The sequence below is a fragment of the Mauremys mutica genome, chromosome 2 (assembly GCF_020497125.1).
Source record: "Mauremys mutica isolate MM-2020 ecotype Southern chromosome 2, ASM2049712v1, whole genome shotgun sequence".
Classification (NCBI taxonomy): Eukaryota; Metazoa; Chordata; order Testudines; family Geoemydidae; genus Mauremys; species Mauremys mutica.
In genome coordinates, this window is record NC_059073.1 from 266,281,011 (window position 1) to 266,569,368 (window position 288,358).

At 40.6% G+C, this 288,358-nt stretch overlaps 2 protein-coding genes across 8 annotated transcripts; both read right to left on the reverse strand.

Moving 5' to 3' along the window:
• Window positions 1–1,845: 1,845 nt before the first annotated feature.
• On the reverse strand, window positions 1,846–145,543 carry ARHGAP12 (Rho GTPase activating protein 12). 6 transcript variants are annotated; one of them, XM_045006783.1, is made up of 18 exons: window positions 145,437–145,543; window positions 135,732–136,476; window positions 77,698–77,961; window positions 67,365–67,505; window positions 65,455–65,535; window positions 51,068–51,193; window positions 40,244–40,318; window positions 32,465–32,526; window positions 28,225–28,306; window positions 21,358–21,459; window positions 19,988–20,086; window positions 16,508–16,610; window positions 15,371–15,490; window positions 11,713–11,811; window positions 9,313–9,390; window positions 5,030–5,164; window positions 3,983–4,085; window positions 1,846–3,464 (listed from the first exon to the last, which is right to left on the reverse strand). In XM_045006783.1, exons 2-18 carry the CDS (start codon window positions 136,392–136,394, stop codon window positions 3,290–3,292), a joined length of 2,508 nt encoding a protein of 835 aa, XP_044862718.1. In that variant the 5' UTR covers window positions 136,395–136,476; window positions 145,437–145,543; the 3' UTR covers window positions 1,846–3,289. The 6 variants fall into 6 exon arrangements, with proteins under 6 accessions (XP_044862718.1, XP_044862717.1, XP_044862722.1 ...); XM_045006782.1 differs by having other exon boundaries at window positions 21,358–21,462; XM_045006787.1 differs by lacking the exon at window positions 67,365–67,505.
• A 53,256-nt stretch (window positions 145,544–198,799) lies between these two features.
• KIF5B (kinesin family member 5B) lies at window positions 198,800–262,265 on the reverse strand. Of its 2 annotated transcripts, none has more exons than XM_045005181.1 (26): window positions 261,934–262,265; window positions 250,523–250,610; window positions 248,016–248,089; window positions 247,419–247,523; window positions 246,882–246,930; window positions 246,431–246,486; window positions 246,261–246,348; window positions 244,366–244,490; window positions 241,806–241,910; window positions 241,195–241,340; window positions 235,623–235,771; window positions 232,453–232,646; window positions 231,482–231,550; window positions 226,012–226,218; window positions 220,300–220,443; window positions 219,200–219,388; window positions 213,936–214,077; window positions 213,537–213,598; window positions 213,338–213,447; window positions 212,515–212,616; window positions 209,651–209,711; window positions 209,485–209,556; window positions 209,230–209,334; window positions 207,768–207,984; window positions 203,895–204,027; window positions 198,800–201,403 (listed from the first exon to the last, which is right to left on the reverse strand). In XM_045005181.1, the coding sequence occupies exons 1-26, from the start codon at window positions 262,057–262,059 to the stop codon at window positions 201,397–201,399; spliced, it is 2,925 nt and encodes a 974-aa protein (XP_044861116.1). In that variant the 5' UTR covers window positions 262,060–262,265; the 3' UTR covers window positions 198,800–201,396. The 2 variants fall into 2 exon arrangements, with proteins under 2 accessions (XP_044861116.1, XP_044861118.1); XM_045005183.1 differs by having other exon boundaries at window positions 213,960–214,077; window positions 261,934–262,263.
• Window positions 262,266–288,358: the final 26,093 nt, after the last annotated feature.

Sequence of the window (288,358 nt, forward strand, 5' to 3'; positions counted from 1 at the left end):
CTTCTCTACCACAGGCTGTTAGGATTTGCATGTCATAATGCAGATGGTTCAATAAAGGGGGAATTAATCATGGCTTTCAGTTGATGGTGGCTAAAGTTCAGGACAGTCTTGCCAGTTTGTAAGACTTGATTAAATTCAAGAGATTTTTTTTAAAATCAACAGAAGGACATGTGAGGTCAATTTGAAAACTATTTTATTTACAAGGTTGGATACACTTATTAAAGTAGTCTGTATCTGTGCCCAGTTCTCTTCATTGATCCACAGTAACTACAGCAAAATTTCCTCAATACCAAGCTTGAGCTATTCCAAATGTCACTCTTTAGTACTACTATATACACAGCAGCTCCATGAGGCATGCAGCTATTGCCCATGGGACAAAACTTGAGTTTGTAAAACAAGTTGACCCCAGTGCATAGCCACAGTGGGGATACAGGCTGTAAGTCTGGTATACTGAGGTCTCCAGTTTTAATAAAAAAATCAAGTTTATACTCTCACTTTTATGACTACTCACTTTTCTTTACGCATTTTTATTCCTATTTTGGGCTCTATACATTAGATAAAACTTTTATAAAATGTAAATTGTTACCTTTACCTTTTCTGCTGCTCAGCTTTCATCAGTTCTGTTCCATACTGACTTTGAAATAGTCAATGTAAAAATAAAGCCCTTAAGCTTAAAGGTATGCCAATTTCAGGAAGCAGCAAGGCAAGTGATTAATGCTAGACATGGAAGACACCGTTTGCTACAAGCTTATTTCTATTACTAGGATTTGAAAAGGAAGCAAGAGATGTTAAATATGTAAACAAACTGCCATGGTTCTAATGTACAAAACTTCTAGCTGGTATGCTTGTCCTTTACCATCAAGTAGATCAGTTTTATTTTTCTGTTGATTGCAGTACGTGTTTAACTCTTGCCACATTATCTGGATTTTTTGGGAAGTATTTCCATCTCCCCAAACTAAAAATTAGCAACTTAAAGCTTTCATATCACTCGCTGCACAAAAGTTATACTGTATTATGTAGTAACAAATACTTAATTCTCTGGGAATATAATGGAAAGTTACATTCCTCAGTGTTCAAAGAAGATATTCAAAACAGGTATTTTCTTACTTTGATTACAGCAACACTTAGACAACATGATCTGTAATTAAACAATGCTATTCAGAGGAAATTGATTTTTTTTTAAATTGGGATTTGAAAAAACTATAACAAATTTCAACTTCATTTATATTTCCTACTACAATGATGTGTCTCAGAACAAGTATCAAAAAAGAAATTGTACTTTTAAATCTCAACAGGAGGTTGAAAATGCAACATTGATTTATAGATATCACGATTCTCAACCAAGCTGTTTTGCAACAAACCGCAAGACTTCACCACTACCACAATAAAAATAAAGTGCGAAAACCACAAGATTAGTCGTCCCTTCTTTTATCTACAAAGACTTTTTCAAGCAAGCTTTCTGCTGCTGGAATTCACACCTTGAACATATAAAAGATCAAAGGTCAAATGGGATAATTTCACCTCTTATCTGCTTTCCTTTTGTGGGCAGGTGGTTTGTGTGTGGAATATATCAAACATTAGGACAAAAATACGTGTGTGGAATACTTATAAATATTTGCAAATTTAAACCTATAAATTACCCATCTTCATCATACAGTCCAACTACTTTTGAAGGAAAGAGGGGATTCTTAAAAGTTTCAGACAGACACGCCATTTTTAACCACAGCACAATCTCTGCTGCAGGGAATATCATTTCAGGCAGTCAGACACAACTGAATATTTGGAAATGTTTGCAAATTCAACAGGGGACTAAGTCATCCAAATCTGGACTGGCAAACTCCAAACTAGCTAATAGTTTTCTTTATTCAGATTAGACATAACAAATATCAGGTACAGCAGTTAGTCTAAAAAAATACATTTAAAAATCTTCGTAGACCATGCTCCCTATAACAACATTCTTCCAAAACCAAATTTATTTTACAAATTAATCTACATTATTAATGTAAAAAGAAATTCTCAAATTTAGCATTATGTCATTATTTCCAACAAACATCTATTGGAACGTTTCCATTATTTGCAAATGTTAGAATCTGTAATACATTTCTCTAATGTATCCTGTACATATTAAATAACCTAAAAGGCTCCTCTTGTAGTGCATTAACAATTTAGCAAGCACACAGTATTTTTCCAGTACCATTTGCATTACAATTATTTGCCTGCAAATGTAATTAACATCTAAAAGTGCACATGTTTAGTTTTTTGAGTAACCTGTTTATCTGAGGAAACCTAGACCTCCACTGGAAGTGTTACACTACCTGTAGCTAATCTAACCATGATTAGAAATGTGCAACTAGAAGGTACTTTGAGACTATACAACAACTGAATTATGTACATAAGCTAAAGGTCATTCAGTCTTTAGCTTGTATTTACATCCAAAAATGTTCACTACCACAGGATCATACCATGAACTCAGTACAGCATTAGATAATGATGGTATTTAATTAGAATTGTTAACTGCAATTCAGTATAGCACAAAATGTAGCCCAAGAAATACCCTGAAAAATGGATGTGTGTATTAAATAAAACTCTAATATGTCACAGAACAAATCCTCTGCTGGATATTCTTACAAGTTCAGTGTTTGAAATAATAGGATCCTGCTCTATCAAGCAACTAGAAGATCCAGCAAGGATGCTATATAATACAGTTAAAAAAAAAGCCTCAAATGAGGGATTATTTGAATTACTGTAAACCACACTGGCCACTGTTAGCACTAGTTTAAAGACAGTCACACTACATGCAGAATCCCTGCTGACAGGATCCACACAGGTTTCAGTACATAAGCATAAGATGAAATTTTATTGTCACTAAAAATATCAAGAAACATTTTTGAAGCCAGTTGATAGGGTTTTCCTCACTCTACCAAGTGGTGAACCTTTAAAAAAAATCCATTCCAGATTATCCAGTCTGAGATTAATTTTAGCTTCCCACCAAGAAATCCAGTGTATATGCCCATACTAGAATTGCAATTTGCATTATTAAAACAGGCTTTGAAATATTCACAATGTAATAAGTGAATTATAAAGAAATTCAAAATGTTATCAACTTGCATGAATAGCAATTAAATCGGTCAAACACTCCTCCCGTTTCTTCCCTCCCATCCTACTGAAAAGTGCAAAATTGAGCTATCGCTTGGTCCACAAACATAATACATCATGTACACAGAGAGATTTGACTTCTGATGGAAATCTGTTGCCAACTCATATCTTCAGTTTTAACTCTGAGAAAACTTCAACATCCAAAGATGGAGTTCAGTTCCAGCAGAATTAATTCTACAATCTGATTCTGGTAAACAGTGTGGACTGCTATGTTACCTGTCTCTTTCTCTGGCTTTAACAGAGTTGGTCCAAAAACTATTGCTACACTTTGATAAGTCATTCGGTTCTTTTCTCCATTTTCTACAACTCTGGGGAAAAAAGAAAATATGTGTTTAAAATAAATTGAATAATGTGTTAACAGAGAAGAGAAACAAAATCAAATCAGTATTTCCTCATAATATTTATTCCATATTTGAAACATGCCACTATTGTAATCACTTTCGTTGTTTAAAATATATTTGACACTAGCTCTGTCCCTATAATCTACAGCTTTCGCAGCTAAAGCACAACTAATAAAAACACTGTCCAAAAGTTGGATTTGCTTCTCCATAAGCTTGTATAAACACAGACAAGTGTTTTGCTTTGATGAAGCACAACGAACATCAAAGGAAACATGATTAGAACTTTCCCCGAGGACTTTTAATGTTTGATCACTCAGCTTTAAAAAGGGTGACTAGATGTTCTGATTTCATAGGAAGAGTCCCAATATATCTTATATAGGTGCCTCCCCACCCCCGTCCCGATTTTTCACACTTGCTGTCTGGTCACCCTAGCTTTAAGGGAGTACTGCAGTACATTAAGACTTTCTCTTCCTTCTACTACTCACCTCTTGAGGTGTCTAAAAAGTATCTGCATGGTATCCTGATTTGGCTTTGGCAACTGTTTAATTAAATCTTTGACAGCATGAACACGCTGTCTTGGTTCTTGTTCTGGAAAAGATAAAAGGCAGATACACCTTAAATTCAATATTTTTATTTAAAATGTCAGTAGCATATAATTTACTAAAAACTGAATGAAGCAAACAATTTTACAGTGCTGATATTAAGTAATACATTGCCACCTGGTGGCCATATTGAATATTACTGATAATCTGAAGGTAACACCTTAGAGACAAGATGGGTGAGATAATATCTTTTATTGCAATGGCTCTCAACTTTTCCAGATTACTGTACCCCTTTCAGGAGTCTGATTGTCTTGTGTACCCCAAGTTTCACCTCACACAAAAACTACTTGCTTACAAAATCAGATATAAAAATACAAAAAAGTGTCACAGCACACTATTATTGAAAAATTGCTTACTTTCTCATTTTTATAAAATAAATCAACTGGAATATAAATACTGTACTTACATTTCAATGTATAGTATATAGAGTAGAATAAACAAGTCATTATCTGGATGAAATTTTAGTTTGTATTGACTTTGCTAGTGTTTTTTATGTAATCTGTTGTACAACTAGGCAAATATCTAGATGAGGTGATATATCCCCTGGAAAACCTCTGCATACCCCTGGGGTACACAGAACCCCTGGTTGAGAGCCACTGTTTTATTGGACTAACTTCTGTTGATAAGAGACAAGTTTTTGAGCTTACACAGAGCTCTTCTTCATGTCTGGGAAATGTACTCAGTTTCATAACTAAATACAAGGTGGAACAGATTGTTTAGCATATTTCAAGGACCATTCACCCACCTTGCCTCTAATATCCTGGGACTGACATAGCTACACCACAACTGCATATAAGGTAACACCTTTACAAAATATCATAATTTCTCCTTTTTAAATAGTGAAAAGGAGAACATATTACAATTAAGTGCACCGTGCATACTTAAATATTTATGATTTATGAAAATTCTGTGCATGCTTTATGGACTTACTAATTGCATTGACAAAGTCATTGAAATGATTATATGTGAAGAGTGGTTCTGGCAGTTCTCTGAAAAACATTTTTAGAGCTCCTGTGATGACATGTATATCTTCCCATTTACTGTCATTCAAGTCCAATTTCTCATCTGAAAGAAAGCATATGAATGATTACGATAATCTAGTAGGTGTTCATCATTAATTACTTATTTCCTATACAAGTTGAACAATGAATGGGATTCTTATTACCCAGTGTAACGGGACCAGAGGAAACAGTTACTTACTGTAACTGTGGTTCTTTAAGATGTGATTCAGACATGTATTCCACTTAGGTGTGTGCATGTAATCCACGTGCCTAATAGGGAGATATCTCTTTAAGAGATCTATTGGTGGGTGAGAAGGTATGAGTTGTGTCTGTCATTGTTGCTAGGCGGATGCACACTTAGCACTCCACATCCAGACGTTTCTGGAATTGGGTGTGGTAGTTTTGGGTATGCTCAATAGGTTCCCTATTGCTAGAGTCTGATTCCATGAGGGCAAGCAGTGAGGGCAGCTGCTTTACAAAAAGCCATGTTGCTCTGTGTGGGCTGGGAGAAACTGAGCCCAGGAACAGAAAAGCAGGCTGTTGTCTCTAACTCTAAAGCATTTTGCAGCAGGTTAGTGATACTGTTAACCCTCCAACAGGGAATCCCTAGCAATGTTAATTACAGAAAGGGAAAATGGGGAGGGAAAAATAATTTTTTATTTTAATCGTATACTTTGAACAATGTTTGATTTTAGCCAAATCATTTTAGTTAAATTGTCTCAACTAGTATGATTCACCAACTTTTCTTTAAATGTGATAATGGAGAAAGTCATTTATTGCTGTTTTGTATTTTTCTTGTAACAGGGTTGGTTTGTTTAACCAACTGCTCAAACAAGTATATGGGTTTTTAATCAGCTGACTGGCTAATACTGATTTCAGCAGAGAAAGAGTCTGCATGGATTCCAACTGAAGATTCCTACAAGCAAGTGGAGGAAAGATGTTGCTTTTAACTCAGCAGATTGTATAAATTTGGTGATCGAAGACTAACTGAAACTCATGTAAACTCAACCTAAGCTTTTGGGAACTCTGAGTTTCATCTCACTGTTTTTCTGTGGGGACTGACCTGTTTAGATTTTTTTTTTAATGTTTCTGTATAACTGTGAAGATAATATGTGTGACTTATAAGGTAGCCATGTTATGTTGTAAAAAATGTAGTTATTATTTATTATGTTTCTTTATCATAAGATTTTTTAAAGTTGGTACTTAAAAATTAAGTTAATTCTTTGAGTTCCTTTGGACTTGATTGTGGGGAGGCTGACCTTTTGCAATCCTTGCTGAAAATCCTCCATGACTGATTTCTGTGTCTCCAGGCACTGAAGAAGGCACCCACAGGTTACAATGCACACCCAGCATGCAAGAGCCAGATAATTTTACCTAGCAGTATCCGTAGAGGGATGGCGCGCACGCCTTCTTGCTGTAGCCCTTCCCCTGGCAGCGGCGCCCCACTCCCACTGCACTGAGCTCCTGGAGTGCAGTGCAGAAACTCCAGTGCAGAGGGCATGGAGGGTGGGTTGTGGAATAAATGGCTGCATCACATCTTGAAGAACCACAGTTACAGTAAGTAACCGTTCCTTCTTCTTCAAGTAGATGCAGCCATGTATTCCACTTACATGACTCACAAGCAGTATCCCCTGGAAGGCGGGGCTTGGAGTCTACCTAAACAAGATTTGTAGGATTGCCTGACCAAAACTTGCATCCTCTGGAAGATGCAGTAACAGGTGAGAAGAAGCACAAAACACTTCAGTCCTGTCCAGATAGAAGGCTAGACATCACCTGACATTAAATGTATGGAGATGAATGTGGCTTAGGAAAAAACACAGGTAAATATACCACCTGGTTCAAATGAAACTGAGAAGAAACTTTACGGCCACACCCCAAATTTTTGTCTAAAGTCACTTTGCCTTTCAAGAATTGTGTATAAGACGGCTCTGACATGAGAGCCTGCAACTCTCACACTCTTCTTGTGGATGTTATCGCTACCAGGAATGTAGTTTTCGGACACAAAATCAGAAAGAGACAAGATGCCAGGGGCTCGAATGGAGGTTGCTGAGTTAAAGTTGCTAGGACCAAGTTAAGAGACCACAGAGGAAATGGCTCTCAGACCAGAGGATGGAGATGTAAAAGCCCTTTTAAGTATCTTGCCACCATGGCAATGGAGAAGACGGCTCTTCCCCGAATGAGTGGGATGAAATGCCAATATTGCTGCCAGATGCACTTTCAATGAACTAAGTGCAAGGCCTGACAACCGAAGGTGCAGCAGATATTCTTAGAACCCCAGGGCAACCTCTGATTTGACAAGGGCCTTGGTGCCGAAGCAGACCACATGCTGCTTCAGATCAAGATCCCTCACCACTTGAGAGTCTGTTTGGTGAGCAATCTGCAAATCAAACAGGCCGTGAGAAGGAACTGAGGGAGGTCGGAGTGGCACCACCTCATTCAGCCAGGGGAGGGGCTATGGCAACAAGGTGCAAGTACCGCCCTTCTACAGATTCTGCTAGGCAAAAATTCTCTGATTCCGGTGCCCTGGATATGCATGCACCTAAGAGGAATATATGGCTGCATCTACTTGAACAAAAACAGGGAGAAGAGTTGGAGCAGTGTAAAGGGGCTCTAAGAGCTCCATATTTGTCTGGGGGAGGATTCTCCTAGCTCAGGCATTGTGGAAGACACCTGAAAGACTTCATTCTGATGACCCACTGCCAGCCAGAGCCTGCTCCCCTGACCCCCTCCTGTGCCCCAACCCCCTGCCCCAGCCCTGATCTCCCTCCCGCCCTCTGAACCCCTCGGTCCAAGCTGGGAGCACCCTCCTGCACCTCAACCCCTCATTCCCAACCCCACCCCGGAACCAGCACCCCCAGCCGAAGCCCTCACCGTCCCGTCCCCCCTGCACTCCCAACCCTGGTGTAAGATCACAGCGGTGCGGAGATTCTGGGCAGCACTAAGCCCATAAGGCAGTCCTAGGGAGGTTGCTGTAACTCAGACAGGCCCATTGGTTTACCTAAATTATAAAAAGAGCCTCTTCAGCCTCCAGAGCAGCAAAGGATTGGGAGGGGCAAAGGTGGCTTAAAGCTACTTTAGAATCCCCTCTCCTTCTAGGCCAGGTGGGCAAACTTTTTCGCCCAAGGGCCACATCTGGGTACAGAAATTGTATGGTGGGCCATGAATGCTCAAGAAATTGGGGGTTGGGAGTGCAGGGGGGGGATGGTGAGGGCTTCAGCTGGGAGTGCAGGTTCTGGGGTGGGGTTGGGAATGGGGGTTGGGATGCAGGTGGGTGCTCCTGGCTGAGACCGAGGGGTTCAGAGGGCGGGAGGGGGATCAGGGCAGGGGGTTGGGGCACAGGAGGGAGTCAGGGGAGCAGGCTCCAGGCGGCACTTACCTCAAGCTGCTCCCAGAAGCAGCAGCATGTCCTCCCTCCGGCTCCTATGCGGAGCCGCGGCCAGGCGGCTCTGTGCGCTGCCCCTGAAGCTCCCATTGGCCGTGGTTGCCGACCAATAGGAGCTGCAGGGGCAGTATGTGGAGCCCCCTGGCTGCCCCTATGTGTAGGAGGCGTGGAGGAGGGGGAGGCGGGGAGGATGTGCCGCTGCTTCCGGGAGCCTCGTGGAGCCCCAGCATGCATGGAGCAGAGCAAGCCCTGGACCCCGCTCCCTGACTAGAGCTCGAGAGCTGGATTAAAATGTCTGAAGGGCTGGATGCGGCCCCCAGGGCGGTAGTTTGCCCACCTTTGCTCTAGGCTGAAAGTCCTTTGCTGGACTGCCTAAGGGCACAATAGAGATTCTTACCCAAGGTCAGAAGGATAGACAAATGTTAAATGCTAGTATAAGGTTGCCGGGTTTTTTAATACTTTTTCTCTTGCTTTCCATAAGATATAGAAATATTCTATTTGAGCGTCATTCCTTTTAAACTGCCATGCCACACGTTGCTTCAGAATTATTACAGGAGTGACTAGAGGGCTTAAATTAGGACCAAGGCTCTGGTGTGCTGGGCACTGTATGAACAGATGTAGACAGTACCCACCTTGAAGAGCACAGAAACTGCTATTTAGTAGCATTTTCATTTTGAAAACTCCTAGATATTTCTCATGAAATGTTGTCATATTGTTTTAAACAGATGGACCAAAAATCAATGCATAATCTGAAGAACTTTCTAGCAATTTTGACAAATACTCTTGCATATATTTTCAAATTGATAATACAGTTGGAGAATGGAACTTACCATGATTAACTGCAAATCTTAGTTTTTGTATCACTGCAAGATTGCCACTAACTCGGTATAACCCGTCAACATCCAATCCTAAAACAAATTTTAAAAATGTAGATTTTTTTTAGATACTTAAATGTGTCAGTCTGTTCATTTTAGAGATTCGAGTTAGCAAAAAGAAAATCCACCATCTGGAGAACTTCAAAACCTCTTGTCACAATGAAAACTATTTACTTATCTGCAGAGATAGTTGCTGACTAGTATCTTGCCACTGCAAAACTTATGCTTGAAATAATGTCTAAAATGTGATGTGTACTCAGACAATGTGAAGGAGTCTTCAGGAGTGAGGTGCCCAGCTCCCACTGATTTTCACTGACAGCTGGGGGCCCACCCTCCAATTAGTTTTTAAAAATCTCACACCAATATTTAGTTAGCACAACCAATGCTTAGTACATGAAGGATTTCACTTTCTCTCTTGCACATATAAGCGCGCTTTCGCTCTCGCTCTCTCTCATACTTCCACTCATCCTAAAATACTAGCAGTGGGATTGTAGGGTTTTTGATTTAGGTTTTCCTTTCACACTGATACTATATTTACCAAAATGTATGGTGACTATACCAAGCTAAGTCAGTCATTCTGGAAAACATCTCAAAGTTGATAGTGGGTGACCAGGTCCACCTGATACCACCCATTCCACTGGTTTATGAGTTTTCATGTGTGTTTAATTCCACCCTGTTCCCTTACTTTCTCATGGCAAGCAGATATCCCCTCCATCCCTACCACATGTTAACATGTTTACAGTTTCGAAGAAAACACTGGATTTGGCAAAAGGAGAAAAATTACTTCTCAGTGGCTGCTGTTGCAGAAGATCAAAAGTGGTCAAGTGCGGAAGACAAGAAGGATTTCTGTCTACCGATGCTCATAACCTTTACATGAATTCAGTGCATTGTGTTGGTTGATATGAGTGTTGCAAAGACGGGATTCAACAACTCCCTTAATCCCATCCACAGGGAATCCTGATGCAACAGAAGCATCAGGAGATATGGCGCACAATTGTCAGTACCATCTGTCCCACCCATCTGTTCCCCACTACCTTTTACTGACACCATCTATTGGCCATTCTCTCTCTGAAGGGATAACGGGTTGGGGAATGGAGATGGAAGAGGAGGGAAGAAGCTGCTCATATCAGTTCACCTTAAGGTAAAAGAGAACTTGCTTCTTTCACTGCTGTCCTATCTCAATGCAGAAAACACACATCCACTGCAGCTTCTGGAGTTGGGTGGAAGACAGTAGAACCAGTTCCTGCTCTTCCTTCTTGCACACTGAGTCACCAGACAGCAGCAGTAAGGGTGGCTACAAGTTGCACCATATTATTTCACTGTAGCTGCTTCCCCCATGGAGGACACCTATTTTGCCCTGCAACATTTACCCTTAGCTCCCACTCAGGCCCTGAATGTGATGTGCCAGATCTAAGGTGGGAAGGAAGTGGGGTGCACCAAAAAGACGGGTGGGTAGATTCTCTTACACACAACTTTGATCTTTAGCATCAGCCACTACATGGGAATAGTTTCACTACAAGAGAGTAAGTGACCCACTTGCAATACTACTCTCGTAAGAGTTCTAGTAACGACCACAACAACAAGCAAGCAAGAGACAAGCGAGGAGACAAGTCAGGGTGGGGATAAATATGCAGCCACTGTTATCTAAAAGTTTTTATACATATAAAATGCAGAAGCCTTGGGTCATCTTATACCTCAGACTTTCCAAAATTTTAACGTTCAATCTAGACTCACTTTAACTACTTGAGTAAGAGAGATTTGCCTTCTCTTATTGTCAACAGGAAAAGAGAAGGACGTGCTCAACAAAATCAGGGCACTTGAACAAATCACATAAAATGTAGAAATCTGGTAATCTGAGCAGTTTCAAGCAAATTTTCCAAGTTTTATCAGTGTAACTGGCTAAAGGAATCTCAGATGACTTAAGGTTAACTGAAGGCCTTGATTCTCCATGTATTTACACAGGTAAGGTGTCTAAAATGAACTTGTAGGAGAAACAGTCTTTAATGCAAATGGTGTTTTGTTAACATAGGTAAGGATAAGAAGCAATTTTATTAGTTACCTACTGACAAGGTCCCTTTCAACAATCCCATCCCCAAATATGATGAGCTGTTCCCAGTTCCATCTTGCTAATCTTTCCTAGCCACGAACTCACTGGATACTAGTTCAGGTTCCCTTCTCTCCCTACTTCCCAGCTGTTGACATCCTATTGCTATAACTCCAATAAGCCTCAGACTTCACAGTACTCAGTTACCAGTCATTTGGAAATCAACAGGATAAGAATTAAGCTTCCAAAATTAGATACTGACTCTCAGAGATTTGGAGATAAAAACCAAGAGATGAACATTTTCACCCTACCATGTTCTTCAACGTGTTCAATGCACAGCTTCACGAACTTTGGCACCGAGCTGTTTTCTCTCTGACATAAGCTGGTGAGATTGGAACCGAACACTTGATCTGGAATCAAGTATAAAAAAAAACAAAACAAAAAAACAAACCCTCATTTATAGTTGAATGAGCTTCAAAGGATAAAACTAGTTCATGCACAACAGTGATATACCAAGAATATATGGCAATACCACATTGGGTAACAAGAAGCAACGGGCACGGTTTTCAAAAGAGCTCAATACCCAACAAGGTTTCAAAAGAGCTCAGTACCCCTGGGGAGCAATGGTAACTTTTGGGTGCTGAATGCTTGAAAATTCACCTCCAGTTGCGAGAGCTGAGCACTCTTGACAATCTGGCCCGACATGTCTGGCGATTTGAGTAAAGGATTGGAAATTAAAAGACTAATTTATTAAATTCTCTGCCACCAACTCAATGTATGACCTTGCGAATGTCAATGAACTTCAGTAAAATCTGTTACTATCACAATGGGCGGAAGTATAAAACCTCTTAAGATACATACTTATCTACCTATTTTAGGTTTTGTTATAGCTCTCAGACCTGAAGTATCTTAAATGCTTCATCTATAGAAATCACTTTGACAGCATCCGATGAATTATTATAAAATGTCAGGCATATAGTTACTGTAAGAAGGGACCTTAAAGGATTTGCATGTTTTAGGGTGTATTTTGCACTCATATGAATAATCACAGGATTATACAATATATATTTACTGTAATCTTTGTGCCCAACTTTTTTGTATGGAGATAGGGAGTACCAATAAGGAATATATAAATGACAACTTTTGGCATTATTTTTAATGTTACTTTAAAAGAGCTATTAAACAATATTTCACATCATCTACCTGTTTAACTTAGTATACCCCTATAAACAGAGGTCCAGATCTATAACAAGTGCCCTCATGTTGCAATCGGATCCGTAAGGGTGGATCCTCGTATCAGTGCACAGCCCTATTGACTTCAGTGAGGCTCTGCAAAGGTGATCCAATTGCAGGATTGTGGCATAGACATGGATACCCATAGACAAAGTTATTTAGTAAGAGACTCAAGCAGTTTTTGAGCTTTGTCATCAAAAGTAGCTTGTAACAAAAATAAAGGAAGGGGACAGGTTTTGACAGCAAAACAGAAAGAAAACCAACATAAGGCCAGTGAGATGCATGCTACTGTATAACAAGGAATCTTGCAATGCATCAATTTAAATGCTTCAGCAATATACTAGAGAGTCTGCGTTTATCATATTTCATGTCAGAGCTGAAACTGCAACCATAGTCTGGTGTTTGTACATTGCATTCCCCTTTGCTCTGCCAATGATGTTGGCCCTTGTCTTTTTCCTATGCCCCCATCTTCATGCCTTCTTCCACAGTGCTCCAAGGGTGGAATAGCTTCCTAATTCAGGTCCACCAGACTTCACTTCTCCATTTAAAATCCTTCTGAAGATTCATTTCTTCATTGAGGCCCACAAACACATGCAAAAAATACACACTTTCAAGTGTTTAAGTGCCCCCCCCTTTGGGGTACCCCAGGTTCCTTTTCTTTCTGTTGTAGGTTGAAAGCTCTCCCTGGACCACAGATTGCCCTTGTGTTTGCAGCATGCACAGCACCAAGTACGTTTTAGCTCTTAATAAAGTAAGTGGCCTCCTGTTCCTGACACGAGTGCTAAAGAGTTTTCCATCATTGGAGCATAATGGGATATCCCTAGAGGGTTATGGGTATTAATCATCACACTGTGCCTCTTAATGTTTTCTTCCATTGTATCTTCAAAGTATTTTCCTTAATTGTACTTTTTTCATGTAGTAAAAGCTCATTTAAAAACAGTTACTATAATTAATGCATGCTGTTCTCCAGTGTTTTCCGAGAGATTGTTTTTTCAACATTTTCCTTATTCTAATCACTGCTTTTGTAGTTTACTACACTTTCTTTTGTAAAAACTTTTGCATTTTTGTGTCTGTTAATTAACAGCTTCTGTATAACTCATTACACAAGGATAATGCAGAATTGCAGATTTATATTTTAAAATATACTAATAGCACCAACTTTTGAAGTTTATATGCTTGCTCCTTAAATAAAAACACTTTATTAGATCCAAACACCAGCATTGCATTTGCGCACACAGTTCAACTTGGATCAGTGTTCATACTAACTAATTTCTCAGAAATTTACACACAGTGCATAAAGTCAGTTCCAAATTATAAAATGTAATGCAAAGCTGCAGTCTGGGAATAATTCCCTCCATCCCAAACAATTAAAAATCCCACAATTTACTTTTGTAATTATGATCTGGAAGTATGACATATTTAGAAATGTTTGGGCTCCTATTACTTAAGCAAATTGGTAGAAATACATGAAATTTGACAGATTTAATGTCAGAGAAGAATTTGGCCTTGTATATTTCTACTGATCTGAGCTATAACTATATTTATTGTACCTAGTGGACTTTTCATTATGAAGCAGTGCAATGTATATTGGACCATAAGAAATTAAGTCTAGAATAATATCAAATCAATAACTTACATGAACTCATGGTTTAAATATTTAAACCTTCATTCACAATTTTAAATCTAGAAAATCTATACAAGTATATGTCATATTGGAACCACTACATACTAATTAGCAACTCATACGGTATGTCTATCCTACGAGCTAGTGGTGAGATTCCCAGCTTGCATATACATATGCATGCTAGCTCTCTTTTGAACTAGCGCACTAAAAATCTCAGGGTAGCATGGGCAGCAGTGGCACAAGTTAGCTGCCCCAAGTACAAACTTGCTTCAATCCCATGGGTACATACTTGGAGCAGTTAGCCCATGCCACCACATACCGCTGCCTGTGCTATCACAGTTACACTATTATTTTTAGCACCCCAGCACAGATGAGAGCTAGTGCGAGTACATGTACACGAGCTGGGCATCATACCCCTAGCTCGTAGTGTACATGTAGCCTTAAGTCTGATACAAAGACGTATCATTTTAGAACTACTTTTTGGAAAAGATCAAATAAATCAATTTAAGAAATATTAAAGCTAAAAACAAATTGACCAAGAGTAAAGAAATTTTAAGTTAGGACTTCTTTAAACTCATCCTGTTTGGCTTAGGTATTTCACTTGTTTCTGAATAGCACATGGCTGTCTGGTACCTTGCATACTACAAGATCCCTTTCTGAAACAGATGAGAATCTACGTGTGTTCAACTCTGCATTGTAAGATCATTTTGTTTGCAAACAAAGGAGTGTTGGCCTCCCAAGCTTGCCAGCTGAAAGTGCAGAACAAAAAGGATTCTGCTTTCCATAGGCATTGCCCAAGGCCCGGTGGGTTCTTGGGACCTCATCCACCCTATCCCTTCACCTCTGTCCATTATAATAGGAAGATTACTTCCTCTCTGTAGCTGAATTTGGTGACCACTAGGGCTGTTGAAAGAATGACACACACCTACCCTGGAACTGAAACTATCACATCTGCCATCTGTTACAAAAATAACTGGTTCATTTTCAGTCAAATGTAGTTAACGTTATAAGGCTGGTTTCCTCTACAACACCACTAATTCCTGCTCTACTACAGACATGATTGTAAAATTCAGCTTATCAAAAGGTTTCCTGAAGAAATAAGGATAATTTACCCTTAATGTAGCCTTTTTCTCGAACAGCTTGTAATGTAGGGCGTCGAGTAAGAAATTTCTTCAGCTTTGTTTTTGTCTTCTTCTGTTCTGAAGAATCTATGCTGCTAGATATTTTCATTGCTAAAAAAGAAAATGTAAATTTAATATAGAAATGTAAAAACAAACTTATTAAATGTAAGTAGCTAATAGTTTGCCAGAGAACAATACAAGAAAAAAAACTTATCTGAAACTGGCAAATGCTTCAAGGAACAAAACAGTATATTCTAACACATTAAAATATACAGTGCAAACTATTCTCTCTCTATATATTTTTATTTATGCAAGCACCTGGTACGTGCTAGGCACTTTCCAAACTCTCAAGAATGGTCCCTTCTCAGAGGAGCTTGCAAGGGAAAGGATTAGTTGCAACACTGCCATATACACATACACAATTTACTACAACTGTACTATTTCTAAGTCAGGCTTTTTACCTTAGATTTGTAAACTTCATATCCAGCATCAAACCTCCTTGATATGAAATTACTTACACAGTTAAAATAATTAGAAGTGAAACGTTTGCCTGATCACTTTGTTTATTCTGTGCAATTGACAGTGCTTTTTAAGTTTCAGGTTAATTTGTTAAAAACATGAAACTTAAAGAAGGGATCTTCACTTATTGATATATCTGCTAACTTTAAAAAACTCTCCAATTGTTCAGTACAGAAACTTCAAATTCATTTTATTCACTAGTCCTGGATTCTAGAGCAGCAAACTATTTTTCTTCCACTCAACCTTATCAAAAATCAAGTTAACTACAAAAATTTCAATCTCAAATTATGAAGTACTTCTCTTATATCTTGCAAAGCTTACAAAAAACAACTGATGAAGCTTAAGCTTTATGAAACCAAACAGCTAAATTTCATATTTTTGAAAAGTAGTTATAATAATTAGTATATGGATTGTACACTGGTAGCGTACAGGGCAGTTAGGATTGTTTGGAAAACTTTAACTTCGTATGATCTTTCATTTGTTTATCCTTTTAAGCTGTTTTAAAACTGCAATGCACTAAATGTTCTTTTTGCTTAAATTATATTATTTCTAATCTTAACCAGGTAGATATTAATAATGAAGGTTTTACTGGGAATTAGCTTAACTTACAACGAAGTTTCTTGGAGTCCTTATGGTCCTTCTCTTTGTCTTGTTTTTCCACCCCTGGGGAATCCGGTATTTCATCTTCGAATGCTTCATCAGACTCCACTGCCTATTGATTAAAAAAAGACACTGATTAGTTCTCTTATAGCTTGACAGTTTTCAGAACAGACAACAGTATATTTTATTAACAACCATAATCCATAGAGTGTCTTATAATACAAATATGCTTTTTAAAAATATTAAACTGGTAACTTCTTGGAATCAGATGCCATCGTCTTGTAAGCAATATTCTTTTTTGTATCAACAAGACTAGTATTAACCCTTAACAGTTACAGGATCTGTTCACAAGGCCCAACAGAGAAAACGTCACTGGACAATCATTAGGTCAAAACACAAGTAGTATACCTGCCCTGCTGAGATTCTGTAACATCAACCAGCCAACCATATATAAAATATTCTTTCATGTGGAGGTAGGCTGTTCACTATTCTAACTATGTTTTCCACCACAAAACCGCTTAGTGTAGGGGGAGGGTGTACACGAAGAGCACATGAAGCAGTTTCCCTATCTTTGTCAGCCATGGCTATATATAAGAAGCAATCTTCTATGGCAGAAACTGGAAATGCCTGTTGGCAAAGCAAAGCATTGTCAGACATAGTGACAGAACAACACACCAAAGATAATTTGATATAGTGATCTTGTCAGCCTCTGAAAGCCTAACCCTGTTTGCTAATGTCAGTGTTCTCTCAGCATGTTAAAGTGAATAGCTCACTCAGATGTAATCAGTGTGGATTATTTTCTACAATCAGGCATAAATTCCAACTAATCCAAGGGCTATTGCCAAAACCCCAGTGAAACTGTACCTGCAATGTGATACCTGGACAGAACACACAATTCCAGAAATATTAGCAGTTTGCTAAGGGTGCTCTTATTGGCTTTAGTGTAACATCTCCATATTCTGTTCCTTGTACTCTACTCCATGATTCCAGGAATGATGTACTTCTACTTCATAACTATCATACTAACAAGACTGTTTTAGACTTGACTGCCACACTATTTCAAGGCCTCTATGTGTATCACCTTATTTTTGAGGAAAGAGTGAGACATTTTTATTTAAAAAAACCAAACAAACAAAAAAACCCAACAATAATCAATGCTCTGGTCACATGTACAATAAACTTATTTATAAATCCAGCAATTAAATCAATTATCCATTCAAAAAGGCTAGAAGTTAACCCTAACCCTTCCTCATTCCCTGCTGCCTTCTCAAAAGCTTAGGAGAACAGATAAACTGTCCAGGATGCCCTGAAGATCAATATACTCAAGTTCTCATTACAACAGTGGAAGGCTACCAGAGATAAGGATCTCTGAGAACACTTGGCCAGTATCCTCTTCCATTCAGATCCTTGGCTGATCTCAAACCATTTATGACTAAACCGATTAAAGCCAAACCCTTCACCGAGAAATTAACTGGAATTCAAATGAATCATGGAACAAGTGTAAGATGCTCATTCCTAGACACCTCACTAACCAAATGGGCAACTACATTCTGTACTAGCTGAAGTTTTTGAATGGTATTTGGGTATGGTCCCTTGTACAGCATATTGCAGAAATTGAATCCTGAAGTGCCAAAGATTAGGATATATGTAATTAGGTCTTCAACAGAAAGAGGTTGGAACCCTTTAGCTAGCCACAGAGGAAAAAGCACTCTTGGCCACTGCTGCTAGCTGGATATCCAGAACCAGCTGTGAATCCAGTGTTGTTTCCAGGTTTCACAACTGTTACCAATAATGGGAACATATTTAGAGCTCTGAGCGGATACAAAATTTATACCTGATGATGCAGATATCCACGGATATAAAGCAGATATCTGTGGAGCTGTAGGGCTTTACAAGGAAATGGAGTGGCGAAAGCAGCAGCATATCAGGCTGCCGCTTGCAGGAGCTGGCACCCAGCCCAGGCAGCTCCTCTGGTGTGGCTGTCCTGCCCCTCGCCTTTCCCACTGGGGTGGGCACCAGGCTTACTGGCAGCTGTCCCTGGTCACACTAGTGTGGGCAAGCAGCTCGCATGCTCCTGGACAGGAGACTCACACCACTGTGTGGAAGAGACTCTTGTCCAGGAACGTGCATGAGCGCTCTAAACATATTCCCATAATCAAGGGAGCTGAAATAAACTCAGCTAATTTTATCGGTTGCCTCCCCCAGCCAAACAAGCTCTACCTCATTCTTGTCTGGACTAAATCTCAACCAAGTTAGCCCTAAGCTAAATTGAAAACTGTTAACAATGGGTAATCCACTCACTTGTGGCCCATGGGTCAGATAGGAGGAAGACAAAGTTGAGACCATCTGCATACTGGAGACAGTGCAGCCCTAACTCTTAATTAACATTCATACCATATACATGTTAACCAGGAGAAAGCCCTCAGGGTAGATGAGCAGTTGCCCAAAATTATCCTGTGGGTCTGTGAAGAAAGGAGTTAAGCCACTCAATAGATTTTTCTACTTGTGCCTGGGGAATCACACATGTGCCAACACCATTTCGTGGTCAAGAACACTGTTTTAGACTGTCATCTGCCTTCAATCAGCAATAAATAAAGTTTGTATTCATTGCCAGGAAGATAACAATTGAGACTATTGCAGTCTTTGTGCAAAACCCAGCTCTAAAATTAAACTGACTGCGGTAACAGATCTTAAGAATCTAGACAGTGATGGAGCTGCCTCACCACCACCTCAATAATCTTTCCCAAATATAAAGCTTCCCTATAAAATGGTAATTACAGTTTGTCAGTATCAAGAGATTGTTCACAAGAGGTCTAATTCACTTCTTTTAAAAAATAAAAAGCCCTTGGCATAATGCTTTCTCTAGGGAGGCACTGACAATCAACTCTAGTAATATCACACTAGTCTTCACCAGCCAGGAAGGGTATTACTCTAATTTACATGCAATTAAACATATGTAACTTAAGCAAATGACTGACATACTCAAGCAAAAAAAGTCTGCACTTAATATTGAAGTACTTATATGGACCTCCTCACTGCAGCATTCAAGTACATCAGACATATATAGATTTTATCCTCATAATGCCTTTTCACCACAAAAGTATTATCCCCATTTAACAGATGGGGAACTGAGACACAGGATAGATCAAGTGACTTGCTCAAGAAAGCAAGTTGCACAGGAAGCTTGTAATTGAGCTGGAAACTGAATCCAGGTCGTCCCAGCTGAGCATCCTATCCATTAGACAATCCCTTTCCCCTTATCAGTGCTTGGTGCTGTTACATTAGCCAGTCAACAGGGACCACTGAACTAGCTACTAAATGCCCTTTCCTCTTCCCACCTCCAGTATACTCACTTTCCAAGAAGTCAAGAAATGAAAGCATGAGTGATACACTTAATGCTTGAAGGGCTGGAATCATGGAGTAGGTTCACAAAATAGTTTCTAACTATGACAGCACTGAAAAAAGTATGTTCAAGATTTAAAAACATACCTGATTACTGATAGTATAACTGAGAACTTTAAACCACTCATTAATAAAAACATCATTATCAGATTGAATTAAGAGTTCAGTTCCTTGGCGGGTTTTCAGCTTTAAAGAAAAGAAATATTCTATTAGAATTAAAACAAAATACAAATATTCAGAATAATTCAGTGTTTTAATATCATCATGTTAAGTTAAAATCAACAGTTGTACATGACCACAAATGTGCAGTAGCTGCAACTCATAGGACAATTCAAGCCTGTGTGTGTCAGACAGGATATCAAACCCTAAAGTGAATCTTAACTATCCTTTATTGTGTATACATGCTGTACAACTATTGTTTGAGTAATATAGAAATTTTAAATGCTGTAACTGTTAATGATATTTATCTGTGACCTCTGTCTTCTCATTTTCAGACAGGAGAACAATGTGCAGCATGTCGTAGTTAGCTATGCTGATAATATAAATACAGCAGACCCTCGCTAGAAAGCGCATCTTTATAGCGCAAATAGCGGTGGATCGCACATGGATCCCAAATTGAATTACCTTCATTGGAATCCATGGTAACGTGGTTCCAGTGTTAACGCGGGACTGCGCATGGATGCAAAACCCTGCGTTTTAGCGGGGGTCTGGTATACAAAGTACAAAGCCAAGAGGTATTATCAGATGATCCAGTTCTCCAGGGCTGGCTCCAGGCACCAGCGAAGGAAGCTGGTGCTTGGGGCAGCCAATGGAAAGGGGCAGCACGTCCGGGTCTTCGGCGGCAAGTCCCTCAGTCCCTGGGAGTGAAAGATCTGCCGCCAAATTGCCGCAGAAGAATGAAGCGGCACATTTGAGCTGCCGCCAAAGTGCCCCCACACTTTGCCGCTTGGGGCGGCAAAAAAACTGGAGCCAGCCATGCAGTTCTCACAACAGAATTAAGAAATAAGACAAGGGTATAACATGTTGACCACTGCTTAAAGTTATTCAAAACACATGCACAAAATTGAATACTATTTAGCAGCAAATGACAATATTTCTAAGGGATGTGTTAAAATGACAATATAGTATTCTGGTTTCAGCTAACCTTAAGTTCCTGGCTACTGCTTTTAGGTGCCATATAATAATTCAAAAACTGATGCCTAAAAAGAACAAGTTAACCTAAATTCTAAAGCAATTATACATTATAGGCTATATTAAAAAGGTAAACAGCTTGCACTTACAGTAATGTGTAAATATTTTAGAAAAACCTTTATCTTGATATTGTCCTGGGGCACGTATGCCTTTAATTCAACTGACTGATTTTTTTTGTTTGTTTGAATTTTAGAGAAGTTTTTCCCCTCTGGAGTATAGTAAACCACCAAAACAAAGCCATACTTCTGAAAAGTAAATAAATTCACCTCAATAACATTCTTTTTGCTGGATTTGTCCTTTGATGCCCAGTCAATAACTGCCCCTCTGAGATCCACTGTGAATTCTGGCTTAGATTGATTGACCCCAAACTTCTGAAAGAAAGAATAAATAATGATTTTCTTTGATTAACTACCCCTAAAAAGTGTACACAGACTTGTGCCCTGCATAAAAATAGAGCTTAGTATTTTACAGCCTACACACAGTTAACTCAAGTACAGTGTTCTGCCCAACTACCCAACAGAAGCGGTACCATGAAAAACTAAATGTTTCCAAAGAATGGTCTGTTTTTGAGGCTAGGTAAATGTACGGATACCGATAAATGCTTTAAATGAAAGAACCAACTCCACCACAGAATATTTAATGTGACAATTGTACAACTATAATTTGATTATAGTATGGTTTTGGGCATAGATTGTCTGAAGTTGTAAACAGGTTGGCGTTTGGTGAAGTCATTCTAGCATTTAACCAACACCTGGACACTTGGACCTAAAAAATACTAATGGCTTTACTAGACAGGTAAAAATACACTCTTGTAGAATATAGTAAAACCTCTCTCTGGTATACTGAAGGGATGTTGGTTTTTAAGAAATGTTTCATAAAACCCAATTGATTTTACAATTAAAATTTTACTTAAAACATTTCCCTGTAGTATTTGCAACACAAAAACTGCTGTGCTGTGCAAGTGCACAGAAACACAAAGCAATTTCACTGTCTAATGTTCAAACACTGAATAACCAACATAAACTGTGAAAGACTGAGAATTACAACCCACAAGTGTCCTTCACGCAAGTGGGGAAAACCATTCACAAACTTTCTTTTTTCACTCTTTTCCTGATATCAGCACAACCACCAGTTTCCTTGTTAAACAAGGAGTGTTGCACTGGGTTTTATGAAACAATAAAAATTAAAAACACACTGATGAAGTTTTACTGTGGTACATGTATAATGTAATAACAGTCTTAAATGGAAAGCTGAATGGTCACTAGAGTTTCACCTCTTATCACACAGCTTTTATTTCCCTTTTAAAGGGTCTGAACCTGTGGTCTTCACAAAACACAAAAAGGTAATTTTGGGCCAAAAAATGAATAATCCAAATTTTAATTAGCCAAAAAGGGGAAGATTAGAAGTGAAGTGCTGATGGCATAGAAATTCAGTGCCATACCATCGCTGAGACACTCCTGGCACCAGACTAATGACTTAAACATGTTTTGTCTTTCTATAAAGGTGATTTGAATGTTTGTGTGGAGTGCTGATTGACTGCTCTGGAGAAAAAAAATCCTCACGTTAGCCACAGAAGAGGAACCCATGGAGAACATCAATGCAAGCTTCTCCACAGTGAATATATCAATATGCCTCAGCTCTATTCAGGAGGAACCACCTTTAGGATGACAGTGGTTCAGTTTCCATTCCCATTTAATCTGTGTCCTCTCTGCTGAGACTGTCAGCAATGATGTTTGTTAGTGCCAATGGTTCTGTACCATGGATACTGTCCACCAGGAACAGAGCAGGAGGTTTTCAAAGGCCAACAGCAGCTGGGTAACTAATTATTATTTGTGGCTTTACAGACTTAGTTTATGGAAAAAATTTCAAACACTGTGGGGACAACAGCTATATGCCAAACAGAATGACCCCTTAAAATAAAAACACTACCTCATTTCATATGCGCTTCTAAGCAGCCATCCAATGATAAGGAAAACCATTTTAAAATAGGTTTGCAGCAGTAGCCAGAGGACTTGCTCAGGATCAGGCTCATTGAGATAGCTGCTGTACAAGCACACACAAATACAGGATACCTGACAACCACCTAGGCCAATTCAAACTATCAACTTAGTCTGGTAATATATGAAATGAAAATTCTCTGAGTCATTCATTTCTTAACACATGCTGAACTTTTTTGGCTATTATTTTTTTTAAATAATTTAAATGAAGGGAGGAGGGATTTTACTGTTTTCTTTAATTTCCCAACAAAAGGATAGAAGAAAAGTTTTTCAGTAAGAATTTGTCTTTAAACTAGACAGACCCAATCCTCCAGAAAGATTTTATGTTCCAATTAGAGATAGTGCCTTGTAATTTTATTCTTTAATTCTTTTATATACACAGTTGCACAATACAGGTAAGTTATGGTATAATAGATAGTTTTAATAATATAAACATATTTAAGAGATCTCAGATAATGTAGACTTTTAGTATAGGTTGACAGCTGAACATTTCAAAGCAGTTTGTTGTATTTTAGTAAATCACACAACTCAGATTTTCCTAGAATATTTATTAATTTTGTCTTATTTCTATTACCATAGTGCCTAAGAGCCCCCATCATGGACTAGGGCTCCATCGTGCTAAGTGTTACAGACAGAACAAAAAGCTGGTTCCTGCCCTCACTGAACTTACATTAGTTGTCAGTGGAAAGTGCAAAACTTTTGGTAGCAAGCAGTTAAGAATCAGGCTCTCATTCAGCAACTAAAAGTCTAAATTTCTTCAAGAATCAGTTCAGATTCTGAAAGAATGTAGAAAAATCCAAACCACATACTCAGAGACCATGTATTCAGGAACAACGGATGGTAAATATTTATGAGCAATCTGGGCCTAACATTTCATGCATTCAACAGCACATTTTGATTGACAATGGAAAAGAGTTTACATTAGTTTAATTTCTCTTATTATTTTGCTAATTAAACATGCACAGATGCATTTATATTGTCCTATTGCAAACCCCACCAAAGAGATCATATCAAAAGTGATTGCCACAAGTGAAATGTTGGCAACCATACCAAATCTCAAGTAGCCTGACTACATTTAAAGTTAACAGCCTCTTTCCCTTTCCTCTAAAGGCACTAAAAGGTAATTGAACAACTATGGCATCAAATTTGGGGGGGGGGGGCAACATTTCTGTCCATCATCATCAAAACATACTGAAAGTATGCCCACGAAAGCTTATGCCCAAATAAATCTGTTAGTCTCTAAAGTGCCACAAGGACTCCTCGTTGTTTATACTGAAAGTAGATTTTGAAGTTTTGCATTTGAGCTTTAGCTTTTTTTTTTTTAAACTGATAATTTTGCAGAAATGAATATAGCTCAAACGAGCCAATTACCATCCCTTACAAACAAACTTGCTAGCTCAACAGTAACATTTTAACCTACAAATATTGGATTCTTTTCTGAGAATACAGCATTTCTATATTGTATCCACACTATACCAAAGAAAGCTGTCTTATTGTATGTAAACTGGTATGGTGTTTTGCATCTGTTTTCTGCATCCTATGCAGTAAGACATCCTTGACATTTTCCTCTTATTTCAGCTGCATTACATGTCCCATGATGCATAATGTGACATGTATGCAGTCATGTGATCATTAGGTATTTCATTTATAGCTAAAATTGACAGATTTCAAACAGACCATTCAATCAAATGCATATAAATATCCTCCAAACATCCTACATTAGTTGCCTTGTTAGAAAGAATTAGAGACAGGCCCTAAAAAACTGTTAATATACTACATCATGCTCTCCATTAGTCAAGATATGGGTGGTTCCAGTGACTGGTACAATGTGGATTAGAACTCCAGTACCGATGAAGTGCATTATCTTTGTATTTAGTTCCATTAGGATGATTATGGGATTATTGGAATATACCCATTAATTTTTACCTTATACAACCTTAATGCATTTCCAAAACACATACACACAAAACACAAAAAAACCCACAGAAGATACAGAGAAAACATGACGTGTTACATAAAATGGCATGAAAATTACTTCAACTCAGTTAGCAATTCTTGGGAAATTATGTGTCTTTCAAATTTATTTTAAGATACTGATAGTGAATAAAATAGTATGGTGGCAAGAGGCATGTAACAAGAACACATACAGTGATAGCTGAAACAGGATCACAGTTTACATAGGTGACAGCAGGCCGACCACTGAGAGCATTTTTCCAAGAAGAAAACAGCGAGAGCAGGAGCTCAGGAATTAAGCCCCACTGGCAAAATGACTTGGTGAGAAAAAGGAAGAAAAATGATGAAGTCACAAAGCAATGCACAAGAATAAAAGCAAATACATCAACCACTAGGTAACCACTAAACAAATATCTTTTCAACCAGATGATGACGACACTAAACTTGGGTCTTAAATAGGATTCAAGTGGATCTTAAAAATGACTGTACAACATGCGTTTAAATATTCTTATGGGTTGTTTCTGAGGGGTAAGAGTTTACAAATGACTGATGAGTAGTTTTTAAAATTATTGTATTCATTTTTTCATTGCACAGGGAGAGCAGAAAAGTGTACAAGTATGTACACACAGAAATATACACAGTCTTTGAAAACAGGTACTCTCTCTTGATAATTTAGAGGCTAGTTTACACTGATCACACTGTAAATATTCTTCTCATTTCCAACACTGCATTCCTTAAAGTACTAAATAGAAAATATTTTACCATATAGTGGACAAGATATGTACTTGTATTTAAATTAGATCTGTGGTTCCCAAACTTTAACAAACTGTGTTGCAGAGTTTAAGACCAGACAGGACACTATATCATCAGGTCTGACCCCCTGTATCTTACAGGCCATCACACTAATCCCAACAATCGAAATTAGACCAAAGTATTACAGCCCATAGGAGATTAGATATGTGCCACAAGCAGAGAATGGGTGCACCAGTGCGTGAAGCCCCTGAGATGGGAGGGAAATAATTAAGTGAGATATACCTAGATAATCCTGGTAAGTACCCAAATGCTGCAGAGGAAGTGCAAAAAACCCCAAGGTCACTGCTAATCTCACCCAAGGGAAAATTCCTTCCTGATGCCACATATGATCAGTTAGATCCTGAGCATGCAAGCAAGAACTATCCAGCCAGGCACCCGAGAGAGAGAGACTGCTTGGTGCCACCTCAGAGATCTGGCCCTCTCTGTCCAACCTCCAGCCGGAGATTCACTGAATTGATTTGGAAGATTCCAGTATGTGTTATACCTTTAGCTACAGAAAACTATAAAAATGATTAGAGGGTACCAATAACAGCAATGTGCTTTAAAGGGGAGGATCATCTTTATACATGACAGAGACTGAATGTCAGAGTTCTCATGATCATCTGTAGTGAATATGCTATTCTGTAAAGTGGGTTGGTGAAATTAAGCTAATTAGATTCCAGTCAGCAATAAAAGGGAGAAAAATTAAATTTGTATTCTTGCCAAACCTACTCACTGCCCTAATCCCAGCATTTCCCACTCCCATGCTCACCTTTCCAGATTCTCCAATATGCCATGTTATTAAATTTATGTAAAAATCACATGCACTGCACAGAAAAGCATTTTAAGTGTTTATATGTAATTGATTTTTTCCTTTAAAATGTAAATGCTTGTAGATGTCTTCTACCCAGTATTAGAATGATTATAGATGCACAAGTCTTTTAACATTTGTTTCCTTTATCCTTTTAAGTGTTTCAAACTCACTTTCTATGCTTTGTCAACCATGCTTCCACCCCCATGCACACCCTCTCCTGTTCTTTCAATTCATTCATATTGTGTGAATATATCCTTAGGTCACTAGGTCCACTCTCTATCATATCCCAACATGATGAACATTGCCTCATTCCTTTTACTCTTCATTTTGTTCTTCCCCTCCTTATTTTTTCTCTTTCCTTCCTATCATCACCTCCTGGTCCATCCTAGTAGCTTCTCTGTCCTTACCTATTCCCATTGTGCTTCCTGCAACCATCCACTTTACTGCTACAGAGCAACAGAATGGCAAAAATGACAAGATTTCTGATCTCTGAAATGAAAACAGTCCTTCAGAAAAATTGTCAGTACCAATTTGCTGCTCATACAGTGTGAAGCAGCAGAGGGTGAATCAAGCAGAAAAAAGTTCCAGAGAGTATGCTAGAATAATAGCACATGCCAGAATTACAATCTGTTTATCTAACAGTTCATTAGTTTTCAGATAGGACTACATACATATTTAATATAAGAACGTCAGTAATGTTGTACAAAATCTAATACGGAAAGAAAATGGATAGCAAGACACTTCTGTGATGTAACTGGATATATACATAATCATTGAAACAACTGTTGTTCAACTTGGGGTGGATATAAATTTGAAGACCTTTCAGTCTCAGGATACCCTTAACCAATGCCTTTTGTCTATTGGACATACTGCATGTGAAAAAAATATTTATTTCAACATGAAGCATAAAACAAAATGCAATAAAGCATGGATTGTAACATGACAAAAGCTCAATAAGTGTTCTGCCTTCTCCCCCATCCCTCAGATTGCTTCATACACATCGGGAGCATAATCTATGAAGTACATACTCGCTGATTCAGTTCTTCCAGTGTAATTAGAGCTTTAGCATTTCCTTTATTATTTAATTTTATGTATTTATTTCAAACTTACCTCAAAGTGTGAAAAATCTCTTCAAGCTACTAACTAATCATGAACCAAAAAACACACACAAAACAGAACTAATTCAGAAACGCATTGGTGAGAAACAAATCAAGGACATATTTGGTCTGGAGCATCTTCTGCAACCTTCTGTCTTTTTATTCATTTCTGACAAACTTGAAGACAACTGAAAACCCTTTATGAGTTTCTAAATTAGTGCTGATAAAATAAAAAAAAATCTTGATACGGGTTTTTTTTTTTTAAACACAGAAAAGAGTATATTTGGTTTTCTTCTTACCCTTCATCATAATTGACTGCTACATTAAGCTATTTTCCCTCTCCCTCACTTTCCTTGTTTTGTCATTTTTTGAATGATGCAAGTACCTTTTTATATAGATTCTACTGATAATTGCTAGAATGTATTGTGCTTAATCTGATCCACATTTAAATAAAGCAAAAAGATGGGTTGACGTGCTTACCCAACTAGTTCCAGTTCCTTGGGTTTTTGTAAACAATAATGATGAACCTTGTAATACTGCCCACGACGACATCCAGTTCTTTCTGCAATTAAAATACTGACATTTATATTTGTTTGCACATAAAATTAAATTACCTCATATTGTCCATCACTGCTAGAATGCTGACTAGTGTGTTAGCACAATTAACTACATATGTTCTCATTAGTGATATTAGTAAGTCTTTTAATTGCTACTATTATATTTGTGATGGGGCACTTGTGTTAATAGACCCAAGCTGGCCATCAAAATCTAAACCAAACAGAGCTATTTAGTAGTGAAAGCCACCAGTTTCACTAGAAGAATCACAGTGTATAATTATGATCTCAAAGATGCTAATTTAGCATGCCCAAACTGCAGAGTATTAAATAGGTTATGTCAAAGCATTGCATAATCATGAGACTGACTGATCATGGTACCTCATACCTACACAGGATGTAAATGTACCACTAATTTGTATTGAAATAATTTTTGTTGTGTATTTACAATGCAGAAAAATGTAAGTCCGTTACCATTTCTGAACATCTATTCCCTTGAGGTAAAAAACAAAAAATCTTGAGTAGTCATGTCTTCTAGTCTTATTGCCTAAGTATGAAATAATAATAAATAGCTTAGCAAAATAGACAGGATGGCTATACTGCTTCTTTTTAAGCAGAAGTCCATAAACCTAAATGGCTATACTAAACCTACCTGCATGATTTTTAAGGGCTTCTTTGGAACAAAAAATGTAATATTGCATGTGAGTCTAAGCAAGACACTAACATTGCACATTTTAAATTAGACTAAATGAAAAGTAGACCTGAATTAAGTAGAAAATATTTTTACATTAAGGCAACATTTAAAACAAAAAAAGGTAGAATTCCAAAAGTTGTCTCATAACATCAGACTGTCCATACTACAACCTGTATATTTATTCCTATTTATAATTTAAGTGGCCATCTGTGGAACTAAGCAAAGTGTCATAGAAATTAAAGATGAAGACCATCTCTGAGGCCAGAGGTAAGATTGAGCCAGTACTCTGCAGTATATCATACTGACAATGCTTTGGTGGCCAACAAGTTTCTGAAACATTTCAGCTTTCATTTTTTAAAAAAAGTTCAGTTTATAACCCTTATATCTGAAAAGAGAATACTCTGAATGTGAACACTGCAGTCTTACTGATGCCACACATGGATAAATTATCACTCTAAGTGTAATGTGAGCTGCCTCACTCCTCTCAACTCCAACACTTAAGTATTTCACAGCTGATCAGTTTCATCCAACAGTAATACATACCAACTTCAAAATAGCACTCCAACATAAAACCTTAACCGATTGACCTCATATGCCTTCACATCAATTATATCAACAAATCAGCACATGCTGAATCACTTAAGGTTTTATTTTAGAGTGCAAGTTTGATGAAGTTGGGTTCCTACTGCTTTTGAGTATCTGTTGGAGGTGGAAATGAAAGCCTTATGGAGTATTGGAGTGAGTTACCTACTGTTGTAGGCAATAAGAAAGTGGAAAGGAATGCACAAGTCTATCCTTTTAAGATATTTCCATGTCTTTAAGGTTTTGGGTGGACGCTGTCGCAATCTTCACTGTCACAAAACGTAGTTTTTGTTTTTCCTAGATATTTTTAATGCATTTTTGATGTACCTCAGCGAATGGCACCAGAGCCAGGGAGAACAAGAGCTGTATCTGCCTGGAAATCAGAGGGAGAAACTGACTTTCCAAATCTCCTTCTGTGTTGACCCTCCTGAAAACTGTGAGAAACTGTGATGTGCCTCAGTAAATTCTTTGTGTCTAACATTTTATTACCATTTTAAAAGTTACTGAGACTAAGTACACCAAAAGCAACCCTATGTTTAGCAGTGACAGCATAACCTGTCAGCTGAAGGGAATGTCACAAAAGGAGTCACTTCCCAACACACTCCATGGCCTCTCATGGACTTCTAGAACTTGGATACAGCCAGATGCAGTTGCAGCACTAGGATGCATGTGCTTGTATTACACCAGCAGATCTGTTTATTGTTCTCCCCATTCCCTGATGCAATGAAGCATACTTCTCAAATTTCAAATATGCCAGCGGAGGACCAGTTGCAAGAGTGATGGCCACCATGTTGGCCAACACAAAGGATTAAACCAATGACCTCCACAGCAAAAAGCCTTTACAACTTATCCTAAAGAGTCAGGCTCTCAAGCTGTCACAAACTCGCATCCTCTGTGGATTTGGCACAAAACGTGACAACACACTGACCAGTGAGTTACACAAGCAAAATGTGTGATAAATGACTGAAATGTGCATTTTACAATTCATATAATAATTTACAGATCATCATAGTTTAAGTACAAAACTACTTTTAAAATGGTCTATTCACTGTGCAAGTCACACATAATCATACTAACCTCTCATAGATGAGCCGCAGGATATTAACCTCTTGACCTTCAGATCCCTTACTACTAGAGCTACAGGAGTAACTGCTAAAGCCTCCATAGACCTGATATTGGAGGAGGACCTAACACTTTCCCAATGGGTTACACAACTGTTTACTAGTCAGCAGTAAACAGTTAATGATCCGGAATCATGGATTCTATCCCTAGCTCTGGGAAAGGAGTCTGGTGTTATTGTGGTTAGAGATAAAATAGCCAAAATAGGGTTAGTCGCTTTGAAAGTCAGCATAGCGCAGTGGATAAGATTGGTTTTTTTCAGAGATCCAAGTTTTGTATTGGCAATGATATTGTATAAACTCTCTAATTTAATTGAACAAATTAGAGTGGGTGAATGTTTGGTAGCTCTTCTTTAACTGTTCTAGGTTGCGGTTGAGGGTTGTTATCAATAAGGGTAGTGAATTGCATGGAAATTTAAACAGCATTTAGAAAAGGTGAGATTTGAAGTTCTAGTCTTCTCTTTCCCACCTCAGGAAGCTTTCCTCTAGGCTTCAGAGGGTATTTGGTGAAGGAGTCACTGTGATAGTGTTTGCACAATGATGATTTTTTGTTAAATTAGTCTTGGTGCACATTTTCCATTATAGCTAAAAAATTATAAAATGCTCTCTGGATTAACACTACTAACATGAAACTGATACTTGAGGAATCAGTATGAGGCACCACAATGTAGACAAAGGAGAAGATCCCAGAGTGCTCTAGATTTCTTGCAAAAGAGGTACAAAGAAAAGTGAGACAATCCAGTTGGGAAAAAATTGCCCAAAGTGGTAATATTATAACTTCTTATTCTTTTTGTATGAATTCATTTTTCAAATCATGAAAAATTCAAATAGTGTTCCAAGTTCATGTTTTTTGCCATTTCAATGAGATTTTTACAAAATAAATGATTAAAGCTCCTATTAAAACTGAACTCTAGTGCAACCTCAACTATAGTGCAGTTATAGCACAGCATTAAAATATACCTCACACCAGTCTCTTTGAAAGTTTTTTTTTTTTAAAGTGCAAAAGACGAAAGTGGTAAAACTTATATCCACAAAAGAAATAAGAATCCGGACCAGAACATCTCCTCTCCTATGAGGTATAGGCTAGACAAGATAGCTAGAGGCAACAACTGAAGCTTCTCTCTCCTCCAGGGAATACAACTACTCTTGGAATATAGGAGAAGAATTAGTACAGTGTTGATTAAAATTAGCTTTGTTATGAAAGTCACACTTCAGTTCTACAAAGGAAGACTTATTTGAAGGGAAAACAAAAAGAACAAAGGTCTAGTTAAATTGCTAATGCCATACACGATTAATACATTTCATCATCATATTCCTTTACCAATCAATTTAACTGGTATTTGGAAATGAACAATTTGGATAATTACAACAAAAATTAATTAGGTAAACCTGTGGATTGATTAATAATAACTATTGCCTCACAATATTGCACCCAAATGGAGTATGAATGAGCACTTTCAACTAAAGCAGGATCTTATCCAGAGACCTGACGTGCCATAATCTGTCTTGTCAGAAGTCTAGGATCTTTAGTCCACTGACAGAATCACATGTTTAGCTTTGGGCTAGGGAAAATGTTGTCCCAAAGAGAAACTGGGGCAAATTCACACAGAAGAAGTGTTACAAATTCTATCCAGAATAAAGAGGTTATAAAAAACTGATTAAAAGTCCTACTATGAAAATCCTAATATTTACTATTGCATATTTACTTTGATAAATAGCAATACACAGAACTAGAATAGGATGACCAAGGAGATAATTAAGTGTAGACTTACCGGACTTTTTTCCCATTTTCTGTAATTTTTGTTACGTTTAATAATCCATACTTCTCTTGACCCTGTAGGACAACAGACATTACACAAAGAATAAGACATTACATTTATGAACATGGGCCTCTATATTCCTGTTCATCAGTAGCACCACTGAATAAGCATTTGGCAATAAAAAATATTTTCACTGATATGACACTTGCAGAAATTATATTATGTTTAAATATATGCATAGTGATGAAAACAAGATGACAATGGAAGGTTCATCGTTACCATTCAATAAGTGGGAAGCTGACCCTATTCAGGGCCCCATGTACTCTGTTGGAAAACTAATTTCTTTGACAGTCTGGGACAGCGGACTGGAAATTCTGAGGCAGATTCATTTTAAATTAAAGGTGTGTAAATGAAGGTCTCTCTACACATTCATGACATACTGTATGCCCTCTCTTAAAATGATTGAGCTAACTGAAGACAAACCAGCCTTAACTCTGAATTCTGTCAGTTAAGAAGAAGCTTTTAGAAGTAATTTTAACATTGCGTATTTTTTAAAAAACATACTTTGCAGACTCAGTAAAAGTTTTTCCCACTCGTGTGTTTAATTTAGCTTAAACATAGGAAGTGAAACACTGCTTTGATGTTTCGTATATTATTTCCCCACCCCATGTACGTGCTTAAAGATTAAAGCACAACTGCTATGCTATGCTTTGTAAATTAAAGCCCAAGAAATTAATTGATCAGCATCTGCATACATTTGTAGATCTCTTGATGGCTGATTGATCACCCCACACAGCAAAAAAAAAAAAGTGGTTTGCAGGTGCCATGGGGTTAAATATTTTCTGATGTTATGGAACATTAAGAACATATATATAGGCATATTTATCAAATTCTCGGATAAAAAAAACTTTATACTTGTACTGTTTCAGACTTGCAGAATGAAGTAATAAATATAAATTCTGCTACTTCCTCCTTTGTTGTATGCAGTTTAGTTGTAGCCATGTCAGTTCCAGGATATTAGAGACACAAGGTGGGTGAGGTAATAGATTTTACTGGACCCACTTCTGTTGGTGAAAGACAATGTTTCGAACACACAGAGCTCTTTTTCAAGTTTGGGAAAGGTACTCCCAGTGTCACAGCAAAATGCAAGGTGCAGCATAAGAAGTTAGCACATATTGTAAGGGACCATTCAAGGTAGAGTGGCCTGTTAACACCTCTGCAGACATAGTACAAAAAAGAGGGGGTTAGTGGGTTACGAATCATTATAATAAGCCATAAATCCAGTGTCTCTGTTCAATTCATGATTTTTAGTGCCTAGCAGAGTAATGAATTTAAGCTCCCATGCTGATCTTTTGAAAGTGTTGTGTAGGTTTCCTTTAAAGATGAAAACTGATAGGTCAGATATATAGGGATTGCTTTGTGAAAAGTATTCATCCACAGGTGACAGGGTGTTTTTGTCTTTTATCATTTTCCTGTGAGAGTTCATTTGAGAGCACAGTGATTGTCTGGTTTCACCCGCACAGTTATTTGGGCATTTACTGCACTAGATGAGATAAAACCCAGATAACACTGGTCTACAATGTTTGAGAAGTCGTCTGCTTCAGAGATAAAATGTGCTATTTATTATGTATTTTGATGTGCTGAATTCAAATATGACAATTAAAACAACTGATTGGCTACTCTTTCTAAGATATTTAAGTTTTTACATTTTATGTCTGTATATTGTGTAGATAGTAGAGTTTTAATCATAAATTGTAAACCTAGGTCTTTTCATGTGTTTATGGTTGCTTTACATGATAATATTTCACCTGTCCTGTTTATGTAACACTTTAAAAATCAGCAAAAGGGTTATATAAATAAAAATTATGATGAAACAAAAGGCAAAAAACTATTATCTACATAGTTTAGTCCTATTCAGTGTCTACTTGGCGCTTCTTGGCTTGTCTCTTGTATTCATTAAATGGAGCATCTCTTGTCACTGTCCAGCAATAGTCTGCAAGCATTGATGGGCTCCATTTGCCCTGATAGCGTTTCTCCATTGTTGCAACATCCGGGTGAAATCGCTCGCCGCTCACTGCTCCACAGTTCGGTGGAAAAAAAATCTAGATGAGAGTGCAAAAAATGTATCTTTAGTGACATGTTGCAACCAAGGCTTTTGTATGCCTTGAGGAGGTTTTCCACCAACAACCTGTAGTTGTCTGCCTTGTTGTTTCCGAGAAAAATGTATTGCCACTAACTGGAAGGCTTTCCATGCCGTCTTTTCCTTGCCACGCAGTGCATGGTCAAACGCATCATCTCAAAGAAGTTCACGAATCTGAGAACCAACAAAGACACCTTCCTTTATCTTAGCTTCACTTAACCTTGGAAATTTTCCACGGAGGTACTTGAAAGCTGCTTGTGTTTTGTCAATGGCCTTGACAAAGTTCTTCATCAGACCCAGCTTGATGTGTAAGGGTGGTAACAAAATCTTCCTTGAGTCAACAAGTGGTGGATGCTGAACACTTTTCCTCCCAGGCTCCAATGACTGTCGGAGTGGCCAATCTTTCTTGATGTAGTGGGAATCTCTTGCACCACTATCCCATTCGCAGAGAAAACAGCAGTTCTTTGTGTATCCAGTCTGCAGACCAAGCAAGAGAGCAACAACCTTCAAATCGCCACAAAGCTGCCACTGATGTTGGTCATAGTTTATGCACCTCAAAAGTTGTTTCATGTTGTCATAGGTTTCCTTCATATGGACTGCATGACCAACTGGAATTGATGGCAAAACATTGCCATTATGAAGTAAAACAGCTTTAAGACTCGTCTTCGATGAATCAATGAACAGTCTCCACTCATCTGGATCGTGAACAAATGTTGAGGGCTGCCATCACACCATTGATGTTGTTGCAGGCTACAAGATCACCTTCCATGAAGAAGAATGGGACAAGATCCTTTTGACGGTCACGGAACATGGAAACCCTAACATCACCTGCCAGGAGATTCCACTGCGGTAGTCTGGAGCCCAACAGCTTACTCTTGGGGAGTTCCAAATCCCTGACAAGGTCATTCAGTTCACCTTGTGTTATGAGGTGTGGTTCAGAGGAGGAGGATGGGAGAAAATGTGGGTCCTGTGACATTGATGGTTCAGGACCAGAAGTTTCATCCTCTTCCTCGTCTGACTCAAGTGAGAATGATTCTGGTGCATCAGGAACCGGCAGTCCTTCTCCGTGGGGTACTGGGCGTATAGCTGATGGAATGTTTGGATAATGCACAGTCCATTTTTTCTTCTTTGACACACCTTTCCCAACTGGAGGCACCATGCAGAAGTAACAATTGCCGGTATGATCTGTTGGCTCTCTCCAAATCATTGGCACTGCAAAAGGCATAGATTTCCTTTTCCTGTTCAACCACTGACGAAGATTTGTTGCACAAGTGTTGCAGCATATGTGTGGGGCCCACCTCTTGTCCTGATCTCCAATTTTGCAGCCAAAATAAAGGTGATAGGCTTTCTTAACCATAGTGGTTATACTGCGCTTTTGTGATGCAAAAGTCACTTCACCACAAACATAGCAGAAGTTATCTGCACTGTTCACACAAGTACGAGGCATCTCTGCTCACTTTGGCTAAACAGAAGTGTGTCCCTTTGCAAAATCAAACACTGACAAATAAGAGAGCACGACACTGTATGATTTCTAGAGCTGATATAGGGCAATTTGTTCAGCAGAGTGATGTAAGCTTCGTTATGACTGCATCATCCATGACTTCTAGGAATAACATGATGCAATTCATATCATGTATGATGCAATACCAGCTTCAGATTGCATCATTCATTGTTTTGCCTAAAAAGCAAGTACTGTCCAAACCCAGTCATAGATTTATTCATAGATCCAGTCAAAGATTATTTTAGTCATTTCTGGTTTAAATTGAGATCCCTTCCCTTTATAACTCACTTATCCTCCGCTATTCCCAAGTCAAGGGTCGTATATACTGACCCAATAGCATATATTGAAAACTAGAGCCAATCATCAATTTTAAGCATCATTTTAGTTCTCAGTGACCCAGAATTAGTAAAGTTTGAAAACATTTATTTCAGAAGTATTTTGGCTGTAGAGCAGTGTAATTCATATACCATATACCAGTGGTTCGCAAACAAGGGTACGAGTACCTCTGGGACTACACAGAGGTCTTCCGGGGGTACATCAACTCATCTAGATATTTGCCAAATTTTACAAGCTACATAAAAAGCACTAGCGAAGTCAGCACAAACTAAAATTTCATACAATAGCTTGTTTATACTGCTCTATATATCATACATTGAAATGTAAGTACAATATTTATATTCCAATTGATTAATTTTATTATATGGTAAAAATGAGAAAGTAAGCCATTTTTCAGTAATAATTTTGTATTTTTATGTCTGATTTTGTAAGCAAGTAGTTTTTAAGTGAGGTAAACTTGGGGGGTATGCAAGATATATCAGACTCCTGCAAGGGGTACAGTAGTTTAAAAAGGTTGAGAACTACTGCCATATACCACATGCTGTGATAGGACCCATGATCTTGAAAAGTGTGTTGTCGGGTGTGTCATTACTGTAGCAGTGGTGATATAGCTGCAGTTTTTGCATCTGTTGTTCTGCTAGAGTCTGGGGCTGCTTTAAGTTGGTGTGTCCTGGTCCAGGAAGGCAGGGGCAGGAGGGGTGTAGCTTGCTTCTGATGAGCTTGGAGAGGTTGGGGGGTTGTTTGAAGACCAGAAGAGAGGGTTCAGGAAAGATTTCTTCCAGGATGAGGTCCCAGTTGAGTATGCAAGTGACTGCAACGTGCTTTTCAAATGAGGGGTGGGGGTGGGGTAGAGTGGAGTGTGACAGGGAGTGTGTTGTGTGTATGTGGGGGGAGAGAGAGAGTGGGTTTTTGGGATGCTGAGAGTGTCAGCATGCTATCTTGTAAGTTCAGACCACTCCTCCCCCCCCGCCTCTCTCTTTCTCTCACTCAAAGCACACAGTAAATATCTGCTTTTCCTTGGAGCTGATAAGCAGCCGGCTTCTCTGAAACGGAGCTTTGAAAGGGCATTTCCACATTCCTGCAGCTGATTTCACAACGACAAGAGTGGCCACTTGACTTAAGGGGATTATGGGACGTTTCCAGAGGCTGATCGCAGTGCAGTATTGCAACACCTTGTTCACACTGGCGCCGCGGCGCTCCAGTGGGGGTGCAGCAAAGGTTATTCCACTCGCCGAGGTGGAGTACCAGCAGCGCTGTAGCTGCGGAGTCAGAGTGCTCTACATGCCTTGCCAGTGTAGGCGGAGAGTGAGCTGGGGTGTCCAGGGCTGCTTTATTGCGCTAACTCACAAGCGTAGCCACGGCCTGGGTGTGTTCATCAATGTATCTCAGGTATATTATCGGTTTCATGGTGCATTTGTCCAGAAATTCTTCCTAAAGGTGGTCCATGAAGAGACTGGCATATTGGGGAACCATCTGAGTACCTATGGCTGTTCCCATGGTTTGGACAAGTGTTTGCTGTTGAATGTAAAATTGTGGGTGGAGATGAAATGGATGAGTTTGGCAATGTGTTTGGGGTGGATATCTGAGGGCTGTCCATTGTCATGTAAATATTTGAGGCCGGCAGCTATGCAGTCGTGAGAGATGTTGGTGTATAGGGAAGTGACATCCATGATGGCGGGAATGGTGCTCTGAGGGAGGTTGTTAATAGTATGGAGTTTGTGGAAGAAGTCAGTTGTGTCCTGGGGGAAGCTGGCCAAACCACTCATCATACAAAGGGCCAGCTTCCTCCAGGACACAATACCAAATTGAAAGACACTGATTTGGGTCAATGTTTTATTTTGATAATTTTTTAATGTTTCAGTTAGATTTTTACCAAATTTCATTTTTTTTAAACTCTTACTATAATTAGCTCAAGTTTCAAAACAAGTAGTTTCAACCTGAGAAACTGAAATTTTTCATTTAAAAAATGTCAGAATGGGACATTTTGAGAATATTTAAGCTTTTATTAACATTTTTCCAGTGATGAAATTTGCAGGGAAGGGTAGGTTTTGACAACAGTTTCAGTTTCAAACTGACTTTTTAATGCAAAAATGGTTTGCTGAAATATTCTAGAGCTGCTTGGGAAGTAGCATTTTCTTTGTAGCATGCCCTCTGTGGTCCTAACAAATCACAACTAATATTTGTATTTCTGCACTCTCCATTCAAATCTTAGAGCTTTAATATTAATAAGGGGGACAACTTATGTCCTCCCCACAACCATCAAACCTCCCCCTCCACCTTTTCAGTGTCATTAAGCAGGCTGAAACATGCTGTTGCTAGGTATATATGGCAGTACTATTGGAAGTGCATCACAAAAACACCTTTGCACCCACCATAGCCTGCACAAGAGACATCGATCTTCTCAATGGGGAGGAAGACTCCAGAAGATAGAGTAAACTAAATAATTTCCTACTAAGCAACAGAAAGTGGGAGAGTTAATGTAATTTCTCATGTGAAAAAGGAATGAGAAGGGAGTAAGTTAAGGATCAAGCAATAGAAAAAGATTTACTTGATTTTGTATAGATGTTTGAAAGCAGTGGAAAAACAATGAGCTGAGAAACACAGAATTTGCTGGAGAGGCAGTATTTTTCTGTTGTCTAGACTGGTAGAGAATTTACATAAAATACATTTTTAATCATTCAAATACTGTGCCATATATAAAAACAATTATCAAAATAAGGAGCAGTGTTGTCTTAGTGCACAGGCAAACAAGCAATTCAGTTTGCTTCTGGGGGAAAACTTAGTATATTGAGAGAAACTACCTATTTTGTTTTAGCAACCTGAATGTTCATAAAATAGGAAATACAGCACATCGTGAATAAACTGTGGAATGATTAATACATGCCTTGGGTGCACTGAGAGAGATGAGACTAAAAGCATGTAGCCTTAAACTTTACGAGATAAATATTAACGATCATTAAACATGCTTCAACATGTCGTAATGCTAGCCACATTATGGCTTTTCAGTTTTGAAAAGGAAAACCCAATTGCTTTTCCCATTTCATACAGTTTCAAAAGACAAAGATGTATTTAAATTTAACCTAAACCCCAAATTGTTAAATACTCAGAACATGAAGTTGACGGACCTTAAAAGTTGCACAGGTCACCACATAAAAACAGCTGAGTTCAAGCTTTCCTTCCAAAAGCTGAGCTATTGCTAGAGAAGAATGCACAATTCTGACTTTCATTAAGTTTCCATAATTTCAGTCTCTCTTTTTCAAGACACCAATGGTAGCAGGAAGTTCAGAAATAACAGTTGTAATTAACTATTACTGTTTACTAAGAATAGGAAGTACTTCATGCCTTTGACCTATCAAATTGCCAACTGAACAAAAATAGTGGAGATTTCCCTTTGAGATGCTAAATAATTTGCCATAAATTATTTATTCCACAAGCAAGTCCTAACTAAATACTTTGGGAAAAAAATGTAAGCCATTAAAGAAAATCTTCCTATCCCTACAGGGACGTTGTGAAGATATTGTTTGTATAACATGTAAGCATGTTACAATCTCAAACGATAGGCATATGAGATACTGAATGCCATTCCAAGGGAAAAATCATGCAACATTTTCTTTTCCAACATTATTGGATAGAGTCTAAATCTTAATGTACTTTTTTAAATGTAATTTCAGAAACAGATGCAAGACAACAGAGAGAAAATCCTGACACACCTTTACTTTGTTTAAAAGCACAAGCAGACTTGCTGTCTTAAACTATCTAGTGCACGTGTTGCCTGGCATCTATATGTCTATTATGAGACAACTTGCATACTGACTGTGGCTTGGTGCTTTGGCGAGGAAGGAGAGGACTCATTTTCCGGACAGTTGGGCTTTGAAGCAGCTGGAAATTCCTACAAGAAAAATAGATGTGCAACCAGTTATTCTCCTTCCTACAATAATATTCTTTATATTATCAATCCTGGAAAGAAAAAACATAAGTCATTTTACAATCTCAGTCCTGGACTAAGGATCGTTTTTTGAAGCATAAATAGTATACTGAAGTACTGATATTATAAAATTGTTAACTCAGCAGGAGCTCCTGCAAGATTTACAGAATCCAAACAAACTGAGTTAATGTGGACATGTTCGCTGAAAAGGAATAGTAACACCATCTTCACTATGCCATATTAGTTTACAATGATGCTTCTTAATATAAGCAGAATTTTTGTATGGTATTATTTTTAAAAATTCACCTGTGTTGTCAAAAGGTAAATCATGTTCTGGATACTAATGTGTTCTGGGTACGGTGGGAATACCTGGCATTAGGCAAGAAACGTTCAGAGGAAATACGCCTGTGCTTGGTTGGTAACTGTACAAATACAAAATTACTTTAACATGTGGATAATTATTACATAGATTTTGCTAAATATTCTGAGGTAATTTTAGTTAAATTTCTTGTAATCATCAGTGACTAGAAGTTTCTCTTGCATTTTTTTTTCCGGAATCAGGTTTACTGAATTATGTATTAATTATGCCTCAAAAAGGGAAGTGCTAAATCTCTAAAGACTAGGAAAGATATTCAACTGAAAAAATTTTTTTTTTTTAAATTAAGTGTTTCCTCTGGAGCTCTTTATGATCATTCTGCATTTGAAAAGTTTTGTGCAACTTTCCCCTACAGATCTTCAGTGGCGATATTTCATATAAGAGACATTGTTTTGTTTTACCTGTTATTGATTGAAATTCTCTCTTATTCACTTTGCCAGGTACTTCTCCAAAGGTTAGACCAAAACCAGATTAGTGAACTGTCTCACTGCACATTTAATATTAAAGCATTAGTTTTTCCAGGGGCATGCATAACACTCACGATATAGCCCCAGATCCCTAAGTGGCCCCCCTCAAGGATTGAACTGACAACCCTGGGTTTAGCAGGCAAATGCTCAAACCACTGAGCTACCCACGTCACCCCCAATATAAATGTTTGAAATCTATCCACAAGTCTAACTATAGTAGTAGCATGCTAGCTTTTTTACAATCATTAGAGTTGTAGAAAAAAATCTGAATACTAAAATTCAAGTTTCCTGATTTTACTTGACTTATAAGGAAAGACACAAAAATCTCTTCTGACTGTCACACAGAAGTGTAAATGTGGACAAATATGTACAAACAGCATAGTGCGTATCGCCCGTTGCTGCTAGGCACCGAGCAGGTACTGATTGACATTGCTGAGTTATAAATTGTGAAGTTAATTTTTGTAGCCCACTTGGTGACCTACACTGCTGCTGCTGTTGCCCACTTCAAGTGCTCCTTTGACTTCTCAGAGAAAGAAATAATTTTGTTTTTTTTCCAGAAATTATTTCCTAGAAGTTGGATGTGTTTCAACAAACAGTGATCTGCATTACTATCTGCACCTACCAAGCTAAGTGCATTTTAGATTGAGGATATAAAGGGAAAAGTTATTTTCCCTGTTAGTGCTATGAAAAAAAAAAAGCCACCTAAAATTTAAACAGGAAAACTCCAATGCATCTGATTGTGGGCCACCCCTCACCACCTCCCATCCCATCCAAGCCAATCCAATGCCACGATGGTCATCCATCCACCCTACAGTGGGTACCTCAAAGATCTGAACACGGGTTGTGATATTTTCAAATTCCACTTTCCATTCAATGTTAGCTTTGTGCTCCTCTATATTTTCTTTCCTCAGAACATTTGCACATTAGCACAGAGACTGTAGTTTTTGTAGAGCATTTGCAAGTGCATACTGCCTCACCAGCACATGTAGTAGGCTCTTACAGCCAGCCATAAGTGCTCACTAGGTGAAAAGGAATTAAAACTATTGGCTCATACTGAATATGCATTATATATGCAAAGCCTTGAAATGCCCAATGCAGTGGCTGTATCACCTTTCAGGGATGGTAGATAATACTTAGTCCTGCCACGAGTACAGGAGACTTGACTAGATGACCTCTAGGTCTTGTACATCAAGAACATATACACTTGCTCTGAGGTCTAAGAGAAAGTGAGCAACAGACCTACTGAGAGTTTCTGGGTGAGGATAAAAGGCAAAAGAATAGTAGCAATGTTATGGTGGGGTCTATTATAGGCCACCAAATCAAGAAGAGGAAGTGGATGAGTCATTCTACAAGCAGGTAACAAGATTAGCTAACACATGAGCGAGTATTAATGTGGATTTTTAACTTCCCTGATATCTGTTGGAAGACTATTACAGCACAGCTTAATATGTCTGGCAAATTTTTAGAATGAATAGGGAACAACCTTCTGATTCAGAAAATTGAGGAAACAAGAAGGGAGTCATCCATTTTGGATTTGGATTTGACCAACAAAGATGAAGTAGTTGCAAACGGGAAGGTGGTTGGGAACTTGGGAGGACGTGATCATGATCTGACAGAATTCAGGATCCTATGGAAAGGAGGACATGAAAACAGCAAAACAAGGACGTTAGACTTAAAGAAGGTGAATTTCAAGCAACTAAGAAAAATAGTAGGCAAGGTCCCAGGGAAAGACAAATTAGGAAGAAAAGGAGTCAAGGGGGCTGGCAGTTCCTAAAAGATGTGAAACTAGAGGCTCAACATCAAGCTATTCTGATGCACAGGAAAGGTAAGAAGAGCCACAGGAGGCCATGTGGCCGCACAAGGATCTTTTTATCTATCTAAAAACCAAAGGGGATACATTCAGGAAATGAAAGGAGGCGCATATCACCAAGTATATACAGGAATAACGCAAGCATGTAGGGACAAAACTCAGGAAAGCGAAGGCAAAGAATGAGTTAGTCTGCGAGAAACATTAGAGACAACAAGAAGGGGTTCTTCAAACATGTCGGGCAAAAGGGAAAGATCAAGGACGGTGTGGGTCAGCTGCTCAATGGAGAAGGTGAACTGGTAACAGACGATGTTAGGAAGGCAGGGTGCTCAATGACTACTTTGCTTCAGTCTTCTCACAAAAAATAACATGTGACCGGACAACTAGCGAAGTTACCATAGACAATCAAGGGGAAGGGATGCAAATCAGGATAAGTAAAGAACGCATTAGAGATTTTTTGACCAATTTGAATAAATTCAAATCAGCGGGGCCCAATGCTATTCACCTGAGGGTACTGAAGGAATTAGCTGAAGTAATCTTGGAGACACTGGCAATACTGTTTACAAACTCATGGATGACCGAAGAGGTCCCAGAAGACTGAAGGGCTAACGTAGTGCTTGTCTTTAGACGGGGGGAAAAAGGAGGAGCTGGGGAACTACAGACCAGTCAGCCTGACTTCAATATCTGGGAAGCAACTAGAGCAATGTATAAAACATTCAATTTACAAATACCTGGAGGATGAAATGGTAATACAGTTGAACCCTGTTATGTCGCCGGCCTAGGGGTTTGCCAAAAAGCGTCGAGATAACCGATGATCGAGATAAACAAACCCCCCCCACCCCTGAATTCCCCTGCCCTCTCTCCAACACCCCCTCCCTGCCCCCTTACCGCGCTGCCTGCACGTGGCTGGATCCGGCGAAGCGGGACGGGGAAGCGGGGCCGGGCGGCCGTGGACGGGGACCCGGAGCCGGGCAACCAAAGAAGCGGGACCCGGTAAGCGGGCCGGGCGGCAGGCGAAGCGGGGACCGGGGAAGCGGGGCTGGGCGGGCGGGCGGCAGGCGAAGCGGGGACCGGGGAAGCGGGGCCGGGCGGGCGGGCGGCAGGCGAAGCGGGGACCGGGAAGCGGGGCCGGGCGGGGACCGGGAAGCGGGGCCGGGCGGGGACCGGGAAGCGGGGCCGGGCGGGGACCGGGGAAGCGGGGCCGGGCGGACGGGCGGCCGGCGAAGCGGGGACCGGGGAAGCGGGGCCGGGCGGGTGGGGACGCGGGGAACCGCGGGGCTGGGGAGCCGGGAAGCGGGCGGCCGGGGACGCGGGGAGCCGGGAAGCGGGCGGCCGGGGACGCGGGGAGCCGGGAAGCGGGCGGCCGGGGACGCGGGGAGCCGGGCATCTGGGGAACCGCGCGGCTGGGGAGCCGGGGAGCGGGCGGCTGGGGACACGGTGGGTCGGGGACGCGGGGAGCCGGGCGGCTGGGGAACCGGGCGGCTGGGGAACCGGGCGGCGGGCGGCTGGGGACACGGTGGGTCGGGGACGCGGGCCAGGGCAGGAGCCGGGCGGCGGGGGACGCAGGGCCAGGGCAGGAGCCGGGCGGCCGGGGAGGGATGCGGCAGGAGCCGGGCAGGGCCGCCGCCGGAGTTAGTAGTTTGCCGGTAAGTGGCAAATTCGGCGCTCTTCTGTGCTCGAGATATTAGGGTTCGGCGAGATTAAAGAATCGACATAACCGATGAGAAACCGATAAGACAAAGAGGGAGTTTGGCGGTTCCACTTCTAAAACGTCGACTTAATAAGATTGGCAAGTTAACCGAGGTCGAGATAAATGGGTTCGACTGTAACTAGAAACCAGCATGGCTTTACCAAGAACAAATCATACCAAATCAGCTTGATTTTCTCCTTTGACAGGATAACTGATTTGGTGGATAGTGGGAATGCAGTGGACACAATATACCTGGACTTCAGCAAGGCTTTTGACACAGTCCCACATGACATTCTGGTAAGTAAGCTGGAAAAGTGAGGGCTTAGTGGAACTACCATTAGGTGGATGCATAATTGGCTAAACAATGCATAGAAAGAGTCACTATTAATGGAATGATGTAGGGTCGAAGGGAATTCCACAGAGATCTGTTCTGGGTCCAGTGTTGTTTAACAGCTTTATTCCTACACCCAGATCATTAATAGAGAGCGTGCTGATCAAATTTGCAGAGGATACAAAGCTTCTGGAGGACAGAGTTAAGATTCAGAGGAATCTTGATAAATTGGAGAACTGACAACAAATTGAAATTCAACAAAGACAAATGTAAAGTGCTACACTGAGAAAAGAAAAACCAAATGCAAATACAGAATGGAAGATAACTGGCTTGGCAGCAGCCCTGCTGAAAAGGATCTGGGAGTTGTGATGGATCACAACCTCAACATAAGTCAAGTACATGATGCTGTTGCAAAAAAGCAAATGCAGTTTTTGATTGCATTAACAGAGGTATACCATGCAAGTCATGGGAGCTGATAGTACTGCTCTACTGGTTAGGCCTCAGCCGGAGCATTGACTCCAATTTTGCTCACCAATGTACAGAAAGGATGTGGAGAAACTGGAAAGGATCCAGAAATGAGCAAAGATGATCAAAGGGATGGAATGCAAGCCACATGAGCAAAGGCTGAAGGAACTGGATATGTTTAGTTTGGAAAAGAGGAGATTGAAGTGTGACATGATAGTCTTCAAATACTTGAAAGGCTGCCATAAAAAAAAAAAAAGATGGAGAAAAGTTGTTCTCCCTTGCCACACAGGGCAGGACAAGTTCAAACTACAGCATAGCAAATTTAGATTAAATCTCAGGAAAAACTTAACTCGAAGAATAGTAGGACAATGGAACAGACTGTCTAGGGAGGCTGTGGAAGCTCCTTCAACAGAGGTTTTCAAAGAGAGCCTGGATAGCCATCTGTTTCAGATGGTTTAGACACAACAAATCCTGCATCTTGGCAGGGGGTTAGACTAGATGACCCTTGCGGTCCCTTCTAACCCCGTGATTCTATAAACATTTGTACTAGTTGCCTTTAAAACCAGCACAAGATCTTTGTATTTGTGCAGCTGGATTTGAGTTAATCTACAACAATCTCTCTCCAATGTGAACAAGCTGCTACAAGTGTTCCTTCTTTACTGGCTCATGTTGTTTCACCTAGTTCCATTCTACAAAATAGCGTCCAACTCTCTGTTTGGTGCTATGAGATAGATGCACCAGGAACCAGAGAATACAATGGTACAACCACAGCCATAAGGCAGGCTGAGTGTGGATGTGCCAAAACGGCAAACCACCACCACTGGTGTGTGCATGGCAAAACCAATTTATAAAATATTTTATTTGCTCAGTGTCCTGCAACAACTTCCTCGGTTAGTATAGACATACCCAAGGACAACCCAGTGATAACAAGAAATCTTACTCTAGGAGAGGAGTCTCTGTGAAAATCAAGGCCTACAAAATTAAGCCTAGAACCAACGGAGCCCATTAAATACATGTCAGTAGTCCTGATTTGGCTGGACCATCCCATAGTTTTGAAATTAGACTGAGAACAGGATTTAGTGAGGTGGACTCTTCTATAGGCTAAGATAAGTATCTAAAGGTAAGTCTGCACTGCAATAGAAGAGCCTGGGTTAGTTGACTTGGGCCCAGGCTGAGGAGCAAAAAATTGCAGCACAGACATTCAGGCTTGGGCTGCAGCCCAGGCTCTGGGGGACCCAGAGGGTCCCAGAGCCCAGGGTCTAGCCTAAGCCCAATGTCTACACTCAATATTTAGCCTCACAGTCCAAGCCCAAGTCGGCTAACCTGGACCAGCTGAGGCTGTGCTGCAGGTCTTTTATTGAAGTATAGACGTACCTTAAGTGTCTGAATGCTTTTAAGTATCAGAGGGGTAGCCGTGTTAGTCTGGATCTGTAAAAGCAACAAAGAATCCTGTGGCACCTTATAGACTAACAGACGTTTTGCAGCATGAGCTTTCGTGGGTGAATACCCACTTCTTCAGATGAATGCTTTTAGAAGCTGTAAGTCACTGAAAATAAGATTCACCAGAATGCACACACCCCCAAAATTCCATGGCCCCCAGCCCAGGTGAAGAATGATCTCAATATTGGCAAGTACATAACTGTGACACACTGTCAAGAACATGGCAATATAATGGACTACTATAGCTCTTTGGACAGAGTCCTCACATCAGAGATAGAGAATTGCCACTTCCAGAAAAGCAAAGATTAAGAGATTCAGTCTAATAGAATTTAGTGAATAATCACCTCAGTAGCACTTTTCATCTATCAACCACAAAATGCTTCCCAGAGGAGGATAAGCATTTCTGTGCTCATTTTGTGGATGGAAACTGACAGTGCCACAGAACCAGGCTTCCTAACACCAATGTGGTGCTCTATCTATTGGACCACACCTTTTCCCTCAAATACTAGTTCTATATATAATTATTTGTTTTCAGCAAGTTGAATAGTGATTTGTTTTTGCTTTGTTTTTCAATAACAAGATCCATATTCTCAACTATCTAATTTTCCCCTTTGCCTTTATTAAAGGGAAATTTTGCGAGGTTAAAGTAATATTTTAATAAAAGACCAAATAAAATTAATAACTTGCAACAGTACCAATAGATATTTAAAATTCAGGTTTCTTGTTCACTACTTGTTTCCTGTTTACTTTTTGTATTCAGCAGCTTTGAAAATGAAAATAATTAGCAACATTTTGCAATATCTGGCTTGCAAACACAGCAGAACCTTCATTTTGAAAAGTTGGAATCTTTAAAACACTTTTGTTTTAGTCTTATTTTTACAAAACCTTAATTCTGATTTAGCCTAAACAGGTTGACGTAAAAGTGTTCTTCAGTGTGTGAACGCACTTGTAGGAATCAAAAGTGTCCTGGTTCTTCCAGTCATTGCTGAAACCTTAACTCTGTAAAGTGCTGAGTCTCCTAAACTGACTTCAGTGGGAATTGAGAGCACATAGAACATCTAGCCTTGAAGCACTGTCTATACTAGGAACATTTCTACCAGTTTTTAAAACAATTCCACTATTTCAATAAAAATGTTTCACAGGGTGGTGCATGCAGAGAGAGGCAGTGCACGGAGCCACATCCCATCCCATCCAGCCCTGCCCCCCAGCAGGGGCGCATTGGCCTCTTCCAGGAGCAGTGCGGCGCCGGGGTAGGCAGGGAGCCTGTCTTAGCCTCGCTGCGCCTGCTGCCGACCGGGAGCCGCCGGAGGTAAGTGCTGGCCGGCAGGAGGCCGCATCCCAACCCCCAGCCCTGAGCACCCTCCCGAAGCCAGCACCCTGTACACCCTCCTGCACCCCAACACTGTGCCCCAGCCTGGAGCCCCCTCCTGTACCTAAACTCCCTCCCAGAGCCCGCACCGTGCACCCCCTCCTGCACCCCAACCCCCTATCCCTGACTCAGCCCAGAGCCCCCTCCCACACTGCAAATCCCTCAGCCCCAGTCCAGAGCCCGCACCCCTTCTTGAACCTGAACACCCTACCCCAGCCCGGTGGAAATGAGTGAGGGTGGGGGAGAGTGAATGACAGAGAAAGCGGGGGGATGGAGTGAGTGGGGCGGGGTAGATCCTGGGTTGCCCTTAGATTCAAAAAGTGATCTTGGGCACAAAAAGACTGGAGACCACTGATCTATGCCATCAAGATTTGGGGGGGGGGGGAGGCAGATTTAACTATAGTATACAGCATTTGCCCATTTTAGGAAATATTAACATTTAATACAGAATCGTGTGTAGCACAATCTCCAACTTGCACTTTACTATGTTACTTTTTCTCAAGAAGTTTGCATTAACTGATATGACTATATTACATGAAAATATAAGGTTCCTTGTAATTTAGATTTATTGCTTGGTTTTTTTGCAAATTATATAATCTTGAAGAACTAAAGCTCATGTGGATTATAAAGAACTAGAGTATTAGTCCACAATTTCTGGAAATATATATTTTTATCCATCCATCTTTTATCCATGGTTTTTGGCTAATTTTTATGTTTAAACCTTTATTTCAAAGAGCTATGGTACCTATGGAGTTCCCTTCGGTAAGGTTCATTAGTATTTTATAGGCTGATATTAAGATTTATTAAGGCCAAAGGGTTTATAGTAGACTTTTCAATAGGATGCAGATCCTTCAGGTCTTTTTAACATTGAAGTATTTTAAAAAGTTGCTTCTGAATTGCAGGTAGTACAGCCAGTTCTTGTTTCAAACCCCTTTTTGTTATCGGTATAGGAAGCCTGCTATTTGTGAACGATTATTTTGTAGTCTCTTGAGTCCCAATCTTGCCCACATTTGGAATATGGGATCTATGAGTCCTTGTGGAAAGCCTAGACCTCCTACTACTGACTATTTTCTATTGTGTTCAGAGAACTTTCCTAATCTTGAACCAGACTATACCTTCTATAAAGGGGATGTACCATGGCTGGGCCATATAGGAGAAATTTATTAACAAAATAAAGTTTTCAATAAAGTAACACGGGCAGGTGAAAACTGTTTGATTCCAAGACAAGTGCTACCCATTGGCTTCTGGGCACTGTGTGTATTCTAATTGGGTAGTCCAATAGTACTTTTTGAAGCCAGGTAATCCAATACATTCACCCTCTTTTGGGCACCTGAGTTTACTCAATGCCGCCCATCATCGTTTCTGGAAGAAAGCATTCTATTTCTATTAAGAGAAAGAATGATTTAAAATAAAAATACATCTGGATACAGTTATAATATTCTAAACAGCATATTCATTTTTATTACAGTCACTACTCAACAGAAATGCAGAACTTTTTCCATTTAACAAGAGCTTCTTTACCATTTGTAATTGTAGTTGCCCATTTATGTTTATATAACTATGGAGATCCATATTCTCAACTATCTAATTTTCCCCTTTGCCTTTATTAAAGGGAAATTTTCAAGAGGAAAGCATGCATCCATTCCAACCGATAGGAATCGGATTTTAACTAGTTTATTTTATATCTTCAGTATTGCAAAGTTACCTATGATTTCCATTAAAATCCTGAGACTGATTGCTCTGGCTGAATTATGAAAGCTAGAAACTCAGCAGGATACAATGCTAGTTTCATTTCTTTTCCATTTATATTGATACCTATAATTTACTAAAAGCATCTTATAGTAATAACTAATTCAGCTATTGCTAAAATGAGATATAAAAGGGTAAAGTGGACACACTTGTCCCTTTAATTTTATTGAAGATAAGTTTCTTTATATTTTGTTAGGTGCTAAGAGGGCCTAAGTGAGGGGGACCATCAACAATCACTGTGCAAGGAGCAGCTTTTAAAAATGAGACTGAAAGAGCTACTCAACTCAGTTGATCTCTGGAGAAAAATTAGAGCCACTTGTTTAGCACTTTCAATACCCTGTAAATAAGCAAAAATAGCTCCATGTGACAATAGCATATCCTCAACATTATTAGCTGAAATGTTCTCCTCACCAAACCAAATACAAAGGAACTCAACTATTTGTTAAAAGAATAAAGTCACTACATATTTCTACTATCACTCCCATCTTAAAGATAATATTTAGCTTGGCAAATACCCATGTGTGCCTAATATTACTGTGACAGTGAAACCCATATAAACACCTATTGAAAAAGAAAATTGTAAATGTTTGCACTTCACCAGTGTTTTCATACCATATCTCTGCGGCTGACAGTTCAAGCCTTCAGATACAAGGTACCGAGCATTTTACATAACTGATATTACATTGCTAAATATTATCCATTTTTAACCAAAATATAGATGGTTTCTAATTAGAGGCAAGTAAACGGTTTTGAACATACAAAGCCTAGGCTATGGAAATAGTTCAGAAGAAAGGAAAACAGTCCAATAAAGATAAAAAAATAAGTTACTCTTTCAAAATAAAAAGAAAGATACCAGTTTATCAAGTTGTCCTTGGTTTCACTGAATATTTACGCACACTACATGGTATGTAGCATAGAAAAACTGCCAGTAATGAATCCTTCAGAAATTAGTGTGAATTAAACACTTCACAAACCAGACAATGACCAAAATACTAACATGCTCTTTAACTCATTCCTACCTTATCATTGGTGTCCAACACAATCGTGCTGTGCCTCCACTTTGTTAAAACTATTGGTTCTTGTAGCCTCCTGTCCAGACTCCTACTCTTAATTATTTCTCTTTGCTGCTGTGGTGAAGCATTATACTAAAGAAGAGAAAAATCACACTATCAACAGGGTCAAATTTATACTAACATAAAACCCAGATAATTCATCTGTATATTTTCCAACAGCACAATTTTTCATAACATCACTGATTCAGCCATGAAACTGTAAACAATAGGCTACATTTTTAAATGCTAAGTCTTGAAAGCTAAATTCTCTGGTGCTGTTTTCTGAAGAGGTAAATAGGAACTAGCCTGATGAGATAGTGCACTGTACTGTCATCCAGGTGTTTGATTTCTGGTCCCAAATTCTTGCTGCCTGCACCTGTAGGCATTGGGAATGCCACCAAAGCACTACAGTGTTATCAGCCACTCTTAACAGAGTGAAATTAACATTGGATTTAGACCTTTACTCTCCACACTGGGAAGTGTTAAGAGCACTACAAACACAGTTGTATAAAAGGGGTGTGTCATGTCACCCTAATGTGATACCTCTGGATCAAGAACTATGATAAGGTCTGAGGGTGTAACATCCAACCCTATTTGGCCAGAAGGATGTTTGTGGGGGAAGAAAGGAGACACTGCAAGGTAGTCTATTCTGATACAGCAATTGCTGTCTCCTAGTGGTGGCAATGCAATAACTTTACTTCCTAGACCAGATTTATGCTACATTTAACCACAAAAAATATATATATTTAGAGTAAAAAGTTGCAATTTAGTTTAATATCCTGACAGTAACCAAAGAAGCATGACTTAGAGAAAGGCACAAAGTCTATAAGCAGGGCCATGCATATTCTGTATAATACTAGCCCTAAATTTTGCAGCAAGCCCACCATCTCTGGCACAGTAGCATTAAGTTATCATGTGCACAGAAATTCATGCAGCATCCAAGATAAAAAACATTCCAAACAAAGCTTTTTATTGAATATACAAACAGCAAATAAGAATGGTATGACATTTTAACAATAAAAAAATCTTGACTGAAATTTCTTTCTGGGGCAATGCTAAAGTAGCAGAACCTGCGCTTTGAAACACATTAGACAACTAAGAATATACTTGTTGATTCATTACCCAAGGGATTGTAATCCGTTGGGTATGGCATATGACAGAAGCAGGACACCATAGTTTTATTAAAATGTAAAAAGGGGATGATGATGTGATGTTGCACTCTAGATGATTTTATGAAAATATGCTGATGAGTGTGAATATAATGTAACTAAAATATGCTTCATGCAAAAGGTTTCTTGTAAGGTATCATTACAAAGCGTATAATCTACTGAGTATGGTCATCCTATTTGTATAAATGTATCACACTTGTATCTGAAACTAGAAATATGAAATATAACTCTGAAGGCCTGTTTAATTATGCAAAGTGTGGGCCATTAATGGTGGTTTGGAATCTTCACAATTGACTGTAGATGGCTCTGTTTGCAGGCAGGCCTTCCTCTGAGTCAGGCTGGGAGGAATGAAGGCTTGGAATCTCACAGGAAATGTGACCGTGTCACCTGGTACTGAAATCCATCTTAAACCTGGTGCTTTTCCATTTAGAAGGGGGTGGGGCAGAGAGATAACAGATTCCCGCCTTGTGCCAAAGCCATATAAGGGGGTCGGACAGAAAAAAGGGGGCTGCAATCATGAGAAATCCCGTTGCTACCACCTGAGCTGGAACAAGGGCTGTACCAGCGGAAACGATTGTGCCCAGACTAGGAAAGTGTCCAGTCAGTGAAAGAAACTTATTGAAACATCTGAGGGTGAGATTTTTATCTATATTCATTTTTATTACTGTACTAGGCCTAGACTTGCATGTTTTATTTTATTTTACTTAGTAATTCACTTTGTTCTGTCTGTTACTACTTGGAACCACTTAAATCTTTCTTACTTTATTTAATAAAATCACTTTTTACTTATTAATTAACCCAGAGTATGTATGAATACCTGGGGGGAGAAGGGGGAACAGCTGTGCATATCTATCAGTGTTATAGAGGGAGAACAATTTATGAGTTTAAAAACAGATTTATTTGGGGTTTGGACCCCATTGGGAGTTAGGCATCTGAGTGTTAAAGACAGGAACACTTCTTAAGTTCCTTTCAGTTAAGTCTGCAGCTTTGGGGCACGTGGTTCAGACCCTGGGTCTGTATTGTAGCAGACTGGCGTGTCTGGCTCAACAAGACTTGGTGCTTGAGTCTCAAGCTGGCAGGGAAAGAAGTAGTCTTGGCACATCAGTTGGAAGCCCCAAGGGGGTTTCTGTGATCCAACCCATCACAGATTACACTAACCTCAATCGTGAAGTGCTTTAAGACCTACTGATGAAAAGTGTTATGTAAGAGCTAGGAATTACTATTCTCAGATTTGCCACTGACTCATTATGGTAACATCTGACAAGTCACAATCTCTTAATGCCTCAGTTTTTCCATGTGTAAAATAGGAATAACACATACTGATACTTATGAAGCACTTTGAGATCTACTAATGAAAATTTAGATGAATGTAAGCTGCACCACGCGCCAATAAAGGGTTAACACTGCTACTGCCATGGCAGATACCATGCTTATGTTGCAGCTTTTTATTTTATTATATATAGGATTCATGCTTCAACAAGAAATGTAAAAAAAAATAGTGATTTTTCATGTCTTATTGAAATATTTCAACATGCATCATAAGAATGAATCACTCCAAATGGAGAACCTCACATTAAAAAGAATAAAATTTGGTAATTGTGTCTAAGACAGATGTATAAGTCTCCTATACTAGTAAGAATTATTTCACATCTGAGAACGCAGAACATGGATTCAGTACACTCATGTCTGCATGACAATTGTAACAAATACAGTAAAATAGTGAGGTGTATGTGGCTCTCACAATTTGTTCCCATGTCAAATCAGAGCTGAATGGTCAGCCATTTAGTCTTTCAGAAGTGTTTTTCCTCATGTGTGCTGGAGTGCATCTAATCTCTGCTACTTCCTTGCTAGGGAAATATCTACTCTGCAGGTATCTAGCCCACAGAGGCACTCTCACAATTCACAGTATATCAGCAGCTAAGCATTATCTAGCAACCTGGCCCATCTTACAACTAAAAACTGAACTGTCTGCTATGGGACTATGCTTACAGTTAACTCAACTTCTAGGATTCAAACAGTGTTCTCTCAAGGACTTAAAACAATTTAAGAAATGTATAGGCTGAAAACATATTAGCTACTTATTTCCTGCTATGGAAAAATGGGATTACTACTTAATTTAGTAATATTAGCCAGCATAATTGTGAATTTATGGCAGTCTGTGTATGCTTTTGTATTTGATTGTTTTATTTTTAATATGCTTTTAAAATACTGTGCAAGTTCAGAGTCCAGGATAAGTGCTTTGAATTCCACTGAAACAAAAATTAAATGTATTATTTTAAAATAAATGTTAAATTTGTAAAATATGCAGAGCCTAACTGTACATGATCTATAATCAAAGGTGCCTCTGGTACCATCATAAACCATGAGGAGACTTTACTTAATAGGACAGACAAGTCCATTTTGAAGAAGGAACCTGTAAGGCAACATAAAACTCAGGTTTTACATGTTTCTGCCAAAAAAGCAGAAGACAAACAGTTCAGGTATGAAAGACTGATGACAGCCTTGTTCAAATTCAGTGACAATAAGCAGTGCTTCTTAGCAGCTTAAATACTTTGCATTGCTAATGTAAACAGTGTTAATATACCCTGTAAATTTTCTGAGAGAACATTTGCCATGTTTCTATTTTCTCACATTGCAGGTGTCAAATAAACATCTTTACACTTAAATGTTTAAAGATTGTTTTCATTTCCTCTTCACTGCACAATACAACTCAAAAATAGTGGAAACAATAACATGAGGATAAAGCTGGTATATTTCTAGGCTAGAGAAACCCTAGACTTTACAAGTACAGGAAAACAGTCTATTTATTTTAAGACTTTTTGCTGTCAAGTCATTTTTCTGACTGAACCTATTAACAGGAACAACTGTCTCCCATGTGACATGCTTTCAGGCAAGATTCTTTATTAATACTTAATGCTGCCTTCAGAAGTCATTTGACAGTCTAGGCACTTCTGAAAAGTTTGTTAATTTCTTCCCTATTAAAGTAAATGACTGGCTTTTTTTAATAGCATCCCAGCATAGAATGTACATTGTTTACATTAATTCCATCACCAAATATATCAACATTCTTCTTCTGTTGTCCATACAGTTATGCTTATGGACCTGACCATTGTTAATTAGTTTTTGGAACTGGCAACAAGCAAGGATCATTTGTTCGGTTAAAGCAGGCATGTCCAGGATTATGGCTATCCTGCTGGGATAGTACCCTGTTGGTATTCAGTAACCAGAGGACTAATACTGAAGTATGAGCTTGAAGGTTAAAGCTCATGCTTTGGGGCATACAATAAATTGATCAACTCAGGAGGTTAAAAAGGTATCTTACTATCATCCCCATGTAGAACACTAAATATTTAGCTAGATGATGAAGAGGGTTCCAAGATTTTCACAAGGGGTAACATATTCTTAATTGAGGTTATTAAGATCACTATTATCCCTTCTCAATGATAGTCACATTACATCACTGTGACAACTACATTAATACATTTACTTGGAAGAATTAAGATGATAAAGTACCTTTACATTTTAATGCACTTTATCAACAAAAAATGAGAAGAGCCAGCACCATGTGACAAGCCAGGTCTCTGAACCATCAGCAAGTGCTCCATGGACCAAAGTCCAGGAACCACTAGATAGATTTAGTATAGGCATGCATAGTAGTTTTCTTAATTCTAAAGCTTTATATACTGCTTGCTGCAAGAAGTAGACTTGATGAATCAACTGATTTGGTAATGCAAATTGTGTGCTTATGCTACAATCAATTTGAGGCAGGTTCCACCCAAAACTGAAATCTTATGCCATTACATAAAAATCACCAGAGAACACCATCTCACCTTATCCTACTTTTCGCCATCAGTTTCCCTCCACCACCATGGAGATAGTAAGCACAATTTTCATGACTAGGTAGGAATTCTCAATTTAACTATATACACTAAGGCCATGTCAATATGTATAGAGCTGCAGCAGCACAGCTGTACCGATAGAGCTCTCCTATCAGCATAAAAAAAACCTCACTGAGCAGAAGCTATGTTGGCGGAAGAAGCTCTTACACCGGCGTCATTTATGTGGCTCGGTGGGGTGGTTTATTCACACCCCTAAGTGCCAAATGATGCCAGCACAAATTGTAGAATAGACAAAGCCTAAAAGTAACCCAGCCTTATTTCTGTTCTGTTAATGTGGTATGGCTCAAGGCTGTGTTCTAGCCCATTTGTGCCTATTTGTAGCAGGTGTCCTCATTCTTATGTAGATGACAGGTTTCAGAGTAGCAGCCCTGTTAGTCTGTATCCGCAAAAAGAACAGGAGTACTTGTGGCACCCTAGAGACTTAACAAATTTATTTGAGCATAAGCTTTCGTGGGCTACAGCCCACTTCATTGGATGCATGCAGTGGAAAATACAGTAGGAAGATAGATATCTATCTATCTCTATCTATCTATATATATATAGATTATATACACACACACACACACACACACACACACACCGAGAACATGAAACAATGGGTGTTACCATACACACTATAAGGAGAGTATCAGAGGGGTAGCCGTGTTAGTCTGGTTCTGTAGAAGCAGCAAAGAATCCTGTGGCACCTTATAGACTAACAGACGTTTTGCAGCATGAGCTTTCGTGGGTGAATACCCAAGTCTTGCATCCGAAGAAGTGGGTATTCACCCACGAAAGCTCATGCTGCAAAACGTCTGTTAGTCTATAAGGTGCCACAGGATTCTTTGCTGCTACTATAAGGAGAGTGATCAGTTAAGGGGAGCTATTATCAGCAGGAGAGAGAAAGAACTATTTGTAGTGGTAATGAAAATGGCCCATTTCCAGTAACTGACAAGAAGATGTGAGGAATTCGGGGGGGTGGGGGGAAAATAAGCATGGGGAAATAGTTTTACTTTGTGTAATGGCTCATCCACTCCGTGTCTTTATTGAAGCCTAATTTAATGGTGTCCAATTTGCAAATTAATTCCAATTCAGCAGTCTCTTGCTGGAGTCTGTTTTTGAAGGTTTTTTGTTGCAATATTGCAACTTTTAGGTCTGTAATCGAGTGGCCAGGGAGATTTAAGTGTTCTCCAAAGAAAGTAACAGAACATCACTAGCCATCACCTTCAGCCCCCAATTAAAACCTCTACAGAGCATCATCAAGGATCTACAACCAATCCTGAAGGACAATCCATCACTCTCACAGATCTTGGGAGACAGGCCAGTCCTTGCTTACAGACAGTCCCCAAACCTGAAGCAAATACTCACCAGCAACCACACACCACACAACAAAAACACTAACCCAGAACCTATCCTTGCAACAAAGCCCGTTGCCAACTCTGTCCACATATCTATTCAGGGGATACCATCATAGGACCTAATCGCATCAGCCACACTATCAGAGGCTCGTTCACCTGCAGATGCCACCATGTGCCAGCAATGCCCCTCTGCCATGTACACTGGCCAAACCAAACAGTCTCTTCGTAAAAGAATAAATGGACACAAATCAGACTTCAAGAATTATAACATTCAAAAACCAGGTGGAGAACACTTCAATCTCCCTGGCCACTCGATTACAGACCTAAAAGTCGCAATATTACAACAACAAAAACAGACTCCAACGAGAGACTGCTGAATTTGAATTAATTTGCAAATTGGACACCATTAAATTAGGCTTGAATAAGACTGGGAGCGGATGGGCCATTACACAAAGTAAAACTATTTCCCCATGTTTATTCTCCCCCCCACCCCCCACATCTTCTTGTCAATTGCTGGAAATGGGCCATTTTCATTACCATTACAAACAGTTCTCTCTCTCTCCTGCTGATAATAGCTTGTCTTAACTCAGTGGTCCCCAACCGACCACTGAGGCGGTGGAGCACCCGCCGAAATGCCGCCGTCAACAAGCAACGTCATCGAGAGTGTCCCCGCCGAAATTCGGGAGAGACGCCTCTCAATGACGTCACTTGTCGATGGCAAGTGGCATCATCGAGAGGCATCCCCGCCGAAATTCGGGGACAACGCCTCTCGATGACATCACTTGTTCGCGACAAGCGTTGTCATCGAGAGGCGTCCCCGCCAAAATGCCGCTGAAATTCGGTGGCATTTCGGCGGGTGTTCACCCGGGGTCCAGGACGCGGGCGCATTAAGATGCCCCCACGGGCGTCATGGCGCCCGCGGGCACCGTGTTGGGGACCACTGCCTTAACTGGTCACTCTCTTTATAGTGTGTATGGTAACACCCATTGTTTCATGTTCTCTGTGTGTATCTATCTATATTATCTTCCTACTGTATTTTCCACTGCATGTATCCGATGAAGTGGGCTGTAGCGCACCAAAGTTTATGCGCAAATAAATGTGTTACTCTCTAAGGTGCCTCTTCTTTTTATGTAGATGAGTTTCTCAAGTTTCTGGCAGAGCACTAGTTCCTCTTTCTATGTCAAAAAGTACTTTCCTCTTAACATCTATAATCAGATTAAAAGGAATAGGGCACAGCTTCATTGGAAGAATGTGGGAGAAAAAGATTGGCCACTTTAAGTAGACATAGCTCAAATTAGATTTTACTTTGTTTGCTTGGTATCTTAGATTAGTTTGAGATTTCAGTTTTTCCCATTACAAGATAATTTTCTGACTTGCAGAGACCTTTTAGATTTACCTCTCTTTTTTGAGACTTCTACCAACCTTCGTTACCTCTAACATATTTACTGCCATTCTTCTGACAGATTTTAAACTGAAGCTGGAGAGAAATCCAAAAACTAAAAAATGTTTCTGCAACAAATTCTTCTTCCATTACTCATTTTTATATTTTTTGGTCATTTGAGGCTTGAGTTCATAATAATTTTCAGATGCTCTTTTTTACTTAAGTGCTCCTAGGTGAGTTTCGGGTTTTTGTTTGTTTTGTTTTGTTTTTTAAACCTGTCCTTATATATGCTATTTTTGATCTTCAAACAAAAAATGTTAAGACTTGCCCTTTTCCCCCTTTATATAGGTAAAGGGCCCAATGTCCTCCCCAGGTATGTATGTACACACAAGTTTGAGGCATCAGGTGCAATATGTGAGGCAGCTGCACCTGTCTATAGGGAAGAGGATGCCGCTGCACAAATCAACTAGAGATAACTCCTAAAATGGAGAATGAAGAGACACCCTAACAATCCAATTCCTTCACTAAACTGTCACACGTACTCTTTCCCCAACCTTACACTCCCAGCATCCCTTCACATTGCTAGTCTTTGAAGCATCATAAACAGCCTGTTCTCTGCAAGATCTTGCTGTTGTGCCTATTTATAATTCCTAACTAAGCAGAAGGAAGGTATTCTATCTATACCAAGATCTGACCACCCAGGCCCCATAAAACATCCAAAGTTGAAAAAACAAAGACGACAGGCCATTTACTCAGCTTTACTCTCATTTTTCAACAAGATACATCAGTGATATATGATCTACATTTTAAGATAGTTTCAGACTTTTTGAAGAAGTTTACACTTTTATGGCATACTGTCTTCTTTTATACTACTTTTACTCTAGATTAATCTCTTTGGCTGAATTTTAGATGACACCAATGCTAGAGCTTTCAGTTTTACACCCACGCTATAGAACACATTCCTTGAATCTCAGATTTATCTTCTCCTTTATTAGCAAGAAATGAAAGAAAAGGCTGATTATTAATTTAACACAGCTGACTAGCATCTTTTGTATACAGTATCCCAGGAAAACATTTAAACCTGAAACTTGAGTGCGAGGGGTGGGCGGGTGGGGAGGGGGGTGTTACTGTCCAAGAAATTCAAACCTTTCTGGAACCCACACAGAATAATTTTACCTGCTTAAGTGTGAGTTCATTAACATTTTTTAAAACCTACTACTTTTTCCAAGGGTCCACCACAGTGCATTAAAATTTAAGTTTAAAAAAACGGTCATCTCAGGATGCATGCCCAATCTGCCACCTATCCAGATTTTTTGGGATTAGTCCCAGTTTTGTCAGGGTGATTCCATGTGTTATGAGTAGAGCATTAAGGACAGTTATTGGTCCCAAAAATCACATAACATGTCATTACATATTAATCATGTAACAGTTGCAACTACAAAAAATGTTCCTTTTATTTAGCCACAACTGACTATTGTGTCAAAGGACCTTTGGACTGCAAGCAAACTAAATTATTGCCTTTTGTTAATTCAGCCCAAGCGCTTCTGATCAATACTGTATTCTTCAATGTTCCTTTCATATCTATAAATTAAGTCTGTCTCTTCCGTAACCACATTTATCGCCATGATAGTGGGTTTGATCAGCCTTTCACAGTTCTGCTCATCTGTTGGTTTTATCAAAGCTACTTTGCAGCCCTTGCTATTTTTATTAACGTAGTTCCTATTAGGGTCCCATGGATCAGGGTCCCACTGTGCTAAGCATGGTAGAGAAAAAGTAAAATGAAGACTACAATCCTTGCCCCAGAGAACCCTCAGTCCACGTGACAAGAAAACAGAATGCAGCAGATGAAGGAAAGACAAAAACAGTGGGGATGAGTTGGGAGGATGAGGTAGCAGTGAAGGGAACAGAAATGCTAAAATTACACCTCATCACTCACTTAACCAAGGTCAAGTGACATTCTCATCTAAAATTATGTGGTTGACAAGATTACTTATGACAGAGTTAGCTTAGAACTGATCTGACATCTAGCCAAAGGCCCTGTTCATGCAAACTACTTACGCATACGAGCAGTCTCATGGAGTTCAATGGCACTATTCGTTTTTGTGAAGTTATGCCTATGCATTAGAATTTGCAGGATCAGGACCCAAGACACTACTTTAAGTGGTGGATTTTCACAGTACTTTCATGAACCTTGATTATTTTCTAAAATATTGAAGGGGAAAATTAGAAATCAGATGGAAGCTACTGTTTTTAGCTCTAGATATGATTTCATGCAAAAATTTATTATTTTCATTAGCTAAAGTATAAATGGTTACTGGTTTTGCAGCTATTTTAATATACAAACTATTTAAATTGTTGAATTGGAAAGGTGTATATTATACCATTTCTTGATCTCCTCATCCTTATTTTAAATTTTGTTTCTACATTTCATTGAATGTTATTTTCTTAATATTACTTTGTTCTGCTTTTACATTTTTCAATTTTAAGTTGTGTGTAGTAGACAGCAGTTAGCATTCATTTGGCAGTACTGTGGCCTTTGAGACAGATGATCACAGGTTTGACTTTCAAAACCAAGATTCGGACTTATATCTAATGCTGACAGAGCAAAGTTAAGAAGTGAATAATGGACTGTTGGTCTAATCGGGTATCAAAAACTGAGGTCGTTTTCTGGTGACTGTGCTGTGTGTGGTGGGCCAAGGGGGAAATTGATGCTATGTTAATTTCTTGACAAAAGGAAGACTATCACCCAGTTTTTATGGTCTACATTGATACGTTTAAACTTTCTAAATATCAAAAACTGTGTGGTAGCTCAATGTTTAGAGATGAATGTGATGGAAAGACCGAGGAGTGTCTCTAGCGCACAATAGATTTTTTCCTTCACTCCTGTTTCACTTATTTTGTAATTTTCTCTCATTTTTGCTTTCTTTGACCTCAGTTTTTGCTTCTTAAATTAAACTTATTTTTATTTTAATTGCTTCATTTCAGGGATATATGACTGAGAGCTGGACTAGATAGATCAATCAATGGTCATATGTTCCTATGCCAGTGTGGGGTGAAAGACTGGGAATGCATGTTGGAAATAGGTCTGTTAGTTTCAATGTCCCTTTAACCTCTACTTGATTGTGCTGCATTCTTTCCCCTTCTCAAAATTATTTATTCAGTATTTTGTAGGTAGATAAAAGGAAACACTGTTAAACAATTTTTTAGGCAGCTAGTACGTGTTACTCCAGATTTTATATTTTTTCCTTTATAAATTATGCCTAATGTTCTCACAATTAAAACTAAGTGTTTTTAAACACATTTTTAACTCTTCATCTGGATTTTAAGCGCATGCAACATTTTTTCCTACGCACCTATTTTATTTCCCATATCAGGGCTATAAGATCCTGAAGTGGTGTATGGCAGAGGAGGGTTGAGGCTTGAGCTTCAACATGATTTGGATATACATACACTGGATGAATAAAGTGTGGAGGAGAAAACAAAGCTAATTAAGACAGCTGTCACAAATATTAGAAATTATTGGGGTGATTTAAAAAATTAATCACGATTAATCGCACAATTAAAAAAATTAATTGCGATTAATCACAGTTAATCAATCATAGAATATCAGGGTTGGAAGAGACCTCAGGAGATCATCTAGTCCAACCCCCTACTCAAAGCAGGACCAATCCCCAGACAGATTTTTGCCCCACATCCCTAATGGCCCCCTCAAGGATTGAACTCACAACTCCCAGGCTAATGCTCAAACCACTGATAGAATACATTTAAATATTTTTGGATGTTTCCTACATTTTCAAATATATTGATTTCAATTACAACACAATACAAACTGTACAGTGCTCACTTTATATTTATTTTTGATTACAAGTATTTGCACTGTAAAAAAACAAAAGAAATAGTATTTTTCAATTCACTTAATACAAATACCGTAGTGCAATCTCTATCATGAAAGTTGAATTTACAAATGTAGAATTATGTACAAAAAACTGCTTTAAAAATAAAAATGTAAAACTTTAGAGCCCGTAAGTCCACTCAGTTCTACTTCCTGTTCATGATTTCAATTACAAAACAGAATACAATATATCTGAAAATGTAGAAAAACATCCAAAATATTTAATAAATTTCAATTGGTATTTTATTGTTTAACAGGGTGATTAAAATTGTGATTAATCAAAATTAATGTTTTTGAGTTAATCACGTGAGTTAACTGCAATTAATCAACAGCCCTCGAAAAATATATATATATATATTTATTTAAAGTGTACTCTGTTTGATTTTCATTTAAAAATATAATTGTTGAGATGTGACAACTAAAATTTTCCAGTCAGCAGAATCTGTGTGGGATACAGGAAATAGTTTTCAAAATATTCTTTAAAGAATAATACATTTTGTTCATAATGTAGGGCCCTATTCAGTATGCTCATCTGTTGTAGTATAGTTAAGAGAACTGCTGTGGTCTATATGTAATTTTTTTTTTCAGTTCATGCTCAGATGGATGTCAGAGTAGGACCCCCCCCCAGCTTCAACAGTATACCTTTTCAGTTGTAAAAACAGCCAAAAAGTCTCCTAAAGTCTTTTCTTCTCCAACTCCTGACAGTTAAGAAGAGAAAAATCTTTTTCCTGAAACAGATCTTCAGTCTGTATTATGTTTTCCAATCCTTTACTTCCTGGATAAGTTTTGAACCAACTTCTAATAAATCAGGGGGTTTCCAGAGATGAGGGTTCAATTGTGCTCCTGCCTTTACTCACAAATCTCTATTATTCACTGTAAGTTATAGGTTGGGTAGTCTTAAGATCGTCTGTGGAAAACTGGTATACTAAATGACTTCTAGAATTTCAAGCTGTTATTTTAACAGTAGATAGGGCACTGGGTTATAGCGCGCGATCAATCGTTCATTTGTTTACACCAAGTTAATATTTGGTAAATTTTGGTAATTTCAGACTCATTTACCATTAATCATTCATTTAAAAGATGAAGATTATTTCCTAACCATGTAAACAGAGACTACTTTAATTAATTAATTCTTCTTATTGTGGTGGTGACTACAGGCCTCAATCACAACATCCTTATGTTAGTCCTTACAAACGCAGTGAAAAGACCATCTTTGCTTTAAGAACATAGAGTCTGAAGTAATGATGAGACAACAGGTGGATACAGACAAACAAGGGAAGCACGTGTTAACAATGAGGCAATTGTGTCTTTTCATTTTGGCTACATCTACACTTGGAACTGGGGATGTGATTTCCAGACACAGCAGACATACTCGTACTAGCTCTCATCAAGCTAGCACACTAAAAACAGTAGTGTAGCCATAGTAGTACAGACAGCAGCACAGGCTAGCCACGCTAAGTACATACCCACAGGGTCCAGGTAGGTTTGTATTTGGGGAGACTAACCTGAGCCGCCGCTCACGCTACTGCTACACTACTACTTGATGAAAGCTAGTATGAGTATGTCTATTCAATCTGGGAATCACACCCCCAACTCCAAGTGTAGTTACAATAACTAGTACAACCAGGCCCTGATCCTTGATTGGGACCTCTAAACTACTGCTTTACAAAACACACAGTACCTTGAGACACTGCCTTTTTCTACTCTTCTGCTTTAGATAAATTTCTATTGGGTTGGCACTGTGAACTGCAGTTCTTATATTAGAGCCAACAGTATCAATTATTTGTATAATTCAGATCCAAAACTGAATTAGTGTGCAAGATAGACCCATTCCACTCTGTCAAAAACACACTGCATTGAAAGTAGTGACAGCACGCAGCAGAAACTCATCTTTCACTTCCTGGATTAAATTTATATTATACAAATTGACTGCTCAAGGTGCTTTTGATAAAAGCAATTTGTTCAAGGGTATAAGACTGCAAATTACCGGACTGAAGCAACTGGGCAGTATTAGCCTGGTAGGTCTTTGGCTGCCACAAAATTTAAGATCTCTATTGGATTAGAGGATTAAAGAAAAATCTCCCTAACACATTGTGCGCAGATTACAGAAGAATTCCATTTAACTCCTTAGTAATTTAGAGGTCAGTATATTTGCACAGGCTTAATAAAGTTCTGTTAGAAAACTATCTTCCTTGTCATTTCCCACTTTGCTCAGGTCTCTCTTTCTTGGTCTGCTAGTATTGGTATTGCAACTTGTTTTAAAAGCTAGTTCATAGTTTCTCTCAAGGGCCTCTGATGAATATCTTTGTCTACAGAGCTGAGTTTAAAAAGTGAACACAATACTACTACTCATAAAAAATACTTTGAAAACAGTGCCTCTATAACAGGAAGGCCAATGCTAATGTGCAGCACTACTTGAAAAATACTGTTAGGCACAGAGGTAAGATTTTCTCTTGAATTTTTAACACTATTATACTGAATTATTTCTGATGTCACATCCTTCTTGATAATGAGTCTGTCTTCACAGAAAAAACCCCAAGAAGTGTCAAGAATAATTAAACATGGGGCATTAGCCACAGCTGAAAGAATACATCTGTTGTGAAGAACTCCCACCACAGATTTCTGAACGTTTACTGAAAGAATAACCAGTTGTCACCGTACTTTTGTTTTTGTTACCTTTGGCAGTTCCCATTCTGATCGTGATCCATCAGCACTGTAGTAATATGGTCTACCTTGTTCATCTACATGTTTTATCCACTGTAGAAATAAATGTGATAATAGGAAGTTTAATAACAGTGACAGAAAGACTGATATCACAACACATCTTAGATGCTTTGCATTCAAGCTTGAAGACAACTTGCAAATAATAAAATTCCATTTACTTCAGAAATATACCAACTTTGCACCCTTTTCAATTAGGCAAAACTAAAAAGCAATGAGAAAGTAAATCGTATGTGCTCTTTTTCAGTTCCAGGTCACATTCACTCTCAACATCTCTGTTGTAACTCCCCAGAACGTATAAACCTGTGATGTCACAGCGTTGAGATAAACAGATTTTTTTTAAAGTACAGTATACTGCACTCTTAAACTTAACCCTTTCACATTGAAAAAAGTCTGAGAACAGAATACAGACATTTATATAAAAGTCCTGCCACTTATCTGATCAAGCTCCATTAGGTTCCTGGTACGGCTAAGAGATGAGTTGTAGTAAGGGCCCATTTTAGAGATACTATTGCACAAAAGTATTGTTCTAAACCTTTAATTATTTAGTAAGAGTACTGGCAAGTAATTTATTCAGCTCCTTTAACTATTTGTCCAGAGGACAAGCAGTCTGCAGACCCAACATCTGTAACAGTGCATGCTCACAATTTCACTGAAAAGGAAGAGCTCTTAAGGGCAAAGTTCTTTGTATCAGGCCCTGATCCTAAAACAAGATACACAGACAGGCCTTTGAAGCCAGGCAGAGCCCCTCAGAAAACAGTGGGACTTCACACAGATACTCTTACAATAAATTCTTTGAGTCAGGAAATGTATTTTACTGTAAAGCATAAAGTAAATTTATAATGCTATACAACATAGCAGAGTAACACATTCTGCAGCACCTAGGGGCAGCTTAAAGAGAGGAAAAGCTCTGGTAGTGGTGAAATTCTGAAGTTTTTTCTGAAGTAAATTAAATTTATGACTTATTTGCAAGTCAATTTTGAGAAACTGAAGAATTAAACATGACAATTCATATCTCCTTAAAAGTACACTAGCTAAAACTTTCACAAAATTCAAGCCTTTACTAAAAATCTATTGTAATTTAAATTCTGCATCTTAAAAACGATTTTAGTATACAACATATTTCAGCAGCATATCCATTTCAGTTACATGAAATTCATAATTGTTTCAAAGAATTATTTAAAAAATAATTAAGAGCAGCGTTAATATGAACACAAACCAAAAAGATTACAAACTGTTTTACAAAACAGGGGTGTTATTCCTATTTTACAAATCAGGAAACAGTGTTATCGTGACTTGCCCAAAGTCAAAGTTAGTCAATGGCAGAAATTAGAACAGAACCCAAGTCTCCTGATACTGCTGTGATCTAGTCACTAGATTTTGCTGCTTCCCAAAGGAAGATTTAACAAGGTTACAAAAAGCAAAGCAACTATATTTTCAGCAGGAAACAGACCCAGGGAGAGTACTATATTATCAACCCTACACAGCACCATCAAAAGAAGTGTTTCTGAAAGACAGAAAGAAGAACATTAGAATGGTAAAGAATACGTTCCTATAACATCACAAAGAGGACAGAAATATCAAGAATTGTGCAATATACATTTGTGTGTAAATTAGAGCTGATGCCCCAAATCTCTCACTGAATTAGCATTAAGAAAATTATCCCCGAGGAATATCAATACAACATACACCAGAGCAAACTGTTAGTTCAGTTGCCAAAGTTGTGGACATTTAAGAACAAAGGAAGCCAGCAGTGAGGAAAGATTTTCACCACTGAAAATGAAACTGTATCGTCTTACAACTAAATTTACTGAAAAGGTTCTGCCAATTTAGAATATATGTGATGAGAAGAAAGGAGAATGTACCTTTTCATTAGTATAGTCATTGGTATATAAGGTTTGACCATGTTCATCCAATTCTTCTGACCAACCTTTTGGAGGAGAACCATACTGACTATCTGACTGGCTGTAACAAGAACTGTGGTCGTTTTCTTCAGATGAAAGCAGCTACAAGTAGTCAGAAACATACAAGCAAGTTTTAAGAATGAATATAGTTCAAAATCTGAAAGAGATCAAAGTTCACTTGGCTAGAAATAGGTTTTAAAATGTAGAAATAATTCGAAGGGTGTTTCCAGTTTTATTTAATACCGTTAAGTCAGAAAATAAATACATCTTTAGTGTTTAGAAACTTATCTGGTTATCACTAACTAGTTTCAAGACTTTGAATTTGAAAGAGCTAGATGACATTATAGAACAATGCTGTTTAGTATTTCCTGACATCAAACATCCATTCACAAAATTATTTTGGCATGTGTCACGTAACAAAGCAGCTTCAATTTAATTCATTTTCTCAAGGTTCCTGGTCAGTAAAGGCACCTGCATTTTATTAACATATTTCTATTTGACATTTTTGGGCTGATCCAGTGGTTTAACTGCTAGCAATCCACACAGTCTTGCATAAGACCTAGGGGGAGCAGATACCAGCTATTTATATCAAAATCTTACTCCCAAACTCAATGTACCAAACCCCAGGAATAACCTGAAGCCCCAGCGGTACCTGTGCTAGGTCCCAGAACCCTCTTATTGAACAGTTGTGCACATGCAATGGAACCTACGGTGCTCCAAATTTCCACTGGCAGTCCCTCCCACTCCTCCCCTCCCCCAACTCTGTTGCATATCACAGTGAAAAATTCAAAAGGTAGGTGCTATGCCAGGAGCAGCCTGACAGCTGAGCACCAGTATCTTTAAAATATAAGAAAAGGATCATTATGTGTAGGCGAGGTAAAGAATAAAGGCTTTGGGAGATGGATGATCAGGATATTCAGGGCATGTGGAAGAAAATTTGAGCAGGCATCTCTAACTTGATATGTCTCCTCCATTTACTTTTTTATGCATGTGATAGAGTAGTCCCAAAGTCAGATGTGCCATACACCAAAAACTCCGGCAGCCATCTTATCTATAGATTCCCTTTTAGATTCTCTAGTTCCCATCGCTGGTAGCAGTTCGGACTGCTTCACTATTCATAGGAGGTGACACATCTAGGGTTGCCAGGTGTCTGGTATTCGACTGGAACACCTAGTCGAAAAGGGACCCTGGCAGCTGCAGTTAGCACCGCCGACCAGGCCATTAGAAGTCCGGTCAGCTGTCCTGTGGGCAGGGGTGGCTACAGGCACCAGGTAAAGAAGCAGGTGCTTGGGGCGGCCAATACCAAGAGGTGGCATTCTGGCCGCCATTGGGGCGGCACGTCTGGGTTTTCTGCAGCGGGTCCGTCAGTTCCTCTCGAAACGAAGGACCTGCCACTGAATTGCCGCCGAAGAGTGGGGCGGCAGAAAACCTGGAGCCGGCCCTGCCTGTGGGTCTAAGGCAGGCTAGTCCCTACCTGTCCTGGCACTGCACTGCGTCCAGGAAGTGGACAGCAAGTCCGGCTCCTAGGCAGGGAAACCACGGGGCTCTGCACACTGTCCCCGCCCCAAGCACTGGCTCTGCACTCCCATTGGCTGGGAACTGCGGCCAATGGGAACTGGAGGGGCAGTAACTGGGTGCGAGAGCAGCGCACAGACCCTCCTGGCCCCCCGTCCTGGAAGCTGGACCTGTTGGCTGCTTCCAGGGTGCAGCAAGGAGCCAGGACAGGCAGTGATTGCATGACTTAGCCCCACTGCGCCGCTGACTGGGAGCCGCCCAAGGTAAGCCTGTGCCCCAACCCCGAGCCCCAACCCCCTACCCCTACCCCGTCCCCCCCACACACACACACAAACCAAGAGCACCCTCCTGTACTCCAAACACCTCATCCCCAGGACCATCCCAGAGCCTGCACCCACAGCTACAGCCCTCGCCCCCCCCACCACGCCCCAATCTCCTGCCCCAGCCCAGAGCCCCCTCCCACACTCTGAACCCCTCATCCCCAGCCCAGGGCCCACACCCCTTCCTGCACCCTAATGCCCTGCCTCAACTCGCAGCCCCATCCCACACTCTGAAACCCTTAGATCCAGCCCAGAACCCCCTCCTGCACCCCAAACCTCTCATCTCCAGCCCCACCCCAGAGCCTACACCCCCACCAGGAGCCCCCTCCTGCACTCCTCATTTCTGGCCCCACCCCAGAGTCCGCACCCCCAGTTAGAGCCCACACCCCCTCCTGCACCCCAATCCTCTGCCCCAGCCTGGTGAAAGTGAGTGAGGGTGGGGGAAGTGAGCCACTGAGGGAGGGGGAATGTATTGAGCAGGGGGCACAGCCTCAGGGTGGGCCCAGGGTGTTCGGTTTTGTGCGATTAGAAAGTTGGCAACCGTAGGCATATCATGTTACTCAACAACCCTGACAGTTAACACATAGCCATAACAGGCTCTAAAGGGAATGGCTCCTCAGCTAGAAAGATAGGGCCACGAGACAAGGTTTTGAGAGTGGGAAATCTGTAAAGCAGGAGGGAAGTGGCAGCTCTTCAGCTTTTGTAGCAATACAAAACAAGAAATTGGTTTCCTAGAATTTATATCTTTTAAAACAATACTAGTAATGCTGGTTCACCTGAATTTTGTTATACCCAAAAGACCTATTTAGTGTCTTGAGGAGGACATAGTGACTTTTCCTAAACAAGCATATCCATTTCTGCTGCACAGCTTCTCTCCTCATTCCATTTCTCATGGGCTAATGCCTCCCACCTGTGGAATTTGGAAGCAGCTCAATGTTGTTGCTGGAGGCCCAAGGACTGAGCTCTGTCCTTCAACTTCAAGCCACCAGATTCTCTGCCTTTGGCAGTGGGACAAGTTGGTAGTTCAATTTCTCCCAACCAGTGTGTTTCAAAGTCTTAAATTTCAACTACACAAAAGTGAATAAAAATAATCCCCCTCCCCACCCTGGTTCGGGTACATGGCAGTGTAGTGGTTTCAACCACCTGGATCTGCCACTGCAGTGCCTCCCTGCCAGACTCCTCTGTCCCCATTAAGGTATGGGAGAGCTGTCCTGCAAACACCTGGATTAATTCTGTGTTCCCTACATGTGGAGTTTGATGTGGAAGTTTGTAAATCACTTAAGGCTGAAAAGCCTTCGGGTATGTTCTGTCTGTCAGTTATAATCCATCCTTAGTTCTGAATATCAAGAGCTGCACTGAAGAGATCTTGACAGTTAAGAAATACTAGTGATAGGCCCAACCTGATAAAGCCTTAAATATACTGGTATCTGTAGAACCAAAATAGAGGACTGAGCGCTGTTTGGACTTTTCAGATATCAGTGCATCTTTGCAAATAATTTAGTGCATCTATATTCTGCTTCTGCCAAGCAGCTGCTACTACTACCACCACTATGCCACTGCGGAAATACCATACAGTTAAATCCCAGCAGAATACCTGTGAACGGAAGAACTCTGCTAGAATAAAGTCTCATCTACTCTACTATACAAATTCTGCCCTCAAGTTACATTCTAGTTAGGCACAAGTGTAACTATATAAAAGTTATCATCCTTGAGGATCACAGAGGCAAATGAATCAACTGGAATACCTTCTTCACATTTATCATGCAAAATCTTACACATGACAAAGGAATTTAGGTGGAATAGGTCTAAACTTTAATGAAATTCCTGTTTTGTGATTAGAAAATAAATCAAGTGAAGACATTTTATATTCTTTATCTGGCAGAAGCAGTTGAAGAAGAAGTTTAAGCAAGTCTGGGCACAGAACTGTACAAGAGACCTCCAATTCCAGGAATAACTAGGCTTCATGAGAACCCACCTCTCCCTCCAGCTGTGTGGGCTTGGAGAAAGGGAGAGAGAAACTGCAGGGAGAAGCCAGACAGAGACTTAAAAGCAGCTGCAGAAGCAGTTGAAGCATGAGCTATAAAATAATAATGATAGACTGCTTTCTCCAGTTTTCACTCTGGATATTCTCATATTCTCTCCGATGCTGACTGGCTGTTTGCTACAAACCCTCCTGTGTGCTCCCTCAGTCTCTTCACCGCAACTCCATTCCATCCGTCTTCCATGCTCCCCTCCTTCCTTCCTGCCTTACATCCTTACCCTCCTCTCTTATTGTGTTGGTCTTTTTAGCTATTCCCCTTACTAAACTGGAGCTACAAAATAAAAAACATCGTACCACCAACCTCCATCCCACACAAAACTAATGGCACTAACATAACAATTGCAAAGCATTCTTTAGTTCCTTTCCCCAACCTTTCATCTTCTTTGTCTATTTAGACTATAACTTCTATTTGTACAATGCTCAATGGTATCCTGTTCTCAGCTGGCTCCAAGCCACTGTTCTAATACAAATAAATACCATAGTGAAATAAATAACTTTGTGAAAGAATGAACGGCTTATTCAGTTTGTTCAATAATTGTTACAATTATACAACTGTTTTGCTTATACCACAGGACTCAGTGGATAATTAGAGATCAAACTTAAAAAAGGGAAAAATGAAATATTTGGTATCAAACCAATTACATTTTGGCAGGAAAGGTAGCTTTGAACCAATTTCACTTTCCTACCAACTACCTTTAGAAGGTTCACTCACTTCTAGAATCGTATGCTTTCAACTCAGAGCTATTCCCTTAATACAGAATTGCAGGTGTTCTTAAAAACTGAAGAGAAACATACAAAGTCACCTTCTCTATTCCAGTTTCTCTCTCAAAAATAAAAAATTGGCCTATGCAACTTCTAACATTCCTGACAACATAAAATTTCCTTTCTATATTATTATTTTTGTGACTCTTAACTCTATTCAAGATCAGTGGTAAAGAGCCTGTTGACATTCAATAAACAAACAATCATTTTTGTAGTAGTTCTTGTTATTATGCACTATGAAAGATTCCATCTGTTCTCATAGAACTACCAAAACTCCCAGAAAAAATATCCATAAAAAGGGTGCTACTGCAGACACATGAAGTTCTGGATTCTTTCACTGTTTTTCCACTTACTGTTTATCTTCCCTATCTCCATCATCCTTCGCTTGTTCATTATTTTATCTATGCTCTTAATAGGTTTTTTTAATTTCCCTTGTCCTCTGAATCTTATATGTTCATAAGAATGAAGTATTTTCACCCTTCTCTCCACATCCAATTCTCCATGGTCATCATATTGTCTCTAAACAGATCCCTGTATTTTTGTTCCTGTCTTCTATACAGGTCTATTGCAACTCCAGAGTTATTGTTCAGAGCTATGAGAAATATGAGAGTGACAAAATCACCAAATCCATTCCTTTGCAAGCGTTCATCCTCCCCTTACAATATACTTTCTACTGTTTGGGTCAGTTCAGTTTTACAAGTCTTGAGTAGTGCAGCTTTCACCACTTCCTTTTGAAAATTATTCCACAATTAAACTCATTAGGAAGTTGGTTTTTATTTCCATCACTCCTAATCGTAACTTTGTTTACAACCTTAAACAAGTCTTTTCCCTTTACCTATTTCAAATATTTGGCAAAGATAAAAACTAAGTATATCTAATTTTCAATCAGTCCCTACAGCCTTTGTTTTTGTTGCTCTTCTATGGATTGCCTAGAACTTTCTGCTAATGAGGTACCCAGAACAGCACATTCTATTATGTTCACTTCTAAGTACAGAGAAACCCATGCCATTCTCCATGACAAAATACCTCTGCACGTGCAGCCAGAAGTTGTATTACCCTTTTTGCTACCATACTGCATTCCTAGTTCAAACTTAACTCACTGCCCATACTCCCACATCACTTTACTGTCCAACATATTCACCCTGTAAATATCTGTTTTGCATTATTCTTCCTCAGATATATTAGGATGCATTGCCTAGGATGAAACTCAGCTAATAATTCCAACCTCCTATTTACTTTCTAGACTCCTGATTTTTAGGCCCTCATTCTTGATCATTAGGTCCTTTTTTTGTGCTAAATACCAAGAACTTGCAGAAAACTTCACTGGAACTATATTTGTTTTTCCTTTGTGTTTATCAAGTCCCCCGCCTGTCCATCTGAAGTGCAGCTATGATCTGAAACACTTTCACTTACTTTGCCTATAAAAAGGTACAGCTACATCAGTTTCTAATTATCTAAACTTTCCTTCCTAATCAAGGAGTTTCAGGACCAATAATGATCTAACTCAATTGCCATCTGCTTCAGTATAACCTTACACACTCGTCAGATCTAAGTCACCTTGCTTTCCCACTTTTCTGACAAAATTTAAGTGTCCAGCCACTTCTCCCATATATACAACTTATAAAAAGTCCTGTAGGTTATTTCCTTTTCTATTTATGCTTGCTGTTTAACATTTTGAGATATATTCATTCATTTCAGTTAGAGACCTAAATGTGTGAAAGTACAATTTTATACATCAATCTATAAGTGAAAAGGCCTTAGATTCACTACTCTTGACCAATAGTATTAGGGTACACATTTTAAGAAAACAATCTGAATCTTGATCATCAGAGAAGATCTAGAACCAGAGCAGTTACATGTGTCCTATCACAGTTGATTTTTCTCAAATCTTTGGAGAGTCTCACGTTTACATCTTTATCATACCCAATCTTGCACTTAAATATTAGCTGCACCCTGGATCTGATTATTTAAATTGTCATTGTATTTTATTGCTAAACGTCTGCAGCTCAACCACTAGGACTCAAGGGAATATAGTTGGCAGTTTTGCCAGAAGTTCCAACAAACATACTTGAAAAAATTCATAGATAAGATGTCCAACATAAAGCAGATAGAAAGAGATAATTAAACTCCCAAAATGCAAACAGGAAAAGGCCCAATGGATGAAAGGGCTGAAAATTAATACAATTTTCACTTTCTGAAAAATACTATCTACATTATCAGGTTATAGCAGTATCTCAGAGGTTCAGAGACTGTGGAATCCAGCCACCAAGGACACAAAGGTTATTTAATTTATGAGGATCATTTGTGATTGGGAAACCTTAACCAGAACAAAGTTTATATTACTCAAAGCATGCACTCTTCACTGGCCTTAAAGAGACTGAAAAGACATGACTGTCCGAAAGCAAGTGCACAAGGATCATGAACAAAGATGAAGAACTAAACTTTAACCATCAATGAAATGAGGTATTCATAGCAAAAATGAATAAAATATTCATGAGGGTGGGACCACATAGTAAGATGATGATTCAAAGGTAGGAGGAAGACAAAAGGTAAAATGCAGCTCTTTGATGAAGGACTGGAGCAAAAAGACAAGGCCCATTGTTAGTGCTGACAGTGGAAAGAAGGAAGAAAGATGAGGTGAAAAATAATGTATACCATCAACCTATTGTCAGGAGACTGCTAGAGGGCTGGTTACTGAAGAGCTACTATTTCAACCAGACTTTGAATGAAGTCCTCTTCTAGTCAACAACTGTGAGTGGAAAACTTTTTTTAAGTAATGGGAGAGTGTCAGAAGCAGCATCATGACATTTACAAGCATATAATCTGCTTCACAGCTACTGCCTACAGGCTGAGGCAGTGAAACTGATGAAATGCTTGTAAATGCCACAGTGATGCTGCTTCAGAATCTAGGAGAAGCAGCAGAGATTCGATCCTGTTGGGGGTGGGCAAGACCGGGAAAGAGGAATCATTTCTTTCTCCACTTCCTCCTAGAACATTAATAATCCAGAGTCAGAAACTTTTGAAGCCCTCATCTTTTACATCAGGACACCAATAATCTAAAGTTTTAAATCAGTTTTCTGATTAAATACACCTCTACCCTGATATAACGTGACCCGATATAACACGAATTCGGATATAACACAGTAAAGCAGTGCTCCAGGGGGGTGGGACTGCGCACTCCAGTGGATCAAAGCAAGTTCGATATAATGCGGTTTCACCTATAACACAGTAAGATTTTTTGGCTGCCGAGGACAGTGTTATATCGGTGTAGAGGTGTACTTATAACAAAGTACTTATAACAAAGTACAGCTGAGGAAGACACTTGTACTTAAAAAAACCAACAACAAAAATGAAATGTTAAAACTGGGCACCGAAAAATCAAGTAGGAAGTTTGATAATAAATGTTTGTTTTTTCTTCCAGTCATATCAGTTTCTGAGATTCATCTAACAGTTAGAATGGCAAGATAAAAGTGTATTTTAAAAGAATTTATAATTATAAATAAATAGTGACGCCTCCCTCCAACAAGAGTTTCCTCATTTTTCTCACTGATTGGTTTATTGAGATGCAAGGAGAGGAGGAAAGTGGTAAGTGGCTGCTCAGTTTGGAAAATATGCATGTACATCTTAGAAAGTTTTTAGATAAGCAGAGATTAATTTATTTTCAGCAGTATTTCTAAGTAATAGGTTCCATGGCTCCGTTATAATGCCTCCTCAACATACTTGCAATTTTGAATGCTGCCTCCAATGCTACAAATATGCTGAGGTTCCACTGTAACAGATCTGTGGAATTTACTAAGACACATTATGTAAATAATGCATAGATACTACAAACAAGGGAGAGATGGCTATATAGAAATGAATATGTAGACGGAAAAATAATGTAAGAACACACTTTTTCCAAACAGGACTTAAACTGCCCTAACACAAAATTGTACCTGTCTTGCAGTAAATTCGCAATTTGCAGTCTTACAGTTCTGAACTAAGACAAATTCCACGTGACCATTCAGAAACTGTTGAAAAGCATGCAAATTCAAGTCTAGGAAACAGGTGTTAAGGATTGCTTCCATGATGATGCATGCAATCACTGTAATTATCCCATCTCTGATTAAATCAATTTCAAAATAAAAAATTTCAAATTTGAATGCATCACCGTTCTCTTTTGCTTTTCCTTTTTATATAATGGCTTAAGTATGACATCTTCACATTCCATCATTGTTAATGTATCAAAATTATACTCTTTATTGCAGAAATAAAATTTACATTTCTGTCTGAAACTGACTACGAGCATTATTTCTATTCTATAAACAGTACTGTTTCTGCACATTGTCTATCAAGACCCAATAAGTGTAGATCACTGAGGAAAATAGTGGGAGCAAAGCAGCATGTCTTTCCATTTTCATTCCAATCCCACTGTAGACAATTTTTAAAAGATTTGTTTTCTTGCAGATTTTATCATATTACTAATTACCTGGTATCTAAATATCTAAATAACCCTTTTTTCTGTTTTGTTATACACGTAACTGATATGTTATAGAAACCCTTCCGAAATTTATAAGCTAGTCAGAATATTAGACAATTTTTTCCAGTAACTAGCTACTATTTTGCAGCGCTAAAATATGAAAAATTAACTCTTATTTCCTACCACCACTAGGAAGTCCTATAAAGAATTTCTAGGGAATTATTTGGTAGTGTTATCACACTATTTTAATTTGAGCTTTAGATTTTGTTACACTATTCCTTAAGGAAATTTAAGGAAATCCCATTTTTATTTGTCTATAGGTCAAATTTAGTCCTTCTGCCCAAGGAGGACTGACAGATCACATTCTGAGCCTAAAATGAAGCTCTTTAATGGGCAGTGCTGGGAGAGAAAGCTGGGGAATAACTGTTCCTCCAATCTGCCCTCCACAAGCTGAGTATGATACCCTCTACAGCAATGGAAGCTTCTGACAGCATGAAAGTGAGATGCCAATAAATGAATTTGTGCACTGTAAGATATGTGAATTGTACTATGTTCTGGTACAGATGAAGCAAAGGGACAACTGATCAAAGCACAAAAAAAGCCACAGGAAATAGTTGCCAAAATTGTTTGGCCAGTGATTGACTCCACTGTTTTCTGTCCACTGAGATAGGAAGATATGCCACAAGATCCAAATCAGCATATGAGAGCACGGAGAATAATTTAGTGTGTAGACTTTCAAGCCAGCCACATCTTATTTTTCCAAGATCCCTCTTCTAGACATAACATCACTAAGAGGACAAAATGCACAAGAGAATGCATTCCACATCCTAGAAGTTACAGCTGACTTACTCCACTGTTACATGGAGGATTATTAGCTTCAAAGAAGGCCATTCACTTGTTCTTCAAAGGAAGGAAAGAAAAATAAAATACTAACTACAGGTGGGCTCACTTCTAGTTTGGGGGCACATGAGTTTGACAGATTAGAGTAACAAATTATACTAAACATACATCTAGCCAAATGAAAGAGGCTTTTCCTCCAGAGAAGAAGAGGAAAATAATGAAAAACAATTCCTCTCTACCTCAAAACAGTTTACATTTTAATTTTACAGTTCAAATAGGTAGCAACTTAATTTACTAGCCCAAGAGCATAGCCATGCATCACTCAATCTCACTGTTCTGGTTACATTGAATAACTACCTCCTGATCAGCTTGGCTCTGGGAATCCCCTTTGTTTATGCTTGCATCCCGGGTCCAACGAGGAGGTTTCCAGGTTCTTTCTTGTGTTCCTCTGTTGTAGTAGTAACAACGTCCTGTAGTATCTTTATGTGTTTCCCATTCTCCATTAATCTGAATTGCGGAACTTGTAGGTAAAGGTGGAAGTGCAGACTGAGATATTTTCAGTTCTTGTAAATTAGCATAAACTGGTGAATCCGGCCTGCCTTGGCTTGGTGGAGTAGTTGGCTATTGTGAGAGAAGAAATTAAGTATTACTTAAACTGCAAGTGTATTTTTAATTTTCTCCTTTAATAAAAAAATCAATTATATTACAGCAGTATAATAGGAAATATAATAAAAAACGAAGTCTTGCTTTTATACAGAGAGATCTTTTGCAATTAAAACAGTCAAATCAAAGTCAAACAAAAACAAATCTATTTTTTGACCCATAACCACCAGGGTTATTTCACAAACTGTATTTATGGTTTATTAAAAATCTTTAAACATTCCTGCAAATGGCATCTTTTAATGATCTCATATGGCAGACTTGTGAAAAGATAAAGCAGTATTCAATAACTGGAAGATTTCACGGGGTTTTGTTTCAAGACATGAAATATGGATGTCTCTTCTCCTCCCCAAACCTGAATGTGTGTGGAGTGAAAGGAGGGAGAAAGCACTGTTTTACACCTCTCATCCTCTATCTTGAAAGTGAGCTCTAACAGGCAGTGCAGTCTGTAATGAGTACAGTATTGGACTAAGGAATTTGGGAATTTCACTTGAGCCTTTCCTCTGTAATTTTTTCCAAATCAACAGTCACAGAACTGAGCTAATCAATCTATTTTAAATAGATTTAAGATATTTAGTACAAACAAAATATTTTGCATACCACAGTAATTTATCAATGTCAACAAAAGGAATAACCTTTTACCTGTTTAATCAGTAATATGGAACTGAAAATACGTAGTCAGATAAAGTTTAGTCCTAAATATTAGAAGCGGAACCACAACCAACATCTGCAGGAGAATGTAATACTACTACTATCATCAATGGTACATAAATGCAAATTTCTGCTAGGATGGTGAGCTCAGGTAGAGAACATCCTCAACCATTTACTCACAGGAAAAACTACTGGAAATTCAGACAGAATTATGAACCACAAAACTACTTACAGGGGGAAAAACTATATTTTTATTTTTAAAAAATATATGTAATTCTAAAAGCATAACACCACCCCATAGTATTTTATCACCATATGACAGGACGGATAAAAAAAAATTACATTGGATTTTATTTATTTATTTAAAGTATGTTTCTTTTTAAAAATAAACCTGTTTAAAATGAAATCTTACTGCAATACAAAATGTTATGTCTAAATTTATCATAATCTCTTAAAACATTTTAAAAATAAATATGCTTAATCCATGAATCCCATTACTTAAAAAAAGGCAACTTTTCCATACAAAGAAAGAATCAGGGGGAATAAATCTAACTTTTGAGGTCAAGTTTTATAAATATGGCCCAATAAGTCATATACTATATCAAAGGTATAATCCTGTGGGGGATCCAGAGGCTGTGCTACAGAGTAAAAGAGACTAGCAAAGTCATCACAGGCATTGGGACCCAGCCTCAGACTTTAGGAGATACCATCATGTATCCCATCAGGATCATTCACTGACCACCTGGGTGGTCTCATACTCATACTCCTATTTTATAGCTTCTCCCTACCTAAGTTCTGACTGGCTCGATTCTCAAAATGACAAATGCTTATTACTCTACCCACTTTGGAAACTTACTCTTCAGTTCATGGGAAAACACTTATCTACCCAATAACTACCAGCCCTTGCTTCTGGATTGTTCAAGTAAATGGCCTTGCTCTGCCTCCTTCCATGTACACACAGAGATACAAACTAACAGAAATCCATTAATTTTGCAACTGCCTCCCTCTGTCTCTAAACAAATAAAATACTGCAGTGCAAAAGGCATGTGGGTTACACAAGCAGAAGTCCTGGATTGTTATTAGTCCTTTTGTTTTCTTCGGGGTAGGGATGGGGGAGTTATGTAACAAGGGAGAAGGAGCACAACCAGAAAAGGAGCAACACTGGTGTCAAAGCAGGACACTGTGTGAAGAAAGGATGACATTCACTTGAGTGCAGCCTCTAGTGTTGATTTCAACACATGGGAACAGAAGGAAAAAACTGCCATAACTGCAGGTTATAAAAAAGACCCTATTTGGGAATATTTTTTACTTATTTTCCAGAATTTTGTGAACCTCCGGATAAGAAAGGAACACATGCTAAATGTAAACAGTGCAACACAAAGATGAAAGGCCTAGTTATCAGAATGAAAGATTATGAAGAATGCTCCCCAAAAGGAACACATCCGTATCATCATCTTCAACCTGGATTAGCTGTTAAGAATAGTGCAAAAATAAATTTATTAGACTGCCTACCATTTCTTACTATGCTAGGAAATGAAAACAGATTACTGTCATAAATTGGTGTTTGGGGTAGATTTAAGAATTTTAAAATATGTTTGCATTCAAAATATAGCTGGTACGTTATTTTGAAGTGCAAGTATTTATCAATTATATTTTTACTGTTACTGATAGACTTCTGAAGTGATTTTTATTGCTGCATATAAGCAAATTTCGAAGGTAAATATTTCCAGTTTAAAAGTAAAGTTTTATTAGTCATTTATGAATTTGAACATTTAAAAAATGTTCTCTCAAGCAGTTTGGCATGTTGCTAGAAATAAAAGTTTTAAAAGATTTAGATCGGGGTGGCCAACCTGAGCCTGAGAAGGAGCCAGAATTTACCAATGTACATTGCCAAAGAGCCACAGTAATATGTCAGCAGCCCCTCCATCAGCTCCCCCACCCTGCTCTCAGCGCCTACCACCCACCGACAGGCCCACTTATCAGCGCTTCCCCCTCCCTCCCCCACACCTCCCAATCAGCTGTTTCGTGGCATGCAGGAGGCTCTGGAGGGGAGGTGGGAGAAGTGAGGGCACAACAGGCTCAGGGGAGGGCATGGGAATGGGTGGAGTGGGGATAGGGCCTGTGGCAGAGCCGTGAACACCCTCTGGCACATTGGAAAGTTGACGCCTGTAGCTCCAGCCCCGGAGTCGGTGCCTATACAAGGAGCGGCATATTAACTTCTGAAGAGCCACATGTGGCTCCAGAGCCACAGGTTGGCCACCCCTGATTTAGATAATCCTTGTGATCTATTAAATAATTATTCTCCCTAACAATGTGGGTTTAGTATAAACAGAAGTACAAGCACCTTCACAGGAGGAACCTTTCATTTACAGATCTCTTTTTTTTTAATTCAATGTATTGAATAGTACTTAGTGAGTATGAGTGACTTTTCTTAACCACTTTATAATTCAGTGTCTAAGCTGGACCCTGACACAAACATCCAACATCTGCAATGTCTACAACTTCAGAGTTATCTGCTTGTACCACCATCAACTAAACAGTCTTTTTTTGATACAAGTAACTTGCCATCTTTCTTCATTATCTAGTAAAACCATGAATGAGTTCATAATCAGGACCAGCAAATTCCAGGAAGACTCCATAGATAAAAAGATAGCTGAGTTCATTTATAAAACAAATTCTCCCTTTTGTCTTGTTCAGAACAAACATTTCATTGACATGGTTCAATCATTATGACCAGGCTACATGCCACCTGGCAGAGCAGACATTGCCAGAACATTGCTGGATACACTGTACCAGAAGGAAATTGAACAGTGTGCAAAAAACGTTGATGGGAAATTCGTTAATCTGAGTCTTTGATGGGTGGAGCAATGTACAAAATTATCCAATAATATATGATTGTGTGACATCAGCATATGGAGTTGTCTATCTTACAGAAACAATTGATACATCAGGAAATGCCCATACAGCGGAATAATTAGAAGTAGCAGCAGTAAAAGCCATAGCAAACTGTGAATAAAAATTGAAGTGTCGAGTGTGGAGCTTTGTCAAAGACAATGCCACAAATGTAACAAAGATTAAAAGAAATCTAGAAGATATGAAAGTAACCTGAAACTTAAAACAGATGGGTGCAGTGCTCATCTGATTCCTCTTTTAGCCAAAGACTTAACTCCAGGAATAAAGGAAAAAGTTGAAATTGGAAAATACTTCCATAAGAACCGCATTGCTTCAGTTTCACTGAAGAGAGCAGGATGCTCCAAACTAATTCTATCCCAAGATGTATGACAGAATTCAGTGGTTGACTGTTTTGACCTATTTATCAAGAACTGGCCTATACTGATTACTATTTCTGAAGAAAATCATGACAAAAAACACATGGACCTATCAAAGCCAAAGTAGTCAACACTGGACTAAAGAGAAATGTAGAAGATCTGCTGAATATATTGAAATCTATGTTCATAGCCCTGGACAAACTCCAGAAAGACTGTTGCTCTATTTCTGATGCTGTTGAAATTTGGAAAGAACTTTGAGACACCGAAAGAAAAAAAAATACCCAACAACAAAGTTAAATTGCAGGCAGTAAGTAAAGAAGCAGATGGATCAAGCTCTTATTCCACCTCATTTTCTTGCCAATATTCTCAACCCAAAGTACCAACGGGTAGATGCCTAACTGCTGAACAAGATGCTGATGCTATGACATGGGCATCTAATAATCACCAATCAATCATGCCAACCATAATAAATTTCAGGACTGAAGGTGAACCATTCAAGCAGTATGAAGAATATTTTCATCATTTGGAATAATTTATTCAAAATTGAGAAGGCGACTAGAAGCTGAAAACGCAAGAAAGCTTTGTCTCTCTCTTCCAGTCTATGAATAAAACCAAGAAAGAAGGGGATGGGAGCTACTTATTTTAGTAGTTTGAAGGACAGCCTTTAGTAATTTAGGAATTTCTCATTTTCAAGAGACTTAGGCCAGTAGAAACTTAAGATCTAGTCACTTTCATTTAGGCATTTTTGAAAATTGTCTCAAGTTGACCAGAAATAATCAGTTCAATTCCCTGACTACAGGTAATCCCTCTGTTCCTTTAATAAATCATTTCATTGTAAATGTGAAACATGTTTTGGTAAGAGAAGTTTATGTATCCAAAACATTTAAGATTGTTTTGTTTAATAAAAATAAATGTTATATGCTATTGTGTGTGTAATTAAATTCCAGTTACCATTCTAATGCAGCTTGACACGTCATGAGCATAAAGTTAATTTTCCAATAAACAATATATTGTTCACCATTTTCTAACATCCTAAAACTGTACAATTAATAAGAATCTGAAGATATTAAACTATATAATTGCTTAAATAAATGTACTAAATCTAGTGACAGACCAATTAGTTGTAAATCAACATGTTTTAATAGTTATATCAACTAGTAAGAACACACCTTTTTTTACAAAATAACTGAAGTACAAATGGAAAAGTTAATTTAAACCACGATTTAAAATCATTGATTTAAAAGTCAATCCACATTGCCATATAAATTCAATGGCAAAAACTATGTTAATGAAAAGATAAGGCTGCATGGTGGTATGTCATCCCCTTGCAGGATGCCGAGTTGAGCAAAACCTCAAACTTATGAAAACTAGGAAATGCAGTAAAGGTTGCCCATGCAATCTTAACTCTGCCCTCTCTTGCAGTGCCCCAATATGTGCTGTTAACAAATACAACTTTAGTCTGCCAATCCCACAGCTGCTGAAATGTACAAGACCTTCACCTCCTTTCACAACCCATTCACTCTTACACATAAGATTCCATCTAACCAGGGGTGAGCTGGAGTCGGTTCGCATGAACCGGTTTTAGAACCGCTTGTTAACTGGCTTCCCTGCGAGGGAAGCTTTGATGGGCAATGGCGGGAAAGCATGTAATTCCTCCTCCCGGCCGCCAGAGGGCGCTGCGCTGCACTGCAGAAGCCATGTGGGCTGCCTCCTGGCTCTATTGCTGCTGCTGCTCCTCGGACTTCTGGCCCTGGGGCTCCGGCTGCCTCCTGCTGCTCGGGCTGCTCCGAGCCGCTCTCCCCGTGAGTACCCGCCACCCTGCCGCAGCCAGCCCCTGCCCGCAGCCGGCCCCTGCCGCACCACGCTGCCCCCACCAGCCAGCCCCTGCCGCACCACGCTGCCCCCAGCCAGCCAGCCCCTGCCGCACCACGCTGCCCCCACCAGCCAGCCCCTGCCGCACCATGCTGCCCGCAGCCAGCCTCTGCCCCCAGCCAGCCCCTGCCCGCACCACACTGCCCCCAGCCAGCCCCTGCCCACAGCCAGCCCCGCCGCACCACGCTGCCCGCAGCCAGCCCCTGCCTGCACCCTCTGTCCGCAGCCCCTGCCCACAACCCCTGCCTGCACCTCCTGCCCACAGCCAGCCTGTCTACACCCCCTGCCCTGCCCGCAGCCAGCCCCTGCCTGCACCTCCTGCCCACAGCCAGCCCGTCTACACCCCCTGCCCTGCCCGCAGCCAGCCCCTGCCCGCAGCCAGCCCCTGCCGCACCACGCTGCCCGCAGCCAGCCCCTGCCCCTGCCCGCACCACCTGACCGCAGCCTGCCCCTGCCCGCAGCCAGCCCATCGCACCCCCTGCCCACGGCCAGCCCGTCGTACCACCTGCCCACGGCCAGCCCGTCGCACCCCTTGCCCACAGTCAACCCTGCCCCCAGCCAGCCCCTGTCGCAGCCAGCTTGTGTCACACTCCCTGCCTCCAGCTAACCCTGCCCCACGCCCCTGTCTGCAGCCAGTCCCATGTCCACTAGTGCCCTGCAGTTCTCAGGGCAGTAACCCTGCACACCTGCTTCAATGAGGTGGGGCAGGGAGCAGCTGGGACCCACACATGTGCACATCCTAGGGTGACCAGACAGGGGGTGAGGGGTAATAGGAGCCTATATAAGAAAAAGACCCCAAAATTGAGACTGTCCCTATAAAATTGGGACATCTGGTCACCCTAGCACACCCCAAAGGAGTGGCGGGGACCCACACACGTGAAACGGAGCTCATTTCTAGTTCAGGCCCATCTTTTTAAAAAAGAACTTTAGGTAGGGGTAACATACATCTGTATTTAACCCAGAGATGTCAGGCTTTTTGGTTCTTAAATCGTTGTCTGGACCGAATTTTTAAAATTTAAAAATTCCTCCCAGGAAAATACAGACGTATGGTAACCCTACTGGTACAAAGAAATACATATACTGTGGCACATCCCTTAAATCAGAACTTTTTATAGGGAACCGGTTGTTAAGATTTTAGCAGCTCATCACTACATCTAACGCTATTAAAGGCAAAAGAGGGGGCACAGAGAGGGGGGAAGGGTGCCCACACCACCTTCCCTCTATTCCCCTGGATCAGGCACTAGCTGATGGAATCATTCACATACACTCCAGTATGCATCCTTTCTATGCAGAACTGTGTAGATTACATGGGTAGCAGGTCTTGTCCACAGTAAGGGGGAATAAGATAGCCATCATTAAAACATCAGAATCCTAAATTAAAGCGTAGGTTGAGACGGTATCCTTGAGTAAATGTAAGGGAGGTGTAAGAGGCTGTGAAGTGGTTCTTAAACTCTACACGTGTGGTATTCCTTTCTATGTCAGTATATGGAACCTCCTGGATTTTATAGTGCCAAGAATCAGTGTGAGTATGGGCTATGTGCCTGTTGAGGCATTACTCTAAGATGGTAGAGGGGAGGTAGCACGGGAAATTTTTTTTTCTTTTTTGTCTTTCAATAGCGTTAGATGGAATTCTGTGGTGAGAGTGAATGGGGGTTATAAAAGGAGGTGAAAAGCTTGTATCTTTCTGCAACTGTGGGGTTGGCAGAATAAAGGTGTGTGTGTGTTAACAGGACCTATTGGGGCATTGCTCAAAGAGGGTAAAGTTATGGGTGCATGGGCAACCTTACCTGTGCATTTCCTGATATACAGAAGTTTGTATTTTGCTCAAATCAATGTTCTGCACTAACTATTCTGTTGCGTTCACAGTAAGCCTCCTCACATATTAAAAATCTCATTATATTAAGCAACCTTTTAGAAGCAACGTTTACATTTTTATTGCACAGTGGTAAAAGATTTCGACCAGAAACATCACTGGCAGGGTGTTCACAGGGGCAATGGCGTCAGCACATTCTCTTGAATTTCCCAGGCAAACATAACATGTCTCTATAGAAAGCTTCATGTTCTCCCCAGCCCCCTTTACGGGTGAATGTGCACTAATCCTTCCAGACCGCACATCTATGCAAAGGAAGAAGTGAAATTGTTTTTAATTTGGGACCCACAAAAACTTAGTGGGTGTCATGCACGTAGATAATAATTAACTATTTGAGACCATTTTGACCTGCGCCACAGCAGCAGTTGGATCTCTAGCTCTGCCCTTTGCGGAGCTAAAAGCCCCCCCAGATCTGGGGCCACACATGAGGGGAGAATGTAGAGCTGACAGGTATATCGCCCCTGTTCTCTCCCAAACTCTCTGCTACTCAAACCCATGTCCCTTCTCCCAGTATTCCACCCTTCACTTCATCACCTGAGCCAGGCATCTCTCCCCTCACTTCCCACCCACTCCCATTTATCCCCCTCCTCATTACCCTCCTGAAGCCCCAAACCCCTCTATTGCCCCATCCTTCACCCCTCAATTACCCGTACTCTCGCAGGCAGCACTCACATGATTATTTCTCCCCAGATACGTTGATTATGTTTCCCCCAAACTAGAATCGCCACCCATGACTCAAATTGTTGTAACCTCCAAACACACAGTCCAAAACTCCTTCTGTCTCGGGGCTTGTCTACACCACACAGCTTTTAGCAACAAGGCTGTATCGACACAGCCTTGTCACTAGAAGTCAGCATATGTAAAACGCTCTTTGTTGGCACTTTTGCCAACAAAATACTTCCAACCCCACTAGCAGCGTTAGCTTTGTCAGCAGAAGAGTGCTCCTGCCAACGAAGCTGCGTTCACACTGCCACTTGGGTTGGCAAAACTTTTGTCGACAACTTCACAGTGTAGACATACCCTCAGGTGCAGGCTTGTGATTAAATTATCCTTAGTTATGTTAATCAAATGGTGAGTTCCCAGTCATCAAGAGGTCTGTGATTCATTTAGTCATCAGCATCTCAGTTTAACAGTACAAGGCAGCAGACGGATACAGTTTTGGGAGGGCAGTAACTTGGGGACCCCTTGGTAAAAGCATCTGGATTACTAATGCTACCCCGCATGCCCATAAGGCATACCAAAATTCAAAGCAATCTAACTGTTCAGATTTTAGGGCACTTACAAGAGTTGAGCTTTAAAGCACATAAAATGGCAGGAACAGAAACCCTCGACCCTGTTTTTCTGTATTGCACATGCACAGTATAAAAATGTACATTTTCTTAATTAGAAGAAAGAATGTGGATCCCCCAAAGGCTGAGTAGATACCATGCACTACCTTAGGTAGTGACTGACTGACTATTCTGACCCACATCACATCAATAGTTTGATCTCCAGCGCAACGCAAAAATCTAGAAACTTTTTTTTAAATTGCTATTTTTCCTCCTTGGCTTATATCTCTGGAACCCTTGGCTCAAATTACTCCAAATTTGGCCAATAACCCCCTATCTTGCACCCTGCTGATGCACACCAAATTCAAAAAGGTATCTGACTAAACATGTCCATTAAGATTGAACTTTAAGTCTGCTAAAACCGATGTCATGACGCAACCTTAACTATATGGTGCTGCTGTACCACTATAATACCTAGAACATGATACTAGTATGACATTTTTCAGAACTGAGGTGATTATACTAGCAACCTATTATTGACTCAAGTTGTACAGAAGTTTCCTGTTAATGCAGAATCTATATCCCTGTGTCTGGGGTTAGTACTGTCATAGGGTTTTTTTCTTCATAGCTCCTAAATAAATAATATTCTGTATTTTCCCCCTCAGTCTTCTTAGTTTTAAACTGAAATTTTCATCTCTGGAGGCAAAAATATCATCCATTTTTTTGCTGCATCTTTTCAAAGCAGAAAAAAAAACTTTCAACATAAGAAAGAGCTTGCATTATACAATTATAATCAAAACCCACACTGATAATCTAGACCACACCTGGTCATAAATAGATGGTTTTGCTTACATGAGGAAGCATATTTTGGATTACACCACACAGTCAAATAGAAGCCACAAGTGGCCTACACCCATAACCAAAAGGGGAAATAGCTATAAGAGGAACAGCCTGAGATTATAAACCTATGTCTGTTGTAAATCAGGAAATCTGTTTTCTAACAAATATACTTAATAGGAACACAGAAAAGTTGGTCAAAAAAGTGGAAACTTTCATTGCTGGAAAACCAGTGAAACATTTTCCACCATATGCATGACAAGTTTTTGTGTTCCTACCAAGTTTTATTATGGCATATGATAGTTTAAAAGGTTAAAAAACACAAAACAAAACTATCTTAGCCTGTCAAATAAAAACCTCAAATCTCATGCTGGAAGGAAAAAAGCTTCTCTACTCCAGAAACAGCACATCTGGTTCCCCACTTGCCATCCCATGGATGGCTATCTTGGAATGCAGAAGGCACTGGTCTTTGTGTATATGATTAGTATATCCAGCTGCTTTAGCTTCCTTGTGCCTACAATATTAAATTTATACTTCACTGTCTCTTTTAAAATTCTGAACTCCACATCACCGCATCCATTTCAAATCTTGTTTATACCCCCCCCCCACCAGTCTCCTTAATTTCAGTAATGCAGCCGCCATACCCCATCTGCTTGCTTCTCCCACTCCAGTCTCTGCCATCTTCCATGTCTGCTTCTATGCATGCATGTAACCACCCCAATACCAGCATCCCATCCCTCCATCCTCTCCTCATTCAAATCCCCTCATAAAGACTCACTACTTCTTAAGCATGAACCTATCGGACAACTTTTCACCACAAGAAATTAGTAAAGTTAGAGCAGAAAAAAAATCTAAATTATTCCCCTCCTCAAGGTCTTCTCTTTTGTAAACTCTTCAAGGCTGATAATTGGGCATTGTACAGCACTGAGGCCATTCCTGGCACTTAAAATATAAGAGCTCACTTACCTGTAACTGGAGGTTCAAGATGTGTGGTCCCTATCTGTATTCCACACGTGTGCTCAGGCGCGCCATGCACCTGAGTACAGAAGGGTTTCCAAATAGTGTCCGCTGACCCACACATGCGTAGTGCATTTCCTCATGCTCTTGACTGAGGGTATATGGGGCAGTGCAGGTCGACGCCACTCCAGTTTCCCCTCTTACTTTTGTGCAATTAAGTCCGAAGAAGAAGGGAAGGAGGGCAGGTTGTGGAATACAAATAGAGACCATACATCTCAAACCTCCAGTTACAGGTAAGTAAGGTCCTCTTCTTCAAGTGATGGTCCCTATGTGTATTCCACATGTGGGTGACTTTTGAGCAGTAATCAATGCAGAGGTGGGTGTGAGGATGCTAACAGCAGAGCCATCTGAAATACAGCGTGACCTAAAGGAGGAGAGGTTTGACTGTTTATAACATTCCAGAATTCAACCTGGGACACACTTAGAGATCGTCTGGGAGGAGATTGCTATCACAGAGAGATCAAAGGGCCAGGCTAAGAGTCTGAAAACATCTAGTTCTGTGCAAGTAGAATTCCAGGACACATCTGACATCAAGCGAGTGCAGAGTTCTGTTGTTGAAAGAGGCATGTGGTTTTGGATGGAACACTGCCAAATTGAGATGGAATTAAGACACCACTTTAGAGAGGAACTTGGGGTGTAATCTCAAAGATACCTTGTCTCTGTGGAACACCATGAAGGGAGGGTCTGCCATCATGGCACTAAGCTCACTGACCTTTCTGTCCGAGGTGATGGCAACCAGGAATGCCACTTTCATGGAAAGGTGGGTCCTGGAGCATTGTGCCATGGATTCAAAGGGCGGTCTCGTAAGGGCTGAGAGTCTCAAACAAAGGTTTCAGCTACTTTCTTCCCCAGATCTGTGTTCTCAGAAATCTGCACAATGCTCTTTTAAAAGGAATCACTTTGTAACTAAGGCCCTGGAGCCATGCTAGTTACAGAGGTCTTCGGAAGTCAGAGATTTTATGACTTCGGCGACCTCCGTGATGAAGTCACAGCCTTACTTGTAACCACATCTTTGAGAAATACTATATTCTTAACCAGAACTAGTCTAAATAATTATATAATATGCAGAAATATTTCATTAGAATTTAACATGTCTTTGTAAGTTTACAGTGTCTAAACACAATGGAGACCCAACAGATTGCAGTTGGACCCAGATGCTCCAATATACATAATTAATAAATTACAATGTACTGAGGAAAGTTGCAATTTTTAAAAATTCAAACCTAACTGAAGTACATTAAGGAATTAAATTCACTTTTTCGATATAACCAGGACTCTTCCTTCCCCAAATCTCACCTTTGTTTAAATTTAAAAAAAAAAAAAAAAAAGAGTACTGTAGAAAGCAATCCCCACTAGATGTCATTGTAGAGCTCTAAAGAATTTGAGGAATGCTGTAATTTAATTCATCCTGGGGAAATGTTTCTAGAGTTACACAGGCACTAACCAGACAGATATATTAGGCAAAACAGTCCTTAATAGTTCCGAGTTAAGCTATATTTAAGCCATTTTAAATGCATTCCTCTTACTTACTACTACAAAATAGTATAATTCATCATAATGAGCATTATTTTTTTTAAAAATCCCTAATCCAGAAATCTAATCCTTCTAGTTACATCATAGTAAAAATTTCTAGTAGACTCTGTATGGGCCAAGAGAAATAGATTTCAAAGAGGGCTAGAAAAAACTGAGTTACAATTAGAAGAACAAAGTTCTTTGTACATGTTACTTTCTCAGATTTGTCCTTGTAATCTTGACACTTTATGCAGTATCTTCAGCACACAAAGACAGACTCAGGCTGCCATCATTATAAGCCTTACCAAACAGCAAATGCATTTTATGATTTTCATGTAGTATTATCCCACTAGAATATGGAAAGTTAGAAAAAAGAATGTTGTAGGACATATTTTCAAAGATAGATAAATGCAAATATTTGCATGAGTTTACAATTTTGCATGCAAATTCCAAACATATGCATGGCCAGTTAGACATTTAATATTTACATGCACCGAACTTTTAAAGTCTGGTCTCAAGTCATAATCTACACAGGAAAGATAATTTGTGAGCAACAGATCTTCGTGAACCAGTGTGAAGACTATTTAATCTAGTAGTGTAGGCAAGAAAACACAATTTTTAGCACCATTACAGAATGTGTTCTTGAAATAGGGCTTGTATATACAGGTCTCCAGACATAAGTTTTCACAATCACATAGTACAACAGGTAGGTATCCACCCCTAAATAAAACACCTGGTTAATCATTTATGAATGAACTGTCAACATTTTCATACAAAAGACCAAACATATTTCCTAGCCTATAAACACATTTGCTTGAACTCTGTGCCAAGAAATGCAGACTTACCATACGTCACAAAGTATACTTTAATATCAAAATGAATGTCAGATTCTCAGGAAAAACTTGAAGATTTTAAAACAGCACCCTATGTTTTGATGGCTTACTTTATTAAAAAAATAATATATGAAACAGCATTTACTTTTAAATGCTCAAACGCTGCATGAAGCACTAACATCAAGATGACTTGAAACCACATGCACATATTACATACACTCCATTAGTATAACAGATTGTGAATGGCATGAGCAAAAAAGGATCGATACAGACATCTAGATTTTTTGGACAACTTGCTGCAATTTTATTAATCCTCTAACAACTTCTCAAGACAACCTGTACTTGCAGAAATTAAAAAACTGTTCTAACAGTTACCTCCCTTCCCCCATGTACAGTGTTTAACTGCACAGCCTCACAACTGCAAAGCTTAATAGCTGCTTAAGTGCAAGAGGACATAACATGGGGTCTGCAAACAAATAACTAGTCTCTCTTCTTTCCTGCCAGCAACATGAAATTAACAAGAGGTTTATTAGTGTCATTGCTGGTATTCAAATGCACGTGGGCAGCAATTAAAAGAACAGGAATCATGTAAGTTTCCCTGGGCTTCTGTTTAGGAAGCTACCAGCACTAACAGACATTGGGACTTGTTATCCTCCCACATGAATAGAAGTTGAGAGGGGGAGGAATGATCCCAACCACTAGATTTTTGCCAGAAAATTGCAGCTATATCTTTTGGCAAGGCCCAAGCCCTAGACCTCGCCCCATCCCTGTCGTCCCTTGCCTAGTAACTAACTAGAAAATTATTCAAAGTCTTTTTTTTTTTTTAAATGGCATATCTATTAGTTGACAGCCCAGGCCAACCAACAGTCCCTGCCACATGAGGGCTATTAGATATGGGAACACTATTGAGGGGCATTGGTTGGCTACCTCTTTTTGTTTTATTACTGCTGAGCTTTTAACATATATCTTACATGTATTCTCTAGGTTTTGCCTTCTTTCCTTAACATACCTTAATACATTTTTAAAAACCCACTATATGGTCAATTTTGTATATGTTGCACTTTATTTTCAACCGGGCCTTTCTTCAGAAGCAAAAACAGAAGCCTAGTTTGGGGGGGGTGGGGAGAGTATTATGAATCCACAAATAATGCTACACTATACTAGCTATCCCCATCTAAATACCAATTGGATAAATGATTGGTTAAATCTAAATATATATTTTAACTGGGAATTCAAACACTAAATGTCACCATAAATCCACTTACTGAAATTGTCCCTTTCAGTTTTGGACAAACTACAGTAATTCCTCACTTAAAGTTGTCCCGGTTAACATTGTTTCATTATTAGGCTGCTGAGCTATTAGAGAACAAACATTTGAAGTCATGCAATGTTCCATTAAAAGGCTGTTTGGCTCGCCCCGCTCCGCCCGCCCACCCAGCATTCCAGCCGGGGAGTGGGCAAGCCTCTAACCCTGCTCCCTGGCAAGAGTGCCAGGCGGGCAGAGCGGGGCGAGCCCCCATGCCCCAACTCCTCTATACCTCTGACTCAACCAAGCTTCACAATCATCATTGGTGAGTATGGTATGAAATTGTTTAAAATTATTTAAAACTTGTACTGTATATGTATATAATGTCTTGTCTGGCAAAAAAAATTCCCTGGAACCTAACCGGCCTCCTCCCTCCCCGCCATTTACATTAATTCTTATGGGGAAATTGGATTCTCTTAACATCGTTTTGCTTAAAGCAGCATTTTTCAGGAACATAAACTACAACATTAAGCGAGGAGTTACTGTATGTTACATAGGGTTGTCTAAATCTGCAGCAATCTCCCACTCTTTATTCAGAGGAAACACGCAACACTACTTGTGCAATGTAACTGACTTTCAACCACCAGGTTGAAAATTAACAATTATATGATTATAAGTAATACATCTATTAAATGGCAATTCAGAAACATTTGTGTTCACCGAGCAGATAAAAGTGTCATGCTATAGTGTTTCTGGACATCCTCTTCAGAGACTGCAGCAAAATTGAGCAAACATTTAATAGCTTTTGCTGCAAAAGCTAAAACAGATCACTCAAATGAATGGAATGACATGGGAAGCAAAGTACATCAAGCAGTATTAGACTAATGCATTTGTGAAATGTACATGTAATTCAGTATTAAAGTGATTAATAATTAAAGAGGACGCTCTTAAAGAGATACTGCCAAGTTAAGGAAATCATTTTAAAGGATTTCACCCAATTTCGCCTTAGATTAAGACTAAATTTTAAGCATCTAGTTTACTTTTCATCATTTATATTTTGAACTAAACAAAGTAGCATGCAAAACGCAGACTTTACTTTTGTATCTAGTGATATTTGTACATTATAATAATGGAAACATTTCTATTCATGTTTTGTTTTATAAAAACAAAACGGCTTATGGAAAAAAAAGGAAGGTCTTGTGGTTAAGGCACAGGATTTGGACCAGGGATATCCAAGCTCTCCACAGACTTACCTTAACCTGGTTACTTAAGTCCCTTAAGTTTAATACTCAGTGAGACAACAGTGCATCTGTTTGCATTGCAAAGATTAATTTCACAAATCAAAAGAGCTAAAAGCCTCATTTTGTTCTCTCTCATCTATACTGTCCTAGAAATAGAATTTGAAAGCCATACTAGCAAGACTGTTTTCCAGCACAGTTTGGTCTGCTCTTGTGGGTGGGGATTTTATCAGCACTGTATTTAAACACCACTTATTTAGATTTTAAATTATTGTATTTAATATAAGAACTAGGGGCCACCAAGTTAAATTAATGGGGAGCAGGTTTAAAACAAATAAAAGGAAATTATTTTTCACACAGCGCAGTCAACCTGTGGAACTCCTTGCCTGAGGGGGTTGTGAAGGCTAGGACTATAACAGGGTTTAAAAGAGAACTAGATAAATTCATGGAGGTTAACTCCATTAATGGCTATTAGCCAGGATGGGTAAGGAATGGTGTCCCTAGCGTCTGTTTGTCAGAGGGTGGAGATGGATGACAGGAGAGAGATCACTTGATCATTACCTGTTAGGTTCACTCCCTCTGGGGCACCTGGCATTGGCCACTGTCAGTAGACAGGATACTGGGCTGGATGGACCTTTGGTCTGACCCAGTAAGGCCATTCTTATGTTTTTAACATGGGCAAAAAAACATTTTCCCCATCAATCTCAGTCTCTGAAGTGACAAACATTTTGGTTGAAATTTTACAAAAAAAAAGGTTCAACCTGTGACAGATATCCAGTGTGTAAAATTTCAGCTCAAACTATTAAAGTTAGGCAAATTATAAACAAGTGAAAACAGGGTCTTATAATAAGTGTTGGGCAACCTTAGTTACAGTGGTGCTACCAGCCCCACCTATAATAAATGCAATGCAATTTTTTAAAAATTGTTCGGGATATTTTAAAAATTCTTTCTGAAATTAAATGAGGATCATGGTCATATTAAAAACCAGTTCTGCATGGTCAGCCCAAGTAATAAGTATTTCTTTCCATCTATTGGATTTATTTAGGTCAATAATCATGATTTGTTTCTCCATCTCAAACTGTCCATAGGTGTTTAAAAACAAAAACAAAAAAACCCCACATTTTCTGGGAATGTATCTTTAGGTCAGTGCATAGGAGTGGGGATGGTGTGTGGAGATCTTAAATCCCCGCATAACATGGTATGTCCCAAAAGAGAGAGATGATTTCCTATCTTTAGCTATCATCCCAGACTTTGGCACATCTGTTTCACCTTTACCCTAGAACCACCAAGTTAATGGCATTATAAAGGCCAACACTTATGAAATGTCAAAAGTCTATCAACTTAGAATATGAAAAATAATTAGCATAGAACCCTAATAAATGTTCTAGGGAGCAGGAAACCCTTTGCATGTTACCAAAAAAGTTACTACACACAAAAACCATTCTTTCAAACACGCATTTTGTCAAAATCAATGACTAGTGCAGTTTTAATTTATAATACTTCAGAGTGCACTACAAGATATATTATACAAGATTTAGTAATATGAATGCCGTCTCAGTAAATAAGACACCATGCTAGAGTCATCTGTTAAATCTTTGAGAAATGGAGCAAGGCCACCAGGCTCTTTTTTTGAATTTTTTTAATACTCAACGTTCTATGGCAGCTAGAACTACCATTGCGCCAACAAAAATGTCAGGGATTCAGAAGAATAATCCACGTTTTCCGACACTTGTGTACTAGTGTAGCTAACTACTACCATGTTAATCTCAAGCATGCTTCATGAGTGGGCTACTACAACTGCTCTACAGTTAATATCATGGCTAGTCAGCTTGCTCCCTACTCACCACCTCAAATACTTCTGGCTGTGGTAGTTAGGATGACCAGACAGCAAATGTGGTGGAGGAGTAATAGGAGCCTATATAAGAAAAGAGACCCAAAAATCAGAACTGTCCCTATAAAATCGGGACATCTGGTCACCCTAGTGGTGGTTCTATCCACATCTCTCTCAGCTGTCTCCAGATTATTCAAAAATGAGTAACAGTCAATTTGGCCCACATGGGAACTGAACACCCAATACCCTGTCTACACAAGTGGCACTAACTCCTGGGAACCCAAAGCTTATTAGAAATTCTGCAAGAGGATTTTTCATGGAAACAGGAAATCACTGCTAGTACAAATATGCACAGCTAGGAACAGATAGGGCCACTACAATATCAGCTATAGTACTAACACCATGGTTCATTACCTCGCTAGCCTCAAGAGATATGTGCTAATACCAATCACAGTACTGTTGTAATTATCATGTGTTTATTTCAGTTGCAATGTCACACACAAATAAAGATGGGCACCTCTTTCTGTATCTAGTCACCTCTGACAGAACTGAAAAGAAAAGAAAAAAAAACCACTTTAAAACCAGCAGAGAATCCTAAAATTGAATCCCAACCTAAAGAGGGAAAACTTTGCCCAGATTCCCCTCTCCCATACATCTTACCTACCATCAGTTCTGTTCCTCTAAAATCCAGATAACAAAACAGGCCTTGAACTGCGTCCTTAAGGTCAACCTCCTTTCTGTACAACAGTTTCTCACCAACTTGATGTTTTATCACCAACTTGATGTTTCAATTTACAGGACTCTTATTTCCTGAACACATACACAGGATACACTCTAGAAGAGTCTGACAATTCTGACACTGAGAAGTATATTTTGCAAAGAAATTGAGACTCCTATGCTGCAAAGCATATTCCAACAGTCTCAAAACAATATTGAGTACCATTGAGGTTAACAAAAATACCATAAGTGATACCCATAGCAATAGAATTAAAATAAGAGGAAGTGAAACAAGCCACAAATCAAAGCAAAAGCTACCGTGAAGCCTAAAAAAAGCAAAATATATTTTGCAAATAAGGTGTTCTTACAAATTTTTGATAATGGAAGTCATAATAAAAAACACAGAAATCACTGTTCCACAACAGAACAATGGTTAATTTTGTCCGGTAACCTGTCTCAAGCGTGATTAATGCTAAATACTTCATAGAAAGGTGTACGACTCCTGTAACAGAATTTCTTCACAACCCCCAGGTACTTTGTGGTTGGCTTATATCTCTTATAAATTTTCAGCCTATTTAATGTAACATAGCAGCAAATATTAACATGAGCAATCCTTTGACTTTCACAACACTCTTTGCCTTAACAACCTCTTGTGGAATGAGTTCTACAAGTTAATTTGTGTTAATATTTTCTATTGTCATTTTTATTTGTTTTATTTGTTTTTGATAAAACATCTAAATGAACCTGTCATTGAGGTGCATGGTTGGAGAGTTTAACAATGTAGGTCTACATAGTCCTAGGAAGCCACAGCAGGTAAAGATCCATTTATTTTCCCACATTTCATCTTAGCAAGTAAATCATCTAGGCTGTTACCCTTAAGCTACTCTGGGATGACATTAATATTTTTTTTAAAATGCACCCATACAGTAGCTTTTATGAGCATGAGAGTCTGATATTGGGATCCCTTAACAAATGGAGTAGAGGGAGAAGGGATTTATGAATAACACATTTGTATTAATGAATTAGCTGCATAAATCCCCATGCATACACAAGAACAGTTCTCTGTGTAAAGAAACAGTAGCTACATGGACATGATTGCCTACACTGAAAATTTACTGAGACTTTGTATAAATTCAGCAGCAGTTCATGCATACTGAACCCTCACCCTGAAAAACCAACATTCTGATGTCTCTTGAATTACATCAAGAGATACAATAAAACAACCTATTGTACAAAACTATGCCCTCAGCTGGCACGCTGATCTCAGTTTGATACCTTTTTGTCAGAAGGAAATTACTGCCCTAGAGAAGGAGAAATGTAGGACAATGGCAATTCCAGCATTTAAGAATATGGTCTAAAGGAGGAAAGACCACAGGCATTCAGACTTATTCTCAAAGGACGAGAGAACTATTTCAAAGTGACACCTTCTCCCTCTTAAAAAAAAAAAAAAGGATTCTGATGAGCAGAAAAAGATGCAGCAAAGAATCCTGTGGCACCTTATAGACTAACAGACGTTTTGCAGCATGAGCTTTCGTAGGTGAATACCCACTTCTTCAGATGCAAGTCAAAAAGATGATCAGCAGGTTCCTATTAGCTAGTACTATAACACACAAGCAGCAATATGACTGATTGGTGAAAGAAAGAAAGCCCTCATTAAGACTACCGGCACTAATATAGTGGACTTCTGCTTGCATAGGGTAACAATCACTTCATTTTTTTCAGCAAAGAAAATTATTTTGCAATAACTATATGTTCTCTTCATACCAGCCCCAGAATCCCACAAGACCCTCTGAGCCCTTAAAAAGAACAGGAGTACTTGTGGCACCTTAAAGACTAACAAATTTATTTTAGCATGAGCTTTCGTGAGCTACAGCTCACTTCTTCGGATGCATAGAATAGAATGCTGTAGCTCACGAAAGCTCATGCTAAAATAAATTTGTTAGTCTTTAAGGTGCCACAAGTACTCCTGTTCTTTTTGCGGATACAGACTAACACGGCTGCTACTCTGAAATCTGAGCCCTTAGGATCCTACCTCTCCTATTCTGCAATACAGTAAAAACTGAATCTTTCCTCTGGAACGAGACTAGTTATAACCCTCTTCTGAGCCAGTCAGCCCCATTTCACGCTGCAGGACGGGATGCCATACAGGTAGCAGATGTAAGCCTTCTTCAGTAGACATGGATTTTGACTGTTTACTGCAAGGAATTCTCTCATTCTGCTCATAGTGCAGTTCTTCCATCACCTTATATGAGCGAATAACCACAGGAAAGAAAAACTAGTTGTTTCCACTACAATGGTCATTAGCAAAAAGAGAAGAGAGGGAATAGAAGAAGTCTTAGTAGAAGAAAGGGCAGCAAGCATTCTCAGCTATGCTCGACAGGTGTGCCTGTAAATCTGTTAGAAAGGAACAGCAGCCCATCAATTAAAGTATTGAAAGTATTGAACTATTTTAAAGCTATTTATGTAAGATTATTACACTTCAGGTAAAAATTAGCTTTGTCAATATCTTTAAAATGAAAATTGATTTAGACATTCCCATTGTACCTGACCCAATTTTAAAAAGGAAAGATGCTTTATTTTTTATTTCTTCTGGGAGACTCTAGGGTCCACCAAAACCTAAAATAAGTTCCAATACAAATGCAGCCTGGTCTACACCTAAAATTTCCATCAACCTAGCTACATCACTCAGGACTGTGAAAAGTTTTATGCCCTGTGAAATATAGTGAGGTTGACCTATCCTTCTATCAACCTAGCTACCACCTCTCCAGGGGATGGATTTACTACAGCAACAGAAAAAAACCTTCCGTCACTACAATAAGTGCCTATAAGTACAGCAGCGTAGCTCTAGTGCTGCAGCAGTGCCACTGTAGCACTTCTAGCATAGACATACCCTGAGTTGCAGAACATTCAGAAACCGACCAATAAAGACACAGGGAGATTTCTCCCAATTGTTGAAATTAAAGAGTTTCTTCAGCCTGGGGTACAGTGGCAGGGATGTGTGAAGAAACTTGTCCTAGACCTATTCATGCTGCATCTGGTTCTAGTCAGTGCTATTAGGCTCTTCAGTTTTTTGAGAGCCAAATAATTTAAAAATTTTAAGCAAAATGTGTTTCCACCCACTGAGTCATTCTACCAGTTTTGACCCCTGAACCTCCTTTAAGCAAACAGATTTGCAAAAACAAAAAACATTTTTACTCAGGTGGTAGCAAAACAAACCAGAGACAAAAGTTTATAGCAAAACACAACACAATTCAATTCTGAGGAAAGCTAGTCAGTCAAGAGTATGTAAGAACTTCAGTACAAGAGTGGACAGGTCTATCTTGTATAATTTCTACCACAACAGTAAATCAGTGAAATCACGTTTAAGGAAGAAAGTTATATTTATAGAGAAAAGTCACTTGAAGCATTACATTATTTAAGAATGTCATTAGGCAACTACAAAGGCTGATTCCTAAACCAATTTTTCTTATTACCAGTTTCACTCTTTTTGTAAACAAGAAAGGAAGTTGGCAAGCCAATCATGGAGATAATTTGCAAAATATGGATGACAGGCGGCAGTGTGCATCCTGAATATCTGCATATTTAGGCTGGGAAGGATTAGATTTTTATCAGTAAATATTTCTCACACAAAATTTACACATAGGCAAAGCAAAATGTTGTGCGAGAACTCACTAGAGTTTAGTCTATGGATATTTGTGGTGTCTATTTTAACACGTGATACTGACAATTTGTGGTTTTATGGTTATAAAGCTTTAACTTTTTTAAATCAATGTCAACTGTCATTAAATAACTGGCTGACCCCCATAATTTCCCACAGCTCCTAACATTTTAAATCAATAGAAAAATACTTTAAATCATAATTATGTCAAAATTATAAAAAATTAAAATAGACTTCTGCCAAACCTACACCTATTCAAAACAGTTCTATTTAACTAGACCTGTGACTATTTCTCACTTGTTAACTTTTACAGATCCATTAACAGGAAGCCTCATGTCACCTGTCTTGTCTGAAATGAATTACAAATTTTGTGTTGTTTCATCATTTGCCTGGTGGTAAGACAAAAAATATAGTCCTCACAAACAAAAGTGAAAATACCTCATGTTTTAGACTACTTTCTAGAATGAATGCTTACTTTTCAGGAAAAGTTAGCTACATATTTTTCCAATTTAACAATGCAGTCACTAAGATGACTGTAGCAAGGCAGTCTGCGCCTTTAAGGCCTGTGGAGCCAGGGGCAAGCAGGCCCTGGTCTACCGAGAAGTCGAGCAGGCCAGTACTGGCAACCAGCTGATTCAGCTAAGCAGCAGCTAATGATTATCTCCGATTCCCAACTGGAAGATATAAGTAAAAACCCAGCTCTGTAAGACAGAAGACTAGGAGAGAGAATTTCTCAGAACAGCAGCAAAAGGCTGCAACAGGTCTGTGGTACCCCTGAGGCTAAGGGAGGGCCATAACCCATGAACTACTGGGAGGCACAGGCAATGTGCCCTCTAATCTTTTACATCCATGTGCAGAATGTATTTTGTTATGTGCACCAATATGGAGAGGATGTGTGGCGGGGGGGGAGGGGGGCTCTGGGGTGGGGATGTGGGGTTTGGGGTGCAGGAGGGAGCTCAGGGCTAGGGCAGAGGGTTGGGGTGTGGGGGTAAGGGCTCTGGCTGGGGGTGCAGGCTCTGGAATGGGGCAGCCTCCAGGGCTGGGGCAGAGGCACCTCTCCCCCAGCCAGGGCAGCTCCGGGGCCAGGGCAGAGGTGCCTCTCCCCACCTGCGTGGTCCTTGATAGCCTGCTGTGTGCCCACGCAGCTTAGAGGGAACTTAGGGCAGAGGATCCTGCGATATCAGTCCAGATCAGAACTGTTACTTTTCCTTATTCTTTTCCCTTTGTGTGGCAGAAGAATAAAAGCCGGCATAGAAGGCTAAACCAGAGTTGGTTGTGGCTGATTTTTATCCCCACCAAACTACAAATTCTCTGTATTGTATACATTGAGAATGGAAAGAAGGGCCACTTAGGGTAGTGTCAGTGCTAGCCCCCCCGCAACTTCATCTAGCAAATTGTTTCACCGGTTTTTGGCAGAATTAGTGAAGGACTCAAGGTAATTTTTTTAAATACTATGTTGCACAGTTTAACAACTTACTAAGAAAACTTCATTTATGTTGCACAGTTTAACAACTTACTAAGAAAACATGCATGTAATTTTGTAGGGAAATTAATAAATGAAATATCAAAATTAACACTACATAACAGTAAATAGGTTTCTTATCAAAATGATCCCTAAAACTGAGAAACTAAGGAATTCTCAATCATTAGAATTCTTTAAATCAAGACTTGGTATCTTTTTTAAAATGCATGCTTTTTACTCAACAGAAGTTATGCAGGAGTAATTGATACAGAAATAATTCTTTTTCTTTGGCCTGTGTTCTGCAGGTGGTCAGACAAGCAGTTCAGAATGATTCCTTCTGTCCTTAAAATACATTAACCTGCAAGTCTGACACCTCTTGAATGGAGATTACAGTAAAAGAAACCAAACAAAAGATTAAAAAGTAATACTGGTGAAATATGGTAAGATAAGCGCATTTTTAGGTAGAAAGTAATGTAGTTTAAGTTCAAGAATGGGACTCCCCAATTCCATTACTAACTTGCCGTTTGATCTTGGGTAAATCACTAGATATCTGTGCCTGTTTCAACATCTTTAAAATAAGGATAATTATGCCATTGTCAAACTTTTAGAAAATCAGATGAAAGACTATATAAATGCATAGTACTGTTATTCTTTCAGCAGATTCCAGTAACAAGAGAGGAAACAAACTGTTTCACTTTAGAGTTAGCTCCTCAATGCTGTTATCTAGTATTAGAACCTGTCACGGTCAAAAAAAGCCTAAAATATGTGTAACTACATAGATGAGAGTCAGCCAAACTTCCTATAACATATTTCAGTAGTCTAACAAGAATGTAGTTTGTGTGTGTGAAGTACCTTTTTTAATTTGACTTCCTCTGAAACAGTTTTATTCTAAAGTAGTACTCTTTTCAGTTAAACTACTCAATTCAGAAAACTGTTTAAGGAATAGATTTCTGTAAGCAAACCACATTGGAGGAAAAAATTAGATTGACACATTTTTACCATGACAGCATGGAAAAAAAACCAAGAGTTTTACATAAGTACACACATTCAGCTCTAATACTAGTATTGTACTGTTTCCTGTGTTTAGCTGGCATTTGCTTCTTTAATTCTACAAAACTTTTTTTTGTTTTTAGGGAGTTAAATGAGAAAATCACCAAGCATGAATAAACACAGTTACTAGTATGAAAGAAAAAAATTGTTCACTTTGTTAAGCTTAAAGCTGTCAGAAATCATTCCTCCAAGATTACAGTAAAACCTAAAGCCAAAATATTTAAGAAATTGGACATCTAAAATTTGACACATAAATCCACATTTAGGTATCTAAATAAGTTACCTGATTTTTTTTTTTTACAACACTGTGGGAGTTTTGAGTGATTCAACCCCTCCAGATCAGACCACTTACGTGGATGCCTAGCTTTTAGCACCCAAGTTTGAAAATTCTGCTCTAATGTCTTGCATGCTTGTCTTTCCATAACCAGTATAGACCCGTGTTGGGAGGAAGTCAACTGCTTGAGAACACAGAAGAGGTTTTTTTTAACTTGTAAATTTTGTTTCTGCATCTTTCACCCACCACTCCAGATTGGTGAGTTGGAGCAGAAGAAACTAACAGTTAAAACCTTTATCACAAGTTTTCCTGCCTGTTTGTGTATCCTAACCAAGAAACACTTTTACTGCATGGGGATGGGGCAAGGATTGGGGGAACTCCTATCCACAAGAACAAAAGTTTAGTCTTTGGCTGGAAGCGACAGTTCCACATCTCTCACTGTATGTTCACAAACAGCTATTATAGAGCTCAACTTCTGACAAACTGTGCTGCCATGTTGAACATACTGAAAAAAATTTAGTTGTTTGATATTGAGAGTGAGGGCTCCAGCTCCAAAGTCTTACGGTCATGTTCAGAATAATCCAGACTCTGGGAATGCTATATCTTTCAGAAAGTTAACATCCTGTCAACCCCATTACAGATGCAACATACTGGAAGTAATGGAATGGAATGAGGTAAATAGTGGTGTCCCCCGGGGTCTGTAATGGGACCAGTACTATTCAACATATTCATAAGTCATCTGGAAAAAGGGGTAAGCATTGAGGTTGCAACATTTGCAGATGATACAAAACTACTCAAAATAGTTAAGTCCAAAGCAGACTGCCAAGAACTACAGAGGGATCTCACAAAACTAGGTGACCGAGCTAAAAAATGGCAGATGAAATTCAATGTTGATAAATGCAAAGTAATGCATATTGGAAAGCATAATCCCAACTATAAATATAAAATGATGGGATCGAAATTAGATGTTATCGCTCAAGAAAGAGATCTTGGAATCATTGTGGATAGTTCTCTGAAAACACCAACTCAATGTGCAGCAGCAGTCAAAAAAACCAACAATGTTGGGAATCATTAAGAAAGGGATAGATAATAAGACAGAACATATCATATTGCCTCTATATAAATCCCAGGTATAACCACATCCTGAATACTACGTGCAGATGTGGTCGCCTCATCTCAAAAAAAGATGTATTGGAATTGGAAAAGGTTCAGAAAAGGGAAACAAAAATTATTAGGGGTATGGAACAGCTTCCTTATGAGAAGAGATTAATTAGACTGGGACTTTTCAGCTTGAAACAGAGACGACGAATGGGGGACATAATAGGGTTTGCTGTCCCAGGCCAACGGGGGCTGCGGGAAGTAGCAGCCCGCGTCACTTCCTGCAGCCCCCATTGGCCTGGAGCAGCGAATCGTGGCCAGTGGGAGCTGCGATTGGCTGAATCTGCGGACGCAGCAGGTAAACAAACCGGCCTGGTCTGCCAGGGGGCTTACCCTGGTGGGCCACACGCCAAAGGTTGCCAATCCCTGTATAGACGTCTATAAAATCTTGATTGTTGTGGAGAAAGTAAATAAGGAAGTGTTATTTACTCCTTCTCATAACACAAGAACTAGGGATCACCAAATGACATTAATAGGCAGCAGGTTTAAAACAAGCAAAAGGAAGTATTTCTTCACACAACGCACAGTCAACCTGTGGAGCTCTTTGCCAGAGGATGTTGTGAAGGCCAAGACTATAACAGGGTTCAAAAAAGAACTATATAAATTCATGGAGGATAGGTCCATCTATGGTTATTAGCCAGGATGGGCAGGGATGGTGTCCCTATCCTGTTTGCCAGAAGTTAGGAATGGGTGACGGGGGTTGGATCACTTGATTACCTGTTCTGTTCATTCCCTCTGGGGCACCTGGCATTGGCCACAGTCGGAAGACAGGATACTGGACTAGATGGACCTTTGGTCTGAACCCCTATGGCTGCTCTGATTTTCTTAATCTCTACCAGGGAATCCAATTCACAAGCACCACATTGGACTGGGTGTGCATGATATCTGTCTTAACGTCTGGCCTGAGAAATAAATGAATTTGAAAATACAGCTATAGATTAATCAGATTTTGATGTGGAAAATGAGGACCTTGAGCTGTTTTCCTTGATTGTGACAAATATGGGGACAGCTGAAGCAATCCATCCACTCTCCTCCTCTCTCACCAAAATACTACTAACTGGAGAGTATCTCCCCCCTCCCCCAAGTTGAATTTTAGCAACTATTTATGACATCAGGGTCCAGTCTGAACAATAATTCCACAAACAGGTCAAATGCACCAATCCAGAGAACTGGCTGCACTAATGTCTGACACGAAGAAACTATTTCTTGCCTTTTCTGGAATCCTGGCCCTAATTCTGCATTACAAAATGCAGAAATGCATATTGCCTCTAAAGCAGAAGGTACAGACAGGAGAGGTAACAGAAAAACAGGACTGAGAAATATTTTCTGCTAGTCATCCTTGTGATTTATTATCTCTGATTGTCTAAGGAGGAGGTCTAATTCACCATCCTCTGAACTGCACATTCCAATTTACTTCCAAATCTGGAGAAAAATCTAGAAAAACTTAAGTAACTTTTAAAAAAGTCTTTTTAGAGACTTTTAATATCTACAGTAAAACTATTGACATGTATAGCTTCCATAAAACCAAGGTCAGAGTACATCAAAACAAACTTGTTAATTGTGACTGTAAATTTTATTGCCTTCTATAGCATATTTCCTGGGATGACTGGAGATGAAAATTATGTAGACAACTCTAGTTAGTAACACTAAAACAAACAGTATCTCACGTGCTGAGTGGCGTAAATACATTCATGTTTATTTATATGAGAGAGGTTAAAAAAGGTGTCAAACTTCATTAAGTTGAGGTATTTGCAATTATTAAAACATCCCAGATTCTTGTGCTGTCACTGGTCAGTTAAATAAATAAACCCATTATAGCTGAGATGGCAGGAATTAGTTAATAGTTTCAGGCTGATTAAGCCCATGCAGTAATCGGGTGCCTGACCATTCATTAGAACTAAATATCTCCCCACACAGGACTGAATTATAACGCAGTGTTCAGCATTCAGAGGATCAGCTAGCGAGACAAATCTTTGGAGAATTTTCTCATTGTAACTTCTAGTAAGAATATAATAAAATGTAATGGCACTATCCTCCAAGCTTAGAGAGCAATGCTTACACAGATGTGTTTTTACTATAAGTGCAGTATGGTCTTTACATGATTACCATAAGGTTGTTCCTGGAAGCTGACAGCCTTTTTGTACTACAGAAAATGACCACACCACATCCAAGAATATTAAAGGAACTGGCACATGAAATTGCAAGCCCATTAGCCAGAATTTTTAATGAATCAGTAAAACTCAGGGGTTGTACCATACGACTGGAGAATTGCTAACATAGTTCTTATTTTTAAGAAAGGGAAAAAAAGTGATCCAAGTAACTATAGGCCTGTTCGTTTAACATCTGTAGTATGCATGGTATTGGAAAAAATTTTGAAGGAGAAAGTAGTTAAGGACATTGAGGTCAATGGTAATTGGGACAAAATACAACATGGTTTTACAAAAGGTAGATCGTGCCAAACCAACCTGATCTACTTCTTTGAGAAGGTAACAGATTTTTTAGACAAAGGAAACACAGTGGATCTAATTTACCTCGATTTCAGTAAGGCATATGATACGTTTCCACATGGGGAATTATTAGTTAAATTGGAAAAGATGGAGATCAATATGAAAATTGAAAGGTGGATAAGGAACTGGTTAAAGGGGAGACTACAATGGGTCATACTGAAAGGTGAACTGTCAGGCTGAATAGAGATTACTAGTGGAGTTCCTCAGGGATCAGTTTTGGGACCAATCTTATTTAATCTTTATATTACTGACCTTGGCACAAAAAGTTGGAATGTGCTAATAAAGTTTGCAGATGACACGAAGCTGGGAGGTATTGCTAACACAGAGAAGGATCGGGATATCATACAGGAAGATCTGGATGACCTTGTAAACTGGAGGAATAGTAATAAGATGAAATTTAATAGTGAAAAGTGCAAGGTCATGCATTTAGGGATTTATAACAAGAATTTTGGTTATAAATTGGGGACACATCAGTTGGAAGTAACAGAGGAGAAGAAGGACCTCGGAGTATTGGTTGATCACAGGATGACTATGAGCCGCCAATGTGATATGGCCGTTAAAGCTAATGCGGTTTTAGGATGCATTAGGCGAAGTATTTCCAGTAAAGATAAGGAGGTGTTAGTACCGTTATACAAGGCACTGGTGAGACCTCATCTGGAACACTGTGTGCAGTTCTGGTCTCCCATGTTTAAGAAGGATGAATTCAAACTGGAACAGATACAGAGAAGGGCTACTAGGATGATCCGAGGAATGGAAAACCTGTCTTATGAAAAGAGACTGAAAGAGCTTGGTTTGTTTAGCCTAATCAAAAGAAGGCTGAGGGGAGATATGATTGCTCTCTATAAATATATCAGAGGGATAAATATCAGGGAGGGAGAGGAATTATTTAAGCTTAGTGCCAATGTGGACACATGAATAAATGGATATAAACTGGCCATCAGGAAGTTTAGACTTGAAATTAGATGACAGTTTCTAACCATTAGAGGAGTGAAGTTCTGGAACAGCCTTCCAAGGGGAGTAGTGGGGGCAAAAGACATATCTGGCTTCAAGACTAAGCTTGATAAGTTTATGGAGGGGATGGTATGATGGGATAGCCTAATTTTGGCAATTAATTGATCTTTGATTATTAGCACATAAATAGGCCCAATGGTCTGTGATGGGATGGGATCTAAGTTACTACAGATAATTCTTTCCTGAGTGCTGGCTGGTGAGTCTTGCCCACATGCTCAGGGTTTAACTGATTGCCATATTTGGGATCGGGAAGGAATTTTCCTCCAGGGAAGATTGGCAGAGGCCCTGGAGGTTTTTCGCCTTCCTCTGCAGCATGGGGCACGAGTCACTTACATTATTTAAGCTGCATGCAGTGCAGCTGTAGCCATATAGGTTCTAGGATATTAGAGAGACAAGGTAGGTGAGGAACTATCTTTTAATGGACCAACTGTGACACCATCAAACTAGGTTTGAATAAAGGCTGGGAGTGGATGGGCCATTACACAAAAGTAAAACTATTTCCCCCATGCTTATTTCTCCCGCTCCCCCTATAGTTCCTTACATCTCCTTGTCAATTGCTGGAAATGGGCCATTTTCATTACCACTACAAAAAGTTCTTTTTCTCTCCTGCTGATAATAGCTCACCTTAACTGATCACTCTCCTTATAGTGTGCATGGTAACACCCGTTGTTTCATGTTCTGTGTGTGTGTGTGTGTGTGTGTGTGTGTGTGTGTGTATACACACACACACATATATCTTCCTACTGCATTTTCCACTGCATGCATCCGATGAAGTGGGCTGTAGCCCACGAAAGCTTATCCTCAAATAAATGTTAGTCTCTAAGGTGCCATAAGTACTCCTGTTCTTTTTGCAGATACAGACTAACACGGCTGCTACTCTGAAACCTAACATTAACAATGTTTCTGAGCAGGCAGGCTGCTACATTTCTGCCTCCAGGACAGAGCCTTCCCTGTGCATAATAAAAAGATGTACCCCTCCACGCCCAGAGAGAGAGAGAGTCTCTTTCGCTTGTTGGCAGGCACGCGTGCCCAGCCCCGCCCCCTGACAGTGATCAGTGTCTCCCCCACAGGCACGTACACCCAGCCTCCCTGCCTTTGCAGTAATTTGTGTCTCTGAGGCTGCTCCAGGCAACTGGAACAGACATTCTGCCTAGGCTGCAAGGGAAGAGGTGAGCGTCCCCCACAGATTTCTTTTGGATTTTTCTGCGCAGGGTACACAGAAATATTCAGGCCATGTGAATTTTGTGCCCCTGCAGGAGCACAGAATTCTGCCAGGAGTACTGTGCATGTCAGTATTGCAAAGTGACATACTTAATAAAAATCACGGATATCGGGTCTTAAATTACACACAGATTACTAGATTACTTACTGCATACAATATTTACTATATAAAAATAGTAAATTCCTGAGAGACCAACTTTTCATGCATCTGATCTGCTTTCTACTCTTGTGTAATTGTTTAAAGCAGTACAGTAACTCCTCACTTAACACTGTAGTTATATTCCTGAAAAATGTGACTTTAAGGGAAAGGATGTTAAGCGAATCCAATTCCCCCTTTAAGTACACTGTTAATGAGATCAGCTTGCTGAGACCACAGCTGCTGCAAGCTCCCTCTGTCCTGAGCCCTGGTGTGTCCCCCCGATCTATGGAAGATGGGGTAAGCAGGGTGCAGGAGGGAAGGTGACACCTTGACAGCCCCCCTCTTCCTTTCCTCCCCCCCACACAGCAAGCAGGAGTCTCGGGGAGCAGCTCCAAGGCAGAGGGCAGGATCAGCACATGGCAATGGGGGGAGGGACAGCTGAACTGCAGGCAGCTGCTGCACAGAGAACTTAGCGGGGAGCTGATAGGGGGGCTGCCAGTCCACCCTGGTTACAAGCCCCCACCAGCTAGCTGCAACGGGCTGCTCTTCCTGCAAGCAGTAGACAAAGCAGGCGGCTGCCAAACGACCTTAGAAGGGAGCATTGCACAACTTTAAACAAGCATGTTCCCTAATTGATCAGCAACGTAACGAAACAACGTTAATCAGAACGACTAAAGTGAGGAGTTACTGTAGATGAAATGCATCCCTATCTGCAGTGGAGTTAAAATATATTTGGAATACGAGAAGTTACTCCCCAAAACGAAATAATTTCAGCCTAAAACTATAACTTAACAGCATCTCTATGTTTAAAATTTCCAAAGAATAGTTAGCTACTGATTTACTGAATCTTCCTACAACTGAATCTTCCTACTACTTCTTCTGTAAGTGACTAAAATCATTTGTTTTAAAGGTATTTATTTAATTTACATCTCAACATTTTGGAGATAGAGGGAAGAAAAGGAGATCTTTTTTTAATTGCTGTTCATGTTTACACAGGATATAACCATGCTGAAACTAGTAATATAAAAATTCTTGGTTATTAGAACAGAACCAACATTAATTGTTACATAGAGTTTAGTTTCGTTTCTTCTTCCCCTATACGCCCTTTATCTGACTCACGGTAGACCCACATAAAACTGATTTGTGCTCAACAGTGCCTGTAACAAGAATTTCATTTACATCCAGCACAGTCTTGCACAATGACAATCTTTCTGCATGACCACCTCCAACAGTGCAGGCAAATACTAGCACCAGGCTTAATTTACAATCTTCCCCCACTGAATGCCTGCATTCTATTATAAACATCAACTTTATAATATCTAGCCACCATTAAAGACTCAAATGCACATTTCCATATAGTTTTAGTTTCCCTTTGGGAGTCTGGAGTATATGCCAGATTCTTCACTATTTTTTCTTTCTATTTGTGTACAAACTCATTTCATGTTGTGAAGCTCTCATTATTAAAAACATGGTAGGTCTCTGGCACTCAAAGTAGTAGTAAAAGGGACTCCATAGGAGTTAAGAGGAATAAAAACCAGCTTTTACAAATCTGGAATTAAAAGAGTTCTAAGGAGAACATGCCTAACAGAGTCAACAACTAGGAAGGCAGAGTGTAGATTCATAGTGTATATTTTTCAGACAGACATCTAATCTTTAAAGACTTCAACTATTGGAGTTTCCCTAGGCAAACTGTTCCAATAGTTAATTGGCTTCACTTAAAAAAACTGCATCTTATTTCTAGTCTGGATTTGTTTAAGTTTATCCTCCAGACATTTGATATTGTTATGTTTTTCACTGCTAAATTAAAGAGCCCTCTCCTATCAGAAATCTTCTTCCCATGCATGTACTTATAGATTGACTATACCATCTCTTAACCTTCTCTTACACATTTGCTAGTTCAATGCTTTCTTCCCCACAGATGGGGTTGGGGGGAGGAAGGAGGAGACAAAAAACAAAAAAAATTATGGGCAGTATCCACATAAAAACGTATCATCAATTGACCCATAGCTCCTCTAGCGTCCAGCCCCACGACTGAAACCTACCAATATAAGAGTTATTAAACATTCATTTTGCATTTATAGAGCAATGCACATGCAAAAGCATGTAGAACAAAAAGTTAGAAAGATTAAGGCACAAAAAGAGTTACACCTAGCAAGGGACGTAAGGCAATTAGAAGTTCTTTAAACATACTAGAAGTAAGAAATGAAGAAAAGTATAGGTCCACTACGGTGGGGTAGGAGAGCTAATAATAGAGGACATCAAGAAGACTGTGGTGTTTAATGCCTATTTTGCATCAGTCTTCACTAAAAAAGGTTAATTGTGACCAAATCCGTAACACAATTAATATCAACAATAAAGGGAAGGAACACCAGCCAGAATAGGGAAAGAACAGGTAAAAGATGATTTATATAAATGAATATATATTAAAGTGACCAGGGCCTGATGAAATTCATCTTAGAATTCTTAAGGAACTAGCTGAAGCAATTTTTGAACCACTAGTGATTATCGTTGAGAACTCATGGGAGGACGAGTCAGGTCCCAGAGGACTGGAAAAGGACAAAGTACTTATCTTTAAAAAGGGAAACAAGGAGGACCCAGGGAATTATAGTCCAGTCAGCCTAACTTTGATACCTGGAAAGATACTGGAACTTGTTATTAAAAACAATCCCTTTGTAAGCAACTAAAGAATAATAGGGTTATGACGAATAGCCAATATGGATTTGTCAAGAACAGATCAACCTAATTTCCTTCTTTGACGGGGTTACTTGCCTAATGGATGGGGGGAAAACAGTAGATGCGATATCTTGATTTTTAGTGAAGATTTTTGACACAGTACCACATGACATTCTCATAAGCAAACTAGGGAAATGTGGTCTAGATGAAATTACTATATGGGTGAACAACTGGTTGAAAGACCATATCAAAGAGTTGTTTCAATGGTTGGTTGTCAAATTGGGAGGGTGTATCTAGTGGAATCCCAAAAGGGTCATGCCTGAGACTGCTACTATTCAATATTTTCATTAATGTCTTGGATAAGGAGTGGCAAGCATGCTTTAAAATGTGACAGATGACACAATGTGGGAGGGGATGCTAGCACTTTGGAGGAAAGGATTCAAATTCAAAAGAACTCAGTTAGAGAACTGGTCTGAAATCAAGATGAAATCCAATAAAGACAAAGGCAAAGTGTGAAAATGGCATGTCAAATGCCAGCTCTTGCTCAAGCTGAAGGCATTAATTAAGAATGGACTACCTCATAGCTGGAGACTACACCAGATCACCTGTACGTTAGTTTTGCTCAAAACAGATATTAGTCTTATAAGAACATATTTAGTGTTTAGACTCTATGACATGCTTGTAAATTGCTGCATGCATTAATCTCACTTGTAATGTCTGTATTCCATGCTATAAGCTATATAATTTTGAAAATGTTTGCCCTGAACTTGTAAACTCAGACATGGGAATTCTCCTCCCTGCCCATCCAGAAGGACTATCAAAATCAGATGGGCCATCAAGAATCATTACAATACAAAGGACTGATTCATGGCCCTATTGCACCTGGGAAATGTTATGTGCAAGGAAACTCCTCCTGTGGGTTGGAAGCTGAATGACGGAAATAAAACTGCAGGAAACTTGTCTTATCTTTTTTGCTGTTTGAACTCTGATGGGCCAGAGACTCTAAACTGAAGCCAGACATCCCCAGGGGTTGCCATCCCTGTGTCTTCTGTGAAAGACACTTTGAATAACAGCTCACTACAACTCTGTCACTCTGAGGATTTAGATAGTAACTTATCTGTGTGTGTGTTTGCTTGCTTTAACCTGTAAACAACTCAATCCTTTTTCCTAGTTAATAAATCTTTACATAGTTTTATAGGATTGGCTACAGGCATTGTCTTTGGTGTAAAATCTAGGTTGAGTGACTGATCTCTTAGGACTGGAAGCAACCTGAATGTGGTATGATTTTTGGTGTAAGTGACCATTTATTTCAAAGCCCAGTTTGTCTGGTGGCAAGATAGACAGTGCCCTAGACTCTCCAGTCTGTGACTCCATGGTAAGACTGTTATAGTGATCCAGAATTTCACATTGGTCACTTGCTTGGCGAAATCTAAATTACAGAACATACCATCAGTTTGGAGTGTCTTCCCTGTTTCTGACAGTGTGCCCTGAGGTAGAGACTCACTGTCGTAAGCAAGGGGCATGGATCAGCCTTCACGTCACACTCCCTGTCAATGCCTGACCCAAGCCAGGGAAGCTAAAGATCCAACCAACAGACCAAATTCGGTGATGAATCCTGGTCACATGCCACCTGAGGCACATTGGACATATGCTAAGACAACAACTATCATAAGCCATTCCAGACAGAGCAATACAAAGTACTACATTTATGAAGGAAAATTCAAATGCACAACTACAAAATGGGGAATAGCTGGCTAGGCAGTGGTACTGCAGAGAAGAAACTGACTCTGAACCAACAAATGTGATGCAGTTGTGAAAAAGGCTAATATTCTGGCATGTATTAACAGGTGTGGACAAATTGGAGAGAGTTCAGAGGAGAGAATAGCTCAGTGGTTTGAGCATTGGCCTGCTAAACCCAGCGTTGTGAGTTCAATCCTTGAGGGGGCCACTTAGGGATCTGGGGCAAAAATTGGTCCTGCTAGTGAAGGCAGGGGGCTGGACTCGATGACCTTTCAAGGTCCCTTCCAGTTCTAGGAGACAGGTAATAATTGGAGCTATACCAATTACCTTATTACCTAGAAACAAAAATGATAAAAGATTTAGAAAACCTGACCTATGAGGAAAGGTTAAAAAACTGGGCATGTTTAATCTTGGGGAAAGACGACTAACAAGGGACCTGATTACAGTCTTCAGATATGCTAAGGGCTGTTATAAAGAGGACAGTGACCAATTTTTCTCCAAATTCACTGAAAGTAGGACAAGTAGTAATTTGCTTATCTGTAGCAAGTAAAATTTAGGACAGATGCCAGGAAAAACTTTCTAATTATAAGGACAGTTAAGCACCTGGAACAAGCTTCCAAAAAAGGTTGGGGATGGGAATTCTACAGAGGTTTTTAAGAACAGATTCAGAAAACCTGTCAGAGATGGTCTAGGCATAGTTGGTCCTGCACAGGAGGGCAGGACCAAATGGCTTCTTAACGTCCCTTCCCCAACCCTACATTTCTATGATTCTACAGCTGATCTGAGTTACATGTTGCCATACATGCAGGAGTTCCATGATGGTTTGTCTTGATTAGTATAACGTATTCCAAATGTCTAGCATACAGATGGTAACATTTTTGCTAAGTGACAGCTGGTCAAGCTGAAGGCTTTGGGGGAACCTAGATTACAACTCGAGCAGGTAGCACAAGGTAAAAGTAGCTGTACAGCAGTGAGGTGTGTCCAGAAAACCCAATCATGTCCCTCCCACAGGTTCTTCTCAATCATCCTCCCCTGACCACCACCAGATTCTCAAAAAACACAAGGGAAAGTCACCACATACAAAAAAAAACCAACAGTAAAAGAGTTAAGGTTGCTCAGTAATGGATTGTATGCTTTCTGAACGTGGATGGTGGCAGCCAAAACCAAATCTGAGTTGAGGAAAAATATTCAACCATATTAAAACACAAATATTAGAAAAATCAGGAAATGCACTGCAAAGGTAAATGTACTCCACCCATATAGAGATTGCAATACACCTTCCAAGTATAACTGAGCCACAACCATTCCTATCACCACCTGCCATTTTCATCTGCCTTCTCCCCACCCCACTCAAAAAACCCTCTACACATCCAAAATCTACACTCATATTCCATACACCTTATGGATCTTCACTGTGCTCTGCCTTCTACTGACCTGGGAAGTACTAACAAGGGGTCGGCAGGTATCACATTGGATAAGATGACAATGTAAAGAGTAAAGCTGGGATTCCTCAGAACAAAGACCAAAGTTTGAAATACTTATTCTTTAGAATTTCTTTAGCACCACTCCTCACTCCACCTGATGATCATCGAGGCTATAGGCAGAACACAGTGGTGTACCCTACAATAAGTGACCCTTTGGGACCATGATCAAAGGGGCTGAAACATTATTTTAACTGTGCAATTAACTCAGATTATATATTCCCAGCTTCCCAATGTTTCTGTTGTATGGTTCAGTATTTTTCCCTGACCTCAGAGATTTACGATTTTGGCTGCCACAAATTCCACATTTTTGAGGGATATAAGGCACAGTGCAAACTTAAATCCTCTTTAACAAAGTGTGTTATTGAACTGTAAGTTACTTACATAACACTGAATACACAACAGAAAATACGCAGTGGTTACAGACAATTTACAACTGCTCTGGAAAACATCAATATCCAACTCATATTAGAGTCAAACACATAGCAGAGCCATAGGAAGGCAGATACCTGCTTTTTATTGGACTCCCACAGAAATGTTCCAATTATCTTAGTTGTGTACTGGAATATTCATGCTGACAATTGGAATCCTGCATTTATCAATATCTTTTTAAAGAAAAGAAAAGATCTGAAGACAAAGGAATCTGTACATAGGGCAAATATTCAGATTCATCTGAACCAGGGAAGAACTCCACTTTTACCATCCATTCACTGGAGATGCTGCAGTGAAAAGGTCAATATGCAAGAAAGACTATTCAGCAACTCTATGAAGAAAGGAAACAGTTGAAAGTTTATGGAGGTCGTTTGAACTGATAAGAAACTTAAGCGGGAAAATGGAAGAGCAAAAGCAAAGACAAGTGAGCAAAACTTGTTTGCTTTTCTTACCAGCTAATCTGTTAGCCATACTAAATCATTAAAGATTTCACAGTAACGTAACTGGGAGGAAGTTTCTGCCATTTAAAAGATAGTAAGATCCTGAGCCAATGCACACTTTGGCTTTAGAGCTTTTTTAGCACAGGATATGCACTCTAATTGAACTAACTAAATCTAAGAACCCTTTCAATTATAGTACACCTCTACCCTGATAGAACATGGTCCTCGGTGAACAAATCTCACCGTGTTATAGGTGAGACCGCATTATATCAAACTTGCTTTGCCCCCCACTGTTCCTTGTTCCCTGACCGCCTCCTCCAGAGACCCCCAACCCTAATCACCCCCAGGACCCCACCAACCCCCGTCTCCTGACTGCTCCGACCCTTATCCACCCGCCCCCCATACCCCGCCACCGCCTAACAGGCAGTCACCGGCAGCGGCAGGAAGCGGAGCAGCCCAGCCCCAGTCCACTCCACTTCACCAGCTCCCAGCCGCGGCGCTCCACTTTCCGCCACCAGTGAGTGCAGGGAGCTTTTGGAAAGGATGCCACCCTGCACTCATCTGCAGCAGGAAGTGGAGCAACGCGGCCCCAGCCCGCTCCACTCAGCCACCTCCCAGCCGCGGCGCTCCGCTTCCTGCTGCAGGTGAGTGCGGGGGGAATCCCTTCCCCCAATCCTGCTCCCCCGAGCAACACAGCTGGAGCTGGGACTGGGGCGAGGGAAGCAGAGCGGGCTGCTCCCGGACCACCGCTAATCCCCCAGGCCACTCTGGGACTGCGGGGTCCCCAAAAGTGCCCTTCCACAGCTCCTGCCCTCCAGACCCTGGAGGAGGAGCCCCTGACCGCCCCTGAGACCCTCTGCCCCTTATCGAACCCCTCGGCCTCAGCCTGGCCCAGCACTCTTAACATGCTGCTCAGAGTAGCGTGTCAGAGCTTTACTGCGTTGTATGCGAACCCGTGTTATATCAGGTCGCAGGTGTACTCTGTTATATTAACTGGAGGAATAAGTGAAGTGATTACAATGCACAGCATGACCAAAATTTGGAACTCCTAAAGTTTCAAAGTCCCTGATAAAGTCATCTGTATTTGGGTAATTCTCTGCTATTTGAGTAAAATATCTGCTATTACTTTGTAGGCAAGCATAATCTCTCCTTCCCTACCTCACTCCCTATTCCCACCCCCACCCCCCCAAAAAGCCTTTCAATGCTCTTCTCCAACAGAAAAGGCAGCAAGTACAGCACTTAGTGCAGTGATGCTCAAACTTTTTCAGTCACATGTGCCATGCATCTCTCTCCCCCTCCTCCCCCCACACCTCCATTACTGCACAGCCATGTCTTTCTTAGCAGCAGAGCTTGGGCTGAAGGCGGAGGTGGGGATGGAGGAGGGGCTGGGGCTAGAGACGGAGCTAGTCTGGGGGGCTGAGCAGGGCTGGAAGCATGGCACTCCCTTCCTGCCTCCTGTGGGAGCAGGCCTTGGCATTGCTGAGCGCACCCCCCCCCCCAAAAATCTTTCCTCTGCACCCTTCTAGGGGGCCACACTCCACAGTTTGAGAACCAAATTCTAACAGAGATTTCAGTTTCAAGCTCCAAAGACTTTTTTCAAATACAAATTTTTAACAGTGTTATAAAAATATGCTCAGGCATTGTGTTTGTTTAGTCATATAATATAAAGATCAAATATTGAAGCCTTTGCAGTCAAAGTAAGAACACCAAGTTCTTAACCAAACAGTAATACTAATAATCCAAAGAATAAATACTATTGAGGATACAAAAACCTGGAATCAAATCTTCTATTTAACTGGAATATCTACAGTCATGGAATAGGCTACAATAATTTCAAAATGAACATGTAATAGGCACTAATATTTGTACAGAAGTGTGCCAATGTTATAGAAACACATTAAAGCCAATATTATCTAGAAATTCACTCACTGCACAGTAGACTAGTCCCAAATGGTCAGTACCGAAACACTCTTTTAAAAGAACTTATTTTATAAAATGCTCTAGTCAAGAAGCGCATAATTGTAATATTAGCAGTGACCTCATCATCAGCCAAAAATGAAAAACTGAGAAGCTTAACTGTTTATTACATTAAAAAGGTGTGTATGAGGCTTTCAGTAAAAAGTAAGTCTAGAGGAGTTAAATTAGAGGCCTCCCACAAGGTTACGCTTTTCTCCATGATAAAAGCAGTGTAACACTGTATGCATTTGTCCTTTGACTTCCTTTATTTCTCTCTACTTGCAGATGGTTTGAAAGCACTTGACAGTTTTACTGGGGAAAGCTTGACATACAACCACACATTTCTGTATTTTTGCTTCCTCTTTATTTTCCTTACTTTAGCAAGAATTTTTTTCACTTTTAGAAACATTTTATTTTAATGAAAAAGGAATTTTTGCTAATTCAGTGCTTTTAGAACAAGAGTATTTGCTTAGCTTTTTCATTTTACTGTTTATATGTGTTCAAGAATTAAACAGAATGTATATAGGGCTTTAAAATAAAGGATGTACCAAATAATCAAATCCTATGTTTCACTTTAAATCATTTGTCTCTACTGAGCCAGCGATCATCCATCAAATATTTTAACATTTTAAATTTCCTTATCACTTACAGAGTTCTTTCAGAACATAGATAAAATTTGGAGATTTTTATTTTTGTCACAATAGCACTTAGAGGCCCTATCTATGTCAGGACCCCATTGTGCCAGGCACCTTACAGACCTGCCCCAGAGAGCTTTACAATCTTAGTTTTACGATATGACAAAACAGGTGAGTGAAACAAAAGGAGATTTGTTTTTTCTTGGGGGGAGGGCGGGTTTGAAGAGTTGTGAGGAAGAGATGTCAGAATGAAAGCCTTTTCAGACAGGATGTGTGATGCTGTATGGAATATGTGGAACACTAAGATATTGTTGACAATATTATAAAATTGCAAGGAATCTGACCAGATATGCCAAGTGAGGTATCTGCAAAAATTTTACAATTTGCCCAGTAGGATAATCTTGTTTATATGTTTGTATCACCTTTGTATTATGAGTTACAGATATGTAGAGTATATCTTTATTTCCAAACTTCTGCTGTTTCTGGGTGATACCCCCAGGCTGTACAATGAACTGTACAACTGTACAATGAACCCATTGAAAGGAACCAGGGAAGACACCGTATGAGTCAGCAAGACAGCATGTGGTTTGCCTGCCTGTATAGAAAACTCTTAAGGTCTTGTCTACACTGCCATTTTACAGCACTGAAACTTTCTTGCTCCAGGGTCTGAAAAAAAATACACCCCAAGCACTGCAAGTTTCAGTGCTGTAAAGTGGCAGTGTAGACAGTGCACCAACACTGGGAGCCGCATTCCCAGCACTCGTTGCTACTCCCTCCGTGGGGGTGGTTAGCTCTCTCCCAGCGCTGGTGCCACAACTACACAGCCACGTTAAAGTGCTGCTGCAGCAGCACTTTAACATTGCTAACGAAGACATTCCCTGAGGCTTCCACGCCATGTGCTGTGAAGCTTGTGTTTGGGATAAAGGAAGTACAAGCTGCATGGCAAAAGACTATTAAAGGGCAGTTGCATGTTTTCCATTTTGTCTTCATTCCTGCTTCTTACCTCTGGAGTATCTTTTCTGCAAACCAAGCTCTGACTGAATGACCCATCCAAACTGTGGATGTGTTCCAGAGGGACTTGCAAGCCAGGAAACTCACCAATACTGCTAAGAACCTGATATATGGCCTTTGAAGTCTTTTTATGTATGTGAGTGCTTTATCATTTAATAACGCTCTTCTTGTTCTTTTTTCTTTATAATAAACCTTTAGTTTTAGACACTAAAGGATTGGCTGGCAACATGGTATTTTGGGTAAGATCCAACCTAATATTGACCTGGCAATGTGGCTGGTCCTTTGGGGTCAGAAGAACATTTTGTATAGTGAGCAGAGCTTTAAAATAACTTCTCACTGTACTGGACAGGGTGCTGATTGGAAGCCAGAGAACTGGAATGCAATAAGGGGGCTATGTGATTCTTTTCTTTTCTTGGCTCTTGAAAACCAGTGTGGGGATCGGAAGCAGTTTGTGACTGGTTGGGGAGTTTAATTTCAGTGTTACCCACCAGTCTTGGGAGTATCTGCTCTCCTTTTTGCAGCCTGCCCTGACCTTGGCATTTCCAGTGAGGGCTACCCCAGGCACACTAGGTCACAAGCTGAATGGACAATTTTTATGTACAGGTTTTTTTTTTTGTTTTTTTTTTAAGTGGATCAGTAGCAGTAGTCTCAGCTCACCATTTGCTTAGACATTATCAGCTGGCAGTGTTCTATAGGCATCACTGTGACAGTTCAGTAGGGATCTGAAGGACTGAGTTGTGGTTTTTCAGTCTTCAGCAAAGGAGGGGTTGACAATGCAATAAGATAAGTGGATAGGTAGGATGAGAATAGGTGACTGGCATTACAGAATTTGAACCTTTTCATTAGAGTTCAACATAATGCTGCCTTTGGCTCAACCTGAGACTTCAATGGTTTCATCACATTGCTGGCAGCACACTGTTACATGCTTGCCTTCCAATGGTACAGAAATAGCTAGTAGTTTCACCAGAGTTGAAAGTGTAGTATTTCAGTTTTGGCTTACCATTTCCATTCATCCATTACGGAGAAGATTGATACAGTACAAGGGAGAGGCATGTGGATTTTCTGAAGTTTAAGGGGAAAAATAGGTTTTACGCCTGTTTTGAGCACCACACAGACTTGAGCATGTATGCTGTGCTGAAAAATGAACCAAGACTTGGAAGGTTACAGCTTATTTCATCAGTGGCAAGTTCCTTTGGCCAGTGGTGTCTGGGCAGAAATGTGAAACCGAAACAAGCTTGGCAACTAAAGTTCTGCTTGTGCACAACACAGTCTACAAGAATCAATTTCACTTTGCTGCTGAGGCCCTTATAGCGGAAACAACAATCCTGATGTGAGGAGATAAAGGTGGGGAAGAGACAGACAGACAGACGGGTATGTCTATACTGCGAAGTTGTCGACGAAACTTTTGTCTTTCCCGGGAACTTAAAAAAGCCCCCCTGTGAAAGACAAAACTTTTGCCAACACAAGTGGCAGTGTGAACACGGCTTTGTCAGCTGGAGTGCTTGCAGGGCTGCAAGTATTTTGTCGGTCGACACAGCCTTGTCGCTAAAAGCTGTGTGATGTAGACAAGCCCACAAGCCCTCTCCTGCTAACAACTACAAAGGACACAGGAAGAAGAGATACCCTCCTCTTAGGAATCAGCTGGGAAGTGGGGGCTCCCAATTTAGGAGATCTCTAATAACCAAAACTTATCATAAGGAAGTTCCCACCATCAGAGACATCCAACAGCAACAAGCAAGTGGGGAGATCAATCAGCTTAGCCCTTTCTAGCAGCCATGAAGGCTAAGTTTTCACCAAACCCTTACAGAGCACACAACCTGCTGAGGTCTCAAATGGCTTTACAAAGTAATAAAGCAAAGAAAAATATCTAGAACAAAGTTGTAGCCAAGCACTCAGAGTTGGTTTTGTTTTTAAACTAAATTGAAGAGTATAGGCAAAGTTTGGGTACAACAAAGTGTCGTGCTGACAATTTGCCCAGCATGAAGCCCCCATTTGTTATTTGTAAAATGGAGCAGATCTAAAAACATGAGGGTGCAGCTTCTGGAGATTATACATACTAGGCAGTTCAATCAAAAAGGGAACTTCCAGCACGCCACATTTCCTGCCTGCACTTTCCTATTAAAGATTAGAGCAGCTGCCGATCACACTTTGGCCAGCATGAATATAAGACAGACAGTTACTCAGACTTATTTTCCCCCTTAAAGTTTGGCAAAGGTATGTCAAATATCTCAATAATCTTTGAGATGCACAGAAATTCCTTTCTTTTGACCAAATGTGTTATGCAGTTACAAAATACAGTTAGCCTCACACAAAGGAAGACAGACACCTGTAAAAGCCTTAGAATCTAATGCTGTATGAATCAGTGCTGTATGTAGACAATGAGAAATTGGGATGGATATTGTTAATTTCATGTGCTTGCAGTTTAACAAAGCCTGTGGATCTGCCAACTTGCCCAATTGCAACAGGAAGAGCGGTCTAGTCAGCACACTCACTTGAGATCCTTGAATTTTTAGTAGTGCTATATTTCTCATTTTCATAGACTCTAGGACTGGAAGGGACCTCAAGAGGTCATCGAGCCCAGTCCCCTGCCCTCATCATATAAAAACACTTCTAAAATGAGCGGTCACAAAAGTATCTTTCTGACTGCACAAAGAACAAATAGTGCCTACATGTATAACTGTGCAAAATACATGGGTTCCAGACAAAGCTAGGAAATCTATTAAGTTAGAAGATAAACACGTATGCAACACTAATTACTATATACACAGAATGCCAAAGTTCAGAAAGTCCACTGTCCAGATTTTGAAATGTAAAATTATTCATGCTTTATTGAAGAGTATTTATATCAATATTTATACTGAAAGTCTCACTTCACTAAACAATTTAAAGCATATTCTTCTATTATAAAAGATCTGCAATGCTTTGTATTACACTCTTTACCTCAATCTAAATCAGGACCTGGGCAAACTTTTTGGCCCGAGGGCCACATCTGGGTGGGGAAATTGCATGCAGGGCCATGAATGTAGGGCTAGGGCAAGGGGTTGGGTTGCAGGAGGAGTGCAGGATGTGGTGTGCAGGAAGGGGCTCAGGGCAAGGGGTTGGGGCAGACGAGGGGTGTGTGGTGTATGAGGGGGCTCAGAGAAGGGAGTTGGAGTATAGGAAGGGGCTCAGGGCAGTGGTGCAGGGAAGGGTGAAGAGTGTGGGAGGGGGCTGAGGGCAGGGGGCTCAGAGCAGGGAGTTGAGGTGCAGGAGGGGTTTGGGGTGCGGGCTCCGGCCCAGCGCCGCTTACCTGGAGCGGCTCCGGGGCAGCAGCGGCACTCAGCAAGGCTCCCTGCCTGCCCTGGCCCCACGCTGCTCCGGGAAGTGGACGGCACTGCGTCCCTGAGCCCCTCAGGGGATGGGGAGCAGAGGGCTCTGTGCTTTGCCCTGGCCTGTGGGTACCTCCCCCGAAACTCCCATTGGCCGTGGTACCCCATTCCCGGTAAATGGGAGCTTTGGGGGAGGTACCCACAGGCCAGGGCAGCACGCAGAGTCCTCTGAACCCCCTCCCCCAGGGGCCACAGGGACATGGTGCTGACTGCTTCTGGGAGCAGCGCGGGGCCCACGGCACCACAGAGGTGCAAATCCCACAGGCAAGATCCAAAGCCCTGAGGGGCCGAATCCAGCCCGTGAGTCATAGTTTGTCCACCCCTGGTCTAAATAGTGGTAAAGAGAACCTGCCTAAAGCCTGGAAAGGACAGGGCAGCCGATTGGGGACACCCCAGGACAGGAGCCAGGAAGAGCACTGTGCCAGGGAGGAATTGCCCAAGAAGGACAGGCCGGTATCAGGGCTGCCCAGAGCTGCATGGGGCTGTGGGTACTTGGGCTTGTGACTCTGCATTGGGAATAAGGAGGGAGGTTGCTAGATAGTTAAGTGGGGAGGTGGTTGCTCTGTGTGGCTTTGCAGAGAGCAGCAGAAGAGAGCACCGGACGGGGTTGTTGGGGGAAAGTTCACTGGTGCCAAAGACAACCAGAAGCACCCAAGACTCACCACTGGACTGGAATTGTGCTCAGGACTCCTGAACTCTGTGTGCAGACACATTGCTCGGTATCTGCCCTTTCAAACTGAGCTACCCCTGGGCCCGAGGGGCCTTGGTTTGGAGGCAACCCTGTTCTACTGCTCCCCCTATATTTCCCCTTGCACTTCTCCTCTCATCCCTCTGTAAATAAATATTTCCCTTTCTTATATCCACTGTACGTCTCCTGTGGGTGTGGGTGTTCAGTCGGGCGGGGTTTGGAACAGGTGCCCCTGGGATGGAAGGGATTTCTCCTGCTGCATTCCTGTGCATGCCTTCTCTTGGCCAGAGCTACCTGCAGAGCAGACTCCATCTTGGCCACGAGGGCGCTAAAGTTACATGTATACAACACAGGGAAATTTCTTTAGTTAGCTGGACTATCTGCAGGGTAAAGCCACCACACTAGACTACTATGAAAGAAAAACAGAGTCAAATATAGTTCTCTTTTTACTCATCAACACTTGATAGAATTGATCAGCATAATTTGAAGTTAAAAAAAAACTAAACTAAAAGAGCAAGGCAGGTAACATCCAATTGTCAAGTTTGACTGTGTTCAAGTGGATTTATTGAGTCGGAAAATACCATTAAATGTTTTAATTTACACCACTGGAAGAAGTCACATGAAAAAAATAAAGCCAGTGGTTGGTTAACTACCAAATTAAATGAAAGTTGGGGAGTAAGTGGATCTTTCAAATGGACAGCCGTGTGGAAGGGGTACCAAGATCCTGGAATTACAGGGATTTTTCCTAGCACAATACCAACACTAACGAATGAAAATTGTACAGATAAGTTCTGAAAATAGGCACTCTTTTCTAACCACATATTTAGTAAGCACACAGCCATCCAGTAATAGCTGGGCAGGTGGCAAGTAGTAATTACTGTTACTGATTAGCGAAAAGTTCTGCCTACAGCTAGTCTGGAATAAAGCAGCCTATTATTTTTGTTACCGTATCCACACTTATTTCATCCACCTGTTGTGTCATCTTTTATATTGTAAGCTCTTTGGGGCAGAGAGACTCAGTTTGTACAGTGACTAGCAAAATGGCATCCTGAACTAGTTGAAGACTCCACACTCTATAACAACACCATGATAAATTTAAGAAATCGATATTTACCTCATCACCATAGTATCCAACCACCATCTAGAAGTAACACAGTAAGTAATATAACATCTGCCACATGTTCTTTTCTTTTTCTCCTTGTTTCTCAAAAAAGAAAAAAATCTGTAGATTTTTATTTTAATTGTTTATGTGCAATGTTTTTGTATTAATCAAGGTAAGGTCAAAGAATCGACAAAGTTTGATGGTGGTTCTATATAATCCTGTGGAGTTTGTTCCACAGACTTGACTGGCCCTCAAGAAAGTTCTGTCTTCTGCACTGATGAGCTTTACTTTCAAGACAGACATTTCCACTATACCAGAAGAATTGCATGGTCCAGTTCACAGCAGTTAAGTGACAATATCAAAATGATTCATTATTATTGGGAAACAGATGACAGCTACATGATAGCTCTATATTGCAGCCTTAAACAATGTACAGATGTTAGCTAGGTAAAGCCATACTACATATAAACAATAAATATTTTCCCCAAAACGTATAAAAATATAGACTGATGCTAACATGTGCCCTCAAACAGGAATTTTGTTAATTTTGAAGCATATTTGCACATGTTCAAGATCAGAGCTTCCCAAACTGCAGCCCACAGAATGCCTGTTGGCAAAAAACAGGCTGATCCCACCTTATTTCCAGCTGCTAGATTTCATTAAGAGACAGTATATTCATTACATTTACTAATATCACTTTCCAATTAAGCATTTGCACTAATTACCACAAGGATGACAAGTTATGAATGGTGCAAGAGATACTTTGCACTCTCTCAAACAGAAGGCAGATGAGACCGCATATACTATAATATGATCTACATTGAAAGTTTGAGAAACCTTTTTCTAGACTTCAGCTACCAGACAAAGTATGTGGCAAGATACAAAATTAAGCACTGCAGCTTTGCATCAAGTAATGCATCAAGGCATCAAGTAATGCTACTCAAACTGAAGAAATTTCAGTTGTTAATAATGTGGGATCGAATCAATTCAGATTTACCAGTATAAACTGATGTCTTAAGAGTTCTACATTACCATGAGTCATACATGCACAAAAATTGGATATGAAACAAAAGTACAAAAAATCAATCTTCTCTTGACTTTTCAACTCTGCACTCTAATTCAGAAATTGCAAAAATGTAAAATAAGATTGCTAGACTGAAAGTAGATTTGCATTTCACTGAACTATCTAGTCAGTTGAGAGACATGCAACCACTTGAAATTACTACCATTTCAATATTTAAATAAAAACTAATTAAAGCCTTCACTCTCTATCCCAGTTTGATTTTTCCATTGATCTCTAGTAAAGATCAAGCCACTTAAACTCTCAAAAATACTTGCTGTTGTAGAAAAGAAAGCCAGAGACAGTTTTGTTAAAGTAAAAAGTTAATTCATTACACTAAAGCATCACTATGGGATGGGTCAGGGAATAATAATGAAACATGGAACCTCTTTGCTGTAGATCATTCATATGAATACAGGAGTATCAGTTGTGACTGAAAGGGAGTACCATCTGCTGGCTGATACAAAGAGAGCTATCAGTTTCATTAGTTCGTCAAAGAGATGTTGACATCAACCATTTTAAACATGATTAGAACCCTTGTTAGACAAGCCAAGGAAACTGATCTTCTCTCTTATCTTGGAGGTGACCCCAATCCTACCAGTTGAAGGACAATTTAGTGTAGAAAAGCTTACACCAATAGGAGAGGTGCTGGACTGATAGCACTATAGCACTAATAGTCACTTAGAAAACACTTCAGAGTGAATATGAAATGCTAGATGCAATAACTGAAGAAAACACAAGTCTAATAATTTTAGTGTTTTGCAAAATATCTCAAATTACAAGTAGTTTTTGGTCCTAAATTTAAATTTGCCTTTAAAAATCATAACTATACCAGACAAAATGTTGTCCTGCTACTGAAAGCATAATTTCCAGGGGTAGGGGAAGGGGGGGGGGAGAGAATTTTAATTATTCTGGCACAGATCTTATTTTAAATGGGTTTTAAATATTACACATAGCACTTTATGTCTGGGATCTACATTAACCAAGCTATATATGCAGCCCCAGAATTTGGTGTACATACCCAGTTTGATTAAGTATAGGTCTTGTAAACTGAATTCTTTCAATATCCCTCCTCAAATTACTAATTGCTAGACCCTGTGAATTAAAAATAAAGACAAGCAGAATAAGCAGCACATTTCCAACTATAAAAGCAAGTTAAATCTGGGACCTACAGAACTTGACAACTCCCCTGTATTTAGAGGCCTAATTAAGTTAGTCTAATTAAGAGGAAACTATAAACAGGGTTCTGTGATTTCCCCTAAAGAAACTTACCAGTATACACACACATTTTCTAAATATAGTTGACTTGCTATGTTTTAATGTAATCAAAAACAAAATTACAGCATTTTCTAGAGAAACTGTAGAGGTAAAAATCAGCTCCATTTGTGGGATCTTTACTACTGAGAATTAATCAAAGCAAGACAGACATCCTAGTGATAATCCCCTTTAGTGCTTCATAGTTTATGCAATAGTCAATTACTAAAGAGGATAAAAGACAAAGCACTCTTTGCAAATAGGTCACAGTCTATATTTGTAGCCTACTACTAAAAGTAACTTTTCTATGAACAGGAAAAGATAACATTTAATCAGCACAACAAAAGGTTTAAGGAGTCAGGGTCACTCCACAACAAAAAAAAGAGGAGGGAATGCGAAAAGCGAGGAAGTTCCTCACCACCACCATGCCTACCATGGAGGCAGCAGGCAGACCACAGGAAGATTACCCAGATTCAGCAACTTTATACAGGTTTAAAAAGCTCTCTGAGGGAATTGTTAAACAACATTAAAGTACTATAATCTAAACGTGTTGAGCACATGCTTATTCAAATCACAAATGGGTACAGAACACAAGTGGAAAACAGGAATACAAATTCCAAGTAAACTGAATGTGCCACTTAGAGGTGTGTTGCAGTAGAACATAACCTTAAAGTTGGATCATGCTCCATGCTGAAGCTATTAATCAATTTGTGTACAATATAACTAGAGCAGATGGTACCCAAACTTGCTCATGATTTCATTATGGAAGTTACTTTACAGGATTAAGTCATATGCTCAATATTTTAATTAAAATATGGACCACTGATTGGTGCAATTCATTTTTATAAACCACCTTTAGGTGCTTATAGGTATAAGGTGCTCTTACAAGACAAATGACAATAGAGATTAACTACAGAAATCAGAAAGGTATGCTACTGCTGCCATTATTGGGGATATTCCAGCTGCTTTACACTTACAGTTGATATAAAGTCCAAAGTGATTTGCGCAGTACATCTTCCAGACACTAAGATTACTACAGATGCAGATAAGCCAGAGGAAAATATCACTTGCTACTTATGGCTCTAGCAGTTTATTCAGTTCTCTTAATCACTCACAGAGAAAGAAGCTACTGAAAAGCCAAGATAGGACATTCAATTAACAACAAAATGACTACATTTTCCTTCATGTTAAATTCTTTTAGTGCAGATGGCCACGTCAAAGAGCCAAGTAGGAGAGAACTGAATTTTTAGATTTGTTTTTGTTGAAGATGTATTACTATAGAATGGAGATTCTCAACCTTTTTCTTTTTGAAGGCCCCCAAAATGCTATAAAAACTTCACCTCCCACCTGTGCCACAATTGTTTTTCTGCATATAAAAGCCAGGGCCAGCGTTAAGGGGTAGCAAAGAGGGCAACTGCCACAGGGGGCGCCATAAAGCTATGTTGCTCAGGCTTCGGCTTCAGCCCCAGGTGGTAGAGCTCACCGCCCCAGGCTGCAGTCCTGTGCAGCAGGGCTTTGGCTTTCTGCCTTGGGCCCTAGCAAGATTGGCAGACCCCCTGAAACCTGCTCATGGCCCCCCAAGGGGGTCCCGGACCCCTGGTTGAGAACCACTTCTATAGTGTTCTTGGCCAATAAGCAAGATATACAAAGTGGATTGTATACTACAGTAGTCTCCAATAATCTTCAGGTAATTCAACTACGACCCTATCTCCATTCTGCCCTTTACCTCTAAACTCATTGACCATTCCACCTTCAAGCATTGCCTCGAGTGCCTCTGCTCCAACTTCATTCTGAATTCCCTCTGTTCTGGTTTCCATCTTCTCTACTGCACCCAAATTGGTTACACCAAGATTTCCAATTACTTCAATACCAACTAGCTATGACACTACTTTATTCTCATCCTCCTTTATCTCTCTGCTGTTGACACATTTTATCATACTCACATTCTCTCTTGATCTTGTCCAGCTTTGGCGACAAAATTCTCCTCTCCTTGCTCCCCCTCCCTTCTTTAGGCATTCCTTCATTCCAGTCTCTTGGAGGAAGATTTTGCCAACGCCTCCCTCCTTCCCTGGGGTCCCACAGAGTTCTATCTTTGGCTCCCTCTTCCCACCCCCTCCCCCCCCCCACACCTTTTTTCCTGGGTAACCTCATTTGCCCTCCCAGCTTCAAGCACCATCATCTTTATATCAGTGACTCCTAGATCTACTCATCCACTCCCGACCTGTCTTCTTCCATCCAACCTCACTGCTGCTTATCTTTGGCTTCTCCTCCCACATATGCTTCTCGCAATTTAAAGTGGCTACTTCTGAACTAGTTTCCTCACAAGCCCTCCCTGGTCACTGTAAAACAGCATCATCATCCTTCCTACTACAGGACAGGCCCAACAAAGAAAGTAACAGAACGCCACTAGCCATCACCTTCAGCCCCCAACTAAAACCTCTCAAGCGCATCATCAAGGGTCTACAACCTATCCTGAAGGACGATCCATCACTCTCATAGATCTTGGGAGACAGGCCAGTCCTTGCTTACAGACAGCCCCCAAACCTGAAGCAAATATTCACCAGCAACCACACACCACACAACAAGAACACTAACCCAGGAACCTATCCTTGCAACAAAGCCCATTGCCAACTCTGTCCACATATCTATTCAGGGGACATCATCATAGGACCTAATCACATCAGCCACACTATCAGATGCTCATTCACCTGCACATTTACCAATGTGATATATACCATCATGTGCCAGCAATGCCTCTCTGCCATGTACATTGGCCAAACTGGACAGTCTCTATAAATGGACACAAATCAGACTTCAAGAATTATAACATTCAAAAACCAGTTGGAGAACACTTCAATCTCCCTGGTCACTCGATTACAGACCTAAAATTCACAATATTACAACAAAAAAAACTTCAAAAACAGACTCCAACGAGAGACTGCTGAATTGGAATTAATTTGCAAATTAGACACCATTAAATTAGGCTTGAATAAAGACTGGGAGTGGATGGGTCATTACACAAAGTAAAACTATTTCCCCATATTTATTTTTCCCCTCTAAGTTTTCTAACACCTTCTTGTCAACTGCTGGAAATGGGCCATTTTGATTACCACTACAAAAAGTTGTTCCCCCCCCCCTCCTGCTGGTAATAGCTCACCTTAACTGATATGTCTCGTTAAAGTGTATATGGTAACACCAACTGTTTCATGTTCTCTGTATATATCTTCCTACTGTATTTTCCACTGCATGCATCCGATGAAGTGGGTTTTAGCCCATGAAAGTTTATGCTCAAATAAATTTGTTAGTCTCTAAGGTGCCACAAGTACTCCTGTTCTTTTTGCGGATACAGACTAACACGGCTGCTACTCTGAAACCTATCATCCTTCCTATAATTCAAGCCCATAACTCAGTGCTCATTTGACTCCTCCCATTCCCCTTACCTACACATCCCAGGCTACATCCAACTACAACTGCTTCTTTAGCCATAACAATTCTAATATCTAATGTTTTCTTCCTGGCCACATCACCAGAATACTTGTGCATGCCTTCAGCAGCAAATTCCCCAACATTCACATTGTCACCTCCCCATCAACCTCTAGTCCATATGAATTTCAGCCACTAAGATAATCTTTTCCCATCACTGATAATGTCAACTCTCCACCTTTCTGGATCCCTGTGTTACACTAGCTCCTTATCAACGTCTTTACTTCAAGGACCTGGTCCTAACCTATAAAGCTCTCAACAGGATGGGACTGGCTGTGACCTGGACCATATCCCTCTCTCTATGAAGCCTAACACACAACAGTTGCATTCTTCAGGGCCTCTGCAGCTGACAGAACTACTAGGCAATCCTTAGTGACTGGTCCTGTCCTCAGGTACAGCATTCCCCTCCAAAAGAAATCAAGATGACCCCACAATTCACCAGAATATAGCTTAAAAACCATCTCTTTACAAAATTCTTCCAACAATAAGAATAGCCCCCTGACGACAGTATTTGAAAAATAATCCAAAGCCCACACACATACTCCACACTTATGCTACTGGCAAAGAAACAGGAGGTGAAGGACTATAATCCCTCCAATGTAGTGTGCCTTCACAGTTCCATAGCTGCCCATTATTATTATTATTTATATTACCATAGTGCCAAAGAGCCCCAATCATGGGCCTGGAGCTCATTGTGCTAGGTCCTGTAGAAACAACAAAATGACAGTCCCTGCCCCCCAAGGACTTACAATTTAAGTATAAGGCAAGAGATCAGATGGATACAGACAAATCAGCAGGGAAGTACAAGTAAACAGTGAAACAATATTGGGCAGCCTGATAGGTCGGGGCTAACTATTGTCAAGTTTTTTGTAGGTATCACAGCAAGGGAGAGCTTTAAGGAGTGATTTGGAGGAGGAAAACAAGTTAGTTTTGCAAACATTTACAGGAAGCTCTTTCCAAGCATGAGTTTGAGAAAGCACAAAAGATGCTTGTCTGAGAATTTAACAAGTGGCCAATGAAGGCTAACAATGGGCCAATCAGAGGTGGGAATCAACCCTTTAGTACTGAATTGAGAGGCTAGGTAGACACCATGATAATGAGCACATCAGATTCTAAGCTTCCCCTGTAATAAAACTGTATATAGTATATATTAATGCCAAAAACTGTATAAAAATGTATTCTAAGATTCTGAGACACTTAAAAGCTCACTTTGCTGTGGGAAAAGTGTTAAGCAGCCTATACCCATCTCACCCAAGCTCATACACATCCCTTCCTAAAACCTTTACAGAAATCCAGGGTGCAATCTATCAGACCTGTGAAAAAAAGTTTCATAAACATACCTGGAAACTTTGGTTTATATTTGCTGATAAATTGCTCTCTCAATCTTAAAATCCCAACCCCCTAATTGCCTCATTACAGACAATAGTTAAACCATAAATCTTTTAAGACAACATTTTAACAATTTCAATAAACCACTCTCACTTTTGGCTAAAAGTTGAATCAATCTAAGGCGATAAATGTGAACTTCTGATAGTACTGTAAGTTAAAGCTTATTATGATACAGACTGCGTAAGACTGGACTCCACAATAAAAAAGAAAGGATTCAGCTTGCCTTATGAAATTAAAATAAGCATTTGTGTATGCAGGTTTGGAACTTCATGTTCTGACTACAGACTGAGAGCAATAAAAACAGCTTTCTAAGCCATTAATTTCTGCACAGCTGACTTCTGCTAAACAATGCTGATTATTGAAAGCATGAGGGAAGTTCCAGTGGAGCAGGCTGGCATTTGTAATATCTAAACCAAGCCAATACAGTAACAATGACATCAGCACTACCATTGCTTTAATCCCGATGGCTAATAAATGTCAAATATTTAAATTATATTTAATGAGATTGTGATTCCATATGATGAGATTAAGTTACTCCACTGCTTTAAAAAATAAAAAAAACAAGCAAGCAAATGTTCAATATGGTTTGCAATTGTTTCTTAAGGCAATGACAGTAAACGACAGCTCCACAACAATATTAATAACCAGTCATGTTTTCTCACAGCTGAAATCATAAAAGTCATATCATTTTTAACACCATGAAGATTTCCCATCACCAAACACAGTGGATACTAGAAGTATCCATGACATTGACCTTTTTCCTCTCCAATGCCTCAGAAATGTATGAAGATTAGCATATTCAGTTCACTAAAAAGTATTAGTTTGTTACTAATATTGCCAAAATTAGCTGAAGACTAAACTATAAACATAAATAAGTGTGACAGCATGATCAGCCATGCAATGCTAAGAGCATCTACTTATACCACAAATGGAATTGACTAGATTTGCTGCTTCTAATACAATGTTTCTTCCCATTTTAGTGGGATTGTATAAAGCAATATAGAAAGCATAAAAAAAAAGTGTTTTAACTAGAGAACCCTTTTAAAAAGTTCTCTCATCCTTGTCATGAATTTGGAAGTCACCATATCAACAGCTGATGGACCACTAAACATTTTGCCAATGCCGAAAGAGCAGTTAAGTATATATTTCATCCTTAATAGTTCTCTGTGGTGCAGTTTGCTCTCAATGGCAGTTCATAAAACATGTTGCTTTAAAAGTTCACACTTTCAGTTTTTTTAAGTGTGACAGTTCAAAGGCTAAATAAATGAGGACATGGTAGCAATATATAAAATTAACAATATGGAGAAAATATATCCAGTGATCCTATTTATCCCTTCTCATTATGCAAGACAAAAGGACAATGAAAATGAAAGGGAACCACCTTAATAAACAAAGACAACCATAATCCATGGAACACAATGCCTCAAATTAGAGGCCAACAGTTTAATACATAAGAACAGCCATCCAGGGTCAGACCAATGGTCCATCTGGTCCAGTATCCGGTCTTCCGATAATGGCCAATGCCAGGTGCTTCAGAGGGATTGAACAGAGCAGGCAGTCATCAAGTGATCCATCCCGTCATCCACTTCCAGCTTCTGTCAAGCTGAAGCTAGGGACACTCAGAGCATGGGATTGCATTCCTGACCATCCTAGCTAATAGCCATGGATTGACCTATCCTCCATAAACTTATCTAGTTCTTTTTTGAACCCTGCTTGAGTTTTGTCTTTCACAACATCCCCTGGCAATGAGTTCCAAAGGATAACTGTGTGTTGTGTCAAGTATCAGAGGGGTAGCCGTGTTAGTCTGGTTCTGTAAAAGCAGCAAAGAATCCTGTGGCACCTTATAGACTAACAGACATTTTGCAGCATGAGCTTTCGTGAATACCCACTTCTTCGGATGTGTGTTGTGTGAAGAACTACTTAATTTTGTTTGTTTTAAACCTGCTGCATATTAATTTCATTTGGTGACCCCCTAATTCATGTGTTATGTGAAGGAGTAAATCATAGTTCCTTAGTCACTTTCTCCACACCAGTCAAGATTATATAGACCTCTATCATATCCCCTTTTAGTCATCTCTTTTCCAAACTGAGAAGTCCCAGGTTTTTCCAATCTCTTCTGATACAGAAGCTGTTCCATACCCCTGATCATTTTTGTTGCCCTTCTCTGTCTTTTCCAATTCTAATGTATCTTTTGAGATGGGGAGACCAGTAGGATACAAAAAAGAATTGTACATATAACAAGAACACTCACCTTTATATTTTATTGGTTAGAAAGTTTTAAGGGATACAAATACTCATGATTCAGTGCATAAGCCAACCTCTCATTGAATGGGATTAAGAAAAACATTGTCTTAATAAATTGCCAAGTGGGGTAGTGGCACTGTCCAATACAATGTTCCTTGTACATTCCTCTGAAGCATCTAATACTGGCCAGGATACTAGATTATCAGTCAGGATACTAGATTAATGTACCACTAATCCAAATGTATGTGTGTCAGGTCCGGGTGACCAACTGTACTGGTTCTTGTTAACTGAGCAGTGTAACAAAGCTTTGCAAGTTATGCTGTGGAATTTCCTAAAAGAAAACTGTCTTAATTGTGGCTTTTCAGCAAACTGATTCCAGCTAACAGCCATATAATCAAGATTTCATTTCTAAAATTACAGTCTACCCTTATTTGAATACCATCCTTAAACTAAAATATATTTGGGTGTTAAATAGTTGCTGATAAATTGATTTACTATAATCAATGTTTGTCAGTATGTACTCAAGCTACAGTATCACAGCAAGCATGGGAAAACGTAGAATTGATTACAGAGATAATGTATATCACTGTTTAAAGTGACCTCTCCAACTGGAAAAAGCACACAGAGCCTTACATTTCTATGTTAATGGTTCAAATGGTCTAGAACTATAGTGTCAAATTGCCATTACCAGTCAATGGCTCTCTAGCAGCCCTTATGGCAGGGGTCTCAAAGTCCCAGCCCGCAGGCCATCTGCAGCCTGAGAACCTCCCGACTGCAGCCCGTGGAGGAGAGACACATGCAGCCACGCTGCTTTCAAGCACAGCCCCCGCAGCTCCCATTGTCCCTCTCCCCCAGCCAGAGATACTATCACTAGTCGCCAGGCAGAGTCAGCCATGGAGGCAGCATCATTAACTGCCGGGCAGAGTCAGCCTTAGAGGTAGTGTCACTTTTTTCCCCACAATGAATATAAACAAGTCAAAATACCGAACACAACTATCTGATGCACACCTTGCTACAATCCTGAAAGTTTCAACTTCTCAGTCACTGAGGCCAAACATCAACAAACTGACAGAACTGAAGTGTTGCCAGGTGTCTGGCAAACACTAAAAACTCTCTGGCAGGCGAACAATTGTATGACAGTTTTATTATTTCTACAACTTTATAAGATATTCAAAATAAAAAATACAATACAATTGTTTCCTTTTCTGAACACCATCTTCAGTGACATTATTGGCCCGCTTGGAAGATTTGAGGACTGGCCCTGGCCCGAAGGTAAATTGAGTTTGAGACCCCTGCCTTACGGGGAAAAAAAACTGGTGAACTCCCCAGCCCATTCCCTAGTAAGCCAAAAGAGACTCTACTAAGATAACCAATGGTATAGCAACCCTGGTATCTTGCCTTTTAGCCTAAAGAGTCAATTTTTTTTAAAGCTGTCACTAACTGGCTTTGGTAAGAAGCCACTCTTACCATCACTACTTCTTTCATATCTCAGCACATCTCTGAATTAAAACTCAAATATGTCAGTTTCCATTAGTTAATTTCAAGGCTAGATAGGAATGTTCTTGAGATATTTTCACACTAAGTGTGAGCATTAACTTTTAAAAGTACCATTTCATAGCCACTAAGCCATTAATTACATTCAGCTTTCCATACTTCGCAAATTACCTACATGCAATATACTTAAGAAATCAATGACAATGGCTAGTGACCATCACATGCATCTGGACTAAAGTTCAGTGAACCCAGAAGTTGAAATTAACAGCACTGGGCTTGCTTCCTCTAGGGAAGAATCGTTAAGAACTGGTTAAATTCACATCTCCAATTGCACGTTCAACACTGAAAAAAAAATAGTTCTAATTGAAGTTCTTCTATGCCATTAATTTCCAAGGACATTGCAAGTGAGAATAAGAGCACAAAGCAAAGTACTTTTTGTTACACAAATTCTACATGCCAATTTTTCTAACTTGACAAATCAATGCCATGCTACGATGAAATGAAAAATATGAAATGAAGATTTCACCTCAATCTTCCAATTCTTTCTATTTAGGAAGCAAATTAAAAACCAATAGTAAACTACATCAAAGATGTATAATTGAGAAAGAAAAAAATCCACTTAGATCCTTTTCAAGCTTACCTGCACTTGTTCTGTGGAGCTGCTACTGAGTTCATCTCCAGACTCTGAATCCTGATGGACTTTTTCTGAGCTTTCCCCTGCTGAATCACAGGACTGTTCATGTGAGAAGCTGGTCTTCTCTATTTCCATGAACTCTTGACAAGTGAAATGGCCCAGAGAGAGAGACCTGTACTGGCTGGAAACCTTGGGGGACTGCAACTCACTGTTAAGTTTTCCATTATTTTGGGCAAGGTCCAGGCTCAGGCCAAGATTTTGATCTGGGCTACTATTTGGTCCCAGATTCTGATTGGCATCACGAACTAGGCCAGACACTGGAGAGGATTTTCCAAAACTAGAAAGCTCTGGCGACTTGTTCACATTTTCTGTCGACCTCTGTAAACTATGCATCAGTTTCAAAGAGCTATTTGGCAGACCACCTGATTGTTTAACAGGTGGCATTAGTGCTTTTCGTGTTACTTCTTTCACATACTGTGCTGGCACATAAAAGGGCTTGGAATTTTCATCCCTTTTGACTTGCCACCAATCATCATTAGTCTTTTTCACTAAGATGTATCTCTCCCCTTGTTTTATCACAATCTTTTTATCCTTTGCCTCATACTCATAATCATACTCCACTTCAATGTACAGTGGTCCTGGGAGGACCTTTCCAGCTTTGTCAGCCATCTCTATCTGAAAGAGATATTCACGTTTCCAGGCGAAAGATAAGGCACATCATGACTTGTTTTTTCTGTTTGTATCCGTAGAGCTATAAGAAAAACAAAAACAAAACTGTCACTAGTCAATTGCCTAAAATGTCTGAGGGAAAAGTGGTTTCAAAATTAATACTACATATTGCATTAATTATCTAAGTCTTTCAACAAATAATAACAGTGTGATAAGAAAACAACTCTAAGATCATAGCTGAGACACTCTTTATGAAAGTAAAACAGTGGAAACAATGGTCTCTAGAGTTGCCAACTGTAATCCCACAAACCCAAACACCTTTGCCCCACCCGCCCCACACTTTCTCCAAGGTCATGCCCCCGCTAACTCCAACCCATCTCCCTCTGTTGCTTGCTCTCCCCCCCTCCCTCTCTTTCCCCCCCTCCCTCTCTTTCATCAGGATGAGGCAAGCGGTAGGGGTGCAGGCTCTTGGGAGGGAGTTGGGGTGCAGGCTCTGGGCTGGGGCAGAGGGTTGGGGTGTGAGAGGGGATGAGGGCTCTGGCCAGGCGGTGCTCTGGCAGCTCCCAAAAGCGACTGGCATATCCATCTGGCAACAGCTCCTAGAGAGAGGGGCCAGGAGGTCTCCACGCGCTGCCCCTGCCCACAGGCACCGCCCCCACAGCTCCCATTGGCCACAGTTTCCGGCCAATGGGAGTTGCAGAGTTGGCGCTCAGGGCGGAGGCAGCACACAGAGACCCCCTGGGCTCCCTAGGGATGTGCGGGCTGCTTCCTGGAGCAGCGTGGAGCCAGGGAGCCTGCCTTTCCCCCACTGCACCGCCAGACTTTTAGCACCTAAAATCTCCTGGTTTGGCTTCAGTGACTCCCAGCAAAACCAGGAGGGTTGGCAACCCTAGTCACAACTTCTGCCCTCCTATGCTCATGACCCTCTTACTATCTGCAAGCTACCTATTAAGCCTATTGTTTCTGTTACTTAGCAAAGAAGATCAGTGTTTTTTTTAGCTCTTGAGTCAATCGCTTACTTACGTAAAAGCTTAAATTCTTCATGGAACAGTGTGACTTCTCTTATAATTAAGTCTTCAGAAGGAGAAGGGCTGGTTTGCTTATTTTGCCTCCCTTTCTCTGGTCCCAATAAGTCCTCTGAGGACCCTTTCAGAGTTCCCAGAATTACTCATTAGTCCCCTTAATCATTCTCCCGGCAAACCAACGAACTTGTGACACGCCAGCAATCCTTGCTATTCAAGTGCTATAAACACCTCTTCTGTATTGGCCAAATAGATCCCTGTACAAGGAACTCTCTCCCTTCCACATGCCCATCTTCTGATACTTCAAAGTAAGGAGGTACTGTCAAACCTCTGTGATAAAAGTTTAGGCATCCTTTCCAAGCAAGTAATGCTAGTGTAGTCTAGAAGCGAGCACATACGACTGGAGTTGAGAATTCTTGATTTATTCCTGACTTTGTCACTGCCTAAAGTGATACAGTGGATCAAGTTCTGTAACTTCTCTGTCGCTCAGTTCCACCCACCCACCCCATCATCTGTAAAATGATAATAAATTCCCACTATGGTAAAGTGCTTTGAGATCCTCAGATGGAAAGTGCTGTGTATGTGTGTTTTAAGTATTACTTGAAGCAACTTCCTCTACAGAGTACATCTGTAGGCTTTGATATTTTAATGTATCTGGAAACCTGATTCACGAGATTAATGTTACTGAATGGACCCCTACTGATCACACTGTAGTCAATAAGAAAATTCACCACTGACAACAGGACCGAGATCAGTATCTATACTTGTTTGTTTGGTCAAGGAAAGCCTGGGTGCCAGAGTGCATTTAAAACCACTGACAACATCCTTATAGTCTGGTAGTAATTAAGTTCCCCCACTCTACAAGGCATTTGTGCCATCCTAAGGTGATGTACTATGCAGAATACAATTATACTACCTATATAATAGGAACTGAAGCAGTTAAAACATATTAAGTTAGATTTTTAGATTAAGAGCTCATGCAGAAAATCTTTTAGGTCACCCATTTCCTAGGGGAAATGGAACACTTCACAACACAGAGACAGTGATTATCCATTAAATTGTGTAAGGACATACTCAATATTGGGTAGGTTTTATGGGGGAAAAAAAAGCCCTCTTCTGGCCATGATTCAGGAGCCTCAGGTCCAAAATTTAGTCTCTCTCTCTCTCTCTCTCATAAAAAGACTTATCCAATTTTAATGGAATAATGGGTTTGTTATGACAATTCCCTCATTGTCAGACACATACCCCTGCCAGAAGAGATTCATCCATAAATAATCTGGGGCCTTGTCTAAGCACAAATTTGCACTACTATAACTAAAGTTGCTTTTTTAAACCAATTTACTTAAAATTGGTGTAAATCTGCATGTAAACACTTTTAGGTTGGTTTAATAGTTTATTTCAGTTTAGCAAAACTCTGTAAAAAAATGTACCGTATATTCCGGCGTATAAGACGACTTTCTATATTAAAAAACAACCCCCAAAAATCGGGGGTCGTCTTATACGCCGGGTATAAACAGCGGGCGGCTGGGATTTAAAAGGCTCTGTGCTCCCCGCCGCAGCGGGCAGCCCAGAGCCCTCTGACTCCCCGCCGCGGCTGGGATTTAAAAGGCTCTGGGCTCCCCGCCGCAGCGGGCAGCCCAGAGCCCTCTGATTCCCCGCCGCGGCTGGGATTTAAAAGGCTCTGGGCTCCCCGCCGCAGCGGGCAGCCCAGAGCCCTCTGATTCCCGGCTGCGGCTGGGATTTAAAAGGCTCTGGGCTCCCCCCCTCGGAAGGGGGGGTCGTCTTATAGGGCGAATATAGGCCAAAACCTATATTTTAACTGTAAAATTAGGGGGTCGTCTTATACGCCCTGTCACCTTATACACCGGAAAATACGGTAATCTACACTGAAATAAGACTCTCAAACTAAAATAAGAGTGACTACACAGACTTGCATGAGTTTAAATTGATTTTAAAACCCACCTTTAGTTAAATCTGTGCAACTTTCAGATAAGGCCTGAAATAAGTACTCTATGTAGCTCAGCTACTTCCTCAGATTCCACAGCACTTCCCATCTTCAAATATCAGCACTACTCTACACAAAGAGCAAAGATCTCCCCGTGTGTGGTTGCTGGGTTGCTGTCATAGCAGTTAGTGCAGTTGTGTATTGACTGCATTTCTAAGGGCATGGCTACACTTGCGAGTTAGAGCACATTAAAGCAGCCCAGTGCACTCTAACTCACGACGCATCCACATTGGCAAGGCATGTAGAGCGCTCTGACTCCACGGCTAGAGCGTTCCTGGTACTCCACCTCGGCGAGTGGAATAACGTTTGATGCGCCCCCGCTGGAGCACCGTGGCGCCAATGTGGGTGCCCTGGTCTGTTAATATGCTCTGATCAGCCTCCAGAAGTGTCCCACAATGCCTGTTCTAGCCACTCTGATCATCAGTTTGAACTCTACTGCCCTGCCCTCAGGTGACCAACCATCAGACCCCACCCTTTAAATTCTCTGGGAATTTTGAAAATCCCCTTCCTGTTTGCTCAGCCAGGCGCAGAGTGCCCTCAGCGAATCTTTCCAGGTGACCATACCTCCACGCGCCAGGCGATCCCCAGTATGGCGCAATGGCGAGGTGCTGGACCTCATCAGTGTTTGGGGGGAGGATGATGTCCAGTCCCAGCTGCTCTCCAGCTACAGAAATTACGATACCGTTGGGCAGATATCAAGGGACATGATGGAAAGGGGCCATGACCGGGACGCTCTGCAGTGCAGGGTTAAAGTGAAGGAGCTACGGAATGCCTACAGCAAAGCCCACGAGGCAAACAGCCACTCCGCTGCTGCCCCCGTGACCTGCCATTTTTACAAAGAGTTGGACGCAATACTTGGGGGTGACCCCACTTCCACTCCGAGTACCACCCTGGACACTTCAGAGCTCAGTCCAACAAGGCAGGAGGAGGAGAAGCAAAGCAGGAGCAAGGATGCTGAGGAGGAAGACACCCCGTCATCCCTAGATGCATGCAGCCAGGAGGAAGGTAGCCAGTCGCGGCGGCCAGTGCTTGGGGAAGGACAAACACCAGAGGAGGTTCCCAGTAGGCAGCTTTTATTTTGGGAAGGAAGTTATTCAGTGTGAGCTCTTGGGGCAAGGAGGGTTAGGGCTGCATGCATGCCTAGATGCGGAATAGGGCATTGATGTGCTCTCTCACATCGCAGTAATCGGCCTCAGTGATCTCTTCAAAGGTCTCATCCAGAACTTGGGCAATGGGCTTGCACAGGTTTCCTGGGAGAGCCACTGTGGTCCTTGTCCCAGTCAGGCTAACATGCCCGCGCCACTGTGCCATGAAGGGCTGGGGGGGGGGGGACACCATTGCTGCATACAGGCAAGCTGCATATGGGCCAGGGCGGAAGCCACATTGTAGTAGAAGACCCTCCCTTGCTTCCCAGGTCACCTCAGCAGCGAGATATCTTCCAGGACGAACTCCTGCGGAAAATGTGGGGACAGTGTTCAGTATAGGGGCCCCCTGCAGCTTTTGGCTCTCCCCAAGGCACAGAAACCCAGAGGACAGTACAGCCATGAAAGAATCAGTCCCCCTTGACCCTGTGCTTACTCACCATTTTGGGGCTCCCGGAGGTTATGTGCACTCACTTTGGAATGGGCAAATTATGCTATTGTGTAGACTGTGCTTGCCCTCCTTAAGTACAGGGGAATCCTTGCTCTGTCTGATGTGAACAATGCTGCCTCTGTTAAGTGTTGCATTTTGCCTTTACAGATGCAACCTTGAGATCTCAGCCGTCTGTTATCACCTGCTGAGAGGTTGCAAAGAACCAGGAAGAGGCCACGCTGCATGAAGTCATGCAGCGCTCCCTTAATGAAAATCAAAAAGGGCAGCAGTGAAAGGAGAGGCCTCCAGCAGAATGCGGATGGCCGGCACCAAAGCACGTAGAGGCTGATAATCATCACGGAGCACCAAGCGGACTTGACCCAGGCACTCGTAGCCATGCAGGCGGACCACTACTGCACCCCCACCCCCGCAGCCCTTGTACCAGAAATCTTTACCTTGTGCCCCCATGTCACCTCCAACCCACTTTCCCCAACATCAGGGTTCTTATCGCCACCAGCTGCCTCCAACACCTGTAGCTTCACCACCCAGCCCTGAAAACTACGACCCTTACCCACTGCACTCAACCCCCATCACCATGAAGTATAGCCATCCTAAAGTGAAGCACTCATTGCACAGAACTCCAGACAGGAAGGCTGAGTAGAACAACAGGACATACGCAAATCTGTGATTGTACCGTTCCCTACCCCCTTGTCCTTTCTGTTTCCCACGCAGCTGTGTTTCTTTTCAATAAATGCATTTTCTTGCTTTGAAAACATTATTATTGCATAAAGTAAGATACCTTAGCCCAGGAAAGCAACAGGCACTGCAAGTCCGTGTATCATACGTAGCAAAAACAGATTACTACTCACATTGGAACCATTGCACTTCACTCCTGTGCAGGGCACCAGACATTACTGGTGGCTTTCAACCTCAAATTGCTCCCTCAAGGCATCACTAAATCCTTGCAGCCTCACGCTAGGCCCCTCTAATAGCCCTGCTCTCTGGCTGTTCAAATTCAGCCTCCAGGTGTTGAACCTCCGAGTGCCATGCCTGAGTGAATATTTGGCCTGGTCTACATTGGGGGGGTGTCAATGTAAGATACGCAACTTCAGCTATGGGAATACCGTAGCTGAAGTTGCCATATCTTATTCCGACTTGCCTCCCGTCCTCACAGTGCAGGATCGACGTCTGTGGCTCCCCCATCAACTCCACTACCGCCGCGCACTCCGGTGGAGTTCCAGAGTCGACGGGGAGCGCGTTCGGGGATCAATATATCACATCTCGATGAGACGCGATATATCGATCCCCAATCAATCGATCGCTACCCGCCGATACGGCGGGTAGTCTGGACGTACCCTTTCACCCTTCCCTTCACAAATGTATTGGACAGTATAGCACGCGGATCTTCTGGTCTTTGAAAAAAAGTCCTGGCTTGCAGCTTCCTGAACAGGCCAGTGTTCCGAAAGATGCGTGCACCATGCACCTTTTCGGGCCAGCCTGCGTTAATGTCAATGAAACCCCCATGGTGATCCAAAAGTGCCTGGAGAACCACAGAAAAATAGCCCTTCCGATTAATGTACTGGGAGGCTAGGTGGATTGGTGCCAGAATTGGAATATGCATCCCATCTATCACCCCTCCGTAATTAGGGAAACCCATTTGTGCAAAGCCAGCCACGTCATGCAAGTTACCCAGAGTCACGGTTCTTCTGAGCATTAATGGCCCTGCAAACTTGCATCAACACGATTCCAACAGTGAACTCCCCACTCCAAACTGGTTAGCGACCAATCGATGGCTGTCTGGCGTTGCCAGGTTCCAGATTGCAATAGATCAGCATATTCCTCAGCAGTTCGGGCTCCATTCCCACAGACCGAAGGGGAAGACAGAGCGCACAGTACAAAATACGTTGAAAGATTGCACCAAATGTGGATGGAAGCAGAGGGATTGCTGGGATTCGAACGGATGCATCACGGGGCTTTGGGACAGGACCCCAAATGCCCCGCACCTCCCGCCCCCTTCCCACAAGCCATAGCACCAAAATGAGAAGAGGTGCTCAGTGGGATAGCTGCCCACAATGTACCGCTCCCAATGCCGCCGCAAGTGCCGCAAATGTGGACACGCCAATGCACTTGCAGCTGTCAGTGTGGACAGCCTGCAGCGCTTTCCCTACTGCGCTCTTCGAAGGCTGGTTTAACTCAAAGCGCTCTACATTTGCAAGTATAGCCAGACCTAAGCTTCTACGAACTGGACTCCTTTCCCAAGAGTTGTTTGAGGAATATCAGAATTTTTTTTTACAATTACTTAGATTTTTAGGAGTAATTTTGAAAAGCTACTGTTATGACCCCAAACAATAGCCACTGTTTATGTGAGCCACACAAAAACAATGGCTTGGTTCTTGTACCACCTCTGCAATAGATATTTCATTGACAAGCATTATTCCCTACAGCTGCGATGAATACATTAATGATGTTGCTGCACAAACAAGAAAGTCAGCCACAGAAACCATATTTGAGAACATCTGTCATAAATTGTTACCAACTGAAGGTCAGATGAAATATAAAATCCACCCAATTATCTCTATATTGGGTGGATTTTTTCCCCTTGAATTTGTCCTTTCAGCACCCTCAAAAATATTTGCTGCAACCGCATTTCTTGAATATGGTCCCAGGATATACTTAGTTTAAGGACAGAATTAAACCCTTTGTGTAATTCTTGTTATATCAGGGATGAATTTAGTCTTTTATTCAAATTTCTCCAGTGAGGCACTATTTCTTATTTTTCATGATCAAAAACAAAAATTAGCTGATCACTCTTTAAAGCTTTTCAATATATTCAGTGACTGAGGGAATAACAAAGGAAGTCAGCAATATATTCTGCATTTTATAAATGTTCATGTTAGGAGCAGAATTTAAAGAAATCTTCTATAATATCCAAAAAGCTACTTCTTTTTTAATGTCATCACAGAGTATCTCAAGTCCATACTTTCTATAAGACCATTTTCCCCTCACATCTGCCCTGTCAGAAATGATTTTCACATACTGAAGTTCATCAGAACAGTTTTGCTTGTCAACATGCATCAGGTATTTGTACAAAATTTTAGGCAAACACATTTCAAGCTAGTGTGCACATATATATAAAACACAAACAGCTAATGTGGACAGTAGGGACTTGCAGGCCCTTTAAAAAGCAGGTCTAATCCTCTACTCCCTTCCTCAGACATAAACCATCATTAGTATTAGGAGACAGATGCAATTCCCAAGCAGAATAAGCTCCCCTCCCCATGTTTAGACTTCCTTAAAAATTAAAAGCATAACAAGTAACCATCCAATTTCCTGATAACTGTCTATTGACTAAGCCTATAGACTCCTGAGTACATGGTATATTTTAAATTGTTGTCAAAGCCACTTTTAAAAGCCACTTTTCATCAACTGTACAAAGTAATGAGCATGTAGCCTAACATCAGCCCCTTGCCTTTCACTGTGCACTTTTGTTATGTTGTTGACAAGAATGACCAGCTATAAATAGCTGAGCAACTCTGTGTCTATACACTATGATTAAATCATACAAACAAGCAGCATTCAAACTATTTTAGGGCGTGTTAGAGTCACCATTCAACAAGGACATCTGAAAAATACAGTAATGGCTACCATCTCAATTAGCATTTAAGTTGTTTTGATTGGAGCCTTAGGATTCGTTTTAACAGGTGAAACAAAATTACATAAGACATTCATAGCTCCAGTGACTAATTTGTGAACATGTATATCTGCAGTATCTAAATACACAAAGGTCTACGAAAAATATACCAAACAATATTGAACACAGCCTGTGCCATCACACACACACACACACACACACAAAATCACTTCACATTTTCAACTCCTCAGTAAAGTCTCTCTCTGCCAACTTCACAAGCCGGGCTATGCTGCCAGCGTGTCGGTATAGGGAAGGCAGGGGGATAACAGTGCTAGTGTCACTCACTTTGCCCCCGCCGACCCAGGAGTTGCGGTGAGTCACAGCAGGCCAGCCCCGCACGGGTCTAGCCGCCCCTGGACGACAGCGCAGGAGGGACCGATGCCTTCACGCTTCCGGGCACAAGCCAGCCCGGGCAAGGGCCAGGAAGCCACTTCCCCTATGGGCAGGTTATTCCACAGCTGCCCGCTACCGGGATCCTCCAAGCGGCTGCTCCCAGTCACCGTCTGGGCCGGGCCAGGGCTGCCCGGCTCGCCCCGCATGGCGCCCCTAGGCCCCCCGCCCCCGGGCACCGCAGGGGTGGGGGCCCCAGGCTCCTCCAGGAACAGACTCGGGGGCACCGTCCGAGACCCCCTCCCGCCGCAGCCAGCCAGGGGGCGCCCCTGGGAGCAGCCGCCTCCCAACAGCCACCGGGGCCACCCGCAGGGTCCCCGCTGCCCCGCCTGGCCGTAGCCCCCTGCTCGCAGCCACCTTACCCGGGTGGGCGTCGACTCCGCTCCCGCCTCAGCGCGGCGACTCCCGCCGCCGCCACCTCCCCGCCGCCGCTGCCACCGTCTCCTCCTCGCGCAGGGGCAGCTCCTCCAGGGCACGGCGCGGCGTCAGCGCTCCCGCGTCACGTGCCGGGGGAGGGGCGGGATGGGGCGAGGGACGTGGAGAGGAAAGGTGCCGGGGGCGGGGACAGCTGGGCGCTTAGGGGCAGCTGGGGGCGTGGGGAGCTGGAGGAAGAGAGAGAAGCTGGGGGTTGTGGGGGGTGGGAGAGGAGCTGGGGGGGAGACAGGGGTTGTGGGGACCTGGAGGACGAGAGAGAAGATGGGGGTTGGGGGGGGAGAGGAGCTGGGGGGGGAGACGGGGGTTGTGGGGACCTGGAGGAAGAGAGAGAAGCTGGGGGTTGGGGGGGGGTGGGAGAGAAGCTGGGGGGGGAGACGGGGGTTGTGGGGACCTGGAGGAAGAGAGAGAAGATGGGGGTTGTGGGGATCTGTGAGGGGAAGGGAGATGGGAGGGAGGGGAAGCGGCTGGCAAAGGGGGGCCACTGGGATGGAGACAGGGCCGGCTCCAGGGGTTTTGCCGCCCCAAGCAGCAAAAAAAAAAAAAAAAAGCTGTGATCGCGATCTGCGGCAATTCAGCGGGAGGTCCTTCGCTTCGAGAGGGAGTTAGGGACCCTCTGCCAAATTGCTGCCGAATACCTGAAAGTGCCGCCCGTCTCCAGAGTGGCCGCCCCAAGCACCTGCTTGATAAGCTGGTGCCTGGAGCCGGCCCTGGATGGAGAGGTCAAAGGACAAGGTGTCCAGCCTTAGGTCTTGCTGCTCCTGGCCCAATACTGCCTTAGTCTCTGGTGGGGGGGGGGGGTTAGGGCATTGTCCGGGTGTGATATGACTCTCTTAGCACAAGACATCCAGCTGGGACAAATCCAGGGTGGGTTTTACCCCCTGTCTTGCTACCTTTAGGTGTTCTGTGATCTCCAAAACCCAGTGCACTGGAACTCACAATCTCCTCATTCAAGTTCCCCCATCATCTGGCTCACACACTGAGCTCAGGCAAATGCCCTCTACATCCCACCAGAGAAGGAGTGAGCTCTGAATAACTCACACATCACACACACAATCTGTGCTAATTCCATTGTTTGCGTTCCCCTGAGCATTTTGTTCTTTTTGTCCTTCAGATTGTAAAATCTTCTGGGAGGGTTTGGCCTTAACTGCTCAGTGTCTTGTACAGTGCACAAGTACATTGTAAGTGCTTGATCAATAATAATAACCCTCAATCTATCCTGCTCCCTCCCCAGGTTATTACCCATTTTGCATGCTCCACGTTTTAACAAGGAGATCTTTGTTCTACAGCATATCCCAACTTCGCTGTGTCAAAATAATGCACATTTCCCCAATCCGCAAAACTCAAAAAAAGTGATATCCTTGTCTAGCAGTAGGGGCTAAGTAAATGCTGACCCCACACCATTAAGCTTCTGATATCTTTAGCTAATGTAAGCCCTAATTTTAGCCAGGAGTTGCAAACATACACACTTCAATTCATTCTGCCACTCTTCTTCATGCAGTATCCCTATAATCTGTCAAAGTAATCCTGATACCACTATGTACACAATAAAATCACTCACTAACACAGATGGTAGTATAAAATATAGAGATCTCTATGTGTGTTCAAAAAGCCTGATAAAGAGTAAAGAAAATCTGCACCATTTTTGGAAATGCACCCTTCACTACGTAATTGTGTACACACACCCACGATTTCAGAAAATCTCTCCCTACAGTCACTTCACGAGCTTCCTGTTAAGCAACCAAACATTTCTAAAATTGTGCCCTCATCAATCTCCAATTCACTGCAAGTCCCCTTGCCCACTTCTTTTATCATGGGCTACTTTCATCATATGCTGCTTTTGACACGAGGGGGTATATTTTTCCATACATATTGTTATGTGGCTATAGCAACCTTAGTCATTTCACCCACCATGTGGTTTAAGAATTGATTGTCAGTTCAATCACTCTAGCCTGGGTGACCTTGAAAATCTAAGACTTAAACACTTATTTGTTCTGATTAGCATTGTTAAATATCTTATTTTAGAATTTTTCTATTTCACTGCTAATTTTAACTTTAATTGGAAACTGCCACGGGCTACAGAACTCACAAACATGACCATCTAGGTTAAATCCTCATTATTACTGATGAAAATCTACAGAAGTAAAGGAATTTTAAATTAACCCACTTAAATAAGATTATTATTATTATTATTTTGAGTACCCAGAAATGTTCTGGGTGTCTCACAAAAGCCAGTGAAGAGCTTGACATCTAAATTAGAAAATGATGCAACAGATGGGGGTAAAAGATCTAATAAAGGGAGGATGGAAGAGGCACGACTGGGGTCGCAATAATAAGAACACAGATCTGCAAAGAAAAGACAATTCATTTTAAATTAATTTTATTCTACTTTTTATTGCTAATTTCCCCCCCTCTAACTTCTCACTCGCAAGGCAGCAATAGTGAGTTTTTAGGAGGGATTTGAATGGTGTTTTTGTAAATTTTGGATATAGGAGTTGCCATACTAGAATTGATATTTGTAAATGTAGCTCAGCTTTCTAAATACATTTATAAAAGTCTTCTTTACTCTTTAGGAATTTAAGCCCTCACTGAAGTGTACTGGTCTGATCCTTTGTGTTACTGAACAGTTTTCTTTGGGCTCTTTGTTCTCTATTATAGCCACTTACGTTGTCCAAACTTTGCAGCACTGAAAGCAAATGAAACTAGACCCTATCTTTGCTGACTAAACAACTGAATTTAAATCCTACTTAAACACAATTTGAATTTGGTTATAGACAAATGGGATTCTAACATAACTGGATTCCTGACCTAGCACGTACCCAGTGGGTCAGGTCACAGGCATAGTTTGACTTTGATATCAGGTGGGGGAAGGAGGGCTCCAGTCAGGCCACTGGGGCCATATGTGGGGGGACAAATTCTGCACCTGTCTGAGGTTTGCAGTTTGGGGGTGGGCAACGTCCCTTCTGACCCCTCCAAGCTATACCCATGGGTCAGGCAGGATTGTACTTGGGTGGCTAGCCCAAACTACTGCCAACGTCACCACAGCCACACTGCTCTTTTTACTGTACTAGCTGGAACAGAGCTAGTGCATGTGGAGCACCCTCCTGCTGCGTAGACATACCCGCAGTGTGCATGGGGCCAAAGATGTGTTAAAACAATGCTCTAGTCTAGATAGCATGACCTAGCCTAAATCATAATTTTTTAACTCTGTTCTAGCTTAGTACAATCATGTCTATACTGGCCAACCAAACTATGTTACAACCATATTTGGCCAGGGTTTAAATTCTGATTAAGCAGGTTTTTATCTGATTGTTCAGCCAATTACTCCTGGAGGAATTCTGCACCAAAAAATTCACAATTCTACTCTCCAAAAAATTAAAAATTATGCACACAATATTTTAAAATTCTGCAAAATTCTGCATATTTTATTTGTCAAAATAACACAGTATAATCACGCTGGGCTCAATTATTTTGGTAATTTATTTAAACTACAATACAATGGATGGAGAATGGCAGTGGGGAGCATTGGAAGAAATCCCCAAACCTCCTTTGTCTAATAGTAATGTAGCTAGGTTTGACCCTTTATTTCTAGTTATTAGTCAACAAATATATGCAGCCATATGTTCAGTGTTACATCATAGGCAACTGAAGAGCAATTGAGGGCTGGGGAATCAAACTCACAATTTTATTGGCTATTGACCGTCTCCAGAAAGGTCAGTAGCAAACACTTCATGGAGCATATTTTGATAGGAAATGTTTTCAATCCAAAAATTTAGACCAGTTCTAATAATTAAAGCACCATAATGTCATTTACAATATGCCTCCTTTACACCACGCTGGCAATGTAAAGGAGCCTTAAAACTTTTACACATGTTTTATACTCCTGAGGGATTCACAAAGACAATGAGAACAATTCACTAAGCAGGCAGGCTGCTACATTCTGCTCTGCCTGAGGAGCTAGAGCCTGACCCATGCCTACCTCCTCAGAACCCCAAAGCCCTGCCCCTCCATGCTGAGTGTGCCACAATAGCATGCAAGAGGGACAGAATGTCTTTCTCTCTCACACACGACATATTCAGATTCTGCATAATCCCCCCTCTCTCTCTCTTTTAAGTATCTAGTCCCCATAGTTGCAAAGATAACCTTGAAAACATGAACTGACTGTAACTGATGCAATGATATCTGAGTGAGTTTGCAAACATTCTGAAACGATATAGAGAGGTGTGACCTGTCTGCCCTCTATTAATCTAATCAAGAGCAATGGTGATATTTCAGATGTCAGCTTTAACTATTTCATTGCTGATCACTTTAGCATATGGATCACTTTAGCATATGGAATAGGGAAGGAGGCAGGAATGAAATCCATGGGGGTGTGAAGTAGGAATTGCTGAAAGGAAGGAAATGCAGTGGCAAGAACAGAGAAGATGTATACAGACAGGGAAGAGGGAGAGACACAGAGACCTTCACTGAGGAGGAAAAAGGGGGAGATACAAAGCGTAGAAATAAGAATGATCGTAAAAGTGGGAAATTTTCCCACTGAGGCCAAATGTGACACAAACTTACAGGACAAATAATAATTTTAATAACTAAAAGTTTAATTATTATGTATTCTAGCCTTGATCTTTGTACAAAGCTCCCAGTAGCACCAGTGAGAATTCAGCTCTGAGCTGAAGTTAGTGTGTGCTCATGGAACATCATTACTGAAATGGAATTTAACTCTCTCCACAGAATGAGTCTGACATCACTGTCATAAGTCTACTAGCGTCCAAGTTGTTCACAGCATCAGGAAAAGGGTAATAAGACTAGAATTTGTGTTGTAAACAAGGAGAACAAATTGTTTTAAAGAACCCCTTCCAGCTCTTCTTTATGTGTTATAAAGAGAAAAAAGTATCAGAGGGGTAGCCGTGTTTGCTGCTTTTACAGATCCAGACTAAGAGTCTTGTGGCGCCTTATAGACTAACAGACGTTTGGGAGCATGAGCTTTTGTGGGTGAATACCTACTTCGTCGGATGCATCCGCTCCCAAACGTCTGTTAGTCTATAAGGTGCCACAAGACTCTTTGCTGCTTTTAAAGAGAAAAAACAGGTTGTAGGGCATAAACTCATCTTCCACCCATCTCCGCTTTGACTGTTATTTTTTAAGGAAGGATCCCCATCCTTACTCTGCTCCATAGTGCAAAAGGCAAGTGGGTTTGTCTTTTTGGGTTAAGTTTTAATTGTTTAAAATGTGAAAATGAATGTAGTATAAATTGGGATACAAAATTCAGTTTGATACTTTTAGGTAATAGAATTTTCTCTATTGTTTTGCACAACTTTGGTATAAAAAACAATTCAGCCAACAGTCCCTGATATTTTTAATATATCACATTGCAATTTATCTACCAATATGCCTGACATATGCATGAAAGCACACTAACCAGATTATTTATTATGTCTGTTTACTGCCAGGGCCAAGCCAGTATGCTATAGGATGTGGTGTTAGTGATTCAGTAGATACCACTGTAGCAATTTTCCCACTCTAAATCAGTGTCGAATCAATGGCCCAGCATAGTGTTAAGGTGCACAGTACTAATGAAGGTGCCAGAAGATGGTATGTAGATCTGAGGTCCTGACCATGTGCAATCACTAAAGGGTCCATATTACTTTGGAATCAGCTTGAGTGTTCAGCACAATTTCAAATTCAGTATCTACTGTATATTCTGCCTATCTCTGTCATTTCAGTTGGTTAAATTGAGTTAAATTACATAGTCCTCCACCATATAAATGGCTGTGTATCATAGTTCTGCTACTCCAGAATGGCTGTCGCATGTACACCTCAAATATGAATGCATTTCAGCAATAGGTGAAGGGGAGGGATAGCTCAGTGGTTTGAGCATTGGTTTATTAAACCCAGGATTGTGAGTTAAATCGGGGGGGAGGGCAATTTGGGGCAAATATCTATCTGGGGATTGGTCCTGCTTGGAGCAGCAGGTTGGACTAGATACCTCCTGAGGTCCCTTCCAACCCTGATACTCTATGATTGCTGTTAGCTTCATTTTATTAGTTTGGGGGGGGAGGGATAGCTCAGTGGTTTGAGCATTGGCCTGCTAAACCCAGGGTTATGAGTTTAATCCTTGAGGGGGCCACTTAGGGATCTGGGGCAAAAATCAGTACTTGGTCCTGCTAGTGAAGGCAGGGGGCTGGACTCAATGACCTTTCAAGGTCCCTTCCAGTTCTAGGAGATAGGTATATCTCCAATTATTAAAATTATTTTTTTTATTATTAGATCCAGCGCCTAAACAGGCATGCCACTCTACTGCCACTGTGCAAATCAAAGCCATGATTTTCCCAAGTCTGCAAAGCCATTTGGGACAAAAAATGCTATGTGAAAGTAATGTGTTGTTATTATGAAAGTATATGAATATGATACACTAGAGGATGTGTTTGGGGGCAGCCACATAAAGAAATAGAACTATGCATGTGGTGTTTTATAATTGTAATTTTCATGTTCATTTGAATTACCTGTATTCTGATCAGAAGAACAAACCATAAAAAGCTGCACAAAATGCCCAGGAAGCAACTTGAGTTCATTTCACTTTCTTGCTTTTCTTCCACTAATTCTTCCTTGCCTTATTATTATTTGTCTTACAGACTAAAGCCTCATCCTGCTGGGTGCTGTACATAGACATATAGAAAGCGACAGAACTTGCCCCAAATAGCTTATACTCTAAATAGACAGGACAAACAAAGTGTGAAATAACAAAATATAGAGATGAGTAGAGACTGGAAACCGAGGCACAGAGAAATTAGGTAACTTGCCCAAAACAGACAGTGAGTCTGTGACAGAGCCAGGAATTGAAGCCAGAGCACCCAAGTCCTAGCTCACTGCCTCAACCACAATATTGTCAGTCCTCTCATTGGCTACAGAGTTGGTGGGGCGGGGACCTCGCAGACCATGGGCAACCACTTTTAAGCAGATATATGGAAACAGGGGCCACTCTACCTATAGGCAAGCTAGGCAGTTATCTAGGGTGGCAGATTTCTGGGTGAAGCATCACAGTCTTGTCTACCGGGGTGTGAACTGCAGTGAACTCTAATATGTAGTTTCAAAGAGGACTAAATTTATGTGTGCTAGGTACCTTTAGTTTGCGCCAGCCCAGCAGGATCTACTTGGGACAGCTAGAGTGCTTGGTAGAAACATCTGCTCCTAATTGGCCCAGGCACCCTATTTAAGCCCAGGAGGCATTCCAGGAAGTATCCATCTACAAGCTGCAGTCACAGATTATTGCCAGTTGTAATGATAGACCTGCTTCTTGGCTTGTTCTTGGACTCCTGACCCTTGGCTCTGGTTCCTGACTCCAGCTCTAATTCCTGTCTCCAGGGCTGGCTCCAGGCACCAGCAAAGGAAGCAGGTGCTTGGGGCATCCAATGGAAAGAGACGGCATGTCCGGGTCTTCGGTGGCGGGTTCCTCACTCCCTCTCGGAGAGAAGGACCCGCTGCTGAATTGGCACCGAAGAATGAAGCGGCGCGGTAGAGTTGCCGCCGAAGTGCAGCCAATTGTGGCTTTATCTTTTTTTTTTTTCCCTGCTTCGCTGCTTCGGGTGGCAAAAAAGCTGGAGCCGGCCCTGTCCGTCTCTGGCTCTGACCTTCAGCGCTGTTCCTATGTTCTCACTGCCCCTGTTCTGATCATTAGGACTGACCACCCAAGCCCCTGTTGTGACAGGGTGGGGGTGAAGGGAAAGCAGGAAGAGGTTCTGACTGGTGCCAATTTCTCCAGTCGGAAGGGAGGGGAGAGGTCCTAGCCACCACACTTTAAATGGCTTCATCTTCTTGCCAATTTCTTTTCAGAGTACTCACTAACAATATAGTGTAAATACTTCCCCCCCCCCCATTTTTTTTAAACTAGATGTATATTTGAGTTCATTAAATGGGAACTCTAATTTTATGTTTTTCCTTTTCACCAAAAGTCCAAAATCAAAATCCTAAACTATCCATTATTTTACCATTTAATTGCAATGATTCTGTATGAGCATTTGTGTTCTGATTAGTTTACAATTATGTGTATTCAAACCGTTTCAAAATTAATGTTAGCATCCTATTATTTATGATGTCTGTTAACTAATGGAAACACGGTGTTTGAAATGTGTTACTAATTCCTGTAAATTAATTGTTTTAACTGTGATTTTTTTTCTTTCCCCTAACAAAATAGGCTGACTTCATTATGAATTATACAGAAACTTTGTTTGGGGAGTGACAAAAAAGGAAAACACTGCTTCCCCAATTTGGTGGACAGACAGTCAGGAAATACTCGTATCACTGTACTTGTTTCCTTACTATTTTTTTTCCCTTTCCTTCAATGGGCTTCTCTGTGAGCTTAGAGGAAGAACTATGTGATTAATGGGGCAAACAACTCTGATATAAATGGAAATATTTCTTTTGTAATAGCTAAAAGTGTTCTAAAAGTTTATTTTTAAATACCTACCCAATTAGCCAGACAAAAATATCTCCTGAGGCAACTCCTCTCTGCTGTTCCTCTGCTCAGTACTTTGGCAGCTTCTCTTCACTCACCACTATATAGCAATAGTTGTTTCACCACCTACACATACAGTACAATCACTTCCTCCTTTAAGTTCATTCTAACAATCTAAGAAAGCACTTCTTGACAGAAATACAGATTCCTGTGGGTTTTGTTTTTTTTATGAACTTGTCAATTTACTCGGTTTCCTGCCTCAGCTAACCAATAAACCATGTTCATTTTACTTGTTTGTGGCAAAGTATGTAGTTGTGTGTACATGGATAATCTAATTTAAGCACACATTATTTATCAAAGTTCAGCAAAGATCTCTGCTTCACTATTAAACCAAAGAGAGAAGTTTACAGGACTCTAAACTCTTAAGAAACATCCAGCAGAGTTTCTTTTACATCATATTAATCAATTGGAATGAACTGTGGTTACAAACACTCCTGTCTAACTGATTCCATTTACCTACCTCATGGATGTTGTGAGGCTTAATAATTGTAAACTTCTCTGAGATCCTCAAATGGAAGGTTCTATAAAAGTGAAATATATGATATTATTTGTATTCATATAATTTATATCTGTCTACAGTACAGTCATTTGTAACTTTCACAAACTTCTGATTATCTGCCTGAATTAAATGAGGGAGGAAGCAACACAGCCTTTAATTTGATTATCAGAAATAAGCATCTGAATTACTTCTGAAACAGTAATAAAATTGTTTATATTTTTTCAGCCCAATATCCTAAAATCAGTAACTTTCAAAATGAGCAGTTTCAATACCATACAGCTAGCAGTCACAGCACAAAGATAAAATGAGGGAATGCACCAAATGGTTTGCTGATGAATTCCGTGTGGCAAGTAACGGGTGAAGGGGGATACTTCCTAAGCGACCTTGACCTAAAACTTTTGCTGTGAGACAGAACAAAACTTCAATCAAACCAGCCAGCTCTGCATCACTAGTTTTATCTTACTCTATGCAAGTAGCTTGAGCTAGTAGACAAAACACACCAAAGGTGCAGTTATCCCTTGCAACTGGGAATGTCTCTTTCTTGGAATAAACCTATATGAAAGGTTTCATTCAAAGAGCCTCAACATAATATTTCCTTCTAGCATCCTGGTTTTTCCCTCGGAGAATTAAAGAGAGACCTCACACAAGTCTCTGCCATTGTTAAATAGCTTATTTTTGTCTAATGGAAAAGTAAGAACTATATTTCTGTGCAGCATTGAATGCAGAACCTAGAGGAATATAAAGATGATATGTGATTGTGTGGGCAAAGAATGAGGTAAAATATTTTGTTTAAAATAAAAATTTCTTCATACTGACAGTTATTTCATGTCTGTTAACACTGCACAAAACACAAGACTTTAGAAGTGGGGTGAGGTAGGCTAACACTCCCCAAACTAGTTAAGCTCAGAATCCCCTTTTTATGCAGAGTTCAGTATGGCTCAGGTGGCAATATGCTCACTTCTGGGCCAAGTGGTTTGGATTCAACTCCCAGACTAGGACTTGAGCTTATACTCAGTGCAGTGTTTGTACAGTATTAGAAGATGTTGCCATTCCATAGGGGTGCCCTCCTCCTGACAACATGTCAACCCACAGTCTTTTGAGGCTACCCAGTGTAACAATTCCAACAGTATTTTTGAGAACGAGCAGGGATAGACATTGAGCTCATATGTAATACTGTTATGAATATTGCTATGTAATCTTATGAACATTGAAAGTCACCTGGTCAGAGAGGGGAAGATATATTGTATATTGCATCTATTAGAATATCCTGTATGGCTGTGCTGATCTAACTTAATTAGGGTGTGGGATAGTGGAATGTTTATATGCCTGTAATGCTTGAATTCAATGGGCCTATACAGGAAGATGAAGCAATGGCTTCCCAGATAAGAACACCTAGGCACACTCTCAGGGCCGCTCAGAGGATTCAGGGGGCCTGGGGCAAAGCAATTTTGGGGGCCCCTTCCATAAAAAAAAGGTGCAATAATATAGAATACTATATTCCTGTGGGGGCCCCTGTGGGGCCCGGGGCAAATTGCCCCACTTGCGCCACACCTCCCCCCCCTTCACCGGGCAGCCCTGCACACTCTTGAAAGACAAGGGCATCCTTCTAAGCTCTAAGATGAAGTGACACAGTTGCTTTGTCAGCCTGAGAGGCTAAATAACAAAAGGGCTATAAACAATTAAAAAGTATCTTTATCCCTGCCAAGGGAGGGGATTGGGGGGAGTCACCAGAGCTGGCTAGAGAACATCAGTGAGATCTATCAGAGAGAGGCTCTGTGGAAGAGTTTATAGGGAGTGAGCCCTTCTAGGATCCCATGAGGAAGATAGCTAAACATGCATGTAATGTGTTTTACTGTTTTTAAGATACTTTTTCTCTGAAATCTTTTGTTCTAAATAAATTATACTTTGATTTAAGAAGGCTGTCTGGTCACTGCTTGCCACTGTCAGGTTTGCCTTATTGTTTACTTCATTGTCACTTTCTCTGCTAGTTTTCCTGGTTATATAATCCTTCTGCCAGATTAAATCAGCAGCAATGCAGGCCAGGTTCAATATCTAGGGGTTCTTCTTACATAGAACTGGTTCGAGCCCCCATCCAGTAATCTGGGAAAATTTAATATCACCCCTGGGAGCCTGCAAGAGGCAATACTTCCCCACTGGCAAGCACTGAGGCTGTGTATAAGAAAAGATCATTATTTTAAAAAGGGAAAGGGAACTAAGCATTAGTTTGGGAAAACACCACAACCACATTCAAAAACATGCAATCATAAGTCAAACACCCACCTCAGAGTAGTTTGGGCAGTGTCTTTTGCCTCCGTTTTTCACGTTGGGGTGTGAAAGACTGACAAACAAGTGTTCCTTTAACAGACCACTCCCATCTCCTCTCCACTGTCCCCACTGACTGTTGCTGTCCTTGGTCAGCAAAGACCCAGAGTTCAGAGTTACATTCACCTGCCACCCAAAGGGATGGTGGAAGGCAGTGGCATCGAGCAATGCCTCAGCTGTTGCTGCCATCAGCATCACAGTTGCCACTGTTCACTCTGCATCAGTCCTCCACCATCCGTCGCTGTGCTGTCACATTCTCTGCTTCCACCTGCCTCTCTATTGTAACCTCTGCGATGCCACATTTTGAGGTCCCATCATCACTTAATTAACCCAGCTCTCAGTGATTTCAGCAGTTAGTGAAACCTCACCACAGTCTCTTTCACTGAAACACTGTCCCAAAGCAGGCCTAAGGTTTAGCACTAGACTTGGGATTTGTTTACACTTGCACTTTACAGCACTGCAACTTTCTCGCTCGGGGGTGTGAAAAAAACCACTCCTGAGCGCAGCAGGTTTCAGTGCTGTAAAGCGCCAGTGTAGACAGTGCACCAGCGCTGGGAGCTATGCCCCTTGTGGAGGTGGGGTTTTTTAGAGCGCTGGATCTCCCAGCGCTCTGCCATGACTACACAAGCCAGGTGAAAGCGCCATGGCAGTGCTTTAACGTTGCCAGTGTAGACTAGCCCTTGGTTTCAGTGATTTCAGCTCTAGTGATCACTTAACAGAACAAGAGACTCTCCGTTGAGCCTAATCCACTCTATCTTTAAACAGGGGAGAAGGGGATAGTCAAAGGATGTCTAGGGCTATGGCTAAACTACAGAGCTTGCAGCAGTGCAGCTGCATCAATGCAATTGTGCTGCTGTAGTGCTGCTAGTGCAGATACTCTAAGCCAGGGGTTCTCAACCTTTTTCTCTCTGAGGCCCCCACAACATACTATAAAAACTCCATGACCCACCTCTGCTACAACAATTGTTTTTCTGCATATAAAACCTAGGGCAGGCATTAGGGGGTAGCACGCAGGGAAACTGCCTGGGCCTCATGCCACCAGGGACCCCAAAAAGCTACATTGCTCAGGCTTCAGCTTCAGCCCTGGGTGGCACGGCTCAGGGCCCTGGGCTTCAGCTCCATGCTGTGGAGCTTCAGTTTTCTGCCCTGGGCCCCAGGAAATCTAATGCTGGCCCTGCTTGGCGGCCCCCCTGAATGCTGCCCCAGACCTCTGGTTGAGAACCACTGCTCTAAACTGATGGGAGAGCGCTCTCCTGCCAACTTAATTACTCCAGCCCCCGTGAGCAGCGGTAGCTACATTGGCGGGAGAAGCTCTCCCACTGACATAGCACTGTCCACACAGGCACTTAGGTCGGTGTAACTTACATCGCTCAGGGTGGTGGCTTATTCACACCACTGAGCAACATAACTTGTACCGACCTAAGCTGTAGTGTGTACATAGATTTAGACTCCTTGAGCAAAGCCCATACCACCTCTCACCTTTCACTGGGATTTGGCATCTCTATCCCTGCTTAGCAAATGCAGTTCAGTTGAGGGACTTGCTAAGTACATTCTGCTGCCCTTTACACATACAATAAGAATAACAATATTTCTTTACCCCTGCATTCAATACTAAAGTGATTTGTAACCAGCACCAGCCAAAACTGATCACGGCAAACCAGCTCTGTCTGCTGAATACCTAGGCAGAGTAGATGTGTTTATGCAAATATAGTCTGCTCCTGAAATGTTGCCCCCCAGCTCGTCACTAGATATCAGGGGAGAGCTCATTCAGACCCTGCTTACAACTGCAATTCTGTTTGTTTATTTGTTCTTCCCTGCATAGAAAAAAAAGAGAGGGAAGTGCCTTACTCCTTCGCTCTGGTGCAGTGGTTGCCAAACTGGGTTCGTGAACCCCTGGGGGTTCATGAAATGTTACAGGGGGTTCTCAGGAAAAAATTCCCTAATGGCGGACAGAGCTGTCCCTAGGGACCCCTGGCAGCATGGACCCAGCAGCCCAGAGCCTTGGGGACTTCCAAGAGTAAGGAGATCAAAGCAAGCATATTTATCACACTGAGGAGATTTAAACTTCAGGACTCCTTTTATGAAATGGAAAGGGAGGTGGATATTTTTTGCTGTTTTTACAATTAAATAGGCACCTAGTGTTGTTTTTAAAATTATGACGAAGAACAAGTTTAAGCTTTGTTGTAACGTGCGTTGTTTGCCTGGACTGCTCAAGACCTGAGGAGGAACTCTTTGAGTTGGCTTCTTAAATATCTTCATGCTGTTTCACATCTGATACTCCTTGATGAACCATAGGAGCCAGAAGCGCCAGTAAGGGGGGGAGGTGGGGCAACGAGGATCACGTGCCGCCCCCACGTCAGCACACCACCCCGCCCCGCAGGTCCCTCCCCTTTTTTTCCATGGGCCTCCCCACTTTTCCGGTGGTCCCCCCCAGACCTCCTCTACTGGTGCCTCTGATATGAGCTTTGTTTTATAACAGGCTTAATCAAAAGTGATACAAGCTACAAAAGTGAGGTCTTGGAAGAGTATTGCCATTTTCATAATGTAATAAAAATACTGTAATGATAAATAATAATTAATAAATAGTGTGTAATAAGCATGTCATAAAAACAAATTTTATATTTCCAAGATCACTGCTTTTATAATTTATGCTGAGGTAAGGGAGAAAATCCCTGGAAATATTCATTTTTAGGATGGGGTTCATGAGACTTGACATTTTAGTGAAAGGGGTTCGAGGGTTGTTAAAGTTTGGGAACCACTGCTCTAGTGGAATATATTTATTGTAGCAGGGTGGGGCTAGCAGCAGTGCCATCACCACTTCTGTTTTCTCAGATGGCTGCAGTCAGAAATGTGGCATTCATTTTCTAAGCTAGAAAGCAAATTACTTAAAAATAAGGTTGAAATGAGTCTGGCTGATATTTATTCCTCTTTATTTTGATTTATAACAACGTCAATTTATAGTTAGAAAAAAATGGGGAGCTTTACAGTGTCTTGGCGAAATTGATGTGGGTGTTGGCCTGCATAACACATTGAGGACTTGAGAACGTTCAGCAATTTACATCATGTGATTGGCTGAACTTTTTCTCACTGCTCCATTGGCTGGTTGGGAGAAAGATTGTGCTGGCTAGTAGCAGTTGCATTGCTTCTTCACCGCAACTCCCTAAACCTCACTGAAGAACTATGCTGGCATTTCATAATATGTTCATAAAGGCTCCTTACCTGTCTCTCTCTGCTATTGGATCAATTCCAAGACCCAGTCACTTGTTATCAAAACCATCATTGCAGGTTATCAGAATTTTTCATTTACCAGAATGCATGATTTTAACAAACAAAACAGTTCAATAACTGTTTCCATTTTTTTTTAATAAAAACGTTGATAAAAAAATTTAATGGAAATTTTTGAAAAATTAGTCCACTTTGAACCCTCTGAAATGTAAACAACTCCAAAATTTTGATTTATTATTTTTCCCCAACCAGTTCTAATGCAGACTGTTTCATCTATAAACAGGAAGTTTTGTGCAATACTATCTCATGATAGTAGGATAGGCTGTATGGACCTACCCTGTGTTTTGCATTATTGGGATTAAAAACCTATTCCTGCACACAGATGCAAAGGAAAATTGCTGTCCTAACTGCCAGGGCCATGCCAGAATCCAACTGTGCAGGAAGCTGTTGGGGTTCATTAGGATTCCATGCCCTAAAAGGGAGGTGTCTCAGCTAGGCAGAAATGAAGCTGAGTCAGGATGGAAGCATATAATGCTAAACCACATATATACGTGAGTAGATCTTTTAGGTACGTATAATATAATTGCTATAACAATACGTTGAGGGTGCTTCCTGTTTACAAGATGATGACCATATCCTAGGGCTGATAAACTCCAAAGCCAAAAGGATAGGTGTTTATTAGACCAGGATCTCTTTATTATTCAGTCACCAGAGACCTCTCAAGTTATTAAACTAACACTTTACATTAAATATTTAAAATGTTGCCTATGGCTGTTTTCTTTTCCAGACCAGAAAATAAAACACAAGATAATATATTTTAAACAGGCCTTTCCAAATACCAGTTTTCTTTGTCAGTATTCGTGGCACTGAGCAACAGGCGAGTCATCACCTTATTGTATCAGCTTCATAATAAGCAAAACCTAGCACTATAGCAGTGTACAAGATCCAGCAGTCTTGATCACATGCTGTATCGAAGGAATCTCATGAGGTGCTGATCACAATAATCATCTGATGTTTTTATAAAACCAGTTGCTGCTGTGGATACTAAGGAGCTCTGATGTAAATAAAAGAGTTAAAATAGGTCTGTTGACATGGCAGTGGGTAACAGTAACAAAAAATTGTAATACTTTTTCTGACATAGGGCTCATGTGCCAATGAACCTATTATAATTGTTGTTACTTTTATTATTAAGATCCCACTTAGTCACATGGTCCCAGAAACTGCTATTTTTCTAAGCCATCTTGATTAGCTTTTCTGGGGCAGGGGGTGCAGACAGGTTTAGAAATTAGGAAGTACCCTTTCAACCATGGTTTATATAGGTTGCTTCACGGAAGAATGGGTATTACCGCTTATTCCCACGGATTTTTGCCTTTGCCATTTGAAGAGAGATTTAAAAGATTTGCATTGTTTGCCTTACAGATGAGATGCATAAGAAGTATACAAAATAATGAATGGTAAATGGAAGGTATATCAGGAACTTCTATTTCCTTTGTCTCATAAGTCAAGAACAATGGAACATTCAATTATATTGAAAAGGGGCAAATTATAAATTGATGAAAGGAAATACTTTTTCACACCATGCAGTTACACCGTGGAACTCATTGCTACAAGATATCACTGAAGCCAAGAGTTTAGCAGGTTCCAGAAAAGGGTTAGACCTTTATATGGATAACAACAATATCCCCAGTTATTATAATAAATATTTTTTTAAAATACGTATGATCTTTGGAAGGGATATAAACCCTCAAGCTTCATGACATAAACTAACCTATAGCTACTAGTGATTAGGAAGAAACTTTCCCTGGAGCATTTTATCCCGTAACTGCTTACTTAGGATTTGTTCCTCTGAAGCACCTGGTACTTACTACTGTCAAAGAGAGGTTCCTGGACTGGCAGTGGTAATTCTTATGTGCTGTCTCTGACACCATTATGAGGCTTTGAACTATGACACAAGCAGGATACACATTAATTATTAAATGTGTTTATTATTGATTATTATAATCACTTTATAACACTCCAAATGCTTGGCTCCTGAGGTATATTTATTATAAAGGCTCCAGTACTATTTTCACTGGATCTACTGTTTGTTCCAGGTATTATTTGTGTAATAAGCAAGTTAACTAGATTTCCATTTCATATGGCAAAATCCAAAATCAGATAAATACTGATTAACTTAGATTGTTACTTGCAAACAGGAAGATTAACAATGGACTAAAAGATATAAAATCCTTTATAAAATTCTTCCTCCCCACACAGTGGTGAAATAGTAGTTTGCAAGATAGTAACAGGCTTGAGGTCACTCACGGTAAGCTAGAACTAAACCAAGCTTCTTAACTGAAACTTCTACTCACGTGGTTTCCACTTGGCTTCTGCAGCATCATATGTAATAGCCCTCTTTGGGTCTCAGATATGGTTCAGAGTCCTTTGTATAATCAGCCATATCACCTGATTTAAAGCACCACAGCTGTTGGTGCAAAGGATTCTGGGACATACCTGAGCAATATCAGGTGTATATTTTGCAGATGGCTCAATAGAAACAGTAGCATGCTTCTGGCAAAAGAAATAATACAAATAGGAGCCAATATCTTGGTGGTGATCAGGAAATGATTTGTGGGGAAGAGAGTAGCACCAAATCCTGTCATCTGCTAGTTCTGTAACATACCTAATGGCCTTGTTGCCCACAGAATATATAAAATATTTCTAAAGCATGCTGTTGATTTCCTTTGACCCTGCTCCCATCTTTTTCCTATGTTTGTGGCAGCTCCATGAATCCTATTCATCTCCAACACTGCAGCATGGTCTTTCAGTGTTGAACAATTGTTATCCTTCATTAATGTTAATGATAAAAAGATTATTTTTCAGCCTACATTTCTGCAGCTTCCCAGCTAATCATTTGAACACATAGCACACTCCTAACTCAGTTACACTTTAAAAACCAACAAAGGGAACAAGCATTTTATCTTTCTCGCCTTTATTTAAAATCCCCTCTAAGCAATTATAGATGAATTATACACTCTCTCCCGCTGCATTTTCTAGCTGGCTAGATTTTAGCCATCTATTATTTATTCGCTCACTCACTCTCTCTCTTGGGACTCATAATTTTTTTCTTATTGCTGCACTGGAAGCTTATGGTCCCATTAATGTTCACACCCTATACAGTCCTGTGTACATTCCATTCATCCTGCTCACCCATTATGGGTTATTGCCATCTGCTGGAAAAACAGGGTGGATTACCAAATAACCACCTCTGAATTCCTGAAAGTAAAGTCACACAGTTTAAGCAATAAATAGCATACACTTGCTTTGAAACATGCACCTTTTTAAAAAAAGGGATTGTTTTCTGTACACTTCTGCTGGATTCCAGTCATCTGAATGGCTGACTTGTAAACAAGTTTTGTATGCATAGAGCCAAAGGCAGCTGTCATCAGGAGTGCTGAGGGAGAAAAATATATGCCCCACAGCGTTATGAGTAAGTCAGAAAGCAACCATACTGCTGCAGTGACCAAGTTGTTACTTCTGACAAGACTGCTGAGCAATCTTTACATTTTTTTGAATACATACACATCACCATTTAGTTAGACTTGCAAGGAGATGGCCTTTTCTTTAAAGAATTAATTTATCCCAAATAAGAGTCAAAGAGAGGAATTACACTGAAACCTCCCCTAAACAATCCAGATATTTTATCAATAATTTGCCCAGCAAAGGAAAAGACCTGAGGTGAAGATCGTTTCTTGAGGACAGGACTAGAAGCCAGGCACTCTTTATTTCTAATAACAGCTGTAAGATTGACTTTCTATAGCAGGGGTCAGCAACCTTTCAGAAGTGGTGTGCCGAGTCTTCATTTATTCACTCTAATTTAAGGTTTCGCGTGCCAGTAATACATTTTAATCTTTTTAGAAGGTCTCTTTCTATAAGTCTATAATATATAACTAAACTATTGTTGTATGTAAAGTAAATAAGGTTTTTAAAATGTTTAAGATTCATTTAAAATTAAATTAAAATGCAGAGCCCCCCTGACTGGTGGCCAGGACCCAGGCAGTGTGAGTGCCACTAAAAATCAGCTCATGTGCCGCCTTTGGCACGCGTGCCATAGGTTGCCTACCCCTGTTCTATAACCTTGCACAAGTCACTTAACTGTTCTGCCATTGTAAGATAGGGATGATATATACTCTACCTTATGGGATGTCAGGAAGATTAATGTTCATAGAACCAGGGCCGGTGCAACTACTAGGCGAACTAGGCAGCCGCCTAGGGCGCCTAGTGGTTGAGGGCACCTAAAAGCCCGCTCAGGCGAGGAGGTGGAGTGGAGGTGAGCTGGGGTAGGCTCCCCGGGTGGGGTTAGCTGCCGCAGGGTGGGGCTCCTCGGGCGGGGTTAGCTGCTGCGGCAGGTGGGGTTAGCTGCCGCGGAGGGGGTGGTGTTAGCTTCCGCGGAGGGGGACTCCCTGGATGGGGTTAGCTGCTGCCGGGTGGGGTCTCCCCAGGCGGGGTTAGCTGCAGGAGGGGGTACCTGCTGCAGGGAGGGCTCCCTGGGTGCAGGGATGGCGGGTGTGGTTAGCTGCCGCAAGGGGGCTCCTCTGGTGGGAGGGGCAGGTGGGCGTGGTTAGCTGCCACAGGGGGGGTAGCTAGGTGGTGTGGGGGGGTGGCGCGCAAGGTGGAAGTTTTGCCTAGGGCACGAAACTTCCTTGCACCAGCCCTGCATAGAACGCTTTGAAAATAAGTTATTTTTATGCCTTTCACCATTCTATAAATATGTTGAGGTTCAGCTGATGTTGGTGTCAAGGGAAAATGAATTCATCTCTTAAGCTGAGGCTGGAACATCTGCTTCTATATGCTTCATTTGCTTTATTTCTGTGTCTAGGCTACAGAAGCATTTAATAGCCCACTGAGTGATTATGCAAAAAGAACAGGAGTACTTGTGGCACCTTAAAGACTAACAAATTTATTTTAGCATGAGCTTTCGTGAGCTGCAGCTCACTTCTTCAGATGCATAGAATGATGCATAGAATGATTATGGTTTTTTGCAGCGATATGCAGGCTCCCTTTTTACAATTCCACCAGATTACTAACTCAATTCACTACCACCTTAATTATAGTGCCAAAAGAATCTTTTACTCAGGCTGCCAGGCAGCAGAAGGCCATGCAAGGAGTAAAATGCTTGAGGAGGTGATATTGTACAAAGAGTACATAGTTCAGATAGGAGAGAACCACTAGAAGTGCCTGTGGTATATCACTGAGAGCTATTTTGTCTTTTAGTCACAGTTTTGGCGCAATTTCAAGTGATAATGTAAAAGGGGAGGAAGCTAAGAATCTGAACTCTTCCCCCTAAATAATTTTTGTGCTAAAGCAGATGTGTTTGCATACACTCACACGTGGGGCACATCAAGCCTCAGGTATCGGAATGTTTGACTTGGTGCCAGTGCTGAGAAATTATATAAAATAACTAGACCACAATGGATGTTCAGACTTGCCTTGTAGATGGAATGCTAGGGGAAGTTCTAGCTTCCCCTCCAAGGTTGTGGTACTCTCCAGACAAATTATAGTCCTGCCAAGATGATACTTTGATGACTATCTATTCTGTATAAACTCTCTAATTTCAGATTCAGAGATTGTAAAGGAACATGAGTTTTTCCTTTTTAGAAAGTCGTTTTTTCTTGTCTGGAATGTCCATGTGACGTTCTACAGGAACTTTACAATTAATTGATTTTTAATCTTTGTAAAATGAAACAGAAAAACAGATTTCGCAAAGATTGCTGCGGTGCTTTACACTAGGAATTTTGTTACCTATAGATCTTCCAAGAATTTATTCTTGTTGAATGGCAAGAGTAAAATATTAGTGCCATGCAAACTTCATACAGTCCCTGAAGTGGGGGATTTGCTTTGGACATAGCATTAAGATAGTGAAGAACTTTTGTTTAAAGAATTCTATTGCAGAGCCCCAAAGATTTTACAAAGAATAATAAAGGTTTTTCTGTTGATTTAATCCAAGCCAATGGTATCCAATAATCTGGTAATTATATTGTGTGGTCAAAGCAGTCTCTCTAGTCCTTGATTAGATCTTTGCTTGTAAACTGCTATATATCACTCATGTCATTATTTGCATGTATTTTATCTGCTCTTAGGATCCTCATAAGATCTGAAGGTTATGTCCAAACTCAGAAAATTAATGTTTCTTTCAGGTACAATACAGTGGTTTCTTGAGAATCCATAATGAAACCAATGTTCTGGCCTCCCTCATATTCTACTATAAAGGCCTGTCACCATAGTATCTGAGCACCTTCCACATGAAATCAGTAGCAATAGCAAAGTCCTGGTGGACATCCTGGAGTCTCTGGCACTTCTTCCTGTTGAGGGTAAATATTCTGCCTAGGAAAGTTTTTGTTTGTTTGCTTTGTTTTGGTTGCTTTGTTTGAGGGTTATATTTAAGTTCTTTGGGGTATTCTGAGTTGAAGGGGTTGGAAAAGTTGTGTGTCATTCTTATGGTGAAATGGCCTTTGTCAAAAGAAAGGCCATGACTGTGTAAAGAAGCTGTCCTTCTAACCAGGGACTCTTGGATCCAAAAGCAATAGCCATTCTACTGCGTGTACTAAATGAGACTCTCCTTTAGATGTCAGTAGTAGCCTCACATGCCCTTTCCATGCAACTGCATTGCCAGCCCTGCCTCCCAACTGATCTCAGTCTGAATGCTCAAAGTGACTTATCTCTCCCCTGCAGGTTCCTGGTCTGAGACAGCAGTCAGGAACTAACAAAGGGAAGTGGTCACATCAAGAGGGCATGTTGGGAGAAGATGAGGAAATTTGGCAAGGTTAAAGAGGGAGACAGAGGCAGTTAGGATTCACAACAGGAGAGTCCCAACATACCTCTGCCTCCCAGACCTTTATATCCTCACGCCTCTGGCACAGGGTAATTTCCTTTTTATGGGTTCAGTTTATTTATTTCAGTTATGTAACTTTTGTCAGATTTCAAAGGGAAGAACTCTGCTCTTGGAGCTTATTCTGATCATAATTAAATCACAGGCAGAATTTCCAGTAGAACCAGGATTGGGGCCCTTGACCTCAGACATTCAGAAGTAAACATTCAACCTTGGTACAATTCTATTCATTTAAGTGGAGTTGTACCACAGCTGAATATGGCTCCTTAGTCTCCAATTTCTAGGGTTTGGGATTTTTTAAATATATACACAAAATATTTCAATCTTGCATTTTGTTTTTACCAAGAGCAGTTTTACCAGACAAAGAGCATGAGAAGTGGCTATTCTCTAGGCAAATTATTGATACAATTTTCTCAATGTGTGCTGTAAATAAACTTGTAGTTTTCTGACAGACAGTAAAGACAGAAGAGCAGCAAAGTCAAGATATACAGAGCCATACAGACAAGTATAATCACAGCCACCTGTGGGTAAGTACAATAACTAGGCAAATAGTCTATGTATTGGTAGCCAGTGTAAGAAATGCAAGATCACACAAAATGTAACTCTAGTGAAATTTATAACTAATTTGTTTTATTTTGTTTTAAACATAGGATGCTGTTGGTGCAAGAATTATTAAGTTAAAGGTACAGATAGTATTTGAAAGGTAACTAAAGGAGACTTCATGATAAATTATGTATTTAATAACAGCATGAAATAATTTATCAAATAGAGACACTACTGATTGCTGCTGTAATTTAGCCTGGCTGTATTACGTCTCAGTCTCTGCAGCTGGGTCCTGTGTATGTGTGTGTGTCTGTCTAAGGCCTCGTCTACACTACACAATTAGATTGACCTAAGCTGTCTTGCATTGACCTAGCTGTAGAAGTGTCTTCACTTAAATTTGGTTCCCGCTGACGTAAGTGTCTCTCTGCGCTGATTTGGTAACATCACCTCCTCGAGCGGCATAGAGTCATGGTCAATGTAATTAGGTCAATGCAGTGTCAGTGCAGACACTGAGTTGCTTACATCAACTGTTACTGGTCTTCAGGAGCTGCCCACAATGCCCCACCCAGATAATACAATCAAATCAAGTGCTCCTGGTGAGAACACACACTGCCAACACCAGGAGCCAAGCGTGCACACACACAAGCAATTTAATAACCATGGTGGCTGTATGCTCATGTAAGTTAGGTCGACATAATTGTGTAGTGGAGACATGGCCTCAGAGTCAATAGGAAGTATAGCACTGCATAGTGCCCTGCAGTATCTTTAACTTCCTGCTGAAACTTAAGTCTATAGGCACAGAACATTGTTACAAAATCCCATATAAAAACAAGATAACCTGTGTTATTAATAAGTCATTTGAATATTAAAATAGAAGTGATTTTTAAAAGCCAGTTTACTTCTCACCACATATTTTGTTTACTGTTTTCATTTCTCTCAGCATGTGCAATGAAAATAAGCTAGTTACATTCACTGTTATCTGGTCACTTCCTGGCTCTTAGGGAATGTGTGCATCCCAACAAAAAAACCTGTTTCATTGGAATTTTTTTTTTAAATGGAAACCTAAGTTCAGTAGAAATGTTTTGTTAAAAAACTTTATAACACCTATTTTGGGGACCTAAATGGGACCTGATAGTGTCTCTTTAAAGCCAAAAACATTATGGGGCTTGAAGACTAAATATATTGTCATTAGCAAGATAGAGATCTCCTTTGGGATTTTTTTTTCCAATGGAAAATGTTATTTTTGGATGGATTGTGCATTTAGTCATTGTCAAAGAATCTAGACCCTGAAATAGGCACTTTTTATGTATACACATTAAAATAAATAACATACTCATTGACAAATGGTGCATATATCGCAAAGACTTTGCTAATAAAAGCAGCATTATACAGTATTCCAATGAGAGATTAGGAGTACAATTTATTTATATAGTGACAGTGTACACAATGCTATATGTTACAGATCACAGCTTTGTCCTTTTTGTGCCACTTCTGGAGGTGAAAAGAGGACTGTCAGCTGTCCTCCCAGGTCAATGGGGGATTGTGTGTAGTTAATGGCCATTACAGATTGCAAAACTGGTTGATTTAACTCACACAGTGAGAAAACATTCTTTCAACTAGGTGATATGGTTAAAAACTATTATCGCCTGTTGCACAACATGCAACAAAATCTAGGTGTTCCACATTCTGTACCTTTGAGAACAGGTGGAAGAATCCCTGCCCAGGCAGCAGGCCCAAATCTGGGTTTCTCCTGGGGCACCAGGGAAAGGAGTAGTCCCTGCCCAGATTGTCCCCAAATTCATTTCATGCTATCTTCCTATACAATCAGTGAAGCTCCTTATCCCCCATTACTGCCACCCTCTTACAAATAATGCCCTTTCTCTTAGTGCTTGCTGCCCCTGAACACACACACACACAAACACACTTAATGTATCCTGCCACAATTAATGTTGGCCACCCCTTTACAATTAATGCAGCTCCATCAGCAGCTGCTGCCATACTGCCCCAGTGCTCTTCTGTGACCCAGGGATCCAGAGTTGCTTCTCCTCTTTCTGCAGTTCTTGCCTCTTCTCTCTTTGGAACAGAGAGACGCCTGTGAGGGAATGAAGGAGGAGCTTTCTAGAATGATGACAGTAAATTTCAGGTCAAGGAGGGGTGAAGGGGAGGAGCTCTAATAGGCTGGCATATTATTCACTTCATGGATGGGGGAAGGAGTGGGTGTCCAGCAGCTCAGAGCCAGTTCTGTTTTGGGAGAGGTTACCTTATATGCCACAAACCTGATGTAGTTTAATATAGACAAGTTGCAATCCCCTGAAAATTATGTTTGCAATAGAATTGTTGATGGATGTTAACCTTTCAGTGCTGTGGTGCTGCTTAGTAGGTTAATAGTTGCTCAAATTGAATGGGATTTTTGGTACAGTAATTGCACTAACATTCAGGAATTCCTAATTACTACTGCAACCGTAACTGCACTAACATTCAGGAATTCCTAATTAGCACTGCAATCCTAGCATCATGAGACACTCACCTGATCTGGTACCTGAAGTCATTCTAGATGGGTATTTCAAAACAAGACAGTAAACAAACAAATGACTATTCCCCTAACAGGTGTTTCTTTACCTCAAAGCCATGTGTATACAGTTCAACTTATCTCAAATGTAAACAGATTCATGGCAGTAATGACCTCCTATATTAGATGGTTCAGGGAACTGGTGGCTCATTCAAACGTGACTTGGTTGGGAGGCTAATGGTGGTTACCATCCAACTAAAATGATTTGGCTGTCTCAGGACAGGTTTTAGAGAATGGGGTCACCATCACTGTGCTAATTAATAGCATATTTATTGGTAGACTCAGCCAAGAGGCCAAGGAACAGGAACAGCCTGGAGGCTGAATCAAGATGGTAGCAGACTGATGTTGCAGGCAGTGAGGGGGGAGTTTGCACTGCAACTTTTATGAGCGCTAAATTCAATGTAATGAAATATACTAATAAGCTTTTGTTCATCTTACAATAGCTTGATTTCTTATTTTTAAAAGGGAAATGGCAATGACAACGTCTTGCAATGAGAAACAGTCAAGACCAGGTCAGTGTTACAGCCTGGTTACACTTCTATTGCACCTCTTCCTGCTCAAGGCCGGAGAGCATCCCAGTGGGCCCGGCTACACTAGAGAGTTTACAGGTGGTGCAGCAGTAACGCTCTCCTGTTGGCTTAACTACAGCCCCCGCGAACAGCAGAAGCTATGTTAGCAGGAGAAGCTCTCCCACCGACATAGCGCTGTACACACTGGTGCTTGTGTCTGTGTAACTTATGTTGCTTGGGGGGGGTGATTTATTCACCCCCCTGACAGAAATTATGCCAACATAAGCTGTAGTGTAGACATAGCCAATGAGTCAGTCAGATTCTTTTACCTCTTCAGGTATGAAGGGCATGCGCTCCTCCCTGCCTCAGTCAGCTTTTGAAAAAGTATTACGGCAGCCTTTGTAGTGATATCGAATCATTGCGCAATTAACATTATTTCCCTTTGCCACATGTTAGTACACTGGACATTGTCATAAATTATGATGAGTATTACAGAAATCCCTGTAAATAAGTCAGTCGGGTCCTAAACATCTTTGTGCCAATATGAGAATGTTAGCATTTGCAAATGCTCCTAGAGTTATGGGATGGCACTACTTTAGTCTCAACACGTCCACCATTGCCACTGTGGAATCTATCAACATCCTGATTAGCCATCCTATTGTAAGTCTATTCAGCACTGTTAAGGACATGACTCACTGGCAAGAGAAAGCTGTCTGGCTCCCAGATTCAGCTTAAAACCATTTTAATGCCAAAGTGAAACAACACCCTTTTTGTTTTCATTTTCACATCTTTTTTCCTTTGAGAAAATGCCTGCTCTCCTCTTCCATAGATGTGGAAGGCCCCAGAAACAGGGCAACAAGTGAAATTGAGCTGTACAGACAGAAGAAAGATTTGGGGAGTTTGTGAATGCAGCAAACTGAGGGTGGGGGAAGCAAGGGCCTCCAGGAAAGAGAGAGAAAAGGGACTAAAGCACTGGGCTGGGCATCGGGAGATGTGGGTTCTCTTCAAACAGTGTGTCCGGGGATCTCAGGCAAATCACTTCACCTTTCTGTAACTCCATTTTCATATCTGTAACATGGATGAAGTGAACCCTATCCTCCTTTGCAAAGTGCTTTGAAATCTAGTGGTGCCCAGCACTAAGGGTTACCATTATTCTGTTTTTCCTAAATGCAGCGAAGTCTTTTCCAGTATTTGGCTAGTTAATGTCCTTTTTTAAAATCTAAAAACGAAAGAGTGCTAGAATGGAAATGAGGCTCAGGCATATGAGACAATCCCCATGCAGGTGATACTATGCAGCAATGTTAGTGACAACACTGAACGTTCATTGAGCTAGACACAGTGGGGTACAGTTTCAGCAATAGACGCACACTAAGGACATTATATATAAAAAGGTTATTTTGCGAGAGCACATTCTATACCCCCACTCAGTGTGGATGTCCAGAAGGCTGCAGAGACCAGTAACTGTGTGAAAAGTCTTAGTCTCTTTAAAGCAGAAGCCAATATTTAATGACAAATGATTTTCCACTAAATCAGTGGTTTCCAAACTTTAACAATCTCTGAACCCCTTCACTAAAATGTTAAGTCTCATGAACCCCCTCCTAAAAATGAATATTTCCAGGGATTTTCTCCTTTATCCGAGTATAAATTATAAAAGCAGTGATCTTGGAAATATAAAATTTGTTTTTATGACATGCTTATTACACACTATTTGTCATTAATTATTATTTATCATTACAGTATTTTTATTACATTATGAAAATGGCAACACTCTTCCAAGATCTCACTTTCGTAGCTTGTATCACTTTGAATAAGCCTGTTATAAGACAAGGCGCCTATGTTTCATCAAGGCGTATCAGATGTGAAACAGCATGAAGGTATTTAAGAAACCAACTCAAAGAGTCCCTCCTACACAAACATTCAGATCTTGAGCAGTCAAGGCAAACAACGCGTGTTACAACAAAGCTTAAACTTGTTCTTCATAATAATTTTAAAACAATACTAGCTGCCTATTTAATTCTAAAAACAGCAAAAAATATCCACCTCCCTTTCCATTTCTTATAAGGAGTCTTGAAGTTTAAATCTCCTCCGTGTGAAGATATACTTGCTTTGATCTGCTTAGCTCTTGGAAGTCCAGGGGCTCTGGGCTGCTGGCCCTGTGCTGCTCGGAGTTCCTAGGGTCAGCTCTGTCTGTCATTAGGGATTTTTTCGCCAAGAACTCCCTGTAACATTTTGGTTCACAAACCCCAGTTTGGGAACCACTGCACTGAATAAAAATATAAGACAAGACCTTGCACTGGTGCTGTGGGGGTTCTTGTGTGGGATGAGGGGATAGTTTCTTATCACAGTCGCCACTGTGGAAAAAATGACAGGATCCCTTGATATCATGTGAGGCCATGATGCCTAATGTGCCATCTCACCCTTTGTCCACCAGCTGGGCACATGGTCAGCTCTCTCTGTCCATCTAGTGCATTTGCTACCATCAGTAGCAGCAATGAGCACAGGACTTGGCACTTATATGGGTGCTTTAAATTTTCAGAGCCATTTACAAACATTAATTAATCCTCACCATGCCCTGTGAGGTAAGTAATCATTTCACAGGGGGAAAATGAGGCAGAGAATTTAAGTGGCTTGCCTGACATTAACACAGACAGTCCCCGACAGAGGCTGGATTAGAATTCAACGTTCTCTGGCTCAGTCTGCTAGACAATGCTGCCTTCTACAGCAAATGCTGAGCCATGCTGCTCCTTTTCTTACTCACTACAGAAGGCCTTATGCAAAGCACAAAATCATTATTGTGCTATTCCCTCATGGGTCACATGAGGAGGAACAGGACTTTGCTTTTAGTACAATATGGGCTTGTTCTAAACCCCACTGAAGTAAACACAAAAACTCCCATTGACTTCAATGGTCTTTGGATCAGGCCTTAAATATAGTGTAAAATGCCTACCTGTTCCTTAAGAACATAAGAACGGCCATACTGGGTCAGACCAAAGGTCCATCTAGCCCAGTATCCTGTCTTCCAATAGTAGCCAATGCCAAGTGCCCCAGAGGGAATGAACAGAACAGGTAATCATTAAGAGATCCATCCTCTGTTGCCCATTCCCAGCTTCTGGCAAACAGAGGCGGGTGACAACATCCCTGCCCATATTGGCTAATGGCCATAGATGGACCTATCCTCCATGAATTTATGTAGTTCTTTTTAGAACCCTGTTATAGTCTTGGCCTTCACAACATCCTCCGGCAAAGAGCTCCACAGGTTGACTGCCCATTGTCTGAAAACCTGCTGCCTATTAATTTCATTTGGTGACCCCTAGGTCTTGTGTTATGAAGAGGAGAAATAACACGTCCTTATTTACTTTCTCCACACCAGTCATGATTTTATAGACCTCAATCATATCCCCCCAGTCATCTCTTTTCCAAGCTGAAAAGTCCCAGTCTTATTAATCTCTCCTCATATGAAAGCTGTACATACCCCTAATAATTTTTGTTGCCCTTTTCTGAATCTTTTCCAATTCCAATATATCTTTTTTGAGATGGGGCGACCACATCTGTATGCGGCATTCAAGATGTGAGCGTACCATGAATTTACATAGAGGCACTATGATATTTTCTGTCTTATTATTTATCCCTTTCCTAATGATTCCCAATATTCTGTTAGCTTTCTTAACTGCCGCTGCACATTGAGTGGATGGTTTCAGAGAACTATCCACAATGACTCCAAGATCTCTTTCTCGAGTGGTAACAGCTCATTTAGACCCCATCATTTTATATGTATAGTTGGGATTATGTTTTCCAATGTGCATTACTTTGCATTTATCAACACTGAATTTCATGTGCCATTTTGTTGCCTAGTCACCCAGTTTTGTGAGATCCCTTTGTAGCTCTTCGCAGTCTGCTTTGGACTTAACTATCTTGAGTAGTTTTGTATCATCTGCAAATTTTGCCACCTCACTGTTTACCCCTTTTTCCAGATCATTAAAGGTCTATATAATCTAACGGAATTACTAGTGCTAGAGGGCAAGTTTGCTTATTTTACCCCACAAAACTATTTTCTATATCAAAGCATTCAGCAACATTTACCTTTTCAATGGGTGAGAAGTGCAATATCCAGAAAATACTTATAGCTGGATCGATTTGTGAAAAAAGTAGTCTGGCTATATAGTGCAAATAATGCAGGGCTGCCGGGGGGGGCAAGTGGGGCAATTTGTCCCAGGCCTCCACGAGAATATAGTATTCTATAGTATTGCAACTTTTTTTTTAATGGACGGGGCCCCCGAAATTGCTTTGTCCCCGGCCCCCTGAATCCTCTGGGCAGCCCTTAAATAATGAGCAGTTTCTTTTGGTTTAAGGCTACCCATTATAAGTAGCTTTGTGTGATTTCAGTTTACTTTTAAAAATATTTAAATACTGGCTAGTTTCTAGGCTAATGAGCACTTTCTAAATTATCATACATATTAAATATATACACTAAGAAATGCAAACTGTATGCTGAATATAAGGAAACCTAACATTATGGCACTTCTTTAGTGCATGCTTTCCCCTCTAATTCTTTGTCTAGTCAGTTTGCTTTTAGGCCCCAATCTGGAAAGGGGAATCCACCAGCTCAGAATTATGTGCAAGATCAGGGCTCTAGATTGTTAACCCAGATTGTTTTCTGATGTCTGTGCAGTATTATGCATTCCTGTGGTGCTGTAAAAGGAAAATAGCAAATTTTTAAAGTTGTAGCATCTCATTAATATATAGTTTTTAAAGATTAAAAGGCCCATTTCAGTGCTAAACCTTCCATTATGAACACTGGATTTTCTACTTAGATGTTCATTGCTACTCATGGAAGAACTAAAACTCTTCCAGCTCTGTTGTGGTTAAGAGCTTTAGAGCAATGATGATGTGAAAGAATATTTGTTCTAATAATTAGAGGTTTGGTTTTGTAAGAGGCAGGGGGTTGGGATGGTGACAGGGTGCCTGTTGGCAGGTGGAGGAGATGAGTTTGCAAAAAAAAAAATTGTTTTGTTTTTGGAGGAAGGAACAAACAAACAAAAAATCCGCAACACAAAAAACCCTAAGCTACACCACCCCCAAAACTAAGCAAACCAGTTCTTCTTCCAGCTATTCACTCTAATCACTTTTGTTTTGTCTACTCTTATGGGTGCACTTGATCCTTTATTGTTTGTGATGAAGCCATCTAAAATTGTGAGCAGCTCAAAGTGATGTATTTGTACAGAACTAGGCATACTATGATGCTGTAAAAAAATGCAAATAAAATACGTTCCTACCTTTACATCTCAGCACATATTTTTTTCACAAATAATCTCTTGAGTAAAACGTTGGCTATATTCTGGAAATGTCAGCTAACCCTAAACTATTGTAGCACAAGAACGAGTCTATAATAATTAGAGAGATGCATCCTTTGTGATTACACTATATCACTTTTCATCACTGATTTTCAAAACTTTAAAGAGACTGGGAAACCACAACTGTAGGGCAGTGCACTTGAACTGGCAGTAACTGATAATGAACAAAAAATACTTTGCTGTATCAAGATTTTGGCACAGCCCTAGTTACATAAATATTCTCCTGAAGTGCTATCCAGGTGCAGCACAAAGCACAGATATGTTCCATGACATCTGATACCAATGCCAGTTAAAAAGAAGTAAGTCACAGGCCCGTACGCATTGGTATCATAGGCTATATAACCCTATATACCAGCTCCCTCACAGAAACACTAGTGGATGCTGCAGTCTACCCGCACACTTTTTCTAATGGCCACAACTGAATTTTGCACATACTTGCTAGCATTCATCTGGGTCACTGGTAGGTTTTCATCCTGATTCATAGCTAGAAGATAGTAACAGTACCCATTAATTTTTTAACCCCTTAAGAGTGTGAATTAGTGCATAGCTAATTCCTGACAGCTAGTGCCAAGGGGCTGATTAATTGATTCCTTCAGTAGGAAATTCACGCTTTTATTTATAGTTATAAGGTCTTACAGTCCAGTATCTTCAAATGATAAAAGAATCATGAATGTGTTTAGCCCTTAAAGTAAAATACTATTATTCAGAGAGAAATATATACATATTTTCCCCTTTTAATTGTCTCAGAGACAGTGTGGCTTGTCTTTCATCTCCACTCCCTGTATTTCTCTCCCGCCTCCTCTTGTTCCGTGAGGAACAATCCTAGCCTTGTTTCCATTCAGTGACCTGACGCAGAGATTAACACGCATGAGTGGCTGCACCACTATGTTCCATTGTGTGCACGCCTACCAGACGCTGATGCCATCTGGTGGGAGGGTGGGGGGGTAGGGGAAGATGATCAGCAGTTCTGATTTTCAGCAGCCACATGGAAGACTGTGTCTCATTCACATAGTCATTTAAGAACAGATACAGCAGCAGTCTGCTGGGGGTGGGGAGAGGAGAAGATTTAAATAAACCAGATATAGACATTTTAAAAGTTTGTTTTCAGGAAAGATCAAACTAAGAGGTTGAGCTATAAACACAGATTTAGTCCGAAAAGGACTAAACTACTCCATCTGCAGGCCAAGTGTCGCACTGCAGGTCGGGGCTGAACCCTGGACCAGGTTACGCAGGCCATGGTAGAACAAGGAATACAATATATCTGTCTATAAGGTGCCACAGAACTCTCTGTTGCTTAGAACAAGGAATGTTTGTACAGCATCTGATATTGAGAAGCCCTGATCGGGTTGGTCTCTAGGCACTGCCATGATATGAGTAATACATAAAGGATTCTCCATGCTGCCCTGCCAAGAACTCCAGCCCTGATGTTGAGTCTCCATGGCAACTGCATCTTCATTTCTGAGAATGCCAGACTGTGCCCACTGCAGTGGTGGGTTCTTTGTGATATACAGATCTGTGATGGAGAGATCAAAGTGAGCCCACCAAAAGCATTTCATATAGGCCACCAAATAGCTGATGATAGCTTTCAGTCACCAGAAACCTGCTCTGAAGTGGAGCTGGATGCACAAGCTGTGCACTCATTCTGCAAAGCAACACTTTCCTATCAGTCTGGAAAGAGGCTGCCTGTTTGCCCTTAGTGTCACTCCTTTCTGCTCTTTGGCAGTTCCAACGAACAGTGGAGAAATGGCTCATTGTTTTAAACTGATGACAGCTGCTGTACAGATCACATCAGGATGTTGTAGAGTGACAAGAGCTGAATCTTTATCCCTGGAGAATCAGGAAACACCTTTGAATACCTCGATTCTTTACTCCCAATGGCATTCTGCACCTAAAAATTAAAAATTCTGCACATAATATTTTAAAATTCTGAAAGTTTTGTCAATAAATAAATGCAGAGGCTCCAGCATGGCAATGGGGAGCACAGGCCACTGGCTGCACGCAGGTGGGTGATCACCCTGCTAACCCCCCCACTCCTGGGACACGGACTCAGCGGTGACGCTGCACCCAACCCTGACACAGCACAAGGTCTGGACCTGCCCCAGAAACACCCCGGGGTACTGTCCCTCTGCGCCAGGCAGGCAGGCTCAACCAGGCAGTATCCAAGTGTGAAGGGGCTCAGTGTGGGGGGGATCCAGGTGTGGGGGTGAGAGTGTTCTGTGTGGGATAATCTGGATGCAGGCAGCTCAGCGGGTGGTCTCTGTGTGGGGGGATCTGGATGGCACAGAAGCTTGTTTGGGGGGGTTCCAGGTACAGGGCCTTTCAGGTGAAGGTGGTTAGGGCTCAGCAGAGGAGTCTAGGGGTCTCAGCAGAGGAGTCTGGGTACTGGGGGAGTCGGGGTCTGGGTGCAGCTAGTTGGGGGTCAGGTGTGTGATCTGGATGTGGGGGCACAGGGTGGTGCAGAGGGTGGGGGGGTTGAGTGAAAGGTCTCAGAAGGGGGTGGTCTGGGTGCAGGGGTGGGGGTCCGGAGGCAAGGGTGTGGGGGGGGGCTCCAGATGCATGGGTTGAGTTTCAGTGGGGTGGGGTTCGAGTATGGAGGGCTAGGGGTTCTTGGTGTACAGGGTAAGGCTTGGCGAGGGTGTCCGGGTATGGGACATCTGGATGCACAGGGGTTGGGCGGATGGGGGAGCAGCTCACCATACAGTGACCCCTCCCCCCACAGCTGAGGAACAATGGGGGCAGGAAGCAGGGGAGAATGCTAAGTTTCTTGCAGCAGGGGGAAGTTTCTAGGGGTGGATCTGACACAGCCCCAGCCACTCCTTGCAGGGGAAGAGGAAGTCCCATCCTCTCCTGCCTTCAGACTAGCCGGGACTAGCAGATGATCTCGGCTCAGGGTAGGAGCCACTAGCTGGGGTGTCCCCAGCCCCATGGTGATTTACTTCTCTGACAGCTGCTCTGGGTGCCTGAAATGATGTACTGGCACAGCTAGGGAGTGCTGCGTGACTGCTCTTCAAGCTTCCCTTTGCTTCCCTGTCAGAAAGTCATTTTTCTGCAAGCAAGCAAAGAAATCTGCAGGGGACATCAATTCTGCACGGACGCAGTGGCACAAAATTCCTCCAGGAGTCATTCTTGCAGACACAAGGTCGGTGAGGTGAGGTAATATATTTTATTGGACCAAGTTCTGTTGGTGAGAGAGAGAAGCTTTCAAGCTTACAGAGAGCTCTTCATGTTTTGCAGTCCTGGAAAGCAAACAACTGAAGCTACAGCATAGACTTATGTCTCACAATCTCCTCTCTGCTTCAGGTTCAGAGAGATTCTTAACCTTTTAATTGGCCTGGCTTAAAGTAGAGGAAGGGAAGTAGTGGCTTTCTCCCACCCGCTGTTACTTTCCTCTCTCAGATTCTGTGCATTCATCCCCACGTTTTCACCTTCACTCACAGTGAGCTAGACCTACCTCTGTAGTGCCATACACCCTCCAGCCTGGGATCGCCACTTTCCAGAAGGGTAAAACACAAGCCAAGCTTATTTCAAGCTCCACTCTCTCGCTCTGTCTTATAGCCACCTCTCCCAGCTGTGGAGAGGGAAGGAGAGCAATCACCCCTGTCTTTCTCCTTGCATTCTTGCTGCAGAGAGAAAGCTCCACTGTAACACTCCTTCTTTCCAAGTCCTCCACCCCACAGATGCTGGCAGGAAGGTGCTTCTCAGAGGTTGCAAGTGCTGGATGCAATGACTGGGGTATGGGTGGTCAGGCCTAGTGGTTGGAGCCAGAGGCAGGCCTAGTGACCAGAGACAAGGGTCAAAACTGAAGAGTGTCAGGTACCAAGCCAAAGGTCAGTCAGAGCCAGAGCCAGCTGCCAAGCCAGGGGACAGTGTCAGAGGTAAGGCAGATGAACAAGGACCTGGAGTAGGGGAAGATAGCAGGAACTGAGAGTAGATGGGAGTCTGGAATAGGAGGACAGGAACCAGGAGTTGGTGGGGAAGCAGGAACCAGGAGCCAGCAGGAATGCAGGGCTCAGGAGTCAAGTAAGCTGGAGGGGGCTGTAGTAACAACTAGCCAGCCAGGGATTCCTTTAGTTGCTCAACTTCATGGTTTGTATAGAGTCCCTCAGCCAATCACGGGGCTGCATGTTTCCCCAAATCGTGAACTTTGGGGGTGATGACTTCTGAGAGCTAACCCTTCATTGGTCCCTTCCCTGGTTAGTCAGGTGAGCTGCTGGGTGGGTCTTAGCCACTGGGTTCCCTTGAGTATACAGGCATCAGGTAGAATGGAGAGCTGTGCGCCACACTCCACAAACTTCCCAGAAAGTGTGCACAGAGCAACAGGACCTGCCATTCTGGGAGCAGGGCTCTCACACTGCAGGTCAGGGCATGCAATACTAGTGTGCACAGGCCCACCTGGAGCCCTGTCTGGTGAGCTGATTTTTGCCTGAATGGGCCTAGACATAAGACTGCAATGACAGAATCTGTAAGTAACAAATTCTCTTCCTCATTTCCCCACAGCGGGTGTCTCAGCCATCAGTGCGGTATTATAGCAAGTTAGAGGTTATAGGTATTTTACATCACCATCTTAAATGTTTAAAACATACTGAAGCATCTGTCGCCCCCTAGCCGCTTCAGTAACCACTGCAGCTGTGTGTGGGTATATGGGATATTGTTCCCCCCCCCTTTGCCCTCTTTTGCTAATCCTGGTAATTAAATATGGGGTGATCTTTAAGTGCAGACTTCCCTCCCTACTGATGCCCCTCTAGCCTCACTCATTCTTTCAGCTGTTAGTGGAGTCAAATTCTCTTAGTGCTCCCGGACCTAAAGATTTCCAGGGCTGCTGCCACCTGTGGTAAGTCTGGGGCTTTTAATGTCATCATGACTGCAGGGCAGCAGGAGTTAAGGAACATGGAGATTTAAAAAAAATCAGGTCTCTATAAAAACTGCATTTAAAAAAAAAACTAATGGTGGGGAAGGGGGCGTGAAGAGGGAGGCTGTAATTTGTGACTGCGCCAGCACTTCCAAATTTAGGTTCAGAGATGTGACTCTAGAGCTGACATTTTGTGGTTCCATATTATTCTCTTTGAGGGGCTTCCATAGAAAATTTAGTAGTTCACAAATCTAAAGGTTTTGTTCCTATCCATTATTTACCATATCAAATTAGGAAATTCTGAAGCAGTTATGGAGAAAATGCTTTTTAGCTGTTCAATAATTTAAACAACCTACTCCTCCTTACCTACTTTTTTCCCCCCTGGAGTTACTGTTGGCATTAAATGAAAGTTCCGTTTCTATGGTTACAAAGATTATTTCCCAGTTACGAGAGATTCTGATCAATAAAACATGCCAGATGCCACTTGAAGTAAAGAGCTTTGGCTAATAAAAACAAGCGTGATGAGCATCTTCGGGCTAATTCTGGTGGACTATAAATAAGATGCTTTTAAATAAGTGATCTGATAAATCTGAAAGCAGCTAAAGATCATAAGAACTCATACCAAGCTGTAACTGCTGTGTTACTATAGCAGAGAACATGTGCTACAAAACAGAGTTTCAGAAACATCCGGCATACACTGCAGTCACCAGGAGAACGATCACCATTTTCCTTATGATAAGAATGCTGCATGAGCTCTCTTTCATGCAGAATAACTCACATTCAGAAGAAAGAGATCCCAAGGCGGGAGTGAAGAAATGTTAGTCCTAGTGTTAAACACAGAACTGCCAATCCTCAGTGCCCTCCACTCCTTTTTGGGTCATCACCAGGTCACGATACATCACATTTTTTGGGGCATCCAGTTGTGTGCCAGATGTGCCCGAAGTCCAAAGACAAAGGCTATAGGCACATTATATACTAAGCCTGAGCACCTAGTGTGTGCCAGCTACATACCTAATAGAAAGTTGATCTCTGCTAGGGGTGACAGAAAGAAGTTGGGTAGATTAATCTAGAGACTCTGGTGTTACAGTGGTTCTATGGGCAGGCAGTACAGTTCCTAGCTAAAGCCTTGACAAGGACCCCGTAGAAAGGTGAGAGGCTGTTACCTCTGGCATCTTCCTAAGTCTTAGATTCTGTATCTCTACTGGAGAGCTCTGCTTTTGTCTCCATGAACACTTGTTAGGCCATAATTCCTGAATACGTCTGGCTCTGCTTCTCTCGTCTCTCTTCGCAGCTCCACACTTACTAAGAAGATCATCTCTTCCAGACCTAGCTTATCCCTGGTTGCCTAACCTGGATCCCCTACACACACTGAGCCTGAACCCTATGGTCACATGCAACCACTGCCTTTCTCCACACTAATAACAATGGGTGAGCTCTGGCCCTGGTAGCTTCTCTACACAGGCACAGAAAGGCTGCTCTTGGGGCTATCTACCCTCAGGATTGTATATGCTTGTGGGTGGTCTCAGATCCATATTGCCCTCTAGCTCCTACGACAACTCGTAGAAGGGTTCTAGCTAGAGCTAGTTGAAAATTGGGAAGAAAAAGGTTCAGTGAAATTTTATCTGAGTTTATCAAAATTGACACATTTCAATTCATATCTTTAAACTTTTAAGGTATTTCCAGTCTCATGATCTCTTTCCTCCTGCCCCTGCCCCCAAACTACAGTGGCCAATTTAGTAATCTGGCTCCATTCTACCTGAAGGATTTTTTGCCCAGTCATGGATTGCAGTCTGGGTCACTGCAGGGAAAAAAGAGTAGGTGCACCCACAACAAGCTAAGGGACTTCCTATAGTAAGCTACCTTATTGTCATTACAATTATCCCATTCTGCAGCTGCAGGCCAGTGTTTGTAACCATGGAAATGAAGCATTAATTTAATACTGACTGCATTTGTTACAGGCTGATTCAATTGTCAGTGGCTGCCAATGTTACCTGACAATCCACTAAAATACTGAGCTTGGAGGAAAAGCCATTTATCATCCATAATGTGCACTTTTTCCAATCCTCTCCCATGCCTTAAAAAATATTGTCAGGTCAGATTTAAGTGGGAGAAAAGCATTAAGAATGGCTCCATCTCTAACCTAAAGTACATTTATTCTAAATATTATTTAATACCAGGTCACCCATGTAGAAGTCCTGACTTCATGTCCCTTGCAGAGATATTTTACAAGTTCAAGCAAAGAGTGATCAGAGCTGGGGATTTGAACTGACATTTGCCTACAAAAATTTAGTGAATTTAAGTAATGTCAGAGGAGTATTATAATAATATTTAAGACTTTCATTCCGTTTTTATGTTAAACGTGCTTGACATAGATTAACTAGTGGGCCCTCAAAATACCCGTGAGTCATAGATAAGTTTTATTAACTTTGTTTTACAGGTAGAAACACTGAAAAGGTGATTGAGGGCCTGTTTCTGTAACTCTTACTCATGACAAGTAGCACTTACTCTGCAAGAAATCAGTAGGGCAATTTGCAGAGCAAGTATTACTCAGCATGAGAAAGCGTGACAGAATCTGTCCTTAAGTGACTTTGGGAAGATCACACAGCCGAGGTCAGGGCTGGGATTAGAACAAGGAGTTTCTGGCACCTGGTCCTGTAACTGTCCAGTTACCGGCAAGTGATTCATAACATGTTCCATTTCCACCTTCCTCTCTCAATACGTCATTGCATGATATAATGAGATGCAATGTGATTTGTTTTTCACATATACAGTCAGTCACCAGATAGCTATTTGCTCACAAAACAGAGTAAAGTAGCTGCTCTAAATTCAGATCCACCAGACTCATGCGCTATTCTACAGGGCTCTTTGCTGTGGAATAGAGATAGGGCACCTATCCTATAAACCCTAGGGGGAAATAGAGTTCTAACGTATGCAAAGAAACAAGAAATACAACATCTTGAAGAAAACCCGCAAATCATCTAGAGATCCCAGCATAGGTAGAGTCTCAGTAGCTCAGATCTTTGTTGAAAGAAGCACATGAACAAATACAACTTTTCACTGTTGAAAAGAGAGAAGGGAAAAAAGATTCTGCTGGTGAATAGTAATATTACTACTGAACTTTCTTGTATTAATAATACTCAAGAGCTACTAAGCAGTGTCTTGTAATAGCACAAACTAAAAAGCAAAAGCAAATAAGGCCTTTCATATTTTAATTCCTACTTACCTGTTAATTTTGTTTCCTGCGGCTTGTTCAAAACAGCACAGGCCTTGGGTTTTCCTATTAGGCCTGTATCAGACTGAAAGATTTTTGCACCCTCTAGTGGTTGCTTGTTATTCCTGCTTTCTAACAAAAGAGCTGTTAAGCTTATCTACATTCCATAATGGGAGTTTAGCTCCATTTTATCTTGGAGCCAAATTCCCCCTGGGTTGTATTGATCAAGTAGGGTAACGAGACAGCAAGTGTGAAAAATCACAACAGAGGGTGGGGGATAATAGGAGCCTATGTAAGAAAAAGACCCAAAAAATCAGGACTGTCCTTATAAAATCTGGACATCTGGTCACCCTATGATCAAGTGAGTCACAGAAACCAAGTAAATATGTAAGTAGGAATAATTCCCCTTCCCCCCTCATGATTTAATTGATATGGCACGAATTCAGGGTCCTGATCAGTGCTTAATTTGTAATGAAAGAGGTGCGGGGCTTCAAGCAATTAGATGCCAGGCAATTTTTTTACATTTATAACTGATGCGACCCTAGAGGTGACTGGGCTACTGCCAAGCCTAGAGGTGCCAGGGCTCAGACCTGGCACAAATTAAGCACTGGTCCTGATTAGCAGAACCATAACACACATTTAGAGAGTGTATGTAGAATGTGTGTGTGGGGGGGTGCGGGAAACACACTGATAATTAGAGAAAGGGGGCAGCTAGGGCTAAAGGGGAGTGGGCCCTAGGGTGAGGGAATGCCTTACTCTTATTCCCTATTATTCTCAAGACTCCCTAAGGGAACTCTGCAGCCAAAGGAAGCATCAGCTGCTACTTAGTTATTCAGTCCATTGTATTTAGAGTAGGGCTGCCAAGTGATTAAAAAAAATTAATTGCGATTAATTGCACTGTTAAACAATAATCAAATACCATTTGTTTAAATATTTTCTACATTTTCATAGTCTGTCAGGGATCTCAGGAGGTCATCTAGTCCAACCCCCTGCTCAGTGTAGGACTGATCCCCAACTAAATCCCCAAATGGTCCCCTCAAGGGTTGAACTCACAACCCTGGATTTAGCAGGCCAATGCTCAAACCACTGAGCTATCCCTCCCCCCATAAGTAGATTGATTTCAATTACAACACAGAATACAGTAACTCCTCACTTAACGTTGTAGTTATGTTCCTGAAAAATGTGACTTTAAGTGAAACGATGTTAAGCGAATCCAATTTCCCCATAAGAATTAATGTAAATGAGGGGATTAGGTTCCAGGGAAATTTTTTTCACCAGACAAAAGACTATATATATATATATATATATATATATATATATATATACACACACACACACACACACACACACACACACACACACACAGTATAAGTTTTAAACAAACAATTTAATACTGGTACACAGTGATGATGATTGTGAAGCTTGGTTGAGGTGGAGGAGTCAGAGGGTGGGATATTTCCCTTACTGCTAAATGATGAACTAGCAATTGACTGAGCCCTCAAGGGTTAACTCTCTCACTCTGCAAGGCAGCAGGAATGGAGGGAGATATGCACATTTCCCTTAAGTACACTGCCTTGTTAATTAGATCAGCTTGCTGAGACTGCAGCTCTGGTGTGTCCCCCCTGCTCTATGGAAGATGGGGTAAGTGGGGTTCAGGAACAGGGGGGAGGTGGACACCCTGACATTAGCCCCCCTCTTCCTTCCCTCTCCACCCCCCTAGCACAGCAAGCAGGAGCTCGGGGAGCAGCTCCAAGGCAGAGGGCAGGAGCAGCACATGGCAGTGAGGGGAGGTACACAGCTGAACTGCAGGCAGCTGCTGCACAGGGAACTTAGGGGAGTAGGGAGCTGATAGGGGGGCTGCCGGTCCACTCTGGTTACAAGCCCCCACCAGCTAGCTGCAACGGGCTGCTCTTCCTGCAAGCAGTAGACAAAGCAGGCAGCTGCCAAATGACATTATAAGGGAGCATTACACAACTTTAAACGAGCATGTTCCCTAATTGATCAGCAATGTAACAACAAAACAATGTTAACCAGGACCACTTTAAGTGTGGAGTTGCTGTACAAAGTGTACAATGCTCACCTTACATTTATTTTTATTACAAATATTTGCACTGTAAAAAACAAAATAAATAGTATTTTTCAATTCACCTAATACAAGTACTGTACTGTAATCTCTTTATCATGAAAGTTGAACTTGAAAATTTAGAATTATGTATAAAAAAACCTGCATTCAAAAATAAAATCATGTAAAACTTTAGACCTACAAGTCCAATCAGTCCTACTTCTTGTTCAGCCAATCACTCAAACAATTTGTTTACATTTGCAGAAGATAATGCTGCCTGCTTCTTGTTTACAATGTCACCTGAAAGTGAGAACAGGCATTTGCATGGCAATTTTGTAGCCAGCGTCGCAAGATATTCACATGCCAAATGCGCTAAAGATTCATATATTCCTTGATGCTTCAACCACCATTCCAGAGGACGTGTCCATGCTGATGACAGGTTCTGCTCGATAACAATCCAAAGTGATGTGGACCGATGCATGTTCATTATCATCATCTGAGTCAGTTTGGTGGTTCGGGGTCTGTAGTTTCCTCATCAAAGTGTTGCTCTTTAAAAACTTCTGAAACTGTGCTCCACACCCCATCCCTCTCAGATTTTGGAAGGCACTTCAGATTCTTAAAACCTTGGGTTGAGTGCTGTAGCTATCTTTAGAAATCTCCCATTGGTACCTACTTTGCGTTTTGTCAACTCTGCAGTGAAAGTGTTCTTAAAACGAACAACATGCTGGGTCATATCCGAGACTGCTATAACATGAAATATATGGCAGAATGCGAGTAAAACAGAGCAAGAATCATACAATTCTCCCCCAAGGTATTCAGTCACAAATCTAATTAATGCATTATTTTTTAAACAAGTGTCATCAGCATGAAAGCATGTCCTCTGGAATGATGGCCAAAGCATCAAGAAGCATATGAATCTTTAGCGCATCTGGCAAGTAAATATCTTACAATGCCAACTACAACAGTGCCATGTGAACACCCATTCTCACCTTTAGGTGACATTGTAATTAAGATGGGGGCAGCATTATCTCCCGTAAATGTAAACAAACTTGTTTCTCTTAGCAGTTGGCTGAACAAGGAAGAGGACTGAGTGGACTTGTAGGCTCTGAAGTTTTACATTGTTTTGTTTTTGAGTGCAGTTATGTAACAAAAAAACCTACATTTGTAAGTTGCACTTTTATCATAAAGGGATTACACTATGGTAGTTATATGAGCTGAACTGAAAAATAGTTTCTTTTGTTTATCATTTTTACAGGCAAATATTTGTATTAAAAATAATATAAAATGAGCACTGTACACTTTGTATTCTGTATTGTAATTGAAAAGGATATATTTGAAAATGTAGAAACACATCCAAAATAAAATTTCAATTGGTCTTCTATTGTTTAACAGTGCGATTAATCGTGATTAATGTTTTTTTAGTTAATTGTGTGAGTTAAGTGCAATTATTCGACAGCCCTAATTTAGAGGAAAAATGGAGAGAAGGCCAGGTAGACATATCCATGGATGATGATGATGCTTCTCTCCTCACATGAGGCAGACACTACAAGCTTTGCAGTCCCTTTCCTAGATGAATTGAATAGGACAAACAGAAGATCCACTCTTTCCCAAACTCTGACACTACCGGGTAAATTTTCAGAGCTTTGAAATGTCACGGGGATGGGGACAAAAATTAGACAATGTGATGTCCTGCATCAGGGAAAGGAAGGTGGAACCTGAGAAATGGAGGTAAAGGCAAATAGAGGGGCCAATCAGAGGGAAAGAGCAAGAGATCTAGAGCACTTGGGTTTGGATGCATCATCAGCCCTTGCTGGAACAAGTACTGACCACAAGGAAAATGACTACCTCTTCCCCTCAAGCTTCTTGGCTACACTGGGAGCTATTAGGATCAAAGAAGTCTTGTGAAACACTAACTTCTACATTTATAACATTTCTAGGTATTGCCTATCCTGCACACGAGGCACTGCACCACACCCATCTACCCACCAAATCCCTCAAGTAGAATTTTCCTACATAAAAATCCTCTTGATCCTTGCAGCATGCAGTGAAGGTCATCAGATTTAGGCTATTTTGGAACAAGGTGTTTTGTTTTGGTTTGGTTGGGGGAAAATCAAGGAAAAGGGACCTTGTTTGAGCAGGAGAAGTTACGTACCTTGTAACTGAGTTCAAGATGTGAGACCCTATGGGTGCTCCACTTGAGAGGTGCATACATTGCTCTAAATGCACCTTCAATCTGAGATTTTCGGTCATAGCGCCCATTTGGCTTGCACATATTTCCTACACATCCTCATGTCCCAAACCCCACTCAGTTCCTTCTCCACTGCATAGCCTCAAGAAGATGAGATGGAGGGTAGTGGAGCATCCATATGGACATACATCTCAAAGAACTCCTGTTACTACACATAGTAGTAACCGCTGCTTCTTTGAGTAGTGTCCTTATGGGTGCTCCATTTGAGGTGACTCCCGAGAAGTTCTCCCTGAAGGAGGTGGGTGCTTTGTAACTCGGTCTAAGGCTGTCTGTAGGATTGCAAAGCCAAAGGCAGCATCTGCATGGGAAGCAAGAACCAAAGCATAGTGTCTTGAGAAAGTATGGACTGATGCCTGTGTAGCAGCTTTGCATATTTCTATAAAAGGCATGTCCTGTAGCAGGGCCACAGACATGAATATGTTCTCGTAGAATGAGTGTGATACAAAAAATCCTCAATGCCATCTGGCAAAGGAGTTACAAGAATATCCTGATACTGGTATGTACATCCTGCTTCACCAAAGAAAGTCATATAAGGTATCAATGGAAAGCCAGTGTCATACTGGTTATGAAAATTGTCATAAAAATTGTATTGATACTACGTAAGGAGTTACATATATATAATGGACATATGTTCTTACGGTTTGTATCAAGGTGGTAGTCCTCAGCAGAGGTGAAAAACTGGTTTCCTGCCAGATCAGAGATGTTTATCCACCTATCTGTTGAAATGTAAATTTATTCACAATCACCAGTCTGAGATAAATACAGATGACGGATTGAGAGATTTAACAGGAAGAGAAGAACAAGGGGCGGGGGAGGAGAGAGGGCGGGGAGGAGAGAGAGCCTTATCTGGGGGTGCCTTTCAAAGGTTTACTGGACTATAACTGGAGGACAAGGAAAGCACTCTGTTAAATGAACTAACAGTGCATTTACATTCTTGAAAATGGGATCACAACCAGCCTTGGTTGGAACACTGCAAAAGGGTTTGGGTGAGGTAAGATTGGTCTAGCAAGGAGGTTAACCTGGTAAGTTAAATTTAGTCTCTAGAAAGCATGTATTGATTTTGTTTTATATCTAACCATTTTTGCACTACAAATCTATCTAAGTGTTGTGATGTTAAGCAAAGCAGTAATCCTGAGTTAAATTGTACAAGCTGGTATGTACACTGTCCCTCTGGGGACAGCTGACCTGTAATTCTGTGAATGTTCAGTGGAGAGGGAGCTGGACACCACAGGGGAATGTTTCAAAGAGCGTTGGGAATTGGAGTGCCCCTTTGTTAATCTGCAAGGCAAAGTGAGGGCTGGCATTACTCTGAGGAGAGTGGGTGGCTAACAGGTTGGAGGTGTCAGGGTGCTGACACTTTGGTTTTGTCTACACTGGCACTTCGGCGGCAAAACTTTTGTCATTCAGGGGTGTTAAAAAACACCTCCCCCGAACGACAAAAGTTTTACCAACAAAACGTGCCAGTGTGAACAGCGCTTTGTCAGCAGAAGCACTCTCCTGCCGACAAAGCCACTGCCGCTTGTGGGGGGTGGAAAGGAGAAAGGTGAGCCCTATCAAAAGTTGGGACCCAAGCCTCACCTCAAACACAAATCTGCACATTTCCAATTGGCGGTGGTGGCAAAAATAGAGGTTACTTACTGTACCTGGAGGTTCTTCGAGATGTGTGGTCCCTATATGTATTCCATATGTAGGTACACATGTGCGCCATGCACCTGAGTCCAGCAATTCTTCAAAGCAGTATCCATTGGCCCACACATGCACAGTAGCTCTCCTTGTACTCCCAACTGAGGGTATAAGAGGCAGTACGGATTGACGCCTCTCCAGTTCCTCTTCTTACCGTAGTCTAACAGGATCCGAAGCAGACAGGAAGGAGGGTGGGTAGTGGAATACAGATAGGAACCACACACCTGGAGGAACCTCCAGTTACAGTAAGTAATCTCCACTTCTTCAAGTGATGGTTTCTATGTGTAATCCTTACCTGGGTGATTGGCAAGCAGTGTTCAGACTGGGGCAGGGGGGAATGCAAGGAAGCTGGTAGCAAAGATGCTTGCAATGCTGCTGATCTCACAGCTGCATCTACAGTCAAGACATGAACTAGGGCACAGAGCATCATGAACATGTGTATCAAACTCCAGGTGGCTGCTCTGCAGATGTCCTGCAGTGGAATGTCTGATAGGGATGCTGTGGAGGCAGCTTGTGCTCACGTGGAGTGAGCTGTGACAGCCTCAGGGAGAGGAATGTTTGCTAACTTGTAGCATTCTAAAATGCATCCTGAGACCTACTTAGAAATCCTCTGGGAGGATATGACTTGCCCATGCAACCTCTCTGCTGTGGCAATAAAGAGTCTCAGTGATTTCCTAATGTGCTTGGCTCTTTGCAGGTAATGGGACGCCACAGAATGCCAGATGTCAAGGAAATTAAGTCTCTTGTCTTCAATGGAAGTTTGGGGTTTTGGGAAAAATACAGATAAGTGTTTCGTTTGATTGATGTGGAACTGAGAAACGATCCTGAGGCAAAACTTGGGGTGTAGTTGAAGAGAAACCTTTTTTTTGGTGAAACACTGTAGAAGGAGGGTCCGACATGATGGCTCCAAACTCACTGACTCTCCTAGCTGAGGTGATAGCTACTAAGAACGCCACCTTCGTGGACAGGTGGGCCGTGGTACAAGTCACCATGGGTTCGAAAGACAGACTAGTGAGCTTGGACAGGACAAGGTTAAGGTCCCATTGAGGGATAGGTTTCAGCACTGGTGGGAAAGTCCTGATCAGGCTTTTCATTAATCATACTGTAGCTGGGTGTGTAAAGACAGAGAGTCCTTCTGCTGGAAGGAGGAAGGCACTAACTGCTGCTAGGTGTACTTGTAGCTAACTAATAGACCTGAAGCCTTTAGGGAAAGGAGATAGTCTAGAACAACTGCAATGCTTACAATATCTGGAGAATGTTGGCACAGTTGTGCCAGACCGAAAAGCGTCTCCATTTGTTTTGATAGCAGGTTCTAATAGACTCTCTTCTACTCTGGTTAAGGATCACCCGAACAAGGTCTGAACATGAGTGTTTTATTTCTGATGCCCATCCAAAAACCAGGTTGTGAGATGGAGTGAGAGGGGCCCGGACACCTGCCATAAGGATCCGATGGACCCCAATGAGGCCAGAAAGAGGGATTGATCAGTTGCTGGGGACCCCAAGGAAATCAGTACCAGCAATCCCTGGGGGGTCATGCCTGGCAGAATGGCAAGCAACCCCATAACTTTCTATCAGGGCTTAACTGTCTCTGTGGAAATGCCAGTGCTGCGATCTCCTCTGATTCATCCAAGTCTGAGAACTGCTCCATCAGTAGCGGTGGTGCTGTCCGTAGTGGGGAACTCCTGCCGCTTGTTGGAGGTGAGATTGCTCCTGGGAAAGTGATGTATGCTCCTCCTCCGGAGTAAGGACATCCCATAGGAGGGCCAGGCAGAAAGAAGTGGAGACTGTGGATGAGGGAGGAATATGTCCTCCAGTGTTATGTAAGTCTTGGTATGACCTGGTATCTGAGGGATTCCCTCAGTTAAGTCTGATGGATCTGGTGCATCAGCTGGACAGTCTTTAGATGAACATGGTGGTACTGACAGTGGGCCTGGACCAGCACTGGTAGACTCAGCAAGCACCTATCCTTATGCTTCGGTACTGAGGTGACCCATAGAATCAGTGGATCTTTCTTTTTACTTATCTTGCTCTCTGATCTGGGGGTCTTCTTCGGAGCCAGTTCCTTAGGTTTCGTTCACGTGACATCTCACCTGACCTTCACTGGCTCCGGGAGGAAACATGTTTCTTATGGACAGTTCTCAAGTGGGATTTCTCCTCTCATTGGGAGCCCTGGAAGAAGAGTCCTTGGGCAAAAATGTTGACAGCTCCACTCCAAGGCACGTGCTTGGAGGGGCACTTCTAGGCAGGGGAGGCTGATGTACGGGGGTGTCTCCCTGGCCTGGATCAGAGAGGGGCCTCATAGCTTTTCCATCAGGTGCTTTCATAGGTGAAACTACTTAGAGAGTGGGTGGAGAGTGGTAGAATGGGACCCAATGATGGGGTATATAAACCCCACACCAGTGATAAAGGAATTAAAGAGATGCTATGGGCAAGGCTGGCCCCACCCCTCTGGCCCTGTCAATCATGTTATGGTGGAATAAGGGCTTAAAAGCAGGAAGTCTCCAGCAGTTGCAGGGTAGTTTGGGAACAGAGTAGATGGTGGCTTCACAGGGAGATTCCTGGAAACCTTTACAGGAGCTGCCCTCAGGAAGACCATTTACCAGCCCGCACCTGTTCCTACAAGGAGACAACCCTGGTCTACTGGCAGAATAGGATTGGTTCAGCAAGTCCCAAGGCGAGCTGTTAGGTGCTTGGTACTGCTACCCCCTGTCCCTTTCAGGGCTAAGGAATCTGAGACCATACCAAAAGAACTAGGGAAGTTGGAACCAAGAGCCCCAATCTTTTCAAACTCAATCTGTATCACAGAGACTAGGCAGGTGGTGTTTTTTTTCAGTGTCTGTACAGTAGGAGGTGCCCATCAGCTTCCCAAGATCTGACAAACTCCTGAACACACTTTGGATTCTTCCACCATTTGAGGGAAACTAGAATACAAGGTAGGGTAGAGAGATCTGCAGCTGCACCACCGTAGCACTTCAGCGTAGCCACTACCTACACCAATAGGAGGAGTTTTCCATGCTCCTGAGTATCATATCTGGGTCAAACTAATATTCTAGTGTAGATCAGCCTCATATAAAATACTCTGTAAATGCCTAAAGTTTCTACCTGGATGTGGAATGATCATGTAAAACGTCCCATCGTATCAGCAGAGATGAAGGTGTGAAACACATTGTTAAGCCAATTTACATTTTATACTGTGGCTGACTTAGCAAAATCAAGCATCCACTGACCCCACAACTGATTTCACAGATCGCTCCAATATGATGTTATCAGCCATGAAATGTATATCTCTCTAATTCACCCTAAATTTGCATAAACCAAATTGAATACATTTTTAGAACATTGGGGGGAGGGGATACATGCACAATTTGGTATTCAGAACAAGATGCCGTGGGACTAACTTTCCATTCAATTTGCAGGAAATAGATATGAGAGGTGACATCTCAGCTCTATTACACCCACAGTAGCGCAGATCTAGGATTGCTCAGTTTTTGGATTATGCCACTTTCCTTTTCTTCCTGGAGGTAGTCATCAAGACATCACTTTCTGAATAGCTCAGAAGCAGAAGGCAGTTAGTATGTTTAGCTGTATTGAACTATATAAATATGCAGAGTGTATATAAATATTCTGGTTCAGCTGTGGATCAGTTCAGTGTAGGCTGTTCCTTTTCAAATATACTGGTGCCACATCTTGAAGCTACCATGTAGGTTAAGGGACTTTTAAGGTAAAGTAACTGCTATGCCCCAACCCCAGTCTAATTTCTTGCACCATCATTACAACAACCATAACCAGCAACACCTAAGGTCAACAAAACATTGAGTGACTGACATGTCTGCTGCTTCCCCACACTCATTGTTAGAAAGCACATGAAGAAGAGTTAGGCAGGTTGTGCAGAAGGGACAGAGTAATGGGACAGTAGATTGTAGGGATGCTTATTAGCATGTGTGTAGGTTCTTTCCTTTTTAATGTTTTCTCTGTAACACTGTCATCTTAAGAATAAATGTACTTGTTTAGAAAGTACAATTGCAACTGTTTATAGCCTTTGAAGCGAAAGCAAAGCACAAACTATGGCTTTTTGGGCAGTCTGACTTGCTGGGGAATTCACAGCGGAGGCAGGGAACTGTGCAGCTTCAGTCACAAGCAATGTTCCCTCTAATTTTTTCCATTCATGTGCGGAATAAATTTTGTTATGTGCACTGAGGTATGTGCGGATGTGTCCCACCATTAGAAACAAAAACTCTAGATATAATATATATTTTAAAAAAGTTACCAGAGGGATAATTATTCCAGGTAGGACAGGTTAGGCATTTTAAAACTCACTACTCAAAGAATTAAATTTAAGTGTAAGAGAAATAAAAATTATGACATGTACAGACCAGTCAAAACACTAAACCAAAGCATTTTGAAAGAATAAAATTACAGAGAATATATGTGCACTGCAGAAAGTACCAAGGAGTAACAACAATACTACAAGTATGTGTTGGGAGGTGAGTGTGAAAGAGACTGTGTGTGTGTGTGTGTGTCTGTCTGTCTTTGCTGGCTGCTGGGGAAGTTTCTGAGACACCATGTGCTGTCTCTTTAAGGCACTCACTGAAGGCTCCCTTGCTCTGTCCTGAGCCCTGTTGTCTCCCCTCCCCCGCTCTGCAGAGATGGGGTACATGGGGAGGTAGAAGAGAGAGAGAGAGACTGTGTGAGCTGGCTGCTGGGGAAGTCTCAATAACCATGCGCTCAGTCACTCACCGCAGCAGCTGAGTCCTCCTGAGCCAGGCTATCCTCTCTCTCCTGCTCTGCAGAGATGGGGTACAGGTGCAGGGGGGAGGAGGGGTCATCCTGACATCAGCACCCCCCCCCACACACACACACTGCAGAGCGAGCAGAAGAATCCTGGGAGCAGCTGCACTTGAATCTCTCCTAGCACAGTGCAGCTTTCAGGGAACACAGGTCACAAGGGAGCATGACATGTCTCCACCTGAGACATGAGGGCTGTGGTGCTAGAAGCCTAAAGAGTAGGTGCTCTTGCTGGATCATGAAGGGGAATATAGGTGCCGTTGCCCTGAACCTGTGACAATGATGACAAAGGGGTTTAATTGTACTTGGTTTTAGAGAGATTAAATGATCTTTGATCAGTTGGTTGTGCCCAGGAGAACTAATAAGCATGAAAGCAGTTTCATTTGTCTATCTAGTATCCTTTACTTATCTTGCTGTATAATCCATGGCTCTGTTTAAAAAAAAAAAAAAAAAAGTCAGTTAGGTAGGCTTCTGAGAAAATTGTCTTGCTTTCAGAAAGGTCTAGTAAGATTAGACTTTTTTTTTTTTTTTGCTACATCACAGAACCAGCTCTATTCACGCTTGAGGTGATGTCACTTGGCAGGACACAGAGTCTGCATCTGTGATGGGCCATATCCTTAAAGTACAAAAATAGAAAAAAGATGGAGCTTCTGTGAGGTCTTCCACCTGGAATCTAGAGTAGGTTCCTGGCTTAGTGTCACACATAGATACCGACCCACAACAGCAAGAAGAGAACTCCGAAGCCCATAAAAGTCTCTAGAGAAGGCTGGTAAGACTTTGGTAGCAGCATTTGAAATAAAGTACCTCCCTGTTACCCCAGTTTTCCTGTTCTTTTTATGCAACACTTTGAGTAAAGCTAGAAAGCATTTTTTTAATCTGGAATAATGTGGACAGAGAAAAATGTAACAAACTGAGGTACCTGGATCCAGAGGCTGAATGCTGCTTTGACGTCTTAACCCTAGAGTACTGAAAAATTTAGTGCAAAGTGGCCATCTTTCAGAAGTATCATGATGCTGAAAGGGCAGATTTTCATGTATATCTTATTTTGCTTTTTCCCTCCATTGCTGCCCAAACAAGCCCAGATTAAGGCATACGTGCTACATGTCTGCAGAAACTGAGGTTTTATGTGGAGTCGAGAGTACAGATTCAGTCAGCTTTCATTTAAAAGTTTCTAGCCTCATGATTGTGCAGAAAATGTGACTGGAGCATGACTGGTGTACTGACATCTGCCAGAGTGGGCAGAAAGCCGGAAGCAATAATTTAGATTTGAATTGCCTCATTCATTTCATTTGGGGTGTTAACTCCAAGACCATCTGCTCTGGTGGAACCTTCTGCCACCTTCACAATGAACTGTGTAGCAGGAAACGAGTGCAACAGGCCCAGCCCACTTAGGCATATCTACACAGAAAATTAGGTTGATTTAACTACATTGGTTCAGTGTGTGGAAAAATCCACAGCCCTCAGCTGCATTGTTATGGTGACACTGCTAGGCCCACAGACTTCTTCCATCAACTTAGCTACCCCCTTGCAGGGAAGTGTATTATCAACACAGGTGGTGCTCAAACTTTTTCAGTTGCTGCTACCCCCTTACCAGTAACTGAATCTGTCTGCACCCCCCTCTCTCATTACTACACAGCCAAGGCTTTCTCAGCAGTGGAGCTTGGGCTGAAGGCACAGCTAGGGATAGAACTGCGGATGGGGGAGGAGCTGGGGCTAGAGGCAGAACTAGGATGGGGGCCAAGAGTGTGGCACAGCCAGACTGGGGGAGGAGTGGAGCTGGCCCTGGAGGCTGAACAGGGTTGGAGACAGAGCTAGTCTGAGGGCAGTGTGTGTCTGGAAGCATGGTGCTCCCTCCCTGCCCTGCATCATGGATGGCCCTGTCTCTGCACCTCCCCTATGTTCCTCCATGCTCCCTTCTCAGGGGGCATGCCTCAGGGTTTGATAAACACTGATCTACACCAAGAAAACCCCACCTATAGGCATAGGTAGTGTCTACACCGAAGCACTACAGTGGTGTAGCTGTGCTGCTGTAGCATTTTAAGTGTAGACATACCCTTGGTAAAACAGAACGGCTTCTCGCATAAAAGTACTAGGGATTCTCCTGCAGCAGCTCTCTGGCTCTTGAGGTAAGAGGACCTTGTTGCTGCATTCGCTGTTGCCATCCCTGTCTAGAAGGGGAAGGCATCCTCTATTGTTGCATGAGAGCACAGCCACAGTATGGGGAGGAGACTGTGCTGTCAGTGTGCCTATGGCCTCAGACTGCTTTACTCTGGCCCTGCTACCCCATTTTTTGCATTTCTCAAATTGCCCTCTGCTCCTGCTGTGGGAAGGGAGAGAAGCAATGTCAGCACACTTTTCTCTTCCTGTCACTCTAACCTGCCCTCTAGAATAGTTTATGAAATATAATCTAACCAAGGGGATGTAGTGGAAGGCTGGTTATGACTCTCTCCGATAACCAGGAAATGGTGTACTGAAGTATTTTAAAGGCAAAATAGCAGTTAATATCCATGGATGTGTTTTTATCCAATTTTTAAGGAAAAGGAACTGGCTGCTGTAAGTCAGACTTTACCCAGGTCTGTGTGACCACTATTACTGACCAGCCAAAGTGAAAGGGCTGCACTGAGCGATTAGGGAAGTTTCTCACACCTACCACACAGGCCTGTGTATTTAGAATGCCTATGTTTTCTACATCAAGCACACTGCCCTTCAAATCATTCTGAGGGTATGGCTACACTTGAGAGTTGCAGCGCTGGGAGTTACAGCGCAGGTCGTACAGCTGTGCAGGAACAGCGCTGGTGTGTGGCCACACTCACAGCTACCAGCGCTGCAGTGTGGCCACATTTACAGCGCTGTTGGGAGTGATGCATTATGGGCAGCTATCCCAGCCTTCAAGTGGCAGCAACGTGCTTTTCAAAAGAGGAGGGTGGGGTGGGTTGTAGTGTGACAGGGAGCGGGGGAGAGAGAGAGAGTGGATTTTTGGAGCCAACACTGTGTGTTAGCTTCCTGCCTTGAAAAATCAGAAAATGTTCCCGACCCCTTAGTCTTAACTCTTAATTGCAAGCAGCCTGCATCCAATGGACTCCCTTTCTCCGTCAAGCAAACACTCACTCCCTGCCTGCCTCATTCACAGGGGGTTATCTCATTTGATTGTTCACAGTCAGGTACAGATTGATCACAGCAAACAGGAGCTGTGTTTGTTTTTTAGATAAGCAGCTCCGGTAGCAACGGAGCTCCGAGTTCACAACAAAACAAAGAGAGGCTGCATAACAAAACAAAGGGAATAATTTAGTTAAAAGCATTCTGGGATATCTCCTAATACCCTGGAGGCCAACAGCGCTGGTGTGTGGCCACACTTTACGACCAGCGCTGCAGAACCAGTGCTGCAATCGTTATACCCCAAGCAGACTCAGGTGTACGGCCAGCGCTGCAGCCAGGGAGTTGCAGCACTGGATGTGCCCTGCAGGTGTGGACAGTTACTAATTGCAGCACTGGAAAGCCTCCACCAGCACTGCAACTCTCAAGTGTAGCCATACCCTGAGAAGAGCTGGGGGGAGGGAGGGGGAAGAGGAGGAGAGAAGAGGAAGATTTTGGCTTTATCCTGATTTCATTCTTAAAAATTAGGAGTAACTATAGGAGTCAGTGAAGATTCTGGTGAAAAGGAAATCAAATCCAAGCCCTCTTCTCCATATCAGTGTATTTAGGAAAACAGTATATGCTATCACTGCCTCTGTCTTTGTGGTGGGTCAACAAAGCAGAAGCAGCTCACAGCATATTTAAAAGTCTTGTCATGAATAAGATGCAATCAATCTTGGAAGCTTTTCATAACATGAATTTACTAGAGTGAAAAAAACGCAAACAGTTAAGACTGATGGAACAATCTTTTCCCAACACCTACACTAACTGACAATAACAACACAACAAAGGCTCTAATAAAGTGAAGGAGTATACTGATTGTAACCCACAGCAAAATACATGTTGTCTTGCCAAGTGAAAAGTATTAATATGAAGCTGACTCAATGACACTGTTGCATGGTCCTAATAAAGTTCACTACATTTCAAAGACTTTTTTTCTCTTTATTTAAACACAGATACATTTACAGCATGCAGGCAAGTTAAAACTAGATGGCGTCTTCCCCAAACCAATTATGTTTTAATGCATCTTCATGTACTGAAATTAAGTCACTGTGTTCCACAGGTAGACTTGTCATCTCATGTCAAATTTAGAGTTACACACAGTAGTGAGTCAGTATTTAAGTTATGCAAATAATTTAGTTGATCACCATGAATAAATATTATTCCTTTATTTAATTCAGTTGCTACTCTAAACCATTTTTAAAAAATATGATCCAGAGGAACATAAAAATAAAAACCACTCAGACTGCAAATTGAAACAGCAATTCATTTAACATTCTATTACAGATTTAATTTACAAAACAGTAACTGTCCTGTCCAGATGACCTACCATAACTGAATCAAAAAGAACAAAATAGCAATTTCTTTGAAAATTGTAAGTTGCAATTCTTGGTAAACATCATAAAAGCTTAAAATAAAAAAGCTTAGATATAAAAAAAAGTGATGTACATTTTGAGCTACATGCTAGTTACAGTTTATTTTTACTGCTTATTACACAGCAATGTTCAGCACCAATACCCGTGATACATTACTTACAGGAATGAAACTACCATCTACATGAGAAAAAAAAATCCTGCTTCATCTGAGAATATTTCCAAGGAAGCCAGTTTTTAGCTAGTGTAAAGTAAAATATGCAGAGATTTGAAAATGTGCAGTTAATATTGAGAGAGAATGGACAAGACTGTTTCCATAAGAGGACTCCATTTAAAACCATCTATCATAACTGCTACTTCACTGTCCTCTTTCCTTGATATGCTGCCTTTATCATGCTTCAGAAGAATTTGCACGATTAGGACTCAGAGACAGACACTCCAAAGAGCAAAAATAGGTCTTTAAAGGTTGAAAACTCCAAAACAGTGAGGATTTCTGACTGATGCAAACCAATAGGTTTAAAAATCTACCCTATTACAAAAGTCAAGCTGCAGTAGTTAGCAAGGAAACAGAAAAAAGTAAATTGAATTAAGGTCTAAGATTTGACTATGCTCCATCATAGCACGAATATTTTACTTTGTATAAAGTTTTTAAAAGTGATTTACCATTGAGGTCCTTATGGAGCTTTTACATTTCCACAACAACTGATGAATAGCCAAAAAAGGTCAGGCCACTAATATTAAAGATAACATTAGCTGGTTTGGGAAAAAACAATTATTTGAACTCTTTCATATTGCTAAGTTCCTTCCCTCTCAAAGATCTGGTAACATTTCTATCTTTTGAGAAGGACTGTTCTAAAAATGTAGTGGCTAAAACCCTAGGAATAAATTACGCAAATGATGGAATTACAACATTAAAAGCCTGATCCTAACCTCAGTGGGAGTTATGGGTGCTCAAAACTTTTGAGAATCAGCTCAAAACCCAAAGTTTATTTGTTGTTAGCCAATCCTACACAACTATATTGCAAAGAGAAAAAGAAAGAAGTTTGACAAACTACTGTGGAGTAGACATTTAAATACTTCTAGAAGTAAACAGATTACAATACAATTCAGTGTAGCACGGTTTTTACACATCTCTGGGATTTCTGGCTGTATCAGCTATGAAAAATGTTTCTTTGCCTCCATTATTAGTGGATTTTAATTCATTATCCAATGGTTCAATTGACTCATTTTCTCAAACTGAATGTTTAAATTTCATCTCAAGAATTCCAGTATGTATACATTATTGGAAACATAAGAACTGAATTCTAGATTATTCTAGCTCATTTCAGTGTACACTAAATTAGTGAAAAATATCCATTTGTCCAACTCTGGTGATAGTGAACAGACTCATCAGAATGAAGCAGAATGTTTTCATTCCATCAGGATATACTGTGTGTAGAATCAAGAACAGGACAGATGAAATATTCTATTGCCAAAGCTTTTTCCCATGTAAACTTAAGTTTACTCTTGTTACTTTTACAGTATTTAACTAAAAATAACATAACAGGTATTTAATCAGATAACAGTTAAACAGCCTTGTTCAAACTGAAATCTTTAGTTCTGTGGTTTCAAGATTTAAGTGCCCGATGGCAGCTGTCATAAGCACACTTCAGTATTTCCACACTGTACAAATAATATTAGTCCTGGCTACATAGAACATCACTTCAGGAGAACTTCAATGTACAGTGCTGTTCTAACTCAGAGTGGGACTAGTAGTGTTATTTAAAGTGGTAAATATTAAAAAAAAATTCAACATTGTTCCACATTCCCTAAGACAATAAAATGTACACAAATTAAACTAGGAAATTTAAACTAAGATTTTCTTAACATACATTCAACTTGGCACAGTGCAGACTAAATTTAAGACATGAAAGACAAACTGTAATGGACAGAGCTACACTTGAAGTAACATGTCATTTTTCAAGACGCCAAAATTGCACTCTAGTTTTGTTGGGAAATCAGCAGAATCTGTAGGAGGGGAGAGCGCTGTACAGGCCAGGTATAATTTATACATTTTCAAAAAATAATCCTACAATCCTCAGTGGGAGAGATTATTGTCATGGAATGACACTCTCTGCATGATATCCAGTCATCTTCATATTTCATTTACTTTTCAGCAACTATAAAGAAAAAAGACAGTTAAACTGATATGCAAACATATGCCAAAGACATGAAATATAATCAATTATTTACACTAATTAAGAACAAGATGCTTAGTGCTCCTTTCAACATAATACTCATTTCAACCTTTATCAAACTGAAGGTCTGAAGTTTGCTTTATACCTCACAATATCAAAATGAACAACAGGCAAGGTTGTTTTAAATACCTTGATGTCTACAACTTACAGGAAGGTAAGTAGCTTGCAGTAATTATGATCGTTTTATGTAGCCAATTCCCTGGAAGGCAGGAAAAAAAGACTTTTCTATAATGTCTTTTCTTTTCTATTGCCAGAAGCTGGGAATGGGTGACAGGGGATGGATCACTTGATGATTACCTGTTCTGTTCATTCCCTCTGGGATACCTGGCATTGGCCACTGTTGGAAGACAGGATACTGGGCTAGATGGACCTTTGGTCTGACCCAGTATGGTCAATCTTTTGTTAACACAAGCACATTATATGCCAATACTTTCTAAGATCATTGCTCACGTATCCAGCATCAAGTTGACAGCTACTTAGAACTGATATTTTGGCAGTTTTCAGCACGTAAGATTTTCACAGAGGTGGGTGGTGGTTGGGTGCGCACCTAATACAGATGCTCTTCAAACTGCATCTTTTCAGCTGTTTTAGAAAGAAGAGGGTGTTTGTAATGAGCCATCCTTGCCCACTAGTCATCCCCAAAAGGCTGGGTTGTATGGGTAGTAGACTAATTACTAAGTTTCAAGAGAGAAATATCCATACTAACCCTGGCAGAAATGGTTAAATAATATACCTATATTTCTAATCTCCCACACTCTGTGCCGCACACCAGTTCAGAACAAAATACCATTGTTGGGTGGCTGGAAAGTGGAGAGGTAGAGAGAGAACAGGTGATAAGGTTTTTGACATGATCTGCGGACTGAGGAGCAAATTATGAGTTTTCAATGGTAAAACTGATGTAACTGCTCAAAGAGAGCACAACTCCATTTGCCCATTACAGAGAAAAAAAAACATTACTAGTGTAAGTTAAATGTGCAAAGCATAAATACAAGGGACATTACCATGCCTTTGATGGACACATGGACACTTACTACCGATGTCAATGGGTAAAAATTCATTTCTAACTAGCCCAGATGACTATCCCTCTTTTCCTCCACTCTCCCAGGGGAGTACTGCAATAACCTAATGCAGAAGTGATTTTCATAGCACAGACAACAAAAATTTAAGGCTTCGAAAGTTATGTCACTTATCTCCCTTAGCTGGCTAATCTGCTATACTTAAGAACTCAGTTTAACAGCTAACAGTCTCCCTGCTTGAACTTCCCAATGCCAACTAGTATACAGCTACAAAGAGTGAAAGTTCTTTTTCAAGTGAGATGTGAGCTCAACAGGCAATGAGAGTAAGAGAAAGTCAATATACAAATTCTATCAGTGGGAGAGAACTATGATCTGAGTATTTATAAAACACACAGTCACCATGGTTTCTAATCACCTGCCAAGGTGCTAATCACCTGCCAGCATCAGTTAACTGTCTGATACTTAGGAGACCTGGACTTAAAAATCTTGTACTTCACACTCCTATTTCCTGGCTCCTCTCTAATCCCAGAAACAAAAAGCATGACCCCTAAATAGCCTTCAACAACTTTTAAATCAGTGTAAAGGAAACGTTAGAAAATATGTTAATAGTAACTAGGAAAGAATGTAACTAAGATAAAAGCCAAATTCTGAGTCCTTAACGAGAGAATTATTACATATATGGGATCTGAGGACCCGCAGGGCTCTAAGTGTGCACTGTGCTTCAATCTAAGATGCAGACAGTTTCAATACAGACAACTAATTGTGCAGCAGATGCTCAGACAGATGGAATACTCAAAACGGGGCCGATGTTTTACAGTGAGCAGAGGGGAGCGACCAACTGCCATGAATCTATTAGTGTGAAAATATGCTTTAAAGCCCCAGATCAACACTGGTACTTAAGTATGTGAAGGGTCCCACTGATTTCAATGAAATACTCATTTGCTGTAATATATACTCATATGCTTTTTCTTTCTTACATCACATACTAATCTCAGTTGCAGAAAATCTGATCACTGAGGCACTTTGTATAGTACTTTAAAAAAGTAACACTGAGAACTCAGCTCAAACAGCAAGAGTTTTTTAAAATCTACATGACATGTTTTATGTAGTGCGGTTGTGGCAAATTGATCTTTACGTTACAGCTTTGGTATTTTGTTCAATTAGAAGTACGATTCCTAACCCCAGAACTGCCCCTTTACTACACAACTGGACTTTGGTTGTACAAAAGGAGACAACAGTATGGGCTGCATATTTTAGCACAGCCCTCTAATTGCAAGATATAACCACAGAATATTCAAGTGGTTTTTTCACACAGTTGGATGGATTACGAACACAAACTACGAAATACAGTATCTTAAGGAGACACTAAAAAACAACCCCTATAAAGAGAAACTTACACTTTATCCTGCCGTCCTCCACCTCCACGCAGTGTGACTGGCTGGCTGTTTTGAGTAAATGCACCTCCTCCACGAATTGCACTTGGATGAGTTGGAGAAGCTGCTGGATGCTGGCCAGGACGGATAGGCTTAGCTACACGAAATAAAATATGTCTATTAGAAATCATACATCAAGCAATTCTAATCATTTGACCTTTTATTCTTCAAATTCATTAATATTTTGTTTTATGACTCCTTGAGAAATGCATATTCTTACTATTTGCATCATGCTTTCTAAAATGAGAAAAACATTTTTAAAATCTAGGGAAGTGATGTTTTGGGAATTATAATAATGAGATTGTTAGACTCAGGCAATGTATCATATGATTGGTTGTATGAAACAGATCAATATTAAATTTATAACCATGCACTCTGCACCTTAAGTCCCAACCAGGCTGATTCTGCCTTATCAAGAAAACAAATTACTGAAATTTCTGCTGTTGATATATGCGTCTTGAGTTATGCAGTTGCAGAAGCTGCGCCCTATCCAAAAGGTGGAGGTGCCAACTTTTTGATAATGGCTACGGTGTACCACATCAGGCATTCAGCATTTGCTGTCAGATCCTCCCTTCAAACAGCTGAATCAAAAGATCTGTCAGTGTGATCACCATATATAGCAACTGGGTTCATGGTGGTCATGCATTCTCTTACATCCTGACTAGGTATCTTCTTAGCTGACAGCATCCGCTCGAGAAGTTTTGGAGCCAAGGCTGAAAGCTAGTGGGGTGAAGTCTTGACACACAGCTGCTACTCCCTGACAAAACTGAAATTATGGCCCACATCAAGCTAAAGATTCTCTTCCTCTTTAGAAATCCCCCAGGGAGAAAATGGGAGATCAGGGACAGGAGCACAGCCATTTCTCTCCAGCAGCTCAGAATGGGAAGGGGCCTTTCCTCCCTCATCCTTCCCTAACTTATAGCAAAACTCATAAAATAGGCCTGGGACATGTCCCACTTCCCTCTTAGGGATCTGAAGTTGGAGCAATTTCTCCTGCCTACCTGACCTCACCTCAGCAGTAGGAAGAGAGGGTACAGCTCTTAAACTGGGATTCTGGAAGCACAAGAAGCTCTGTGCTTGTGTTATAGTTAAAGTTGGTATGCTCAGAGAAATCTGCATGCACAATTTTATAAATTTGTACCTCCTCCCTTCCTGGTCCACCTAGCTTTTGGCCTTTCATAGAAAGCCAGTCTCTCCTAATAGGTCAGCCCAGGGCCATTTCCTAGCATATCAGAGGCCTCTCTCTATGCTTTGTGATAAAGGTAGAAAGAGACCCCCAAATCTTCCCCATTCCTTTGTCCTTCTGGTGATCTAAGCGGAAGCAGAAATAAGGGACTAACTACTCTCTGCACAACCAAAACCATTTTAATACAGCAGTTCTCCCCTCTACTTCTGCAGCAAACATCAGACACTTGCTGCACGGTTTATCCTGATCCCATTTCAGAAGCATGGCTTTTTGGGGGGGAGACGGGCAAGATGGGAGCAGCTTTTCCAGTCCTGTCTCAGGGCTTCAGTGAAGACTGGATTAAGGTTAGTGGATGAGATGGTGCTCTGCTATTGACAAATGGGGAGCGTTAGCTCACTGTACTGGCCCCACCCCAGCAGCACAAGGAAAATTTTCCAGATTCCTCCTACTTTGAGCAACAAATCTTTAAATCCATTTTCAATAGACTGATGGTTTACTAAAGTACAGATTAGCAAGATTCTGTGTTTTCAGGTTTAAATAAGCAAATATTCTTGATGTTGTTTACTCTGCCATTGAAATCTGAGGTTGAAAGTTGTTACTGTATAACACAAGAAAAATGGATAATAATGCTGTTAGACCACCCTCAGGTTAGCTAGATCGGATATCAGAATTGTTTTCAGTGACTTCCCACAGACAATAGAAGAATTTGTGTAAAGTGAGCTCCTGTTTAATAACTGGTACTTTGGATCAATGCAAGTTATAAAAGTTGTCTAGTGACTCATATCATTTTTTGGATACAGAACTTGCTCTCTGAGCATATACTTCTGCACATCCCGGCCAATTTCCGTGAATGCAAGACATCTTAGAGAGATTAACTCTTTTAATCACTTTCTGTTCCCAGCATTAGAATGGCCTTACTGAGTCAGACCAATAGTTCATCTAGCCTAGTACCCTGGCTTTCGACAGTGGCAGATGCTGATGCTTCAGAGGGAATGAACAGAACAGGGTGATTATTGAGTGATTCATCCTCTGTCATACACTCATAGCATCTTGCAGTCAGAGACTTAGGGTACGTCTACACTACCCGCCAGATCGGCAGGTAGTGATCGATTTATCAGGGATCAATTTATTGCGTCTAGTGTAGACATGATAAAATTGATCCCCGATCGCTCTGCCATCGACTCTGGAACTCCACCACGGAGTTGACAGGGGAGCGGCAGCGGTCGATTCGCTGCCATCCTCACAGCCAGGTAAATCGACTTAAGATACGCTGACTTCAGCTACGCAAAGCTGCGTATCTTAGGTCGATCCCCCACTTTCCTCAAGTGTAGACCTAGCCTTAAGGACATCCCTGACCATCTTGGCTAATAGCCATTGATGGACCTATCCTCCACGAACTTACCTATTCTTTTTTGAACCCAGTTATAGTTTCACAAAAACATCCCTGGGCAATGAATTCCACAGGTCGACAACCTCTTTTTAGGGATGACACCATCTTATTCTTTATGTTGTGTAACAGATCATGGTAGGTGATAGCTGCTCAGGTACTAAGGTAATGGCCACAGCATTAAATCTTTGAGTAAAAAGAATTATATTTTGATTGGCAAGCACCTTCAATATTTGAGTGTGCAGAGAAGTGGCTTTACAGATAATTACTGTGCATAGTAACTTGTACCTATCCTACTGTTTATAAATTAATAAGGTATGTTCTATTCCATGTTCTTATACTGTTCTCATCACCACAGTATCCAAGTGCCTTACAGTCTTGCATTAAGAGATTTGATTAACATTAGTCATATGTGGTTTTGTTATCCTCTCGAGAGGAAATTTTGTGAGCGACTGAGTGTTTTGAGATTGGGCTTTTTTTGTTTAAGTACATGTTGCTTTGTACGAATATTAGAGAAGGCAAAGTTGAAGGAATGGACCTTGCATTTGGAATGGAAGGTGATGAGAACTGTTGTGATCCTTACGTTTAAGTTCAAAACACTGAATTACGGAAGTCTTAGACCTTGTGTTTTCTCCTTGGATTTTCCAGTTTTATAAAGAAATGATTAGTCAAGTTTTGATGAGATCCTTCTATTCAAAATTACTTATCTAAGCAAATCAATTACCAAAAAAGAACTGAGAAAATTGTTTATTGCTTTAGCAAAGGCATTACTAATTTGCTTATGAAATTGAGTACACTTACGTTTCTTGTCCTTCCCTTGTTTTGATAGCCAACTGTTATCTTGCCATCACAAGAGTACAGCAAAGATTTGAAGGGCAAATTATAGAATTTTTTGGTTTATGTTTAAACTTTTTTGTTTTGTTTTTAAAGGAGACAGAACATTCACCTAGGTAGTTAGCGTTCCATGCAGGTGAGGTTTTATATGGTGTGAAAGCCCAACCAACGAAGAAACAATCAGGTCAAAGCAGCAATGACATACAAAGATTTGCATGTATTGTACACTGAAATTAACTATAGCAGTTTTTGTACTAAGTGACAAATCCTGCCTTTTTTCACATGTGCCACTCTTGCTGACATTACTAGGAGATGCAGGCATGTATGCAGGACAGAATTTGGTCTTAAGTTTTATTTTTTTAAATTTATATATATATAAAGGAAAGTTAAGCAAAACATGTTTGGAAACTGCAGTATCTTCTTTACTAACCAATCTGTGCAGAGTGTCCTCTTCGGGCCATATTCTTGGATCTCACAGCTTCCTTAATACGGTCTACCTCTTGCTGATATCGTTTGCGATCACGAGATGCATTCTCTTTGGCTTCCCTAAGTGCAGACTCCAAAGCTTTAACTCTCTCAGCTGTAGCTCTAAGTCGTTTCTCAAGTTTAGGAAGCTCACAGCGAAGATCTGCATTATCACGTACCAGCTGAGGATAAGCAAAATATCTTTAATTTTTCTCTGAAAAACTAATAATTAAACTGTAGCAAGATGAAAGTAACCATAATAGACAGGACAATTCTTACTTTGTTGAAAGTTTAAACTGAATAAACTACTGTATATACTCGATCAAAAGCCGGTTAGTTTATAAGCCAACCCCCAAAGATGGATAAGTAAAAATGGAAAAATTTTATGACCGGTTCATAAGCCGACCCTATAATTCAGGGGTCAGCAAACTTTGACTCCCAGGCCATCAGGATAAGCCAGTGAGGGGCCGAGATGGTTTGTTTACCTTGAGCGTCCGCAGGCATGGAGGTAAACCTAAGTAAACGAAGTGTCCTGGCGCACCAGCTGATTATCCTGGCGGGCCAGGACAGCAACTGGTGGGGAAATTTTTTTGGGGGAAAGCTGGGGGTCAGGGGAGTAACCCCTGTGAGCACCCCCCACATGACCCCACCCCTAGCCTGGGACCCCCACACTCTCCCCATCCCATCCCTTCCCACCTGGAAAGGGCCAGGAGAGGATGTCTCTGGCCTGGCTGGAGCTGCTCCGGCAGGCTGGGCAGCACAGCCGCAGCCTGCTCCAGGTGGTGTGGCCACAGCATGTTCCAGTGGGCTGGGCCGGGCGGCATGGCTCTGGGGGGCGGGGCCAAGTGGAAGCCCCGGAGCTGCAGCTGCTTTGGAAACTGGGGGAGAGCACAGTGGCCAGAAGCAGAGAGACTCTGGCCCCGCCTCTTCCCTTCTGGCTCTGCTGGCTGGGCTGCCTCTCCTGGCTCCCTCTGTTGGGGGGTAGGGGCTGTGTCCTACCTCTCCCTCGCTATACCCGCTCATAAGCCGACCCCCCTCCCTGGTGTGTCCCTTTTTTACTAAAAAAATTCAGCTTATGAACAAGTATATATGGTAATTAAAATAATAGATATGAGCAGTAAAATTTCCTTTTAAGTATTAAGAGTCAATAGAACTACACCACTAATATAAATATAGACAGACAACACACACCACCATTTAAGTCTAAATTACTGTAAAAAACCTTCATAGGAATAGATTAGTCTATTTATTTAATATTAAAAATTGAAGTTAAAATTTGAGACAAGCAAGCATCTCTTAAGTGTATGAACAACTACTCCAGGATACAAATATGTACACATGCATACCACCTTTAAAATACATCTTGAACAAGGAACAGTTTTTGAAGTTCTGAAGTTAAATTAATTTAGTCTTAAGTTTTACTTTACCTGTTTGTGGACTTTTGTGAGCTGTTCAAGATTATTCTCAAGAAAGGAAATTTTCTGTTTTTGCGCCGCACTGCCTCCCGTATCATCTGAGTCAATTTCTGCACTCTATGGTATTAACAGAAAATAGTGATATATGGGTGTTCAGATTTCTAATAAAACCAGAACCAAAGGAACTACATTACATTAAATTAGTCAGGCTCACTTACTTACTTCCACATTTAAATAGAGACAAGTCTTGCTATCATGTCATGTTACCTTTTTAACTCTGGTAGCCAGATCTTGAACAAACAGCTTCCGAAGGTTGTGTAGCGTTTGAAGTTCTTTTGCCTAAAATAACAAATAAGCATTTTACAGCTTAGAATTCTTAGCATGAACAAAAGTTACAAGTATTTATTTTAAGTACACATTGTAATTAACTTACCACAGTCTCTTCCAAACCCTTCAAATCTTGTCTTGCTTGTTCTCGTCTGTCTTGCATAACCCTAACCATAAAAGAGAATATATACACACTAGTACAGCTAAACATTTATATTTGTGTAAAATACAAAACTTATAAATCCTACTTTATGTTCCAAATAGAAAGGAGATTAACTCCTTAATTATGTAAAGTGCAAAACCACCTTACAATCAGTCACAAATGGCAGAGCATTCAAGAGCCCAAGACTAGAAGAGCAGGGATATTGTGAGAAAATGTGTATACAATTAGCGTTAAAAGGGATTTCAATAAGTCAGTTCAGACAGCTGAGTTATAGAACACCCTAAAACAGTCATTCACATTCCAGAGATTGAAAACTTCTGATTATAGGTCCAGAGCCATTGCCTGGAAAGATCATCTGCTCCTACAAGTATTTCTAGCATTGACTAGTCAAGGAGATAATCTATAGTATGTGGGGGTGGGCTGGGGGAGTTATTCAATTTGAAAAAACTTTTCATGTTGTTATATTGATTTCTTCCTTTATGTATGAGCAGTTCAGATTTCCAATTTCCAAAAGATACAACAGCCTAATGACACCAATCACATTATAGGGTCTCTCTCGACATCCTATTTAAGATTCCTTCCTGGGAAATAAGCATCAACTTTATTGTTAAGGCATCAAATAAAGGCATCAACTTTATTGTTTCAGCTTCTTTCAAATTATGAGGCAATTGGAGAGATCAGGCAGGATACTGGGGAAAGGACCCAGGAACTTTATGATGATCAAAAACATAGTGAAGGGTGAAAAGTAGAGAAAACAATGTGTTGGGTTTATGGAGAAAGGAAACGGAACTTTGCAAGTTTTTTTTCCCTGTCTTTAGAACAACAATTTCCTTCCACCCAGTATCACCAAAAGTCTGAAGTCTAAATTGATTAGGCTATTCTATCACTTCTAATGTTGCCACAGGAAATGCTCATGAGCTCCAGCTGCATTTTAGATCTCATCTGGAGGGAGTCACAGCAAATTTATAAATATGTTTTTGAGTTTGAGACTAAAGATGTTTTACACTGTTAGTATTCAGCATTGTTTTTGGTTTGAAAAAGCCATGCACATTTATGGTACTGTACAAAGTTAAAAATGAAATACCTTGGCCTACACTTTAAAATCATTTAATTGTGATAATCTTAACTTCATGCCATCCAAACTTCAATTATAATATGATTCAATTATGCATACTGTATGAGGAACCACTAGATTAAAGCGATTAATGCTTGATATAATTTGGTTTGGAGGTGCGGACATAAAGCAAAGAGTTAGAATGAAGTGACTTTATGGGCCAAAAAATTTTAACCTACCAGGATATAAAACAAAGCTGCGTTTTCCACTGGTGTAAGTGCATTTGTTTAAAAATCTTTGACTACTGATATTAGACCTTAGACGTGCTTTGGCTGCCATCACTCTAAAAGGGATTTTGTTTTGCTACTGATCATTGACTGACCAGCAGCTCCCAGACCAATGTAACCAAGTTCATGACTGATTTTCACGTTTTAGGTATGCAACATTAAACATCTCCTACAAGTTTTCAGGCATGAATAAAAATTTCAGGTTTTGTCTTTACGGAAAACTAGAATACGACAGGCAAAATATGACACCAGTAAATGTAAATTACATAGTTCAATAAGGCAGTCAATAAAACAATTCATTCAGCTCTCTGGTAATCCTTCCAAATACATGCTCGCCAATTTTCTGTAAACTAGAGTATGTTTTGTGTCCCAATCCCCACATAAATCAATAAATTTTTGGACAAAGTCCTTAAAAAGATATCCATGAGAGCTCTTCTGGCTAGAGGCATTTAGAGAAATTTCTTTTTACATTTTTACATCCAATTTTGAGCAATCATAACCAATTCCCTTAAACAGTTTATTTAGGTTCCTGAAGAAGTCTATCGGTGATTCAATCTTGCATGCACTGGGCAAACCACTACCCATTTTAAATTTGGCATGTGGGTAATCCAAAATGGTTCTCCCATAAAGAAATGGCATTACAGCCAACTAAATGGTAGCATGCTTAATTTTTTTTTATTTATTTTGGGGTGGGAGGTGCCTCAGAATCAGGTCACACTTTCAGACTTTGATTTTTAAAAAGGTGAGGGAGAGAATGGTGAGATGAGAGGAAGAAAAACTATTAAAGATGAGTGAACAATCCTACAAGTAGTAGCCCGTTTCCACTTCAGAACAGTAATGGAATTCTTAAATCACAATAAAATCTCAAGTAACTGTGGCTGCCATGGACTATTCTGAAGTGAAGTGGCACGAAACTAATATAACATTCTAATACTGGAGGAATTAACATGACTATGGATAGTGTGGCTGAGCAGTTCTGGAGGCTTTAAATAATATGCAAGGTTAAATTCTGTCAGATATTTGTTAGTAAAAAAATTCATGGAAGCCCACAACCTTGGGAGGCAGAGAGGGACAAAGAGAGCTGCTGGGGCTTACAGGGGCTGACCGCTGCTGCTCACCCAACCAAAGCCACTGCTCTGGTGTCTCCCCACCAAGCAGTTGTTCCACCAGCCCCGGGGCTGGATGGTGGCCAGCTGTTCCGTCGACCCCCGGGTGACCACCAGTCAGCTGTTCCAGCAGCCGTTGCTCCAGCAGCCTGGATCTGACAGCTGCTCCCACCCTGCCTCAGTAGTAGTCCCAGAGGTCCCCAGAAAGCCACAGAACTCGTGATCTCTACTAAGGATACGATTCTGTCACAATGTGTTAAGTAATGAACATCTCTCCCACACCACTTCAGCTCACCAGTATTTACAATTTTAAGATCCCCAGGCACACATTTTCTTGCCTGAAGTATGATTATTACTTACGTAAGTTCATGCAGTTTTCTGCTTTTCTCCTGATCTGTAGCTCTCAGTTTCTCATGCTCAACTCTAAGACGTTCTTGCTCAAGCATCATCTTCTGGTTTTGGCTGGACACAGAAAGTTAGGATTAATATACAAATCTAGAGAAACATGATGATACTCTGACAATGCTCCAAGTCTTCATCATTATATGCCATTCTTAACAAAACTAAGCTGAGACAGGATGTGCTCTGCTCCCTTTATTAAAGGATTAAATTTATAATGCAGTCTGAACATTAATCAGAAATCTTAGCAACTAACTCTTATGAAGGTCTGATTATCTGATAAATGATCAACAAATGAAATGATCATCTGCCAGATGAATGAAATCTTTATCAAAGCATCATGCTCACATTAAACATGTTTACAATGTTGGAAAGAAGGTTTTTTCACTATACTAATAGATGCCTAGTATATTATCTTTATTTTATCCACACTAAAGCTAGGATTTCCAAATGCTAAATGTCATTGTTTTTTCATTACTCATCACTTGTAGAAACTCTGAAACTCAGCACCAACAAACCAGTGTAAAAAAAAGGGATGACATTCTTTGCTTTGTTTTGAGCACAGTACCTCAGATGACAGCAGTTATCCTACTCACTACTATGAAGAATGCTTGAAGACTTAACCAAAGAAACTAATTAAATTAGAATAATCAAATATTACCCAGAAATTAATATCCTAAGGAATTCAGTAATCTGCTAGGTATATGGTTAAAGTAATAATTATCTCAGTAGTCTAAAAATCTAAGTAAAAATCAATAAAATATTTTAACAGCACAACTCTTACTCTTGGAGTTCAGTAATAAGCTTCTCCTTTGCATCAACCTCATCTCTTAGGCTACTAAGTTGCTTTTGATGTGTCTCACGGTGGCTCTGAATCTGCTGCTCAACAGCTTGCTATAGAAAAAAAAGAATATTTGTTTTACTATTTAATATATGAAGTTTTATATAAAACTATTAAGCAACAGCAAAATACATTAACTTGCCTTGACTTCATTTGCAGTTTCGACCTTATTTAAGTGCTCCTTCTCCATTTCATGGACTTTTTCTAATGAAAAAATAGTTTTCAGTTACAGAGCCTAGTCAATCATAGGAACAACTGTCAGATTTATACTTACACCCTTTCATTTTAAACCTTGAATTAGTTTTTCATATGCAGACAGATTAAGGTGTAGTCTTATATCTGTATCTTAACCCCATTCTGAATAGTTCTTTCAGACAAGTGTGTCCAAATACATTATCTCTAACTACTTTACTTTGTAATGTAGATGTTTTAGAACACACTATATAGCACTAGACTGCTATCTTAATAGGATAAACACTAACCACATATCTTCTCTGATGCCAGTTATGCATACTGCATAGCCACATTAATGGTTACATACTTAAATATAAAGAATAATTCAGACCCTGTGCCCGAAGCTGGACTAGTTCTTCATTAAGGGAATCCACAGATTCTTCCAGCTGCCTCCTTTTCTGTTCCACATTCTGAAGATACTCTGTCAGTGACTTGATCTTGGCTTCATGCTTTCAGAATGAAAACATTAATTTACATTTAAACTAGGCATATGAAAATGAAGTTCCATGCAAGACTTAAAATATTAAAACTTTAAAAGGCAAAAATAACTAATCTGAAAACCAAATGCATACAAATATTCTCTTTTTCTAGAAATTCAGGATCAAGAACCCAATTCAGGATCAAGATCCTCACAGTATGCCTTGTACACGCTATCATAATACTTCAAAAACCTCTGCTCACAGGTAAATACATTGATAGAATGAGAGAAAGGCAAGCTATAGATTTTTATCTTTGTACATCAGGGGGATAAAAAATAGATTTTTTTTAAAAACAAAAATTATTTTTTTAAATTTTAATATTTTATTATTTACATAATAAGTTTCATTTTTAAAATAAACCTGTTTACAATGAAATCTGAATCTAATGCAAGATTTGTTAAAGCCTAAAATTATAATCTCTTAAAATATTAAAACAAAAAAATATGCTGAATCCACGAGTCTATCAAAAACTGAGTTAAAGGCTGCTTTTCTCTATAAAGAAAGTCAGGGGGAAAATATCTAGCTTTTGAGGTCAAACTTTATAAATATGGCATAATACATCGTATACTGTTTAAGGGTTTGATCCTTTGGGGGACCCAGGGGCTGTGCTACTTGGTGCAAGAGACTGGCAAAATCATCATAGGCCCTGGAATCTGGCCTCCGACTCAGGAGACATCATCATGCATCTCATTAGGATCATCCACTCCTGTTTTATAGCTTCTCTCCAAGTGATCTCAAATAATAAATATTTAAGATTCCACCTTCCACTGAAACTTACTTTCCAGCTCATGGACAAACACTGATCTGCCTAGTAACTACCAGTCCTTGCTTCCTGATGGTTCTGGACACTTCAAGTAAATGACTTGTGGGATGTGTACAAAGAGAGTTACAAACAGAAATCCATTCATTTCTTAATTGCTTCCCTCTGTCTCCAAACAAATAAAATACTGCAATGCAAAAGGCATGTGGGTTATACAAGCAACAATCCTGGATTGTTATTAGTCCTTATTTTTCTGGGGGCAGTGATGGCAGAGTTATATAATAAGGGAGAAGTAGTGTACATAACCCAAAGGGAGCAACACTGGTGTCAAAGCAGGACACTGTGTGAAGGGATGACATTCATTTGAGTGCAGCCTCTAGTGTTGATTTCAACACTTGGAAACTGGAGGAAAAAATTGCCATGGCTGCATGTCATAGTCCCTATTTGGGAGTATTTTCAAGAAAATACTGTACCCCAGAGAAAAAAGAGGAATGTGCGCCAAATGTAAACAGTGCAACAAAGATGTAAGATCTAGTCAGAATGAAACATTATGAAAAATTCTCCTCAGAATGCAATGTCTTTGAAGATGATGATGTGGACATGTTTGAAACAATTTGGATCAACTGATCAGTCAACTTATTTTTGCACCATTCTTAAGCACTGCATAGCATGTTTTACTATGCTAGAGAATAATAAATTTGACAGTAATCTAAGTTGAGTTTTGGATGGCTTGATTACTTATGAACTTCAAAATGTGTGTTCAAACTATAGTTGGTATGTTTGATAACTATTCCCACAGCAAACTATTACATTTTAATGTAACTGCTGAACTTCCGAGACTATTTTTTATTGCTAACATGATCAAACATCGTAGGTGCAGATTTCCTGTTTAACAGTAAAGTTTTATTAGGCATTCATGAATTTTAACATTTTAAATTTTTTCCCCCAAGCTGTTTGGTATGTTATTAGAAATAAAGATTTAAATAGATTTAAATAATACTTATGATTTATTAATTATTTCCCTATAAAGTTGAGTTTACAATAAGTTATACTATTTAAACAGTGGTACAAACAGCTGCAGTAGGATGAATCAATTTACAAATCTCACTGCACTGTTAAAGCAGTTCACTGAGTAATACTCAGCATGAGTGGGACTTTATTTTTTTTAAAAACCATTTTGTTTTAGGGTCCAGCTTAGACATAAAGAGTTGTGAACATCCATCTGCAATGTCTACAGCTTCAGAGTCATCTGCTGGTATCACCAGCAGTGCTGCAACTAATAGACACCAGATAGTAAATCACCTGCTTAAAAAAGAAAAAAGGGATGGGGAGGGGGCTTTCTTCGTCATACAGTAAAATCATGGAAGAATTTATAATCTGGATCAGCAAATTCCAGCAAGACTCCATAGATGAAAAGGATGCATGGTTTATTCATGCATCAAGTTCGCTCCTTTTGTCTTGTTCAGAACAAACATTTTATTGACATGGTACAATCAATATGGCTAGGCTATACTCAACTCAGCAGAGCAGACATTGCTGGAAGGTTGCTGGATACAGTGTATGAGAAGGAAAATGAACAGTGTGAAAAAAACATTGACAGAAATTTTGTATTGCAGTCTTGATGGTTTAGCCATGCACACACTGATCCAGTAATATGTGCTGTGTAACACAAGATGTGGTTGTCTATCTTACCAAAACAATTGGAGCAAATCAGTAAATGCTCATATATCAGAATACTTAAACAATAAAAGCGGTAACAAACTGGACCAAAATTCATGTCAAATGCATAACTTTGTCAGAGGCAATGCTGTAAATGTAGCAAAGATGAGAAGAAATCTAGAAGATAATGAAGTGAACCTGAAACTTATAACCTGGGGGCCATGCTCATCTGACGCATCTTTTAGCCAAAGATGCAAATACAACTGCAGGACTAAAGGAAAAAGTTGAAATAGCAAAATACTTCTGTAACAAACACTTTGCTTCAGCTTCACTGAAGAGAGTGGGACGATCCAAACTAATTCTCCTCCAAGATGTATGATGGAATTCAGTGGATGACTGTTTTGTGCTATTTATTAAGAACTGGCCTATTCTGATGACAATTTGTGAGGAAAAACTGTGACAGAACAAACTAAACTATCTAAGCCAAAGTATGGATTTAACAGACATGAAGTTAAGCTGAAACTGAATACTCTGAAATATATTTCCATGGCTTTGGACAAACTGCAGAAAGACTACTGCTGTATTGCTGATGCTGTTGAAATTTGGAAGTGTACTTCAAGAGACGCTGACGAAAGAAATGCCCAATAACAAAGCTAAATTGCAGGAAGTAAGGAAATGGATGGATCAAGCACTTACTACATCTCATTTTCTTGTCAATATTCTCAACCCAAAGTACCAGGGTAGATACCTAAGTGCTGGAGAAGATGCTGCTGTAACATGGACACCAATCAATCACGGCAAACCTATTAAATTTCAGGAGTGGAGGTGAACCACACAAACAGTACATGTTTGCTGATGATGTTTTAAAGAAAGTCATACCAATGAACTGATGGAAATCTGTAGAACCATACATTGTTGAAATGCTATCCCAGCTTTTGACAGCACTAGCTGCTTCTGCAGGCACAGAAGGAATATTTTCTTCATTTAGACTAATTCAAAGTTGACAAATTGATTGGGAGTTGAAAAAGCAGTCTATGACTAAAAATGAGGAAGGAGGGGATGATATTTACTGTTTTAAAAGTCTGTAGGACAACCTATGTAACTTAGGAGACTGCTGTCTCATTTTCAAGAGACTTGGATCAGTAGGAACTTCAGTTTCATTTACTTTTACTAAGGCATATTTGAAAAAATTTCCCCAGCAGACCTGAAACAATCAGTTTAATTCACTATTGTTAATACTTCTGTTTCTTTAATAAATCACTTAGTTGTAAATGTGAAACACGTTTTGATAAGTTTATGTATCCAAAACATCTAAGGTTATTTTGTTTAATAAAAATAAATGTTATATGTGGTTGTGTGTGTTTGTTTAAATACCAGTTACCATCCTAATGCAGCTTGACATACATCATAAGCAAAGAGTTAATTATCTAGTAAATTAATATTTCATTCACCATTTTCTAACATACTTAAAATGTATAATTAAAAAGAATCTGAAAATATTAAGCTATATAGTTGCTTAAATAAATGTATATAGTTATAGTGTAGCTTCCTAGGTGTCAAAAAGATGTACCAAATCTAATGTGGAGGCTCTATTTAGTTGTAAATCAACATGTTTTAATGGTTAGATCAACCAATGAGAATGCACCTTTCTTTAGAAAACAACAAGTACAAATGGAAAAGTTGATTCAAAATTATGATTTAAAATTGCCCTGATTTAAATCAATCCACCCTGTTTATCTATCCAGAAATGGAAAGTTGCTTGCCCTATAAGATGGAGATAAAGTCATACCAGTCACACAGAGAAAAGAATTAGGGGAACAGCCAGATTACTACATATGGACAGCTAATTTGAAAATTTTGAAAAGGGGAGGGGAAAAATAAAAATAATAAAAAAAAGCAGTTCTACTGTGATAACTTCCTCATACTGTGTCTACACCCTGATGCTTCGCCTCCCCTTCCTCCTTTCAATTGGTGTTTAAACTGGCTGTCTCCTCAGAGCACTTCAGAAAAAGTGACTGCTTTTGCAAGCTTTGAGAAATTGTTATTTGTATGCAACACTACTCCAACAGCAAAAAGAAAGTCAACAAGTCACAAAAGTTAAGATTAACCCAGTATAAGAATGTTGTTTCAGTGTTAAATTATGGAAATGGAGATTTAAGTCTAGGGATCTATATTGGGGTTTTAAGACATCTGAAACCACTCAACTATGCTCTTATGCTTCACAGGAAGCATTAAGTCCCCTTGGTGTCTATAGTTCTCAGTGCACTTTGTATCAGGAATGATAAGATGTTTTAAGATCATCTTAAACACTTTAGTGTATTGCTGATATTAAAAACACGTTGATGAATATAACATTAAGACAGTTTGAAGAAACAGATGTCCGACTTCTCACTTGTTCTGCAAAAAGAAGTTCAGATCAAAACCTCTGAATTACTATTTTCAAAATCTGACCTGAAAAAGACTTGTGTAAGCTCGAAAGCTTGTCTCTCACCAACAGAAGCTGGTTCAATAAGAAGATATTACTGCATCCACCTTGTCTGTCTATTTTCAAAATTGTATGCTATAGGTTAAGTGAGAGTAACCTAGCTACTGACCAGTAACTAGATAAACAACATAAGAATCATGTTTCAAAAGTGACTTGAATTACCAAAGCTAGAGTAATGCAACATTTACCTGTGAGATAAGAAGCTGACAAGCTGCCAGCTCCTTTTCATTTTCTTCAATTTTTTTATTGCTTTCAGTTTGAGTGCTTTCTAACTGCTTGCAGCGTTTTACCATTGTTTTCACTTCTGATTTCATTTTGCTAATGTATAGTCTTGCAACTGTGAATTCTTCATCTATCATGCCAGTTCCTTCAGGCTGCTGAAAGAAATTCAAAATTTGAAAGGTTTAAGTGATCAAAAAAATAATTAATATTCATATTAAATATGGGATGCGGCAGCTCAAAGTGCAATCAGAAAACAGAAGTACCTAGTCCCTAGTACACAGTCATGGCACTGCTATTCTATTTCAGACCATGTTTATGGTAGCCACAGATACTATTTTTCATTTTCACACACAACTTTACCCCAGCCGCTTCCCACTAGAAAGGCTAGTATAAGTCATACTTACTTTTTTCCCATCAAGAAATTCTGACTTGTGTTTGCCAAGCTGTAGGTCACTGCAAGTGTTTACAGGTCAGCGACAAACTCTTCAAAATAATTTAGTTTTTTAGTCTATTTGGGATTTTTCTAAGTGAACATGTGAGCATTTGAAAAGAAACTGTCTGAAGTGGAAAATGAAGTCGTCTTACACCCACGGGGAAGGTATAGGCAGCTGTAGTATCTTCTATACATGGCTTATTAGTTAACTCAATTAATCTGGAAGGAACAGCTATTCTAGAAGTAAAAGCAACCATTCCCGGTCAGTACTCAGTCTTTCCGAAGCAGGTACCATCAACTGTGCCAATTACATCTGGTGATTTAGCCATGTGGACTGAAGTGACTTAAGTTGAGGAATGTTTGCACTGTATTTGCATAGTTAGACTAAACCGCTCTCAGACTTTGTACACTATGCCTTATTATAAATAAGTCAGCTATAAACACTGTATTAGCTGTAAAAGGCAAATACTAACACTTGGGTTCTCTTTATCCTCTCTCAGAATCTTACAGGAAGACATTTATATGGTTATAAGTGTTATAAATTACCCTAGTTATTACATCTTTACTACACTGAGAAGACCTAAACATGAATGAACATATGTATCATTTTACATTTGTGACAGTTCTCTTTACCTTTGCGTCATTATTTCCTACTGCAATTCCTATTTCCGCAAGATCTTTTAATAAGGAGGCCATCATCTCTGTTGCCCGTTTTTTCTGGTGGTTGGTCATTTCTTTAAGTTTCTGAAGCTCTGCATCTATACTGGCTAAAATTACCTAGAACAGGGGATGAGGGTGTAAAATTAGATTTTATCAGTTTCAATCTTTACATGGGAATATTTTTCTTCTTGTTTTTCATCCAGCAACCTCAAAATTAATTTGTTATTTTTTATTTAGATATTAGCAAAATCTTGTCCCTCCATTAAAGTGCCCCAATCTGGTAACTACATTATGTTTTAAAAGTAACAGTTAAAAACCTGCAAGCACTGTAGAGTAGCATAATATGCAAAACAAAAAGTTTCAACAACTAATAGTATTTCACCAAAACTCCTGGAGTTCTTTTCTGAAAGACACAAAGCCCTCCAGCACACAATACATAATCCTGCAACTCTGCCAATGATTCTGCCAACACCCTAGAAGAGCATTTATGGTTACATTTACCAATGTGTGACAGCACAGGGGTTTCTCTTAAAGACATTAAAATGTGACCCATCCGTATCTGCTTTCTCTCATAGTAAGACATACATTCATCACTATGTATGTTTTGCTAGTGGGACAATTTAGATGTTTATCTGTTGTCCTCTGCACAGAAGCAGTTCACATCAATTTCAGTCCATCCCTGCCGAGAGCTTTCTGAACAGATATAGCTGTGGGAGAAGTTTCTAAGTTGTCTTTTTGTGCAGTGCCATTAATTCTAGAGCAGACATTCACAATAAAGGTATGACAATTTACACAGACTGAGGATCGGCCCATCCATGTGCAACCAACAGCTAACTCTAAATCCAGGGTTAGACTTAAACTGTAGAAGCCACTTTATGCCAATACCAGCTGCCAAACAGAACATACTTCTTCGTTGTTCTCCAACCTTAATTTTGATAAAGTAATCCGAAGCACATTTAGGTTCAGCATCAGAAACTTATAGCAAAAGACTGCCTTTTCTATAGATGGAGGTAGATAGATACTGGATAATGACCCTAAGAGAACAGAAGGTTGTTTTAGTTTCTTTAGTCTTTGAGTGACTCCATTTTTTCCATTCTCAAAGGTTTGCTGCCAGGTTCTTTACCTTCTGCTGAGTATCAATACAAAGGCTTGATGAATGTGGCCATACATGCCTGCAAGCATCAATGATAAATACTTATCACTATCACCTCAATCACCAAAAATAACAAACAGAGATATCAGTGCATTATCAAGGGAACCTTGCACCTGATGTGTGGTCATGTCCACACTGTAGCATGTTAGTTTGTGGATTCTTTAAACAAAAGGTGCAACTTCTCCCCCAGTTTGCTGATATTTTAGTAGGAAAGACAGTCCGAATGAATGTTGCCAACACTGCTTACTCTTATCTTGCATCCAAAGGCATCTTGGTATTCTGAATCATGGCTAGGGAACACTGTACCACAATGGGAAGAACAGCCTGTGATGTCCTAAATCCAAATGGTACTTTCTACAATTGAGTGTTCTGCCATATTTTACCAACTGATACAGAGTTCAGTATAAGGGCCCTTTCTGTGGGAAGTATCTCTGTTCTTGGTACTGTAATACCAAAGCCCTTGGGCTTTCCTGGACAGTCTCCATCTCAAATGGGATGGCTATAGCTACCGTTAAAACAAAAAATAGAAAGCTGGATCATCCTGGGGGAAACTGGTAGTTCTTGCCCTTCTGAACAGTAAACAAATTTCTAACATTCCTGTTCCTTAGCAGCATTCACTTCATCCCATACAAACATCAGTTTGCTGTAATAACTTGCAGCACAGTAGCTGCACTGGCAGCAACATACACTGTTTACAAAGAGGCCAACAAAGTGGTCAAGGCAATGGCGTTTATGGTTCCAAGACTCAGTGCATGGGTACCAAAGCCAATGTACCCAGGTATTCCAGGATGTAGAGGACACCGCCCATTACAGCTGTTAGGCCAGTGCTTTAGTGCAAAGATCAGGAACACCGTCAAAGGTACCAGGCCTATCCTGAAGTGACCAGAAATTTTTGGTCTCTGAAGTTAAGAGCAGAGTATGGTACAAACCAAGCATGGTCTACTCTCAAAGATTAAGAGGGACAGAGGTGACATCTTACTCAAGAAAGCAGATTCAGGCACCTGAGGAATCAAAGCCTTGACAGAGCAGCAGAAATAGTGCATGGGAGCCAGCTAGGTGTTTTACAATGATGAGAATGACACCAGAGCCTGCCTTATTGGATTTATGGCACAAATATAAAGTCTCAAATCACTTTTAAGTCTTAAGACTGGTTTTTGAAAAAGGACTTGGCTAAAGAACTGTATGAAACCAGAGGAGCTTTCAGATGTGTTCACTGGATCATGGCAACAACTGTTAACATATCCCACAGTCAATCATGGGTGTTTCTGAAGAATGCCACCTGTCAATCATACCATTCTATGACAGGCAAGTTAAAACTGTACTCTACACACTTAAAAGGCTCTGGCAAAAACTATTTAAAAAAAAAGGTGGAGGTGGAAGCTACACAGAGATTTACTACTTCTAGTAAAAATGTGAGGCCCCATCCTTGTTGCTAAAGAACGATTTACTAAGATTAGAACAAAGCTTGGAATGCAAATAGTACACTTGTATCAAGGCAAGTTTCAGAAGCCCAACAATGTTCCAGTGAAGTTGGGATTAATAAACTCAACATCAACTGCACGTTGTGACTCTCTGAACCTCAAAGTAGCACCATGAAACCCCTCATATTCACCACTGTCATATGATTATGATATGTTTTGTACAATGCATGCTGGTGAGGTCTCATTTTATATCCTGTTGGATTGTATGTACTATCATTGTATGTGAAGTTATGAAGTATTGCCATATGTGTTACTGAAATATGTTGTGAGGTTGGGAGACATCCATAGCTGGCCTTTCAGTAGGGACAAAAGGAGCAACTATCACTGGCCAGACAGATGTTGATGGCCAATCAAGAAAAATCCACTCTCTCAGAGGCTTCTCAGTGAAGACAGCCTAACCCACCTCACAGCAAGGATCTTTCTAGCAGCTGGAAGAAAGTATAAAAGAGGGACAGTGATGTCATCACTTGACCTCTCTTCCCCCATCTCAAAATCTGGAAGGTCATCTGAAAGACAAAGACTGAGCTGGGGAGATTGGTCCCAGGCTGGAAAGGGCATCCAGCCTGTGTACTGAGAACTGTGAGATGACTGCATGCTCTATTAGGGTGAGAGAGACTGATTTAAATCCTCCTTAGTCTGTTAAAGTTAAAAATAAATACACACTCTAAATTCTATTTCTTATGTAATCAATTTTGATCTATATACCTACTACTTATAATCACTTAAAATCTTTCTGTAATTAATAAATCTGTTTTTATATTTTACCTGAACAGTGTGTTTTTGGTTGAAGTCCTTGGGGAAATCTCAGCTCAGATTACAAAGGCTGGTGCATGTCCACTTTCCTTTGACAAAGTGGCGAACTAATTAATGAGCTTGCACGGTCCAAGTGAGTCTTGAGCAATATAAGACTGTAAATTTCCAGGGTGCAAGGCTGGAGTGATTTGTTGGTGGCTCTCTCTATGATTCATGAGTGGCTCAGGGAGCATTCATGTAATTTAGCTGGGTGTGAGACTCCACATGCTGATGGCTGAGTGATCACAGCGCCTCTTTTGATCACAGGAGTTTTGCTGCTTGTCACGGGCATAGCTTTTTGAGAGACAGTCCAGGCTGCAGAGTTAAGGGGCAACAGCAGTCCCACAGTTCCAGGTTGTACCCCAGGTATCCTCCAAGGGAGGCCTGAAACCAATTATCCCAATTTTGGCACAAACATGCCCAGAAGGGACAAGCCTGTCACTGACAAAGGGACACCAGTTGTCAAAACCTTGTTTAAACAGAAAATGTATACCCGAAACAAAAAAATTTCACTGGGGTATATGCAGCAGTGTCCTGACACCTCACATCAAGTTAAGAAAAACTAGTGATCAGAGGATCCCACTCCTAAGAAACTTTTTTTTGTTAACTATAATCAGAAACTAAGCCTCTAAATGCAGACTGAAATTAGCAGATTCCCAGGCAAGAGGGATGCCACAGGCCTGCTGCTGAGCCCAAAAGTTTAGGATAACTACTGGAACTCCCAAGTTGGAGTCCTGGAGTTGGGTTCTTTGGAGAAGTGCGAATTTAAAAATATTTTTGTGCTGGTTCTAGATTGATCATTTATACGGTCTTTGTACTACTCAAGTTTGATAAAATCCACCTAAAAAAAGATGGAGAAGCACTTTCTTCTAAAATTGTTCCAGTGTCAAATATTCCTAATTTACCAGCATTCTCGTTCTTAAAGTATCTGCTATCCACTCAACCTAGAATGTTTGGAGGGAAAAAAAGATGGGCATGATGGCAGATACTAATTGCTATTTCAAATAAAGCCCAACCAGCTTTAGGTTGCTGACAGTCAACAAATACTACCTCTTATGTACACCTAGTCACCGTAGCAGAGAGTTTAGAACAAACCCCTCAAGCTAGTATCCAGTTATTTACTCACTGGCACAGCAAGGAAGTGAAATGTAAATAAAGAAAGTCAGCACAGGGAAGAGAAGAAAAGAAAATTCCCCAGGCTGTAGTTCAGCTGACAGAACTAAAACGTTTCATGCAAATGAAGATCTAATTTGGTATCACAAAATGCTTTTTTAATTAAGAAACTCTGCAACTGGTTGGTAAGGAAACAAATGGAAACGTCCATGTTGCCTGTATGAAACCACACCATTTTTATGTAAGCAATGAACACAGAAAATTGTGTTACTAGTGTGATGGAAACAAAGGTAAAATTCATCCTAAAAAACAGAGTAGTTCTGGAAACTGAATCAACAAGAAAAATATTTTACCTGGGTAATAGTTTTGAAAAGTATTGAAAGAATCCACAGGATTAAGTAGATTTTTTTTTTTGGATGAATTCAAAACCTGACAAACATTAGAACTTCTGAAGCAGCTCAAATAGAAGAAAGTATACAGCAGAATCTTTCTCCACCTTTTGGTTGGTAATATACTGCTAACACCTGGACTAGGACAGAACAGACCCACAGAATGAGACTTGGACACCAAGAGTGCAAGGCAGGCAGGCACTTCTCTCATCAATAATACAGTAACTGCCTACTTTCCACCCTTAACTGCTGGTAGCCTTTGAAGGGTGATAAGTTTAATTGCCTATTGCATTAACGTGTTGAGAGTCAACACCTATCTCTGCTCACTTTAGGCAACAGAACTGACTGTACAACCTGCTGCTACAGTGACGTAACAGGATTTTGACACCACTCCCCCAGGCAAATTGCAAAAATTAGCAGCTATGGAATAACTCCTCAAAAGGGCAACTCCAAGCCGAGGCTCCAGAAGGGAAATCTGAGTGGAAGATATAAACTGCATTTTCTATCTTTCCCATTAACTATGATTTGTTGTGCAAGCTACAGATCACATTAATATTTGCCAAAATCTGATTTAGATAATCAAATCAGAACTATTACAATTCCACATCAGAAATACATAAAGCTAAATTTCATGTTTTAACACTCAAAAAAGCCATTTAAAAGAGACAACATATGTAAGCAGTTGAAAAAACATGTTTCCTAATAACAAAAAAATTACATTACAGACATTTAGTAATTCCCTGCCCTGATTTCCTACCGATTTCTGATTGAGTTCATCACTAAGCAGCTCATATTCCTTTGCTTTGTCTTCTACTTCCTGAGATTTCTGATCATAGTTGACAGCAAGTTCCTCAAGGGCTTGTAGCACCTCTTTTACTTCTTCTTTAGAGGCGTCATTTTCAGCCTGGAGGCGATTCAGCTCAGCTTGCATATTGTCTTGGTCCCGCCTGGTAGATGCTAGAAGCTACAAAAGCGATAAAAAAATGTAATAAAACACAAGTTGTCACTTCCATGACATTAAGAAATGCAAGTGGGAGCCCAAACTTACGGAACAGTTTCTCCTAGAGTATAAAGCCTTATTTATTTAGAATGTGTACATGGTCTACCATCACGAAATAGCAATCCCTGAACTTATCCTCAGTACAACCGTATTTTAAGAAACAGATAGTTTAACTATTTGTCAAGGATAGTAGACAAAGCTCATGTTGTATATTTCAATATCTGGTCTAACTGACAAGATCTGCATTTTTATTTACAGTTAACTTATTAGTCAAAACCTGGGGGGTGGGGAAGAGTGGGAAGGCTTGAAAATCATATAGCAGATCTTCCTGGTGAACTTTAAAGAAGTTGTTAATCGTTAGTTTAATTAGAATGTTCTAAACTCCCAATTGACTTAAACATGGCCAGTACTTCACCCTCTCTGTATTTTAATATTTCCTTACTGAATAGGCACATGACCAAGCAGAATGGAGAGTTTTCAAAATATTGAAAAACCAGAGCTGAAACCATTTTCTGAAGTATGGTCAAAGTTGTATATGCTCAGGCCTTGTCTACACTACACAGTTTTGTCAACAAAAGTCAGCTTTCAATCGACAAAACAATGGAGGTGTACACACTACAATGTTCCTCCCGCTGGTTTAACATTCCTGCTATGCCGGCAAAATAAAATCACCTCGAAGAGAGGTGTAGAGCTTTTTGTGACAAAAGGCAGATCAACGCAGTGTCAGTGTAGACACTGTGCTTGCTTATGTTGCTTAAGTGGCTTCCGGGAGGCATCCCACAATGCCCATCATGACTGCTCTAGTCAGCAGTTTGAACTCTGCTGCTCTGAAGAAACACAGGCATGCGCCACACTCCCCCTTTAAAGGATTGAGAAATTTTGAAATTCCTCTTCGCTCAGCATGGACAGTTAACACAGGACCTTTCCAGCTGACCATGCTGGCTTTTCACAGTAGACATGCTCCTGCGTGGAGTACACCAGAGCTGTTGGATCTTCTGGGTCTGTGGGGACAAGAGGCTGTGCAGTTGCAGCTTTGTTTCAGCCATAGGAACTTTGATACCTACAGCCTGATTGCTAGTGGGATGCAGGAGAAGGGGCACGAAAGGGACATGCAGCAGTGCCGTGATAAGATCAATATACTGAGACAGACATACCAGAAGGCAAGGGAGGCCAACTGTCGCTCTAGTGCGGTGCAGAAGACATGCTGCTTCTACAAGGAACTGCACACCATCCTTGGCGGCGACCCTACCTCAACCACCAAAAAACCCCAAGGATACTTCAGGAGGACTTGAGGCAGCAGCCAGCAGAGTCAACCGTAAGGATGAAGTGGTAAAGTGATAGACAAGGAAGTGGAATTGGAGGAGGCTGTGGAACACATGACAGGATCATCCAGTGGTGTAAGTCAGGACATCTGTTAGACTCCGGAGAGGTCCAGCCAGTCCCAGCACTCCAGCTCTGGAGTTCCTGAAGCAAGGGATGCGAGCTCTAGTAAGCTTTGATTTTGCTTTGATACAGCACAGTGAGAGGAAATTGAGCTCATGTACTTTGTTATATGGTAGAGGAGGGATAAGGCACAGAAATTAACAAATTTCTAGGCAGTGCGGGCCCAGCGGAAAAGTTCTTTAATGTACACCAGCATGTCCCGAGAATCTGCCATAGGGATCTCTAGGAAATTTTTCTATAGGTATTCTGCAATCTTCTGCTGAAAGTTCCTTGGCAGAGCTGCCTTGTTTCTCCCCGCACTGTAGGAAACTGCCACACCAACCGGAAATTACTTCTGCAGGGATCAGAGCAGCACACTGACGAGCAGCATACAGCATACAGACCCAATCTGAAGCCGCATGCATGCAGGAGATGCATCCTGGGTTACCCTTCGGAGTAAGATATTTGATTATGCATGTAGTGACCCTCTTTGCAAACTACCCAGACCCTTTTTCCCTTCTTGTTCATTCCCCAACCCTGCCCCCCCCAATCAAACTCACCACATTTGAGGCTCTCACCAAGCTGTGTGCTAGCAAAGGGACAGTGAGAAAGAGGTGTGTGCAACTTTTGTGATTCATGGCTCTGAGTGAATTCACAATACTGTCTCTGTTAATTGTTTCTTTGGCTTCTGCAGATGTGCCTTTGAGGACCCATTCCTCCACACCAGCGGAGCGCCTCAATCAGATAAGGTTGCAAACCAGAAGGAGTAAGGAGGATATGTTTCACAAAGTTCTGCAATCAACATATGCAGCATATAGCTAAACAAGAGCATGGAGGGTGACAATTAAGACTCAGGCTGGGTAGCCTGGAAAGGACACAGGCGCAGGAGCGGATGATAAAGCTACTGGAGGGCCAGAGATGCTGAAGTCCCCTTTTAGCCTGCAATCAGAGCATATTCATGCATGACACCCCCTGCAGCCAATACAGAACTTCATGCCATGTCCTCTCCAAACTCCCCCACCACATTCCTCACATGTTCCCAGTCCCTCGCAGTACCCCGTGCACTCCAAGTACTGGTTTCACAATGAAAGCTGCAGTTACATGCAGCTATGTGAGCCGTAACCGAGAGACTGTTCCTCATTACCATGTCCCATTTGACAAAAATTGCGTGTTTCGCCCTATAATTTTATTTCAAAGACTAAAGTTTAATAAGTCTATTTGTTTCATACATGTTAGTTGGTGCTAACATTTCAACACAGTGGCTATTGGCAGGAATATTTGCTCAGTACAATTAAAGCTCAGGAAGCAAGCACTATAAGGATTGTTCAGGGTTGCAAGTAAATATTGCCAGGCCGAATGCATCACATAAAGACACATTACTGCGAATCATTGTCAAAATGATTCTTCAAAGCTTCCCTAATTCGAATAGCCCCCTCCCTGCTGTGCCCCTCTAACTGCCTGGATATGTAGCAGCTCCAAATCAGTAGCCAGCTGATCTACCTCAGCGCTCCATCCCAAAACTTTTCTCCCTTCGCTTCGCAAATGTTATGCAGAGGTCAACTGAAAATGATCAACCTGCCAAAAAGGCAGCACCAGCAATCTTTTAATTGGCAAAGTCACATTCAGTGGTCATTCGGCACCTGCTGAACCGCTCCTTGCTGCTGTCTAGGTTCCTGGTGTAAGGCTTCAAGAACCACAAGAGAAAGGGGTAGATGGGATCTCCCAGGATTACTATGGACATTTCCATATCCCCCATTTGAATCTTCTGGTCAGGAAAGAAAGTCCCATTGTGCAGCTTTCTATATAGTCCAGTGTTCCTAAAGATGTGCGTATCATGCACCTTTCCTGACCACCCCACATTGATGTCAGTGAAATGGCCTTGGTGATCCACAATGGAGAAGTAGCCCTTCCAGTTGATGTACTCCGCTGAAAGATGGTCTGGGGCCAAAATTGGGATATTTGTTCCATATATTGCCCTGCTGCAGTTAGGGAATCCCATTGCCTCACTGCCATCCGCTATTTCCTGCACATTACCAAGAGTCACAGTCCTTCATAGCAGGTGGTGATTAATGGCCTTGCACACACGCATCACTGCAGCTCCTACAGTGGACTTTCCAACGCCAAACTGATTCATGACTGACCAGTAGCAGTCTGGAGTTGCAAGCTTCCATATGGCAATCACCACTCGCTTTTCCACAGTGAGGACAGCTCTCATTCTGGTGTCCTTGTGCTAGGGTGAGCTCCGCACACAGTTCCAGGAAGGTGGATCTGTGCATCTGAAAGTTCTACAGCCACTGCTTGTAATCCCATACTTGCATCACGATGCGATACCACCACTCAGTGCTTGTTTCCTGAGCTCAGTACCGACGGTCCACTGTGTGCAGCTGCTCCATGAATGACAGCAGCAATCTTGAATTTATTTCTTTCCATGGCAGGCAGCAGGGCACGCACCACTGGTTCACAGCTCATGAAATACTGCAGAATCAGCCCCGTTGTGTTCATAATGCTCATCACCAAACTGGTCAGCAGTTCAGAAGCCATGCTTTCAGGCAGAGATGGTGGGCGCACAGTTAACAAGGACTGTTGAAAAACTGCAAAACGAAGCACTCACTGTGGACACATTCTGCCAACCCAAGGAGCGTTGTGTGGACATGCACAACTGATGTAATTAAAGTGGCTTCTGATCATTGACATAACTTAAGTCCCTCTTCCTCATCCCCAGATGAGGCAGTTGTAGTGAAGCCTATTTCGTCACCTTGGGACAATTTTAAGACTCATCAGAAGTTGTTGAGGAGGATGGCTATGGCCCTAGATATCCAACCAAAGGAGGTACAGGAAAAATCTCTCAAACTGGTGGACATTTTGACATCTGCGACTCCAGCCTGAATAGCTCTAATTTAAGTCAATATAACTCTGTAGTGCAGACATGGCTTCAGACAAATATTTAAAATGAAGTAAATCTATTTTCTTACATAGGAGAGCCAGGCAAGGTTGCCCATGCTTCCCTTCTGTTTTCTCTAGCAATGGAATCATTTGCATCTAATATTAAGAAATAATTCAGTGACTGAAGGAGTTAATTTTTAGTAAAAATGTATCAGCTTTGTATTGAGATTAGATATTATTACCTAATCTAAAAATCTGTCAAAATTAACAGAAACAAAAGGATCTGGTAAAGCTTTGTTTTTTAAATAAATTATACAAAATTAAATACTTTTGGTTGGCATTACATAGCAAGAGCAGATTCATATACAATTAATAAAAAGAAAACGTCCAATACTTCCAGCAAACCTAGATAAAAGGATAACGTATACAAATTATGATGTCACAACTCAATGCCTTGTAAAACTGAATAGTTTTGTGATCAAAATATGGTGGTGATTAAAATGAACACTACTTAAGAGGGTTTTTTCCTCCATTTCATATTCTTCCTACAGAGGAATGCAAGTATTTTGAAATTTCTAAAGAATGAGACTTCTTGATACCCATGGAAAGGTAGGGGAAGACCTACTGTGCCAAAACTCTTAACGGACACACTAAATTGGTAAAGGGGTTTGTGAATCTGTAGTTACTGACTGGCCAAAGTACATCAAACTGGGAGCTCTGGATAGATATGGAACAGTTAGATTCTGACTTTAAAACTAGAGAAGGATTATGATGTGGTAAATGAATAAACCAGTTTCCTTATATCATCATCCTACTTTCAGTTTACTGAAAAGTTAGTTAAGGTGGGTTTTTTCTGCATTATCCTCAATTTTTTTTAATCAAATGAAAAACCCCAAATAAAATACACAATAGTGAAACTCACCTCTTCCTGATCCAACATTTGTGTCTTCAACTTTTCTACTAATTGGCTCTGCTGATTGATTTCTTCATCCTGCAATTAAAGCCAGCAATCCATTGAACAGTTTGAACACACAAAAATCTCAAATACACATTAGAAATCAGTTCAACCTTTCCATTTTTGGAAACAATCATCAAACTAAATACAAGACCGATGATTCATGGACTCAAAAGGGATATGAAAAATATATAGTAGGCTTCTAGCTTTAGATGCATTTGTAGTATTACCTTGCACCCAAGAGCAAAATCCTACCCCTTTGTTATGTCACAATGTTTTCTCCAAGTTCAAGAACTAGGACATGTGCCTGCTGTAACTTCCAAGTAACCTACTTGGGATGAAAATTCTCCTGACTTTAGATAAATGTATTACTTCAAGATATTTAGTACCGTAATATTATTTAAATGTTAGAGATATGTAACCAAATGTCATATTTTGTAAAATATAATAATGGACAAAATAAGCAACATCTCTCAGCTTTTCCAAAACATATTACCCAAATGTCAGTTTAATTGCGTATTACCTCCCCGGCCCCCAACCTTTAGTATTGTATTATCACAGACATCCAACTATCAAGGAGCATTTCAACTAGTTGAATGCAGAACATTCTTCGAGACCACTCAACTCTACTCTGCCTACATCAGACTCCATTTTCATCTATTTCCTATGAGCTGCCCACTTTGCTTTGTTCTTTCTATCCTTTCAATCTCTGCCCCCGCCTGTTCAAATTGACAAGGAGAATGCCAATTAGTCCCAAATGAGGTGATTGTTTCTGTTGTGTTTAATCCATGGGAACTGCAGTCAGACCATGTTATATGGATTGAGAACACCCACCATGCTCATTTGAACTAACAAATGAAGATCTGTCTGAATTAAAAATCAACTACGGTAGCTCCAAACATGCTTACTAAGAGATTTTATATTTAACAAGAACATACCTTGTCATCAAGTTGTTTGTATAATTTAGTGATTTCTTCATCACACTTTCTTCTTTCAGCATCAGTAAAATTACCAGTCACTCCAATTGTAGCAGCTGGTTTATCATTATTGATAGCAACATCCTTATCCACTGCAAAAGCTTCCAAGTTGGCTTTCTCTTTGTCAAACTGCTCATCAACTGGTACAACCTCCCCTTAAGTAAAAAGATTTTATAAATATGTTCTCTTATCACAGTTAGTTTAGAAATGTCTTTCAAAGTGAAGTATCCGTGAGAGGTTATATATGAGATAGTCCGTAGTTATGACAGGTACTAGTTAAATGATAAATAAAATATTCCTGTATATCACAGGTCTTTAAACTCTCTGGAAGTCAGACTTGATGAGCGAATGGTGTTTTTTGGCCTTAAATTTCACCCAGCTATTATTCCAGTTAATTACTGAGTATAATAACTTGTATGCTTGAGTAAGCAATTTGTTTGACTAAAGCATAACTTCTAGAAAAGGATCTAGCTTTTATCTGAAAGACTGAGAATTTATGACTTCCCTTGATAGTTTAGTCCAGTTGTTAAATCACCCTCACTTAAAAACTTAGGTCTTATTTCTGCTTCAGCTTCTAGTTTGCGTCTTGTTATGCCTTTCTCTGTTAAATTAAAGAGCTCTTTAGTACCTAGCATTTCTCCCTGTGAAGGTACTTACACCCTGTAATCAAATCACCTCTCAATCTTCTTTTTGACAAGATAAATATATTGAGCTTTAAGTCTCTTGCTGTAAGAGGAGTTCTGTGTAAGCTTGAAATCTTGTCTTTCACCAACACAAGTTGGTCCAATAAAATATATTATCAATCACCTTGTCTGTCTCTGATAAGGCATTCTTCAAGCCCTTGAATTATTTCTACAGCTCTTTTCCACACCCACTCTAATTTTTAGAATGTGGACACCAGAACTGTACACAGTATTCTAGAGTCTATCACACCACTACTATACACAGGTCAAATCACCTCCCAACTCCTATAGTCCCTACTACCTTGTTTATACATCTAAGGATCACATTAGACCTTTTAGCCACAGCATCACACTGGGAGCTCATGCTGAGTTGCTTGTCCACTATGATCCCTAGATATCATTCACAGTCCCTGCTTTCCAGGATACAGTATAGCCTGCATTCTTTGTTTCTAGATCTTTAACTTTGCATTTGGCTATATTAAAATGCATATTGTTTGAATGGTTTTACCAAGCAGTTAAATAGTGTCAATATTTAGTATATAAATATTAGTAAACAGTAACAAATAGTAATTACTGTTTAGTAAATACTATTTAGTAAATACTATTCAAATTGAGTATTAATCCCTGCATAACCCCACTAGCCCTCCCACCATTCGATGATTTCCCACTGATGACTACTTTGAGATCTGTCAATTCACCAGTTCTTAATCTATTTAATTTGTGCTTTAAAATTGCATAGTGCTAATTTTTTAGACTGGTGTGAGTACTAAGTCAAACATATTATACAAGTCTAGTTCATGTATGTAATTACCTTTATCAGCCAAACTTGTAATCTCAAAGAATGTAATCGGTTTATTTGATGAAACCATTTAGAGTAGCATTAACTATATTCTCATCCTTTAATTAATAGAATCCTGTTAAATTAGTATTATGAAAACTATCTTGTCATCCATAGACAGTAAATTTCCCAAAACACAGCATTCCAAGTTTCTGCTTTCCATAACCCCACAAGTGCTTCCCACAAAGAACATTTAACATATTAGTGCACATTTACTTTAAACAGCCACCATTCCCATACAATTTAATGTATTTAAAAAGTAAAACAGTTTAATGCAGGGGTTCCCAAACTTGGTTCACAGCTTGTTCAGGGTAAGCCCCTGGTGGGCCACGAGACAAACCGTGAACCAAGTTTGGGAACCCCTGGTTTAATGCAATCAATATTTTCCTCGAAGTTAAACACCTAACACAAATACAGCATCTACTGAAGTAAAAATCCATTAAATTGAAAGCTAACGCATGTCATCTCAACTGGAACATGAAGAAATATTCTTAGCCACACGTTTCAGTCACAATTTATTTTAAAAACAGTAAGGACTACTACAGTAGCCTCAAAGATTATATGCTATTTTAACAGCATGTTTCACGATTATACAACCCTAGTTTTCACAGGCCATTAATGTGCCTGTAAAAGTTTGCTCCTGGTTAAAATTGTCAGTGAAGTCTTATAGTAACACAAACTGAATTGGAAAAATAGATTTGGTCAGTGTCTAAGTTATATAAGGGTAAAAAATAGTTTACAGATGTGCCCCCAACTTACGCAAGCATTCCATTCCGGAACACCTCGCATAAGTCAAATTTTGTATAAGTTGGGGACGTATACCCGACAATTACGCAAAAAAAAACCCCCACACACACCACGCTTACGGAACTTTTTCTGTAAGTGCGGGTTTGAGTAAGTCAGGGTTTGCATAACCCGGGGAGCGTTTGTGCCTCGTTTAGATACCTGCAACTGTAGCAAACTAACTTTTTAAAATTAGTTTAATAAACTCAATATACTAATTGAATCTTATTTGGAAAAGAATAGCAATTAATAGGCCTTACCTCAGATTCACAAAATGCAAAAAAAAAAAAAATGCGTAAATTGAAGAGTTAACCTAGAACTCAGTATTATTATGGTTATAACAAGCCATGAAATGCAAAGTTGAAAATGAGACTTCAGATTGACACTACAGTTTACGATTTATCAGTTTCTGATATACCCATTTTTTAAAATGTACTTTTCAACAATTCATAGATTCCAAGGGACTACGATGATCATCTAGTCCAGGGGTGGCCAAACTTACTGACCTTCCAAGCTGCGTATGATCATTTTCAGACATTTGAGAGCCACAAGACACAATCTGCCCCACAGGGCTTCTGCCCTGATGCTCTGCGACATTCTCTCTCTCTCTCCCCTCCTCCCCGCCCCCAGTAGAAGCCCCAAGCTTCCCCCACTCCCCTTTCTGGTAGGTGGAGAATGGGGGTGAGAGCTCCAAGATCCACACTAACTATAAAAGAACTTCATCTGTCTCACAAGCCACCGTTTGGCCACGCCTGATCTAGTTTGACATATTCAACTATCTTCACTAAGCTAAAATTCAAGCAACAAAAAATGTAATAATTTCTTACCATTGCGCCATCTGTTGAGCTCATTTTCAAGCCACTGTATGGTGTTACGCAGTGTCTTGTTTTTCTCTTTTTCTTTTTCATACTTTTTTTTCCATTGTTCTGCAGTGAGTTCCACATTGACACAGACTGTGTTCTTAATAGTCTTAGCTCTAGATAGAAAGATCAGAAAATTAGCCAGGCTGAACAAGTCTGATACAGAGATTCCAGTCTACTCACAGCTTGGTCAGACTGATTCATTACGTAACCTATCCAACAGGCACAATATTGTGCCTGATGTGCCTTATTCTTCTTTCCACACACAAAACCTTCAATAACTGTGATAAGACAACTACATAGTACATCAAAAGTTAAGCAGTGAAGTCATTAAACATCCAGTCTACACTGCACTAATCAGTTCCCCTTCTAAACCACCATCATCTTCCTTCCAACCATCTATAGATAAGATCCATATGCTCGACAACCAGTGGGTGGGCTTAACTTCAGTCAAAGATAATTCCAATGCCAGACATATGCAGATTTTAATTCTGTAAATTCTACATAAATTCCAACTTTAGAAGAATCACTAATGTGGACTCAACAATGGTGAACGAAGTAGGGTTTAAACTGAGAATAGCCTGAGGTAAAGGATATGTGACCTGACAAACTATTGGAATCTCTCAGATTCTTTCATGTTCTCTAGTTTAGGCAAAAAGAGAAGTGACTGTAGTTCTTTGAGATGTGTCCCCCTACAGGTGTTCGTGTGCCCCACACACCTTCAAATGGAGATTTTCCATTGTCGCTGTCTGTTGAGACCCTGCATGAGCCACTGATATCTTCGTGCCCAACAATGAAGCTTTTTCAGGCTGCATGGGTGAATCTTCCTCAGTTCCTTCTCCACATCTGAGTCTCAGAAAGAAACTCTGAAGCAGAGAGGAAGGAGGGCAAGTAGTGGAGCACCCATAGGAATGCACATCTCAAAGAACTACAGTTACTGCATAGAGTAAGTAACTTTTCTTTCTTTGAGTAGTATCCCTCTGGGTGCTCCACTTCAGGTGACTCCGGAGCAGCATCCCCATATGGAGGAAGGCGATTCAGAGTCAAATAAATTAAAGGAAAGACCTGCAATGCCAACTGCCGCATCAGATCTGGAGGCATTGACTAAGGCATAGTGTCTGGAGAAGGTATGTGCCAAAAACCATGTAGCAGCTCTGCAGATATCTGAAATTGGGGTGTTTTGAGTAAAGTCACAGATGTAGATTGTGACCTCACTGAATGAGATGACACGCCAGTATTCATTTTGATAGTCCCAGGGTAGAAAAGGCAGAACCTTTTTATATCTGTCTGCAAAGAAAGTGAACAGTTTAAGAGAGTCACAAAAACAGTTTAGTTCTATCTAGGGAGAAGGATAACACCCTTCTAACAGCTAGAATACAGAGGACAGCCTCCCGGTAGGAACTGTGCAGTTTTGGTGGGCGGGGGCGACTGGTAACTAAATTATCTGATTTAGATGAAACTTAGAAGACACTTTAGGAAGGAACTGGGATTCAGCTGTAATGGAAACCTTATTCTTGTAGAATATTGTGAAAGGAGGGTCAGTCATTAATGCCCCAAACTCTTGAACTCTGTGGGTTGAAGTAATAGCCATTAGGAAGTCTGTTTCCATAGAGAAATTCAATAAGGCTGAGGCCGACAGCCAGGACCCCAGGCATGGGGCCGGCAGCACCCCCTGCATCCCTAGTTCCCACGCCTATGCCCACACTAAACAGGTGAACAGCCCTTAATTCCTTCTCAGCCACCTCATCCTGAGATGGAACTTAGCATGTCTTCTTTGCATGTACCTCAGCTATTGCTGAGCTAGTTTCTTCCTTAGTTTAGTTTCCTTAGTAGTTTGTTCTCGTTTTTTAAAAAAAGTTTATATTCTCTGGGAAAGTCCTTCCTGAGAGGGCCAGGCCTGATTCACTGGAGTTTAAATGTTGCCTCTTGTGTAGAGAGGCCATCCTGGTCAGTGACCGACACACAAAGTGCATTTGCTGCTGGGAGAGTTGCGCATACTACAAAAGTGTAACTTCTATTTAGCTTTCAAATCCAGAGCTCAGAAGAACAGTCATTATGACTTGACTTCCTGGATGATGGTGCACCCCCTGTACATCAGTTTCCCCCATGGGTCTCTAGCACCTCTCTGACCTCAGTGCAACACTCTCCCAGAAAGGGGAAGTCCTCAGAGATCTCCTCTAAACATTGTAAGAGGAGCTTTAATTTCCCTCCCAGGGATCCAACCCCTCCAAAAAAAAAACAAAAACAAAAAAAAACAACAACCAAAAACAAAACAAAACAAAAAAAAACAACCCAACTTAGTTTTCTGACCAGGTTGACAACCTCAGAAACATCATCCTTGAGGCTCAGTACTGTGGAGGCAAGGAGTTCCACCAGTGCTGGTGAAATAGGAATGTGCCACAGCCCTAAGGCTAAACATAGCTCTGGGAAGGCTTTGATACTATCTAGTGGAGATGGTCAGAACAAGCTCAGATGTTTCGTACCATCAGAGTTTACTCTTGTTCTGTTACCCGTATTGAGTTCTTTGGTACCAAATAAGCCTCCAGACACATCAGCACCATTTGCAAAGCACTTCAAGCTATTGGCACTGTCTGGCAAGGACAAGCTTACAGGCCCGTCTCTCTCACAGACATTTGTGGCTCCCCCATCTGATACGACTTCACAACAGGCTTCATCACTGAAGGATCAGTTTTGACAGGATGATTGAGGGTTTGACCCCTCCTGCCGCATTAGCCTGCCAGCTTCAACATTTTGTCCACCTCCCCCTCCATTTGGAGACCGACTGTTCCATTTCCAATAACCATGGGAACGGATCACCTTGGACAAATGGGTGATGGAACTAGTATCATTGGGCTACACCATCCATTTTACCTCCCTCCTTGTTCCCCTTCTCTGTCCCGCTTCAGGGACATCTCTAACAAATTACTGGTAAGACAGGAAATAAAATCCATTCTTCATTTAGGGGTGATAGAACTGGTCCCCACTCAGCACAGGGGAAGGGGGTTTCTATTCCCAGGTGTTTGCTTGTATGGAAGAAAAATCGAGGGTGGAGACCAGTCTTAGATCTAAGACTTCGGAACAAATTTGTGAGGCCTCAAAAGTTCAATGTGGTGATCCTGGTAGCTACCATTCCTTCTCTAGATTCAGGGGTTGGTTTTGGCCCTTGACCTTCAAGATGCGAACTTCTGTGTAGTGATACACCTGCCTCACAAAAGGTTCTTCCATTTTGTCATAGGCCAGGATCATTTTCAATACAGGATGTTCCTGTTTGGGGTCTCCTTGGCTCCAAGAGTGTTTTCAAATAGTCTATCTATGGTGACTGCTTATTTGCTTTGTCAGGCAAATATAGTATTCTGTACCTTGACGATTGGATACTCAAGCATCGGTCATACCAAGAGATGTTGTCTGCCACAAGGAAGGCACTTTCTCTATTCTTGGACTTGGGTCTTCAGTGTGGAAAAAATCTACACTGACTCATGTTCAGAACATATGATTTATAGGGGCATCCCTGGATTCCTTGGCATCCAGGGCCTTCCTACCCATGGACAGATTTGTGACTTTATCACACCTTGTCAGAACTATTCAAGTGAGCTCCCAGACTTCAGTCAGAAACTGTCTTCATCTTGGTCACATGGCAACTTGCACCTTTGTAACAGAATGTGCAAGGTTATGCCTTCACTGTTTTGGGGGGGGGGGAGGAGGGAGGGAGCGGCTCAAATCCGTTTATTCGCCCAACAGGCACAGTCTAGACAAGTAGGTGTCAGCTCCCCAGCAGATGAAGTATTCCCTAGACTAGTGGAAGGTCCATTGCAAAGTAGCAGTGGGGATTCCCTTCCTCCAACCAACACTATCGGTAACCATGACCACAGATTCATCTCTGTTATGGTGGGTGGAGGGGCACACCTTGATTCTCTAACAGTGCAGGGCAGATGGTGATCCTAGGAAACCACCCTCTATCTCAACCTGTTGGAGCTCAAAGCGATCAGATATACCTGCCTTGAATTTCTGCCTCTCATCAGGCACAGATCTGTCACGGTCATGATGGACTACATAGCCTGCATGTTCTATATCAACAGGCAGAGAGGAACGAGATTGCCTTCTATCTGTGCCGAAACAGTGAAATTATGGAAGTGGTGCATAAAATATTGCATAGGAATTTCAGTAGTGTAACTTCCGAGCAGACAAATTGTCACAGCCGATGTTCTCAGTAGGGGTTTTTCCCCAAGTGTCTGTTTCCTTCTCTTCTTCTGCCTCCATATATCTTTGCCTATTCCCCCCCCTTTATTGCGTGTACATCCCACCTTACTTTCTGCCCTCAAGTTTTTTATCCCATCCATTGATCTCTTCCCCTCCAGGTCCCAATTCATGTCCCACATGCTCACACCCTCATCCACAGCCACCGGGTTTTATTGGACATCCCATAGTCAAAGACGCATCTCATCTAGGCGTTTACCCTACACAGAAATGATGGAGTCCTCATTGCATAGGGGAAACACCCACATGAGATGCCTATATCCATATACCCCCACCTGCTGGCATTCCTACCAGGGTGTTGTCGCTGGATCTTGTTCAGGGACTAGCTGTATTTCCCATAAACAGCAGGGGTCTGAAATTTGAACCCCTCTTTCCTCAGCTGCCAGAAAGGAGATGCAGCATTCTGTGTGTGTTCCCCCCATTCAAAAGCCTGAAGAGGGCTTTGGTGAGGTCTCTGCTACTCTACCACTCGCTATCCTCATTTCTGAGTTTTCCTCCACCACAAATAGCTCCAGTGACAGCCTTTGCCACTCCTCAGTGCTTTGCTAAGCAGCAAAAGAACAAGATCAACAATTCCCTGTTTCACTGAAGCACATAAGATAATTAATAGTAACAGTCAAAAAAAAAATCCCTCACACTCTGGTCAGTATTTACTCTGCAGCATAGTAAGAGCAGCTGCAGAAGCACTGGAACTCTGCTGTCTTCCTAAGATAGCTTTAGATCAATCTTTTCTTCCATAAGGATGACAGCTTTATTTTAAATTAAAGTAAACTCTGCTGAAGATGATGATATTGGTCCTCCACACTCAAAAGAAAGATTCTTACTTGCCATGATGAGTGGATTTTTCAGGCCCTGCTTATGGATATTTTAGGCACACTACATAATTGGGCACTAAAATACTTAGCAGTGTGTATACAAGAAATATTAAGTGTTGATGTTATATTTTATATAGGAACCGTAACCATCTGTGAATTTAAATTAAAAATTAATTATTCTGCATTAGTGGCTTTCTTCACTGATCTTTTTGGGTTTTACAAAGAAAGAATGACATTAATGTGTATAGTTGAATATGTAGTCAGCAGTAGAATTGAAGAGCTCAACCTACTTGCTTGATAAGAACTGACATCTTTGGCAGTTATCGTTTCAATGAATGTGTTTACTTACACCAATCTTACCAGATAAGATGCATAGGAGCTTAATAAAAAGATGCTTGCATTTCATGACTTACAAGACTTCAGTGAAACAAATGTCTCTCCCTACTAGTATTTTTGAAGTGTTTACTCACCTTTGACCAAACAAGAGCGTAGATTTAGTTTCAGACTCATTGTATGATGATGGAGAGCAGCAAATTACAATAGTGGTTCTGCAGTTACCACCCAGTGAATCCTGGAGGATTCTGGTCATTTTACTATCACGATATGGAACATACGTCTGGAATAAATAAATGTATAGATTAGCATATGTTTGATGGAATAAGTTAGAGCTGGCAGACTTAACTATCTAGTTTGTTGGATAAGGATCTGCGCTCAATTCAGCTAAGACAAACAAATTAGCAAGACGGACAGTAAAGATAATTTCTCTTCAGGTTCTTAAACAATGCCCAACACAGTGGTACAAGCACAAACCTTTCAAATAAAAGAGTTATGTCCAAGCTTTTGTACTTTTAGGGTAGAGTAAACTTCCAATAAGATTTCTGCTTTACACAGCAAGAGTGACACTGTAATAGACACTGTTGCACTTGCAATGTAGTGATACAATGGTTGAGATTTCTAAGGCAGTGCATGGGGAGATGTGTGGTTAAATCCCATGCACTGCCTTGAAAATTTCAGCCCATAATTCCTGGGTACTATTACATCTGTATTGCCTCTTTCTGGACTTTTAAAAAAATACACTTACGCTGCTTTCAGCCAAAGCAGAAATGACATTTCCAAGAGCTGAGAGAGACTTGTTGATATTCTTAGCTTCATCCAGCAGAGCACCTTCTGCTCCAGTTTTACTAACCTAAAAAAGATTTAGTAAATAAAAGTAAACATTCTAGAAAGCTTTTTTCAGATTCAGTGCTTATAAAAAAGCCTGAACAGCTTGCTCTTTTTTAAAGACGAAGTGTCACTCTAGCACCTCTAACTTGTAGAGCCAGTTGGGAAAATGGATTCTCTTCCCTCACTCCACACCACCTGAAGAAAAATTCTGATTTTCTATCAAAAACCAAAAGTTTTCAGCTCAAGACTACTCAGTTTTTCAATGAAAATCAAAAATTTCCCAAGGAAAGCAGACACTTAATGTGAAAAAAATTAATTTACTTGAAAGCCCAATTTTGGTGAAAAGTTTGACCAACTGTACTCAGTCATTTAAAAAAAATTGAATGCAAACAATTCATGTGAGAGGCTAAGACTGTGTCATGGCTACTTTTAGTAAAAGTTATGGACAGGTCACAGGCAATAACCAAAAATTCACAGAAACCCGTGACCTGTCTCTGACTTTTATTAAAAATAACTATGACAAAATGAGGAAACAGGAGGGTCCAGCACCCATTGCTGCTGGGCCTCCAGGATTCCCCCTACCCTCGGTGAATGAGAGTGTGAGATCCCCCTGCTCCTGGCAGCAGCTTGGAGATGCGGGGGTCTGCCCATGCCAGCAGGTTGCCCCACTGGCTGAGAGCTCCAGATACCCGAGGGCTGAAGCAAAAATGTCACAGAGGTCTCTGGAAATCACCGATTCAGTGACTTCCATGACCTCTGTGACAACATCTTAGCTTTTGCACATGAATAAGGCTAAGAAATTCAAAGTTATGGACACCAATTAATCCAAAAGTCAATCAAGTCCGGCAGGAAAGTTACCATCTTCAAACAGGAAAAGATGATATAGACCAGATTCAAACACAGTGTCTGCCACAAAAAAGCCTCAGATACAGGTTCCCAACAATGAAAGTCTACAAGAGCAGAGAAGACTGCAGTGGAAAATTACTGCAACCTGACTTCCCTCAAAAGGTATCTGAGGGTCATGGATAAAGATGGGTGAGACTGAAGAACAGGAAGCGTCACCAGTTCGTGCTAACACCTGTCCCCAGATCTGCTGCCTTGCCTAGTTTCCTAGTCTAAATTCCCAGCCCTGCTCTACAGTTCTATGATCTGCATCTCCCCTCCCTCAATCTACACTTAAAGAATTTTGAAGTTACGTTTTATTTTATTAATGTAAACAAGCGTTAAGTGTAAACTACTAAAACAAATACATATGCTATAAGGTGGGTGCACAATTTGTTGGAAAACTGCTCATTGACCATTTTTAGGAACCAGTTAAACAATGAAGGGGATTCGACAACATGGCCACTTTTTTAACCTTTCCTTGTAGATCAAGTTTTCTAAACCTTTTGTCATTTTTGTTGCACTCCTCTGCCCAGATACTCTCAACGGGATCAGGCCTGGAAATGCCTTCCCAACATGGCATGACTCTAGAGGGGCAAGGAAAAGCTCTGACAAAGAAACCTTTAAAGCCTTGTTTTTTTATACACTGTAAACAAACAAGTGATGTCACTGCTGGTTATTGGACCTTAACTAAGGCCAGATGAAGCAGTTCAGGGCTGAAACCTGATTTTATATATATATTTAATTATAAAAACTAATTATTTCCTGCACCTGGTGGGTATCCAATTAGCCATGTTTTTCTTTATTTTGATTACCTCAACCCAAATCTTAAGTAAGATAACACTGGTATTTCAAGGGTCACTATAAACTTAAAATAGACAATCCCCCTTTCTCATGATCTTATTCTTTTTGGTCAAATGCTTTGCGCCTATCGCTCATGCTACTATCCAAACTCAATTTAAAAACCATAGTTCACTCAGGCCTAATGTGGGCCTCCTGGTGGACTATAGGGAACAAGCAGGACCCCATAAATAGGGAGCTCACAGTACCGGCAGAGTGGCGCACAAGGTGACTCCACTTCATTCAGTTAAAATAAGGAGGAAATTTTCACATAACAGCCTTGACTCAGAATTAAGGTTTCTCAAATGCATTTCCAGTCAACATGATCAGTTAGGACAGTGTTAACACAAGCAACCACAACCTACACAATATCCACAATGACATCACTTTCACAACAAACTCCTTTTCAATTCCAACATATAACCAATCACAACCCACCTCCAGTTTGTCATGTCACACTTAAACAGGGTCAATGGAACGTCAATCTACTTTTTTTCCCCCGTGTACAAAAAAAATCATTACACCTTTTACCAAATTCAAGCTTATCTATCAATAGGGAGCATATCAAACTAGCCTATGCTGGAGTTTGGGTTTCACATATGAGCGCTGGAGTTAAGAAGAGTCATGAAGCTGACTGGGGAGTCAGTATTATGATTTGTGTGTTCATACGAAGTGATACTTGAGCAAGCTAAGCTCTACGTTAAACAAGGTTCTGTATGTTCCTTTAGTTTTCAAATATATAAAGAAAAAGTTACCTTTTCACTACCTGCCAAGTCCACAAGGTAAAGTTTTCCACTCAGTTTCTGTTCTGTTTGAGTGTTTTCTTGTTTTACATTAATAAGGAAGATACTATGACTTCGAGAGCTGTGTTCATTCATATCTATAATGCAAATATTTAAGAATTTTCAAAACACTTGCTTATGCAACAAATCTGCCTGGATAACAATTACTTTAATTTGACCTTAGTGAACATTTAGTATACTAATATGAACCTCTCACAGTGAACAAATATATCTATATATCTACAGTAGTTTGTGATGAATACAGCATATTTAAACTAAAGTAGGCAAATGAAGGGTCAATCCCATATTATTCAATAGATTAAGTGATCTTTTTCCTACACATTTCTATTAATAAAATGTAAAGTGTATTGACAGTATACTAATCTGGCCTTTTACTCTGGGCTTAGGTGTTTTTGGAGTTTACTAGAAACACTACTAGAACATTTGTAAAAAAAATTTTGAAAGCTGTTACATACTGACCCAATGTGTAAAGTTTTCTTTAGAAATTATTTCATTTTTGTTATAAAGAATGATTTTTTTCTATTTTCCTTTATGCTTCATAGCATAGGTAAGATATGTGAAGCACAAGTAAACTTTTAAAGAGACAGTTCATACTGAATTAAAACAGTTCTTCGAGTTCAGTAACAGAAGTCTAAGCTGATTTACTTTGGCGGGGAAGAGGGAGAAGATGAGCCCCCTATCTAGTCTTCTCTCTAGCTCTGTGTCAGACAGAAACAACCCTAAATCCCCCACAGCCCTCTAAAGACATGCGGTTAGCTACAAGAGAAGCTGAGGAAGTGTAAAGAAGGAATAGTCCCTTGTTCCCAACCATTGTTACTTCTCTGTTCCTCAGCTTTTAAATGCTGACCAGATCTGGTTTCTGTTCCTTGCTGCCACCAAGAAAAAAAGTAACTGTGTTTGGCTTATCACTCCTCCAAAACACTCTCCTGATCAAAGGGAGGGCCAGAGAAGGCTTGGCCTTGATATTTGATTGCCTTCCCCAATCTTTTACTGATAAAGTAAGAAAAGTCAGCAGGAACAGGAAATTTCCACCAAAAATAGCAGCTCCCAACATTTTTCTGATGAAGTCCTCTGTAGATGAAAAGCTTGTCCATTCCCTTGGCCAAATGCTGCCATATTTTTTGTTTATATTCTCTTTCCTTCTGCCTCAGTTTTACTTTTTCTGTCTCTGTTCTGTCCCCAAGGCAGCATTTTCTGTTTTTCCTCTTTTTGCCATCTCATTTTGTAGCTTTCCCCTCCCTATGTCCAACTCAGCAGGAGGCTATTTATTGCTTACAGTGAGAGAGTACACTGATGGCTCCAAAGACCCAAGGCACATACTTTTACAACTTAGTGGAGTGCCATAGGACCAAAGAGAGAAACTTGGACCTATGGGATGCTGCCTAAATCTGCAGACAGGTAAACATGGGCACCTCATGATCAGCTTTCTTATAGGCCTCTGCAGTAGTAGAGACAAAAAGCAGGTGGCTTCATGAGAGACAAACTGCTTTACTTCCAGATACAGGAGTACATTCAAAGTGTGAGGGACATGGATCTGGGATCATGAATGTTCACTACCCCATGCTTGTGCTCTGCCTCCACTCCAAGAGGGGGCATGCAACCTCAAGTTGAGTAACACTGCCCTAGAAACAGGAAGTTAGATGAACGGGAGACAAACTAAGTAGACCAAGATTATTTTAATTTGTCTTAACCTACTCTTGCCTCCCTCAAGTGACACACTGAGGTGAGTCACACAAGTCAATATTTCAAAAAACTAGAACGATTCACTTACATTCACAGTTTGGGCTTCTCTCATTTATAAATTCAACGAAAGGAAAAGAATGCCCTGGGGGGAAAAAAACACTTACTTGTAACTGCTACATGTCTGTTAGATTTTCCTTCATCTATAGTATCCATAACTTCATCCGGACTACATACAAAACGTTCAGTGCAGCCCTTTAAAAATTGACAAAACATAAATAAGTGATGTACACGGAGAAAAGATAGGTTAGTTCAATAGTGGAATACTAATACTCACCTTTACATAAGGAACTCTGTTCTTGTCCTCATGAACAGAAAGATTGGTCTTTGAAACTGGAAGAAAAAAAACTCTACAGATAAGATATTTCATTTATTCAAAATAATAATATGAGGAATGAGCATATATATCCCGAGGGAAACAGAAACATCATTTCCCATGATATTGCATGCAATCCTTATATTCTAACATCTGAACAAGGATTTACACAAAATGGCCATTAGAGAAACCCAAATGCTTTTATACAGATAACACATTATACAAAGAAAAGGCAGAGCTATACTTAATTTTACAATTATAAGATTATGAAAACCAATGAAAGACTATATTTATAGTTGCCATTTACAATGTCTCATTAATATGCCATATAACTATCCTAATCTGGCGGTAAAGTTTCTTTCCCCTTCTTTGCAGTCTAACTATCCCCATCCTATATAAAGGGCAGACTTACCATCTAAAAGGTCCCTTATTTTATCCAAGTATATTTCAAAATATGACACCTAATAAAAAAGATACAGCATTAAAAACACAGTAATTCATAGATTTTAGGCCAAAAGGGACCATTATAATAATTTAGTCTGACCTCCTGCCTAACACAGGAGACTTTCTTCCTTCCAGTGATACCTGCACCTAGCCCAAGAATTTTTGGTTGAACCAAAGCATCTTTATTAGAAAAACATCCAATCTTAATTAAGACTTCGAGTGATGGAGAATTTACCACTACCATTATTCAATTTACCAAAGGATAACTGCCCTTACTGTTAAAGATTAGCATCTTATTGTCAATGAATTCCCTATTTATGAAAAATATGGATTCCCAACCTTTGGACCCAACTGTCTTTGGATTCATATCTTCCAAATTAAATGGTAGACTTGTACATACACCAAGCACCCCCAATCCCCCACAAGATTTAACCACCAATTATTTTACTTTAAAATCAGATGCAACTTTTTGTTTCAAAAGTACTTCTTAAACCAAACAATTTACCTTAATGTGGAACTCCAAATTTTCATCCATGGAGTAAATATAATTAAAAATATCTTGCACTATTCTTGGAATAATCCCCATCCCATCTGGATCATGAAGTGTTCCCTTTTGAGAAAAAAAAAAGACAAAATATTCTTTATCAGTTATAATTCCATGAACACAACAGATTTCTAATATTCAAAGACGACAAACTGAACATAAAGGAATTGATTTTAGAATAGTAACTAGAAAGAAAATTTTTAACAAGTCTTGCCAACCCATTTAGGACCAAGATTTATTAGGATAAAAAATGACCCCAGAATCTTTTAAATAATAAATTAAAGATTAAAAAGCTGCTATTAATGGAATACTTAATATTTTATCATTTTTTCCCATAGTTATATACCGTTCTCCTTTTGAAATAAGTATTCAGTCTCCTCTGTTCATCTGGCATCCCTTCTCCCACATTTTTTTGGTGGGCTCGATCGTAATATAGTATTTTGGGCATCATTACCACCATGAGTCTGGGAACAGCAGTAATTAATTTGTAGAGCCTTATTTGGCCCTCCAGCAGCAGAATAAGAAATATTATGAGAACGTCCTTTTTAGATACCTTACCTCCATAGTGTGTGTTTTCCCAGATGATGTTTGTCCATAAGCAAATATTGTACCATTGTATCCCTCAAGTACATCTAACAAGAAAGAATTTATGCATTAGGGTTCTTTTCCAAGCAAGAAGATAATTCAGTGTTTGATGGACAAATAATCTAATTAAGGATTCTGACGCCAAATGAATTTTGACCATTACAAAGTGTCTCCACTGTGAACACAAGTCTAATAAAACAAAATTGCATGTTGCTAGAGTAGGAGAAGTTATATTAATAGATTAAAATGTAAACTAATACATTGCATAAGAGTTTCAGACTCAACATACAAACACTTTTAAAAGGTGAGCAGCAAAGGGAAAAAAAATGGGCTTGTATCTTTTTGCTTCTTTTTAATATATAAAGCCAAGGTGAAAGGCTTTTTAAAAAAGGTTACATTAGAAATTAGTGCCTTGTTTAGGCTGGAAAACTATGAGAACTGAAAAACTAGGAACACAAAAACCTGTGCTTCTGAAGACAGAGGAAGAAATCCTGCAACATGCTGTTATTGGATAACCAGCCCACCCAGAGAAACTTTCTAACTTCCAGTAGTTAAGAGGTTAGCTTATGCCATAAACTTAAATGTTTGTATCCTTTCTAAAGCTAGTTTTTTTTTTAAAGTATTGTGATTGTAATATATGTACATTTCAAATTTATTGTAATTGTAATATTTATTGAACTGATATTCTTGTTATCCATATAAATGTCTAAACTTTTTTGAAGTCTCCTAGGTAATTTGTCTCAATGATTAATTCACTACCACAAATTCACAATTTAAATTGTGACTTGTGTGAAAAAGGAAATCCTTTTGATCAGTTTTGAATTTGCCATTTGCCAGTTTCATTAAATGGCCCCTTGTCCTTGTGTTATGAGAGAGGACAAACAGAAGTTCCTTATTTACCTTCTCAATACTATTAATTACTTGAGAGGAGACTAGTAAGGAGGGACACAATGAAAGGGAGTAGTACCAATCTTTAAAACTCTTCATGACATTTTACCCATCCCCTTAAATCGCTCATCTTCTGAACTCCCTCAAATAATGCAATATCTTTTTTTGTGAGGCGATAACTAAAAAGAACACTGCAGTCCAGGTTAGAACACACTATTTATACAATTGACATAATACTTCTGTACTATTCATCCTCTTATTCCTTATGCCTCCTAACTTTATTTTTAGACAACTGCTGCATATTGAGCTTAAGTCTTAATTTTGCTGTCCACAGTTATGATTTTCTTAAGTTTTTACAGTTAATTTAGAACCCTGAAAGGTGTATGATTAGTTCAAATTATCTCTTCCAGCACTCACTACTTTGCATTTGTTAACAATTAATTTCATCTGCCACCATGTTATGCATTTACCTAGCTTGGTAAGGATCCTCTGAAGTTTCTCAGTCTTCTGCAGTCTTGCTCAAGTAATTTGTATCTGCAAGTTTGAGTTCCAAACTGCTCATCCCCTTTTAAAATCATTAATGCATAATGAGTGCTACTACAGACCCTTATAGCAACTCACCGCTAAACTTCTGCTAACATTTATTTTTCTGTTTCATCTCTTAGCCAGCTTCTGATCCTTGCCAGTAAATTGCCTATTACATCAAGACTCTTTTTTTTTTTTTTTTTAGTAATTTGTGAAGGTTTGGTTAAAAGCCTTTTGAAAGCCCAAATAATTTACATCTACTGGGATGCCTTTCCTTTACCCAATATTTTACTGACCTGTTCAAGGGATTCTACTACAGTTGTAAGGCAAGATTTTATTTTGCAGAAGATGAACTGGTTAGACTATCACATGATGAATTTCTAGGTGTTTTATAATTCTATTTTAACAGTATTGCCTCAACCAATTTTTAATATATTCAAGGACAGAGATTCTGTACTCTTTAAGATGCATAAGCATTGAGGCAGGAGTTCTATCTGCAGAGGATCTTCACTATAGTCGACTAAAGTAACTAAAGTTATTATACAAGCTTAGAAAAACAGTTCATATGCTTGATTTTTGAAGGTTCATACTAATCAAGGCTTTTTCCTGGAACAGATATTTCCATAGCATCATCTATTCCTATGCCATATTTCAACCCCATTGATTTTGGCTGATTTTTTTTTTTTTTTAAAGAGTCTCAAGCATCATTTTAAAATAGAAAAGTTATATTTTTCCATCTTTTTACTTAAACAACTTTTCCCCTATAATTGTCCAAGAGAGAATTTTAATGGAAGAGACCTGGCCTGAAAGATTGCAACCTGACAAGATCAACATTTCAAACAGTTATGAATTGAATACATGGGTTCAGAATTGATGTCATTCATCAACTTTAACTATAGTGATTGCTGCTATTCCTGCTATAATTCACGCTGTTTCGTTTAGATACAGTTTTGGGAGGAAAGATGGGTAGGAAGAGAAGAGAAGGAACTACATCACAATTTTCAACAGTAAAAGCCACTTAATCTACTGATGGCCTCCTTATTGTCAAGTTCAATGTTTTTCCTTACCTTTTACAATTTTTTTAGCACAATCATTGTACACCTGTTCCTGCGATGTACTTGACTGGAATACATGGTCAAACACATACGGCTTGGACTGAAAAGACAAGAGTAAAAAATCCCAGTCACAGAAAGTAAAACTGAACATTTTTCAAATTTGAACTGTCCATATTAATAGCCTACTTCTACAGTATCTTTTTGCTCGTTTGTATACTTGAAGCCTTCCATAAGAGGAACTGATTTATACACAAGTTACTTGAGTGAAAGATAATCGATACCTGACCACATACGAATGAAGCCTTGAACTAAACATATTTGTATCCTGAAATCAACCTAAACAGAAGCATGACCCAGTCTCACTTCTTTACTGTTTGGCAACAAGTCAGTTCATTTTAAGTTTTCACATAAATCTTAAACCAAAATGCTCAGGTTAGTACTGTACACCCAAAAACATTTTTCCCTCTGGGAAAAGGACTAGAAGGTTATTACTTCAGGATTCTGATAGTTGAGATCCCGCTTGAAAGGGAAGAGTAGTGGCATTCTAGAGGAAGTATGCCAAGAAACTACAGTGATTAATAGGCAGAAGCCAAACCTGAGGTAGCTGAAGTCTACGCTGGAAAAGCAGACGGCTGCCTATATTTTATTCTCTCGATGGAAGGAAATATTCAAGCTGCTGCAGTACTGAATTCTACTTCCAAGTGTTTCAGTTAGTGCAGACTTAGTTTTGGACTTAGCATGCTCTTGGAAGTGTCCATTACTAATATTTTGGATATTCTTGTGACTACATGCTGATCTGACTAAAGAGACAATGTAGTATTATGTCACTATCCCTTTTTTCCAGAGTATGCTGCTACCACTCCCATCATCTGAGTGACTATGCTGAGACACTCATAACCACTCCCATTGGGATGGTAGATGGATTATGATGAAAGAAATTTTGTGTTTTGGAGTGGGATTTCCCAAAGCTCTTAAGTGATTTAGGACACAAGATCCACAGATCTTCATCAAATCATTTAGGTGTTTTTGGAAATCCCACCCATGATTTATTCTAGTTTCTTTTAATACAGGATAAACTTCTTAGACAAGCCAAATTAAAACTGGGATGGACACTACTACATTATTAGCAAGAGAGCTGCCTTCTTTAACAATTACTATCAGTCTTGAGGTGTAAGGCTGAAGTTTCAATAAGCACATATATAAAATTAGCCATTGAATAAAGGATACAGGTATAGACAGCCATTTCCTCAACCTTCCTGTAGTGACTTTAATAAAAGGAATATTAACAGGCACATCTGCTATTTTGTGTGTTGCAGGTCAACTCCATTATAACTCACAGGTAACATTTGTCTAATATGTACAAATCTGCATGCACTACTTCATATGAAGTGAACATCCCTATTGCTGGATCACGTTGCCCCCATTATCACCTTTTGTACCATATCTACCCTATTCAGATTGTGTCCAATAACATCCTAAACAAAATGTATGGGGTACTGTTGATGTGGCTGGCATTCCTTCAGGTTTAGATGCAATTTGAAACTTCCTCTAAATTATTTTTCCACTTAAAAAAAATGATATTCATGAATACACTATTCCAAGTCAGTACATTTTTGAGAAAGTCTTAAGTGAGTATCAACTGATTTTGGAGACTCTCTATGGAGGAATTAAGTCAGGCAGGTCATTGATCTTAAAAACACTAGATCTTGCAGTAATCAAGATCTATCTTTAACAGTTAAAAGTCTGTTATAATGCCTGCATCTAATTTTCACTCCATACATCTGAAGAAGTGAGGTTTTTTTACCCACGAAAGCTTATGCCCAAATAAATCTGTTAGTCTTTAAGGTACCACTGGACTCCTTGTTGTTTTTGTGGATACAGACTAACATGGCTACCTCCTGATAGTTAAAAGACTGTTTAACTCATCAAGTTTTTTTCCTTCATGTAGATTGTCAATGTACCTGATCCCTGATGCTTCCGGTACAATGTATGGTTAATTTTTAGCTTTTCATTTCCTCACATGGGAAAATGAAAATAGAGCTATGAAACAAAGCTGTAAGCTGCATAAGAAACTTCCAGAATTCTTTGTTATAGTATTCTTTTAATTTGTCTTAACCTACTCTTGCCTCCCTCAAGTGACACACTGAGGTGAGTCACACAAGTCAATATTTCAAAAAAACTAGAACAATTCACTTACATTCACAGTTTGGGCGTCTCTCATTTATAAATTCAATGAAAGGAAAAGAATGCCATGTTATAGTAGTGGATAGAACATTTTGGGACAACATCAATAACCCATCAGACTGCTATATTTTATTTTGATTTAATGCCAAGTCACACAGGAATTTCTTAAACATCGCATTCATTGTGCCTGTATTTCAATCAAAACAATTTATTCAATCAAATTAAACTTCATGTTAGTCTAACTTTTTTGAGCTCTTTAGAGAGACAAAATGGGTGAGGTAATATCTTCTATTGCACCAACTTCTGTTGGTGAGACAAGCGACTTTGAAAATCAGTTTTTTAACATTCTTCCCCACATTCTAAGGTATAAAATCTATTCCCATTAACAAACAGTATGGAGGGAGGTTGTATTTACTAATTCTACTTAAAATAGTTTAGCTATATCATGCCTTTATAATTCCCCTTTAAGCTGCCATTGAGATAGTACTATGAAAGGGCAGAGGTAAAAGGGAAAAAAAAAAAAACTAATTTTCTTCTCACTCCTATTGATTTATAGGATTACTCACTATACATACTATGCCTTGTTGAATTTTATGGATTAGTTAGAGGAAGTAATCTATATATAATAAGGACTTCTCTCTCTCAAACAATGAATTGATCTTAAATATAAGTTTATACATCACAAGCTTCAGGAACCCTTGACAGACTGACTACCTCCAAAACACAGTTCCCTGTAACAAATTTACTAAGTCAACCAGAATCCCCATTCTCATCACTGACCAGGAACATCGCGGTCTTGGTGGCATACCCTGAAAGTTGAGTGATTACAGACCAAACTAGGGAAGCAAATTCCAAAGGTTCAGTGCCCTAACAAAATAGTCCGCCTCCCTCCCACCATATTTTATACCAATGAGGCTCTAGCTCAGGCATCTCCACTGATCCGTATTTGTCAAACATCAACAACTGTTAATTTAAAAATATATATATATTTAAATGCCAAAATAAGCAGAGGTGATAAAGAACAGCTTTGCCTACTACTGTGACTAATTTTAAAAGAACTACATATACACCTATCACAAAAAACAGTCTGAAAGATTGTTGTGTAATTCCAAACAGGTTTCATTTATTTGGCATTTGCAATATCAATTCTACCTGTTTTCCAGTGGCCTACTTTCTCACAGCAGAACCACCAAATTTCTAAAAAAAAAAAATTCATAATATATAAAGATATACTGATTGTGCTTCCTCAGAAAAAAACCTATCCTATTTTTCAGTGCCCAGATCGCACCATTATTGTGGCACAGATTTCCCTCACTTTGCCACAAACACCTTATCTGCATCAAGAGGCTATGACTGAAAGCTTTCTAAGGAAGGGTACAGAATCAGGCCTTTTTCTGGATTGCAGTTTTTAGGTACTACCATAAGTGAAAAACCAAGTTGGACCATCAGACACTATACTTTAGATGTAATAAGCCTTGTGTTTTGGAATACAGATATCTTTTTGACTAGGAATCAGATTCTCAATAGCTCCGTAAAATATTTCACTTAACATTGCAAATTAAGCCTATAGATTGCCTATTCATGTGTGCCAAGTCCCTATTTTCCAGTCTCCCCAGAGCCCAGACACTCTGAGTTAAACATCCAGATTCACCTCTTTACCAGAGTTTGGCTATACTGGTAAACATTAACCCATAAGACATCAGCCTAAGCTTCCTCTTTGGCTGCTTCTATGGTTTCACTCTATGAACCTTCTCTAAATGAACCTAAATCAGTCTGTCTCAAAGCAACATTCCAAGCCCTTGTTGAAGCTAACTTGCAGCCACCTGCCAGTATGACCCAGCAGTAGTTACTCAAATCTTAATGGAGGGTTTTTTTACAGGCTTTGACACAGTATCTTTTTATCATCATAATTAATGGCCAGTTTAGCTTTATTGGGCAACAGTTTTCAGCATTAGCCTATATACAAATATATTCAAAACAACTGAAATGTACAAAACTTTGCTCTTCACAGATATCCGCTGGCAAGTCATCATCTCCTAGTGTTGTCTTCATAGAAGATGATTCCATTACTCTTAATGAGACAGAATAACCTCTAACTTCAGGTTATCCTCAGAAGTACAGAAAATAAATTGTATAAAAGTATTAAGTATTTATTTCTATTGCATTCATACTCTATAGTTTTAAAGTTTACTGTAAGATTTTCAGAGTCCATCCATAGCAATGTGTGGTTTGGATCATCTTGTTTTCTGATCCTTAATACCTGGAATAGTCTTTTCATTATTGATACTATAAGATGAGCAACCAGTAATGTTCCATTTCTCTATCACAATGTACACAGCGCTTTTAACTCTAAGGCATATTCTTTTTGCTAATGTAATGCATCCTGTCTGACACTGTAGCTGGATTATTCTTGGCATGAAGAGCACAAGACAGTTTATAAAAGATTGAAGTATTAAAAAACAGCTTTCTCCCAATGCAAAACAGTATGATACAATATTGCTATCATCATTTTTGGCCATAAAATAAGCAAAAAATGTAAAGCTTTAGGTCTAAGTAAATCCCAAACTGAGTGATCTTAGCAAAACTTATCTTTTTTCCATTAATTTGGGAGCACATTTTCCATTTCCAACCCTCTTTCCCAGTTTGAAAGATAATGTATTATTGCTCTATCAGTGACAGAGTTCAAAGTAGCAAAAAAGATAGGCAAGGAGAGTCCCAGTATAGTAGTATTCTGCTTCCAGTAAGAAAAATGATGTTTTTAAATTCTTTTGGGGTGCATGAGGAGAATAAGATGCATGTAGAACTGATTTTCTGTAACTGTAGAGGGTGCAGGGTATGTCAATGGACCTTAGTTTTCCTGTCTTCCATTCTTATTTTTCTGTGTTAAGATTGTAATTTGAGTGCTTCCTTACTTGCTTATATAATACATCAAATTTAAGGCTCTGTGTACTCTGCAACAAGTAGGGATCAAGTTCTGCAGCATTTCCTTTGCCAGAGGATAAATGGGAAAATACTATCAGTGAAACAGCCCTGTCATTTAATTTAATTTGATCGTCTCAATTTTATGACGGCCCCATATTCAGTTTCAACATGAGAAGTTTTTGTAATGAAAATGCATAATTGCAGCAGGGAAGATGTTACAGAAAGCTTGAGGTTCTAGCAGATGGGTGGGGAACAGCTGGAATTTTGGCATTCAAGGAGACCTGGGAGGTGGGTTGGGATTATCGCTTTAGCTGGATGTTTGTTCTAAAGGGATCAACAGTGAAATAGTTAACAATACTGACATTTAAAGTGTCTTTAGGTTTTAGAATGAACACCACACTTGTGACAACCAGAGATTACTACTAAGATGATCGCACAGCAGCAGTACAGTATACACCTCTACCCTGATATAACACTGTCCTCAGGAGCCAAAAAAATCTTACCATGTTATAGATGAAACCGTATTATATCGAACTTGCTTTGATCCGCCAGAGTGCGCAGCCCCGCCCCCCTGGAGTGCTGCTTTACCGCGTTATCCGAATTCATGTTATATCAGGTCACATTATATCCGGGTAGAGGTGTACTTCCTTCAATATTGAAACAAGTCTTCTAGCCATACATGTCTGCACTATTACAGTGTTTGTCAAAGCCATATTCTTTGAGAAACTGTTGTACTTCTCCTAAGTGATCAAGGCTCAGCAAAAAAATGCAAATACTTCAGTTATAGGTCAGAGTACAGCTTCTAACATATGCAGTTATTTTCCATATAAGGTCAGATTATAATATTAAGGTGGAGTACTTTTACAAGTATGGAAGTGTTTTTTTCCTTCTAAAACACAAAATAGCGTACCATCGTTCTACTTCTGCTGTTTTGTGTAAGTGTCCCACCCCTTGCATGCCCTACCCTCTTTCAATGTTCCATATGAATTAAATTTTCATTCTGAATATTGTTTTTCTGCTGCCAAGACGATGAAGTCAGTAGAAGAAAGATCTTCACTAGTCTGGTTCTGCAAGAAAGTGACAGAGCCAAACCTTTCTTTAACTTAATATACAAAACCAGCTTTAAAGAAGTATATCCTTTAAACTGAAAGCCAGATATATTTAGATATTCAGGGCAGGCACCAGGCCTTGCATGTTACGGATACTACCCAGTTAATCAGAAAATACACTGAGGCAGTCAGATGTCTTCTTAAAAAAAAAACAGAAAAAGATGGGAGTGCTCTCTACATTACCGAATATAGTCATTTGAAGGAAAAATGGGATGCTGCTTATTTGTATGTCAATACCCAGACTGCTCTTTCAGATCTCAATTGAGACTTTAGCAATTGTGAACAGTCTAAAAGGTCTGGGTGTGACTGAGTACAATAGTTTGTTTGGGGGTTTTTTGGGGGGGGGAAAGGGGGAAAAATCACAAGACAAGAAAGAGCACATATACAGGTAATAAAAGTGGCATACAAGCATTTCATTCAGAGTGATAATGCTCTCTGCTTGCAAACAGTTTCAAGTGTAAAAAAAATAAAGGTCAAAACCACATATATATGAACATGCTGGTTTCTCTCTTCATGTGACCTTTTCAGTAAGCACTCCCCATAACTACATTTAACACTGAAGAAATATAAGTTTGTGGGTAACTCCAATATAGACTTATAAAAATATGTTCACAGCAGTTGTGTTAGGTTTCAGCTTGTCTTGCATATATTCTTAAACAAAAAGGCATTACAATGAATTTTGCATTAAAGAATCTAGTTCTCTCAACATTCATGCTGTAAATATTTCAATAGAGTAAGTGGCTGGAAAAGGCTTTACTATTTTAAAAGCACGATAACTTAAAAATATCAATTTGAAAATTATGCTGTTGCAATCAAGGAAATATCATCACTAAGACATTAGTCATGTTTAGACAATATTAAGATGCCTCAAGTTAGGTGTCATGATGCTTATCGTAGCCTGGTCCACACTTGAAAGCTTTACCAACAACACACCTCTGTTGGCCCAGCCCAAACCCGATGATTTGTCCTTGCCTACGCACACCGTCATCATTGTGCTTGTAACTTGTTAAAAATAAAATGTAAGCACAATTCACTTTCCTAGCAAAGAGGAGGAGTTATGCGAGGACTAAATTGCATAACAACATTTAGGGGGCACAGCTACTTCCACAGCCCAGTTTCCAGACAGTCCCAGTGCTTCTCACAAAATGTCACGTTTAAAGCTGAAGATACTCTACCTACAATAATTACAACACTTGAGGTTACTATAAACTATAGGATTACATTATTTATTTATTTAGTTAACTTGTGTATTTGACCAGTGAATATACTGTCAGTTTCACTATTTCCCTCTACAGTCAGTTCATCCCACAAAGGAAAAAAAACCCTCTCTAATTATTTAAAGGAGATCAGAAAAATCCTTATTTTTTTAAAGAAATTTGTGTTCTGAATCTTTAAAAATTAGAGGGTGTTTTAACAAACTAGATTTTTTTTTTAAACTTAGTCAATTTAAAAAGACGTTAGGTTGACAACTTTTTCTAGCTCCAAAGCAAAAATATCTTGAGCAAATTCCCAGTGTTAACAGTACTTGAAGAAATAGGATAATACCCACCCAACCTCCAAAGAACTGGAGTCACAATGAAAACATATGTCTTTACACTGCTATAACAAAAATGTTACATGCATACAAGTCCACATACTGTCTTAATGATGTGCATTTGTTTTTTTAACATATGAATTCATCAGGAAGAACAGCTAGAAAAGATTCCCCTTAAAATTAACTATTTCTAAAATGAAAAGACTTTCTTGGAATTAGAATTCAAAGCCTTGTGCGAGAACTATTAATGAGCTGCATCTTTCTTATAGTTATTGTTCTTCAAAACAAACTAATACTACATCTCAACCACAAATTGCTGTGAAATACATAACATCTACAATTACAATAAATAGTTTCTCTAAAAGACAGAGATGGAAAAGACTCACTTGTCCAGGATAACAAGCATGCCTGTAGATGTGTGGATGCCCAGGAAAAAGAAAACTATCACTGCTTTCCCCAGAAAGGAAGGGGAAGTCAAGGAACACGTGTATAGTTAGAGTAGGACAAACCCGCAGAAGAGTACGAAACATCTCTGCTCCCACACTGTCTCCTAACTTATTTCCAGTCTTGCCCTTCTCCCTGCCAATAGGGACAACTCTCCCAAACGTTACTGGGTAGGTAAGAGGCAAGCTTCTCCATATTTCAGCATGGGCCTGCAGAGGCAGCGTTGTAAGTACCACAGGCCAATCAAGAGGGTGTAGCCTCTCCTCGTGAAGAGAATCCTAGCTCAGCTTACTGGAAAGAAGAGCTTGGCAGGCAGCTACCACTATATATAGTGGTGAAGAGAAGCCCGATAAGATATGCATGAAAAGAAGAGGGAAACTGATATAGTCTGCATGGAAATAACTGAGGAATGGCTTTAGGAAGGCTATTTCAGACAAGATATTTCAAACAGGCTAGCTGGTTAAGTGTTCAGGCTACTAGAGATCAGTGAAGCTTTGCAAACCCTGACTAACTCATCCTTGGAGATAAACTGAATGGTCATGAAAGGTGCAAGTTTGACAGTCCTGGAGAATTAGGTGTTCAATTTTATTTAGTAATCAGAGGATGTGATTTTGAGTTTGAGAATTTTGCCATATATCAGGAGTAAAAATGCTTTATGTTACTGGAATGCTGGGAATTCCAGCATATTCACTGTAAAGAGCACTTGTTTACAGTCCCAATGGTCGGAATATCATGAAACAGGACTTAAAAGACTGTCAGTGGTACCTCAACATACAGTATCAGCGTTTTCCCGGGCAGTGGTCCAAGGCTGAAAATAGCAAGTCCTGGACCTAAGACTACTGGATGTTTTACATTCGGCCTTCACTATTGCAGAGGAATACGGTTAATAAAAAAGTCCTTACAATGCATGTTCATTCCCCCCTAATTCTGTCAGTTTCAAGCTCCATGTGGTCTCTAAGGAGAATGACTAGTTCCCCTCACACTGACTTAGTGAGTCTCCAGACCACTTCATCCTTCAGATGTAATTTTGCAATCTTTTACTAGAAAAGCAAAGCTCACACTATTGTGATATTTTCTTTATTACCTAGGGAAAATTCTAGTTTTTGCATTAGTGGTAAAAAGTTGTAAAGAGAAAAACATTCAATCTTTTTTTTTAATTTGCAAAAACTGACCCTTGGAGTTCTTGTGGAAGATCCTACAAAGTCTATACCACAATGGTAATGTTTCTCAATGGCCACTCCAAATTACCTCACTTTTATCATTTGAAACCTAAACCATGGATCCTTCTAATGAACTTCAAGCCCCTGCCCCCTTAGCAATAACTGGTAATTGCTTGAAGGTTAGAGAGCGGGGAGGGAACAGAATTTATCACCCAGAAAGTCTGATACATCTCAGGAATGGAATTAACAACCTTTGATTTCAGATGGGACACATAGTACTCCTATGAATGGATACTCAGGACCAACCATGAAAGTGAGCATATTTACTTCTGATAGTGACACCAGTTTTGTCATATTCTGTATCTGCTAACAGTCTAGATAAATGATGGTCAAGGCTTCTGTGTAACTGTGAGAATTAATGCAGTCTGCTGCACCAATCTCTGAAATGAGATCTTGAATGGGCCAATACCAGCTCATTTCACAAGCATTTTGTTGGCTTTTCAGTGGCCTACTTACTGCTGACCTGATCTGAATTTATACCAGAAACAGCAAAAGGTTCCGTATTCCATTAGCAATCCATTTGTTTTCTAAAACTGAATTTAAGTAGAATAAGAAAAGAAATACTTTAAAGCCTTGTACTATAAAGCCTAACAGAAGCCTTATTTACTATTACGCATTTGTTCCACTTCCAAGTTAAGCTGCTATGAATAGATATGTTTAATTTGGGTTGCTTCAAGAAGAACCTAAAATCTAAACAACTATTAGCAAGGTACATTTTAAAGTTATATCCCTCATTTCCTCTCTAAATTTGCAATTGTGCCACTGTGTGGCAAATTCTTCATCTGAATATGCAGATTAAGAATGAGAACACGTGAGAAACAGAGGGGAAAAAAATCTTTGTACAACCCATTTACCAACAAATGCCAATGACACCAGAGAAGACAGTTATTGTAAATTACAGTCTAGCTCTCCATTCAATAACTCACTCTACCACAGCTGAATTGCAAACTGGCACTGTTGGAATTATCTTTTCCAGGACACCAACAAGATCTCTTCATAGCAAGCCTCTATTCTGCAGAAAGTGATTTTTGTTAAATTGCAAACAAATATGTGTGATGAACTACACAGATGTAAGTGGTCTCAATTTATTTTGCTGGACAGAGTATTAGCCACTAAGCCACCGGTCGATGTAATGATCACAAAAACCACTCCGCAGATTTTCTTTTGCCAAAACTATTCAGTGAACAAATTACTCTGCATTAGTAATGTCTAAGAAAGAAGTTACCAGACATTACATTAGTTGCCAAACTCATCAGGTTACACAAAAGAAGCCTAGTTCTTTTGCTGATTTTCTCTCTCCTCCCATACACCTATTTCCAGGATGTCAGCTCTTTATTTTAAAATTTCACTACTGTATTCAAAAACACCATTATCAATATCTTGAAAACAGAAGAATGGAAAGCCCAATATCTGGAGTGCTTTATTCTCCAGAGTCACCCTGCTTATTTTGTACCTTAGTTCAGCGCAAACTTCCTCAGACTGATTAGTAAACAAAGATATGAATTGGTAAGTGACTAGTGATCAGTAACGAACAGTCCAGCTCCATTAATGGCACACACTACTGTATACACCGTTTTCCTCCACACATAAGAGCTGTTTCTCTAGGTCTCTTATGGGGCGTGGGGGAGGGCACTCATTGCAGCACTGACTGATCTGCGATACAGCACGACTTTCATATCCACTGTGTATGCGATGCTCCCACCTCAATTTAAAAACTGCCACTTTCAGTCATGCCCAAAGTTTCGAGGGCTGCTGCTGCAAGAGGCCTGCTAGGCAGGGAGTTTTTGATTAGGTAGCAGCTTTATGCCCGGCCAAGTCAACCCCTGCGCCTGCCCTGCCCTGCTCCCTCCTCTGCCCTATCATGCCCCCACGAAGCCCGGCTGCTCCCCTTGCCTGGCCCCCTCCACTCTCCCTCAGCTCCTATCCGACTTGTCTCTCCCCTTCGTACCGCGCCCATCCCCGTGGTATCCGGCCCTCTCCCCAGCCCGCCGCTCCCGGCCCGGCGCTCACCGCGATGATGACGGTGTCCTCCCCCTGGAACTTGGCGATGTACTTGTCGCCGCGCATCACCTCGGAGTCGTTGAGGGGCCTGAAGCGACACATCACTTTGATGTTACATTCCGCCGGGTCCGCCATTTTAGGCCAAAGCCGCCGCCTTCGGGGCGCTCAGCCCGGCAGCCGCCGCTGCCTCCGCGCCGCTCACTCCGGGGTCCTGCGAGCGGCCGCCGCCTGCAAAGCAGCGCCTCACTGAGCGGAGGGGAGAGGGGAAGGGCTCTTCCCTGGCCGCCGCTGCCGCCTCCTGCTCTCACTTCCTCCCCAATATGGCAGCCATGGCGGCGCCTGCAGCCGGCGAGTCCGGGCCCTCCCCTCCTCGAGCAGAGGCGGCGCCGACAACAGGGCAGGGGTGACGTCACCCGCCGCAGAGAACACCCATCCCCTCCCCCCTCAGACTCACCGCGCAGGCGCGCGTCGAGGACCTCGCCGCGGCTGCCGCCGAAGAGCTCCTTTGCGCAGGCGCACACTAGGTTGGACGGGAGGAGGGAGAAACATGGCCACCGGCAGACTCGAGAATCTCCTGCGCAGGCGCACAAATGGGATATGGGTCATGCTGTCATTGGGTCAAAGGGGCACATTAGAGATGAGGCGTGTGAACAGCGTGAGGGGAAGGCGCGGTAGCAGAGGAGGCCCTGCCTTCAGGCAGGGGCCTAGCGACAGGGATGCTTCCCAGGGGCTATTTACAAGGGTCTGTGCCTGTCAGGGCCATCCCCATTGTAGCTGGTCAGCCCCTGGGTTCTTCCCCCCAGCAGTCACCCTGTTTTCAAAATACACAAACCAGGGCAGTTTTCTGACATTGTGTTTTAGCATCACAAAGTTGTGTGATATATCACAGATCCACCCAACTGTACCACGGGCGTCTGTATGAAACTGCTTGTAAAGACCTGGGCAATGGTGTCATATGCATAGTCCATGTGGTTTCCTATCTGTTTGAAATCATGTCCACGTGAAATTGTAATAGGAAGTCATATGTGGCTTCTGGATAAATCCCTATGGCTCTGACAACCACAGATGAGAGGTGGGGAGGGAGCACCAGGACACTACATATCTTCACCAACTGCCCTGGAGGGGACAGAACAGGAATTTTACACAGACTAGACCAGGTCATCACTTTTCAGACTCATTGCAATGTTGTCACCTGACAAGTAATGACAGGCTTTGCCTTGAATGATGGCTGGCACAAAACACACTACACATTGAAAGAAAATGGGTGTACAAAGCATTTCATATAGGTATTTGGGGTACCATATGTAAGGTAACATAAGAACGGCCATACTGGGTCAGACCAAAGGTCCATCTAGCCCAGTATCCTGTCTTCCGACAGTGGCCAATGTCATGCGCCCCAGAGGGACTGAACAGAACAAGTAATCATCAAGTGAGCCATTCTGTCGCCCATTCCCAGCTTCTGGCAAAAACAGGCTAGCAAAACCAACCCTGCCTGACTAAAAGCCATTGATAGACCTATTCTCCAGGAATTTATCTAGTTCTTTTTTGAACCGTTATAGTCTTGGCCTTCACAACACCCTCTGACAAGTAGTTAAGAACATAAGAACATAAGAAAGGCCGTACCGGGTCAGACCAAAGGTCCATCTAGCCCAGTATCTGTCTACCGACAGTGGCCAATGCCAGGTGCCCCTGAGGGAGTGAACCTAACAGGCAATGATCAAGTGATCTCTCTCCTGCCATCCATCTCCATCCTCTGACGAACAGAGGCTAGGGACACCATTCTTACCCATCCTGGCTAATAGCCATTTATGGACTTAGCCACCATGAATTTATCCACAGGTTCCACAGGTTGACTGTGCATTGTATGAAAAAATACTTTTGTTTGTTTTAAACCTGCTGCCTCTTAATTTCATTTGGTGACCCCTTGTTCTTGTGGTATGACAGGGAATAAATAACACTTCCTTGTTTACTTTCTCCACACCAGTCATGGTTTTATAGACCTTTATCATATCCCCCCTTAGTCGTGTCTTTTTCAAGCTGAAAAGTCCCAGTCCCTTTAAACTCTAGTCAATACAAACCTAATGGTTTTGTCCAGTTTAGGTCAAGTTTACCTACAGGGCCGTCCTTAGGCATACGTGGCTGCGTAGGGCACCCAAAAATTTGGGGCACTCCTGGGTCTTAGTATCCACCCTTCCGCCTTTTCTATCCCTGTTCTAATCTGACCCTTCCTGCAGGCTCCCACCACAGCTGGCTGTTGTAGCCTAGTGAGTCTTCCTCCAGAGGGGATCTAGTACTTAAAAGTGAAAAAGCCTTCCAGCCTGCCAGACCTATTAGCACAACATTGAAACTGTTAAAGAGCCATTCAAGTGGTAATGAAGCCATTTAACACGCATTTGCCAACCCCCAGGTATATACTGTCAGTTTCTGAATTTACTGACAAAAACAGTTGTGCGTTACTGTAATATTTTCTCAGAACATGTTAGTCTACAGAATCTTAGTTTAAAATTTGATTTAAAACTATTTCATTAGTGTATTGCTGAAGATTATAATATCACATCTCTAAAAAATCCTTGCATAGATTTTTAGATGCATAATCTGAGTATTCATCTTTAGCCTTAAATGTTTGGATCTTCAGACATATAGTTTTTAAAATAAATCCTTCAAAAGACCACTCTTATCTAAAATAGACATGTGAGCCCGGCTGCCAGGCATAGGGGCACCAGTTTAATAAAACTGCATAGGGCCCTATAAATCTTAAGGAAGGCCCTGCTTACCTAACATCTTTAATTTTGTTTTGTCAAAACAGTGGCAGGGAGGTTGGAGAGAACTATTGACTAGCCAAGCTCATCACCTTGTTGTTCTGCCTCTGTGCTCCTGGGCTAGAAGAGAAGACAACACAAGGCCACTCTCCCCTCCAATCCCAACCCTCCACCTCCCCACATCAACTGACTCATCAATTAGTTTTAAGGCTGTAATAATTTTTGGAGAGAGAGAGTTAACACTGAATGAAGTTTTAAATGTAATTGAAACACAATTAAATCCTTCAGTGTGGAGGCTCCCAAGGGGTAGTTCTAAGCAGGTTTTACCACCATGCTGGTTTAAATTCAGATATACTATGAGCTTTTTCCACTACTGGAAATTGGATCCAAGTACAAATTTACATCTCTATTCAGTTTAGTCTACTCACTTTCAGAGATTACCAGCCTGCAAAATGGAAACTTTTAAAATGGCCATGAAATTATTTAAAAAAATGAGGGAGTCCCTTTCTTAAATTAGTACGATTTAGTAGGTTTTAATGGCCCCTAATGGTAGCTGCACTATTAATGGTTTTTATGAAAAAAAACGGAGGCCGTGCTTATAAATTAAATGTGAGGATTATGAGTTTTAATGGGGAATGATCTGCCACACAGCATTGTCCATCCCCAAGACCCTTCTCACAGCAAAGACTTGGTTGAATACTATGTGTTTGTCGGGTGTAGGCTATTTAGATGGATCCTGTTCCAAAACTAGTGTGATGGATCTGCAACACAGGGGACTACAACTCTCACCAGCCCCCTCCCTACTGCATATCCCCTTCCCTTAGCCAGGTACTGAACCCGGAAGGGGCCAGGCTCTGTTGAGAAGCAGCAGCCACATGGTGAGGGAGGAGCTGCAGAGAAGCTGAATTCACAGAAGATCCTCAGGAAATGTACACAGAGCCAAGCATGAAATAGGCTGTGACAGCCAGACATGAGAGCAGAGTGCAGGTCTGGGTGGACTCATGGGGGAGCAGCAGTGGCTGGGTAGGGAGCCAGTGCAGTGGGGCCCAATGAGAGGCATTAACTGAACCTCACCTGGAAATCTGCAAGTTCCTATTTGCTTGAATATAAACTGGACTGGAGCATGCACTGCTAGGCCCGAAGAGCCTTGACTGCCTCAAATGGACTGCCCCAGTGACTCAACCAAGAACCACTATTGCTCACTTTGAACTCTAACTATTCAAGCCTCTGTACCTAGGGTATTTGCAAACTTCGGCTTTCCTGCCAGCTCTAGTAAAATACCTTTTCACATAGCCATGTGTCTGAATGGTTATGGGGACTCAACAGGGCTAATGTCTACAAAGCCTACTTGCTGAAGAACCTACAGTGCTTGCCTCAGAATAGCAGTGTACATTGCATGCAACTGGCACCCTAAGGTTTGATGCACTCAGACACCATGCAGCCCCAATAATTATACTAGCGCATCATGGCTCATGCAGCTGGGAATCATTCTAAATATGACCAATTGTCTAAATGTATCCAGAGCTGTTTTTCTCACTTTAATACATGATATAATTTGTGAAAATCTAGTTCTGTGTTGTGAAGCAAGTTTTCAGTCTTCTAAATCAAGATCATGTTGTAACAAGTCCATCCTTCTGCTCTAGTTAAAACCTTCGCAGGAGCATACTGTCTTAATCAGGACAGCAACAGCTACACCTTCCAGCCACATAAGTACTCTATGCAATAATTATTTGCCAGGCACAGGGTGTGAACGCACTCAGACGGGGCACTGATGCTTGATGCAATCTAACATAAGAGGTATAGCATATGTATGTCACTCTAAAGTTGTGTTTATCTTTAATTGTAGTAAAATATTTTAAACATAATGGCTGCCAGCCTTAAGAATATGCCCTCTAGATTTCTAAATAAAAGAGCCTGTTTCTGTTTATTGATAATTTCAGAATTGTGATTAGATACCTAAACACTTGCCTAACTTTAACCATTAATAGGGTTATTCACGTGTTTAGAATTAGGCATGTGCTTAAGTACCTTGCTTGAAGAACACAGAGGTAAATTATTTGTTACAATGTAAATTCCTTTTCTTTTTCTACCCATTTCCTAGCAAAAACAAATATCCTAACAGCAAAATCAACAAGCTTTCCCCTCCATGGTTATTACTCACATAAATATTGTTTCAACTGCTGAGACAGCCTTTATTTTGGTCTGTTTAGGAAACTTGTAATTATCATTATCCATAACCAAAGGGAATATAAATCATTCCCTAGATAAATATGATGAGATACGATGTATAATGTTAACACAACTTCAGTACAAGAGCAAGTCTGCAGTAACTTGCCCCAAGTACTCCATAATATTCTAGTGCTAAATTGAAGTAATTCTCAAGAAATTATATGAAGAGGCCAACTGTTAAACTTCTAAATGTTTTAAACTGTCTAAACTCCACAAATACACAGAAAGGACGCATGAAATAAATAATTACCAATATTTGAATTACTCTCAAACAAAACATACCTCAAAGAGTTGGCTCAATGTATCATTAAAAACGCTTTTCACTTCTGTTACCAGTTTCATGCAAACTCATTGGAATATTGGTTGACAATACTTCTCATAATTGCTACTGTGTGAAATGCCTTAATCGGTTCTTAAGAAGTGGTGCTCCCATCACAAAAACACCTTTACAAAGTTTCAGAGCAGCACAGGATTAGTAGGCATAAAGAATGAATTTTTTAAAGTCCCCAATAATTTTTCAAACAGATTCCTGGGATTATGTCATTGGCAAGTATAGAACCTGTACTTTGATATCTCAATATATTAAGTAGTAATTATCTCACAAAACTTTGGGTGCAAAATTGTGATGAGAATGTTCTCAATGGAGAAAAAGCATTCTGTAAAAATCAAGGCGACAGTCTTCAAGGAGCCATGACTTGTGTTGTTGACACTTCAGATTGAATTCTCTTTAACCATCTGCTATGCATACTACTAAAGCGTTCACTGCTTTTTCAGAAGTGACTTGATTTTTGCCCTGTATTATATTAGATATATATAATTTTATATATATATAATTTTAAAGTCATACTTTATCTTGCTGATAACTTTAATAAAGTAGGTTGGTAAAGACTCAATACTTTGGTAAAAAAGTAATTTATCTGACTGATATATGTCTGAATTCACCAACAGTGTTTCTTCTCATTAATGATTTATGCAACAAACTTTAGAAATTCTTCAAGGAGATTTACAGCTACTTGAGATTTCCCATCTCTATCCAGCATTATAAGAGCAGCATCTTCAGCAAAGAGGATATGCCAATTCTGAGGCTTACAGTGAAACTATAGCTGAATAATGATATAATTGCCCCATCAAAATTGTTTGGGGAGCAATGACAGCAATCTTGAGTTGATCTAAAAAGATTGAACATATCTGATTAAATCTTTAACCCAGGTTTTCGTGGAGAAGCAAATGAAAGCTACTTACCCCCCTTTTAAAAAAAATTTACTGAGATGATAGATTCATCAATTGATAGCACAAGTCAAAATTCAATATCTATCATGCAAACACAAGTGCTTTTTTTATTTTAATTTTCAATGTGCTGGAAATATATAGCGCTTGCCAGAATTCAAAGTGTATTGCATGTCAAAGCTATTTAGAATTTGCAAATCAGTATGCAGAAGCAGATGAGAGAATAGTCTGTCAGACATGGCATCCTCTGAACAGTCTGAAATACTTTGTTACCTCACACTGCTCTTCATATATCTAGTGCTACCAAGAGAATTTCTGGGTGCTGATGATAAAAGCAAGCCATGGACAACATGTCTTAAAGTGGCATCAAAGATATGTTAGGTCTGTTATTGCCTGACAATGGAAATTTAGAATATAAATATTTTAGGGCTCTGACAGCTTATTCAAATACATTTATAACATCTCTGCACCAGCAACCAAGTTGCCTCCACATGCAACCTAGCCAATTTTAAGCCTTGCTGGATCCTTTGCCCTTCCCAAGTGTAGCTCTCTATCTCACACACATTTCTTGATTTGTGCTCTCCTGACAGTCACGGATGTCAGGAATTATCTTCCTTTCATCCCTCATACCCTGTATTTTCATGTAAGCAACATTAACATCAGTTTAATGTTTTCATTGGCCTGTAACTAGGAATAACATTATTGCGGTCCAATCCAATAACACTTGATTGCAAACCCACTCCACCCTTCAGGTTAAATCTCTTAATTCAAATTCACTGTCTAGTTTCCATTCAAAGTTAATACCCTCATTAACATGACATGCCTGAAAAGGAGCCGTTTCCCCTGCTTAGCTCAAGGAGCTCTGCAACTTGCCCAAGTTGTTGGGCTCAAGATAGTGGTGTCTGGGTAAAATTTAATAGCCTGTAATACAGAGCATATGATCTAGTGATTCCTTCTGGACATAAATTATATGAAATGTGTGAATTTCTGTGGAATGTACCTCCTGTCTCAGTTATATCTAGAGCCCTGAATGAAGCAACAGGATGGAACATCTTTGAAGATGTAAATGCTGATGCACATCAACTTATTCTAGTTGTACATTCTAAGTAATTACACAAATCAACTCTTTTTCTGCTGATTAAACCAGAGACACTTAAAAACAGGATTGACTTTTCATCCAATTCACATGCTCCAAATTATTTTCATATTATTTCATACCATTTTTTAACCAGTTAAAACTCTCCTGGAGAATATTGTCCTTACATATAACATATTTATCTCAGCTTTTTTTTTTAATAAATACTTTTTTAAAGAAGTTTTTTTTATTAACCTTCCTAGCTAGAAAACTGACTCTGAAACTCATTCAGATAAATGAACATGGTTTTCAACTACTATACCGGCACTGTTCCCTCTCATAAAGGTTGCCTGACATTTCCCATTATAAGATCTTTTTTTCAGTTGCTTTTAACTTTGTCAAACTTTAACCATTTAGACTGAAAATTTTCCACCCTGGGTGTGTGCTTCAGGCTGTTTTGTGTATTTATTTTTTAGCCAAAACGGTTCATCAGTTTCCAAGAACTAGATTAGGGAAACATCTGTTGTTTTGCCTTGTTAAAAAAATTCTTACAACTATGTCATTTAGAAGCTCTAACCTACCCAAGTTTTGGAGCAGAGCTTTGAAATTTGTCAGGAGAATGGGGGGTGGCAGTTAACCTTGTGCCAGGAAAATGCCTTTGCTGTGCCCTTGTAAAACTGCCCAAATTTGGCCATTTTATAAGCCTTTGAAAAATCTTAATTTGCTCATGTTCAGTAGAAAGTTGTTGGATCTTTGCAGCTAAAATCTCCAAAGATTCTGTTGTCAGTGAGCATATTCCAGGTGATCACAGTTCCTATGTATCTTTGGATGGTGTATGCACTATTCCCACAGAGCAACTGAGCATGCGCCATACTAGGACTACAGGGCTGACCAGGACTTTCCCTGCAATTGCTGTTGCAGCTTGGTATGGTCTGGGCACTAGAACTGAGAGTAGGGAGTGTGTCTTTCTTGTGCTATCAGTGACCCCTACTGCTAGCTCCAAAGCAGCATAGAAGAGGAAGCTGCCTGTTTCAATGATAATTACTCTCACTGTTAAAAATACTCTTATTTCTAATCTAAATTTGTCTAGCTTCAATTTCCAGCCATTGGATCATGTTATAATGTTCCCTGCTAGATTGAAGAGCCTACTGTTAAATATTTGTTCCCTATGTAGATACTTATAGACATAGGTGACGACTCCATAGGTGCTCTGTGGCTGGAGCAACCACGGGGAAAAATTGGTGGGTGCTCTGCACCCACCGGCAGCTCCCCGCCCCCCTTGCCCCAACTCACCTCTGCCTCCGCTCCACCTCCAGCTCCTCCCCTGAGCGCGCTGCCGGGTCCTGCTTCTCCCCCCTCCCTCCCAGCACTTGCACCATGAAACAGCTGTTTCACATGGCAAGCCTGAGAGGGAGGGGGGAGGAGGAGGAACGCGGCATGCTTGAGGGAGGAGGGGGGGCTGGGACAGGGATTTGGGGAGAGGTCCAATAGAGGCAGGGAGGGGCAGAGTTGGGGTGGGGACTTTGGGGCAGGGGTGGAGTCGGGGCAGGGGCAGGGCCGGGGCGCGAGCACCCACCGGCGTGGAAAAAAGTTGGCGCCTGTGCTTATAGCCTGTGATCAAGTCACCCCTTAACCTTTCTTTTCTTTGTTAAGCTAAATATATTGAGCTATCTATTACTCTAAGGCAGGGGTAGGCAACCTATGGCACGCGTGCCGAAGGCGGCACGCAAGCTGATTTTCAGCGGCACTCACACTGCCCAGGTCGTGCCCACCGGTCCGGGCGGCTCTGCATTTTAATTTAATTTTAAATGAAGCTTCTTAAACATTTTAAAAACCTTATTTAATTTACATACAATAATAGTTTAGTTATATATTATAGACTTATAGAAAGAGACCTTCTAAAAATGTTAAAATGTATGACTGGCACCTGAAACCTTAAATTAGAGTGAATAAATGAAGACTCGGCACCCCACTTCTGAAAGGTTGCCGACCCCTGCTCTAAGGCATGTTTTCTAATCATTTAATCATTCTTGTGGCTCTTCTCTGAACCCTTTCTAGTTTATCAACATCCTTCTTGAATTGTAGACACAAGAACTGGAAACTGTATCCTAGCAGCAGTCACACCAATGCTAAATATAGAGATAAAATAACTTCTCTACTCCTACTGGAGAGTCCCCTGTTCATGCATGCCAGGACTGCATTAGCTCTTTTGGCCACAGTGTCACACTGGGAGCTTGTGTTCAGCTGATTATCTACCACAACCACCAAATATTTTTCAAAGTCACTGCTTCCTAGGATAAAGTCCCCCATTGTGTAATATGGCCTACATTCTTTGTTCTTAGGTATACATTTACAGTTAGCCATAATATAACACGTTGTTTGCTTGTTCCCTGTTTACCAGGTGATCCAGATCAATCCGTAGCCTCTTCATTATTTACCACTCCTCCAATTTTTGTGTCATCTGCAAACTTAAATCAATGATTGTTTTGTTTTCTTCCAGATTATTGATGAAAATGTTAAATAGCATAAGGCCAAGAACTGATCCCTCTTGGATCTAATCGGAAACACTCCTGTTCAATGATAATTTCTCATTTGCAGTTACATTTTAAGTCCTATCATTCAACCAATTTTTAATCAATTTAATGTGGGCCATGTTAATTTTATATAGTTATCTAGTTTTTTAATCCAAGTCAAACGCCTTTTAGAAGTTTAAGCAAGCTATGCAAGTCACTGAAACTAAACTTTTCACAGGTGGTCACTAACTCTGTTACTTGTTTTCTGACTGCCTGACTTGAGACTCTAGGGTCTGATTTGCAGAAGTGCTGAGAACTGACAACTGCAACCAAAGTCAATGGGAGCTGTGCTTTGAATTTATAAAGTGCCATGTAATGCAAAGTACTCTAAAAAAATTTGGCATCTCAAATTGGGCACCCAAAAGCAGTGGATAACTTTGATCTTAATCTCTCAGTGCCTCAGTTCCCATCTGTAAAAGGGGATAATACCATCCCCTCATCTCACAGGGGAGTGATGAAGATAAACTTTCACTCCATGCATCTAAAGAAGTGGGTTTTTTACCCATGAAAGCTTATGTCCAAATAAATGTTAGTCTTTAAGGTGCCAGTGGACTCCTTGTTGTTTTTATTAACTAGATAAACTAGTTAATGTTTGTGAAGCACTTGGATACAATAATAATGAGCACGATCAAAAAACAGGAGGAAATTAATATTTCTGTATTCAGAGCACGATATGAATAGTATGCTCACATTGAGCAATCAGGAGAAAAAAATACTGAATAGCTACTCATTCAGCGAGCCCTGGCCAGGCTGTGCACGGAATGAGGAGGGGTGTTTAAACAAATATAAACCAAATTTTTATTTGTGGAGGGGGGTTTATAACTTCACATACAATATTATATAGAGAAGGGGCAGTTATTATTACTACTAATTTTGTTAGTGCTTGTCAACTTGAACAGTTTAAAAAGAGATTTTCATATATATTTATATGAAAATATAAAAGCAGGAACACAGCAAGATGGTTAAAAGTTAAATGAAATACATGTCTTGCACTGTGAGATGACAGATGAACTAAATTCACATACAATTTATTTTTTCATGAGTGGTTATTATTGGAAAAGTGGTTATATACACGTAATTATTTATTTATTATTAATTATTATTATTATGTATTTATTTATGTGTATTACCATCGGGCCTAAGAACCCTCATTATGGATCAGCAGTTCATTGTGGTAGGTGTAGTACAAACACAATACAAAAAGATGATCGTTACCCCAAGGAGCTATAATCTAACTATAAAACAAGAAATAACAGATGGATACAGACAGGTGGGAGAGAAAACAGTGAGACAGTATTGGTCAGTATGATAGGCAGTGGTCTCAGCACACCAGCTGCCTAAAGGGTAAGTTTTTTTATAGATATCATAGCAAAGAGAATTTTAAGGAAGGATTTGAAGGTGGATATAATGAGGTTGCTTTGCAGATGTTTACAGACAGCACCTCTCAATAAGCATGTGGGGCAATATAGGAGAAAGCACAAAGGTGTTTAGTTGAAAATTTTACAAGTGGGCAATGGATGTTGGCATCGTGAGGCAATCAGAGGTGAGTATTGACAGTTCCATTAGCCAATAAGAGATTACAGGTAGGGTGGGGATTGACCATAAAGGCTTGAAAGTAAACACAAGCATCTTATATGTGGTACCATAAAGAAGGGGGAGTTCCGTGGAGAGATACAAAGAAAGAGTTGATATGGTCAAAGCTGTGGGCAGGGGAAATAATCTGTGCAGCAGCATTCTGAATGGATATAAGTGGGGCAAGACTGAACTTGTCAAGGCCAGAGAAAGGATGTTGAAGCAATCAAGATGTGAGATGATGAGAGCTTGACAAGAGCTTGAGGAGAGCAGGATGATTGGTGTTGTCACAGTGATGGAGGATGGAGGTAGAGGGGAGGGCTTGGTGGGAAGATTAGGAGTTCTGTTTTAGCCATGTTCAGCCTGAGTTGACAGCCCTATACCCATAAGGAGATGTCAGAGAGACAGGCTGAGATTTTAGTTTGGACAGAAGCATTACTTTACAGATCAGAACTGATGACTGGACAAATATTTGTTTACTACTTTCTAATAAATTCTACTATTTTAAGCTCTGGAGAGCCAACAAACCTATGGGAGAAGGATCTGAGTTGTATGTTAGCTCACTTATCAGGAAAACAATTAACTAGGTTACAGTATTTATTACTGGTTCTAATACATGAGTCATACAGGTGGAAAAGAACGTAGCTTGACTTTCAGAACCCAGGCTGAGTTTGTCAGGCTGAAAGATTTTTTTTTTAAGTTGTAAAGTGAGCATAATTTCTCTGGCAATGGTAGACACACATTGGAACCTTATGCTGTTTTTACAGATTCATTTTCAGAGTACAATCATATATTAAAAGTAACTTCTGCTATTGTTCCTGCTGACCTCATACAAAACAGTCTAACAGAATTGACTTCTGATCTTCCCATAAATTGATGTGTTCTCTGCATACAGAGAAGTAGAAGAGTCCTCATTTGCTGGAAAGCTTGCAAAAGTTGGTGTGACATTATTTGTGTGCACATGTCACATTTGTGTGCATGTCATAGTGTCATCGCTTCAGGCGTACAAGCTTTAAAAACAAAGGTCTCAATCACCTCAGAATCACGCCACCCCCACACTCATTCATCGTGCCACACACACAGGATACAATAGAGGGATTGCAATAGCTTTTCAGGGTGTTTAGTAAAGATCTCCTTTCTAACTTGAATGTTTGCCCAGTCCTTACAACACGGAATTGGCATCTCTGAAAGCAAAGGCTCTTGGTGGTTAGTCAGGAGCTTCTGCTTCTAGAAGTGCTGATTTAGCACACATGGGAGTGACTGAGTCAAAAAGAAAATAAGGTAAGGTAGAAGGTAGTTGCTAATCACTCCATGGGTAGCACAGGCTCAGCTTTTATCATCATGAGTAAATTTCATTTACATCTAGATTTCATTCATGCTGTCAACCAGTTGCAACATTTCTAAGATCCTACGTTTTCTTTCCATCCTTATGCTAAAATTCTCATCATATCCTGCCTTGATTACTGTAACATCCTCTTCTCTAGCTTTCCCATTTCCTACACTGCCTCATCTAATCCATACAAAACATAGCTGCTAAAATAATCTTTCTTGCCCATTGTTCTTATCATCTCACCCCTTCTTTGAATACCTCCACTGTATTAAGTTCAAGCTGCTTGCTCTTGTGTTCAAAGCCCTGCATAACCCTATCTCTCTTTACTTATTTGTCTTTGCCTCTTTTCATGGCATCTTCATCCTCTTTGCTCTGCCAATGATCCCAGCTTCAGTACACTACTTGTCTACGTCTCCTACAGCCGGCTCTATGCTTTCTACCCAGGGGCGGCTCCAGGCCCCAGCACACCAAGCGAGTGCTTGGGGCGGCATGACGCGGGGGGGCGCTATGCCGGCCACAGGGAGGGCGGCAGGTGGTTCCGGTGGACCTCCTGCAGGCGTGCCTGCGGAAGGTCCACCAAAGCCGCAGGTCCAGCGGACCGCGGGACCAGCGGACCCTCCGCAGGCACGCCTGCGGGAGGTCCACCAGAGCCACCTGCTGCCCTCCCGGCGGCCGGCATAGCGCCCCCTGCGGCATGCCACCGTGCTTGGGGCGGCAAAATGTCTAGAGCCGCCCCTGTTTCTACCACATCACTTTTTACACATGAAATGCCCTCTTGAGCTGATCTCTAAGCTACTACCAGTTCTTCCTAAAAAAACACTACTATTCTGATGCCTACAAGAAATTAGCCAACTAGTAATGGCAAAGTAGAGGCAGGGGCAGCTCCAGGCCCAGCACGCCAAGCGCGTGCTTGGGGTAGCATGCCACGGGGGGCGCTCTGCCGGTCGCCGGGATGGCGGCAGGCAGGTTGCCTTCGGCGGCATGCCTGCGGAGGGTCCGCTGGTCCCGCGACTCCGGTGGACCTCCCGCAGGTGTGCCTGCAGGAGCTCCACCGGAGCCACAGGACCGGCGACCGGCAGAGTGCCCCCTGCGGCATGCCGCCGTGCTTGGGGCGGCGAAATGTCTAGAGCCGCCCCTGAGTAGAGGGACAACTGGGAACAGTTTGTTGAGATGAGTTCCTGTCCGCATCCTGTAAAACTTGCCCGTACCGGTATTGCCCTGGCCTCTTCTTTTGTCATTCAGTGTTGAATGCATTCTAAAACAATATGCATTTCCTCACCTTTTGGAGGCGAAGCCAGACTTTAAGGCACCTGCTCCCCTACTTGGTGTAAACTTTGCTTGTGCCAATCAGAAACGAACACAAACAGGTTTTGGGCCCCGTCCCCTATGACACTTCTATGATGTCATAGTTGGTACTTTATTGGCCTGCCTGCCATGTGCAGGCAGGGAGAGGAGAAAGAAAAACGAATCCTGTGTATCCTGTGTACACCCGTAACCGAGCCTGATCACCTCGAAGCCTCTCTCTCAGCTCACGTGTTTCAAACAGAGTTTCTACGTTTGCCGGTCGTTATGCGTTGGTTTGTATTTGTAAGTATCGGTTATTACTAAATGCTGCATCTTTGTTTATAAATATTGTTAGTAGATATTTTAGTCATTGTGTGTTTTAAGTTTCATTAACTCTATTAGCTAATCATACGCTGCTCCCTTACCCCTTGTAATTATCCCCAATAAAGCTTTAAATTGATTAATTTTAGTTGTGTGTGTGTGTCTGCAGTTTGCATCGTGACCCATACTCTCCTTGTATCCCTTACCAATATAGTCTATTGCCACGTGCAGCCTGGTAAATAACAGGCCTGCATTTTCTTTCGCCCCTGTGTGTACGTGGCAATCCACATAGTTTATATACACTTTGTACTATTAATGTATTATGAAGACTCTGTCATCCCTTCGATAACTTCACTTGTGTGTTGTACCCTCGGTTCTCCCAAAACTCTTCAGAACAGGGACTCTGCTGTATTCCTAGGTTTTTGCACAGCATCGTAAGAGCTACTGGAAACAAATAATAAATAGTGAAAATAATAGACAGAAAAGATTCCTGGATACCTGAGCTCCTTCCTGACTCCCAGTCCTCAAACAAAAATCAGTGAAAGCAGTCTAATATTCACCATAAAATGTATTTATATTGAAGGGGTTACCAATAGCCTTTGTAATTCATAGCACAGCACCAGCATAGGAGAGGGGAAGAAGGAAAGCAGGATAAGCAGACCACCACTAAGATATGAGAATAGTTAATACCATGCCTACTATATGCCAGATCCTGTAAATTGATCCATGTGGGCAATAGACAGAGGGGTCTGCCTGCACAGGTCCATATGCTGGATCTATCTATATTGTCTTTGGTAGTACAGTACTTAATTTCTTCTTTGGCATTGCTAGCCAGGAATTTTATTCCCTATCTTATTTACTGTATTTCTATATTTTATTCTGTGAATTTAATTTGATACACCTATTACATAACAGACAGTGACGTCTAAGCATCTACAAAGCAGGTACCTCCTTTGTTTAAAAGGGGATACTCCTAGCAAAGTGTGGGACTAGCATAGATAAGGCAATAGCAACAATAAGAGAATTGTAAAACCATTTTCAAAGCTTTCAGAATCTCCTTTCTTTGCCTTTGTTCTCTGCTATTCTGTAGCAGTTTAGCTCACTCTCAGAATTGTTCCACACCCATCTTCCTGCCTGGTGCTCCACCAATCCAAAACAAATGAGCTGCTCTTCCTTCCTGTTACTCAGGTAGCACAACCTGCTGAGCAGAAGTGAGTATAATAGTTACAAGAAGAAGCAAAACGTCTTGTTTTCTTTTCATTTATTTCCTTCCAAACTTAAAAAACAGATCAATTTTCTCAAAATATGCTATGGTTCATGAATTTTTCTCTCAAAAATGACCCCTTTTGCCAATGGAAAAGGGTCCTATTTCAAATGAAAAATTGCTTTGAAATTCAAAAAGAAATGTAAAACACCTGAATGTATTCAGGCTTCAGTACAAAACGAGGCATTTTATCGATCTCATGAAAAAGTAAATTTTAGAAGCATAAAAATAATCCAAAAGGAAACAGCAGACAATTGAGTTTGAATTTTTATGCAAAAAATGTTTTCAGGTATACACAGCTGAAGTGCTAATAAGGATTTTGCATTGTTGCTTCCTCAGACCAACTCTTGAGGTCTTTAATGTTAGTGGATGGGACTCATCTAGGGGAAGCAATATATTAGTCAATCAAGTGACTCTGGAGGTGTGGATATGCAAATTCCAGAAAAAAAAATCACATATGCCAAGATAAAATGCAGCAAAGAGTCCTGTGGCACCTTATAGACTAACAGACGTTTTGGAGCATGAGCTTTTGGGCGAAAGCTCATGCTCCAAAACGTCTGTTAGTCCATAAGGTGCCACAGGACTCTTTGCTGCTTTTACAGATCCAGACTAACACGGCTACCCCGCTGAAGATAAAATGAGATCTCCTTTGATACACCTGTAAGAATGTTACACAAGGGATGAGAGTTAGGATTTGTGTTGATGGGGTCGCCATTAATAAATGCCACAGAGAAGTTATGGGGCACAGCAGGAGAGCAGATTCTTTTGGACCTGAGAATTTTAACCTGTGATTTCAGCAATAGGGAAGTGTCATAATTTTCTTTTATCTCATGATTGAGAAACATTCATCCTATGGCAGATGTTAACAAAATGACCCTACCAAAGGTGTAATTCTCTTCACTCCAAGTGAAAGGATAAACCAGGCCTGCATAACTTGTAAAGTGGTGAGGGCCATATTACTCCAAAGAAAACAACTGAGGGCTGAACCCCCCCTGGCCCTGCTGACCCCCTCCCAGCACTGCCAAGCCCCCCTGAAACACAACCCTCCCCAGTGCTCCCTGCCCCATGGAAACAAACCCTCCTTCCCCAGTGTTGCCCCACTGAAACAGTGGTATTGAACCTTGGTAATATAGAATATCAGGGTTAGAAGGGACCTCAGGTGATCATCTAGTCCAACCCCCTGCTCAAAGCAGGACAAATCCCCAGACAGTTGTGGTTTTTTTTTACACCCCAGTTCCCTAAATGGCTCCCCTCAGGGATTGAACTCACCACCCTACATTTAGTAGGCCACTGCTCAAACTGCTGAGCTATCCATCCCCCCCACCATTTCATTTCATTTCATTTCATTTCATAATCCTTTGAAACTTCACATCATGCATCACGCCAATATGTCACCACTACCAAGAACCTTTCGGAACAGGGAGACAATGTAAAGGGATGTTATAGTAGGCCCCTAAGGTAGTATAATTAAGGTAAAAGAAAAATGTCTTTTTGCTAGAAGTAGAATAAGATCTTCCCCCAACTTTGTAATCAATTGCCCTGTTGAATGAATAAGGTGTGACTGAGGAAGTTGTGGAAGGCAGGCACCTCCAGACAGTTGCAACCCTTGGAGAGTGGATGGGAGCCAGACCAGATCAGTAGAACAGGTCAGCCACTGACTCCTTGCTCGCCTTCTCAGACTCCCCCCACGGTTCACCTCCTCAGCCCTCCCTCCCCTGCCGCCGGCTCACCTGCCCCCCCTGCCACTGCCCGCCCACTTGCCTCCTCAACCCCTCACCCCCCTGGCTCGCCTCCTCACCCCCTGCCACTGCTCACCCGCCTATTCAGCAGCCCCCCTCCCTCAACCACCACTTGCCTACGCACCCCCCCACGGGCTGCACAGTGAGCCCACCTACTCAGCCCACGCGGGCCGCATGTGGCCCCAGGGCCGCATGTTGTGCAGGCCTGGGATAAACTATGAAAATAGATGTGCTGGTGAGAGCTCTCTAGAGCCTGTGGTTAACAGTACACTACCAGAATGGAGGGAGGAGAGTAGAATCCACCTTGCCAGAAATGACTTGTCTCTGGGGCTTATAAAATAGAGCCATATTTTTGCTAAAGTCTTTTTCTAATTACACACAGTGAATACTGTGCTGCAGTGTCACTACACTCTGCACATTTTTCAAGAACACAGTATAAACAGCCCTGGTGATAGACATGTCATACAAGTTTGTTTGCTCCGTGCGCTGCCTCCCTCCTTGGTTATAGTTGTGAGAGAGTGTTTGTGCAGGGCTAATTATATTGAAGTCTTCTCTATGCCGATTAACTAGATGCTAGATGTGTGGAACAAGGATCCTTGTGTAAGGATGCAGGGTTTGGCTACGTAGACCAAAGATCATCATTCGTTTTTGGAAGTTGGGGTCTGGCCAGCAGGGCATGGCATTGCTGGTTGTAGTAAACACCAGTTTCTGGTGCTGTTTATGTTAGAGTTATGTAGGCCCAGATCCACAAAAGGGACTGAGGCATAGCGACACTGAGCACCACAATGCCTAACTTTTAAGTGCTTAGAAAATCACAGGCACAACACTGCAATCCATAAAGCCTGAGTTTGGTGACTAAGCTCCCTGTACAATGAATGGGGAGAGATAGGCGCTGTGGTGCAAGGCAGGCTCCCCAGGTCTGGCTCCTAGGTGGCTTGGGCCCAGCAGCCCCTACCGAGGCACTCACCCTCCAGCCGAACCACCACCTCTGGTTTCTACCCCCAGCTTGGCTGCTACTTCTGGCTCCAAAGAATGAAGGGCAGGTGCCGCAGCCAAGAGGAACTTGGAAGGAGGCATTGAGTGCTGCACAGCAGGGATCCAGTACCGCAGGCCACAGTGAAACTGCCCATGCGCAGCACCAGGCACGGAGTGGTTGGCTGGGGGAGGGCAAAGCGGCTGTGTCCCCCCAGTCGGAGATTTACCAGCCTGAGCCTTCCTGTGCTGGAGGCTGGTGCCCGACTCCCCTCAGGCCAGGCACACGGATCCCTGCTCTGACTGAGCCTCTCCTTGCAGCCGGCAGTCATTGGTGGGCGGGATCAAACCTGGGGCCTCTGGAACTTAGTGCATGAACTAAAAGTCTGTTTTAGCTAAGGCTGTAGAGCAGACTCATTTTATCTCTCTCTCTTTAAGTGGGCTCGGTGCCACTAGATGGGACAGAACACCACACCCAGAAGGCCATTGGGGGCCATAAGCAGAATACTTTTGGCCCCTCTCCCATAATACTAAAACAGGCAAATAAAAAGCCAATGGGAGTCGCATGGACTACCTAAACAGCTGATCTGGCTTAGGTCCCCATACAAGAGTGGGGTTTGCATTTGGAGACTCTGAGCAGAAGCCTCTCTGGCCCCACGTATGCCTAGGAGCCGGACATGACGCCCGCTTCTGGGGTGCCGTGTGGAGCCAGGGCAGGCAGGGAGCCTGCCTTAGCCCCACAACGCCACCAACCGGAGTCGCCTGAGATAAGTGCCGCCCTGCCGGAGCCCACACCTTGTGTGCCAGCCGTGAGCCCTCTCCTGCACCCCAACCCCCTGCCTCAGTCCTGAGCCACCCCCTCCAAACCCCTTGACTCCAGCCCAGAACCCCCTCCTGCACCCCAAACCCCTCATCCCTGACCCCACTCCAGAGCCCGCACCCACAGCCGGAGCCCTCACCTCCTACCACACCTCAACACCCTGCCTCAGCCTGGTGAAAGTGAGTGAGGGGCGGGAGAGCGAGTGACGGGGGAATGTAGGGGGCGGGGCTTTGGAGAAGGGGTGGGATAGGGGGCAGGGCCTCAGACAAGGGGCGGGGTAGGGGGTGGGCTAGGGTGTTAGGTTTTGTGCTATTAGAAAGTTGGCAACACTAATTACTATCCTATGGCATATTCTGATGTGGGGCTCTCTCAATCTCTCTTATTAAAGTTGTTCCACTTGAATTCAATTACATATTAATTGGACTACAGAAAGCATTAGACTAACTCTATAGCCTAGTGGTTAGGGGGCCTATGAGCACACCTACTGGATCAGACCTCATGCACAATTTAAACACCTGTCTTTCCCCTGGTCTGTGATTGCTGTGGGGCTTAGATGGGCAATAGGCACCCAGGTGCCTAGAGGGAGGCAGCAGTATGCATGCTTGATGCAGAAACATAGGCACCTAGGGAAATTCTACTTCAAAAAACATAGACACCAAGCAACTGTAGATGCCTACAGAGTTAGAAAGCAACCAAGCTAGGTTTTGTGGATCACAGTTCTGCCTAAAAATGGGACTTAGGCACCTCAATTCCTTTATGGATCCCATCCGTAAAATTTTAATAAAAATAATTTAAGGGTTAATTACAAGCCCTTGTTTCTTTAAAACAAAAAGCAACACACCCGGTGTCTGCTGTGTTCCCACAAGCTAGATTTGCCTGGGAACAGACAGACAATAGTTTATTGTTACAGCCAATGCTCTACATTGCACATAGGTATAAATCTAGAGGCAGAGGGAGAAGCAGTTTCTGTAAGCATGGAAGGCTGGATCTTTTGATCCTTAAACTGCTTGGAGCACTTCCTTCTAGGTTTAATAAAAGTTAAGCATTTTCTTAAAAAATTCCAGGCCAGTACTTGGAGATTGTTGACTATCCAGTCATTTCTTTGGGTCTGAAGTGCATTTTTGTTTCTTGTTTGCATGTGGGTGTGGCACAGCTTTTTACCTGGGGGGGCAGACATATCCTTAGCTGTTGCTTTTTACTGCTGAGCAGCATGTCTTGGACTATAAAACAGACACAGAATGTTAGACTGCTGATTACATCACTTTTAAATTAACCAGCAACACTAATGTGAGCATTAATCTTTAGTAAGACCCTGGAAGGCCTCATGAGATTTAGAAGATGTACAAACATAAGTAATAATGAATGGGAAATTATCAAGAATACACAGGAGTACTTACTTCTCATATATAAAGGAGGAGGGTGGGGGAGGGTTTTTTTGTTTTGCTTTACTTTAAAGGATGGTTCTATCCTGAAAAAGTGATTACCTGAGAATGAGATTTGATTTCTTTGTCTATACAAAGTTTTATTTGCTGGCTTTAATGACAAAAAAAAAAAAGTATTGCCTGTTGAGAGGGAGTGAGCCAAATTCTGTTCTTTCTCATGCAGCAACAGGAGAGTTGTTAACTATATTCCATTCAAGTACATCTCTGCAACTCCATAAGGAGCATACTTCAAAAACTGTGGTGGTTTTGATTTGATTCAAACAAGCATCCCAAGTTCAGATACTTTTCCAATTGTTACCAAAATTACTTAGTCAATATTATATATTTTTAAGAGAATCCATGCTTATGCTAAAGTAAACCATTTCTCCAGCATCATCTATACTGAAATATATTATAAACTGGGTTTAAGCTTTTATTCTTAGCTCACACAGAGATAAAACAGTATTTTGATGAGGTTTGTGAAATAAGAAGCAACTAATATAATTGTGCTAAAAATTAGGTAAAATTTTCCAACAATCTTGGATAGCAAGTACAGACTGCATAGAAATGGAAATATTAGGGCAAGAATTATGCAAACTAATTTTGGTGCGTTTGTGCCCATGGTAACAACATAAGGTATATATACTCCTTAGCAGCGAGTTATATTTCTGGAACAGTCCATGCTGCTGATTGCATCCCTAGATAATCAATTAAATAGTAAAGTATTTAACTCTTATCTTTCTGTATTTGTGCTAACTGATCTTTGACTAGTACTCATGGGTTAATAAATTTGGTTATTTGTGAGCATTTGATGTCTTATTAATAAATAATCGAACCTTTATGTAACAAAATTAATCTGAACCTTTCAGGGCTAGATGTTTTGAAATAACAGGTTTCTCTTGAGATTTCCAGTACTTCCTGACTCTGGCTGAGTCAAAAGAATAGCTTTCTAGTAGTACCACTTCCAACCCAGGAACAAGAACATTAAAATAAACAAAAAGAAATGGTAACCAAACTTAAAAGAGGTTTCAGATCAGTTATTATTTTATCCAGATTCGTTTGCCCCTTCTTAGGCCACCATCAAGCAATGCTTTTAAAGGGTAAGAAAAGAGTGATCTTTTATCTATTAAAAGGCTGTGTTTATAATGGAATAGCTCTTTAGAATGCTCTCTCTTTTTCTATTAACATGAAATACTTTTTTGTTTTTTTCATAAACATATAAACAAAGTACAGATGTAAAGAGATAGCAGATTGGACAGAGTCCATACAAGGAAACTTAATTTGATATAAGAAAATAATGAGCAGGGAAACTTTAAAGGGAAATATTTAAAGGTTCAGCTTGGTCCAAGGGATTGCCATTACGTGAGGGAAGGAATTAGGAAAAAAATAACTTACGGACAGATTTTTAAGCGCGCAAAAATGCAAGAGCATTAAAAAGCAGACTCTTAAGAAAAGAGTGCAGGTTAACAATATACCATTAGCACCTTGTCAACCTGTATGAAATAAAAACAGAGGAGAAGGAATAAGAAAGAAAAGAAAAAGTTCATGAGGAACAAAAAAGAAAGGATGTGAGAAAGAAAGGAAGAGACCAAAACAGATGAGCATGGGGATACCAGGTAAGGACCCATTAGTTTGTGTGATGAAGGGTCTACAATAAAATGTGATCATACAAGTGGTTTTCATGGCATAAAAATGCCTTGTACCTGGCAGCATCTCCTAGGATTGGAAGAACAACTCCCGTTGCCCTCTTTGGACAATGTTTTTTCACTATGAGGATAGATGTTAAATACAGTTTCTCCTCAAACTGGGGAGGAGAAGAATTTTAATATCTCAATAAAGCTCTTCTGTAAAGAGTAAAAACTCTAATGGCACATTAGATAAACTGGTATGGGCTCATCCTGCTTGAGAATTTTGCGGAAAGGCTAATGTGGTAGTTCAGTGCTTCTGAGACATTGGGTGCAGATACCTGGTCATGTGAGGGCAGTCATGTGACAGGATCAAAGGATTTGTGATAGCAAGGAATGCAAGTGGCTGCATCTCTAACAGTGGAGAGGTTCTGCAAGGTTCTTAGTCTGTAATCTGGCTGGTATCTGGTTGAATCTGATCAATATTTTGTTTTGGGTTCAACGTAGGTTGGGCAAAACTGAAGGTTATTTTACTTTGCACCAGACTTGTTTTCAAGTTCTATAATCTAGAGAGATTCTAAATTTGTCATTCACTGTGTCCTAGATGAGGAGGCTCTTTAGAATGTTAAACAACTACATTATTCAAAATCCAATATTCAAACTATATCAGTGAACTGTTGTTATCCAGACAGAAAATCAGGGTAATTTCATGCCGATTCTTAAGTTTATCATTGTTGCTGTCCACAATAAACTTGGATCAACTTTCTTAATGTGATTTCCAGAAAACTGCAATTGATAGGGAAACATAGTAATTAGGGTTGTGAAACGATTAAAAAAGTAATTGAAGATAAAAAAATAGTCACAATTAATCACAGTTTTAATCACACTGTTAAACAATATTAGAATACCAATTTAAATTTATTATAAATATTTTGGATGTTTTTCTACATTTTCAAATATATTGATTTCAATTACAACATAGAATATAGCAGCAAAGAGTCCTGTGGCACCTTATAGACTAACAGACGTATTGGAGCATGAGCTTTCATGGGTAAATACCCACTTTGTCGGATGCATGCATGCCTCCATGCATCCGACAAACTGGGTATTCACCCACGAAAGCTTATGCTCCAATACGTCTGTTAGTCTTATAAGGTGCCACAGGACTCTTTGCTGCTTTTACAGATCCAGATTAACACAGCTACCCCTCTGATACGTAACATAGAATATGCAATTCTGGAAGATACAATTTGAATAACATGTCTTAGCTCTCTGTCATTTACAATGTTGAGTGGTCTGCAGTCCATAGCTAGGGACTTTGCAATAGCACTGGTTAAGCTGTTCTACTTTGTTTGATCCATGGGCTTGTAGCAATCCTGAAACTCTCTAAGTGTACTCTATCATGGCTGGCGGGATTCATTTGCTGTCAGAGGGTTATCTGTAGCGAAAGAACTGGAGGCGAAAGCATGTTTAGCACATAGGTGCTACTGCAGACTTGAAGTACTTTGATGGTATTGGAACTCAGCCTTGGAATAGCTACAGATAACCATCTTTTTTCCAGAGAATGATCTGGAAGTTTTAAAAAAATAAACATTCTATTCAAAATACCGGAACCTTTGCCGCTTTGCTCCATTAACTTTTTATGATATTTAATCACTCCAGATCATGAGAACACAGTGGAACTGTGCCAATTCCACCAAGCAATAAAGTACAGTAAGTGAAGAGGTTCAAAACAGAGATTTGTGATTAACGCTCATTTTAAAAAAAAGTAAGGCTGTTGATTAATTGCAGTTAACTCATGTGATTAACTAAAAAAAATTAATCATGATTAAAAAAATTAATTGCGATTAATCGTACTATTAAACAATAGAATACCAATTGAAATTTATTAAATATTTGTGGATGTTTTTCTACATTTTCAAATATATCGATTTCAATGACAACACAGAATAAAGTCAGTGCTCACTTTATATTATTTTTTATTACAAATATTTGCACTGTGTAAATTATAAAACAAAAGAAATAGTATCTTTCAGTTCACCTCATACAAGTACTGTAGTGCAAGCTCTTTATCATGAAAGTGCAATTTACAAATGTAGGGTTTTTTGATTACATAACTGCACTCAAAAACAGAACAATGTAAAACTTTAGAGGTTACAAGTCCACTCAGTCCTACCTCTTGTTCAGTCAATCGCTAAGAGAAACAAGTTTGTTTACATTTACAGGAGATAATGCTGCCCACTTCTTTATTACAATGTCACCTGAAAGTGAGAACAGGCATTCGCATGGCACTGTTGTTTCTGACTTTGTAATATATTTACATGCCAGATGCACTAAAGATTCATATGCCTCTTCATGCTTCAGCCATCGTTTCAGAGGACATGCTTCCATGCTGATGATGCTCGTTAAAAAAAAATGCATTAATTAAATTTGTGACTGAACACCTTGGGGGAGAATTCTATGTCTCCTGCTTTGTTTTACCCACATTCTGCCATATATTTCATGTTATAGCAGTCTCAGATGATGACCCAACACATATTCATTTTAAGAACACTTTTACAGCAGATTTGACAAAACGCAAAGAAGATACCAATGTGAAATTTCTAAAGATAGCTAGAGCACTTGACCCAAGGTTTAAGAATCTGAAGTGCCTTCCAAAATCTGAGAGGGGAAATGTGGAGCATGCTTTCAGAAGTCTTAAAAGAGCAACACTCTGGTGCGGAAAATACAGAACCCAAACCACCAAAAAAGAAAATCAACTTTCTGCTGGTGGCATCTGACTCAGATGATGAAAATGAACATGCGTTGCTCCAGACTGCTTTGGATCGTTATCAAGCAGAACCTGTCATCATCGTGGACACATATACGCTGGAATGATGGTTGAAGCATCAAGGGACGTATGAATCTTTTGTGCATCTGGCACGTAAATATCTTGCAAAGCCGGCTACAACAGTGCCATGCAAATGCCTGTTCTCACTTTCAGGTGACATTGTAAACAAGAAGCGGGCAGCATTATCTCCTGTAAATGTAAACAAACTTGTTTGTCTGAGAAATTGGCTGAACAAGAAGTAGAACTGATTGGACTTCTAGACTCTAAAGTTTTACATTGTTTTATTTTTGAATGCAGGTTTGAATTGAGATGTTTCTGTTCAGTTCTACATTTGTAAGTTCAACTTTCATGATAAAGAGATTGCACTACAGTACTTGTATCAGGTAAATTGAAAAATACTATTTCTTTTGTTTTTTACAGTGCAAATATTTGTAATAAAAATAAATGTAAGGTGAGCACTGTACACTTTGTATTCTGTGTTGTAATTGAAATCAATATATTTGAAAATGTAGAAAACATCCAAAAATATTTAAGTAAATGGTATTCATTATTGTTTAACAGCATGATTAATCATGCGATTAATTTTTGTAATCACTTGACAGCCCTATAAAAAAGTGTTAATTTGTTTTGCGTTAATCACTTGCATTAACTGTGATTAATTGACAGCCCTAATAGTAGCCTCAGAACTGCAGCTCTAGTTATTATGATAGAGGATGGCTCATGTTTGCACCATGTATTTAGTGTATAGTGCAGCGCCATTGACATTTCTGCCATTGGAGAAGTTGTATTTGGGACTCCAGCTGGCTCAATTAATAAATGACATAACATTTCAGAGTTATTTTTTTCATGTGTTGGCATGCTACTGGCACTAGCTATACAGATAAGAACCTTCTCCACAACAAACCATTGACTCAGGTCAAAATTTTGTGCGTGATCAAGAATAATCCATGAAAGATTTTTATTTAAGTTTAAGACTCTGTACAGTACTTTAATATTATTTATGAAGTGGACCCCCTTCCTTTAAGCTGTTAAAATGTCTGCTTATTGCTCACCAAAAAATGGGCTGTTAGTGTATAAAGGGAGATAGCTTGCAAGCAGCATTAATACAGAGAATGCACACTTTAGAGTCTAACTCTGTATTCCTTGCACACCCAAATTTGCCAGTGACTTCTCAATTTTCTGTCCTGTCATTATACTTCCTCTATTAAAAAGCCAATAGAGAGAAAAGCAAACGTTTTACTTTAACGTTAAAGAGACAAATTCTGCATATGCCTCTTGCATATTTTAAGGAAAATAATGAGCAATCAGATTTAAAGTGGAATCATTTACACAATTAACAGAACAGCCTACCAATAACAGATTATTATGCACTTTTTCCTACAAGCTTCCACAG

What these genes read in the sequence shown, in the direction of transcription:
- ARHGAP12 (XM_045006782.1), bottom strand. Translation starts at nt 136,394, where the DNA reads ATGGCTGACAAAGCTGGAAAGGTCCTCCCAGGACCACTGTACATTGAA. An exon ending in AAGGAACTGGAACTAGTTGG is followed by an intron (nt 21,463 to 28,224) that starts GTAAGCACGTCA and finishes TCTTTCTTTCAG; the next exon opens with AAGTTTGGGGTCAATCAATC. An exon ending in CTTTTTAGACACCTCAAGAG is followed by an intron (nt 3,465 to 3,982) that starts GTGAGTAGTAGA and finishes TTTTTTCCCCAG; the next exon opens with AGTTGTAGAAAATGGAGAAA.
- KIF5B (XM_045005181.1), bottom strand. Translation starts at nt 262,059, where the DNA reads ATGGCGGACCCGGCGGAATGTAACATCAAAGTGATGTGTCGCTTCAGG. An exon ending in ACTTGGCAGGTAGTGAAAAG is followed by an intron (nt 241,911 to 244,365) that starts GTAACTTTTTCT and finishes AATCTTTTTTAG; the next exon opens with GTTAGTAAAACTGGAGCAGA. An exon ending in AGGACACTCTGCACAGATTG is followed by an intron (nt 204,028 to 207,767) that starts GTTAGTAAAGAA and finishes TATTTCGTGTAG; the next exon opens with CTAAGCCTATCCGTCCTGGC.